The sequence below is a fragment of the Nannobrachium achirus genome (genome assembly GCF_963921795.1).
Source record: "Nannobrachium achirus genome assembly, chromosome: 16".
Lineage (NCBI taxonomy): Eukaryota > Metazoa > Chordata > Actinopteri > Myctophiformes > Myctophidae > Nannobrachium > Nannobrachium achirus.
Window position 1 is genome coordinate 31,060,943 of NC_137823.1, and position 288,358 is coordinate 31,349,300.

A 288,358-nucleotide genomic window follows, 5' to 3' on the forward strand; every position below is an offset into this window, starting at 1 on the left:
ACAGCAATTTTATTGTGTTTCTGGGGATGTTGAGGGTGATATCTTAAAATACATTGGTAGTAAGCACTATAATCCTATTTTGCCACTTACCCCAATGTGTCAGGATACTCCATACCAAATTTCATATGTGTGAGACAATGTATGTAATTTTAGTGAATTATTTTATACATTTACATAATTTCGCCAGAGACAGGTACCAAAAAATGTTTTTTTGGGCCCCTGAGACCAAACGGCCCCGAGTTGGGGGTGTTCAGTATGAACTTGTGATGGCCCAAGGTATATGCTAACAGGAAATAATAGTGAAAAAAAGTAAGCAGACGACATTATGAGGGCTGGGCCTGCCTCCCGGACTACTTCTCTCCTAGTTGTGCCCTGGGGTGGCTCCCACAGTGTTTGTTTGTTCTCCATCATCACCTGATACATTACTTATAAACTTTGAAATATTAATGTCAACTGAACAATTACTTTTCATTAAATGGAAAACATACAACATTCTAAATTCTCTTCTGCCATAACACAACAGGCAGCACAACATTATTCAAAAACATCAAAAAGTATAATAAAGCTGAAACACCCCAACTGAATATTTTCAAATAAAGGTTTGAGGGAAAACACGTTTTGAAACACTTTTATATATTACGTTCACAGTACAATAATAGCATAATATGTATCCTTCTAGACCCAACAACTACTGCTACCACACAACAACATACTACAGCCAACACAACTACCACCATAAAAACAACAGCAACAACACCACCACTGCCACCACCAACAACAAGAATAATAGCACCATCAACAACAACACCGACATCAACACCGCCACCACCAACAACAACAACACAACAGTATACTACGGTCGTAACAAAACCAACTTTGGTAACCTGTAAGTAACTAACAAGGACTTGAATATTAGGCCTATATACGATTTGACCATACCAACTTTATTTGTGACCAGCATGACATTGGAATCATGTTAAAAAAAAGGAAAAAAAGCTAAAACAAAAAGCTAAAATAGATTATCCTTGCTCGCAGAAAAGAAAACATTTATTAGTGACGTAGTAGGTAATGCGCCTCCTTCTCTCCTAGTTGTGCCCTGGGGTGGCTCCCACAGTGTTTGTTTGCTCGCCATCATCACCTGATACATTACTTATAAACTTTGAAATATTAATGTCAACTGAACAGTTACTTTTCATTAAATGGAAAACAAACAACATTCTAAATTCTCTTCTGCCATAACACAACAGGCAGCACAACATTTCTTCAAAAACATCAAAAAGTCTGATTAAGCTGAAACACCCCAACTGAATATTTTCAAATAAAAGTTTTGGGCAAAACACGTTTTGAAACACTTTTATATATTACGTTCACAGTACAATAATAGCATATGTATCCTTCTAGACCCAACAACTACTGCTACCACACAACAAAATACTACAGCCAACACAACCACCACCATAAAAACAACAGCAACAACACCACCACTGCCACCACCAACAACAAGAATAACAGCACCATCAACAACAACACCGCCACCACCAACAACAACACAACAGAATACTACGGTCGTAACAACACCAACTTTGGTAACCTGTAAGTAACTAACAAGGACTTTGGTTGAACATTAGGCCTATATACATTTTGACCATACCAACATTATTTGTGACCAGCATGGCATTGGTTCATGTAAAAAAAAAAAAAAGAATAGTAAAAAATAAAATAAAAAATTAACCAAAATAGTTATCCTTGCTCGCAGAAAAGGAAACATTTATTACCCCAAGTGAATATTTTCAAATAAAGGTTTTGGGTACACAGTACAATAATAGCATATGTATCCTTCTAGACCCAACAACTACTGCTACCACACAACAGAATACTACAGCCAACACAACTACCACCATAAAAACAACAGCAACAACACCACCACTGCCACCACCAACAACAAGAATAACAGCACCATCAACAACAACACCGACATCAACACCGCCACCACCAACAACAACACAACAGAATACTACGGTCGTAACAACACCAACTTTGGTAACCTGTAAGTAACTAACAAGGACTTGAATATTAGGCCTATATACGTTTTGACCATACCAACTTTATTTGAGACCAGCATGACATTGGAATCATGTAAAAAAAAAAAGAAAAGAAAAAAAGGTAAAACAAAAAGCTAAAAACTAAACCAAAATAGATTATCCTTGCTCGCAGATAAGGAAACATTTATTAGACGTAGTAGGTAGTGCGCCTCCTTCTCTCCTAGTTGTGCCCTGGGGTGGCTCCCACAGTGTTTGTTTGTTCTCCATCATCACCTGATACATTACTTATAAACTTTGAAATATTAATGTCAACTGAACAATTACTTTTCATTAAATGGAAAACATACAACATTCTAAATTCTCTTCTGCCATAACACAACAGGCAGCACAACATTATTCAAAAACATCAAAAAGTATAATAAAGCTGAAACACCCCAACTGAATATTTTCAAATAAATGTTTGGGGGAAAACACATTTTGAAACACTTTTATATATTACGTTCACAGTACATTAATAGCATAATATGTATCCTTCTAGACCCAACAACTACTGCTACCACACAACAACATACTACAGCCAACACAACTACCACCATAAAAACAACAGCAACAACACCACCACTGTCACCACCAACAACAAGAATAATAGCACCATCAACAACAACAACACCGACATCAACACCGCCACCACCAACAACACAACAGTATACTACGGTCGTAACAAACCCAACTTTGGTAACCTGTAAGTAACTAACAAGGACTTTGGTTGAACATTAGGCCTATATACATTTTGACCATACCAACATTATTTGTGACCAGCATGGCATTGGTTCATGTAAAAAAAAAAAAGAATAGTAAAAAAATAAAAAATAAATAAACCAAAATAGTTATCCTTGCTCGCAGAAAAGGAAACATTTATTACCCCAAGTGAATATTTTCAAATAAAGGTTTTGGGTACACAGTACAATAATAGCATATGTATCCTTCTAGACCCAACAACTACTGCTACCACACAACAAAATACTACAGCCAACACAACCACCACCATAAAAACAACAGCAACAACACCACCACTGCCACCACCAACAACAAGAATAACAGCACCATCAACAACAACACCGACATCAACACCGCCACCACCAACAACAACACAACAGAATACTACGGTCGTAACAACACCAACTTTGGTAACCTGTAAGTAACTAACAAGGACTTGAATATTAGGCCTATATACGATTTGACCATACCAACTTTATTTGTGACCAGCATGACATTGGAATCATGTTAAAAAAAGGAAAAAAAAAGCTAAAACAAAAAGCTAAAATAGATTATCCTTGCTCCCAGAAAAGAAAACATTTATTAGTGACGTAGTAGGTAATGCGCCTCCTTCTCTCCTAGTTGTGCCCTGGGGTGGCTCCCACAGTGTTTGTTTGCTCGCCATCATCACCTGATACATTACTTATAAACTTTGAAATATTAATGTCAACTGAACAGTTACTTTTCATTAAATGGAAAACAAACAACATTCTAAATTCTCTTCTGCCATAACACAACAGGCAGCACAACATTTCTTCAAAAACATCAAAAAGTCTGATTAAGCTGAAACACCCCAACTGAATATTTTCAAATAAAAGTTTTGGGGAAAACACGTTTTGAAACACTTTTATATATTACGTTCACAGTACAATAATAGCATATGTATCCTTCTAGACCCAACAACTACTGCTACCACACAACAAAATACTACAGCCAACACAACCACCACCATAAAAACAACAGCAACAACACCACCACTGCCACCACCAACAACAAGAATAACAGCACCATCAACAACAACACCGACATCAACACCGCCACCACCAACAACAACACAACAGAATACTACGGTCGTAACAACACCAACTTTGGTAACCTGTAAGTAACTAACAAGGACTTGAATATTAGGCCTATATACGATTTGACCATACCAACTTTATTTGTGACCAGCATGACATTGGAATCATGTTTAAAAAAGGAAAAACAAAGCTAAAACAAAAAGCTAAAATAGATTATCCTTGCTCCCAGAAAAGAAAACATTTATTAGTGACGTAGTAGGTAATGCGCCTCCTTCTCTCCTAGTTGTGCCCTGGGGTGGCTCCCACAGTGTTTGTTTGCTCGCCATCATCACCTGATACATTACTTATAAACTTTGAAATATTAATGTCAACTGAACAGTTACTTTTCATTAAATGGAAAACAAACAACATTCTAAATTCTCTTCTGCCATAACACAACAGGCAGCACAACATTTCTTCAAAAACATCAAAAAGTCTGATTAAGCTGAAACACCCCAACTGAATATTTTCAAATAAAAGTTTTGGGGAAAACACGTTTTGAAACACTTTTATATATTACGTTCACAGTACAATAATAGCATATGTATCCTTCTAGACCCAACAACTACTGCTACCACACAACAAAATACTACAGCCAAAACAACCACCACCATAAAAACAACAGCAACAACACCACCACTGCCACCACCAACAACAAGAACTAGAAAAATATTGTTCCTTCGAAACAATTGTGGGCTCGCTTCAAGCCGGAAAACAATGGCTATAAAAGCACAAAATGTCAAGATCGCAGGCAGTGCTCTCTTTGACGTTACTGACGTCAAAGATTGGTCCATTTTGTTCCAAAAATGTGTTATGCAAAAGTTGACCCGCTGGTGGCGCTATAACAGGCCAATGTGAGAAGGTTGGTATCTGTTCCTTGACCTATTGGGAATGTGCTTGCAAGATTTCACGCACATCCCAGGCTGTGTTCATGATTTGAGGTGTTTTTGGCTTTGGACACTTTATCGCTGCTTGCAGCTATATTTATTATTATTATTTTATAATTTTTTTGTGTGCACTTCATAGGCATGTTAGATAAAGGTCCTTAGATTGCGTGTAGAATGTTTCATGCAAATTGCAAAAAAAATCCTAGAATAAAAACGGGTTTAAGCGTTTTACAAACTGCTCAAAATTATATAGCGCCCCCCTTTGGCCATTTGGGGTAAGATTGGTTTCAGTGATATTTGAACTAACCCTCTACACTATTTTGTCATGAAAATGTGACTTTGCATGTATGTTTTAGAGGCAGAAGAATAATTTGCATAAAAATGCAATATTGTTTGAATTATTTAAAAAAGCATGTTTCAATGTTAAAGAAATCCGATCTGACAGATCTTTAGATATCGGTCCAAAGTTCACGTAAAAAAAGTTTTGTGCACGTGACGCGAAAATTCCAGAATAAAAGCGGGTTTACGCGTTTTACAAACTGCTCAAAATGGCGGAAAATTGAAGGGCGGAGCTTACTTAACAACGACACAGATGTCTTCCGCTTGAGTCAAAGCACGCGTGTAACAAGTTGCTTGTCTTCAAACGAAACGAGTCATGACTTATGCCCGTTTGAAGTTTGAATTTTCAGACGCTTCGTATAGCGCCCCCCTTTGGCCGATTGGAATAAAATTGGTTTCAGTGATACTTTGACTAACCCTCCACATCTTTGCCAAATGCCATGAACGTGTAACTTTGCATGTATGATTTAGAGGCCGAAGAATAATTTGCATAAAACCGCAATATATATTGAATTATTAAAAAATCATTATTTAACGTACAAACTTCTCACCACATAGCCTGTGTAGATATAGGTTCAAAGTTCATGTGAAAAAAGTTTTGTGCACTTGACGCGAAAATCCCAGGAGGAGATAGATTTTTACTGTTTTTCATATAATTCCGAATTGTGGGAGACCTAAAGGTCAGAGGTCAAAAGTTAGAGGGTAAAAGTTGTTCGGCATGAGGAGACGCATAAGTGTATACAGGTTTCATGGCTGTATGTATAACACAGCATGAGCTATACCTGTTCAAAGATCGCACTTTCGAAGGCTTCCTACAGCGCCACCATTTGGCCGATTGCTGTAAAAAGTAATAGCACGCGTCGCCACAGTAAGCTGAACACATTGATGTTTTTATTTTCATTTTCTCACTAAGTATGTAGGAGTAGAAAGGAACCAAAAATCCCGTCTACTTACTAGATAAATAAATAAATAAATAAATAAATAATGACAATATCTAAAGTGTGCTCGCCAGGTACTGGCGAGCCCACAATAACAGCACCATCATCAACAACACCGACATCAACACCGCCACCACCAACAACAACACAACAGAATACTACGGTCGTAACAACACCAACTTTGGTAACCTGTAAGTAACTAACAAGGACTTTGGTTGAACATTAGGCCTATATACATTTTGACCATACCAACATTATTTGTGACCAGCATGGCATTGGTTCATGTAAAAAAAAAAAAAGAATAGTAAAAAAAAAAAAAAAAAATTAACCAAAATAGTTATCCTTGCTCGCAGAAAAGGAAACATTTATTACCCCAAGTGAATATTTTCAAATAAAGGTTTTGGGTACACAGTACAATAATAGCATATGTATCCTTCTAGACCCAACAACTACTGCTACCACACAACAAAATACTACAGCCAACACAACCACCACCATAAAAACAACAGCAACAACACCACCACTGCCACCACCAACAACAAGAATAACAGCACCATCAACAACAACACCGACATCAACACCGCCACCACCAACAACAACACGACAGAATACTACGGTCGTAACAACACCAACTTTGGTAACCTGTAAGTAACTAACAAGGACTTGAATATTAGGCCTATATACGATTTGACCATACCAACTTTATTTGTGACCAGCATGACATTGGAATCATGTTAAAAAAAGGAAAAAAAAGCTAAAACAAAAAGCTAAAATAGATTATCCTTGCTCGCAGAAAAGAAAACATTTATTAGTGACGTAGTAGGTAATGCGCCTCCTTCTCTCCTAGTTGTGCCCTGGGGTGGCTCCCACAGTGTTTGTTTGCTCGCCATCATCACCTGATACATTACTTATAAACTTTGAAATATTAATGTCAACTGAACAGTTACTTTTCATTAAATGGAAAACAAACAACATTCTAAATTCTCTTCTGCCATAACACAACAGGCAGCACAACATTTCTTCAAAAACATCAAAAAGTCTGATTAAGCTGAAACACCCCAACTGAATATTTTCAAATAAAAGTTTTGGGGAAAACACGTTTTGAAACACTTTTATATATTACGTTCACAGTACAATAATAGCATATGTATCCTTCTAGACCCAACAACTACTGCTACCACACAACAAAATACTACAGCCAACACAACTACCACCATAAAAACAACAGCAACAACACCACCACTGCCACCACCAACAACAAGAATAACAGCACCATCAACAACAACACCGACATCAACACCGCCACCACCAACAACAACACAACAGAATACTACGGTCGTAACAACACCAACTTTGGTAACCTGTAAGTAACTAACAAGGACTTAAATATTAGGCCTATATACGATTTGACCATACCAACTTTATTTGTGACCAGCATGACATTGGAATCATGTAAAAAAAAAGGAGAAAAAAAAGATAAAACAAAAAGCTAAAATAGATTATCCTTGCTCGCAGAAAAGAAAACATTTATTAGTGACGTAGTAGGTAATGCGCCTCCTTCTCTCCTAGTTGTGCCCTGGGGTGGCTCCCACAGTGTTTGTTTGCTGGCCATCATCATATGATACATTACTTATAAACTTTGAAATATTAATGTCAACTGAACAGTTACTTTTCATTAAATGGAAAACAAACAACATTCTAAATTCTCTTCTGCCATAACACAACAGGCAGCACAACATTTCTTCAAAAACATCAAAAAGTCTGATTAAGCTGAAACACCCCAACTGAATATTTTCAAATAAAAGTTTGGGGGAAAACACGTTTTGAAACACTTTTATATATTACGTTCACAGTACAATAATAGCATATTATTTATCCTTCTAGACCCAACAACTACTGCTACCACACAACAAAATACTACAGCCAACACAACTACCACCATAAAAACAACAGCAACAACACCACCACTGCCACCACCAACAACAAGAATAACAGCACCATCAACAACAACACCGACATCAACACCGCCACCACCAACAACAACAACACAACAGTATACTACGGTCGTAACAACACCAACTTTGGTAACCTGTAAGTAACTAACAAGGACTTTGGTTGAACATTAGGCCTATATACATTTTGACCATACCAACATTATTTGTGACCAGCATGGCATTGGTTCATGTAAAAAAAAAAGGAGAAAAAAAAGATAAAACAAAAAGCTAAAATAGATTATCCTTGCTCGCAGAAAAGAAAACATTTATTAGTGACGTAGTAGGTAATGCGCCTCCTTCTCTCCTAGTTGTGCCCTGGGGTGGCTCCCACAGTGTTTGTTTGCTCGCCATCATCATATGATACATTACTTATAAACTTTGAAATATTAATGTCAACTGAACAGTTACTTTTCATTAAATGGAAAACAAACAACATTCTAAATTCTCTTCTGCCATAACACAACAGGCAGCACAACATTTCTTCAAAAACATCAAAAAGTCTGATTAAGCTGAAACACCCCAACTGAATATTTTCAAATAAAAGTTTTGGGGAAACACGTTTTGAAACACTTTTATATATTACGTTCACAGTACAATAATAGCATATGTATCCTTCTAGACCCAACAACTACTGCTACCACACAACAAAATACTACAGCCAACACAACTACCACCATTAAAACAACAGCAACAACACCACCACTGCCACCACCAACAACAAGAATAACAGCACCATCAACAACAACACCGACATCAACACCGCCACCACCAACAACAACACAACAGAATACTACGGTCGTAACAACACCAACTTTGGTAACCTGTAAGTAACTAACAAGGACTTGAATATTAGGCCTATATACGATTTGACCATACCAACTTTATTTGTGACCAGCATGACATTGGAATCATGTTAAAAAAAGGAAAAAAAAGCTAAAACAAAAAGCTAAAATAGATTATCCTTGCTCGCAGAAAAGAAAACATTTATTAGTGACGTAGTAGGTAATGCGCCTCCTTCTCTCCTAGTTGTGCCCTGGGGTGGCTCCCACAGTGTTTGTTTGCTCGCCATCATCACCTGATACATTACTTATAAACTTTGAAATATTAATGTCAACTGAACAGTTACTTTTCATTAAATGGAAAACAAACAACATTCTAAATTCTCTTCTGCCATAACAACAGGAAGCTTCAAAAACATCAAAAAGTCTGATAAAGCTGAAACACCCTAACCTCGCCCACCAGGCTTTCAGAGAGAAAGCCTGGTGTTTGTTCACAACAGGCCGTTTGGTTTCCGCCTAAAGCGCGGAAACCACTAGAAGAAGCGGCGTCGCTTTGATTTGGTTCCCTCCGTTTGTTTCCCCAATCTCTATTAAAATGCTCGAGTAGCCTAGTGTAGTCTTTCCAGTCGCTACGAGTTGGACTATAAGATGCATATACCAAACACATTTTTCAAAAGCAAAACTACTCCGCATCAAGGACTTTATTAGGTAGGCCCTAAAAGTATGTCCTTAAGCGCAGGGGAATTATTTTGGGTTAAAACTGTTTCCGGTGGATAGTTCCGGCCAAATTGCAGTCCTTTGAGTACTACAACATGACGTTTTGTGGTTTCCGCTCCAGACCGGTTACAAGCCCGAAAAGTGAAGTGATCCCAGACTAGAAACACCCCAAGTGAATATTTTCAAATAAAGGTTTGGGGGAAAACACGTTTTGAAACACTTTTATATATTACGTTCACAGTATAATAATAGCATATGTATCCTTCTAGACCCAACAACTACTGCTACCACCTCGCCATCATCACCTGATACATTACTTATAAACTTTGAAATATTAATGTCAACTGAACAGTTACTTTTCATTAAATGGAAAACAAACATAATTCAAAATTCTCTTCTGCCATAACACAACAGGCAGCACAACATTTCTTCAATAACACAAAAGAATCAGAAAAGCTAAACACCCCAACTGAATATCTTCAAATAAGGGTTTGGGGGAAACACGTTTTGAAGCACTTTCATACATTACGTTCACAGTACAATAATAGCATATGTATCCTTCTAGTCCCAACAACTACTGTTACCACGCAACAAAATACTACAGGCACCTCAACCACCACCATAAAAACAACAGCAACAACACCACCACTGCCACCATCAACAACAAGAACAACAGCACCATCGACAACAACAACGACATCGACACCATCACCAACCAGAACAACACAACAGAATACCACGGTCAAAACAAAACCAACTTTGGTAACCTGTAAGTAACTAACGTATGTTTTGATCATACCAACAACATTTGTGACCAGCCTACTGCAGTCAAGGATGTGACTACAAACCATGGGCCCCCGATACCTGGGGCCCATAATAATATTAGTTAAAATTAGCACTTTTTCATGACAAATTTACTATGAGAAACGTCACAGCTTGTCCGTGTCCATCCGTCCGTGAAGACGGTCTATGGGTTTGCCGCTCTGACATCATGCTCTGATGTCACTGTGATGTCAGGGGAACCACTCTACCAGAATGGGTTTGCCGCTCTGACATCACGCACTGGCTTCACTGTGATGTCACACTAACAGAATCCCTTTTATGCCCATATATGGAGTTCCCTGATGTCATCAATATTAATGATGCCCTGTTAGAGAGATCCCTGTGATGCCAGGGGGAACAAATCCCTTTTATGCCCATATATGGAGATCCCTGATGAACACATCACTGTTGCCCTGAGGCGTCTTACTAATAATATTAGTTAAAATTACACTTTAAACATTTGGGGTAGAATAATACCACTTTTTCATGACAAAGTACGAGTACTTTGGAATCGCCCTGTAATTGTGGGTTATGAGATCTAAAAAGCAGACGCATCTCTCTCTAAGTAAAACTATGTGAGAGTGTGGATTCGTAGACACCAACTCTGGACTCCTGGATTGCTGCCCTCCACTCCCTCTTTTCCAGCATCAGGGTCCACTCCAGAGCTCTCCAGTGTTGCTAGCTCTGCTGTAACACTGCAGGCAGTGTCTACGTACTAGGTAGTGCGCCTCCTTCTCTCCTAGCTGTGCCCTGGGGTGGCTCCCACAGTGTCTGTTTGCTCACCATCATTACCTGATACATTACTTTTAAACTTTGCAATATTAATGTCAACTGAACAGTTACTTTTCATTGAATGGAAAACAAACACAATTCAAAATTCTCTTCTGCCATAACACAACAGGCATTACAACATTTCTTCAAAAACACCAAAAAGTCTGATAATGCTGAAACACCCCAACTGATTTTTTTCAAATAAATGTTTTGGGGAAAAAAATGTTTTGAACACTTTTATATATTACGTTCATAGTACAATAATAGCATATGTATCCCTCTAGACACAACAACTTCTGCTACCACACAACAAAATACTACAGCCCCGACCATAAAAACAACAGCAACAACACCACCACTGCCACCACCAACAACAAGGACAACAGCAACATCGACAACAATACCGACATCAACACCGCCACCACCAACAACAACACAACAACAGAACACTACGGTCATAACAACACCAACTTTGGTAACTGGTAAGTAAGGGAGGGGTCGTTTTTTATTGAGGGGTGTTACTGGAGGAAAATAGGGGAGGGTCATGCTATTTCAATTTCAGTCCTAGGGAGGGTCTGCTGATTTCACTTTGAATTCAAGGGAGGGTCATGCAATTTTTCAAAAGCAAACAATGGCTCCAGAGGTACAGGCACTTATGCAACCATTGTCAACAGCCTTCTGCTTCATTTAATGACAAACCCTGGGTGCCATCCCTGGAAATGCCCCACAGTCACTGCAGTTAGTGTGAATGAACTGAAGTGGCTGTGTTTATACTACAATGTATTTTCCTAAAACAATGGAGAGCTGTGTAAGGCAGCAACAATGGTTGTCAGAACTGTATCCCCCCTCCCTAAAGTAAAAAGTGAAAAGGTGCTAAAAAGAATTAACGACCGCTCGTTGAAAATGCGCATTTGACCCAGATTTGACGACAGGCAATCAACAGCACAAAATGAATGGCAGCAGTTACAAGCCTTCTCTGTGTTGTGCACATGTGTCAACTGTTTAATCTGTAACCTAGATGTCAAATAACCTGTTCTCAACCTGTGAGAACTTCTCACCTTTTATGTGATGTCCACATTGACTTTTACACTAGCAGCACTATAGGCTACTCACTGTGTGTTACTTTAGTTTGGAGGGTGTGTTAGTTTATATTTGGAAATGTATTTTTGGGATGAAGTGCAGCTGGGATCTCAATGCATTATATTAGCCTATTCATTATTGTTCATTGCTGCTGCCGCCGACACCCGTTTTTAACCATAAAAAAATCCTAATTATTTACAGTAAAAAAAGAAAGAAAGAAAAAATATCTCTGTTCTGTTCTCGCCACTGGTTAGGAATATAATAATATAGGTTTTATAGGCATAATTTTACTGTGGTAAATGCCATGTTGTAGGGGAGGGTCAATCTTTTTTATTTTAATGCTTGGGGAGGGTCACTGATTTTTTCCCCAATTGAGAGGGAGGGTCATGGCATTTTATAAAAGGGCTTATACATTTTCTCCAGTAACACCCCTCAATAAAAAACGACCCCTCCCTAACTAACAAGGACTTCGGTTGAATATTAGGCCTATATACGTTTTGACCATACCAACATTATTTGTGACCAGCATGACATTGGAATAATGTAAAAAAGGAAAAAAAATCACTACTAAAATAGATTATCCTTGCTCGCAGAAAAGGAAACATTTATTAGTGACATAGTAGGTTGTGCGCCTCCTTCCCCTCTAGTTTTGTTTTGGGGTGGGTCCCACAGTGTCTGTTTGCACGACACAAAAAAGTCTGATAAAGCTGAAACACCCCAACTGAATATTTTCAAATAAAGGTTTGGGGGAAAATACGTTTTGAAGCACTTTTATATATTACGTTCACAGTACAATAATAATGTATCCTTCTAGACCCAACAACTACTGCTACCACACAACAAAGTACTACAGCCAACACAACCACCACCATGAAAACAACAGCAACAACAACACCAATGCCACCACCAACAATACGAACAACACCATCATCACAAACAACATTGAGATCAACACCATCTTCACCAACAACACAACAGAACACTACGGTCATAACAACACCAACTTTGGTAACCTGTAAGTAACTAACAAGGAATTTGTCTGCATATAAACTTTGAAATATTAATGTCAACTGAACAGTTACTTTTCATTAAATGGAAAACAAACAACATTCTAAATTCTCTTCTGCCATAACACAACAGGCAGCACAACATTTCTTCAAAAACATCAAAAAGTCTGATTAAGCTGAAACACCCCAACTGAATATTTTCAAATAAAAGTTTTGGGCAAAACACGTTTTGAAACACTTTTATATATTACGTTCACAGTACAATAATAGCATATGTATCCTTCTAGACCCAACAACTACTGCTACCACACAACAAAATACTACAGCCAACACAACCACCACCATAAAAACAACAGCAACAACACCACCACTGCCACCACCAACAACAAGAATAACAGCACCATCAACAACAACACCGCCACCACCAACAACAACACAACAGAATACTACTGTCGTAACAACACCAACTTTGGTAACCTGTAAGTAACTAACAAGGACTTTGGTTGAACATTAGGCCTATATACATTTTGACCATACCAACATTATTTGTGACCAGCATGGCATTGGTTCATGTAAAAAAAAAAAAAAGAATAGTAAAAAATAAAATAAAAAATTAACCAAAATAGTTATCCTTGCTCGCAGAAAAGGAAACATTTATTACCCCAAGTGAATATTTTCAAATAAAGGTTTTGGGTACACAGTACAATAATAGCATTTGTATCCTTCTAGACCCAACAACTACTGCTACCACACAACAAAATACTACAGCCAACACAACCACCACCATAAAAACAACAGCAACAACACCACCACTGCCACCACCAACAACAAGAATAACAGCACCATCAACAACAACACCGACATCAACACCGCCACCACCAACAACAACACGACAGAATACTACGGTCGTAACAACACCAACTTTGGTAACCTGTAAGTAACTAACAAGGACTTGAATATTAGGCCTATATACGATTTGACCATACCAACTTTATTTGTGACCAGCATGACATTGGAATCATGTTAAAAAAAGGAAAAAAAAGCTAAAACAAAAAGCTAAAATAGATTATCCTTGCTCGCAGAAAAGAAAACATTTATTAGTGACGTAGTAGGTAATGCGCCTCCTTCTCTCCTAGTTGTGCCCTGGGGTGGCTCCCACAGTGTTTGTTTGCTCGCCATCATCACCTGATACATTACTTATAAACTTTGAAATATTAATGTCAACTGAACAGTTACTTTTCATTAAATGGAAAACAAACAACATTCTAAATTCTCTTCTGCCATAACACAACAGGCAGCACAACATTTCTTCAAAAACATCAAAAAGTCTGATTAAGCTGAAACACCCCAACTGAATATTTTCAAATAAAAGTTTTGGGGAAAACACGTTTTGAAACACTTTTATATATTACGTTCACAGTACAATAATAGCATATGTATCCTTCTAGACCCAACAACTACTGCTACCACACAACAAAATACTACAGCCAACACAACTACCACCATAAAAACAACAGCAACAACACCACCACTGCCACCACCAACAACAAGAATAACAGCACCATCAACAACAACACCGACATCAACACCGCCACCACCAACAACAACACAACAGAATACTACGGTCGTAACAACACCAACTTTGGTAACCTGTAAGTAACTAACAAGGACTTAAATATTAGGCCTATATACGATTTGACCATACCAACTTTATTTGTGACCAGCATGACATTGGAATCATGTAAAAAAAAAAAGGAGAAAAAAAAGATAAAACAAAAAGCTAAAATAGATTATCCTTGCTCGCAGAAAAGAAAACATTTATTAGTGACGTAGTAGGTAATGCGCCTCCTTCTCTCCTAGTTGTGCCCTGGGGTGGCTCCCACAGTGTTTGTTTGCTCGCCATCATCACCTGATACATTACTTATAAACTTTGAAATATTAATGTCAACTGAACAGTTACTTTTCATTAAATGGAAAACAAACATTCTAAATTCTCTTCTGCCATAACACAACAGGCAGCACAACATTTCTTCAAAAACATCAAAAAGTCTGATTAAGCTGAAACACCCCAACTGAATATTTTCAAATAAAAGTTTTGGGGAAACACGTTTTGAAACACTTTTATATATTACGTTCACAGTACAATAATAGCATATGTATCCTTCTAGACCCAACAACTACTGCTACCACACAACAAAATACTACAGCCAACACAACTACCACCATTAAAACAACAGCAACAACACCACCACTGCCACCACCAACAACAAGAATAACAGCACCATCAACAACAACACCGACATCAACACCGCCACCACCAACAACAACACAACAGAATACTACGGTCGTAACAACACCAACTTTGGTAACCTGTAAGTAACTAACAAGGACTTGAATATTAGGCCTATATACGATTTGACCATACCAACTTTATTTGTGACCAGCATGACATTGGAATCATGTTAAAAAAAGGAAAAAAAAGCTAAAACAAAAAGCTAAAATAGATTATCCTTGCTCGCAGAAAAGAAAACATTTATTAGTGACGTAGTAGGTAATGCGCCTCCTTCTCTCCTAGTTGTGCCCTGGGGTGGCTCCCACAGTGTTTGTTTGCTCGCCATCATCACCTGATACATTACTTATAAACTTTGAAATATTAATGTCAACTGAACAGTTACTTTTCATTAAATGGAAAACAAACAACATTCTAAATTCTCTTCTGCCATAACACAACAGGCAGCACAACATTTCTTCAAAAACATCAAAAAGTCTGATTAAGCTGAAACACCCCAACTGAATATTTTCAAATAAAAGTTTTGGGGAAACACGTTTTGAAACACTTTTATATATTACGTTCACAGTACAATAATAGCATATTATGTATCCTTCTAGACCCAACAACTACTGCTACCACACAACAAAATACTACAGCCAACACAACTACCACCATTAAAACAACAGCAACAACACCACCACTGCCACCACCAACAACAAGAATAACAGCACCATCAACAACAACACCGACATCAACACCGCCACCACCAACAACAACACAACAGAATACTACGGTCGTAACAACACCAACTTTGGTAACCTGTAAGTAACTAACAAGGACTTGAATATTAGGCCTATATACGATTTGACCATACCAACTTTATTTGTGACCAGCATGACATTGGAATCATGTTAACACGTTGCAGTCCGAAATAGAATGGGGGTTGGTAGATTAGCCGTGAAATTTCTATTATTGTATTGTGATCTGAGACATAATATTATGTTTATAAACATGACCCCGCAGCCCCTCCATCTTGAACAGCGCCGCTGTTTTTTCTTTTTTTTTTCCCCCCAGGCCAGTAACTCACCATGATTTTCTCGATCTCCGTTGGGATAGAATGGGGGTTTTGGCCGATCGTCGATGTCCCCGTGCGTTTCGCGTGCGCGATCCTTTCACGTAAATGTCCCCGCAAATAGTCCATGTGTGACTGAAGAACAGACCTGAAAAGTTTCGCTAGCATAGCCCCAAGCATGGCTGCAGGAGGAGCTCGAGTGTGTAGACAGTAAACGGATGGGTGGAAGGTGCCTTGGAGAAGGAGAGGCGCTGACGTCACCTCTGCTTCATGCACGGTCTGCATGAGCCATCAGTGCACGAGTGGTGACTAGGGAAGGTTAGACGATCGCCGATTTTCGGATCAAAAGCTTTTATTCCGGTTTTAAAGACAAAGTCCGGGAATGTGCGACGTGGCTGAGAGTCCCTGGGGGGATGTGCGATATAGTACGGTTTTAACATTAAGGGGCTCCCCTTGGCTTAGAAGGTGTTAAAAAAAGGAAAAAAAAGCTAAAACAAAAAGCTAAAATAGATTATCCTTGCTCGCAGAAAAGAAAACATTTATTAGTGACGTAGTAGGTAATGCGCCTCCTTCTCTCCTAGTTGTGCCCTGGGGTGGCTCCCACAGTGTTTGTTTGCTCGCCATCATCACCTGATACATTACTTATAAACTTTGAAATATTAATGTCAACTGAACAGTTACTTTTCATTAAATGGAAAACAAACAACATTCTAAATTCTCTTCTGCCATAACACAACAGGCAGCACAACATTTCTTCAAAAACATAAAAAAGTCTGATTAAGCTGAAACACCCCAACTGAATATTTTCAAATAAAAGTTTTGGGGAAAACACGTTTTGAAACACTTTTATATATTACGTTCACAGTACAATAATAGCATATTATGTATCCTTCTAGACCCAACAACTACTGCTACCACACAACAAAATACTACAGCCAACACAACTACCACCATAAAAACAACAGCAACAACACCACCACTGCCACCACCAACAACAAGAATAACAGCACCATCAACAACAACACCGACATCAACACCGCCACCACCAACAACAACAACACAACAGTATACTACGGTCGTAACAACACCAACTTTGGTAACCTGTAAGTAACTAACAAGGACTTTGGTTGAACATTAGGCCTATATACATTTTGACCATACCAACATTATTTGTGACCAGCATGGCATTGGTTCATGTAAAAAAAAAAGGAGAAAAAAAAGATAAAACAAAAAGCTAAAATAGATTATCCTTGCTCGCAGAAAAGAAAACATTTATTAGTGACGTAGTAGGTAATGCGCCTCCTTCTCTCCTAGTTGTGCCCTGGGGTGGCTCCCACAGTGTTTGTTTGCTCGCCATCATCATATGATACATTACTTATAAACTTTGAAATATTAATGTCAACTGAACAGTTACTTTTCATTAAATGGAAAACAAACAACATTCTAAATTCTCTTCTGCCATAACACAACAGGCAGCACAACATTTCTTCAAAAACATCAAAAAGTCTGATTAAGCTGAAACACCCCAACTGAATATTTTCAAATAAAAGTTTTGGGGAAACACGTTTTGAAACACTTTTATATATTACGTTCACAGTACAATAATAGCATATGTATCCTTCTAGACCCAACAACTACTGCTACCACACAACAAAATACTACAGCCAACACAACTACCACCATTAAAACAACAGCAACAACACCACCACTGCCACCACCAACAACAAGAATAACAGCACCATCAACAACAACACCGACATCAACACCGCCACCACCAACAACAACACAACAGAATACTACGGTCGTAACAACACCAACTTTGGTAACCTGTAAGTAACTAACAAGGACTTGAATATTAGGCCTATATACGATTTGACCATACCAACTTTATTTGTGACCAGCATGACATTGGAATCATGTTAAAAAAAGGAAAAAAAAGCTAAAACAAAAAGCTAAAATAGATTATCCTTGCTCGCAGAAAAGAAAACATTTATTAGTGACGTAGTAGGTAATGCGCCTCCTTCTCTCCTAGTTGTGCCCTGGGGTGGCTCCCACAGTGTTTGTTTGCTCGCCATCATCACCTGATACATTACTTATAAACTTTGAAATATTAATGTCAACTGAACAGTTACTTTTCATTAAATGGAAAACAAACAACATTCTAAATTCTCTTCTGCCATAACAACAGGAAGCTTCAAAAACATCAAAAAGTCTGATAAAGCTGAAACACCCTAACCTCGCCCACCAGGCTTTCAGAGAGAAAGCCTGGTGTTTGTTCACAACAGGCCGTTTGGTTTCCGCCTAAAGCGCGGAAACCACTAGAAGAAGCGGCGTCGCTTTGATTTGGTTCCCTCCGTTTGTTTCCCCAATCTCTATTAAAATGCTCGAGTAGCCTAGTGTAGTCTTTCCAGTCGCTACGAGTTGGACTATAAGATGCATATACCAAACACATTTTTCAAAAGCAAAACTACTCCGCATCAAGGACTTTATTAGGTAGGCCCTAAAAGTATGTCCTTAAGCGCAGGGGAATTATTTTGGGTTAAAACTGTTTCCGGTGGATAGTTCCGGCCAAATTGCAGTCCTTTGAGTACTACAACATGACGTTTTGTGGTTTCCGCTCCAGACCGGTTACAAGCCCGAAAAGTGAAGTGATCCCAGACTAGAAACACCCCAAGTGAATATTTTCAAATAAAGGTTTGGGGGAAAACACGTTTTGAAACACTTTTATATATTACGTTCACAGTATAATAATAGCATATGTATCCTTCTAGACCCAACAACTACTGCTACCACCTCGCCATCATCACCTGATACATTACTTATAAACTTTGAAATATTAATGTCAACTGAACAGTTACTTTTCATTAAATGGAAAACAAACATAATTCAAAATTCTCTTCTGCCATAACACAACAGGCAGCACAACATTTCTTCAATAACACAAAAGAATCAGAAAAGCTAAACACCCCAACTGAATATCTTCAAATAAGGGTTTGGGGGAAACACGTTTTGAAGCACTTTCATACATTACGTTCACAGTACAATAATAGCATATGTATCCTTCTAGTCCCAACAACTACTGTTACCACGCAACAAAATACTACAGGCACCTCAACCACCACCATAAAAACAACAGCAACAACACCACCACTGCCACCATCAACAACAAGAACAACAGCACCATCGACAACAACAACGACATCGACACCATCACCAACCAGAACAACACAACAGAATACCACGGTCAAAACAAAACCAACTTTGGTAACCTGTAAGTAACTAACGTATGTTTTGATCATACCAACAACATTTGTGACCAGCCTACTGCAGTCAAGGATGTGACTACAAACCATGGGCCCCCGATACCTGGGGCCCATAATAATATTAGTTAAAATTAGCACTTTTTCATGACAAATTTACTATGAGAAACGTCACACCTTGTCCGTGTCCATCCGTCCGTGAAGACGGTCTATGGGTTTGCCGCTCTGACATCATGCTCTGATGTCACTGTGATGTCAGGGGAACCACTCTACCAGAATGGGTTTGCCGCTCTGACATCACGCACTGGCTTCACTGTGATGTCACACTAACAGAATCCCTTTTATGCCCATATATGGAGTTCCCTGATGTCATCAATATTAATGATGCCCTGTTAGAGAGATCCCTGTGATGCCAGGGGGAACAAATCCCTTTTATGCCCATATATGGAGATCCCTGATGAACACATCACTGTTGCCCTGAGGCGTCTTACTAATAATATTAGTTAAAATTACACTTTAAACATTTGGGGTAGAATAATACCACTTTTTCATGACAAAGTAGGAGTACTTTGGAATCGCCCTGTAATTGTGGGTTATGAGATCTAAAAAGCAGACGCATCTCTCTCTAAGTAAAACTATGTGAGAGTGTGGATTCGTAGACACCAACTCTGGACTCCTGGATTGCTGCCCTCCACTCCCTCTTTTCCAGCATCAGGGTCCACTCCAGAGCTCTCCAGTGTTGCTAGCTCTGCTGTAACACTGCAGGCAGTGTCTACGTACTAGGTAGTGCGCCTCCTTCTCTCCTAGCTGTGCCCTGGGGTGGCTCCCACAGTGTCTGTTTGCTCACCATCATTACCTGATACATTACTTTTAAACTTTGCAATATTAATGTCAACTGAACAGTTACTTTTCATTGAATGGAAAACAAACAAAATTCAAAATTCTCTTCTGCCATAACACAACAGGCATTACAACATTTCTTCAAAAACACCAAAAAGTCTGATAATGCTGAAACACCCCAACTGATTTTTTTCAAATAAATGTTTTGGGGAAAAAAATGTTTTGAACACTTTTATATATTACGTTCATAGTACAATAATAGCATATGTATCCCTCTAGACACAACAACTTCTGCTACCACACAACAAAATACTACAGCCCCGACCATAAAAACAACAGCAACAACACCACCACTGCCACCACCAACAACAAGGACAACAGCAACATCGACAACAATACCGACATCAACACCGCCACCACCAACAACAACACAACAACAGAACACTACGGTCATAACAACACCAACTTTGGTAACTGGTAAGTAAGGGAGGGGTCGTTTTTTATTGAGGGGTGTTACTGGAGGAAAATAGGGGAGGGTCATGCTATTTCAATTTCAGTCCTAGGGAGGGTCTGCTGATTTCACTTTGAATTCAAGGGAGGGTCATGCAATTTTTCAAAAGCAAACAATGGCTCCAGAGGTACAGGCACTTATGCAACCATTGTCAACAGCCTTCTGCTTCATTTAATGACAAACCCTGGGTGCCATCCCTGGAAATGCCCCACAGTCACTGCAGTTAGTGTGAATGAACTGAAGTGGCTGTGTTTATACTACAATGTATTTTCCTAAAACAATGGAGAGCTGTGTAAGGCAGCAACAATGGTTGTCAGAACTGTATCCCCCCTCCCTAAAGTAAAAAGTGAAAAGGTGCTAAAAAGAATTAACGACCGCTCGTTGAAAATGCGCATTTGACCCAGATTTGACGACAGGCAATCAACAGCACAAAATGAATGGCAGCAGTTACAAGCCTTCTCTGTGTTGTGCACATGTGTCAACTGTTTAATCTGTAACCTAGATGTCAAATAACCTGTTCTCAACCTGTGAGAACTTCTCACCTTTTATGTGATGTCCACATTGACTTTTACACTAGCAGCACTATAGGCTACTCACTGTGTGTTACTTTAGTTTGGAGGGTGTGTTAGTTTATATTTGGAAATGTATTTTTGGGATGAAGTGCAGCTGGGATCTCAATGCATTATATTAGCCTATTCATTATTGTTCATTGCTGCTGCCGCCGACACCCGTTTTTAACCATAAAAAAATCCTAATTATTTACAGTAAAAAAAGAAAGAAAGAAAAAATATCTCTGTTCTGTTCTCGCCACTGGTTAGGAATATAATAATATAGGTTTTATAGGCATAATTTTACTGTGGTAAATGCCATGTTGTAGGGGAGGGTCAATCTTTTTTATTTTAATGCTTGGGGAGGGTCACTGATTTTTTCCCCAATTGAGAGGGAGGGTCATGGCATTTTATAAAAGGGCTTATACATTTTCTCCAGTAACACCCCTCAATAAAAAACGACCCCTCCCTAACTAACAAGGACTTCGGTTGAATATTAGGCCTATATACGTTTTGACCATACCAACATTATTTGTGACCAGCATGACATTGGAATAATGTAAAAAAGGAAAAAAAATCACTACTAAAATAGATTATCCTTGCTCGCAGAAAAGGAAACATTTATTAGTGACATAGTAGGTTGTGCGCCTCCTTCCCCTCTAGTTTTGTTTTGGGGTGGGTCCCACAGTGTCTGTTTGCACGACACAAAAAAGTCTGATAAAGCTGAAACACCCCAACTGAATATTTTCAAATAAAGGTTTGGGGGAAAATACGTTTTGAAGCACTTTTATATATTACGTTCACAGTACAATAATAATGTATCCTTCTAGACCCAACAACTACTGCTACCACACAACAAAGTACTACAGCCAACACAACCACCACCATGAAAACAACAGCAACAACAACACCAATGCCACCACCAACAATACGAACAACACCATCATCACAAACAACATTGAGATCAACACCATCTTCACCAACAACACAACAGAACACTACGGTCATAACAACACCAACTTTGGTAACCTGTAAGTAACTAACAAGGAATTTGTCTGCATATTCTGTAAGTATTGACCATAACGACATTTGTGACCAGAATGACTTTGGAATTATGTTATAAAAAAAGGGAAAAAAGTAAGAAAAAAATTAAAATAGATGCATTGCATTCATGAAAGGGATGTGGCTAGCCGGCTACACATCTTGGGGCCCAATACCTGTAATAATATTAGTTTAAATGACACATTAAACATAAGTGGTGCACTGATACCACTTTTTCATGACCAATTATGAGAATTTCGGAATCACAATACATACAATACATTACGTTCACAGTACACTAACAGCATATGTATTCTTCTAGACCCAACAACTACTGCTACAACACAAAAAAATACTACAGCCAACGCACCCACCACCATAAAAACAACAGCAACAACACCACCACTGCCACCACCAACAACAAGAACAGCTGCATCGACAACAACACCGACATCAACACCGCCACCACCATCAACAACAACAACAACAACAACAACACAACAGAATACTACGGTCATAACAGCACCAACTTTGGTAACCTGTAAGTAACTTTGGTTAAATATTATATATGTTTTGACCATACTAACAACATTTGTCACCAGCAGTGTGTCTACGTAGTAGGTAGTGCGCCTCCTTCCCCACCAAGCTTTCTCTTCGGGTGGCTCCCACAGTGTCAGTTTGCCCGCCATCATCACCTGATACATAACTAATAAACTGTATTAAAGTCAACTGTACAGTTACTTTTCATTACATGGAAAACAAACATAATTCAAAAGTATCTTCTGCCTCATCATAACAGCAGAACAATTCTCCCAAAACACTGATGAGTCTGTTGAAGCTGAAACAACTGAATATTAAAAAAAAAAAAAAAGTTTCGGGGAAAACACTTTTATACATTACTTTCACAGTACAATAATAGCATATGTATCCTTCTAGGGAGCGTGAAGATATTGCAACATAACATTTGTTCGAGGTTCCATTTGTTCGACGTGGGTGAATGTTAACCTGGTGAAATGCTAACCTGCCGACACTGGTGAATGCTATCCTGGTGAATGTCAACCACTATGCCTAAACCTAACCCAAACCCTAACCCTAACCTCAGTAAAACTATGCCTAAACCTAACCCTAACCCTTAGTCGAAATAATGAAACGTAGAAATATTGAGATTTCCCCATACTTCTAGATCCAACAACTACTGCTACAACGCTTCAAAATACTACAGCCAACGCAATCAGCACCATAAAAACAACAGCAACAACACCACCACTGCCACCACCAACAACAAGAACAACAGCAACATCGACGACAACACCGACATCAACACCAGCACCACCAACAACAACACAACAGAATACTACGGTCATAACAACACCAACTTTGGTAACTGGTAAGTAACTAACAAGGACTTTGGATGAATATTAGGCCTACAGTATGTACATTTTGACCATACCAACATTATTTGTGACCAGCATGACATTGGAATAATGTAAAAAAGGAAAGAAAAGGGTAAAAAACTAACTACTAAAATAGGTTATCCTTGCTTGCAGAAAAGAAAACATTTATGCCTCCTTCCCCTCTTGTTTTGGGGTGGCTCCCACAGTGTATGTTTGCTCGCCAGCATCACATGATACATTACTTATAAACTTTGCAATATTATGTCAACTGAATAATTATTTTCATTAGATGAAAAATAAACATAATTCAAAATTCTCTTCTGCCATAACAGGCAGCACAAAATGTCTTAAAATGAAGCACTTTTATATATTACGTTCACAGTACAATAATAGCATAATGTACCTTCTAGACCCAACAACTACTGCTACCACACACCAAAATACTACAGCTAACACAACCACCACCATGAAAACAACAGCAACAACAACACCACTGCCACCAACAACAATACGAACAACACCATCATCAAAAACAACATCGACATCAACACCATCTTCACCAACAACACAACAGAACACTACGGTCATAACAACACCAACTTTGGTAACCTGTAAGTAACTAACAAGGAATTTGTCTGCATATTTTTTAAGTATTTCAGAATGACTTTGCAATTATGTTATTAAAAAAAAGAAGAAAAAATTATAAAAAAAGAAACAGGTAAAATAAGATAGAATATTCTTGCTTGCATTCATGAAAGGGATGTGGCTAGCCGGCTACATATCCTGGGGCCCAATACCTGTAATAATATTAGTTTAAATGACACATTAAACTTAGGTGGTGCACTGACACCACTTTTTCATGACCAATTATGAGAATTTCGAAATCACAATACATACAATACATTACATTCACAGTACAATAACAGCATATATATTTTTCTAGACCCAACAACTACTGTTACAACACAACAAAATACTACAGCCAACGCACCCAACACCATAAAAACAACAGCAACAACACCACCACTGCCACCACCAACAACAAGAACAACAGCTGCATCGACAACAACACCGCCACCACCACCAACAACAACAACACAACAGAATACTACGGTCATAACAACACCAACTTTGGTAACCTGTAAGTAACTTTGGTTCAATATTATATATGTTTTAACCATACTAGCAACATATGTCACCAGCAGTGTGTCTACGTAGTAGGTAATGCGCCTCCTTCCCCACCAAGCTTTCCTTTGGCGTGGCTCCCACAGTGTCAGTTAGCCCACCATCATCACCTGATACATAACTAATAAACTGTATTAAAGTCAACTGTACAGTTACTTTTCATTATATGGAAAACTAACATAATTCAAAAGTATCTTCTGCCTCATCATAACAGCAGAACAATTCTCCCAAAACACTGATGAGTCTGTTAAAGCTGAAACAACTGAATATACATTAAAAAAAGGTTTTGGGGAAAACACTTTCATACATTACTTTCACAGTACAATAATAGCATATGTATCCTTCTAGGGAGCGTGAAGATATTGCAACATAACATTTGTTCGAGGTTGCATTTGTTCGACGTAGGTGAATGTTAACCTGGTGAAATGCTAACCTGCCGACGCTGGTGAATGCTATCCTGGTGAATGTCAACCACTATGCCTAAACCTAACCCGAACCCTAACCTCAGTAAAACTATGCCTAAACCTAACCCTAACCCTTAGTCGAAATAATGAAACGTAGAAATATTGAGATTTCCCAATACTTCTAGATCCAACAACTACTACTACAACGCTTCAAAATACTACAGCCAACGCAATCACCACCATAAAAACAACAGCAACAACACCACCACTGCCACCACCAACAACAAGAACAACAGCAACATTGACGACAACACCGACATCAACACCACCACCACCACCAACAACAACACAACAGAATACTACGGTCATAATAACACCAACTTTGGTAACTGGTAAGTAACTAACAAGGACTTTGGATGAATATTAGGCCTACAGTATATACATTTTGACCATACCAACATTATTTGTGACCAGCATGACATTGGAATAATGTAAAAAAGGAAAGAAAAGGGTAAAAAACTAACTACTAAAATAGGTTATCCTTGCTTGCAGAAAAGAAAACATTTATGAGTGACATAGTAGGTAGTGTGCCTCCTTCCCCTCTTGTTTTGGGGTGGCTCCCACAGTGTATGTTTGCTCGCCAGCATCACATGATACATTACTTATAAACTTTGCAATATTATGTCAACTGAATAATTATTTTCATTAGATGGAAAACAAACATAATTCAAAATTCTCTTCTGCCATAACAGGCAGCACAAAATGTCTTAAAATGAAGCACTTTTATATATTACGTTCACAGTACAATAATAGCATAATGTACCTTCTAGACCCAACAACTACTGCTACCACACACCAAAATACTACAGCCAACACAACCACCACCATAAAAACAACAGCAACAACACCACTGCCACCACCAACAATACAAACAACACCATCATCAAAAACAACATCGACATCAACACCATCTTCACCAACAACACAACAGAACACTACAGTCATAACAACACCAACTTTGGTAACCTGTAAGTAACTAACAAGGAATTTGTCTGCATATTCTTTATGTATTGACCATAACGACATTTGTGACCAGAATTACTTTGGAATTATGTTATTAAAAAAAATATATATAATATCCTTGCTTGCATTCATGAAAGGGATGTGGCTAGCCGGCTACAAATCCTGGGGCCCAATACCTGTAATAATATAAGTTTAAATGACACATTAAACATAAGTGGTGCACTGATACCACTTTTTCATGACCAATTATGAGAATTTCGGAATCACAATACATACAATACATTACACTCACAGTATAATAACAGCGTATACATTCTTCTAGACCCAACAACTACTGCTACAACACAACAAAATACTACAGCCAACGCACCCACCACCATAAAAACAACAGCAACAACACCACCACTGCCACCACCAACAACAAGAACAACAGCACCATCGACAACAACACCGACATCGACACCATCACCAACCAGAACAACACAACAGAATACCACGGTCAAAACAAAACCAACTTTGGTAACCTGTAAGTAACTAACGTATGTTTTGATCATACCAACAACATTTGTGACCAGCCTACTGCAGTCAAGGATGTGACTACAAACCATGGGCCCCCGATACCTGGGGCCCATAATAATATTAGTTAAAATTAGCACTTTTTCATGACAAATTTACTATAAGAAACGTCACAGCTTGTCCGTGTCCATCCGTCCGTGTAGACGGTCTATGGGTTTGCCGCTCTGACATCATGCTCTGATGTCACTGTGATGTCAGGGGAACCACTCTATCAGAATGGGTTTGCCGCTCTGACATCACGCACTGGCTTCACTGTGATGTCACACTAACAGAATCCCTTTTATGCCCATATATGGAGTTCCCTGATGTCATCAATATTAATGATGCCCTGTTAGAGAGATCCCTGTGATGCCAGGGGAAACAAATCCCTTTTATGCCCATATATGGAGATCCCTGATGAACACATCACTGTTGCCCTGAGGCGTCTTACTAATAATATTAGTTAAAATTACACTTTAAACATTTGGGGTAGAATAATACCACTTTTTCATGACAAAGTACGAGTACTTTGGAATCGCCCTGTAATTGTGGGTTATGAGATCTAAAAAGCAGACGCATCTCTCTCTAAGTAAAACTATGTGAGAGTGTGGATTCGTAGACACCAACTCTGGACTCCTGGATTGCTGCCCTCCACTCCCTCTTTTCCAGCATCAGGGTCCACTCCAGAGCTCTTCAGTGTTGCTAGCTCTGCTGTAACACTGCAGTGTCTACGTACTAGGTAGTGCGCCTCCTTCTCTCCTAGCTGTGCCCTGGGGTGGCTCCCACAGTGTCTGTTTGCTCACCATCATTACCTGATACATTACTTTTAAACTTTGCAATATTAATGTCAACTGAACAGTTACTTTTCATTGAATGGAAAACAAACACAATTCAAAATTCTCTTCTGCCATAACACAACAGGCATTACAACATTTCTTCAAAAACACCAAAAAGTCTGATAATGCTGAAACACCCCAACTGATTTTTTTCAAATAAATGTTTTGGGGAAAAAAATGTTTTGAACACTTTTATATATTACGTTCATAGTACAATAATAGCATATGTATCCCTCTAGACACAACAACTTCTGCTACCACACAACAAAATACTACAGCCCCGACCATAAAAACAACAGCAACAACACCACCACTGCCACCACCAACAACAAGGACAACAGCAACATCGACAACAATACCGGCATCAACACCGCCACCACCAACAACAACACAACAGAATACTACGGTCAGAACAACACCAACTTTGGTAACTGGTAAGTAACTAACAAGGACTTCGGTTGAATATTAGGCCTATATACGTTTTGACCATACCAACATTATTTGTGACCAGCATGACATTGGAATAATGTAAAAAAGGAAAAAAAAATCACTACTAAAATAGATTATCCTTGCTCGCAGAAAAGGAAACATTTATTAGTGACATAGTAGGTTGTGCGCCTCCTTCCCCTCTAGTTTTGTTTTGGGGTGGGTCCCACAGTGTCTGTTTGCTCGACACAAAAAAGTCAGATAAAGTTGAAACACCCCAACTGAATATTTTCAAATAAAGGTTTGGGGGAAAATACGTTTTGAAGCACTTTTATATATTACGTTCACAGTACAATAATAGCGTAATGTATCCTTCTAGACCCAACAACTACTGCTACCACACAACAAAGTACTACAGCCAACACAACCACCACCATGAAAACAACAGCAACAACAACACCACTGCCACCACCAACAATACGAACAACACCATCATCACAAACAACATTGAGATCAACACCATCTTCACCAACAACACAACAGAACACTACGGTCATAACAACACCAACTTTGGTAACCTGTAAGTAACTAACAAGGAATTTGTCTGCATATTCTGTAAGTATTGACCATAACGACATTTGTGACCAGAATGACTTTGGAATTATGTTATAAAAAAAAGGAAAAAAGTAAGAAAAAAATGAAACAGAAACAGGTAAAATAAGATAGAATATCCTTGCTTGCATTCATGAAAGGGATGTGGCTAGCCGGCTACATATCCTGGGGCCCAATACCTGTAATAATATTAGTTTAAATGACACATTAAACATAGGTGGTGCACTGATACCACTTTTTCATGGCCAATTATGAGAATTTCAAAATCACAATACATACAATACATTACATTCACAGTACAATAACAGCATATTTATTTTTCTAGACCCAACAACTACTGCTACAACACAACAAAATACTACAGCCAACGCACCCACCACCATAAAAACAACAGCAACAACACCACCACTGCCACCACCAACAACAAGAACAACAGCTGCATCGACAACAACACCGCCACCACCACCAACAACAACAACAACAACAACAACAACACAACAGAATACTACGGTCATAACAACACCAACTTTGGTAACCTGTAAGTAACTTTGGTTCAATATTATATATGTTTTAACCATACTAACAACATATGTCACCAGCAGTGTGTCTACGTAGTAGGTAATGCACCTCCTTCCCCACCAAGCTTTCCTTTGGGGTGGCTCCCACAGTGTCAGTTAGCCCACCATCATCACCTGATACATAACTAATAAACTGTATTAAAGTCAACTGTACAGTTACTTTTCATTATATGGAAAACTAACAATTCAAAAGTATCTTCTGCCTCATCATAACAGCAGAACAATTCTCCCAAAACACTGATGAGTCTGTTAAAGCTGAAACAACTGAATATACATAAAAAAAAAAGGTTTTGGGGAAAACACTTTCACACATTACTTTCACAGTACAATAATAGCATATGTATCCTTCTAGGGAGCGTGAAGATATTGCAACATAACATTTGTTCGAGGTTCCATTTGTTCGACGTGGGTGAATGTTAACCTGGTGAAATGCTAACCTGCCGACGCTGGTGAATGCTATCCTGGTGAATGTCAACCACTATGCCTAAACCTAACCCAAACCCGAACCCTAACCTCAGTAAAACTATGCCTAAACCTAACCCTAACCCTAAGTCAAAATAATGAAACGTAGAAATATTTAGATTTCCCCATACTTCTAGATCCAACAACTACTGCTACAACGCTTCAAAATACTACAGCCAACGCAATCACCACCATAAAAACAACAGCAACAACACCACCACTGCCACCACCAACAACAAGAACAAGAACAACAGCAACATCGACGACAACACCGACATCAACACCACCACCACCAACAACAACACAACAGAATACTACGGTCATAACAACACCAACTTTGGTAACTGGTAAGTAACTAACAAGGACTTTGGATGAATATTAGGCCTACAGTATATACATTTTGACCATACCAACATTATTTGTGACCAGCATGACATTGGAATAATGTAAAAAAGGAAAGAAAAGGGTAAAAAACTAACTACTAAAATAGGTTATCCTTGCTTGCAGAAAAGAAAACATTTATGAGTGACGTAGTAGGTAGTGTGCCTCCTTCCCCTCTTGTTTTGGGGTGGCTCCCACAGTGTATGTTTGCTCACCAGCATCACATGATACATTACTTATAAACTTTGCAATATTATGTCAACTGAATAATTATTTTCATTAGATGGAAAACAAACATAATTCAAAATTCTCTTCTGCCATAACAGGCAGCACAAAATGTCTTAAAATGAAGCACTTTTATATATTACGTTCACAGTACAATAATAGCATAATATACCTTCTAGACCCAACAACTACTGCTACCACACACCAAAATACTACAGCCAACACAACCACCACCATAAAAACAACAGCAACAACACCACTGCCACCACCAACAATACAAACAACACCATCATCAAAAACAACATCGACATCAACACCATCTTCACCAACAACACAACAGAAAACTACAGTCATAACAACACCAACTTTGGTAACCTGTAAGTAACTAACAAGGAATTTGTCTGCATATTCTTTATGTATTGACCATAACGACATTTGTGACCAGAATTACTTTGGAATTATGTTATTAAAAAAATATATATATAATATCCTTGCTTGCATTCATGAAACGGATGTGGCTAGCCGGCTACAAATCCTGGGGCCCAATACCTGTAATAATATTAGTTTAAATGACACATTAAACATAAGTGGTGCACTAATACCACTTTTTCATGAACAATTATGAGAATTTCGGAATCACAATACATACAATACATTACACTCACAGTATAATAACAGCGTATACATTCTTCTAGACCCAACAACTACTGCTACAACACAACAAAATACTACAGCCAACGCACCCACCACCATAAAAACAACAGCAACAACACCACCACTGCCACCACCAACAACAAGAACAACAGCAACATCGACAACAACACCGACATCAACACCGCCACCACCAACAACAACACAACAGAATACTACGGTCATAACAACACCAACTTTGGTAACTTGTAAGTAACTTTGGTTAAATATTATATATGTTTTAACCATACTAACAACATTTGTAACCAGCAGTGTGTCTACATAGTAGGTAGTGTGCCTCCTTCCCCACCAAGCTTTCCCTTGGGGTGGCTCCCAAAGTGTCAGTTAGCCCGCCATCCTCACCTGATACATAACTAACCAGTAAGACTCCCTAATCGGGAGATAAGCGACCGTCAGGTCACAGTATACACAAAGAGACCTGTAAATGGCATTGGTTCCACCCACAAGTGTGTGCGACAAACGGTTGATGAGTAAAGCCAAATAAAGTTTCGGCAAATCAGAGGAGGGGGCGGGGCAAAGTTAAACCAATTAAGGTGAAGGACTCTTAATGAAGTTAATTGACACCACTCACAAGTTTGCACGACAAACGGTTGATGAGTAAAGCCAAATAAAGTTTCGGCCAATCAAAGGAGGGGGCGGGGCAAAGTTAAACCAATGAAGGTGAAGGACTGTTGGAGCAGCAGGAGTCGGTGGTCCCCGGGAATTCCCTGTGAGCAGCCCAGTTGGGGTGTTGATTGTCATTTTTGCACTATTTGGCGGCGGTGGCAGGGGGTCCCTGGGGGTCCCTGGGGTCCGTGTAGGTCCGGGGGTCCTGAAGGTTGTGGTTTGGCAGGCAAGGAGTGTGTGTGGAAAATTTCACATGGTTAGGGGCAACTATGGCGGAGATATGAGTAGGGCAAAAGTGTGACGTGACGTGACGTGACGTGACGTGACGTGACGTGACAGACAGACAGACAGACAGACAGACAGACAGACAGACAGACAGACAGGCGGTGGAGGTTTTGATAGTAAATGCGACCTGACGGTCGCAATAAACTGTATTAAAGTCAACTGTACAGTTACCTTTCATTACATGGAAAACAAACATAATTCAAAAGTATCTTCTGCCTCATCATAACAGCAGAACAATTCTCCCAAAACACTGATGAGTCTGTTAAAGCTGAAATGACTGAATATTAAAAAAGAAAAAAAAAGGTTTTGGGGAAAACACTTTTATACATTACATACAGTACATACTCACAGTACAATAATAGCATATGTATCCTTCTAGGGAGTGTGAAGATATTGCAACATATTTTGTTCGAGGTTCCATTTGTTCGACGTAGGTGAATGTTAACCTGGTGAAATGCTAACCTGCCGACGCTGGTGAATGCTATCCTGGTGAATGTTAACCACTATGCCTAAACCTAACCCAAACCCTAACCCTAACTTAAAGTGCGGGTGCCATGATTTATTCCCCCTCTAAAACATGATTATCAACTATCATGATTATACTAGGAGGAAGATTTTTTCCAAAAAATTGTACAGAAAGAGTTAAAATTATGTTTTTATGTGGCCACACCCCCAGTTCATTAAGTATGCCTGGTTGTCATGGTGGGTGGTGACCCAGCTGAAGTTAGCCACACCCCACATTGTTGAGTGAATGGTAATTAGGGGAGGAGTTGATTGTGTGATGTAATAAGTATGGGTGTTTTTGGAAAGGCACATCTGACCCAGCAGGTGGCATCCTCCAGCTAAAAAACGAAATAAAAAGAGAACACATAATTGCTCATAACAACCACACCAGGGGGTCTAATGAAGTACTGTCAACCTCCTAGACACATGAAAACCAGAAAAAGTACACAACTATGGCACCACCTCTTTCAGTAAAACTATGCCTAAACCTAACCCTAACCCTTAGTGAAAATAATGAAACATAGAAATATCGAGATTTCCCCATACTTCTAGACCCAACAACTACTGCTACAACACTTCAAAATACTACCGCCAACGCAATCACCTCCATAAAAACAACAGCAACAACATCACCACTGCCACCACCAACAACAAGAATAACAGCACCATCAACAACAACACCACCGACATCAACACCAGCACCACCAACAACAACACAACAGAATACTACGGTCATAACAACACCAACTTTGGTAACTGGTAAGTAAGACTCCCTAATCGGGAGATTTGCGACCGCCAGGTCGCAAACATGCAGTAACCACTTCAGCCCTACTGTATTGAGAGTTGGATTTTAGAGATACTGTGTACCGCTTTGCGTGATTTGTGTGCAAAGTCAGTAGGGGCAGTGGCAAAATATGTGTTTTGCAAGAATCGGCCACATGCTGGTGCTAGGAGAGGCCCATGTGCAGGTAGATGTAATGATTTTAAGTGGCATGCGTGCCTATGTGTTGAGGGAATGTGCGTGGCTAATTGCAAAGAAAAGGCATGTCGTGATCGTGTTCATGATTTGCGTAATGTTTTTGAAAAGGGAGCAATCCAGCCAACTTTAGAAGGCAATCACAAAGACTTTGGTTGACAACATTTGTGACCAGCATGACATTGGAAGAATGCTAAGCTATAAAAAAAAAAAACAATTAGCAAAGAAGCTAAAAAAACTAAAATAAAATAGAATATCCTTGCTCTTGGAAAAGGAAACATTTATTCATTTATTATTAGTATAGCCTGACCAGAGCGGTGTAAGGAGAGTGACAACACTTCCGTCGACTCCCATAGTAAATGTGGATAGCCTATTTACTCTATGGTGGGAAGCTAACTTAGCCTAGCTTATGCATGCGCACACATGCACGCATGGAGCCTGTCTCATAATCCTAGCAAGCCTCTGCCCCGTCCGCCCCCATTCATTTTCACTCGCTGGTAAGTAGACTAAATCATGTCTTTTTCACCCTTTTAATAATGTTATCTACCTTAGAGAGGCCCGTGAATGCGTTGAAATTGTGAAAAAGACGTGATTTGGTCTACCTACCAGCGAATTAATGACTCGGCTAGAATGGGGGGGACGGGTCAGAGGCTCGCTAGGACTCCATGCGAAGCCACTTCCGGTCTGCGGCGAGTTCAAAGCGTGTCGTCACTCTCATTACACTGCTCTGAGCCTGACAATCAGCCTGAATTTACTTTTGAAAAACCCCAACTGAATATTTTCAAAAAAAGGTTTGGGGGAAAACACATTTTGAAGCACTTTCATACATTACGTTCACAGTACAATAATAGCATAACGTATCCTTCTAGACCCAACTACTGCTACAACGCTTCAAAATACTACAGCCAACACAACCACCACCATAAAAACAACGGCAACAACACCACCACTGCCCCCACCAACTAGAAGAACAACAGCACCATCAACAACAACACCGAAGACAACAGCACAGACGACGACAATAACACCACCACCAACATCACCGAAGACAACAGCACAGAAGGCAACAACACCACCATCAACAACAACAACAACACCACCACCACCTCCACCTCCACCACCAACAACAACAACAACAACAACAATAACACCACCACCAACATCACCGAAGACAACAGCACAGAAGGCAACAACACCACCATCAACAACAACAACACCACCACCACCTCCACCACCACCACCAACAACAACAACAACAACAACAACGAAGACAACAGCACAGACGGCAATAACACCACCACCACCAACAACAATACCAACAACAATATCACCAAATACGGGTAAGTATTTCAAAATAAAGTTATGGATACAAATATGTTTATATAAGAAATAATTATTTACAAATGCTAATAATTGGATGGTTATTGGAAAAACTATCCAAACGCTCTCTCTTGTGTGTGTGTGTGTGTGTGTGTGTGTGTGTGTGTGTGTGTGTGTGTGTGTGTGCGTGCGTGCGTGCGTGCGTGCGTGCGTGCGTGCGTGCGTGCGTGCGTGCGTGCGTGCGTGCGTGCGTGAGCGCGCGTGTGCATGCATGCATGTGTCCATGCTTGAGTTCCAGTTTGTTCCTCTAGCAACCTTTAAAAGGAGGACTTCACCACTTTTCAACCAATCTTCATATAATAGGTCCTCACTAATGTTCATGATAAAATATCACAATTTTCTTCTACTCAGTCTGGGTCTCATAGGAGAGCTGTGGGTGGGTCGGTGACATCATCAATGGGAAATGCAAGCTAATAGAAACTGCAGACTTTCTATTCCTGAGAAGTTGCAATGTTAAAGTGGAAGCCATTGTTCTCGTGATACTAAAAATATATATATATATTTTTTTTTTTTCAAAAATATTGTTTAAAAAAAAATCTGTCAAACGATGATGTCACCGGTGGAAGGATTTGACAGCTCTCCTATGAGACCCAGACTGAGTAGAATTTTTTTTGCTATTTTATTATGAACATTAGTGAGGACCTATTATATGAAGACAGGTTGAAAAGTGGTGAAGTCCTCCTTTAACTGAGTAAATGTTTCCTGTGGTTTGATGCATTCTCCATGTGGGCCTGCAGCCCTGTTTGGCTATACTTACTGTATGTTCAGACAGACAGAGATAAGAGTGCTCTGAGAGTACTCTTATCAGCTCAAGTAAGGTAAGACTAGCTGTCAGCAAACCGATCGTCACAAGTTTGTCTACATATCTTTAAGAAAATATCAAACATCATCAATACCAAAAATATCATAGACTTGTATTGAATGTCATAATCTCACTGTTTCATGAGGCGATGGACGGCGCAATCAGCCCATCGGTAAGTGTGACAAGTGTCTTGGGAACAAATTGTATACAACCCGTCGTGTATACAATTAGAGTGTTCCGAAATAGGAGATGAAAATAATATGTATGTTAGAACTTAGAAATCCTCATTAAAACAATATATACAGTAACTTACTGCTTAGATGCAGCCTGAGTGAACTGAAATAGGAGATGTAAATAATATGTATGTTAGAACTTTAGTTAATAGAAACCCTCATACAGTAGGCCTATGCAGTAACCTCATACAGTAGGCCTATGCAGTAACTTACTTCTTAGATGCAGCCTGAGTGAACTGACTTTTCTTAAAGAGTTTTTGGCTAAACAAGTAGCAGAACAAGACAATATTATCATTGTTCTTTTGAGAACTTAATATTTTGTGAGTCTTAGAACACATGGTTCAACAGTTAAAATGTTGCCCAAGTTTTTCAATGAGTGTGTGTTCTGCTTCTCTTTTAGAAGTGTCACTCAACATCCCTATCAAGCTGAGTATGTGTCTTGCCCTCTTCTTTATACTCACAGATAGACCTTGTTCTTATTACATACCAGCAGTTGTGTAAAGTAACTAAGTAGATTTAAATAAGTACTGTACTTAAGTACAATTTTGAGGTATTTGTACTTTACTTGAGTATTTCCAATTTCCAATACTTTAACTTCAACTACATCTCGGATCCAAATATTGTACTTTTACTCCACTACAATTATTTGAAAACTTTAGTTACTAGTTACTTTGCATATTATATTATGAAAAAACATACATCAATCCACTTTAGACCTATTTTATTCCTAGGCTATTTGAACATAGCCAATCTACAAGCTCACAACGCGTCGCATCATGAGCTTGCAGATCTGCAATTTTCAAACATTTTGTACTTTGGTACTTTAACTGTATTTTGATGCCAATACTTTTGCGAACCCTTTTACTCAAGTACATTTTTAATTCCGGTCTTTTACTTGTAAGGCTGAAGCCACACCAAAGTACCTATGAGAGTGGATTCCCCATTCCGCCAATGCATTTCAATGAGAATGGAGTGTTTTCATGCCAGTAGAGGATTTCGCTCCATTCTCATTGAAATTCATTGGCGGAACGGGGAATCCACTCTCATAGGTACTTTGTGGCTGCAGCCTTACACAGTATTTCTATACTGCAGTATTGCTACTTTTACTTTGGTCTCATGACAGCCAGTAGTCTCACACAGCCAGACCATTGATACCTTTGCATATCTACTCTTCTACTCTGCCTGCCAATCATCTCTGGATAGATACATCTACTGCCTTCCCTTACGACCTACGCAATTTTTAAAAATCTCTCCTAAATGGTAAACGGTAAATGGTGCATTTATATACAGTAGCACCTTTATCCAAGACACTTTACAGAGATGCATTACATTCACCCATTCACACACATCCATACACCGACAGCAGAGGAAACCATCCAAGGCACCAACCTGCTCATCGGGAGCAATTAGGGGTTCAGAGTATTGCTCAAGGACACTTCGACAGTAAATCTGAGAACCTTCCGCTTGCCAAGCGGCCACTCTACCCCTGAGCCACTGCGGCCTCCTCTCCTCTAGAATTATAACGTCAGCAGATCACTGAAAGTCTGGCTACTTGAGACTAGACATCGAGGAATATGCAAAGATAATTCTGTAGACCATTTGAATAAATAAATATTAGGTAATAGATGCACAGTATAAAAGTGTTGATTTAACTGTAACTCATACAGATCCTCTTATTTAGAGTTTCAAATGGATAAATAAATGCATAAATGCAGAATTTAATTGTGTTGTTTAATAAATAGTTTATAATTGAGATGGAAATTCCACAGATTACAAGAGTAGTAATTGTGTCTTTGGTAATGCGAATAAAAAGACTTTCCCTATATGTATCTCAGACTGCTGAGTGACAGTCTCTCTCACACCATTTGAACACATTTTGTCACTGGTATCAACTATTCTCATGCTTTAGATGAGCAATTTATGCTTGCTTTTTAGTGGCCGATTTCATTAAGGAAAGGAAGTCCACATCGTCCACAGACTCCCTTCCTTGTCGGCATGCAATCACTGTTTCTTATACTGTATGCCTTGTAATTAAACTAACTCAAAAATGAAATAACCAAAGACAGACCCATGTGGTTGGGATGGGGTTTGGGATACATGAACTCTCCTCTTATAATGGTTCCTATGCCTATGAATAAATGTCATTACAGTTTCAACTACTGCTGCACAGGACAATACAGTTCCACTGCCGGAAACAACACCAACCAGTAAGTGTTTAGAAAAACAAAATCTTATCCTACTTTGGTACTTTAACTATATTTTGATGGCAATACTTTAGTACTTTTACTCAAGTACATTTTGAATTCCAGACTTTTACTTTTAAGGCTGAAGCCACACCAAAGTACCTATGAGAGTGGATTCCCCATTCCACCAATGCATTTCAATGAGAATGGAGTGTTTTCATGCCATTAGAAATGGGGCATCATTGAAATGCATTGGCGGAACGCGGATTCCACTCTCATAGGTATTTTGGTGTGAGGGCACCCTTACGCAGTATGTCTACACAGCAGTATTGATACTTTTACTTAAGTAAAACATTTGAGTCCTTTTTCCACCACTGCATACCAGTCCTCATGTTTCTACAGAGGTTCATGTACTTTGGTCACATGACAGCCAGTAGTCTCACACAGCCAGACCATTGATACCTTCACCTATCTACTCTGCCTGCCAATCATCATCTCTGGATACATCTACTGCCTTCCCTTACGACCTACACCATTTAAAAAAAAATCTCTCCTAAATGGTAAACGGTAAATAGTGCCTTTATATAGCGCCTTTATTCAAGGCACTTTACATTGATTGTGCATTACATTCACCCATTCACACACCTCCATTATACACCGACGGCAGAGGAAACCATGAAAGGCACCAACCTGCTCATCGGGAGCAATTAGGGGTTCAGAGTCTTGCTCAAGGGCACTTCGACAGTAAATCTGAGAACCTTCCGCTTGCCATGCGGCCACTCTACCCCTGAGCCACTGCGGCCTCCAGACAATGTGATAATTCAAGGGAACCCATGTGGTTGGGATGAGGTTTGGGATACATGAACTCTACTCTTATAATGGTTCCTAATCCTATGCTTATGAATAAATGTCATTACAGTTTCAACTACTGCTGCACAGGACACTACAATTCCACTGCCGGAAATAAAACCAACTAGTAAGTGTTTAAAGAAAACACACACACACAAAAAATACACTGCAGTATTGATACTTTGACTTAAAGGTCCTACACCATGCATTTAAAAATAATTTATATAACAATGTTTGTGTCCCAAAAACGTTTTTGAAAAGGTTTGAGGCTAAATTACCACTCCTGAATACAGAGCCCCTGTCATTTCTGCCTGGCTTTCAGAGCATTTTCAGCTGCAGTACCACCTTGTCCTGAGTGGGAGGACTGCGCTATTGAGCCAGTTTTAGCCCCACACTCCTCCCCACCTCCTGCTCAGCAGGCCTGCCCACCCCTCCCCAACCCTCTCCCAGCTCCTCCTGCCTCCTTCTCAGGCCTGCCCACCCCTCCCCAACCCTCTCCCAGCTCCTCCTGCCTCCTTCTCAGGCCTTGTGACATCACAAATCTGACCTTTCACAATCAGGACCGTTCTGAGACATGCTAACATAGATCTGCCCATAAACTGAGAAAGACACAATGGTCAGAAATAGGACTTTGTGAGGATAGAAGTTGCTGGTGGGACACCAAGAAAATACATAAAAATTGGAAAAATGTAAATTCATGGTGTAGTCCCTTTAAAGGAGCTATAGTCAACTTTTTAATTGTAGGGCTGACACTTTGTTTACATCCTAGTCTATAGACTAGAATGTAAATAAAGTGTCGGTCTGACAATGGCCAAAATGATTATTTTATCATTATTTTACGCTTTTTGTGGTCATTTTTGAATAGAAACACATATATGAAGCTTATTTTTTATAACATATTTTCTAAACATTATTTTTATTTTAGCATCCGTTTTTCAAGAAGAAGTTTACTATAGCTCCTTTTTTAGGTAAAATAATTGAGTCCCTTTTCCACCACTGCATACCAGTCCTCATGTTTCTACAGAGGTTCATGTACTTTGGTCACATAACAGCCATGTAGTCTCACACAGCCAGTTTTTTAAATCTCTCCTAAATGGTAAACGGTAAATGGTGCATTTATATACAGTAGCACCTTCATCCAAGGCACTTTACATTGATTGTGCATTACATTCACCCATTCACACACATCCATACACCGACGGCAGAGGAAACCATTCAAGGCACCAACCTGCTCATCGGGAGCAATTAGGGGTTCAGAGTCTTGCTTAAGGGCACTTCGACAGTAAATCTGAGAACCTTCCGCTTGCCAAGCGGCCACTCTACCTCTGAGCCACTGCGGCCTCCTCTCCTCTAGAATTAGAACGTCAGCAGATCACTGAAAGTCTGGCTACGTGAGACTATACAGCCAGGAATATGCAAAGATAATTCTGTAGACCACTTGAATAAATAAATAATAGGTAATAGATGCACAGTAAAAAGTGTTGATTTAACTGTAACTCATAAGGATCCTCTGATTTAGAGTTTCAAATGGATAAATAAATGCAGAATTTAACTGTGTTGTATTATAAATAGTTAATAATTTAGATGAAAATTCCACAGATTACAAAAGTAGTAATTGTGTCTTTGGTAATGCGAATCAAATGACTTTCCCTAGATGTACCTCAGACTGCTGAGTGACAGTCTCTCTCACACCATTTGAACACATCACTGATGAGTGAATGTCACTGGTATCAAGTATTCTCATGCTTTAGATGAGCAATTTGGTTTTTAGTGGCTGATTTCATTAAGGAAAGGAAGTCCACATCGTCCACAGACTCCCTTTGTCAGCATGCAATCACTGTTTCTTATACTGTATGCCTTGTAATTAAACTAAATCAAAAATGAAATAACCAAAGACAGACAGACAATGTGATAATTCAAAGAAACACATGTGATTGGGATGGGGTTTGGGATACATGAACTCTCCTCTTATAATGGTTCTTATATGGCTGTGAATAAATGTCATTACAGTTTCAACTACTGCTGCACCGGAAACAACACCAACTAGTAAGTGTTTAAATCTTTTTTACAGGATGTAAATGTGGACAAAATCTTCTCCAACAAAATATTCTACATTTTGGGACAGAGTTAAATCTCATCAAATGTTGGTCCGTGGCTCAAATACCCTATAAATAACAGACCTTGATATGAAAAGGATGAAAACCACTACAGTTTACTGTCTTTGATTTTATCTTCACACAGAATTTGACGTGGACTTATCAGTTAGGCTTAAAAGGCCTTTCACAGACAAGTTAAAAGATCCAACATCTTCAGAATTCATAGAACTTAAAAAACAGATCGAGGACGTGGTAAGTGTGAGCGTGCGTGTGCTCGCTTGTTTGTGTGTGTTTCTCAGAGACATTCAGTCTCTTCTCTATTTCATTCAATTGTTTTTCATATTGCTATGTCCCTGTCATTTAATTTGCAGTTGAAGGTACAATATCAAGGAATCAGCGGGTTCATTTCTGTTACTGTAACAGGATTTAGGTACAGTATTTTACAGCAACAAATACAGCAATTTAGATGTAGAGCTGTGTGACACACTTATGTTCTAAACTTTGCCCCTGGTTTGTTCTCACTAACAGTGAAGGAAGCACTATTGCAACCTTCGTTCTGCAAACATCATTTGTCGATTCAACAGAGATACTTGAAGCAAATAAAGGAGTCCCAAATGCCTTGGATAGTAGCGGTCTGCCTGTTGATGGCTCAGTTTTGACAACTTACACAAGTACGTTTCTAAAATAAGCTACAGAAAGATTATCGTCGGGCAGAAACCTGGTATCTCCAGGTTTCAAATGAGTATGTTTTAAAGCCCTGCTTCATCATTCAAGACTGTCGCACAAAACTAGAGAAAATATAAGATCTACAAGAACACAGTGCCTCACACCACAAGGCATTGTGTGCTTGTAGATCTACTATTTTCTTCAAATGAAAAATGCAAAACGAACGGTATTGGAAATTTTCCACCCGACAACAACGTTATGTTTATGTCATCAATTTGGAATCGGATGGGAAAAAAATATATAACAACTGATCCTGTTCACATTTTCCCAAGGTCCAAATCTAATCACCTTTCCGAAAGAAACATACACTGGTCAAACCATGACAGTGACATGTGGGCCTCCTCTGAACATGACTCTGAGCAAAGTCACTGAGTCGCAGTGGAAGTTCAAGGGGAGGAATGCCAGAAGCATTAAAAGGTTTAAAGTCTCTTCTAGCGACCAGACCTCCACTCTTACAATTGAGAACATCATTACTCATGATAGGGGTAAGTACCAATTTCTACCATGTCTTTTAATGACCAATCAGAACTCAATATCAGTGCAATGCAACTACAGTTCATAATATAACATTAGTTGTGTTCTGACTACTTTACTACATGTGCAGTTTGTTAAATTAATCCATCCATTGGATGGATTGTGCCATTTCTGCATTTCTGTCTACTTGCTCTGTGTCTCAGTGGCGGTCTGTGGCTAGCTCATAAAATTCTTGCCATTGACATGATCGATGTGATTTCAGACCAGATTTCTGACTTAATAAAAAAAAAAAGTGTGTGTGTGTGTGTGTGTGTGTGTGTGTGTGTGTGTGTGTGTGTGTGTGTGTGTGTGTGTGTGTGTGTGTGCGTGCGTGCGTGCGTGCGTGCGTGCGTGCGTGCGTGCGTGCGTGCGTGCGTGCGTGCGTGCGTGCGTGCGTGCGTGCGTGCGTGCGTGCGTGCGTGCGAACTTTCTCTCTGCATTTCTCTGTCTGTCTGTCTCACTGTCACAGAGTGACAAAAACATTAAAAAAAAAACACAGATTGAGTAGGCACTATAGGCAGTAATAATAAAATCATTTTGCAAATGTGTAACCTTTACCATTTTAATGTTGGACTGAATATAGACAAGACCTGTAAATGTACAATTTTCTCACCACTAATATGTCACATCAAACATATAATTTTCCGAATGTCTGAGTGTCTGTCTGTAACAGCGTTTCTCCTCAGTGGCTGGAGCAATTGATCTGAAATCGCATCACCATTAGCATATGAACACACCTGACATAACTGTGAAGCCCGTTTGTCACTTTCACAAATCATATGCTGTATATTAGCATTTTATGGTGTATCTATATCTATTCTGCATCTAGCATGAGGCCTATCTATTCTGCATCTAGCATGAGGCAACATGTTTAACCAGCTCTGTGTGTGTGTGTGTGTGTGTGTGTGTGTGTGTGTGTGTGTGTGTGTGTGTGTGTGTGTGTGTGTGTGTGTGTGTGTGTGTGCGTGCGTGCGTGCGTGCGTGCGTGCGTGCGTGCGTGCGTGCGTGCGTGCGTGCGTGCGTGCGTGCGTGCGTGCGTGCGTGCGTGCGGGGGGGGGGGGGGCTGTTACAGATGTTGTCCAAAAATCATGCAGATCGGTACACAGTATCTCTGTAGCCATTAAACGAAACGGGTATTTCTTACATTGATGCTCCTACATATTATCATGCAAGCACCAGTTAAAGTTACTTTCCATCCTTCATATACTGTGTGCACAGTGCACATCCCATAACTGCACATCATTTCGGAGCTCATATCTTTGAACGGGTAAGAGCTAGTTGTACTGATTCATCAAATACAGTAATTATGATTTTGATCACAGGGAGTTATGAATGCATTCTGGAAGATACCGCAATGAGATTCGTCCAGAAGGGATACATGTCTACGGTTATCAAACCAGCTCCCAACATACGAGCCAATAAAATTCTCAACATCCCCTGTCAGGAAACTCAAAGGCAAGCACTTAGGTGTTGCGTGCAACGCCTCTATAAAGGCCAGAAGATGGATTATAAAGTCCAGTGGATGAATGAGAAAGAAGTAGTCTTGGATTCAGGTAAGCACGAAATGGTGTCTACCAGCCAGAACCTTTTTTTGTTTTGTCTTTCTCTCCCTCTATCCTCGGCTTCCTGTCTCTACTCTCTCTTATCTAATAAAGCATAAAATGTCTAAAAATACTCTAAAGAAAAAAGAAAAGAAAGAATGACTTATCACAGTGCACCTCTGGGACAATAACAAAAGCTATACAAACACGGCTGTCTATAATTCACCAATATGATTTAATGTTTACAGATGAGGACCCTGGTCAAGGCGATTACTGCATCGTCCACTATCACTTAATGAAAGACTGCAGAGGAACGACATTTACATGTAGAGTGAAAGACATTAAACTGATTTATGAGATGAGAACAACTCTGAAAGTCTTCCGTGAGAGTAAGTAACAATTTAGTGTCTGCAGTATTATGATTGTTGCATTCATTTTGCATGGAAATAACTTCATACTTTGTACTTGGCACAACTTAGGTCCTTCTAATCCTGTCCTGTGTAAAGATGAGTATGGTAGTGGACGAGAAGGAGACATAGAAGAAAGAGCATGTGGTCCCGGCCTGGCGGGACAAATCCAAGTCCAATGTGAGGCCAGTGGACAATGGAAACTTCTGAAGGATAGTTGTATTGTAACAGAAATTCAAGAACTTCTCACTGAGTCCCAGGTAGAGGAACCCGTTCATTTTTCGTCACTGTCGGGGAGAAACCTTGTGTCTCCAAGTTTCAAATGTTTTTTTTTTCTTTTCGTAAAGTAAATTCCTACTTCATCATACAAGACTGTCGCACAGAAATAGTGAAAACTCAAGCACACAACGCCTGTAGATCGGCAATTTTCACTATTTTAAATTGTTTTTAAAATAACGAAAAAGGAAGGTTTTGGTTTGGGACCCGCAGGCGTCCTCGAGGGCGTTCCAGGAGGTCCCCAGTGAAATGCGTTAATATAGCATCAAAACCAGTTTAACCACTTTAATCCTATACACATCGGATATTTGAAAATAGCTGATCTACAAGCTCACAACATATTGCAATGCAACTTGTTGTGAGCTTGTAGTTCGGACTACTTTCCAAAAAACCTGGGTCCCCCAGATGGGGGAACTCATTTGGGGTTCCTTAATTGAGAACCACTGGTATAACAGAATGTTCTCGGTTGGTACCATGCAATTAATATGTTTTATTCTTTTAGGATTTGGATGAGGAGACAGTTCCATATTTTGTGGGGAATCTAACAAAGGTGGCAGAAGCACAGGAAACAGAAATTACTGGTTCGAGTGCAACCATATCTGCTATTATTAACATCCTGGACAACATTGCAGAAGTCGCCGTTGATGTCGATGAGCCTGTCATGACGGTAAGCGTGTGGAAGATATCCCCATATAGCCTCAACTTCAGCTAAAAAAAAATATATATATATATACGTAAAACATAGCATTTTATTATGGAGTAGGTGGATGATTCTTAACTCTGATACTGTGGACCCAGAACACTGCTTGTTTTAATTTTAATGTCGTTTTGTCTGCAGGATATCCTGGAAATAGTCGATGTCATCATTGCCGAAGCAGCAAAAGAATCGTGGCTCATTCTGAACACCAACAAAACTCTCAACGCCAGCTCAAAGTTTCTAAATTCATTGGAATCTATAAGCGACGAGTTGAAGGGGGAGTTTTCCATCACAACCGAGCTCATCCTGCTGAACAGAACAAGGTTCAACAACTCGTACATGGCAGACATTAACTCTAGCGTCGCCCTCGACATTCTAAACACCAAAGCTACCAACCTCTTCATTACCACCATTGTCTTCGCCCTCAACAACATCCTGCCTCCCAGGAATGCCAGTTACAACGTCAGCAACTTCAATAGCACCAGCAACGAAACCAGCTATGAGAACGCCATCAATGGCAAAGTGCTGATGGTCAAGCTGAACACAACAGTTGAAAATGTGGTGATACGTTTTGACAAACAAAACACGTCGTTGACATTGAGCCCACAGTGCGTCTTCTGGAACTTCGCACTCTTTGACAAGCTCGGCGGATGGGACCACGAGGGATGTACTTTTGTGTCAGATATAAATGATACCGTCACCTGTAACTGCACCCACCTAACCTCCTTCTCAATTCTTATGTCAACTGACATTCCCAGAGAAATCAGAGCTTTACTGGACATAATCTCGTACATTGGCGTAGGGATATCAATGGGATGCTTGGTCATTTGTCTCATCGTTGAGGGAGTCGTTTGGAAAGCCATGACTAGAAACAGCACGTCATACATGCGTCATGTTAGTATTGTGAACATTGCTGTGTCTCTGCTCATTGCAAACATCTGGTTCATCATTGGATCAGCAATTGCGGACAACCCCCTTGAAAATCCAGGGGAAGATTATAGAGTTCCCGTCCCTGGATGCCGCGCAGCAACATTTTTCATACACTTTTTCTACCTTGCCCTGTTCTTTTGGATGCTTGTGTCTGGCCTTCTTCTGTTTTACCGAACCATCATGGTCTTCTCCCAGATGTCCAAATCAACCATGTTGGCCATCGGTTTCTCTTTGGGCTACGGAGGCCCTTTAATTATAGCAGTTGTCACCATTGCCTCTACAGCGGGCAGCAATGGCTACATAAGAGAATACAACGCTTGTTGGCTAAACTGGCACAAGACGAAAGCCCTCCTTGCGTTCGTGATTCCTGCCTTGACCATTGTTTTTATAAACTTCATAATTCTAATCGTTGTCTTGTACAAAATGCTGAGGGGAGGGGTGGGGGATAGGGCCCAGTCAGAGGAGAAGAATGCTGTAGTGGTCATTGCAAGATGCTTGGCCATTTTGACTCCTTTCTTTGGATTAACCTGGGGTCTTGGAGTGGGAACTATGACATCTCCAACAAATATTGGAATCCATATTGCCTTTGCATTCTTCAACTCCTTACAGGTATTGCAAAAATATATACTGTAATTATAGGGCAAAAAAAAGGGACAGCCAAACATTTTCATTTTATATTGTGTATTACTGTACATTACTATACTGTATGCTGTATGCAGTCAGAATTAAAACACTTGTCTTTATTTTATTCATTTAGGGTTTCTTCATTTTAATGTTTGGGACACTGTTGGATTCAAAGGTATGTTGAGTATACTATATAAATAAAATACAGTACTATACAGAAAAGACATAGGCCTACTACTAAATTATATTAAAATAAAATATTTGTTTTATAAAGTAAAAAAGTATTTTATGTTTGTTGAATAATATTCATAACATTCTGCCTACAGATCCGAGCTGCCTTAGCAAGACAAGCACCTGCAGGAAGCGCAGTCTCAGGCTCAAATCAAACAAGAGTAAGTGCATTTGAAAACCCTTTGAATTTCACAACACTAGTTTTTATACAACAGTTAGTTCTACTAGCAACAGTTTGCTATTTGGCTTTTCTTTTGATGTTTTCCCCAATTTTCATCCAATTTGATCTCTTACTGCTGGTGTGAATTTGGCATACTGTATATGTGCACTGTCGACCTCTATCAACTCTTCTTCGACTGTTGATTTCGTAATGGAGCAAGACTTTTAGCTTTGTCACATAAATGAATCCAATTTTTTTATGTATCTGAATATAAATGTATATAAAAGAGATGCAGCATGGAATGCAGTTAGCCACGAGGCAAGAGTAGATGGCATAACCATAGACATATCTATTGGTATAACTCCTACTCTCCTCCATTGAACTATGCTTTCTTCTGTCATGAGTGAAATGCCAAGCTGCATGCACCTCACACCAGGTGGAGTAAATTATAATTTGGTTAGCATGCTTCTGGTCCCACAAGGACATGCAAATTGATGTCCCATATGAATTTCAGAACTGTATCTTCATTAGTAACCCTCCCCACCAAACAGGCACCCAGAACAACCAGTAGGAGTCACTAGTGCACTGACAACTGTCAAGGACAAAAGTGAAGTGCCTCTTTAATGCTGTTTTGGCTTGCACTCTGTAAACATATGTTGGTCCATGTTTTCCATACAGAGTACAAGTGGTGGTTTTTCTTCCTCTGGATTAAACTTCATACAGAGAATACGTGGAAGGAGAAGTAAGTTGCATCATGTTTAATAGATTCACTGATCTAAATTAAATCTGTTGACCACTATTGTTAGTGTTTCAATATGACAGATTCAATATTATCAAAACAAATGAGAAAGACTCAATATTGAAGTATCAATTTCTTAATATATAGCGTGTTTCTACAACTTAACAGATATTAAGAGAAAGAAGGAAATATTTCTCTTCCCTTTTGCGAAAGATAATTCTGGCCTTTTCAGCATGGGTTATGTAGCATTCAAAAGTCAGTTGCAAGCCCCTGGCTTGTTCATGGAATTATGTTTAACAATGAATCTCCATGCTACTGCTTGAGTGTTCTTAACCACGTCACTAAATTATTTGTATTGTACCACGTCAGTCACACTGTGAGGTTGTAGATCGGCTCATTTTGAACAATTTTCTAAATTATTTTAAATGATTTTCCCCGTTAAGATTTGTGTTTTAACAACACAGATCTTGTATGGGGGCCCCTGACATAAAAAATAAAATGAAAAATGGGGTCTGTAGCCAAATGCCCTTGACATGATGACATTTGAGAAACACTGATAGTTATTTTGCCTGATTGAATGAACCATTTTACCAAAACATTATTATTCTTTTCTTCTCCAGATGTCTACAATGTGTCGGGAGGCGGCAACACAAACAGTTCTGGTCCAGCGGAATCATTCATTAGTACCAATTAATGGAAGAGATTGTTAGAAATGACCATGTCTCTCTCTTGATCAGATAAAATTGGTATCCCAACCTGAAAATAATTTTGGGTTTAATAAAGAGGTGGTGAGATGGGGAGACCTGTTTTACACTATAGCAATGATTGCTTTGGGGATATAGAGCTATTTAACACTTACTTTAATAAAGAAGACATATCACTTACATCACCTGCAAATTGTAGTTCACAAGCTGTCAGTTCACCCCTTTGCAGGTGTGGGTCAATATGTCAATGTGGTGGCTGGGGGGCAAAGGGTAAAGAAGTTAATTGAGAATCTGTCCAGAGCAAGGATGTGGTACAGTGATCCTGGGTCACAACAAAGCACTTTAAAACAATGGTATTAAATGAAGGTCAATGGTATGGCATTTAATATATGACATATATGACAGTATGTTGTTCATAGCATAGATTATTCATCCAGAATTCCTCTTGTATTGCTTCTTAGCCACATTAACCGTGGAGTCCCTATTGGGAAAATAAGAAAATGTCAAAAATAGCCGATGTACAAGCAAGCTCACAATGCATGGTCGATGCGAGCTTGTTGATCTGCTATTTGTTGTAGCCTACAATGAAATGTATGATTTAAGTGGTTATTGCTGTTTCAGGCCCAACAGTGACACTGACAGCATTTTGCTGTTGGTCAAATGCAGTTGCCCACCAAGTTCCTGGGTGGCCGTGGCACACTGGCAGACACAAGGTGCTTGGTTTGCACCCCAGTCCCAGCTTTGTGGTCCAGGCCCAGGTCCAAGTGCGCCCAGAGCCCCGATAGAGTAACAAATTGGTCTGTTGCACATGGGTGCAGGGATTGGGACTTGCCATGCCAGAGCTATCGACATAGGAGAGTAGTTAGGCGTACAACCCCTGTGGCCACCAGATTGTTATGTTAATGTGTGAACTTTTTATTGCTGAATATTGTATTTTATTTGTATTTATTTTAACGAATAATCTATTTTTAAGTCTATAAATTATAAAATGCACATAATGTTGTTTAATTAAACGGCCTCAAAGTCTCTGTTGTTCATTTACTGTGGGGAGACTGGGGACAGTGTCCAGACAAGATGTAACTCTGATGACATGCATGCAGCATACTTCTTGTATAGTTTAATGGTATTTTTGACAACAGTAGCCTATAGTGTGTTTCTGCAGTGACAATGGCCGTTACTATGATGTGGATAGTGATGCTGACTGTTCATTACAGACTAGACAAACTTTGTGCACTGACAAAACTGTAAAGCATAAAAAAATAACTGTCCCATCAAATGGGAAGCAAATGACGTGATAGCTACTGTTGCTCTTTGCCAATTAAATTAAGCCTGGTGCTCCTTGTACAACTAATGACATTATAACCTCGCCCACCAGGCAATGACATTATGGTTATAATAATAGTGCCATGGTTTTACATCAGCCTCCAAAATAAAAGTTTATTGTAACCAAGTTAATTTCTCATAGCCCTGTTCTTCAAAAAGGCATAGGACTATACAGGCACTTTTGCACGTACGACGGCATGCTCATTTTCTTCATAGAATGATTAAAGAATTAATTGGTTTGTTATTATGTGAAATAGACTTGCGTCATTAGGACTTTATTGTTTAGTATCGAGAGCGTTTCAAGCCACCGGATGTTTGGTGGTGCTGTTGGCAGACTTGGCACACTTCATCATTGGCATCATAACAAATCGACGACGTACGAGAACGAAAGCACTAGTACCATCGTCATCATCATCATGGTGGCGTTTTACAGCGTTTAAGGTCAAAACTCATATTTTTGTATACGAAAGACGCGCGCGGCAGCCTCAATCTTGTTCATGTGTGGTGAGAGAGGAGATAAAGAAACCCACATGTGAAGCAGATGAACTGACCACGCTATAGTTCATGTGACAGCTCGCTGCTATGGTGTGGAATGGATGATGATAATAACGGTGGGTAGCGTCTCCTAACGACGTAAATAATATTTACGTTAGGTTATTGTCACGAGTCGGACAACAAGCTTCTCAAGTACGAATAGTTAACGTCATTCGAAGACATAGTTGTGTTTTCTTTTCTTTTTCTTTTTTGAATACCTGCCAGTTTGCGTTATTTTCGCCTGGTTTGTCGTGGTTGTGGAGACTAGAGAAGAAGCGTGATGATGAGCTCCTCGTCGTTGGGTAGGAGTGGTTTGATAGGACTGGCCGTGTCGGCCACCGCTGGCCTCGGCTTGATAGCGTTCCTCATCTACAAAGAAGTCACGAGGAGAAGATCACAGAGAAGCAGTCTTCTGCTGGAGGGCAGTCATCATCATCATCATCATGGTGCTGCTGGGGCCAGTCCAGTGTTTGACAGCACCGATGATCATGGACCAATAACACTGCTGCAGGAGTCACTGGATGCTCAAGGTAGGTCAACGGTATAAATATCAGCCACATGAGTAATAAACTAGTATCGCAATGGAAGACATTTTTGTGACCTTGATGCTTGTTTGGTTGGCAAGTTTTTAACTTCATCCTGTGTGTGTGTGTGTGTGTGTGTGTGTGTGTGTGTGTGTGAGAGACATTGAAGTTAAGTCAGCAAATATAAATGATGATAAAGTCATGAAGATCATGAGAGTGGTGTGCCACCTTTGCACTATTCAATCTCCTGTTATCTAACATATAATTAGAGAGAGAGGTCAGTCAGTCAGTCAGTCAGTCAGTAGGTCACAAAATGCATTATCTATTCACTCGCTTCAGCGACTGATCTCAAATTTAACATGGCATTGGTCATTAGCATTATACACACGGTGACGGAGCCCGAATTTCATTTTTCCCAAATTCTAGCGATTTATTAGCGTTTCTTCACTCTACAGCTCTACAGCCTGTTGTCAGGGTTACGGTCCGTTCCTCCAGGCCATGGGATCTGTAGCCCCGGGCCCACACACACCTCTCTCACAGTTAGGAATGTTGCAGTCTCTCTCTCTCTCTCTCTCTCTCTCTCTCTCTCTCTCTCTGCATGGGTCACGCATGCAACGGGTGATGTGTGTCTCATCTTCCAACGGGTATAGAAAACTTATGTGGAGCAAATACATCCTCATACTTCTATTCACCTAATTTTGCTGTTAAATTATTTGTATCCATCATAAATATACACTCCTCCATGGGCTGCTCCTTACATTATGATGCTCCCACATATTCTCACGCACGCACCATGCAGTTACAGTTACTTTCCCCAAAACCCACACTCTGCACATATTTTGCAGCACATATATTCGAACGGGTAAGGTCTAGTCATATACAATATGGATATGGTGAATGTCTCTCCCTGTAGTAATCAAATGTTAAATGTCTATTTCTATTCACATGCATAGCCCTGTTCAGTCTGACTGCTTACCGTGGATTCATATGAGCAGATGAGAGTTTTTTGTATAAACAATATTGATAACCATCTTAATTGTTTGTTAACCAAATGCTTACACAATCCCTAAAGGCCAAACCGCAATGCAACTCCTTGCAACATGCAACTACTTGCAACTACTCACAACCATTGTGCCCAATGGCAGTTGCAAGGAGTTGCATTGGTGTGACATGGCCTTAAAACTGTTTGTTGCAAGGAGTTGCGACTAGTTACATTGGTGAGGAGAATAGTGTCCACGTACACACGTAAAATAGGAAACTAAATCTGTTCAATCAACCTACCACCACCCCGACACCCTGACTGACAACACTACAACTAACACTCCACCCCCACCCTTCGTTATCCCTACCTCTTCCCTCACCCACCTTCCCACTCCACTCAACCTTCACCCACCCCGTCCCGTCCTCCAGAGGCGGAGGCCCAGCATCAGGCCATGGCAGCGGTGGAGGCGGTGGTCCAGGGCCTGTCCCCGGAGCAGCAGCAGGAGCTGAGGAACCAGCTGGACCAGGTGCTGAGCTGCGTGTCCTCCCTGCGCACCGAGGTGGCCGAGCTGAGGGGCGGCCTGCAGGACATCGCCTCGCAGATCATCCAAGATGTCAAGTCAGTTGAATCCCAGACCACATTGTTTAGAGACTTGGACCCCAGCATCCCAATTATGTGGGGGGGGGGGGCTTGAATCAGGATTTGGGCACAAGATAATCAGGATGGACCAGGAGGACCTGTAATAAAATAGAAAACCCAGTCGGCAGGTAAAAGTGTGCGGTTGCATCAACTAATCTAATATAATAGGCTGTGTTTATGTGGGTGGGAAACCGTCAGAGAATTGTGTATTTTTTGCTTCACTAGTGTGACTGCTACTGCTGTCTGTTGACCGCCTGGGTCAGCTTGTTCCTATCGCTGCCTGGGAGGTTCCCATACCAAGAAACAATGCTAAAAGTGAGAACGCTCAGTGAGTGACCTGTACACAAATCTTTGCATGTGTTGTACTTTTCTGGTCATCCTAACCCTCCCCAGGCCAGCAGTGGAGGTGAGCAGGGATAGGGACCATGTAATGTAGGTCATTGTTCAAGGGGTATTCATTTGCAGATTGACTAAACAGGCAATTCTTTTTTCATGGGTCAACCATCTGTTTTTCATTATGCATTTTCACTTTTTTGTTCAGGAAAGGTGTGGAGGACAGCCAGCGGGCACGCCGACGCCGTCACATCCACAGGGGCCGTGCAGACTCCCAGAGCTCCAGCTCTGTTTACTTCACTGCCAGCCAGGGCAATGCCAGCACGTATGAAGGGGAGACAAGTGAAGGAGGGTAGGTGTCTGGGACTTTTGATTCAGTACCACAGTACTACTACTACATATAGCATCTTCAAGAAGTACAATTGCGCTGTATGGCTGAATAGCATGTGTGACAACATAATACAATCTTACTAGTATGAATATGGCAAATATAGAAGACCCTGATCCTCAAATTAAGAAATGTAGACATTTCTTATAGGCTTCTAAGAAGGGCTTGGGGATTATGAGGCATAATTTCCTAACCAAACAGTGGTTATTTGGCACCTTGAGTTGCTATTAGTAAGTCATTATTATCCACAAAAATATAGTTTTTGAGAAATGGAATAGCAATCTCAGTCAGTCTCTTCAAAATAACCAGACATCAATCAAAATGTATGATGCCGTCTATATTATTATGGCTTTTAGTGTTGTTGTTTTTCTGATCCACTCAGTGTGTACCTTGACTAACGGTGTGATGAGCATGTACAGTAGGTAACAGTTTATACCCTTTGTAATATCCCAGGTACTCCACAGCCTATGCAGACTCAGACTACACAGACCGTGACACGGACAGGGAGGAGGGGGGCGAGAGGGAGCCGGAACAGGAGTCTGAACAGGAGTCGGAGGACGAGGACGAGAAGAGTTGCGCCACCATTCTCACCCTGCGCCAGGAAGACTCGCAGGACGACGAAGTGGAGGAGGAAGAGGGCGAACCGAAAGAGGAAAGAGAGGAGAGGCGGGAAGTGCTGGAGATGGTGGCTGAAATTCCCAGCGGGGAGATGGCTCTGTTGCTGGCACAGAGCGACATCCTCCACACGGGCGACGCCACCCTCAAAGCAGAGGGCTTCCGTCTGCTGCTCGCCCACAGAGCACAGGTGAGCGAGAGGGAGAGGTGTGTGAACCTCTCTCCCTAAGCTGTGCCCCCCAGGGGTCTCTCCTATCCCTCTACACCAGTGTTTCTCAAACTTTCAAATGTCAAGGTCTCCCTTTTACTCTGACAGTGTACAAATGGGCCCGTTATTTGTACACTGTCAGAGTTACAGACTTGTATGGGTCAATTTAGACCCCACCTAAAGGAACCCACATACACTTTGAGAACCACTTCTCTACACCAAACCTATTTTCGATGAATGTTTGTTTATGACTTGCCCAGAATAGAGACACATCTTACATGTCACCTGTTCTGAGTCTACATCCCACATTGTACTGTTGTGTCATTTGCTTTGCCCATTTTATCCGTTGAAAATTAGGCTCCAATGCAGGGCAGTCACGCATTATCCACTTGCATATATTCAAATATAGAAAGTGACTTTGATGTATAAATGGTTACATGACTATGGATAAATGGTTTTCTATATTTGCTTATCTTCATTCGTCTGTGGATGAGACTATAAATGTTCTTTTCCCTGTTGCCATGACATCACATTCACAGTACGGAGACAGTCGGGAGTTTCTATGGCGACTGGCACGGGCATACAGTGACATGTTCGACTCAACAGAGGACAATCAGAAGAAGAAATCCTTTGCAGAGCAGGGTAACATACTTACACACAGCTTGTTTATATACTGTACTGTACAGTATATAGAAATACTTTGGAGAGAAGGGTAATGTACTGACAAATAGCTAGTTTATATTGTTGCTGTCGGGCAGAAACCTCCTATCTCCATATTTGTTATTTTCGTAAATGAATTCCCTACTTGATGATATTACAGCGTCACACAAAAGCATCAAAAGTAGCAGATATACAAGCTCGAAATGTGTTTTGAGCTTGTCGATCTGCTACTTTTGCTGTTTTTGGACATAATGCAACTTGAACTCAGTTGTGTATAGTTAGATGATCAAAGAGTGCTTCTCCAGGTGCTGTGCCAAGTAGAAATATCAACTGTGTGAAATTAACATTTTTAGAAAATGGCATGATTTGATATTATCCCAACCTTTTTTACGATTACGACTGTAATTATATCTTTAGCTTTAACTTCTTTCAGGCCGCGAGGAGGCGGAGATTGCACTAAAGAAAAATGGCCTGAATGCTGAATGCCACAAATGGTGAGACTCTGAAATTAGCCTTTTCAATTTCTGAACGTGTAAGATGTTGAATTGTTAGCTATGTAACAATGTGGGTTTTGTCTTCAACAAACTTTTAGATGTGTATATCCATTCATTCTCTGCCCAGGTTTGCTGTACTAGCAGGTCTCACCTCCCAGTATGAGAGCATGCATGGCAAACTGAAGAGCAGTCATATACTCAAGGTCAGTGGTGGAAGGTTGCTAAGTACATTTACTCAAGCCCTGTGTCCCTCTCCAGAATAGGGCTAATTTCTGTAATATCCCTCTTCAAATATGGTAGTTTAACCCTTAGCCATGGGCCTAAAGCTCACTTAGCTCAGGGCTCAGTTCAGTGGCTCTATTGAGAGATAGATGGGGTGTGATGAAACCCTATGCTTTCACCACACTCCATCTATCTCGCAATAGAGCCACCTGTTTCAAGTACACCTGACTTCAGTATGCAGTGAGGGCTTCTCACCTGTTTTGATTTCCCATCACTAGAGGGCGCCATAGGACTATTTAATTAGGACATTTGGTAGCCAAGGCCCTCTTTTGTGTTCCTTTATTGAGCCTGCCAACATACCTCTTGTGCTCCGTTAAACAAGATTATTGTCTCCACCAGCCGAAGGCTGAGGGAGAGTATGTTTTCCCCTCCGTCCGTCCGTCCGTCCGTCCGTCCGTCCGTGCGTGCGTCCGTGCGTCCTCGCAGTTTGTGAGCAGCTAATCTCAGTCACCGTTGGCCCGATCGCTGCCAAACTGAGCACACACACTCCCTGGATGCCAATCTAGAACCTCTGCCCCACATTTTTCGAATCAGCCTCATGGTGGCGCTATAACAGGCCGATTTGTGTGGCCTGGTTGTTACCAGCTAATCTCCGGCGCCGTTGGCCCGATCGCTGCCAAACTGAGCACACACACTCCCTGGATGCTAATTCAGAACCTCTGCCCCACATTTTTTAAATCAGCCTCATGGTGGCGCTATAACAGGCCGATTTGTGTGGCCTGGTGGAGACCTGTGCTCGGAAGAGCACTGCTTCTAGTTATTTGTTTTATCTCAGTGGAACCACCTCATTAAATAAAATGTCAATAATTTTAAAAAGATGACACATTTAAGTTATTTTCTTTTCTTGTTTTGTACCAAATCTCAAGAGTTGTGTGTTGTATTTAATGTTCTGGTATTCTTGTCCCCTGTACTGTAGGAGCATTTAGACCGTGCAATAGCTATCAGAGATGATGACCCCCTGTGTTTTTTCCTGCTTGGGCGATGGTGCTATGAGGTGAGCCAAGGAAACTGCCTGACATAATAACTAATCCTTGAGCTGTTTAGATGTGGTTTGGTAAATGTATGTGGTTACCCACAAGGAGCAGTAGAGTTACTATAGTCATTATTTGGTTCAAGACATGCTTTTTGACACACTAGTGTATGCTGTGCATCTAGGTAGCTACCCTAGGATGGCTGGAGAAGAAAGCAGCTGCTGCCCTGTATGAGAGCCCACCCTCTTCTACTCTCCATGACGCCTTGGAGAACTTTCTCAAGGTGCTCACCCACACTTAATTTGTACACCGTCGCACAGCAAAGTATAATTCAGGCTTTAGGGCTTCCAGTGATACCTGAGCAGGCAGAACCTTTTCTTACCATGTGTTTGACAGCACAACATTAACACATAATGCAGTTCACTTGATGTTTCATCATAGATTGTCTTCCTTTTCAGGCAGAGGAACTTGACCCAGGTTTCTCCAAGAGAGTGAGACTTTATATTGCTAAGGTAAATGAAAGGTTGGTTAAAAATGAAATTGTTGCCTCAATCTTTCTATCAAAGTATTACAGGTGATCGATGTGCTGTTGTTTGGCTTTTAGTGTCACTTGGAGCTAGGAAATATCTCTGAGGCAAAGAACTGGACCAAGTTGGCTTTGAAGATGTCCAATTCCACTAACGATGTAAGGCTGTAATTCTATTCCTATTTAAAGTGGCACAATATTGTAAAATAAATATGTCGTAATATTTCAGAACATATGAAAAATGATACATTTTCCACATACAGGACAGTTAGAGGGAAAACATTTGTATTCATGCTTGTTTGATTAAATATCTCTGTTCCACTAGGATGACGACACTGCTAAGTTGGAGGTGGAGCTCGGGGCCTTAATTGACAAAGCTGCAGACTAGTAAGCGGCGACACGATCCTGATGCCTCTGGTAGTCTAGCCAGTTATAAAAACCTGCACTAATCACCCCCTCCCTCTGTGGTCAGAGGAAATAAATATCATACGGTCACTGTGAAATGACACATGGTGAGAGTTTGAAGAAGTTCTATATTTATATTTATTTATTGCATCGTGTGTTTGGAAGCTACAGCTGCTGACCATATTCTAACTTGATTTCTGGTGACATGACCAAATTGTGGTGGCTCTTTTCCCAATACTGTATTTTAATTGTTGAGTCCATTATGCTTGCTCTTGACCAAGTTGACCAAACATGTACTTTCACTTTGTAACACCATTAAAGCTATTTTTTCTGAATGAGTTGCACGTATATAGATGTAGTGATGCACTGTGGTGGAATTGTCAGATGGTGTTCAATTTAAGTTCATTCCAATCCAAGATTATATAATTGTTAGACAGTATTTTAAGTTTCAAATGTACCGCAGCACATGGGATCTTCCATGTTTCCTTTAGTGTTGCAGCTTTGACATGACATGTTCCAATGCATTCGAATTAATCCTGTAATCCAGTTTAAGTAAATATGCAGTATGTGATACCATTGCTTTATAATCCACGGTAATTTACTGTAGATGGCGCATTGATTTTGAAGCATGTCATTGGTTTGAGATTACATGTGTAACTTTTTTTGAATCATTCCTTATTTGTAAGTCTGTTTCTCATGAGCATCGCAATGAAATCTTGAAACTGACAAAGCATCAATAAAGGTGTGTGAAGTATCGTCATTACGTGGCATTCAATAAAATAATTACCCTAATGCTAACAGATTTATTACTCATACCATACAATATGCACAAAAAAGGGGGCAGCGTATCGCTTTCAAGCCATTTAGTAAAACATTGTACAAATTATGCAGTAGTCTGACGTCCCTTAAAGAAAATGTCAGCTGGGGGAAAAACAGGAAAATATTTAATCTTTAAAGTTATTAACCACTATAAACCTCTAAATCAAATGGACTGGGGTCACCTCTGTTCTTGGTCCTCTTATAACCCTTCTACAATAATTCTTTGAAAATAACAAGATGTTCATATTGCAAGGGTTCTAGGGGTAAAATAATTGCAACAGAAATATCAAAGGGGTGGGGGGAGGAAAACAGATGTCATCTTTAAAGTTATTACACATTTACAAAACCAAATGATCTTTCAACTGCTCAGTGAGCGACTGCGTGTGGTTAAGCACAGAGCACAACTGCAACGTCCCATTGCTGTGCTCGAAATGGCTTTATCTTCACTCCTTTTCTTGTGGTAGGATTAGCTGTGTGTTAATCAGCCACAAGCAAGCACAGAATCAGATACAACTCAAGTGTCATGGCCTTCACCCTATCATGTCTCTCGGCCATTATGTGAGGGGAGCATTGCTTGAGTGAGCATGTCACTTATTTAACAGTAGTTCGAGTGAAATGCGAGCACAATGTTGGCTAGCGTCTAACTCGCTTGCTTCCCAGCATGGTGCCTTCTCAGTCTTTGGCGTCTCCAACTCCATCAGCGTTGATGGCAAACATGGCTTCAGACTCTGGGAGGCAGGGCGAGTCGTAGATCTTGCAGATTCTCGTCTCTCCTCTGCCCTTCCTCAAGTACAGTCTGAAATTTGTCAAGTTTTAAACATGAATTAAGATTTAAGCTCTCAGTAAACTGAAGCTATGAAAGGTGAACCATGCAGGGTTTTCTTAATATACTACAAGTTTAGTAGACTGGTGGGTGATCATAAAAAAAAAAGAAAAGAGCAATTCTTTCACTTTATATAACAATAGATGTCACTACACTATGTATGGTTCTCACACGTTCACATTCTGCCGATATAGAGTACCTTTCGCCCATCCCTTTACCACCCGAGAAAATTTACAAGGATTAGAGTAGGGGTGTTAAACTGGCAGCCCAGGCATTAATCAAATAAAACCTTGATTCCTTGAAATGGATTAAACAGTTAAATCATGCAGTCCTCAAGACTTAACAGGCACTAGACATACCAATCCAACAGACGTGACTCACCTTGTGGTTGAGGCGTGTGCCATAATGTTGCCTCCGATGGGTTTCTTGGGATCTGCGGAGAACATGGCCGCCCCATCCACCTGGGCCACAACCTGATTGGTGATCACCACAGCAACGCCAAACTAACATGTTGGTAAGAGAAGAAAGGTCTGTATCAATAGGAGCCCGCTCATATAAAACAACTCGCTCTTGGAATAACTGTCTACCGTTGATGAGACACAGCCACATACCTCGTCTGCAAGCCTGAGCAGCATCCGTAGGAAGCGGCCCAGATGACACTGCCTGGCCGCCAGCTCTCCTCTGCCAGAGTAGTCCGTTCTGTACAGCGCTGTAGCACTGTCCACTATCAGCAGAGCATACCTACGACAAACCACAGAGCACATCGTGCTTGAAAGGCTACAGTGTATATTCCATTATTCTGTTCTGTCTGACTAAACGTGAGGTGCTGATGTCACTACTATGTCTACTGTACCATACCATTTATATTCAATGGATATTTCAAGCAAGACATCTAAGGTACTGTAAGTGGGTACATTTCAACAGCTAATTATTCTATATTATTTAATATTATACAATAGCTTAACAGTAATAATATGGAGGTCCCATTCCATTTAATAGAATCTATAATAAAACACAATGAGACCTTCTGGATGACAGCTGATTAGCTACCATACTAGCTGGCAGAGTATATAAACATACCTCGCCCTGTCAAACTGATGGTAAATGACCCACCCGGGCTGTGAGACTGACCTGGATTCAGCCATCATGGCGGAGGCTTGATACAGCAGCTGTGTCTGGTGGTCTGTGTTGAAGGCTCTGGCATAGGCCACGTTGTCCAGAACATCGCTGCCTACCAGCCCATACCTGTTGAAGATGAACGGAAAATAAATCTACCGATATGAACAAACATGGGGCGGCAGTGGCTCAGAAGGTAGAGCGGCCACTTTGGAACCGGAAGGTTCCCAGTTCGATCCTAGGTGCCTTCTTGCATGGTTTCCTCCACCATCGGTGTGACGTGTGTGAATGTAATGCACAATCTCTGTAAAGCACTTTGGATGAGGCGCTATATAAATGAAGCATTTACCATTATACAGTGGTAGCAATCCTTTTGTGCCATTTGTTACATAATGATTTCATCCCCTGACTTCTGAGGGGTAGAAGAGGGGAGAGGAGACTCACCTTTCTGCCACAGCCAGAAGCCTCTCAGGTCTAAAAGTTCCCTCTGTGTCGATGTACATAGCTTTCCCTTCTCCACCACCCTGATCAATAGGCAACTGTGGAGAGGAGACAGATATGAATCAATGTTATCTTCCAAGTTAACAACTGTTAAAAGTCAGGGTTCGATAAAAATAAAACGGCAGGACATTTTCTTAACCACTAAATCTGTATATATAATATTTTACACCTGTAAACTTGTGATAAAGTGAATTTGAAGTAGCTGACCTGACAGGTGACGGCGAGGGTGTGGCACAACTGGGTTTTCCCTGTCCTGAACTCCCCAAACATCTCTGTGATGGAGCCCGTCTCAATGCCCCCTTGAGTTAAAAGATCAAAAATAATTCAGGTAAAAAGAAAACGCATAATCATGATTTTTTTCCCCCCTGCCCTCATAGAAATATTTTAGGGGGTAGACTAGTAAAGACTATGCGCTCTCTGTGGAAAAGACAGTACAGAGTACAGACCCTGCAGTAGCTTGTCCAGTTCTTTGGAGCCTGTAGAGACCTGGATGATTTCTGCTCTCCTCTGATGGAACTCAGTTGCAGTGGTAAACCCCATGGGTACTAGTTTAGCAGCCTCAGCCTGCGGAAGATAAATAGATGTGACAGAATGTTCATCCGACCTCATGGTATGTTGAGCTGTATTGCTTAACACTGGTCCCACTCCCTTCATAGGGACCACTGGGACTTCTGTTATTCCTAGTTAACTGCATTCACCAGGTCTAGCCAGGTGAATACAACAACCAATGATTGTTATACGATTAATCTGTCAATTGATGTATGCATCAAATGTGGACAATAAAATGCAGGTAAAATGATGTAAAACAACTAAATGATGGTATAAGATAAGTGATCTAAACCAGACAGATATCTTATATATTATTTACCCAGGAGTCAAAAGCCCATCATCATTCATAATGTTACAGTTACCACCTGACAACCACAGATAAATAACGTAGCTAGTGATCTTGTGTAGAAGTACAAGTAAAGGGTTACCTATTCTGTTAGTATAATCCAAACTAACACAACCAAATATTTACTGAAAAGCATTTGGTATTATGATGATCACCAACCAAGATTTTGTCAGCTTTGGCCTCGCTGATGCCTTTAATGTTGAGCAGTTCTTTTTTAGGGACGTATGCCACCGCCTCAATGGTGTGAAAGCCTGCTTCCTCCAGCTTCTTGATGTCACTGGCACTGATGCCATATTGCTGCGTGAAGACATTAAATGAGTGACAAGATATAAAATAAAAAGTAGAGCTGCTATACACAATAAAAGCTGTGTCAAGGATTCACACCAATTTCAAAAAAAGAGAACAAAAGGGACAGGGGAAGCAAGGGGAAAGAATTGAAAAACAACAAAACGTATCTAAATTGCATATTGTCACTGTCTGGCCAAAACCTCTTTACTCCATTTTTGAGGCTTTTGATTTTTTTTGCATGAATCAGGGCTATTGAACACCCGTTACATCTGTGTGTTGGTTAAAATAATATTGAACCAATGTAGTAAAAAGTGCTTTGGACAAAACCTCCTAACTCCACACTTTATGCCAAACCAGCTAACTCCACGCGTTTGGCCAACTCTTTTTTTCATAAATCAGGGCTATTGAACACCCTTTACGTCTGTGTGTTGGTTCAAATAATATTGAACCAATGAAAAGTAGTAAAAAGTGCTTCGGTCAAAACCTAACTCCACTTGAGCTCATTTTCCCAAAAATGTACATTTTGGAGGCTTGACAGCAGAGATATGGTATATACACATAGCATATCCGTAGCAACAGGTATATACTGTACACTAATTTGCAAAAAGAATATATTATGAGATTAAGATTAAGATGACACCAGGTTATAACAGGCTTTCAGCCTCAATTTTGGATATGTGTGGATACTATAAGGTCAGTGCCCTCCCTACTTCTGTTTTCACAACCACCTACTTTTGCTGGGGGCCCCAGATGCTTATTATTAGTCGTATAGATACCATAACCATGCATTATGGCATCGCAATGCTTACCAATTATCCAATGTTTGAAACTGAAGCACAGCATTGCAATACACGGAAAGGTTATATTTTAAACGAAACCTTTGTTTGTGTGGCCTCACAGTAACCAGGATGCCAAACAGCTTCATCCTCCACACGCAGGAAATGTAAACTATGTCATCAAACATAGGAGGCTATGGAAATGTAGATACCTCCAGTCTGCTCAGAGGCTGTGGTCCAAAGCTCTCCTCCTCTTCTACCTCCGTCTCCACCCTGGCCTCGCTTCTCATCGCCATGGTCTGAGAAGATTGAAGAAACACATGAGATGACTTGATTGATTGAAGTATTTATTAGAAGTTTGCATAGGAAAAAGGTGCAGTGACATTATTAGCTTGGAATTTGAATTGTCACCCTCTACCAACGTGTCATGATTCATGAACCCTTTCATCCAAATTCTGGAGTCAACATTCTCACGACAATGTTGTGTTGTTGTGAGGGGAGATTATTTGGTGTAGAGCAGAAAAAGGGGGAGGGGGTCTGGAGGACGGATCCGTCCAGTGGTTAAACTATCCAAAGAACGATGATAAACACGCCAACAGGAAAAGAAAAAACATCAACACTGAGAAGTGAGAAATACTCAAATCTGAGCTTCACACTTGAGAAGTTGTCATTTCATTTCGTAGAAAATGACAGTTTCCTGACAAATTCAAGTCGAGATGCATCTCATCTCCTCGAGCTAAAGTTGAACACGTTATATTTTTTGCGTTTAAACAGGGTTGTTGTAACCAAATGGACCCGAAGAGAGCGTCCGTTTTGTCCACTCTACTTTCAGGCAGCAGTAAACAAACACCGAGGACTTTACAGTCTGTTGTGTGTGTAAGCTAGTTAGCACTTAGCATCTATGTTTTCATTAGCATTCTGAGAAAAACAAGCTGTGCAGGTAGTACTAGTCTATGTCTGTGTGATCAAAGACGTTGCAACAACAACCTGACTACTACGGGTAGGGGTACATTTAACCAAGACACAGCAGAACATGTTTTTGATAAACTTTAACATTAAATGAGACTAATTTACCTCCTTATATCTTCTTCAAAGCGCTGCGAGAAGAAAACAAAACTCCCGCCTGGCTGCAACGTCTTTCCTGTTTGTTGAGTAGGTGATGACGCAATCCCCGTGTCCGTCTTTTGGATTGGTCAACATTCTTCTAGGCTTGGTAGCGCTCCATGCTGCTGACATTTCTGATCTACAAGCTCACACCGTGCTGCGCTGCGATGCGTTGTGAGCTTGTAGATCAGACATTTTTCCTGGAGGAGGAGAGGAGTCGGTGGAATATGTACCCCACGTACCCCATTAGTACTGATGATGAATAATGTAATATGATATAAAACAGAGAGGCAGGTGATTATTGAGAATGGATGTATGATTGATTGATTAATCAATCAATTGATTGATTGATTGATTGATTGATTGATTGATTGATTGAATACTTTATTAGAAGTTTGCACAGGAAAAGGAACAGGACAGTACAGTTCACTGATATCATACAAGGTCAACTAAAAGGATAAAGACCACAAAGAAAGCGGTTTGGCTTAAGCTTGTTTGCATTGGGGTTCTTTTGCACTCAATTCATAAAAACATTAAATGACAGACAAATAAACACAGCACAAATAATGTCATAAAACAGACTGATAGATAGGCACAGGAGGTTAGGGGTTTGCTAAGTTTCTTACGGGAAATATTTGATAGCTAGGATTTAGTGGATTAGGAATTGTTTTGCTGTGTGTGAGTGAGTGAGAAATTAGAATAAATAGAATTCCATCTGATCCACATGCTGGAAGGCTGGAACAGAAGGTGGCGGTAATGCACCAATGAGATGGTGCCATAACAGTGTTAACAGTGTTGCCATGTGCGTTTATTACAAGCGACCTTGGTCTTGTTTTTCTGTAAAGTTGCTTAAGGTGGTTTGGGGACTTGTTTCTAAAAAGTGCGGTTACTCATTTGGGCTTGCCTTTACATTTCTTAATTGTTATTTAAATCAGTGTATTATTTGCAGCAGATTTACAAGCTCACAACAACATGAGTTGCTCTTGTGTCGCTGCTTTGGGACTTTGTGACTTTCTTCTCCCATCATCTTTCCAGATAAACTCGACAGTTTTGGTGGCACGCACTTGGGCCACATGTCAAATCGACTGGCTTCATAGGGAGTCGCTAAAGATACATATAGTTTAATTTATATTAATTTATCAGTTATTAATGTATTCATTTTTCATTTTTAGTAAATTAATTTCCCCAATTCCCCCATTGACTTGAATGGGGAAAATTCAAATGGTAAGACGGAAATAATTTGCAAGTGTGACTCCCGTCACGGCAACCACACTGGCAATTTCCCAGAATTTCATCTTCTAGTTCAGTGGTTCAGGTTCTGAAAGACTCTGTGTGTGGGTTCCTATAGGGGGGTCTAAATTGACCCATGCAAATGTAACTCTGACAGCGTTCAAATGGAACCAAATGAACCCTGACGGGTCCATTTGGTTCCATTTGTACACTGTCAGGGTTAAGGGGAGACCTTCAAATTTGAAAGTTTTGAGAACTAGACCATGGTTGCTTGCTTATTTCTCTCGCAAAGTCTGGCAACAGCGTTGAAGCAGCAGCCAGTCAGAGTGCACAGCGCTTTATTTAAACGTGCGTCACAAACCGTCCATTATTGTTCATTGTCGTAGACCCAGTGTGTTGTTGTTAGCAGCGTCGTGTCCAGCGTTTATGGTCCTAACAAACAAACCTCCGCTCCTATTTATTGTTCTTCAGGTTTATATTAGCTGACGATGATGGCAGAAGAATCCGCAGTTAAGGTCTGCATCCGAGTCCGTCCCCTCATCGAAAGGTACGATTTTAACCAACCTTAAACAACAAGGCAACGGTTACTGGCAGCAGCTAAGGCTAGGGCTCCACCAAAATGACGGCGTCGTGCCGGCGTCGGACGCCGTCAAAAAATGAACCGGGGCGAATTTGAGCGTCCGACGCGGACGTTGACGTCGGCAGTGGAGCACCCTTCATTGATTAAAACGGGAGCGTTCCCTGCGTTGACGTTGACGCGGCGCTCGGTGGAGCCGGGGGGTAATGTAGCGCCATGGGGCGTTATGGAAAGTACATCTTTACTTTCACGGTTAAACCTAAAAAAAAAGCTAGCCCTGAAACATGACTTAACCGTCATACGAGATACGACCGTCATGTTTCAGGGCTAGTGTCTTTCACATGCAATAGTCAAACTTCTAATAAAGTTTTCAATCAATGCTATAGTCATTAGCCCTGATTCAAGACACATTTCAAGGTCCCCATTTAACTCTGGCAGCGTATAAATGGAACCAAATGAACCCTAACCACGCCCACCAGGCTTTCTCAGAGAAAAAGCCTGGTGTTCGTTCACAACAGGCCGTTTGGTTTCCGCCTAGAGCGCGGAAACCACTAGAAGAAGCGGCGTCGCTTTGATTTGGTTCCCTCCGTTTGTTTCCCCTATAGAAAGTGAGCGTAAGGCGGAGTTTCGCTCCAGATGACGTATTTCCCGTCGCCATCCTCGAGGGACGTCACTTATAATAATAATAATAAGTGCACTATAAACGTTTACACAACCTCCATGACGATCCTATTACTATATGTATTGAGATAGATTGTTGTAGGCTACAACAGTTATCATCAAAATAAACCATATCAAAGTGTGCAGGACATTTCTCTCTCAAAATAACAACTTTTCTAGTGTTATTTCTTATCCTGGTAAACATCATTGGTCTGTCCCTTGTTCAGCCATGTCAGATATATTTTCTCTTTAAACAAAACCGTTTGCTCAATCTCATTGTAGGCTATATCCTATAATATATTCAATAGATATATTTTTATGACAGATTTACTGGCCTCAACCTCCCGTGTAATATGTATTAGCCTAGAGACACTTCAGTCAACTCTGCCACTTTACGCAGATCATCTGAGAGAGAACATTGTGGTCAAGCAAGGATCACTTTGTATTGAGAGAGAGAGGTGCGCTTTCTCTAATTATCCAACAGAAGAGAGAGAGAGAGAGAGAGAAATGGTCAAGCCTATAATAAATAGAAATATATTTGTTATGCCAAATTACAAAACCAAACCCGAGTGGCCCCGTAATGGTCTTGTCCAGTTCCGTCCCGTTCTGATTCCCCCTTTTTTTTTCTTTTTTTGAGACCTGTGACATTGTCCTGAAATCCGTTCATTTCCGAGGTTCAGAGAGACCCGAGCATTTAGCTTATTAATAATCTAACTAACTAACTGTCTGCAGCTGTGTTAACTGATCGACAGACTGGCACTGTCAGAAGTCAGAGCGGTGTAAACTTTATCATGTAATGTAGACTTATTATTGTCCAATGCTGCTGGTTGGTTGCCTAGGAATCTATAATATTAACATTGAAACAAAAGCCAGGGAGAAAGGAATGCTTTTAGGCTATTTTCTATCTACAGAGGTAAGTCATTTTCCGTTTGTTTGTAATAGTAGGCTAGAAAGAGAGAGAGAAAGAGAGAGAGAGAAATGGTCGAGTGAGCTTCACTTTAAGACGGGACCTGTGTTGCATTGCCGATTAAATCTCTTAAGGCCTAATTAAGCCTATTTATTAAATCACAATCGAATGTTGTTTACTTGCATAATGGGGACACTTTTTTCTAGGCTATTTTATATTTAGTCACTGGAAAATGTTTCAACATCTGATCTCTCAGTACTGTTGCTTCAAGTTTTTTTTTTTTTTTTTTTTTTTGACTGGTCCCCCTCAGCAATGGCGCTGGTTTTGTAGGCCGATAACTCCAAATCGGCCTACAAAACGTCATACGCACGAAATCAATACCTATTAAAATGTTCGAGTGGCCTAGTGTAGTCTTGCCAGTCGCTAAAAGTTGGACTAAAAGATGCATATACCAAACGATTTTTTCAAAAGCAAAACTACTCCGCATCAAGGAGTTTATTAGGTAGGCCCTAAAAGTATGTCCTTGAGCGCAGGGGAATATTTTGGGTTAAAACTGAATGCGGTTTGATCTTTCCGGCAAATTGTAGTCCTTTGAGTACTACAACGTGACGTTTTGGGGTTTCCGCTCCAGACCGGTTACAAACCCGAAAAGTGAAGTGATCCCAGACTAGTCTCGCGTAGCCAGACAACTATCCCACAATCTCCGAATGCTATATAGAGTCTGGAAGAGCAGCTCCCGAACGGCGAGTATCGGAAGTAGCCACTGCTGCACTGAACTGTAGTCCCATTGGAAACATAACAGAAGCACAATAGCTCAGACAAAGTCATTCGAGCTGCCTATTATTGTTATGAGTGTATAGTTTAAGAAAACTTTCGAAAACATCATGAAGGTGACACCAACAACACCAGAGAAAGACGAAATAAAGCCCCCAGAAATGTTGAAAGGAAACATAACGCTTCCAGTAGGACATGTTATTGCTACTGCACCAAGGGAGCGGTTGCGTCACATCCGCTTTATCTCGCACTCACCGTTTCTATTTCCGTCTGCCAGACTGTATGCCGGTGTCGGGTCCATATCTGCGCGCGGCGTGATTGGAAAGGACACCCGGGCTCCAGGGAAACCCCGCCCACCGAAGCTTTTGATTGGCTGAAGCGGAGCTAGGGAGCGCTCAATTGTAGTCGCTTGGACAGGGCGTTTATCGTGGGCTTGCCCAGGCCTTACGGCCTGGGCATAAATATAACGATTGCATTCACCACGGCTTCGTAACTCGCGCGGCGCTCCGCCGGCTTGCAGTGTCGTGGACAATCGAGCGGCTCCGTCTGGAGCCCGGGTGTCATTTCCAATCACGCATCTGCGCGGGGTCCATATCTGCGCGCCTGCCATATTAACATCCGGCGGTTGCAACTGACGGCACACAATATGGTGTTGTGATTGGCTTTTCCTCTTCAAACCTTTATTGAACAAGGACTAACAACATCCCCCAAAGTAACTTTTAATAATACATAACAGTACTGCATTAATTCTTATTGCCTTTAATAATAAATAACAGTATTGCATTAATTCTTATTGCCGAAAATTCCAAGTAACTTTTAATAATAAATAACAGTACTGAGGTACCCCTCTGAGGACCGGTGGTCTGCGAGAGACCTCAGTGTGAGTCAGCCGTCCTGCGGGGGTTTCTCACCGCCGACCACGGGGCGAGGTCCGTGACTGACCGTGAGTGGTGGTCTCCCGGTGGAGGGTCGCACGGTGGCCGTGAGTAGCCGCCCTGCGAGGGTCTCTCACCGCCGACCACGGAGCCGCTGACGCCCGCTCCTCTCACGGACCTCCTCTCTCACGGACCTCCAGCGGAGGAGGTCCGTGAGAGGAGCGGGGGTCAGCGGCTCCGTGGTCGGCGGCGGGGGTCTCGCCGCTGACCACGGGCTGCGGGGGGCTCGTGGTCGGCGGCGAGAGACCCCCGCAGGGCGGATGACTCACGGCTACCGTGCGGGGATCTGTCGACCCTCCACCGGGAGAACCGATGGTCACCTCGCCTCGCCGATGACCGTCACCTCGCCTCGCCTGACCGTGGTCAGCGGCGGAGGTCTCGCCGCTGACCACGGGACCAGCGGCGGGGGCCTCGCTGCTGACCACCGGGGTGTCTCTCACCGCTGATATTTATTATTAAAAGAAACTACCGGTATTCACTATAATTATTAATATAGAAACTATTTACTATATTATTATTATTACTATATTAAAATAAACTATTACTATATTATTAAAGGCATATTCAGGTTTAATGAAAATGTGGCTCCTCTCCAGCAGAGGGCGCGGGAGAGGAGTTTTTTGCCTCATCACAAGAACGCGCTTTGCCCAGCAGTTTCCTGTAATGGCGCCCAGATGTAAACAAACTGAAACAAACAAACTAACATCTTTACTCTATACAGCATGGATCGATTAAGCTCTACACATTCCAATCGGTAAGTGAAATAAAAAGTCATCTTTATTTACAAATGCAAACATATTTAGACATGTAACAATTACATTTAACTAACGCTACCGTATCGCTTGGCATGCGGCCGTGTTATAGTCCTCTTACTGGCCTTACAGCTTTGGAAATGTATATTTTTTATTACACCATTATAATGTTCTCATTTTGATCACAAGACACAATTACTGAGTATCGGTAGGCCTACTTCTCCAGCTTTAGAATATGTATGATACTGATTTATACGAGACAGGCACTGGCATTTTATTAGTTCAGTAGTTTACAATCAGCATAATGATTAGCAGACTCAAAACTTGTATTTGGACCATCATAACTAACCCGAACACTACGGTCCTTTTGATTTACAGACCTGTTTGATCATTCAGGGCTAGCGCTCTGCCTCTCTGGTAAATAATACTGTCTGGTAAATTATGTCTGGGGCAAAACAATATATATTTTGACACAGTATGTCCACACAAGCCAACATGACGACGACCCTGTATCTGGATTAATAATTTTGGAGCTGCTAAATGATCTATGCTGCGGGTCTAACGATAAATGAATAACACTGCAGTATTCAATAGACTGAGGCATTTATTATGACTGCTAATCTAATCATTCTTTACCCTTTTTTTCATACAGGTACCTTGTTTCATCATCGCTGTTACTGTTGATCTGGATTGATCTTCGCTCGTGAAGAGCACAACAAGAAAGCATACATAATGCTAACTAAAAGGCTTTTATTTTCTGAGCAGTCGTTACCATCACTAATGATCTGCATGAAAGACTGACATGATCTAAACATGATTAATAAAATGATGCTTTGATATACATAAACTGTAATGTCTCGATTTCATTTTGATCTAGTCAATGGTAAATGTTTTTTGTATGTGGTAAGTTATTTGAATGTGTTCTGACCTCTGAAAGCTTACAATGATGGGAAGTTGTAAACATTGTGAAAACGCTATATTGTATTGTTTCATACACTAAAGCATTTTGGTATGAAACCCCATTTAAATGCAATATCATATCGTTTAGCTGCATAACATTTCTGGCATTTGTAATAAAAAAAAAAGTTTCAGGTTGACAAAACTTGTTTATTTAGGAAACGGTTTGCAGGTGAAAATGGGAAGTGGAGTGGAGTCTAGCATCTTCCAGACTGTAGAATAGCCTACCCTATTTGTGTGTATAGATTGCCTCATTATATATAGACCTACATATATATTTTTCAAATGTTCAACGTTTATTGGTGTCATAATTGTAGTGTGTAGTGTGATGTACAGCTGCTCTTCTTCAGACATCAAATTCTTCAGCCTGTATAGAAATAAAGGAGATGATGCTTAGATTAGATTGGTGAGACTAAAATAGACACAAAAGTAAATTTTACAATTTGTCATAAAACAGTACAGTACAATACATTGATCTAATGGCCTAGTGCAGTGTTTCTCAAAGCAGATTTCAAGGTCTCCCTTTATATCTGACAGTGTACAAATGGAACCAAATGAACCCTTCAGGGTCCAGAGTTACAGACTTGTATGCATTGACATGCAAACCCCCCCAATTCGCACCTCGCTAAGGCTTTAGTATCACAATGGGATGTTTGAACAAAGAAACAAGCATTGCACAGTACCTATGCATATCAATAGACCTCCTGTAAGTAGCTAGGTGTTGAGCGACCCCCTCCAAACATCACTATGCACCAATAACGTTCAGATCTTTCTGGAATAGCAAGCGTGGGTCTAACAAATGCGGCGTTGATATCATAGAGGTATAAAATATAGGATGACTTGATAATATGGGCTATGTTGTGAATGTACGTTACGATGCTAAAAGTAGTTATGTAGATGCGTTTTACGTCAGCCGTATGTTGTGACTCACGTGTTTATTCATGGCTGAAGCTATGGGCTGAAGTAACTTACAAGTAAAGTCTATTTGTCCTTTGTGTGGACATTGAAATCATTTACAAGTTATAGACAAGACATATGTCTCATTTAATGGCCCCTGTTTATTAGATCAATGTATTGTTTTTAGGGCGGATTCACCCACAATGTGGCTAACTTTAAAACGAAACTTTTTACAAGAAATATAGCCCCAAACCCTTCAAAGATCCCAATGACAAACCCACCTAACAAACGTTTACTTAGGAAATAGATTGCTGCACTCTGACAATTATAAAATATTTCTTATTTACCTCCTTTCTTTGTTCAGCATCTCTCAGCCTGTTGTCCACATTCAGCTTCCTGAAACTCTTCCCTTTGTAAAAAGTTAAACTGTCTAAGACACTAATCGATAAAAAACAAACGCGAAATAAAGTAAACATACAAGCAGAGACTTGAAATAGAAAGAGTAAATTAAAAAATAGCAAGTTAAAGCAGTTAAAACTGCCGCGGAATGTAATGTAGTGGCTCCAGTGCCATTGTTTACAGAATGGAGGAACTGTGCACCCGCGCTTCACTAAGGGTGGACGCGCAGAGGAACAGACTAGAACGCGCACTGAGGCCATACTCTATCCTGATTGGTGGAGATCTTTGTGGCGAACGGGAAAATTTTGAGCGAGCTATGCTCGTAACAGGGGACAGGGTGGAAGTCCGTATATGGTCAGCGCACATTATAGTCAGGTGCATTAGTGGAAAATGTACACATTTTATTTTTATTTGAATGAAAGCGAAGTCCTGAATATACCTTTAATATAGTAAATAGTTTCTTTTAATAATAAATATTCTTAAAGAAACGTGTTATTTTCCTGTGTTCAATAAGAATTAATAATCCATGCAGCTGTAGTATTCTAAAAACGACTGGGCACCGGTGACTGTGTTGGGTGGCGAAAACAGCCGATCTACAAGCCCACAAAGCGTTGCGCTTGCTATGCGTTTTGAGCTTGTAGGTCTGCTGTTTTCAGCCATATTTGTGACGTCAGTCGCAAGCGCCGGAAGAGAGCAGAAAAGGCAGAGCGAAAAGATCGAGTACCGACACCGGGAGCATTTGACCAAATCGCGGAGGCAACAGTCTGGCCACGCAAGACTAATCCCAGACTAAATGAACCCTGGTACACTGTTAGTTACAGACTTGTTTGGGTCAATTTAGCCCCCCCATCCCCAAGGAAGTTGAAGGAACCCAGATTAACTGGAATCCTTCTCAAACTTTCATGTCAAGGACCCTCAAATTGACACTTATTAGCCAGCGCCGCGGACCCCCATTTGAAATGGAAGCCAAATGGGGAAATGCCATAGTGAAATGTCTAAATTGACCCATGTAAGTATGTTTTGATTGATTGATTGAAGACTATTAGAAGTTTGCATAGGAAAAGGTACAGTTTCATGACGGTACAGTTCACTGGTAGCCTACAAGGTCTACTAAAAGGAGATCCATGAAAAGACTAAGCTTATTTCCACTGGAAACCATTTAAGTATTAGCCTAGTTCCAGACCCTGAATCTCTAGCCACACCCACGAAATGTCAATTCAGGCTGAGTGTCAGGCTATTTAAGTATCTCATATAACATTGAATGACAGACAAATAGAACACAGTACTATGCAGTAGATATGTAAAGAAAAACAAAAAAGAAAACAGTAAGTCTAAACAAACAGTATATACAAAGAAGGGGCAGGGGAGGGTAGGGTTGGGCTAGGTTCCTTTTTTTTACCAGTTGCGAACGGCTGCTGCCTGTAAGTGGTTTTTCAGAGCAATTTTAAAGGATGCTAGTGATCCACACTCCTTTATGGCCTTTGGTAAGGCTTTCCACATTTTGGTGGTATAGCAGAAAAACGAGTTTGACACTTTGTTGGTTTTTACTCCGGGTTGGAACTTGGAAGTGATCTGTGGCGCTGCCTCTGGTGTTATAATTATGGACATCCTTAATGTTTATAAAGTATATTGGACACTGGACCCCCTGGAACTCCAGCTCCCTGACCCCACTTTGAGAACCAAGTATAGGTCTATAAGACCCAACCTTGATCCAATCATTGTCTCCACCAGCCGAAGGCATGGGGGAGAGTATGTTTTCCCCTTCGTCCGTCCGTCCGTCCGTCCGTCCGTCCGTCCGTGCGTGCGTGCGTCCTCGCAGTTTGTGTGCACCAAATCTCAGTCGCCGTTTGCCCGGTCACTGCCAAAGTGAGCACACACATTCCCTGGATGCCAATCTAGAACCTCTGCCCTACATTTTTCAAATGGGCCTTTTCTAGTGCCACCTAGTGGCCGATGTTTGCAAAACACATTTCTGTGCACTACTCTTACAGATTTTGTCCAAAAATCCTACAAATCGGTAGGAAGTATCCCGACAGTCATGTGATCGACACAGATCTGTCCAATTTTGCATATTCCATCCTGATTGGCTAAGATTGGCTTCCAAAATGTGTAGGATTGAGCCGTTTTGAACAAAATGCCTCAAATCCCAAACGCAAAGTGCAATTATCATGAAATTGCGCACACACGTTCCCACTAGGTCGAGGAAGAAATGCCACTTGTTTTTGAAATCAGCCTCATGGTGGCGCTATAACAGGCCGATTTGTGGTTCTACCTATAACTCCACCGATCAGTTTCAAACTTTGTAAGCGCACTCCCTAGAGGCTAAGGATAAACCTTTGCCTGCATTTTTCACATCAGCCTTTTATAGCGCCAGACTTTGGGCCGACTAATGTAAAACAAATTTTTGAATATTACTCCTTGAGATTTTATCCAAAAATCACGCGAATCGGTACACAGTATCTCTATAGTCATGTGATCAAGTCCGATCCGTCTGATATTTCATATTCCATCCTGATTGGCTAATATTGGCTTCCAAAGTTTGCAGGATTGCTCCGTTTTTGAACAAAATGCCTCAAATCATCAACGCAGCTTGCGATTACCGTGAAATTTGCCACACATATTCCCACTAGGTCAAGGAACAAATGCTACCTTTTTCACATTGGCCTGTTATAGCGCCACCAGCAGGTAGACTTTAGCAAAACACATTTTTGGAACACAATGCTTCAAATCATGCATGCAGCGTCCGATTGCCATGAAAGATTTAAGGTGAAGAACATATGCCACCCTTTTTACATTGGCCTATTATACAGTAGCACCACCAGGATGCACGGCCTGGTTGAGACCTGTGCTCGGAAGAGCACACTGCTTCTAGTTAACGTTGGGTCAGTTTGATTGATTGAAGACTTTATTAGGAGTTTGCATAGGAAAGGTACAGTTTCATGACGGTACAGTTCACTGATACAAGGTCTACTAAAAAGAGATCCTAGAAAAGACTACGCTTATTTCCACAGGAAACCATTTAAGTATCTCATATAACATTGAATGACAGACGAATAGAACACAGTACTATGCAGTAGATAGTAAAAAAAAAAAAAAACTATTTAGATTCACAGCAAATTGTCATTCATCCATCCATTCACATATCTGAAAGTCTAACATTACTTGGTGATGTACACAATAACGGACCCTCAATCATAAGGAACTTTAGGTGGATAAATGGGGGACTGGACTGCCCATAAGTCCTACATCTCATTAGTCCTACATCTCATTAGTCCTAATTTGGTTAGGGTTAGGTTTTAAGGTTAGACCGATATATGATGGGAAGAAAGAGTGGTTGTAGCTTAACAATCAGAACATATTGTATGCCAAAGGTGCCCACACAAGACTTGTGTTAATGTTTCAGTTGTGTTGTCACATTTTGAAAATGCCATATCAACAAGCACAAAACTTGTCGAGATACTTGTGAGCTTGCTTCAGGAATAGCTGATCTATATTATAGGTTTAAATTGGTTAGTGATTTTGACCTATAACACATTTTGCTGTGGAGGTTTAAATTGGTTAGTGATTTTGACCTATAACACATTTTGCTGTGGAGTTTTATGTTAAATTTGTGATTTGTCCTTTCTACTATGTTTATCAGGGAAGAGGAAACTGCCAAAGAAGGTGCCAAGCCGGTGCTGTATTGGAAGACTGATGAGAAGTCCGTCCAGCAGTGCATTGATGATGGGAATGCGACCAAGTGTTTCAGTTTCGGTATGTTAAACAGAATGTATTAACTATCCCTAGTCCTGAAACATGACGGCCATATGACCATGGTCATTTCATATGGCTGTCATGTTTCAGGGCTATAACCAAGTAGTCCAGGTAAAAGTGGATATGCTCAGTGCTCACCTTTTGCTGAACCATTATGTATTTAAGTCAGGCGTCTGAGATCTTGAATGGCAGCTTTCTGAAATATAAACCCATCCAGACCTTTAAAAAAAATGTTTTAGCAAAAGACATTTGATAGCGTGGAAAAAAAGACACGAGTACAGTATATTAAGTACCTTTTACCAATTATAGAGGGTTTAAGTGGTACCGCCGGTTATGTAGCTCGGGCAAATAAAAGGTGAATTGATCCCAGTGCATGACGGAGGACGACATCACAATAAATTAAATCTCCACGATACGGTTATCGTGAGTGTTTTTTATCACGATAAACGATAATATCGCGTATCGTCCCCATCCCTAGGCAACACATTCTAAGGTATATTGATTTGATGACATGGTAAATGTTAAAAATGAGTGGTGTTCCCTGGTTAAGGAAACTAGGTTGGTTTGTATAACATTTTTGAAACCATAACTACCAAAAGTTTGGAATAAACAGGGTAATGGCGCTGCTAGTAACGCAGCCTATGAGCGCTGCTATTTTATGCTCCTCCTCCCTCCCCTCCTTCAAAACCCACCTCTTCAGAATGGCTTTTCCCAGCTGAGTTCCAGTTAGATCCCCAACCCATGCTTACATTTTTAATCTAGCACTTGCCATCTATGGTTTTAGTTTTTTCTTAAAGTTGGTTCCCTCACATACTTAGAAAAGCGCTATATAAATCGGCTATTATTTGTGCTTTGTATTTAAGAGTGCCGAAGGCAGATGTACATTTTATGCTAATTGAATGTCCATAGTTTTATGTAATCAAGTATCTGTCTGACTTGGCTTCACACGTTATATTCAACAGATCGTGTCTTTAGTGCTACAGAAACAACTGCTCAGCTCTACAAAGACATTGCAAAGCCACTGATTGCATCTGCTGTTGAAGGATACAATGGTATGTATTTGAAAAGGGCTTATTGAGATCTGCCTCATAAAACCCTTCACTTAAAATATCTATGTAATATCATATAATGCTTGCTTATTTCTTTCCATATTGCACTGTACGATCACAAGGAACCATATTTGCCTATGGGCAGACTTCCTCTGGCAAGACATTCACCATGATGGGCAGTGATGATGGCACGCCAGGAGTCATACCCCTGGCCATGGAGGATGTCTTCCAGACTATCAAAATGGTGAGAACTGTTTCATATGATAAATTATGTGTTGCAATGTGTTTTTTGTTTTTTTTGTACACACTGGTGCAACTGCAAACCTCCATTAAAATTAATGGTTTCTCTTTTCATTGTAGTATCCTAAGAAGGAGTTCCTTCTCAGGGTGTCTTATATGGAGATCTATAATGAGACTGTAGCTGATTTGCTAGTCGATAACTGGAAGAGGAAGCCATTGGAAGTCCGTGAGGGAAGCCATGTAAGTGGGATGGATTCGTTTTCGCTTTTGTTTGCAAAGAAATGTGCATTTGCTTGATGTCTTAAATTGTGTATTCACAAATCAACTGTCTTGACAGAAAACTGTGTATGTGGCTGATCTGACTGAGGAACTTGTGATAAACCCTGCTCAAGCCCTGGCCTGGATTAGAAAAGGAGAAAGTAAGATGTCTTGATGGGAGTCAACTGTCAAGACTATTCTTTGCACAGCTGTTGAAACAAAATGTAACCTTACTTTTCTTTTCAACTTATCCATGCAGAAAACCGGCATTACGAGAAGACAAAAATGAACCAGCGGAGCAGTAGATCACACACCATTTTCCGTATGGTAAGCCAAATTGTGCAATAATGACTTCAAAACACAATACACCAAGAGGCAAGAGCCCTATCTTGCAAATGTAGGTAAGAAGAGACTGGACCCCAAGTGCCTTGGGCATTAAAGCAAACATTGGTAACAAATGAAAACATTAACTGTTTATTAAAATGTATACATAAAATCTGAAAAAATTGACTCAGAAGTCTGCTTTAGTTACAAGTCTTATTTACCTCAGATTTTGGAGAGCCGAGAAAATGGTGAAGACGCTGATGGCGCCATTACCGTGTCTCACCTGGTAAGCAAGCCTGGAACAGCAGATCTGTTCATTTGCTTGTTTATTTAATGACAACTATTCTTGGCTCCTATATAATTTTATACATTTTCTTCACCTTCCAGAATTTGGTTGACCTGGCTGGTTCAGAAAGGGCAAGTCAAACTGGTGCAGAAGGTAAAGTTGAGGGAAAGCGTTTTACTAATTTTGATCATTGTTGCCAGAGGTTGCAGGGTTTTGGGGAAAAGTTCTTACTGTTTTATGTTAATGATCTGGGATGGGAGCTAGGATTGATATAGTGATGCAGTTTATGACCTGTAATTCAGCCTGGTCAAAAAGTAAAGTATCATTTGATGTCTTAGGCGCACGGTTCAAGGAGGGGTGTAACATCAATAGGAGTCTATTCACACTTGGTCAAGTGATCAAGAAGCTGTCTGAAGAGAATCAGCGGTGAGTGAACAATTCTCAAATTTTATTCTTAACGGGGAAAAGCACAGTTTCCAGGATTGTCTGTTTGGATCTAAAGTGCCCTGTTACACAATGCTTGTACCTAATTAAAATAAAGAAAGGGTTTGTTAATTATGCAAATTCCGCTCTTTCCACACAGTGGTTTCACAAACTACAGAGACAGCAAGCTCACCCGCATCCTTCAGAACTCCTTGGGTGGGAACGCCAAAACCGTTATCATTTGTACTATCACACCTGCTACACTGGATGAAACCCTCAGCACACTTCAGGTGGGCGGAATAATCCTTTACCTTGTAATTTGATACATCATCATAAGTGACGTGGAGACAAATTTGTTTTGAGGTGTTGTGTATGAGGAGTATTCTATGTTTTGTAGCTTAAATTCAACTGTATTTCTTTTTTTTTTCTTTTTCTGCTAGTTTGCTAGTGCAGCCAAGTACATGAAGAATGATCCTCATGTCACAGAGGTTTCTGATGATGGGGCCCTGCTGAAGAGGTATCGTAATGAGATCGTGGACCTAAAGCAACGGCTCCGTGAGGCAAGTAACATTATTTGCATTTGCAAGATGATCTTTTTAGTTTTCCATGAGTGGAGCATTTTGAATAGATGATAAAATCATTCATTGTGGTGTTTATTGTTAAATCATTTTTGTTCTCCGCCTGACCTTCTTTTCTTTTGTGTATCATCGTCCTTGATGATTGGTTGACAACATTTTATTTCACAAGATTTCTTGTTACTTATACATGATAAAAAGATCAAGAAAAATGTTTTGTTTCTTGCAACATCATTAGTGGTAAACATATTTCACAACAAAAAATAAATGATAAAAGGATAAAAGTTCATTGTCCTAGTGCTACAGGTGCTTGAAGGTGCTGTGCACAAGATCCTAGGTTGTAAAGGAATCAATTATAACTGTGTATATAACCCCATTTCCCCCTCTCAATCAATGTTTTACTTCCATGTTATGATCTGTGTGCAAATTAACTGACTTCTCCCATGGCAGGTTTCGTCAGTCACCCAGACAACGGCAACAGAGAAGGAGTCTCTGTTTCTACTGCTACAGGAGAAGGAACAGCTCCGGATCGAACAGACAGAGAAGATCCGTAATCTGACCAAACTACTCGTCACCAGTACATCTTTTGTCGCCAGTAATAAGGTATCAGCACAAGATCAGAAATCGAGAGCAGGCTGGCCTGGTCGGTAGCGCTCTTGCCTCATACATAAAAGGGAGGGAAATTTGTTGCTCTCCCCAGGTTGGAAGAGGTAGTGTACCGGCCAGGATTACATTAGACAATTGAATCTTGGTGAAAAAAATAAAATAAAATGGGTTCCAAAAACCGTGGAATGAAAATCTAGGGGGGGGGGGGGGGGGGGGAAATGGCCTGCTGGCTCCGAAGTACTATTTGGAGTCTTAGACCTTCCAAGCCAGTAGAAAACACTTTCCACTTGGGCCAGTAAAATTAATGCCATTTAAAAAAACATAAGCCCTAACCCATAAATTCACATTTTCCTGTGTTAGGCCTACTGGTGTTTTGTAATTTCTGTGAAGTTGTCTGGTCAATTACAACATGGTGTTCTGTGAGTCCATCATGACATTCATGAGGGTCAATTCTTGACTGTTATTTGTTTAAAGACTAATGTTCCTGGGCCAGTAGCTACAATGGTAGGGCCAGTGATCATGAAAAGTCACTGGCCGAGATGACCTATCATGTCTACCCTGAGTGCATCTTGCAAAATGTGCATTATAATCTGTAATTTGTGGAAACTTTTATCAAGTGGATTAATTCACTACTTTGTCATCAGATGCCAAAACGAAGGGTTACCTGGGGAGGAGGGAAACTTGCCAGGCTCACTGAGCCGTCAGATGGCCGATCAGAGCTCAGTTTTGCAGAGCCTGCCACGCGGAAAAGGAGGGGTGACATGTCTACTCTCTCCGAGCTGGGGGAATGTAAGCATGACTACACGCCACAATGAAGAATTCTAATCTAAATGGACAGAATACCTAATACTGTAATTGATTGTATGAGCATGAAATGTACTTTGTGACGCACTTTATTTAATTTAAGCTTTTTGAATATTGTCAGATGATGAGGAGTTTGAGTCTCGTTGGGAGGAGCAGTCCTATGAACCAGAGATGAATCGAAGCTCTCTTTCCAGCTTTGGAGACAGGTGAATATTACCATCCAGGTGTAGAGAACAAATAACATTGTTCATTGTTGCTCATTGTCTAAGTGCTGGTAGGGAATGGGGATGGAATGCCCCACTAACCCACTATGAAAACCTGTTGGTGCGTCTCATTTTGTTTCCAGCCCTCAAGTGTCTGACAAAGTGTCCCAGCTGGAGAATCGTCTGAAGGCAGAGACCGATCAGAAAGAGGAGGCGTTGGCAAAGGCTGACGCACTGCATAGTAGAGTTGAAGAGTTGGAAGCCCGACTGGCGACGACCCAGTGCGCTATGGAGAACACGGCGGCGGAGACAGAGCAGAAAGAGGAGGCTTTGGCAAAGGCTGACGCACTGCATAGAGAAGTTGAAGAGTTGCAGACCCAGTGTACTATGGAGAAAATGGCGGCGGAGACTGAGCAGAAAGAGGAGGCTTTGGCAAAGGCTGACACACTGCATAGGAGAGTTGAAGAGTTGGAAGCCCGACTGGCGACGACCCAGTGCGCTATGGAGAAAATGGCGCCGGAGACAGAGCAGAAAGAGGAGGCTTTGGCAGAGGCTGACGCACTGCATAGGAGAGTTGAAGAGTTGGAAGCCCGACTGGTGACGACCCAGTGCGCTATGGAGAAAATGGCGGCGGAGACCGAGCAGAAAGAGGAGGCTTTGGCAAAGGCTGACGCACTGCATAGAGAAATTGAAGAGTTGCAGACCCAGTGTGCTACGGAGAAAATGGTGGCGGAGACCGACCAGAAAGAGGAGGCTTTGGCAAAGGCTGAAAATCTGCACAGGAGAGTTGAAGAGTTGGAGGCCCGACTGGCCACTGAGGCGCTGCAGACCCAGGGCGCTATGGAGAAAATGGCGGCGGAGACGGATCAGAAAGAGGAGGCTTTGGCAAAGGCTGAAACTCTGCACAGGAGAGTTGAAGAGTTGGATGCCCTACTGGCGACTGAGGCTCTGCAGACACGGGTTGCTATGGAAAAAATGGCGGCAGCGGAAAAGGCAGTAGTCGAGTTGGACCTCCAGCTGAAAGCGGAGACTCAGCAGAAGCTGGATTCTGCCGAGATGGTCGTGATGTTGGAGTTGAGAGTCGGTGACCTCGAGGGACAGCTTGTAGAGTGGACTGAAACGACCAGCAATGCTGATGAGGTCAGCCTTCTCTTTTTTTCTATTTTTGTTTTTGTCTCTTTGCTTCAGATGTTTTATTATATACAGTACACATACTGTAAAGTAACCCAGTTGTTTTTTTTTTTTTTTTCTCAGATGAAAAAACTTGATGCTGAGACCATGCAGCTGTTCGACAATCTGGTTTCTAATCAGGTAATGTACTGTAATTTCTTGTGATTGTTCAACTGCCTGTTCAATGAACCATCAGAAGGAAAGGAAATGGCCATTTCCTCCTGAGCAGGGTTCCTATGCTTGATCAATTACATATAGGTTCGAGCAGGGTTCCTATGCTTGATTAATTACATATAGGTTCATATTAATAATCACTTTTACGTCTAATTTATCAGTGAGGAGAATCCAGCTGCAATCTGCATGCAATCAGAGAACCTTTTTATATAAATTTGCAATTGCTTTTTCTTTATAGGAAACCGTTATTGCTGAGAGGGACAACATAAAGCAGGAGTTGGAATATCTCAAAGACGAGGCTGAGAGACTTGAGCAGGAAAAGGAGGAACTCTCTAAGGAGCTTGCTGATAGGAGAGACCAAGATGAGTTTAACTGTCTAGAAAAAGACGAGCACGAGGTAATGTCTGGCATTGTAGGGCTGCAACTATGGATTATCTTGATAGTTCTGTTACTTTTCACTTTGCATTCATTTGTTGATGTTTAATTGCTCAGTCTTTGTTAAAAGGTGTCTTATGAAAATAAGCCCAGCTATAAGATTGCATCACGATGAGACGACTGTTTAGTCCTTGTTTCGCTTCCAAGGAACATGTGAATGAGTTGAATTCTTACAAGTGTTGTGATTACTTTTGTTTTGCACTTTGGCCTAGTTTTACAACCCTTTGCTATTCTTTGCTCCACCTTATGCTTGTTTGAGAACCATACAACGATGTTATGTGACGTCTATACTTATGTGCTCTCACAGCAAGAGCTGAAAAACGAGATTTCTTCCTTGACGAAGGCCCTTGAATCTGCCGAGTGCAAATGCCAAGAGTTTGAGGTAAGTCCTCAACAATTGGCCACATAACAGAAGTCTGCAAAGTAATGTGACCTAACGGGTAGATGTCCAATTTAAATGGGTTAATTAAAAGTTTACTCTTTTCTTTTCTTTTTTTTGTGAAGGCCAGACTAAGCGTAATGTCTGAAGAACTGAAGAAGCAAAGTGATTGGGTAGAGGAGCTTCAGGGTCTGGTATGTTCTTCTGTTTGTATGTATGTTAGGATGTATATTATACTGCATGTAGAATCATGTCTATGGACATGACATCAACTGTGTTGTAGTGATGCTCTTGAGCAGAAACTAATGTGGTTGGTGTGAATGCTGATACTACGGAGTACTATTAAATCATGGGCTGCATGGGTTTCACAATCTTTCATCATGACCCGTTTTAGTCACTTTGGGGAGCGGCTGACCACTACTCAATAATTTGGTTGGGGATGAATTGGAATATTGCTTGTGTGGATGGTAAAATTGCAGTAAACAATCATCCAAACCGGTGAAACGCCGCTGTAAGAAACGCTGCTCTAAGTTCAATCTCCTCTTGCCAATACCCAACCCCACAGAACGACAAGGACTTGGTTCAGGAGGTGTCAAAGCTTCGCCGCTCCCTGGATGATGCAGAGGGACTCAGTCGAGAGACGAAAAAAGAATGGGCCATTCTGCGCAGTCAAAATCTCACTCTGAAGGAGAGAGATGTGAGTTACACACACACACACACACCTAGCATGGGAATATGTGGTCTCTCACACTTGTATTTTGAATTTAGTTGATGCAATCTTATTTTTTATTGTCTACTCGCCATCCTAGTGTTCTGTCCTGTTAACCCATTTAGAACGGGTACACATTATTTATCATTATTTTATGCTTTAACTATTGAAAGATGGCAGATATACAAGCTCACAGCGCGCGCTGCGAGCTTGTAGATCTGCTATTTTTGAAAAATTGTGAAAATTAGAATTTTTACCCAATTCTTTTTTCTGTCTTTTGAATCCTAAGATTTTTTTAAAAACCTGTTTCTGTCAGCAATCTGGCTGGCCATCGTCAAAGAAAAGGTCCTTTTCACTTAAATGGAGCTCAGTTGGTCTGTTCTTGAGAGACTACTATGTCGGTGGTTCTCAAACCTTTTCATGTGAAGGACCCCCAAAATGATATTCATTTGGCCATGGACCCCCATATCAAAATATTTAGTTCCAGGGACCACCCAGAAGCAAAATTTGAGTTACAAACGTTCGCTTTGAAAATACATATTATATTCAAAGATGTGCACACATTTTCACGACTTTTTCAAAAATAGCAGATCTCGGTGCCGCGCTGTGAGCTTGTATATCTGCTATTTCTCACTGTTTAAAGCATTCAATAATTCTAGGCCTAACCTGTTTCCAGGTGGAACAAACTGCCCATTATGTCCAGATGGAGGCTGAGGTGAATGGCCTTCACTACCAGCTGGAGACGGAGAAATCCCGCTACAAGAAGATGCAGACGGACCTCCAGAGGGAACTGAACACGGCCTTCGACGAGAACACAAAACTCACCACTCTGTTGAATGGCAAAGTCCCCAAAAGTATGTTTTTTTATTTTTATTTTTTTATTGCATGCCTGCCAAATAATGCCATCACTTAAAAAACAACAACAATATAATGTATTGTAAAATTTTATAGTAGTAAATCAGTTATTTACATTTATAAAAACCTTTGTAGTCATTTAAACTATTGACTTGTGAGATATTGGGACATCTTGCCTGTTCGTGTCACACACATGCACTCAAAAGCCATTTTCAACCCATCATATCTGGATAAATCTGCATTATACAAGTTGTATAATGCATGACTCTAAAGTTTGTGGGAAGAGACCGGGCCTAAAGTTTGTGGGAAGAGACTGGGACTACTTTACAAATATGACTATAGTACATAAAGTAGACTGGTGGGAACAGCGTTCTAGTCCAGCAACATTGCATGTGACATTAATAACCACTGTAGTATACAGTATCTACTGTATGGACAAAATGACTAAATATTGATGTTTCTCTCAGACCTCATCGACAGTGTGAGCCTTGAGAGAGAGGTGACTAACCTCAAGAAGGAGCTCACGGCTTGTCATGACAAAGAGGGAGAACTTCATGCTCAGCTGAAGGAGTTGTCCCCACTACAGGACAAAGTGGATGGCTTGCTGAAACAGGTGTGTTTACTCTGCAGTAGCCAACAGTGTTTCTCTGTAGTAAAACAATTAATTTAATACAATTTTGGAAACCACTTTTAGTGAAGTATTGTGTATAACATTCAATGTGCCATTTAGAACAAAGAAAAGTCTGCCTAAAAGATGTTTGTTGCGGTTATGTTTTTGATTGTGTAAATGAATAAGGTTTACCGGTTATTTCAAAATAACTTGTAATGAGCATTTACCATAATTTTATAATTTACCATAATACTTTAATTCAAAGCATTCATATTGACAGTGAAATTATATTTTTTTGGGGGCTCTAGATGGGGTGGTGTTCTTGGAGTACACCAGAAGTTAGACCATCAAAGTCTGACATCACTGCCGCTAGAGGGTGCTATACCCCAGAAACCAATAGGGAAGATAGATCGCCTCATAAGAACCGTGTTCCAAAATTAAACGAGCGATGCCGGCGATTTTACTCGTATGGTTATGAAGCAATGACTAAGTTGGAAATTTACAAACCTATCCAAAGTAGCACATTAAACGCATAGAATATCGAGTCAAACAAAAACCAATGACTACATGTCCCATGAACGCAGCTAGTAGGTGAATATGATTATTTTGGGAGTTGTGGCCTGAAAAGGTTGAGAACCACTGATCTATTGGGGCTGTGCCAACTTATAAAACAAACTCTTCCCTTCTCCTCCCTCTCGCAGGTGTGTGAGATTACAGAGGCACTGTGTGCTGTTGAATCCCAGAGGGACGGGCTGCTCTCCGACCAGGCCCTGAGCCAGGAAGAGTCTCATCAGTTAAGGGGTGCTTTGCAGACCTCCCAGGATGAAATTGTCAAGCTCCAGGGAGAGCTGGCTGCGGCAGAGCAGAAGGAAACGCACCTCACCCAGAGGTGTGCTGACACCACGGAGGACCTCCACACAGTTCGCTCAGACCTGGCCCGATTAGATGCAGAGCGAAGCCAGCTCCTTGCTACTGTGCAAGAGACAAGTGACAGAGTAAGTTATTGTGGGTGCTTCCTACTTATGCCAATAAGTCAGACCTGAGCTTTTGCATCCCCCCCCATAACATTGCATGGTATGATGTCAAGTCAGAGCCTTGAAATCATATGGCGTTACCTTTTATGTCAATGGGCATGGATATCTTTTGAATCATTTTTTTCTTTCTTTTTTTTCAGCTTAATGAGAGTGATGAGCAACGAACGGCGCTTGTTGAAAAGCTGAATGAGCTGCAACAGCAAATTAAAGACCTGGAAGAGAAGCTTGTTGACAGTGAACAGTCCAAAAATATGGAGGAGGAAATTGGCAAAGAACTTCAAGAAGAAGTATGACTCTAAATGTTAACCACATGAAACTCTCTCCCACAGTGTCAGGGAAACTGACTGCAGTGTTCCATTCACCAGGGGGAAAGCAAAATCAGTTTTGATCAAAATGAGTTTTGAATAGATGCCATTTTCTTACGACTGTACTGTGATGCTCTCAGGAACAGGGCATCAGCCTGTGCTGTCTATCCTTGGTTGGATAATGCCAGCCCAATTCCAATGCAGGGATCATCACATAATATAAAAAAAAAATTTGTACTGTCAGTTTTACCAACTGTTGCATCATTAAGTTGTGACTGAACATGTGGTGTTTTTGAACAGGTAAGCCGGCTAACCCAGGAGCTTGAGAGTGCCCAAGCCGAGAGAGACGCTGTCTTGTCTGAGAAGATGTCTTCTGCTCAGAGCTCTACAGAGGAAGTGGAGAACCTGCTGTCTAAAGTCTCCTCTCTCTCAGAGGAGCGAGACCAACTCAAAGTAGAATTGCAGGAGAATGTGGACATGGTATGCATGTCACCAAAACATAGCTGAGCTGAATCTTATGTGACGGTGCATTTTATTGACAGGTTTGACCATGCTATGGAAGGATGAACAATAAGCTCCACTCCATCCATATCCATTCCAGGATAGCATAGCATAAACAAATTATCTGTTATTTCTAGTGTACCATTACTTTATGATTGTATGGACAAATGTATGTAATGAAGCTGTTATTTCAACCAGTTCTTGATGATTCTTTATATTTATACAGACTGCTCTGAAATTCGTGTTGCATCACATGGCACCATTTGAAACACAGAAGACAAATCAGACCCATGCATATTTGATTTAACGTCACTATACTGAGATGCAGTGCGTAGCCAAGCAGCGCACATATATACTTTTTGTACTGTCAGTTTTACCAACTGTTGCATCCATTAAGTTGTGACTGAACATGTGGTGTTTTTGAACAGGTAAGCCAGCTAACCCAGGAGCTTGAGAGTGCCCAAGCCGAGAGAGACGCTGTCTTGTCTGAGAAGATGTCTTCTGCTCAGAGCTCTACAGAGGAAGTGGAGAACCTGCTGTCTAAAGTCTCCTCTCTCACAGAGGAGCGAGACCAACTCAAAGTAGACCTGCAGGAGAATGTGGACATGGTATGTAATCACCAATGATGTGTGCATTTTGACAGTTTGACCATGTTATGGATGGTTCACTAATCTCCATCCATACCCGTTTTCTCCGAAAGGCATGGCTGAGACTATGCACCTTTTGCACCTTGTCTGTCCGTGTGTTACCAGCTAATCTCCGGCACCATTGGCCCGGTTGCTTGCTGCCAAACTCGCAACACAAACACACTCTGAATTTGAAGCACATATCTGATGCAAAGGAAATGCAAAAAGATTATCCTGAACGTTGTCTTCACTTGTACTGTACTTTTAGTAGTCTTCACTTGTACTGTACTTTTAATAGCCAGAACTGTCATTATACTTTATAATGGTTGAGAGATTTATTTGATTTTAAACCTCCAGATGATCCAGAATCAGGAGGAGATCAGGTCGACCCTGGAGGAGAACATTCGGCAGAAGGAGAACATTAAACAGCTGGAGGAAACGCTAGAAGAGCGACAAAGTCAAGTAAGGCCTCGGTTTATCTTTGGTTGCGAACATCTTCACAGAACCAAATGCTAATAGTTCAGGGCGGTCCTTCATATGGCATTGTTTTGGCCATGTTTGATTTTCTAGGCAGTGGCTGGGTGTAGGTTTGTTACAGCTGGTTTTCTTATGAATAAGGTTGTGAACCTGTGTTCTGTTTCACTCATATTATACTATTGTATGTTCTTTTGTGACAGATCCAAGTGCTTGAGCAGGAGCTTGAGAGCGTTAAGGAAGAGAGGAACGAGCTGAAAAATGACCTCGCCGAGGGTGTGGATATGGTAAAAAAGCTTTTTCTTTCTTTGAAGACACTCACACACTAATAACACCCTCACACATAGGCTCCAGCGCTTTAGTTCAGTGGTTCCCAAATCTATATTCAGAGAATATAGATGTTTGCCTGGGACCCAAACGGCAGATCTACAATCTCACAATGCAGATCGGCTAATTTCACTACTTAAACATGTGTCTTCTAATTTATGGAATTTCTTATATTTTTCCTTATTTACGAATGAAATTACTTCGAAAAATAAATATATATTTTCTGTTTAGAAATAATTAAACCAAAACTGTGTGACTAAGGGATGATGTGGTGTTTTGTGCTGGCGAGGAGTTGTAGATAAGTTATGTGAAAGGAGCTTTTTCAGTGCCCTTGTGGAGCTCACATGTTGGAGTACAGACAATAGTAGTAAAATCTGAAAAAAAGTCAATATAACGAAATCTAATTTATGGTAACTTATTGTACAGGCGATCGAGAATCAGGACGACCTCAGGGCTGCTCATGAAAAGATCAAGCAGCTAGAAAACAGGAGCTATGCAGAGAACGTCTCCCATCTGGAAGAGCTCCAGCACCAGGTATGAAATGGCTGGAGATAAATGCCATTTTCAGATTTCTGCATGAAATGGCAGGGGGTAAATGCCATTTTCAGATTTCTGCATGTTGACATTAGGTTGAATAAGTGCTAGTCATGTTGATCAAGCACTCAAATCTTGTTCTAAAGTTGCACCGTTTAAATTACTCTTGGAGTACATCACCTGAAATCCTAACATTAACACAAAGTCCTTTTCTTTTTTGGAATCAGCAGCTGAGCGAGGAGCTCAAAAGTGTGAGAGCGGAGAGAGATGGTCTCTTTTCCAACGCTAGTGCTTCAGAGGTGGAGAAACTGCTGTCTACAGTGACTTGTCTCACTGAAGAGCGAGACCAACTCAAAGAGATACTGGAGGGCCTGAGACAGGAGAAACACCAGCTCAGAACAGACCTGGAGGCCAACATGGAGACGGTAACATTCACTTAAGTCATTAAGTCCAGACGAGATCAATGACTTAAAACGGTCATCGTCATACTTGTAGACCAAATGTTCCTATTCAGTACACCATTGATAAAGCATGAAACATGTTCCTATTCAGTGCACCATTGATAAAGCATGAAACGGACTTGTCATCGATTGCTAAATATTGACAAGGAAGCCACTCCTTTATTTGATTGTTTACTGTAGAACTGTATTTTTTTATTATTTTTTTGGAAGAAGTTCCATGTAATGTGATACATTTTATCGCAACCATTTCAGACAATCTGTTTAACATGCTCTTGGAGTACATCAGCTGGAGCCCTAAAATGTGACTTTTATTCCTGTAGAATCAGCAGCTGAGCGAGGAGATTGCCAGTGTGCGAGCGGAGAGAGATGGTCTCTTTTCCAACACTGGCGCTACAGAGGAGGTGGAGAAACTGCTGTCAACAGTGACTTGTCTCACTGAAGAGCGAGACCAACTCAAAGAGATACTGGAGGGCCTGAGACAGGAGAAACACCAGCTCAGAACAGACCTGGAGGCCAACATGGAGACGGTAACATTCACTCAAGTTCATTGACCTCGCCTGGATCAAGAATGACTTACAAATTGTCATTATACTTGTAGACTACATGCCTATATTGAACAAAATGTTATCATACTTCTAGACATTCCTAATTCAACATCGATGAAACACAACACCGACTTGCCATCGATTCTAAATATTGACACGGAAGCCACTCTGTTATTCTGTGGATTTCTTTACAACTGTTGAGTTCTTTATTCATTATATTTTGGAAGTTCACATTATGAGATCTAATTATCTTGTCGTAACAATTTCAGTCGATCGAGAATCAGGTGGCACTCAGGGATGCTGATGAAAAGATCACACTTCTCAAGGATGAAGTCATCCTCCTCCGTGCTCAGAGTGAACAACAGGAGAACGGGAGCTGTCCAGAGACTGTGTCCCATCTGGAAGAGCTCCAGAACCAGGTTTGAAACCAAGCTTTCTTACATCCTGATCATAGAGCCGAATGCACATCCTGTTATTTAAATATTATATGCAAGGATATAGGGCCTGGCCCTGGACACTGTACAGAATGCACTGTAAGTCCGGGCTGTTGATAATTGTTATCTTGTCCTACATAGACACACAAAATATGTCATTGTTGGGTTCGGCATGTTGACATTTGTGCAAATGAATTAGAAATAATTACTTTGAATTAATTAAACCTTGTTCTACAGTCGCACGGTTTTAAATTGCTCTTGGAGTACAGCACGATGTTAAATTGCTCTTGGAGTACATCAGCTGAAGTCCTAAAATGTGATTTATTTTTATTTTTAATTTATTAATGTAGAATCAGCAGCTGAGCGAGGAGCTTGACTGTGTGAGAGCGGAGAGAGATGGTCTCTTTTCCAACACTAGCGCTACAGAGGAGGTGGAGAAACTGCTGTCTACAGTGACTTGTCTCACTGAAGAGCGAGACCAACTCAAAGAGATACTGGAGGGACTGAGACAGGAGAAAAACCAGCTCAGAGCAGACCTGGAGGCCAACATGGAGACGGTAACATTCACTCAAGTTCATTGACCTCGTCTGGAAGAGTGACTTAAAAACTGTCATCATACTTAAGTTGTAGACCAAACATTCCTATTCAACGCGTAATAGCACCACAGACTTGCCATCGTAGTGCTAATCATATTGACACGGAAGCCTCACCATTATTAAATTGTCTTGATTTATGTACAACTGAGTTTGTTTTATTCATTTAATTATATGTTAATTTGAAGAAGGTCATATGATATTTTAATCATCTCGCAACCATTTCAGACGCTTGAGAATCAGCTGGCGCACAGGGATGCTGATGAAAAGATCACGCTTCTCAAGGAGGAAGTCGACCTCCTCCGTGCTCAGAGTGAACAAGCAAACGGGAACTGTCCAGAGACTGTCTCCCATCTGGAAGAGCTCCAGAACCAGGTTTGAAACCAAGCTTTGCTTATCGTACATCTTTATCATAGAGCCGAATGCACGTCCTAGTATTTAATTATATGCAAGGATGTACAGCCTGGACACGGTATAGAATGTCCTGGCTGTTGACGATGATATAATCGTATCTTTTCTACATGCTGATTTATTTATTTTTTACAGAGGATTTTTTACAGTTGAAAATCTGATAGTCATGATGGTGATCAAGAAATTAAACCTTTGCTCTTGGAGTACATCAGCCCTAAAGTCCTAAAGCGTGATTTTTTTTCTTTCTTTTTATGTAGAATCAACAGCTGAGCAAGGAGCTTGACAGTGTGAGAGCGGAGAGAGATGGTCTCCTTTCCAGCGCTAGCTGTACAATGTCTACAATGACTAGTCTCACTGAAGAGCGAGACCAACTCAAGGAGATACTTGAGGGACTGAGACAAGAGAAGAACCAGCTCAAAGCAGACCTGGAGGCCAACATGGAGACGGTAACATTCACTCACTCTTTCCCTTAAGTTCATTGGTCTAAAAGTATGATTTTTAAGTCACTTTATGTCCAGCCGAGGTCAAACGTTCATATTAACGTATATTCGATAAAGCACAACACTGTCCTCATAGAAGGAAAAGTAATGGAAGCGGTGGAGTTGATAAACTCCACAGTGAGTCTTTTGTCCTTAAGTTAAATTGAATTAAATTATACGCCCCCCACCCCCACCTGAAGCAGTAAACCTAAGGTAACACTGCAACTGAATTGTATATTCATTAAACCGAATTGGTGCTTGAGTTTTGTGTCGTTTCATTCACTATTTCTGAAATGTTCTGTAACCTTTCCTCTACAATGACTTTGAAAAAGGTAAGGATTGATTATACGGTAATAAATGATCAATTATTGTATTTTTTTATTTTTTTTATAATGGATTAGTTCGATCACTTTCACCCTAATTTATATTAATTTCATGTTGAAGTTTATATATGAGATCTAATTATTTGATTGCAACCATTTCAGACAATTGAGAGTCAGGAGGAGCTCAGGGCTGCTCGGGACACAATCAGTTGTCTCCAGGAGGAGGTTGCCCACCTCAAAGCTCAGATTGAACAACTGGTAAACAAGAGTCATGTAGAGAGAATCTCCCATCTGGAAGAGCTCCAGAACCAGGTTTGAGCCAAGTTTAGCTTATCTTACAGCATGGACTTAGTATTAAATGCACATCGTAGTTTTACATTTTATGTCATACAACACAGATGTACAGCCTGGTCACTTTGATTGATTGATTGAAGACTTTATTAGAAGTTTGCATAGGAAAAGGTACAGTTTCATGACGGTACAGTTCACTGGTACAAGGTCTACTAAAAGGAGATCCATGAAAAGACTAAGCTTATTTCCACTGGAAACCATTGAAGTATCTCATATAACATTGAATGACAGACAAATAGAACACAGTACTATGCAGTAGATATGTAAAGAAAAACAAAATAGAAGACAGTAAGTCAAAACAAACAGTATATACAAAGAAGGGGCAGGGGAGGGTAGGGTTGGGCTAGATTCTTTTTTACCAGTTGCGAACGGCTGCTGCCTGTAAGTGGTTTTTCAGGGCAATTTTAAAGGATGCTAGTGATCCACACTCCTTTGTGGCCTTCGGTAAGGCTTTCCACATTTTGGTGGTATAGCAGAAAAAAGAGTTTGACCCTTTGTTGGTTTTGACTCTGGGTTGAAAGTGATCTGTGGCGCTGCCTCTGGTGTTGTAATTATGGACATCCTTAATGTTTATAAAGTATTTTGACAGGTACTTGGGTATCATAGTGGTGTAGTGTATCTTGTACACCAGGCCCATTGCAAGTTGCTGTACTCTGTCAACTACTCTGAGCCACCCCACTCTTAACTGGTGAGTAGCGGTGAGGTGAGTCTGATAGGGAAGTCTAAGCAGGACCCTAATTAGTTTATTTTGGGCTGTTTGTAGTTTAGTTTTCAGGGCTTGTGGGGCGTCACAATACCATACGTGGACTCCGTAGTCAAAGAGGGGCTGGATTATTGCACCAGCTATGGTCTTCAGTGTGTTGGAATTGACCATCGGGGCGATCCTCTGTAGGAAACGAGTTCGTTGGTTGATTTTATTTATTACTTTAGAAGTCATCTTTTCACTGGAAAGATTAGCTTCAAGGATACATCCTAAGTAAGAGATTTCGTTTTTTCGTGTTATGACCTTGTCACCCACTTTGATTGTGAAGTTATCAACTTTTTTGAGGTTATGATTTGATCCAAAGAGGATGGACTCTGTTTTACCCAGGTGAATTGATAATTTGTTGTCGTTAAGCCATGTGCAGATCTTACTTAGTTCAGAGTTAAGTGTCTTCTCAACCTGCAAGTGGTCCTTGCCCGAGACTAGGAGAGCCGAGTCATCCGCGAACAGGAACAGGTTGCAGTCACAAGCAGATGCCATGTCGTTCACGTATATTAGGAACAACAGAGGTCCCAGTATGCTACCTTGAGGAACACCACAGTTTACCGGGAGGGGGGGGGACAGGGTACCGTTAATCTCCACCACCTGTTCCCTCCCCACCAGGTAAGACTGCATCCACCTCACTGCTGCGCTGTCAAGACCGATGGCTTTTAGTTTCTCAATCAGAATAGAATGATTTACGGTGTCAAATGCCTTCTGGAGGTCCATCATGACCATGCCGCTATATTTGCCGTCATCCGCTTCGCGTTTGATTTGGTCAGTCAAATAGAGAAGGCATGTGTCAGTGGAATGAGATTTTCTGAATCCAGATTGGAACTCGTAAATCAGATTATTCTCATCGAGATATCTTGCTATCTGTTCGTAGACTATTTTCTCCATGACTTTGGATATGGAGCTAAGAATGGAAACGGGACGGTAGTTTCCAGGGTCTAGTTTGCTACCTTTTTTATGCAGGGGGGTTACTTTTGCTAGTTTGAAGTCCTGTGGGACATGGCCCTGTTCGATGGAAAGGTTAATTATGTGGGTAATTATTGGAGCAATGGTGGCGGCTGAATCTCTGAGAAATCTAGCTGGAATTTTATCAAGGCCAGTGGCCTTGTGTTGAGGTAGGGCACTCAGTTTTTTAAACACTTCATCAGTTGTCACTGTGGCAAGTTTAAAACTGTCTTTTCTGACGCCCAGTTTATTGTAGAATTTCTTAACAAATTTTACACCATACCGCCCAGATGGGGCGACCAGTTTTTCAACCAGCGAACGGGCCACGGTGGTAAAGGTTTCGTTAAGATGGGTAGCCACTTCACATTTGTCAGAAATGAGAGCGGTGTCCGTTTTGATGTTTATGCTGTGGCCTATGGTTTTAGGTTTTAAGCCTAATGTGTTGTTAAGCAACTTCCATAGGTCTCGTGGTTTGTTTTTGAATTCGTCGATTTTTTCATCAATGTAGTTTTTTTGGGCGGCTCTAATATAGGCAGTTGTCTGGTTTCTAAGCTTCTTGCACTGAGCAGTTAGATGCTTGATTTGGATATTGAGGTCAGGGTTGAATTTTTTTTTTAGTTTTTTGCAGCACTTACGTTTTTCATCGTACTTTTTGTCTCTGAGTTTAGCTGATTCAGCAATATCTGAGTTATACCATGGCTCTTGGCGGGCTTTAACCCTGGTGGTATTCAAGGGGGCCACGATGTCTAGAGCATCGGTCAATTTGGTTTTAAAACCACACCATGCTCCTTCGACATTTGTACACTGCAGTTCAGAGGAAAAGTCTGTATTCGCTAGAGTGTTATTTAAAGCCTCACTGGAGTAGTTTTTGAGGCTTCTAGCTACAACTGTTTTGTGGCCACTAGCCTTGGGTTTGTGTATTTTACGCGTACAGTAGATCATGTAATGATCACTAAGACCGCATACAATAGCCCCGCTAGCGGTGACTTTTGATTTGTCTGTGGTTACGATGAGATCTATGAGGGTTTGGGAGTGCTCCGTCACCCTAGTGGGCACAGTAACAAGCTGAGTGAGGCCATATTGATTACATAACCCATTAAAGGACTTGAACAGGGGTGCTTCTTTACGTAAAGCATCACAATTAAAGTCGCCCAGAGCGTAGTACTCAATACCGTCCACCTTAGCTAAGCTCTCATCAAACAGCTCAAAGAAATCATTCTGGTCAGGGGGTCTATAGACAGCACATATTAGTATATTTTTAGCATGTTCAAAAATTATCTCGACCCATACAGTTTCAAGAGAGCTGTGGTGTAGGTCTGGGCGAATGATAAAATTTAAATCATTGTGAATATACATGCAAACACCACCTCCTTTCCTGTTCCTATCATTCCTAATGACAGTGTAATTGGCTATTTCAATTCTAGCATCTGAGAATGAGTCATCGAGTTTAGTTTCTGAGAAGGTTAAAATTTGGACCTTACCATCAAAAAACATAGCTTTGATTTGTTCCAGTTTGGGTTCCAAACTGTTGACGTTGAGATGGATCATTTTCAGTCCTCTTTTTACAAATGTTTCTTTCATATTTGAGGTGATCAAATAGCCATTATCAGGGCTGGGGGTTTCTGCTGTGTGTGAGTCCACATCCGTCTGTAGTGGTAGTGGGGGTGGGGGTAGGGGGGGGAGGTCATGTCCCTTTGTTGTCTGTGAACCTAGACACCAGGATATCCAGCTTCTCTCCACGGCACGAGGGGGGGAGGTGTCGGCGCAGATTGTATCAATGCCGAGACGTGTCAACAGCCACGACTGGTTATGATCCCTGGGGGGTGACGGGGCCAGCGGGGGGGCATCCTGCTCGATGGTAATCTCCGCGAACTGGGCACCAGCAGCCTCGATGTCTGGTGGTGCGGGGTTGGACATGCCGTCGTCCGAGTCGCTCCGTGGGTCGGGTGGTCCCTGGGTGTTTAGTGGGGAAGTCGGCGGGGGGTCGTCTGTGACTTGGACACCGTCGGGAACCGGGGGTTTGCCGCCAGGCGCCTCGGCGCTGCTGTTGTCAGGCGGCTCAACGACCGAAACCTCGCCGATGCGTGCAGGGTTCATGCAGGGATCCTCTCTCGCGTCGTCGTATGTAGCCACGGCAACCGCTGGGCGATCGTATTGCAGAGAGCCGGCTGGAGAGCCATTGTTTTTAGCATAGGACTCACCAGCTGACCTCGTAGCGGCCGGGAGGTCTTCTGTCTCAGCTACGGATTCACTCTTGGTCAGGGAAAACATCTGTTCTCTCGCCAGACGAGCGGTTGTTTGTCGAGTGATCGCTGGGCCTGGTACCCAAGTAGTTGATACTTGTGCTCTTGTCCTACTGTGGTGGGGGTTCTTGCCAGTAGAAACCCAGCAAACGGACCTTCTTTACATTTGTAATTTTTGTTGGGTGCCACATTTCAAAATTAGTGCAAATAATGATTTGCTCATCAAGATGTCAAACCATGTTCAGCAGTTGCTCTGTTAAATTGCTCTTGTCAGTGAAAATCTTAAAATGTTTTTTTTTTAATGTAGAATCAACAGCTGAGCCAGGAGCTTGACGGTCTGAGAGCAGAGAGAGATGGTCTCCTTTCCAGCGCTAGCTGTACAATGTCTACTGTGACTAGTCTCACTGAAGAGCGAGACCAACTCATGGAGACACTTGAGGGACTGAGACAAGAGAAGAACCAGCTCAAAGCAGACCTGGAGGCCAACATGGAGACGGTAACATTCACTAATCTTCCTTTTTTATAAGCTCATTGACCTTGGCTGGACCTTAACTAGGCCAGTGGTTCTCAACCTTTTCAGGCCGAGACCCCAAAATCTAATTTTAACTGGGGACCCCCCCCCCCACGCTGACAAGCACTAGAGTTGAGGCATTACATTTTGGATATCACGGTTCTATTGTGAAAATGGCAGATCTACATGCTCACAAGGCCTCGCAACACGAGGCGTTGTGAGCATGTAGATCGGCTATTTTCACAATTTCTGCCTCTTTAATATTTGACAATTTGGCCAATGTTTAATTTGTCATTTTGGAGGTATTAAAAAGTCCTTAAATTGTCACTTTAGAAATGTGCACAAACCCCACGAGTGCACAAGACGCAAGTTGGCACCTTGACAAGAGTGCAGTATAGTTATTTTATTTTGCAGAAGAATATATGTATAATGATATCTAATTATCTGCTCGCAACCATTTCAGACGATTGAGAGTCAGGAGGCGCTCATGACTGCTCACGACACAATCAGACGTCTCAATGTGGATGTCGATCTCCTCAACACTCAGAATAAGAGCAGTGCAGAGACTGTCTCCCAGCTGGAAGAGCTCCAGAACCAGGTTTGAAACAAAGCTTTGCTTATAGTAGTACAGCATGATCATAGTGCCGAATATCCGTCCTAGTTTGAATATATTATGGCAAGGGTCTACAACGTTTTCAGCCAAGGACCACTTAGTTGAGAAAGAGACCCACACAACCTTTCCATTGATTCCAATAATCAGTGTATTTTGGATTCATGCTCAGATATTTAACCACTTGAACTGTCAATACTTAATAAACTTGACCTTTCAATCTTTTTCTCCTTTTTTATATTAACCTCTTGAACCCTAGCGTCCATATTCAGAGAACAAAAATAGCAGATCTACAAGCTCACAATGCTGCGAGGGGTTGTGAGCTTGTAGATCAGCTATTTTTTGACTGACGTTCTCTGAATATGGACGCTAGGGTTCAAGTGGTTAATATAAAAATGAGACAAAGATTTGGAGGACCCCCTGTAGTAACTCTGAGGACCCTGTTGAAGTGTCTATGTAGGAGAAGATTACATCATATGTTGAGTTCTGCATGTCATCTAGGAAAATTAACCTTGTTCAGCAGTTGTACTGTTGACATTGCTCTTGGAGTACATTGACTGAAGTCCTAAAATGTGATCCACCTAGATTCAGCAGCTGAGTGAACAGATGGACGGTGTGAGAGCCGAGAGAGACGCTCTCCTGTCCAGAGCAAAGATCTCCACAGAGGAGCTAGAGAAACTGACGTCTAGAGTGACCTGTCTAACTGAGGAGAGGGACCAACTCCAGAAGGAGCTCTCTTCTGTGCAGGAAAGAACCAGGCTACTCCAGCAGGAAGTTGACGGCCTCATCATTGATTGTAAAAAACTGGAGGAGCACCGGAACAAGGTTTGAAAGCAATCTCTGCTTACCTTACGCCAAGGATGTAGTGCCGACTGTAAATATTGGCATACACATTGTACTATAATATATGATAAGAACTGTATTGTAGTATTTGCTCAGTCAAACTTACTTTTGTACTTATGGACCTCCTAGATGGGGTCCAATGCGCAGTATGTGTTGGGGGTTCCTTGGGTATACCACTAAGTTCTGTTTGAGTTGTATATTGTATATTCGGTTTTGAGTTTGCACAGATGGGAAGTGTGGGTTGTATATTGTATATTCTGTTTTGAGTTGGTGACTACAGATGGGAAGTGTTCTGTTCAAGTTTTGTTTATATATTGTATGTTCTGTTGTCAGATCCAAGTGCTTGAGCAGGAGCTTGAGAGTGTTCAAGAGGAGAGGAACCAGCTGAAGAAAGACCTCCAGGAGAATGTGGATAAGGTTAAAATGGCTTTATCTTTCTGTCTCTTTTGTACACTGCCTAATGCCAAAATTGTAATTTTAAAGTGTTGTTTTACATTGTGACTGGTATTGTTCCAAGTCCAATTAAAGTCACTTAGTTAAAATCTGAACGTAACACACTGAGGACGACTGACTCATTTATTTTTCTGTTATTCAGCGTAAATGATTTCTTTTTCTGTTATTCAGCGTAAATGATTTATCCAATCTCACCTTGATTCAGAATGCATTCTATGGGTGTAACATACAGATTAATAACGGGTGGCCTCCTTGTCTAATATTTAGCCATCAATAGTACTGTATTGTTTAAATTATCTTATGGTTATTATTTCTAATTATTATCTTAAGGTTACTACTTCTAATTATCTTATTATGGTAACTATTTTGCAGACGATCCAGAATCGGGTGGAGCTCAGGAATGCCGACGAAAAGATCCGGCTTCTCACAGAGGAAGTCAAGCTTCTCTGTACTCGGAGTGAACAACTCCAGAACCAGGTTAGAAATCTAGCTTTGCTCATCTTACAGGCCACATTGACTTGGTGACGAATGCATGTCCGGTGTCATGTTAATATAATAAAAGTATTCCTATCATACCCTTTTTTTTTTTTTTTGTGCCACATGTTGACATTACTACTATAAAATGCATAATTAGTGCTCAACCTGTTGGGATCTAGTTGATCAAACCTTGTTCTACAGTTTAAATTAAAGCTATACTTTGGAAGTTGCTCAACTACTGGTCAGTAGCGGTGTTTTGCATTTTGGGGGGACCCACACGTTGGGCGGTGGTGGTCATTCCACGATCCTTAAAAGTTATATCTTGTGAAAGTTGAAAAATATTATATACAATACCAATTGGTATTATTAAAGGGGAGAAATAATTTACCCTTTTGTGTATTGAGGTGGAGGAATAATTAAAAAGTTTCCACATTATGGTGAGTTTAGTACCGGTAACTATTGATTGCTAAAGATAAGACTAAGGAGGCCAAACCTTATATTGGACTGGATTGTAATTTCATGAATTGTTTTTATTCATATATATTTTATTTTGAAGGTTGTATGATGAGATCTAATTATCTAATTGCATCCGTTTCAGAAAATTGAGAGTCAGGAGGAGCTCAGGGCTGCTCGGGACACAATTAGTCATCTCAATGAGGAAGTCGACCGTCTCAACACTCAGAGTGAACAGCAGGAAAACAAGAGTCGTGCAGAAAACGTCTCCGATCTTGAAGAGCTCCAGAACCAGGTTTGAAACCAAGCTTCAGTTTAACTGTTAAAAATATTTGACTGCTGCATGTCAGCTACTGGGTGATCTAGAGATCTAAACCTCATCCACAGTTGAACTTTTGATGTCGCTCTTGAGTAAATTAGCTCGCTCTTGAGTACATCATCTGATTCTGAAATCCTAAAATGTGTTGTAGATTGAGCAGCTGAGTGAGGAGCTGGACATTGCAAAGGTCGACAAGATGGTGTCTTCTAGCGTAAGTGTATTAACGTCTGTGGTATGAATAATTTCATATACCAGTAGTGCACCCTTTCTTACTACTTCTCTTCTGATCCTCTTGCAGGAGCTTAGTGACGCAAATGAGACAATCGCTTTCCTGAGAGCTAACCTAGCCAGAAGCGCTGGACAGACGTCATCAAGACTCCAGGATTCTGTTGAGCAGCTTCAGGTGACCAAACCACTTTATTAAATGTATACATGTGCTTAGGTCTTTTAACCCATTTAGACCTAAACACAAGTCTGTGTGACTGAACCACTTTAACCCTTGTTTTATGCTTTAACTATAAAAAAAAATAGCAGATATACAAGCTCACAGCGCGAGTGCCACGCTGCGAGCTTGTAGATCTGCTATTTTTGAAAAATCTTGAACATTATTTTGTCTTTTAGTCTTTGAATATGTTTGTTCCGATTCCATAAACGTCTTCTAAATCCTTCTAAATCAGTGGTTCTCAAACTGTTTCATGTCGAGGACCACCAAAATTACATCTATTTGGCTGCCGACCCCCCCCCCCCCCATCTCAAAATGTTGTTCCGGGGACCACCCAGAAGCAAATATTTGAGTTATAAATGTTCGCTTTTAAAAAAGATATCTTCAAAGAAATCACGATTTTTCAAAAATGGCAGATCTACAAGCTTGTATATCTGCTGTTTTTCAATAGTTAAAGCATTAAATGATTCTAGGCCTACAGTAAAGGGAAAGTGACATGGTGTTCGTCATTGCTTCCCCTGCAGGTATGATAGTAGTGGTGTGGATGTTGCGACTGTTTTGAATGTGTACACATCCTGTTGTATCTAATGACCTTCTCTGGTTCATCCTGTGGAGGCACACTTAAACACTTTATTAGCCACCTCTATTATGGCAGTAAACCAGGGGTCTTCAACGTTTTCAGGCCAAGGACCCCTTAGCTGAGAGAGATAAAGCAGGGACCCCCGCTACGTATTAAATACAATTGTGTTGCAGATTAAAACCTTTCATAGATTTCTGAGACTGCTTAGACTTGTTTGACAGCAATATCATCAGTGTAGGTTGTTGGCTTAATGTGTATTTTTAGACATTGAAAGCCTTCGATACTTAGTTTGCTTTTCTTTTCACTCTACACTAAAATTCTTATCACACAAAGATTTGGAGGACCCCCCCCCCCCCCCCTGTAGTAACTCTGACAACCCCCTAGGGGTCCCGGACCCCCTGTTGAAGACCCCTGCAGTAAACTGTTTCAAGCCAACAGTGGACACGTTTTTACTAACTGTCCTCTACCTTTCTTTTTTACAGCACAAACTCAACGAATTCCACGTCTTCATGGACGTTTGTTCAAACTATCCTATCCAGTCCGTGCAGGATGCAAACCAACGACAGCTTTTCCTGTTGAACGACTTGGTTTGTCCTTACAAGCCCAACAAGGAGTCGGCTGCCATTCTAACTCAGAATGTTACTGTCATCATGCATAAGAAGCGGGTAAAGCGGCTCGTCAACCATTTTCAACCATGTATTCTATTTGTTTCACAGAGGTGGGATGTGGACAGTTGCCACTGACATCACTGTTCATTAGGGCTGTCACAATTATTACATAATCGTCTAATCGCCATTATTTGACATAATCGTGATTATTTTTCATAATCGTCATAATCGTTTCCATGTTGAAAAATGTTCATATATAATTTTTTAATGTAAAAAATAGTGGAAATGGCAGATCTACAAGCTCACAACGCGTCGCATCGCGACGCGTTGTGAGCTTGTAGATCGGCTATTTCCACTATCAATGTTATTTTTTAAAGTTGTCAAATATGTCAGTAATTTCATTGTATATTTAGGTTATGTGTCATATCTACTACCATGTGCAACTTCAAAGCCTAAAAGCCAAACATAAATGTCATTGTCAACGACAAAGACGCAATTAAATCGTTAATTGCAATTATGGGTGACAAATAATCGTCATGTAAAATGTCATAATCGTGACAGCCCTACTGTTCATTTGAAACGACATTGAAATGTGTAAACCAAAGCGTGTCTCAAAATCTATATTTTCATTATAACACAATTTTAATAGACAGTCGACTAGCCATGCACGTGTCTTTACCTCATTCCGTCTCATGATATGAAGTTCTTCTTTTGTAACTTTAAAGAGATTAACTTGTTTGTCAGTCAGTTGATCGTTTCTCTTTGGTCCTCAGGTGCAGCTAAAGAACTATGCCCGGGACTTCAAGCAGGCATTTAAGGACTTGTTCCAGAAGGACTTGGCCTTGTTTGAGGAGAAGCGCCTGCAGGACATTCTTATGTGTAAGGCCCAGGCAACCGCTTTCTCAGTTGCAGAGCCACCTCAGGATCTGTGGCTGCACCGGCTGTCAGAGCTGCTGGATAAGAGGAATTTCTACCTCCAGGTGATTTGGCACTTTATTTATTTCATTTATTTATTGTACAATTCCTTTAATATCTTTAATATACTTTTGTATTAGGAGAGTGTTAGTTAGAATTGTGATTTGATGCTCTGGAAAATGGTCGACTGTAACTCGCTAATATTTGTAGGCATTTAAGCTGAGCGCTGTTTGCCAGGGAATTTCTTTACTTTATGTTTAAATGAGTGATGTACTCAACATAACTTTTGCAATACAGAAAATACCTGGTGTTTTGGAGAAACTGCAACTGTGGAGAGCCCTGACTGACAAAGAGCTGGCAGAAGAACTCAGGGAGACGGAGCGCTTCAATGAGCAGCTGCGAGCACGGAGCAGAGACCAGCATCTCGGCTCAACTTCGCTAGTGGACACTACCCTGAGCACTCTGGTCAAATGCCGTTCGGCACGGCTGGACAACCAGAAAAGGGCTTTGGAGGTAGGTCGGGCTGTCAGCCTGTCACCATCATGACATTTTACTTGAATCTGTAATACCAATAATTGCGACTAAAATATTTAATTGCGGTTTTAGCATTGAACATTGGAACATGTACATCAGAATTACATTTCTGTTTGTCATATCTGCCCTGGGGAATTTGTTTAAAAGGCAAATGACTTGATCTACAGTATGAAGACATTACTGGTACCAAAACGTATTGCTCTAATCTTAAATTGTTGTTGGATGATTGTGACATGTTGACAGGCCTATATGAAGGTAGATTATTCCCAATCCCTGCTTTGTCTACTCACAGCTTCATCCATCCATCGTAAACATAGACCAAACTACAAGCTCTCTAGTTTGGTCTATAGTCAGAGCTTGTAGATGGGAAATGTTTGGTTATTTTAAAGATTGGAGCATTTGAAGTGGTCACATTAATTGGAAGCATTTTCTATTATGAAATTTCCGAGACCATTAAAGTCTGTGATAATCCAGTGCAGAGACGGGTTTTCCTTTTGTGGCAGGGGGGTGTTTAAGCAAACCATCTTTGTTTTGTTCAGATCATGTGACTGGCTGCACTCTACTTCAGTGCAGCTGGGATCATTCACAGACAAGCGCCCTCTATGCTTCCATGCCTAAATAAGGATTTGACGAGTGAGCCTTGCGTAAATGACGAACTGACTCATCATGGGCGCTCAAGTTAACGTTGCCACCGTCTTTGCACCAAATCCGCAGGCGCTACGTGGTGACCTCCGTCCCCTGTTTGAAGAGGTGAAGATTCTCAGGGGAGATGCTGCCATTCAGCTGCAACACGAGAGGAGCAACACAGCCACTCTGCTGCAGACCAGAGAGAGCGCTCCCATCACAGCTGAGCAGGGCCTTCTCAAGGACCATCAACAACTCCTTCAGCAGCTCCAGCAGTCCGAGAAACAATTGGAAGTAAGTCTTTCTTCACTAGTTCCATAATGGTTTGCATGCCATATTTGTTATCTGTTTTCACATGGTGTGATTTTGCTTTTTACCTGGTTACGCATCATCACTTGTTCTGTACACATCATCCACATCTTGCACCACTCACAAGAAGACTTCCACATACCATAGCATGTTATTATTTGTATTTATTTTAATTTGTTGATAAAACCGTTTAATTTTGGAGCCAGGCCATAACAGTGGACACCACCACTACATTGTTATCCCCTGTTGGCAGGCTATGCTGGGGCAAATGAAGGAGCTGGAGCAGGCACAGGTCGATGCCACATCCAAACACAAGGAGGTCACTCAGCTACTCCAGACCCAGTTGCAGGATGCTTACGCAGATGTCCAAACACTAAAGGACAAACTGCAGTCAGTGGAGGTAAGTTATAAGCTTTTCAAACCATAGGCGCTATACTGGACATGGCAACTCCATAAGCAAGCAAGGGTATCTGAAAATTTAAATCACTGAGCGGTTCCTTTATTACTAGTGCCAGTAGAGCGTGCAATGTACTGCGTTCGGCTTCGTAGGTAGGTAGCCAGCCAGCCGTGTGTTTAATCCCGAAGCCCAATCGGGGACTCTCATTTCTGGCAATGTCATCATTAACATCAACAATGAGGAACCAGGATTCCTGGCATCGCCAGTGGTGCAACTGGTGAGCGCACCTCGTGGTACGCTCTGCTGACGCAAAAGTACCTACTTGTGCTCGAGCTGCAAGTTGGCACCTCGACAGAGTGCAGTTCTAGTTTGAGTTAATTTCATTAAGCGTCCCTTGTCCTGGTCTCTATACTGGCTGGTCTCTCTACTGCCAACAACTGGAGATCTGGTAACCTAATGGGGGTTAGGGTGTCATCATGTGACTTTCTTTTTTTAAGGACTTAAAATACTGTATTTTGATTCAAATCTTTTCTTAAAAATCTTTTTTTTTTTTTAGCAACCACCTGAGGTAATGGAGATGAAAAGGCTGAAAGCGCAAGTGTTCAAAATTGAGTTGCAGTTGACCTCGCAGTCAAACGGCTATGAAAAAAGGTAAGGGCATGCACAGTGCTCGTTTTTGGTTAATTCCTTACTTGCCTCCATTTATATTCCATCAATGTACAAGTTGTTCTAAATCTGTGATTTTCAACGCCACACAACTACTTATATATCGTATTGGGTGAATCAGTCTCGGTATTACTTTGGCTAAACTAAAGCTGTGTTCTTTCTCCAGGATCCAGAGCTTGAACGAAGCCCTTGACGAGAAGTCAGCTGAGCTGAGGCAGCTGAAGATGAAGATGAGGATGGCCCAGCAGGAAGAGGAGTGCTCATGTAAGTACAAATTCTATATGTTAATTTCACAGACTTATCGTAAATTCACTTTGAGCCCTGCAAAAGATTTGGCTGACCTTAACATTTAGATGTTCAAAGTTTCTTGCAGTGTACACAAACTCGCCCATCATAGATAGAATTGGGCACCATTTGATTCTGGTTGTAAATTCCCACTGGGGTGTCGTATTCAGTCCTGCAGGGCAAGGACCTCCATGACAAACTGACCAAAGCAAAGGGGGCTACCGTCCAGAGCAGCACTCTCCTGGAAAAACATAAACTGGAGGATGAGGTCAAACGGCTTCAGAGTAAAATCGCTGAACTGGAAAGGTATGTGCTATATCCGCTGAACAGTATTTCACATGTAGTAATGATGATCTTCAAGCATTTGTTTTAAGAGGTTTTTACCAAAAAGTAGTGTTTTAAAATGAATCTCTGCTGGTCACAACAGCCAGGTGTCGTCTCAGCAAAAGGAGATCGCCAAGTGGAAGGCCAGAGCTGTGATGCTGAAGGAAAAGGCCAAGGTCGCAGACAAGCCTCCATCGCCCTGCACTCCAAAGAGGCGTCAAGAGGCTGTCACCTTGGGCGCCTCCCAGCTCCTCAACTCGCCCCTCAAAAAACCCAAGATCCCGGACTCTCCGAAGACCACTGCACTCGGCGGCACCAAGAGCTACTTTGACTCGGACTCTGCGTCTGAGACGAGTTCCAAGAACAAACCCTTCCAGTTCTTTGACAACTCCAGCCTTGGATCAGCTGCAGGTGAGCACAGCATTTTAATTACCTGTTGTGTCATTCAATTTCATCATGAGAAGGTCTAATGTCCTAAAATGGATCTTATTTCTTGAAATAGCGATGGCTGGGGATCCCATTTCTACGGCTCTGGATTCTCAGAGTCTAGACGGCGGTAATTTATGTAATGTTAATCTGGTGTTTGGGTATCACTAACTGTGGCGGTATGTAACGATTCACTGTGGTTTCAGGGGTGAAAACACTTGGTTCATCTTAACAATCCGTCTCCTCCTGATTTCAAATTCCGAAGATGCTGGGCAATTAACTGAAACTACATTGACTAGATAATTAGAACCAATAACCGAATCGAGATTACTCACCCCATGGAGACTTGATTTCAATAATATTTTTTTGTATTTGTGTCGCATTCCTAAGACAAAAATGTGATTATAGTACATTTACCCCTATTGATTCCGGATGGGGACCCAAATGCATTCGGGTCCCCATCCGGAATCAATGGGGTAAATTTATTATCAAAGTATTGTCTTTGTAATGAGACAAAACTAAAAATATTATTGAACTCAAGTCTCCATGGTGTTATGAGAGCTTATAGATGGACCATTTTTCTTTTAGTTAATCTGAAAATGTTTTGAATGTTAACACATTTGAAACTTTACCCAAAATAGGGAAGTCAAGGTTCATGTGGTTATTTTATTGGGTCATGTTGGGGTGCACAATATTATAAGATGGTATTTTTTTTTTTTAGACTATGTAATTGCAAATTAGAATTATTATAGGAAAGCACTAGCCTGATTATCAGCCTGAATTTTCATTTCGATTCACTCTCCAGAACATTATTTTTTTTTTATGGACGTGGCTAGCGATTCAGTGTCTTGAGCCAGGCTAGGAAAGCATCCTTTTTTGCACAATATTTTCTGATGCAGTCTGCATACCGAATGTAGGCCTATGTCATCCATGAGTTGTCTTTATTTTCTGGTTTTTGGCTGAAAATGTCTTCCTGATTTGCAGGTGCAGAGAAAACACAAGAATGGTGGCCAACGTCACCAAAACAGGAGGAAATCTGCAAGACCCAGTAACCTGCAAGTCTGGAGAGGACATGTTGTTGCACATTTTGATTTGTTGCACATTTTGTATTTTAAGTGTTTGTTATTAAAAATGTAAGTTGTTTTTATAGTTCTGTGTCTAATAAAGATTGTAATTTTAAAGTTGACTTGTATAGACCTTTATTGATCGTTTATTCTTTTCCCTTTTGCCACTGATCACATGCATGCATGAGATAGTTTTGAGTTTACTTTTGACCTGAACACGCAGCGGCCAAGATCTGTTTGTATTCATGTACCGGTAGTTGGTGTATTAATATACTTGATGCTTATTACAATTATACTTTCATTATTATTGGTGATTATAAGATTGTTATAATGTATTACAACTATGAAATTATAATACACCATGATCCTTGCAACAAACATGGCCTACCTACGTCATAGACTGCTTCATGTGATATGTCTATGAAGCATAGGTATTTTGTGGGAAGTCATTTTGGGGGTAAACTACTGTACAGTTTTGAGGTATTTGTCATTTTCTTGAGTATTTCCAATACTTTACTTCTACTCCACTACATCTCTGAGTCAAATATTATTCTTTTACTCCACTATTTTAACTAGTTTGTAGATTTGGATTTATTACAAAACATACATTAACCACTTCAACCCTTAAATAGGCTACATCATCTGTACAGGTACGAGCTCGTGATGCGACGCATTGTGAGCTTGTAAATCTGCTATTTTCAATAGATTTTTTTCCCCGACCGTTTTATACATTTAAAAACTTGTGAAATGGGACAATTTGTATAATGAGATGAGTACTTTTACTTTTGGTACTTAAGTACATTTTGATGCCAATACTTTTGTACTTTTACTCAAGTACATAATATAAATATGTATAATATAAAAATATTTATATAAATTAATATAAATCTTCATATTCACAAGTCAAGACATACAAGACAGACTAGTTCACTAGAACAGCACAGAACAACACAAATGACAAAGTTTTTTATCAATACAAAAACATCGGAGCCAGGGGGATTTGCTAATTGAAAACATTAAAAAGTGAAGACAACGAGGTATTCATAATTAATTTGATAAAATTCGAGCTAAATTTCATATACAAAGCCCACGAGTGATAAGCCAATGAAGGATAAGGGGTTGGTTGGTTGGTTGGTTGGCGATCATCAGGATGCGCCAGAAAACTGCGCCGGTCTGACGTCATATGTAAGCGCTCCATGTGAGACTTTTCTGTCCACATGAGTGTTGTTTCTGTTTTGTTGATATAGAGTTTATGGTTGATATCTGTTGATTAGGTTTTGTCATACCACACACCAGAAATATGTTATATTGACGATAATATATATTTATTCTTCTTGCAACATACTTGATCAGAATATAATTATTCTTGGATTATTTACAGAAATGTCTCTGTTTCTTATAAACAGGTAGGTTTGTTTTGCTCTTCATTTTCGTACCAACCATGCACCTCCATGATTTTTGCTAATGTATACAGCACATCACGCTTGTCAGATTATTTGCACAACTGTGTCTGTAATCCTTGTGAAACGATGCAGGCTTGCAGCTGGTGTAGAATGTTTAAGGTTTTACGTTGAAGACAAATGAACGAGACGCTTTAAAGAAGGCTGTCTCATTTGGATGATGAACTCTAATACAGTGGTTTTCAATCTTTGTAACGTCTAAGTTCTATTATTTATAGGGCATATGAGTCACCGTCTCACTGACCACCGTTTGATGAGATTTTGCCTCTCAGACCCCAAACCTCCATGCTGTATTGATGTTGGTACCATAGGAGAGATGACAGTCAAACATTGATCAAAATAATAAATCTTCTGCATTCTCTATTTGTGTAGAATTCTGGGCAAATTGAGTAATGCAGCTGTTTAACAATAACTAGCTCTTACCCGTTCAAAGATATGAGCTCCGAAATGATGTGCAGTGTGTGGGTTATGGGATGTGGGATGAGGGATGAGGGATGGAAAGTAACTTTAACTGGTGCTTGCATGATAATATGTAGGAGCATCAATGTAAGAAATACCCGTTTTGTTTAATGGCTACAGAGATCAGATACTGTGTTCCACCCCACCATCACCCCCCCCCCCAACCCCACCCGCCTGCACACACACACACACACACACACACACACACACACACACACACACACACACACACACACACAGCTGGTTAAACATGTTGCCTCATGCTAGATGCAGAATAGATATGCCTCATGCTAGATGCAGAATAGATAGTAGATACACCATAAAAATGCTAATATGATATATGATTTGTGAAAGTGACAAACGGACTTCACAGTTACGTCAGGTGTGTTCATATGCTAATGGTGATGCGATTTCAGATCAATTGCTCCAGCCACTGAGGAGAAACGCTGTTTCAGACAGACAGACAGACAGACAGACAGACAGACAGACAGACAGACAGACAGACAGACACTCACTCAGACATCTCGAAAATTATATGTTTGATGTAACTCTTGAGAGTGTAAAATGTAACCAAATTGACCCTTCATTTTACACTACATTTGAACTCTCCATCCTTCAGCTGGGGACCACCTGGGACCCCTTCAAGGACCACTGCTCTAATACATGTTACAATGACAGTTTTCTGTTTATTAACGAAGACTGTAGACCTGTTGCATGCATGTAATGGCTTTCATGTGATTTCTAGATACCTTGGGGATGAAGGTGATGGGGGTGGTTCAAATAAAGAGTCCCGGTCCAAGGCTTTGTTGGCTAAGCTACAACAGAAGGCTAAAGAGAAGGAGAAACGGCTGTCGACAAGCCACAAAGAACAACAGCCTGAAGTCCAGACAGATCACAAAGGGAAACAACAACAACAGCAGCCTAAATTCCAAACAGATATCAAAGAACGTCACCTTGAAATCCCGACAGATCACAAAGAACATAAGTCCAAAGCTCGGACACATGCCCAGGATGTCAAAAAGAAAAGAAAAGTTGAAAAGGACAATAAGCTGGAGTCTAAGCATTCAAAGAAATCAAAAGGAGACGAAATAGTAGCCATGCCTTTGAATGCTTCTGACCATGAAACAACCGTGAAGGAGAAAGGTACAAAAACACATTTACAAAGTTATACTGAAATTACTATATATATACTGTGTGTGTGTGTGTGTGTGTGTGTGTGTGTGTGTGTGTGTGTGTGTGTGTGTGTGTGTGTGTGTGTGTGTGTGTGTGTGTGTGTGTGTGTGTGTGTGTGTGTGTGTGTGTGTGTGTGTGTGTGTGTGTGTGTGTGTGTGTGTGTGTGTGTGTGCGTGCGTGCGTGTAGAATTGTCTTTGATTCTGTGCTTGTTTTTGTTATCATAGCTGTTATAGAACAAACAGATATTCCTCTAGCTGGAAGAGATGAACAGGGAGAAGTGGAAGAAGAGGAGGATGACGAAGAGGAGGAGGAGGATGAAGAAGAGGTGGAGGAGGAGGATGAAGAAGAGGAGGAGGAGGAAGATGAAGAAAAGGAGGAAGAGGAAGAAGAAGAAAAAAAGGAAGAAAAAGAAGAGGAGAAGAAGGAAGTGCAGTGTGACCAATCAGATCAAGGAACAGAGAAGGCCCCCACCCAGACCGCTTTCACCATACTTGGAGGATTCAAGAAAAAAACGGTCCAAAAGGTAAGAGTGACAAATTAACACACCAATTAGAATTCCTTCCTTCACTAGACCAGTGATTCTCAACCCCAGGGGGGTCCCCAAATTATTTTAGGGGGTCCCCAGATGATTAACTTAATGTGCAACTTTGTTTTCTCACTCGACAGCAAACACACCAACCTAACGTTTAAGTGTATAGAGGGTATATGCCCATTTCTAAAGTGACAATTTAAGGACCCTTTAATACCTTTAAAATGACAAATTAAACATTGGCCAAAATGTCAAACATTAGAGGCAGAAATTGTGAAAAATAATAGCCAATCTGCATGCTGAGAGGCATTGTGTCAATAGAACCGTGTCAATAGAATAGAACCGTGTTATACTTAATGTAATGCCTCTGCTCGTCAGGGTGGGGGGTCCCCAGTTAAAATATGATTATTTCAGGGGTCGTGGCCTGAAAAGGTTGAGAACCACTGCACTGGACTAATTATTTGAGAAAATGGAATAGATCGTAAGCCTTCTGAAGGACAAAACGGTGGCGCTCCTGAGCACTCAAGTCCACCAGGAAGCTGTAGTTTGCAGCCATCAGGTCCCAACTTTTCACATTTGAGACACATCCTATGGGCAGAAGTGAAAGTGCATTTGGAGGTGTGCTCTATAGCAGTGGTTCTCAACCTGTGGATCGGGACCCCAAGGGGGGTGCCCTCATGATTAAAGACAGGGAAATAATTATTATAGCCAGAAGATGGCGATGCCCACTAGGGCGTAGCCTGGCACATGGCTCACAAGATGGCGGTGTATAGGGTATAGCATCAAAGACACTGGTATAAGTCGATTTTCAGCAGATTCTGATGACATCACTGAAACTCACCTTCACATGTCATCAGGCGAGGTTTTTAGTGCCTACAAGAAAAACTGCTTTGAGCAGGAAATGCCCAAATAAGGCATTTCCTGTGTACATGGCCTTTAAGGATTATTTTGAAAAGGTTGAGAAACCACTGCTCTATTATAGAGGCCCCAATTTGGTGTTTATCGCCTGCTTCCAACCTTAGTGTCAGGGGCATATATGATTCATGAACGTAACATCATGTTGGTAACATCCATTATGTAATATCAAACTGTACCACAAGGCTGTCCGCCCTGAGAGTGAGAGGTAAGGGTTCAATTCCCGAGTCATTGTCACAGTTGGGACACTAGGGTTCACATGTTGAATAACGGCTAAACTTGGCACTGTTTGTGTGTATCTTTCTGATGGCAGGTGCACAGAGTCCTGCCCCAGTGGCTCGCACAGCCTGATAGGATTCAGAGAGACATCACAAGCAACCTGGTTCCCATCTCGGAAGTCCAAGGCATTTGTGATCGTCTCACAAAGAATCTGATAAGCAATGGAATCCAACATTTCTTCCCAGGTAATAACAGTTTGTGTTCTGTAAAATTGCTTGAATAAGGAACATCACAATAACAAGGTAAAATGGAGCATCAGAAAGCACGTGATGCAACCAGTCAATCACTGTATATCCGGGCTAGTCCTGTTTGGCCGGTGTAGCGATAAGGCGGTGGGGAGCCTTTCCAACAGACTGTAAAGCAAGCGATCTTCATCCCATTCATGCATTTATCGTTGGGCATAAATATAACGATTGCATTCACCACGGCTTCGTAACTCCTGGCACTCGTGCCTGCGGCGCTCGGGTGCGAAGAGCAGGACCAAGGTCCACTGGCCTTCGCGCCGCTTGCAATGTCGTGGACAATAACTGTGACACATAACCATTGTATTTGCTCATCAGTACGGTAGGAGAGCCCGTTCGTACATATAACCGTATATCCTTCAGGAAACAATCTTTTGATTATTTAGGTTACAGTATTTACTTTGGATGGCAAAGTGGTTATGACTATTTAAAGCTGCAATCTGTACGTTTTATGTCCCACTCGGGATTCGAGTCTGGCTGGGTCCCCTGCACGAGCGCCAACATTTCTGCTCCTGAGCTAATACAGAAGGCCTCTTTGGGCAGAGGATATATTGTGCTTTTGAGGTTCCTGTAACAGTCTACCACTTTTCAACCAGTAATTGTCCTACCCAATCGCAGAATATACAGTACATATCTCAGTAGAAGAGCAGGGAGACCACCTCCAACCTCTGCAGTTGTTAGTTATATTGTATATCGTCGTTGTCGGGTGGAAACCTTGTATCTCCAAGTTTCAAATGTGTATGTGTTTTCGTAAAGCAAAGCCCTGCTTCATCATACAAGGCCGTCGCACAAAGTAGTGAAAACAGCAGATCTACAGGCGCACAACGCCTCGCGCCGCGAGGCGTTGTGCGCTTGTAGATCGGCTGTTTTCATTATTTTAAATCGTTTTTTAAAATGATAAATGCAAAACGAACGGTTTTGGACATACAAGGTTTTCACCCGACAACGACGATATACTGTAACATATTTTACCTGATTGGTCAAATAACATTTTATTCACAAAATGTTGTGATTTGCACTTTGCAGCTTTAGTGAGATATTAAGAATACTATTATACAATGACTTTCAGTTGTTGAAAATAAGAATTTTTATTTTCTTGTGCAGTGCAAGCGGAGGTCATCCCTGCCATTCTGGAAAGTGTACACCACGGTCTGTTGGTTGGACGAGGGGGTTACAAGCCTCGAGATATTTGTGTATCCGCACCGACGGGAAGTGGCAAGACCCTCGCATTCGCCATACCTGTGATACAGGTCAGAGGCGCAGCAAGACTTCAATGCTTTTTTATTGTGTTCATAATGGATCTCGGTTATAACTGTACTGTACTGCGTTGCGATGCATTTTGAGCTTGTAGATCTGCTATTTGTGTATGTTCCCCCCAGAACAGTAATGCAGGGGTTGAAGTGGTTAAAGCTCTACTTTGTTGTGCGATGAATAGAAAGAAATAGCCGATTCACAAGCTCACAATGCATCTCATAATGATGCATTTTGAGCTTGTAAATCTGCTTTATCTTTCTTTTCTTTTTTTCTTCTTCAAATCTTTGCCTATAGTATTATGTCAAAAATAAAACAGGTTGAAAGGCATTAACCAATAACCAAACAACATAAAATAGTGCTGGTTACTTTCAGTGTGTTGCTGATTGTCAGTGGAACTTTTTGGCACTGGTCAGTTGATGGGGCTTTCCTTTTAGAATATTGGGTCTCAGTCATGGATAACATTTTTTTATTGATCACCGGCTTGAATTACAGCCCTATTTCTGCTCTGCAGTTGGTCTTGAAGAAAATAAAATGTCATTTGTGTATCACCCTAGGCACTGATGCAACGAGTAGTGTGTGAAGTCAGGGTTTTGGCTGTCTTGCCAACAAAAGAGCTCGCCCAGCAGGTAACCCACTTGTACAACACAGATTTTATACCCACGCCACTGGATCTGTTTTTCAGTTGCTCCAGTTATTTAACTGCTTGGTTGAAATGTTTTACCACATCACAGGTAGGCAAAGTATTCAACACGTACGCTGAAGGCACCGGTCTAAAAGTGGTGATGCTGGCCGGACAGAAGAGCTTCGCCGCGGAGCAGTCTTCACTCACAGAATATAGGTGAAGATGCTGTGGGTTTGGATCATGCAATTGAGGCCTTTGAATTAAATTATTTTTGTATGAAATTTGGTCTTAGATGATTAATTAGTGTATAAAAACTAACTGTTTTTCACAGGATGGAATGCTTTAGAGGTGACGAGGTCACAAATATCAATTGAAGTGATCACTTCAATAAGATCACTGAATTTCTATGTAATTATTATTATCATTAATATTTACCATGACCTTTGTTCACAACATACTGTTTTCTAGAGGTGGGAGGCGATGCAGTTTGGCAGATATTGTTGTTGCCACACCTGGTAGATTGGTTGATCACCTCAACGAGAATTCTGACTTCTGTCTGGAACACCTCCGATTCCTTGTGAGTGCTTAAAGCCATTATGTATTATCCTGTAGGTATCTACTGTGCTTACTGAATGGAAATCTACTGTGCAAAAACACTAGTACAGTTTTAAGACTATGTTGTTTGTTATACCCCTGTTGGTACAGTATGTACCAAGAGAATGTATTAATAATTTACACAGTAATATTATGTACATATTATAATACTGTAGCTCAGCAATATACAGAGGACAACACACTTGTGTTGGTTTATATTTTGGAAAAGGCCATATTCAAGTTTCAAAATCAAAATTTCTGGGTCCTGTTTCATGAAAGTGGTACTAAATGAGACTGGATTTAAGCCAAATCCTGGTTTGACAAAGCCTGCTCCATATAGCCTGGTTTATTACGTTCCACTAACACCAAGACGGGCTGAGAAGGAGCGACTTTGTCAAGCCAGGATTGTAAAGCCCAGGGTTCCCACGGTCATGAAATTCCTGGAAATATTTTGAAATTAGAAAAGAATAAAATAAAAAATCCACTACTGGAAAGGTTTTGGAATTGATCAAGGGTCCTGGAAGGTCCTGGAAAAAATAGCTATGTATTGTCTTGGTTATAGATTTTGTTAATACCTCTGAAATGACAAATTAAACATGGGCCAAATTGTTAATATTAGAGGCAGAAATTGTTGCGAGGCGTTGTGAGCATGTAGATCGGCTATTTTCACAATAGAAACGTGTTATACAAAATTCCTCAACTCTTAGTGCTCGTCAGGGTGCCAGGTCCCCAGTTAAAATTATTATTTCGGGGGTCACAGCCTGAAAAGGTTGAGAACCACTGGCATACACTACCTGTCTTTGGGCATTGCGCATAGGAGTAAGTGACTTGTTATTGAGCTGAATTAATGTTATATAGTCCTAGAAATTGGGTTAAATATTATGGAAAAGTTTTGGAAATGAATTGGTAAAAATGTGTGGGAACCCTGAAAGCCAGGCAGAAAGCACATTCAGGTATTCCTTTAAAAGCCCATGAGGTCGATCGTAGGTTCCTTGATCGTGACCAATCATGGAACCAAAGTCCAGAGCGCCATCCTTCCACACAATGTAAAAACTGTCAAATGTGTGGAAGATGCATTTTGTGCAAGAATTATATTCCAAGTCTCTGATTGTGTTGCAGATCATAGATGAGGCTGACCGCATGATCGATAGCATGCATCAGTCCTGGCTTTCTCAGGTAATCAAGGCAGTGTACCGGTCTGGAAGTGGCAACAAAGCCACATCCATCTTCACAAGGAAAGAGCTCACACACATCACGGCGGCCAGGTAATACTAACATTGAATAATTGGAGCATTTACACTGAAATAGCACTTAATTTTTTGTTTTCTCTAATTGAAAATGATAAAATAATACTGTAATTTTTAGCCATTAACACCAACAGTGACCTTGTATTATAGCTTGGCTCTGCCTCAGATGCCTCTGCAGAAGATGCTGTTCTCAGCCACACTGACCCACGACCCTGAGAAGTTGCAGCAGCTGGGCCTACACCAGCCCCGACTCTTCAGCTCGATCCACGGTCAACCTGCCAACCCCAGCCTCGACCACACCACTGGCAGTCAATCCAGCACACCAGAAACCACGCCAAAGAAACCAGAACGATTCAACTTCCCCCAAGGACTCACGGTAAGGTTTTGCTGTTTTGCCTTCGGCCAAGGATGTTTGATTGTTAGTAGATCATAAGCATCAGATTGCAGCAGCTCCTCTTTCACTGAGGTAGACACTTGAAGGTGGCGTAAGTGCCATAAATGTGGTTGTTAACCACAGTAACCAGCCATTTCGCTCTTACTTGGGTTGTGGGGAAACTCCACCCTGTTAGGGTATGAAGTAATAGCAAAATGGCCACCATGTGAATATGGTCAATGAGCACAGAAATGTCAAATTAACCTCCTAAAATGGTCAAAACTTCAGTTGTGGTTTGTGACTTACTGCTCCTCATGTTCTCTGCGGTATTTGTTCCTTTAGGAGTTGTATGTGCCTTGCACACTGAGTAAGAAACCCCTACTCATCCTCCACTTCGTGCTGCACATGAAGTACAGCCCCATTCTGTGTTTCACCAACTCCAGAGAGGCTGCACACAGGTTGGCTTATAGCAGCATGCTGCTGTTCTTGCATCTGGTCCATCAGATTTAGTTTTACATGTCGCATACCAGTAAAAGCTCTTGTTCCACTGATTAGCTCTCTGTGTTGTTTTTCTGTAGACTGTACCTGCTGGTGCACCTGTTCGGTGGAGTGCAGGTTGCAGAATTTTCCTCCCGACTATCTACAGGACAGAGGAAGAGGACGCTGAAGGATTTGGAACAGGGAAAACTCCAGATGTGCGTTGATTTCTAGGCTACCTTTTTAAAAATAGAAATGGATGACTTTTGGTGGCTGCACTACCCCAGAGTAGACAAAAGTAGTGCTTAACTATTCATGAACTCCTATCCACTCTAAAATGGAATTTGTAATGATCAGCAATGCTATTTTAAAGGTTGATCAGCACAGACGCTGCTGCCAGGGGCATCGACATCAAGGGGGTGAAATATGTTGTGAATTACGACGCACCACAATACATCAGGTCGTATGTTCACAGGTGAGTGAATTCCTCTCATGAACCGCCAGGATATAACTTGAACACCGCTATGTCTGACTGTGCTCTTAATATAATGTTTTTGTGACGCCTGCTTTGTTTTGGTACAGAGTTGGAAGAACGGCAAGGGCAGGAAAAGCAGGCCTGGCCTTTACCTTTCTGCTAAAACCACAAGTGAGATATTCCCACATTGAAATTCATGTATCTGAAAGCTGTGTCTATGTTTTCATGTTTAGTTGAAGTTGTGTGTGAGAACAACATGTATCTAGACAACAGATATACTTAGAAGCAGGTATTAAAACAAGCTCTCTGTTGCCATTTCCACAGGAGAAGAAATTTCTTCAGATGGTGAGGGATTCCGGCAGCCCCGGAATAGAGAGGCAAACTGTCAAATCGGAGAGTCTGAAGAGTATGGAAGCTCGCTATGAGCAAACTTTGCAGGAGTTGGCCAGAGCTATAAAGGTAATCTGGCAGCTCTACAATTGCCTGCATAATGTTTTGAAATGGACAGATTTACTCTCTAATTTTAGTGTTGATCATTATTACGTAATGCCCAGTAAATGTTGATACCACTCACTTTTTTTCCACAGGAGGAAACGGCCTCATAATGGGAGTCCACATGTGCCTTATGGAGTTCATACAGTATTGATATTTCATGAGTTGTATTTCAAGTCATTTATTTCTGTCTAATAAAAACATCCTGATTATGTGTGATGAACAGGGGTCATCAGTGTGTCCTGTCCTTGGCAAAGATCGGTCTACTTTTTTATGTTATGTTATTTTGATCTTAAGACCCAGTTACTGAATGTAACTCTCCAGGTTCTCTTCAGAATATGTATGACACTGATTTACTACGACACTATGGCACTCCAATAGTGATTCTCAAACGTTATTTGCAAGGATCCCTGTAACTCTGAGAGTGTACAAATGGAACCAAATGTCATTTGTATCCATTTAATGGTTCCATTTGTACACTCAGAGTTACAGATCTGTTTTGGTCATTCAGGGCGATCTCTTTGTGTTTCTGGTAATACTATTGTGCGCTTATGTTGTATGTCCGTGGCAAAAATGTAATTAAAAAATGTCCACCAAAAGCCAACATGGGGATGACCGTTGGTGTTGATGAATCTGGTGATTTCATCTCCTTTGTCCAAAATGATGCACCTCGATCCTGCACACAATATATGAATAAAGGCCCTGGGAAGCTTTTATAGGCCTTGGCTTGAAACGGTTTATAAGATTTATGTGTTTTAAGAAATACTGGCCTGCTCTGTACATTTTGTAATCCCTGGTCACCCAAAGGGGTATTTTCAGTCATTCTGGCTGATCATTAGACCTTGGATTGGAGCTGTGCTGCCCAATAACAAGTGCACCAAAGAAAAATGCAAATGCTCCAAAGTAAAGGAAACACACCCACACCAGCCCAAAATAACTGAAAACTGGGTGTGTGAGGGTGTCCATGGTCTGTCATTACTCACTCACACACACACACACACACACACACACACACACAAATTCAGTGATCTGTGTGTGTGTGTGTGTGTGTGTGTGTGTGTGTGTGTGTGTGCAGGGTGGTGTGTGTGTGTGTGTTTGGAGAGAGAGAGAGAGAGAGCGATACATAGATATATTGATGAATAGATATGTTTTTGTGTGATTTTAAGTGGTTGAAATAAAATATTAACTTAAAATAATTTATAATTAAACGCTTAATTAACCCTAACGATTTTTAATTCAGACGTTATGTGGGAGGAGCCAATGGCACGTACCGGAAGTCAAACTTTCACCAGCGGCGATGATGATTTTTTGTTTTCACTTGAAAAGTTGAGCAGCAAGAGCAGAGCAGAAGCACAACCAACCAGATCAGATCAGAACATCTTTAACGTTCATCATTCACTCACTCGGCTCTTTTCTCACTTTGTGGCTTGACGGCGCCGTTCAGCTTGACGACACTGTACAGCGACTGTTGTGTTGTGTTTGTACAAACCTACTGAAGATCATCACAACTCGGGAGGGGTGGATGTAATGTAAGTAAAGCGACCAATGCTACGCAGGCTGTTTCACACATTATAGGCTACTGATAGTGTTTTACAACTGTCACTTGTCTTTATTTTCTAATATGGCAGCGTGAGTCGTAATTGCAACGCTCAAATCTGCAGTTTATCTCATTTTGCAACAACAGGTTGGTCGACTTATCTTAGATCAACGTCGGAGATAATTTACTATTTCATGATAAGGTCATTGTTTGTTGCCTACCAATGTTGGAAAAAGTACCCAAATGTTTTTACTTTATAAGTATCAATACTGCAATGAAGAAATACTCTGTTACAAGTTAAGGTCCGGAATTCAAAATGTACTTGAGTAAAAGTACAAAAGTTGGCATAAAAATGTAATTGGCATTAAAAAAGTAAAAATACAAAATGTTTGAAAATTGCAGATCTACAAGCTCACAGCGCGTCTCTTCGTGGATATAAAAAAGGTATAAAGTGATTAATGTAGGCCTATGTTTTATAATATTATAATTTATATCTGCAAAGTAACTAGTACGTTTTCAAATAATTGTAGTGGAGTGGATCTGAGATGTAGTGGAGTAAGTGAAAGTATTGGAAATAAATAAAGTACAAATACCTATTTTTTTATTTATTTAAGTACAGTACTTAAGTAAATGTACTTAATTACTTTAAACCACTCACTCATATCCTCCCAATATGGTTATTGGGTTAAGGTTACACAAAAGCTCATTTAAATATTCCAATTTAGCAGTAGGTAGATTTGTATTTCTTTAATGTTTATATTCTCATATGTCGGTTGTTATCAACATTTGTAATTTCAAGGTCCCCTCAGTGTAATATGTATTAGGTCACTGACCACCATTTGATACGACTGTTATCCCTGCTGCCCTTATATAGACTATACAATCCTCTGTGTTCATTTAACTCTGAATTACAGACCTGTAAGGGCCACATTTCTTGCTAATTATCAAAAAAAATTGTTGCAATGGTTATTTGTGCTATATGTGAATACACTGAACAATTTGTGTGAAAAAGAGACAAACACAAACCACCTGGAACTCCCCTCAGGGGTCCTTGAACCTAACAGTGTGAACCAGTGCTTTAGTAGTATGACCAGAATGTCTGCAGGGTTGAGAGCAAGGTGAGAGGTTGGCATTGCAATTTGACCATTGCTTCCCTGACTTTTCTGCAACAATAGAATGAGTCGTGAAATCAGCGAGAACCTGAAGTTGGCCAGAGAGTATGCCCTGCTGGGGAACTACAGCTCTGCCAGTGTTTTCTACCAAGGCATACTGGAGCAGATCAAGAGGAATGTGTACTCTGTGCGTGACAGCAGTCTGCAACAGCGATGGCAGCAGGTACTGTATACCAGTGTCAGTCGTGGCAGAGGCAGACATATTGACATGAAATAGCATGGTAAACACAGTTGTTAGCAATAAGAGCCTTTCCACTTTCCAGTGTGAGCCAACGTGCAAACTAGCTGGGAACACCCTGACTCTGTTTAACCTGAGTGGATTGGTGACACCTGTGTTTACACAATAACTTACTTCATGTCAAAGCTCTGTCATGCCCAAATGTCACAGCAGCACTGTGTCAATTATCACTGATATGAGAGTCTACAAAATGTACATGCATACGTGTGTAAGCTCTCAGAGTTACTGATGGATAAATGAAAATTGGTTCACCCCCTTGCTTTATGGTTGTATGTAGGGAATAGGGATGGGACGATAAGCGATATTATTGTGATATAAAAACACTAAGATAATCGCATCGTGAAGTTTTAATTTATCGTGAAATCGTCCTCCGTCATGCACTGGGATCAATTCACCTTTTGTTTGCCGAGCTGCATATCCGGTACCATTTAAACCTCTACTGGTAAGACTTATAATAATACATACTTGATACGGTCGTTTTTTCAGTGTCCACCAAATCTTCTTTGACAAAAAAATAGTCGATCTACAAGCTCACAATGCGCTGTGTTGCGACGTGTTGTGAGCTTGTAGATCGGCTATTTCTTTGGCAAATGTTCCGCCCCAGGATAATGGATGTCGGGGATATTTTGATTATCGCGATCATTTCATAAATGGTGATTTCTTTGGTCACAATAATCGTGATATGAAATTGTCATATCGTCCCATCCCTATGTCTGTGATTGTTCTTGTCCTTTCACAGTTGTGGCAAGAAATCAACGAGGAGAATAAACATATTCAAGATATCATGTCCACCCTGGAGAACTTTCAACTGAACACCACCCCTGTTAAACCAACTAACCCCAGTGACAATGCTGACATATGGCCTGTTCCAGTAGAGCCAAGGTATGAAAAGTTGGAAGATGATTGAGCTTTTATTTTGGCTTTTTTTTTTATCCTGAGGTTATTAATTGCAAAAAGAGTTATTATCTCTCTTCTTTCTATGGATGAGTCTTCCCTTTTTTTTTTTTTTTAGCAAGTCCGACCAGCACAAATCAACAACAAAACTGTTTTGAACCACATTCCACGGTTGTTTCAAATCAAATCATATTTCTAAAGATGTGTCTCAGTCTGGACACTTCCGGGTACCCACGGTCATAAAATTCCTGGAAATATTTTGAAATTAGAAAAAATACTTTCCAGTCCTGGAAAAGGTTTGGAATTTATCAAGGGTCCTGGAAGAATATTTGGATATGCATTGTTTTTGGCTATTGATTTTGTTAATTAAAAAAATGTTTCCAAAACATGTAAACATTACACAAAATATGAAACATAAGTCATTTTCCGCCAAACGGGCTGCGTGATAACAGCCTAATGTGCATGACAAAAAGAACAGCGTTCACACAACGTTCTGCAGCCTTATCCCATGTCCTGGGATAGGTGGTGTTGCAAAGAGTGTGGCACGACATTTGGAATGGAATTATACCATTCTATATTCTCTGCTTTATTTTTGCTACACTACCTGTCTTTGGGCATTGTACATAGGAGTAAGAGACTCATTATTAATTTGTGCTGAATGATTGTTATACACATATAGGCCTGGAAATTGGGTTAAATATTCTGGAAAGGTTTTAGAAATTAATTTGTTAAAAATGTGTGGGAACCCTGATGCTTGTACACTTGTTGTACGATGGTGTCACTCACAAAAAATAAGCAGGTCTATGTCATCTGTAATTGATATGAGGGGGTGGGTTTCAGTGCATCACTGTTCTCTTCTGCAGGGTGCACTCATGTGTGTGAGGTTGCACGAGCTATTTGTCTGAGGACAATAACCCAATGATGTAGTCATATGAGTGAGATTAGTGCTTGTGGGTGCCTGGTGTGGGCCTGTATTGGTAATCTTAACGCCTCTGGAAAGGCGGCCAACAAATGTGTTTTCTCCCTGTTCTGTGCGTTTCACCTCACTAGTTAGACAGGAGGTGTTTTTTGGTTTCATACTTGAATTCAAATCCAGTTTGAATGTGACCCTATGTACTAATAATAAGCAATTAACACAATATTCCAAATATACTGTATAAAGTTGTTCTTTGTCTTTGAGCCTGCTGGAATATTTCACACCCAATTCTTGGATCCAATCACCGCTGACTTGTATTTCGGACTGCGTATGTTTCCTCCAACAAAAGTCATTATATGCAACACATAGGCTTCTGTTTAACCACTTCAACCTCGTATCCCTGTTTTGGGCATGTCACAATATTCCCAAAATTTAAAAATAGCAAAAACAGGCTGTTTTGATGAAGCCAATGAAGCCATTATGGGAAAAGAGGTGTTTCTGCTGGAGCTTGTATACAATGCAATGAGGAAAAGGAAATCGGCAGCAGCGGCTTTCGCGAGGCATCATGGGAAAATGACTTTTTTCGCTCACCAGCGGCCGCCACAGTGCGGCAGCTATCGGTTACCATGGTAACCAGTTAACGGATGTTTACGGGACCAAGGAAGCTTCAGGGTGCGTGATATAACGAAATAATGATCTGTTCTTATTTAACAACATAAAACCGAGCATACCTATTTTGTGCACGTCATAATAGGCGAAGATACTTTGAAAATAGCCGCAAGCTTACAATGCGGTCAGAATTTGGTCAGAATTTATTGAGAGGATTTCCCCTTGAGATGCGGCATCTCATTTTAGAGGAGGTCATAAACATATAAGTAACATTACATACAGTACTAAACACACAAATAACATTACATACAGTACAAAAACACATGACTAAGACATTATACAATGCAAACACACAACACGTACAGTACAGTTAGCTTGCTCACCATCTCCCACCCTTACCCCAAGTCATTTAAGCAAAAAATAATGGAGAATGCAATTTTTTAAGTACAAATACAATCAATATTAGAGGCATGAACAGGTTGTTTCAAGATGTGAGTACAAGGAAGTCCTGAAGCGGCCAAAAGATGTAACAGATCTGATTGAAAGAGGGAGATTGTTCCAGTCAGATGGAGCTTTGTAGTGGAATTTGGGGGGACGGTGAGATAGGGATGTTGTGAGTTCCTGAGTGGATATGGTGATGTGTATGGTTCCAGGGATTGTTTCAAATAAGATGGACAGTTGAAGTGAACACATTTAAAAAGGAATAGGTACCAGTGAAGTTGCCTTCTTGCCGTAGGCTGCAGCCAATCGAGTGAACTATACAGAGTGCAGTGGTGTGTTCTGTACGGGCATCTTTGTACAAATCTACATATGGAGTAAAAAGGAGTGGACCAAATATTGACACTTGGGGGACTCTGTTCAATGAAGGGGTTTAAGTGGTTAAAAGTAAAATATCTCTTCCATGTCCTGTTAGGAGGCCTGCCAACCCACACAAAGACGGCAAACCTCACAACAACCGCCTGAGTGTGGGTGTGAGGGCACAACAAAGGAACTCGCCTCGTGGGGCCAATGGCGACAGGGCAAGACCTTCCAAGGGCAAAGACAAGAAGGAGGGAAAAGATGGACCTGGCAAATCAAAGGAAGATAAGGTGAATACTATGGTTGTTCATTTACAGGCACACGACAGATTCTGTTCAAAGGACGGTTATTCTTGGATACGCAGAGATTGCGTGCATTTATGGATAGGTATACCTAATTGGTGAATTGGCAGGCATTTATTACTTCAATGCCTGCCAACGGTACATAATTAATCCTCCATCAGTGGGGACACGGTGGCGCAGTCGATAGCGCTGTTTCCTCACAGCTAGAAGGTCCTGGGTTCGATTCCTGCCGGGGGTGTGTTCTCTCCTCAGCGTCATCAGTGCCCATACCCTAGGTGGGTTTGGTAAAAGGGCCTTTCTGTGTGGAGTTTGCATGTTCTCCCCGTGTCCTCTATAGGGTATTAAGGTACCCTCACAAAAACATGCAGTAATCCTGGTCTCTATACTGCCTCCCCCTGGCCAGCTGGGGCACCTGATCGAGGGGATAGGAACTGGTTAGAGCTACGTCCAACCCTGTCAGGTGAAAAGAAGAGGCTTGGAAAATGTATACACCATCAACATTATGCCCAAGGATCGCACCAATATATCAGCCCTGATACATAACATATATGTATCTGTATTATTGTCCAGTACTGTTATATATCCCTACGATGTGCTAGGCTCAATTCCCATCAGTTTCTTGCCAAGGCCTGTCTATGCTATCTCCCTCTCATCTTTCAAATGATTCTCTATATACAAGTAAATATACTAAGCAAATGGACTGCACAATCACCCTAAAAAATAATAATTGTATTTTGTCTTTAAATCTCATTATCTTGTGTAAAACACTTTGAATTGCATTTTATATATTACATTTGCTACACAAATGTTAATAATAAAGTGACTTGAAATATGAAAAATGCATATTCTTCTAGCTAGAGACCAACCAACATAATTCTTGGCTGTACTGCATGCCATGCCACCAGTATTCAAACAAACCTATTTGGGCTGTAGGTGAAACACTATTCGCATACACTGTATGTTTGCCTACAATCACACCCAGCCTGTCCGTCCAGTTTCTGGTTTGAGGTGTATTCCATGTAGAGTAGACCCCTCAGGATATAGTAACTCTTGATGTTTGTTTGCTTTGCAGAACAAAGAGGGCCAAGAGAAAGAGTTGTTGAAGAAGTTTGATGGGACGGGATACGACAAAGACCTTGTCGAGGCTCTTGAAAGAGACATTATATCCCAAACCCCCAACATTAAATGGTATGAAGGTATCTCAACAGTCTGTCTTTCTGGTAACAGGTCCATATCAAAGTAATACCTACAGTATCTAACCAAAGCTATGTATTTCCACAGGGAGGACATTGCCGATTTAGAAGATGCCAAAAAACTACTTAAAGAGGCAGTTGTGTTGCCGATGTGGATGCCTGCATTTTTCAAGGGCATACGAAGACCGTGGAAGGTACTATTGAAAGAGTTTAACAGAAGGCTATTAGTGACATTTATGTTATAGTGCATCTACAACTAGAGTTGTACCAACACAATTATCAGAAATGCCTCCGATACTGCCTAAAATGATGGAGCCGGTATCGGTGAGTACGTAAGTCAATGCACCGATCTCATAGCACGTTATGATATACTTCATATATTCATAATGCTATGCTACCCAGGCAAACAAACGTGCGGTCACTGCAGTGCTAGTAGAGGGTGTAACATTAGTCAGAGCTAGCAAAATGGTATTGTTATATTAATTATTATTGTTATTAATATATTATTATTATTGTAAACACTGGTATACGATCAGTGTTGACAGATATGCATGTTCAGGTATCAGAGTTTGTATCGGATCTACTCATCTAGAAAGTGGTAGAAGTTGGTTGATATTTTACAGGTATTGGAAGAATAATAGCCTGGGGAGACGAGAAATTACAAAGATGGCATGAAGTGATGCATATTAAAATGGGAAAACCAATTACTGTAAATGAAACCGTGTTCTGTTTTCAGGGAGTTCTCATGGTCGGTCCTCCAGGCACCGGCAAAACCCTCTTGGCCAAAGCGGTCGCTACAGAGTGCAAAACGACTTTCTTCAACGTCTCCTCGTCCACTCTCACGTCCAAGTACAGAGGGGAGTCTGAGAAACTGGTTCGCCTCCTCTTTGAAATGGTAAGGATCTCACATATTCCACTTGATAGGGACAGTGACGGATCCACAAGTTAAGTCAAGTTGGGGGTTGAACCACCCACTCAGTCCAGAGCAGAACCAATGTTTGACACCAACATTGGTGTCACTGTCACACATTAATGCAGATTGCAATGTTTAGTAATGTATCAAAATATTAAAATAGGGAGTTGTACACACACACTCTTTTATTTTGGTAAATCATTTGTATCTCAGCAACTCTTTCTTTCTTTTAATGCCTTATCCGGTGTCAGTCAGGACATTGTGAAGATACCAGGTGTACAACATTGCTCTTCAGAATCAAAAGATCTCAATACTACGGATGAATTTCTTTCTTTTTTTCATTAATGTTTTCAAAGGTATAATTTGGTAAATGGTAACTTAATATTCCCCTTTTCCCATTAGTTTTTCCCCCCTGACACTCGCTCTCCACAGATTGTGTTGCACAATAAAGCATAAATAAAATGTTTAACAAATATGTATTTATGTATTTATTTTCTGCTCTGCTGATTAGTGCTTGTATTTGTTTTGGTGCAGGCACGGCACTACGCCCCCACCACAATCTTCATCGACGAGATCGACTCCATGTGCAGCCGCCGAGGGACGTCAGAGGAGCACGAGGCCAGTCGCAGAGTCAAGGCAGAGCTGCTGGTGCAGATGGATGGTATTATAATTTAATTATTGCAGCAGCAGCAGCCAAGTAAAAAATATAATGATGATTGTAATAATAGATTTTTGTCCTCGTGTTAACATTCCTTTGGCTTGTGCAACAGCAGATCCAAGGAAAGTATCCAAAAATACTAGTTTGATGTCAAAATAATGCCCTATAACAGGGTTCTTCAACGTTTTCAGGCCAAGGACCCCTTATCTGAGAGAGCGAGATGAAACAGGGACCCCCACAACATATTGTATAAAATTGTGTTTCAGATTAAAAATGTTCATAGATTTCTTAGACAGCCTAGACCCGTTTGACAGCACTGTCATCATGTTGGAGTCATGTGTATTTATTTTCAGACATTTAACCACTTGAACCGTCAAATAATTAGTCTGCTCTTCTTTTCCCTCTACAAACCTCTTTGCCGAAAATAGCCGATCTACAAGCTTACAACGCCTCGCAGCGCGAGGCTTTGTACGCTTGTAGATCTGCTAATTTTGGCTAATGTTCCACTCAGAATAGGGATGCTAGGGTTCAAATGGTTAATTTAAAGGACAACTTTAGTTTTTTACTACAAGGGTTCATATTTTAGATTGTAATTAAAGAATATAAAAGATGAGTGTTAAAATTATTTAATTTACTTCTTTCTATTGTTTTAGAGATTATTATTTCAGTGGTTGGGGCATGCGTACAAATGGCTAAATATGTCATTTTACACAGAATAACCCCATTCCCAAGATACAACGCAACCTTTCATGGTTGGATGTGACTTATGGGTGCTAGAAGTGTTACTGTAAATAGCAATAAAGAAACTGCTGGCTTATTGTGTCTAAAAAGATATATTTAGTCACTTGTGCGCATGCCCCCATTCGTACGCATGCCCCACATTTTAGCACGGTAAACGCGATAAAACAATAGAACGAAGCAACTGAAAACATTTTAACACTCACTTTTTCTTTTCTCTAATTACAATCTAAAATATGAACCCTTGTTGTAGAAAACCAAAGTTGTCCTTTAAAAGACATGATCATATCACACAGATTTGGAGGACCCCCTGTAGTTACTCTGAGACCGGACCCCCTGTTGAAGACCCCGGTCCTATAATTAAAAAGTACTGCATCTCAAAGATGTTCTTGAAGCTTGATGGTTTCTGTCTCTGTTGCATAGGTGTGGGTGGTGTCTCAGGAGGCGATGAAGACCCCTCCAAGATGGTGATGGTGCTGGCTGCTACTAACTTCCCCTGGGATATCGACGAGGCACTGAGGAGAAGACTGGAGAAGAGGATCTACATCCCTCTTCCCTCAGGTAAACGGCTGCCTCTATCACAGGGGTTCCCAGACCCAGTGGTTTGTGGGTCACAGACCAATTCTTATGGGTCACAGACCAATGTTTATGGGTCACGCCTCGAGTAGTCTCGCATAGCCAACTATTCCACAATCTCTGAATGCTATATAGAGTTTGGAACTACAGCTCCTGAACGGCGAGTAATGGTAGCTGGCATTTCTGTTCATGAAAATATATTTAAAAATGTAATTTCTGCTAAGCAGCAAGCTAAATATGCTTAGTTGATTTTTTTATTTATATTAGGATAAATGTGCGCAATGTTAAAAACTAAACAGAAGTGGGGAGGCTTCACATCCGCTTTAAAGTTATACCATGTAACTTTTTTTATAAAACAAATCTTAAAATGGTCCTAGCTGTTAAATCGCTAAAGTTTTAGAACCCCCACTCCGTTATTTTCAGCTTCTAAAGCCTTCTCTTTATATGTTTTCTATGATGTTTTCGCGGAAAAATTGCGTCATCACACTACCGGCCAATCACAGCGAGGGTTATACACTGCCGGCCAATCACAGCGCAGAACATACACTGCCGGGCTCTCTGGTGGGTTTAGGAAACACGCCTTCAGGAAGTACACTGCAGTGTTTACACTGGAGGAGTCTAGCATGTAACTCCCCAACCGCTGCTCGTAGAAGGACACGGGAGACCTCATTGAAAGCGTCTCGGCGAGGCGAGGCGGACGCGGTGGTCTGACGGCCCGGTCCGCGAGCGAAAAACGGACGAAAAAAGCAAACGCGACCGTGGTTTGCTATACTGCTACAGACCACCAGTTGAGCAACTTACACAGTATAGCTTTAACTGGGTACTCATCATTCTTCTTACGTTACCCCAGACTGTATGACGGGAGCATTTGCCAATCGCGGGAGTCAACAGTCTGGCCACGCAAAACTAAGCCTCGAGTAAACTACAAAAAATAAAATATAAATTTCAAAAGATGGAAAATCTTTTGAAATATATAATTTTATTCTTTAGAATAAAATACAATTTACAATGCCAAATGTCCCACTCGACACCAGGGAGACATTTCTCAATGTGAAGAGTAGAGAAGCCACCCCCAACCACTGCTAATATATATTATTACATACTACGTACATACTCTACCATACAGATTGGTTTAAATAACATGTTATTTATATAAATAAGTCCTGGATTGTAGCTTTAACATAGTTAGTTACATTTAAAAATCAGGCCTGTCGTTGTCTCAATTAATTGGCCTATACTGTAGGTGGTGCCATTGTTGATATATTTGAAACACGAGGCTGTCAGCTGTTAAGAAGCGCTGCTCTGCGCTGTCTCTTCCAACTGTTAATACTCTAAAGAGACAATTTCAAGAGGAGTAGCCTGGGATCTTTTCACAATTCAGGGTTTGATCCAGTCGGGAGCGGAAACCACTCTACATCATGTGTAATTCTCAAAGGACTACAATTTGGCCGGAAAGATCAAACCGGATTCAGTTTTAACCCAAAATAATTCCCCTGCGCTCAAGGACATACTTTTAGGGCCTACCTAATAAACCCCTTGATGCAGCGTAGTTTTGCTTTTGGAAATTTTGTTGATATATGCATCTTTTGATCCAACTCGTAGCGACTGGCAAGACTACACTAGGCTAATCGAGCATGTTAATAGGGATTAGGGAAACAAAGGGGGGAAACCAAAAGATGCCGCTTCTTCTGCTTGTGGTTTCCGCCTAGACCGGATCAAACGGCCCGTTGTAAACGAATACCAGGCTTTCCTCTTAGGAAAGACTGGTGACGCGAGGTTACAAGAGGAGAGCACTGCTCACATTGAAATGACTGCACTGCTAAGATCAGCGTTGCCACTGTGTGCACACAGCCGAGGGCAGGGTGGAGCTGCTGAAGATCAACCTGAAGGAGCTGGAGGTGGCAGACGATGTGGACATGGACAGGATCGCTGAACAGATGGAGGGCTACTCTGGAGCTGACATCACTAACGTTTGCAGGCAAGGCTCTAGGCTAGGGATTCTTTTCTTGGCTGATTACTTTTTACGATGCGGAACGCATCTGTGTCACGTATTACTTTATACTTTGGCTAATCAAAAATAGCAGATATACAAGCTCACCGAGTGCCACCCTATGAGCTTGTAGATCTGCTATTTTTGAAAAATCACAAGGATTTGTGTGTGTGTGTGTGTGTGTGTGTGTGTGTGTGTGTGTGTGTGTGTGTGTGTGTGTGTGTGTGTGTGTGTGTGTGTGTGTGTGTGTGTGTGTGTGTGTGTGTGTGTGTGTGTGTGTGTGTGTGTGTGTGTGTGTGTGTGTGTGTGTGTGTGTGTGTGTGTGTGTGTGTGTGTGTCTGTGTGTGTGTGTGTGTGTGTGTGTGTGTGTGTGTCTGTCTGTGTCATGTTTGTGCAAACCTTTGTAACTCAAGTGATTGCTTCTGTGCCTTCCCTGGAACAACATATTTTGAGATGGGGGTCCATGCTCAAATACATATAATTCTAGGGGTCCTTGACACGAAATGGTTTGAGAACCACTGATCACAGAAACATACGTTTTTCATAAACCTTAGAAGGATTTAGAAGACATTTATAGAATCGGCCTCAGGTCTTAAAGTGTTAACCACTCGATTCTTAGTTTATACTTCATCGACCAATGGTGTTGAGCAAGAATTGTGCAAATAGCTGTAATGTGATGGTCATGTTGGATATTCTATATAGATTTGTACCATTTGTAGCCAGAGCCTTTAACCTTTTTGTAATGTGCCACTGCTGCAGGGATGCCTCGTTGATGGCCATGAGGAGGAGGATCGAAGGCCTGACGCCGGAAGAGATCCGCAACATTTCCCGGGATGAAATGCACATGCCAACCACCATGGACGACTTTGAGTGTGCACTAAAGAAGGTGTCCAAATCTGTGTCTGCGTCTGACCTGGAGAAGTATGACAAGTGGATAGAAGAGTTTGGGTCCTGCTGAGGAATAATCAATGGTGAAATAAGCTGTGTGGGGTGGGTGGGGGTGTGTTTGACTGTCGGGGCTGACTGGTTAGGATGAAGACCATTCACACCTGGTTGTGTATGCTAGGTTGCTTTTTGTTTTCTTTTTGTTTTGATAAATTATTGGTATGCCAAGTGATGTTTGAGGCCTTAGATGTGAGATGGGGTGAGACTACCTGCACTTGAAAATCAGCACCTATTCGCCTTACTTTGCATGATATAAGTAGTTCAAGGTTAACAGAAGCCACTGCACATTCCTGAGGATATATAATGTTTCCCTTTTTGTTTTGGCTCTACCATGGACCATGTTCCTGGTGAGAGACGATGCCATCACTACTACCTTACCTATAACTAGGACACTTGAGTTTTTGTTGCACAATCAATGTCTATAGTTTTATTCTACATGTATTTACATGTTTGTATCTACAGTAGTTGGCATGTATCTCTTAGGCTAGAGGCTTGCATCTCTAGTTTTAGGATCTTAAAGCTGCTAAGCATAAGAAAATATCAGCAACAACTACCCCGTGCAATGTTTTCTCCCAAGTTATGTGCAGGTGCTAACAGAATCTCCTATTAGCACTGAGTTTCCCAAGTATTGTTGTCGCTGTGGTTGAGGTGTTTTCCTGTTGAGTTTGTCAGCTATCAAGCTTGAGGACTCCATTCAAAGTAAGAGGGTGATAGAAAATAACAGGGCAGCCAATGGAGTTCAATGGAGAAGTGGTGCCATTGTTATATTCAGTTCCAATTTTTATATATTCTGCAATATTCTACTTTAATAATTATAGCCATACAGTGTATTTAACCTGTAAATATAAAATCTGTCTTTATTTGGAGAACAGGCCCGTGAGGGCACACACTCTTAATATGTAAACTAAAAGTTAATCTGTTGGTGCTTGCTGAGCTGTTAACACTGTCATGAGCCAAACGCATAAATTGTATTGCTGAATGCAATTTAATGTCACCGCCCTCAACCTAGAGGCCACAGTCTAATAACGCCATGGCCTTCCTTTCCAAATATAAGCCATTTATTAGGTGTGCATTCTGTTAACGAAGCTGCACAAAATATAAAATGCTGTGTTCATTGGCAAAGCACCACTAGCTTTGTTCTGTCTCAGTCCCTCCAGTATCTCCTCTAGTTGGTCTCTCTCTCCTCAGTGAGACAAGTCACAGTAGACAGAAATTTCTCCACCTCTGTAGTGCAATCGGCACATCACGAAGCGTAAAGCGCTGATGAACTGTTGGAAAGGAGGCCATCTCTCTTGGCTCTCTCACTGTCCAGCTCCTCCGCCGCGTTCAGCTGCTTGGGCTTAAGCTGATGTACAACCTCACTAATGGAAGTCAAGGGCGAGACCTAAAACCTTGCCCAAATATGGAGTCATAGGTCATATGTGTGACTGACGTCATAGACTGAACAAATGAAGTCGGAGATCCACATTCCGTTAATAGACACTGTCTTGTCTTTTGTTTTGTTTTTATATATATATTCCTTTCAGCTTTAAGTGTAATCTAACATTTCCTTAAAATTAAGATTTAATATTCTTATATTTTTTTTGTTTTTTCTGGTTGTGCTGATTCTGTCAAGCAATGTACTTGATCTGAGTTTTTTTTATTCATGCACTTGATTTTCTGTCTATTGTGGAACCATCTGGTTAACCTCTGGATGTGAATTTATACAATCAAATAAAGTAAAATAAGTGGTTAAATGTGTGTTTATGTGTTTTGCCAGTTTACTAAATAGTGTTGAATTGTGCTGAGCTCATTAATGAGCAAATATCCAGTCATTTGGGGGATGTTCATATTTCCACAATGAATCACTGCAGGTCCCTGCAATGAGTATAGTTCCCTTTCTCATCACAGGACATGAATGCTGATAATAAACAGTGCAGGACAGATGGAGAATCAAGATAAGGGTAGAGTGCACACTGCCAAATGTGCTCCCACTTTGTTCACAGATTAATTAAGTTTTAAGTAACCTTTAAGGCCAGACCACACCAATGCAATTAGTCAAACTCGCAACTCCCGACAACCAAACGGTCTTATAGCCAGTAGACACCAGTGCAACTCCTTGCAAGGAGTTGCACTGGTGTGGATTGGCCTTAAAGTTTAAAGTATACTCATCGGAATCCTGGTGATCCAGTTTGCCGAGACTACCCTTTTTGCATACGTGTGCATGTCATTGCTGTGGTGTACCGTCCGGTTTTGTCGATTCTGATCTTTATAACGGCTTACATTTTCTGACCAAATTTATGAACTGCAGTGGTTTTCAAACTTTTCAAGCTGCGACCCCCAAAATAATTTAAACTGGGGACCCCCCAAAATAATCATATTTGAACTGGGCACACCCCACCCTGAATAACACTTGGAATTGTACTAGTTGAGGCATTACATTTAGTTGTGAGTTTGTAGATTGTCTATTAAAAAACAATAGTGAGGTCTGGGGAACCTCTAGAGGTCACTGAGGGATTGGATTCCAGGGGATCGCCAGCAAAAAAAAGAAAGCTCTATAATTTAACTATGATTCAGTACACTTGGAATTATTTCAGTACAAAATGTGATTGACATTTCAATATGTATCAATGTCACCATTGTGAATCTATACCACCAGTAAGACTCCCTAATCAGGAGTATACACAAATTGGCCTGTAAGTGGCATTGGTTCCTGAGTGTAGGGGGAGGTGCGTTGCAAATGTATTGCTTAGAGGCCTTTAAAATTGGCAGCCCGTAGATCAGCTATTTTCAATGATACATTTTAGACATAACTAAACTGGGCCACTTGTAATTAAGTAGCACATTAGAATTGTGTTGCCAGTTGCCACCACCGAATAATAATAAAGGGAGAAAAAGATAGAAGTATAGCAATGTGACCAGCCAATCACAGTTTAAAAGAAAACAAGAAAGTATCAAGATATTTAAACATTGTATCAGTCAAGATCACTTCAGTGTAACGACTTTACTGAATAAAACCTCCTTGGCAAAATTACCTAAGGTGAGACATTAGGTGTGTGAGCATAGCTGCAGACATTATTATGAGCACACAGTTTGGTGTATTCAGGAGGGAATATGGGAAATGGGACAGATGCATGTTGATGACATGAGTAGCGAGATACTGTGTCCCGCTGTGCGTGATTTTTAGGCAACATCTGTAGGAGCAGTGTCTGTTAATGTTATCTGCAAAAAAAACAACCTCATGGTGGCACTAGAAGAGGGGCATGTGAGAAATCAGGGGCGGAGGTTGTGGTTTGCCAGCCAAGGAGTGTGTGTGCAACGTTTGGCATGGATAGGGGCAACGGTGTCGGAGATAAGAGTAGGGCCAAAAGTGTGACGTGACGGACAGACGGAGGGACAGACAGCCGGTGGAGGTTTTGATAGTAACTGCAACCTAACGGTCGCAATTATATTCAAACGATTTTAAACCAAAACATCTTTTCATATCTAGGACATTTGAAATGAATTAATTGGGTGCTATTGATACAAGAAAAGCCCTGAACAAAGGGACAAAAAATGAATTCAAAAATCTTCAGTATTCATTTTAGCATTATGCACTGGTAGATGAACTACCAGCTGTATTAGTTGACTAGCTTAATGTTCAACATGAAACAAACCACATCACCTGAATCACTATATTTTGTATACAAATCAAATTTATTAATTTCAGTAGTGTACAAATGAAGAGATATAAGACAAGAACTGCAGAATGATAGATAGGTAGAACGTGAAAAGTGAAATGTTGCATTGAGCTGTTGGAGGGAATCAGGATGGACAGTACTGAGTTAAGGCACATTGTATCTTAATTGAGTAAATATCCCACTAATTCCTTTTACTGAAATCATGCGTTAGTGGGGTTTTCTCCCAATGATATTGACCAAGTTGTTTGTTGATCCCTGTATTATGTGCAATTGTGCTAGATAAATAAGTCTATATTACTTGGCCATAGTAATATACTGTACAACTAACTCAATTAAATTATCAAGCTATGGTTATAGAAAACAAAATATGTGTCTTTAATCCTATGGATTGGAATCCTATGGATTGGATTAGCATTTTATTTAGGGTCATACCACATACAACCACACTGCAACCATAATCTGTCTCTGATGGAACTTGTTCCAAGTCGAGTACCCTAACTCATACATACTCTTATAACAATGGACAATTGATAGGCATACAGTAGGTCTACAGTATGTCTATGATGCTTTATATCCACAAGTTTCCAACGTCCCATCATGCATTGCGCAGAAAGGTGTGCGGCAGTTCCGACGTCGCAGCCGAGAGTGATCTACAAGCTCACAACGGTTGCATCTGCGACGTGACGTGAGTTTATATGTCTGCTATTCTCCGGTTGTGTCCCACACATAAATCTACAGTGAATTCTCGCGGAAACAGGTGGATAAATTCTAGATTCTAGCTTGATATAGCCTACTTCATTACATGTGGTGTTGCACACCAAAAGTATCACGTTGTGAGCTGTAGATCAGCTATTTTCATTGTGCGACTCTAATTTGCAATGAAAGTATGAAACACTTTTACAAAGCCTGTATCATAATGAAAATATATAATGGTCAAGATTCCACAGTGTTACACTTTGTTCTGTTCATACATTCAAGGCCCAGTGCTACAAATACCAGAACACTGAGATGGTATGTTCTGCAAAGATGTCTTAGTAAGACCTGGCACAAAAAAAACGAAGTTGCTCTTGAGTGCTGACTTGGATGCTTGCTGCCATTGTCGAACCTGAACTCTTGAGTGGTGGTGCAGTCACCTTACTCCCAAACCGTATGACATACTGTCTTTACTTGGCGTGACACGTTAGGGGCTGTCCAAAGGGAATTCATACAAACAGGTATGACCAACCAAGTACAGGTCAGGTCGTCATCACTATTTCACCAGTCATGTAAGGCACAACATTAGATGGCGGAGATATGAACATTGGTTCCTGGAATGAGGTTGTCATCTTTTCCATCAATTAGTGGGTCCCACTGGTTGAAATCCTTATTCATACCTGAAAATTTGATTGACAGAATTGATACAGATATAATGTTTATCCATCCAGACCAAGTGTGACAGTAGAGTTTCAAAAGTACAAGCATGGATAGTACGGAGTACAAATGCCAAATATGTTATACCAAATAAAACATGTTCAAGCACATGACAAGGTATATTTGGTCCATCCTGTGCGTGGATCTGTCATTGTCCTCACCAAGATGTCTTTGCAGGAATGCTAACGATGCTTTATTGCAGAGGTCCATGGCCAGTTCTGGGTCAATCTCTCCCTTCAGCTTCATCAGCTTGCCGATCCAGTTTCCCGTCAGGAAGGTGAAGTCTGGAAAGCTCTGATGAACTGCACCCCTGGCGAGGGAACACAGAAACCTAACGTTACATCATGAATGAAAATACTATGCAAGTTAACATAACACTGCCCCATGTCTAGAGATCGGAAATGTAATTTAAGCATCTTGCCTGCAACTCAAAGTTATTTGCGATCAGCAAATGCTCTTTCTATAGAGCGTACATGGGCAACTGGCGGCCCGGGGGCCACATGCGGCCCCCACCTTCACTTAATGCAGGTTAATACCGGAATACTGATATATTACTGATTTCAGCTGTTACAATTCCAATTCCAAACATGACCTGCTTTAATTCCGTCAGTCAATATTAGTAGCTTAAAGTGATAGTTCACCTATTTTTGACATAAAGCTGTGTGAAATACTTGCCATTAAAACAGTGGTTAAAAATGTATTAATTGATTACCAGAGTCCCGTGGTCAGAGTTCTGGTCAGTTTCTAATGAATATTAAGTAGTTCCAATGGGGTGGGGGCCGTTTGGCGTGGCCCAATCATTGAAAATAGATTAATCCACAAAACTAGCGTCATTTGTATTGTTGGCCTATTTCTACCATATAGAGCGAGGTTTCGTTCTGATCAGCTGACTGCAAAGCACCTTGTTTTGGGGAAATACGTTGCAGCGGCGTAGTGATACTGGACACAAAACATAGTACCATGTGACAGAGGGTTGAACGAAAGTTGGTCTATTTGGTAGAAATAGGTCAACAATACAAATGAAGCTAGTTTTGTGGATTCATCTATTTTTAATGATTGGGCCATGAGCCCCTGCCAAATCACCGGAACTACTTTATATTCATCTAAAACTGACCAGAACTCTGACCACAGGACTCTGGTAATTAATACATTTGTAACCACTATTTTAATGGCAAGTATTTCACACAGCTTCATGTCAAAAATAGGTGAACTATCACTTTAATGACTAGTATAGTAGTATTAAAATGTATTTTTTTATGTCCAATGTATTTGTATTTAGGTTCATAAAGTTAACATGATAACTAAATGCATTTGAAATGAGATATAAATGTTACATTTCAGGATTCCAATTCAAAAACAACCAAAAATAATTCAGGATTCCAATTCAAAAGAAGCAAAAATAGACGATCTACAAGCTCAAAATGCGATGCGTTTTGAGCTTGTAGATCTGCTATTTTTGCTTCTTTTGTATAAGATACTAGAATGACAAAGTAGGACGTAGCAATATGCAATGTGGCCCTCTGGAGTGAAGGTGGAAATATAGTGGCCCTCGCCATCATCAAAGTTGCCCACCCCTGCTATAGAGTGTATTATATTCTGGATAGTGTGGACAGTTTACCACAAGTCTAAGGTGACTTTTAACCTAGATTCGCCCGAGAGTTGTTGAACTGGCTTTGTTAAACTAGTAATAACAAGTTAACTCGTATCAAGCATAAAGACACTAGTGGCCTTACAAACAATCAGAAGTGTGTCTATCTTGTAGTTCCATGGTGACCAGGCATTTTTATTTACCGTATAATTCATTGCATGACATTTAGATAATTGTCATGCAACCAAAATGATATACTTTATTGAGTGAAAGTGTCATGCAAGGAACTATACATTTGTGTTAATTTGACAACAGCGCCGCTTTGTGGTTGAATCGTCCCATGATTCTGAAGCACATCCTGCTAGATCAGTGGTTCCCAAACTTTTTAACTCGAGACCCAAAAGAGAAATTGGACGTTTGCCCGAGATCCATTTTCATCCTATTTTCACTACTTTTTAATTATATTTAAAAAAATGTCTTAGCCGTATTTGTGTTTGTTTGTTTCAAAATGTATTTGAAAAAAATCGTAACCCACAAAAGAATGTTCTAGATGACACTTTGTTGTGACATCACTCGCTCATCTTTTACTGGGAAGCAGCCAGAAAGCCTGTTATACCTGATGGTGATCATTTTCCTCTGAATGGCAGCTGACTCCAGCTTCTTCATGCGGATAATGTTTCCCACCCACTGGAACTTCTCTGAGTTGATGAAGAAGATGGGCTGCTTCACCTGGGGAAATATCTCATCCTCCAGAGGGACCATCCAGGCATCCAGGGCAATGGCACACCTAGTCAGAGAGCATCACACAGGATACAGGGCAATAGCACACCTAATCAAGAGCATCACAGTATGTAGGGCAACAATGGCATTCCTAATCAGAGAGCAACACATTATGCAAGAAGACTGTTCATCATTATTTTTTTATTTTTTTTTATAGTTTTTATCCCACGATTATGTAACCCATTTTCACCCAGTGCCAATTGCCTATGTAATCCTGGGCTCTGCTCTCCCTCTGCCACGCCTGGGGAGACAACGGACTGACCTCATGCTTCCTTCTATGCATGAGGAGTCCAAGTTGCTTCTTTTCACCTGACAGTGGGGATTTTCCATGGTTTGGACGTAGCGCGTGGAAGGAACACGTTATTCCAATCAGTTCCTTTCCCCTCCATCAGGCGTCCCGGGCTGGCCAGGGCGAGGCATTATTGAGACCAGGATGTTCATCATTATTTGACCTCCCCTTTTCACATCGACAATGTCGGGTGAAAAAGAAAAGAACCCAAAGAAAAATGTTTCAATGGATATAATGCAGTTGTGAGCTTTAGTCAAAAGCTTGAATACTATTCTTTGGTTAACCGCTTTCAGTCTGACATCGCTATTTTGGGAATGTCATTAGAGGTTAAGGTTTTCAAAAATAGTAGAAAATACATAGTACATTGTAGATCTTTGCTATTTTTGAAAGACTAGGAACTGGATCGTCATATATGGAGATAGATCCCTTAAGTCAGAGGTTTTCAACTGGTGGTACGTGGACCTTACCATGCCATTTAGTAATGTAGGAAAGCAAAGATTTTTTTTCTTGAGAGTGCACTTGAGTGCACTAAATGACCTGGTAACCTATGCTGATGTGTACATTTAGTCAGTTACTTGGAAGTCAGAGGTAAAAACATTTCCACAGGGGAAAAAAATAGTTTGTTATCTCTTATCTCAAGAAGGGAAGGTTGTACCGGATTGACTGGAAGTGGATGAGTCATCATTATCAGGAAATGTGCCCTGCCCATGTCATTTCATATGTCTGCTCTTAAGTTACAATCCGTAGATCAGTTAACACGAGTTTAATATAAAAGGTTAAGAGAACAGAATAAGGTTAACCGTGGGATAGGATAGGAATAGATCAGTGGTTCTCAGCCTTTTTTGAGCTCTGGACTACTAGCATATCTCAGTTAAATAATTACTATTAAAGGCTTGATTTAAAACTATTGAAATAGTTCTGGGTAGTATCGTGCAACAAACTAAATCCAGCCCTTAACAGCCATTTAATTTAAAATGTTCCCTCCACACCACAGCCATATCCCCACTCAACACAACAGTGGTCCCCAGCGCGCAAGTAGGGTGATGATAGCTGTCTGTGGGTATGTGGGAATGTATGTATGTGGCCATAACTTTAACCAATGAAGGAGCAGTGTTCTCTGTGACGTCACCAACAGCTATCATCACCCTACAGTACTTGCATGCTCTGCAGGCGCGAGTTAACAGCCATATTTGGCTATGAGTGCACAAGGCCGCAAGTTGGCACCTCGACAGAGTGCAGTCTAATTTACAATCAGTTTAAAATGCCTGCCTTTAGTCATCAGTATATGCCCATATGTCAGCATGTGCCCTTTTTGAGCGGTGGTAAACCGCTCCATAGAGTGGCTGTGCGTGTGTCTCTAGCCTTTTTCCTCAGCGTTTTGACATAGTAAAATGTGTGTGTGTAGCATAGCGCTCCATAGAGTGGCTGTGCGTGTGTCTGTAGCCTTTTTCCTCAGTGTTTTGCCATAGTAAAATGTGTGTGTGTAGCATAGCCTGTACATCCTAGACTTAAATCCTAGTCTGAAGACGTTATGCAAGCACGACCACCGCTCACTTCACATTAGGTGTGATTTTTTTCTTATTTCCCAACCAACATATGACAGAGAACCAGCAGAGACAAAACATTAACGTGACCTATAAAACTGAAACGGGTGAAGGTTAAAATGCACTTACTTGAATTTGACTTCTTTGCACAGTGCTTCGATTACAGTCGCCCCCCCAAAAGAATGGCCCATGGCAGCTATCCTACACAGGTCCATGGAGTTCTGGTGATCAGAGGAACAGGAGGAACAAGATTTGAGTCCTCCTCATGGAAGGCTGAACGCGGAATTCATGATGCTAGAGAAATTATATTTTAGATCTCAACAGTCAACACTGAACTAGGATGCAATGCTCTAATTGCTCTGGTGCTATATACAGTGTTGTGCCTTAGTTCAACTTCTCTCTGATAGAAAATATATTATTTGATGTGAAATGCTTTGGGTTATTGTGTTTGCTTAGTATACTAGTACAGTATGATGTGTTTTTGTCGCTTTGTTGTTGTGTTAATGTAAATGTGTATGAGCCAACTAATGTGAATGCTCTACAAGCATGCTACAGTATTAGTGTAGAGATCTTTTTTATATTTGCCGAATGTTGGCCTATTATTACACTCCCAGAATAAGGATGCTAGGTTTCAAGTGGTTAATATGGTGATTCTGGGATCTTGGTCCACTGGTACCTCCAGTGTAGTCCAGTCAAACTGTGTTTGCAGCACGTTTTCCACTGCAATCCCTGAGTTGATTTCAATGAGCTTATCCAGGGCGCGGATGCATTCATCTGCCCTCTGTTTGACCTGTTAAATGACGAAAAGAAGGAATAGCTTTTGGTTAGGCCTATTTTACATGGCATATGTATAATTTATATCTTAATTGTATACTCCGATTTGAAAACAGTTTGTACCAGGTAGGTACCCCATACTGTAAAAGACGTTTTTTCAAATATAAGTGTTTAAACTGTTCCTCCTTTTGCTGGGGAGTCCCTGGAAACCCCTCAGGAACCCCACTTTGAAAAGCACTGGCCTACACCATCTCCATACACAATCACATACACATACCTGTTTATTTCTGAGCGGGTATTCATGTTCCCCATGCTGCAGAGCTCTGTAGTACATCCACTCCTCCACCAGGTCGCTTGGAGCCGATGTTTTAGACGAAGCTGCATCTTCCTTCTCTGACTCCGTCTTCTCTCGGTAATAATATGTAGCTGAGGCAGACTCGTCTCTGGATCATAATAAATAAACACGACGTGATGCAGTTATTATTATATGTTATTATTGTTATTATATTTTAGGCTGTTTTTGTTCTATTAGAGTAGACAACAGATTAGGGAAATGGCACGTAGAGGGTGAATGGTCACAATTATATATGGATGCATTAGAGCACATCCCAAATATCTGTTTTGATCTGACATGTTTATGCTCAAGTCGATTTGGGGCCCTTGGATCAACTATTGTTTATATTCTCCCCATTTTTAGTGTGTATGCCAATTCCACCCATAATATGTATAGTCCCTGTCACTGCCAAGTTGTGCCAACTCCTACTGTTGGTCTGGGGAGGGTGTGTAGACAACCACATGTCCCCTCCAGCCTTCTTTTCACCTGACAGTAAGGAGTTTCACTGGCAGTGGTGGAAAAACTACTCAAAGGTTTTACTTAAGTAAAAGTATCAATACTGCAATGTAGAAATACTCTGTTACAAGTACAAGTCCGGAATTCAAGCACAAAAAGTAAAAGTACAAAATGTTTGAAAATATCAGATCTACAAGCTCACAACGAGTTGTGAACTTGTAGATCGGCTAATTTCAAACAGCCTAGGTATAAAATAGGGCTAAAGTGGTTTATGTATGTTTTATAATACTATAATTTATATCTGCAAAGTAACTAGTAACTAAAGTTTTCAAATAATTATAGTGGAGTAAAAGTACAATATTTGGATGCGAGATGTAGTGGAATAGAAGTAAAAGTATTGGAAATACTCAAGTAAAGTGAAAATACCTCAAAATTCTACTCAGTAGTTAAGTAAATGTACTTGGTTGCTTTACAAAACTGCCCAAGGCAAGTACAAATTTAAAACATACATTTTACATACAATTATCTGAGGATGTACCTATATTTTCTTTTACTAAAGTAGATTGTGCAACCCACAGTATACATACATAACTAGCACATATCTCTTCTACATATCTCTTCATCAAATATGGCCAATCTACAAGCTCACAACGTGCCGCAAGCCCGCAACGCGTTGTGAGCTTGCGAATGTACACCCCAGAGGAGGGATGCCAGGTGTGTCAACTCCCTTCAATCAACAGTACTGACTGACTCACTGTGCGTCAGGCCATTATATTCTCCTCCATAGGTTCCCCTGCAGTCTATACTAGTAAAAAAAAAGTGATGAGCTGGCCTGTGCCATTGTCTGCACACCCTTTCCACTTCTACTCTACAGATAAACAGACAGCCGCTTAGCACCGCGCGTGTATATGGAGATGGTCTATTGTTGCCACTCACTGGCGTCACGCACAGGCACCACAATGCCCGTGGTTTGAACTTTGAATGAAATTTCCTGTGTTTATGTTTCCACTACGTGGTATTGATAATGATAGTGACTACCCTAAGTGCCCTTTGTGATTTTATGGTTCTCTCGCAGAATTATTAATAGGAGCAGTACCAGAATCTATCACATCTTAATTTGGCCCCATCGGGAAGCTCAAGTTACTTTTACGTTAGCACAAAGGAAGAAATTATAGCAGTAAGACACCCTTTGGGGCGAAAAGCGACCTTGCCCTAAAGGGCGAGGTCGCACAGGATGGAATTCGCACAGGACAGAATTCAATTGCCAGTGTGATTCGAGTTGTGGTTGGTTGTTTAAGTTGTACAAAATGTGGTCGCAATGACTACATATGTACAGTATAACCTTTTATATTTACCATCAATGATAATACTACATTATGATATTTGATAGCTTGTAAATGTCTCCACTAGGCCTGATTGTTGAGCTATTGTTTTCGTGCAGCCTATCTTGTTATGGTTCAGCTCGTCCTTGAAGCAGCGACAGTAAAACTGTGATCTCTGACTTGTGCCTCCTGGCAGAACTATCGTACCACTGACATGAGTGCTATCGTACATCTCCCCATGATACATAACCATCACCACCTAGAATATTGTCTGGTCTCCTAATTGTCTCATCGATTAATGACTCCACAACCGAAAGAAACCTACCTGCATAGTGAGTTATGATTGAAGCATGTTTATGAATCAGCACAATGTTGGATTTATTTGCATGTGTGTACCTGTGTTCCACTGACGCCACAATAAAGCCACGAGAAGCCAGCTCTGCACATATCGCTGAATACAGAGTCCTAGAAGGAGGAAGGTGGAAAAGGTACATTTCCGTGACATCATTCCATACTGGTAACTTGCTAAGTTAACCACTTTCAACATGGTGTCCATATTGTGGGCATGTTATTATAGGGGGGAAAGTGTTTAATGTAATACACTAAATGGCTGATTAACTGAATTGTACTAGCGTTGCGAGTACCTGAATGCTCCCAGGCCATGGGAGAAGATAATTACAGGATATTTCCCGTCCTTTTTAATTGGAACGTCCACGTATGCTGGAATCTTGAACGAGCCTTTAAAGAAATAACACATTCAAGCTTTCTTGAGTAGCGTGTCAAAAATGACTGAATTGTTGAATTTTGTTCCTGTCCATTATTGTACCAGTGGTGTGTTTATTTCTGAATAAAATGTGTAAACAAATAATTATTATTTAATATTTAAAAAAAGATTCACCAAAGAGGTAGTTGAAAATCCTTTCACTGAGCGTTCTGTTGATCTTCATGAAGTCTGCTAGACCATTGAAGTATTCCCTGCATGGAATCCAGTCAGGCTTTAGAGCGTTCTCCACCTCCTGGCCAGGGTAGTAAAGCCGGAAGAAGGTGCCCTGTTCCCCCACACAGAATAATCAGTTGACACAATCAAGCATGATGCGACCACAAAGTGTTGATTGCGGTTTGTTGTAGAAGGAAGTGGTCAGTAAGCTATATGCTCTGAATGTTGTTTTTGTGCATGGATCCTGTTTTTGCAACCTAACACTTAAGCACTCTTACCTTACTTTGGGCAATTTCCCCTCCCAAAAATGTCTTTCAAATTAAAAATATCAACAAAAGAAAGCTCACATGCAACGCGGCGCTTGAAGATCATCTATTTTAACTACCATTTTAACTCATCATAAATCAAAGTACATAGCTTAAGTGCCTAAAAGTAATACAGCTTGAAATGCAATGGCTCACGTTCGTGGCTCTATTCATGTACATTACCCGAGTAGTGTGATCCATCATGAGGTCGGTACATCCTACAGTGTAGGGTCCTTTGGCTGCCGGGATCCCTAGATGGTTACAGGAGTTTCCCATGGCAAAGAATCCGTACGTATACCTCCTCTTCTCTAAAAGGAAGGAGAAAAACATCTTTATTTGCTATTCAAAGAGCATACCGGTATTCAAATGACAGATATGTCACCATAGGACCGTGACACTTACAATAGACTTGATTGATACAACAATGGAGATAAGGGATACAGTGCCAATACCAATTCCTGGCACTACACTTTAAGAATTGACCAATGATGATTATTAATCCCATGATATTTTTACATAAAAAGATAGGACATTTGTATTCAACTGTGTCCAATTGGGGGAACCAATTGGGTGAAACAGACATAAATATTGTGACTTTGCTTTGAATTATGATGGTGCTGAATTGAACAATGTCAGATTTTAGTGTGGTGTCTGTCAAATATTTAGCAAGACTAACATGTACCTAAAGTGAGAAACTTCTCTTTTTCAAGTCCTTATTTTCTTTGAGCATTTTGACATATAGGCTACTAGCCTATGTTTACTAGAGTTGTTGTAAGTTACCCTTGCTGTACACACACACCTGTCATTAGCCTACTGTAGATACTAAATTCTATTCGTACACTATTACTATGTTATTACCATCCATACATTAGCCAGACCTCCTGTGATTGCACAAGAGGTTAACATTGCACACAGTGTCTGTTTGTAATGAAAACGTTCCGAGACTTTTATTTAGACTTTTGACCCATTTAGACTTTTGACCCAAAACATCAAAAGGTGATGGAAACTTCTGAGTTCGATGGTGTGTCTACTCTATACTTGTATCTCCTTCCCTACAGAGACCATAAAGTTGTATCCAGCGACAGATTGTTTTACAGTCAAAGCTGTTATTCTAATGTTGGAAAAAACTGAGAACTGCCATCGCTTCAGAGAGAGAATAACTGTAGGCTACTATTCTACTGGCTGCTTCACAGACCATCTATCTGACAGGCAGCCATCTGCCATTATAGCTGTTAAAACCGAAACTCAAAGATAGTAAACTTGTAACTGTACCTGTCTTGGACCACTGGTAAATCTTCTTGGTTAACAACTGTACGAGTCCCCCATTAGAAAACATGGACTACCACAACAGCAGCAGCAGGCTAAAGCTATCTGGGTTAATTTACTTATCTTCACTCAACAGGATCAGATACAAACGACCCGTGCCTCCGGAGGGCAAACAGGGTACTGGGTGTTGACGCTAACTGCGTGTCACTTGCGCAACATTGCTGCATGAATGGTAAAGCCGGTAGGATAGTAACATGGCATGAGAACGAGGAGTGGAGTATGGAGATCAAAGTCTGACACATCAGAGCTCACACCACCGTCAATTTAAATCTGATACACATTACACTTCCGGTGGATGTACTTCAAAATAAGACCTCCATCTTCCAATTATGTTGTTATGATTAAATGGTTTATTTGATTGAATACTTTATTAGCAGTTCGCATAGGAAAAGCACAGGAGTTAGGACAGTACAATTCCTATAAAAAGTCTAATAGGATTTAATTTATTTTAATTTAAAATTGACTTAAATTCAATGTATTCTAAAAACAGGTATTGCCTATTGGTGTGTGTGTGTGTGTGTGTGTGTGTGTGTGTGTGTGTGTGTGTGTGTGTGTGTGTGTGTGTGTGTGTGTGTGTGTGTGTGTGTGTGTGTGTGTGTGTGTGTGTGTGTGTGTGTGCGCGCGCGCGTGTGTGTGTGTGTGTGTGTGTGTCAGTGTTGTAACCAGACTCCAGAGCACTATCTGTCAACGGGTCGCAATGATGTTTGTAACGTCCTGTGTTGTTACAACATTAGTAGCTATATGTTTAAATTGAGACACACCACACTATCTGTGTACACACATGGCTAGTAGTAGAGTAGCTGAAGTATGAATTAACGTTGGCCAAGTCACGTATGCTACGTTGATAAAAACTGTCAAGTGTATTTATCCCCGTATTTACTCTGGTTTGTGTCGTTATTACAACTGAAAAGTTCCTCCTTTGTTATGTTGACTACGCCTCCACGACGGTAGGGGGCAGTCACGTTACATAACAAGAGATGCACACACAAACACTCACACACAGACAACAGACTAAACACAACTAGGATGTGATGCTAGCAAAGCTTGCTTCAATCTGATGAGGTTTTCTTAACTAGTTCTTCAAAATGAAACTGGTAAGTAAGAGGTCGTTAGTGTTGCAGTTTGATTTACTACTGCTGCTGCTAAATAAAGCCCTGGTTATCTTCTCGTGCTATGATGAGTCAGTTTGTGTTAGCTTAGTAGCTAACAGTCTGGTAAAAACCAAGTCAGTCACCACTGTCAATGAAATGAGTACAAAAGACCCCATTGTAAACAAGCCATAGTGCTTTCTTGGATTTAAATCCTATTTGTAGACCTTGTATCTGAACTGTACTGTCCTGTGCTTTTCCCATGTGATTGTGAACTGCTAATACAGTATTCAAATCAACCAAAGTCAAACTGCCACAGTGTCACATTGATATTACAATGTCATAACCAACCTAATAATCTTTGAATTTCTATGAATATTAGTAGACCTTGTATCAGAACTATAACTATCCTGCACTTTTCCTATGTCTACTCTACACACACACACACACACACACACACACACACACACACACACACACACACACACACACATTTGATGAGTATTATGTTCTATTTCTTTGTGTCTTTTAATTGTGCTCCTGCTGCTGTGCTGCAGTACTGTCTGTCGGGTCATCCCACCCTGCCTTGCAATGTCCTCAAGTTCAAGTCCACCACCATCATGCTGGACTGTGGATTGGATACCACCTCTGTACTCAACTTCCTGCCCCTACCCCTGGTGCACAGGTGTGTGTTTGCTGTTTGCATGTGAGAGAGAGCCAAATACATTGGACTCTTCATTCACTGTCTCTTGTCTTGTGGAACACAGGGATGGCAGGGACAATAAGCGATATTATAGTTTATCGTGATAAAAGCACTCACAATAATTGCATCGTGGAGATTTAATTTATTGTGAAATTGTGCTCCGTCATGCACTGGGATCAATTCACCTTTTATTTGCCTAGCTGCATGGTACCACTTAAACCCTCTATTGGTAAAACATACTTGATAGTATTTTTTTCACTCTCTACCAAATGTTTTTTTCCAAAAAATAACCGATTATACCGTTGTGAGCTTGTAGTAAATAATAATAAGGATAATGGAGGTTTGGGATATTTTGATTATCGTGATAATATCATAAATCGTGATTTCTTTGGTCAAAATAATCGATATGATATTATTATATCGTCCCATCCCTATAGTGGAACATGGAACATGTGTCAACAACTATATTGCACCTGTTAGCTAAAACCATGCAACTCGAAATGAACCAAATGCACTCTCATCAAAGGCAGAAAAGACAGAGCAGTTCTTTGAAAACAGACAGAACTTCCTCTACATTTGTGTTGACTATGTTTTCATTCTTTTGTTTTCTCAGTCCAAGGCTCTCCAAGCTGCCTGGATGGGTGTCTAAGGATGGATCGATAAACCTGGAGAAGGTATGGGAGATCATCTCCTTTGTGGACTCGTTATATATTAACCGTATACCTCAAGTCATTAATTTTTACTGGCAGAGTTCATTGCAGTATTAAAAAAGAAAAAGGTGATGTAAAGAAACAGATATAAGGAAAAATAGCAGACTGTGTGCTTCCTCTGATTGCCTTTTTGTTTAGGCAGTGCGTGTTCGGCTATAACTTGAAACAAAAACCACAGAAGTGGAAACAACTGTACTCCAAAATAAAGAATGCAAGACTGGCTCAGATACACATTCTGATTTAGTGGGAACGCTTAAGCCTCTATCATAGTCCAAGGTGAAGATCTATCACCTCACCGCGGTGTAGTTTTCTAGCTATCACCTAGGCTTTAGGCTACACATTCACTCTGCATAGAAAACTACACCGCGGTGAGGTGATAGCTCTTCACCTTGGACTATGATAGAGACTTTGCAGTACATGTTTCGGCCTCCGCCTTGCTCAGGCAGGTTTATAAAGGAAAATGGAAAGATGGTCTGTATAACGTTCACAGGTTTTAAGAGAGCGTAATTGATTTGACTGGTGGGTTCTGTTAATCCTGCTAAAACAAGTGATTTACAGGGAAACATGCATTACCTTTATGTGATGCTATTACACAACAGATCATAATTTTCTATAACCTTTTCAGGAGCTGAAGGAATGTGCAGGAAGAGTGTTTGTGGACTCCCAGCCAGAATTCTGTCTTCCTGAGGTACAGTACAGATTACACCTAACTACACAAGACCTGTATATACTGTAGTACTCTGCGGTACTCTGCGGTAGTTTAAGTGGAATGAAAATGAAATGGATATAAAATGTCTTGACTTCCACCTTTTATATTTTTTAAGTAACAACTTTTGAGTGGAGCTCAGATGATGGGGAGGTAAAAAAAAAAAAAGTTTAAAGGGATCACGGTTTAGGGGTGGCAAATAGAAAGCATCTCCAGCTCTTAACACTCATTGAGCATTAGGGCACAGTCACACATAGACAATACAGTTTGGAGTAATACTGTATGTGCTGTCCTTCATGTATGCAGAGAGAGCTGCTGGATCTGTCTACCATTGATGTCATCCTCATCTCCAACTACCATTGTATGATGGCCCTGCCTTACATAACAGAGAACACAGGCTTCACTGGGACTGTGTATGCCACAGAGCCAACTCTGCAGATAGGCAGGTATGGAGAGGTTAAACCCTCATCAAAATGTATAAATGTAGTGTGACCATTCCTATATGCTTTTGAGTTTACAGACTTGAAAGTCTGTAGACTCATCAATGAATCAAGCTTAATTTGGTCACATGTAGTTTACTGTCCACTAGTGTACGTACAGTATGAAGTGTATGACAAAACACAAGATACATACCAGTAAGACTCAGACCAGGATCCCCAAACAAGCTAGAGGACACAGATAAAGTATTTTGTCAGGCTCTCACTCACTTCCTCTCTGTTGGCTGTCTCGTTATTGTCTGATCATGCAAACGGTGGTTATGTTGTCAGCAAATTAATGATGACTTTTACATCAGCTGATGGTAATGGCTGACTCGGCAGAACTTTTCTCAGACATGATTTAAATCTCAAGCCACAATAAAAAAAACAGCCTCTAGATGTAAACACCAGGTAAACATATGTCTTTCATACTAGTTGAGTCATTTGAAAGTGCTTTACAATACAAATGTGGCTGACCAAAGGATAATCAATGGTGGACAAAGGGTTATGGTTATGCCCCAGCCCAGGGCAGGGCTCCTTTAATCTGTTCAGAGACACAAATGAAATGAAAACATCCTCTCATTGAAGTTGCACAGTGACCCAATATGAAGACTTGTAACCATATCATAATGTGGGCGAACATCAACACGTACCCTTGTCATATGGACACAAAATAAACCACACTTCATCATGAGTTTTTTTTCCGTCAGACTACTGATGGAGGAGCTGGTCAACTTCATGGAGAGAGTACCTAAAGCTCAGTCTGCCACCTGCTGGAAGAACAAGGAAATACAGCGGTAGGCACCAACAGAGAACTGGCATGTGGAATAGCACTTACTATTACTTACTAAAAGTGCAGTGGTTCTGGGAAATATGCAAAGTCTTCAAGATATTTGCTCTGTTAAACAAGTGAAATGGCAATTTCATAGCTGCACCAGAGCCTTGTATTAGAGAGTTACGCCAACCCAGAGGCAGAAAACAGTGCCGGTCACATTGTTCATGTAACTCGAAATGCCGACAAGCGCTCATAGACTCCTGTGCATTCCGTGAACTTCTGGTTTCAGAGCTTTGTCACTATTTGCCAATAGAAGGCTATGTAGAAGCCCTGGCCCGATGAAGTCAACGAAGGTGACGCGACTACTTAAATGGCTCTGAGCTGCATACGTTGATCATTGTCAGTATAAATATATGTGCTTTATAAAATTAGGATGCTCCCTGGATCACTGAAAGATGCTGTGGATGTATGGACATGGAAGCGTTGTTACAGTATGCAAGAGGTCAACTCTGCCCTCAGCAAAGTGCAGCTTGTGGGCTACTCTCAGAAAGTGGTAAGAATTGCATTTTCTTGTGTGGAACTTTAAATGGGTCTCAGAACAGGTTCCATTTCTCTTTTTAGTTTTTTACATGATTGTTATTTACACTTGTTGCTGTCCTCCAGGAATTGTTTGGAGCGGTACAGGTCTCTCCCCTTAGCTCTGGCTACTCGTTGGGAAGCTCCAACTGGACCATCCAGTCACATCATGAGAAAGTTGCTTATGTCTCCGGCTCCTCGCTCCTCACCACTCATCCACAGGTAGGTCAGGATGGAAACACAACACTGGAAAATGAATATGCATCTTTGCATATTATGCACATTAGTTGATTGAGTAATAGTATTATATATGAACAAATAATAGCACAGAGGTGTTATTGTCTATTTCAGATTTGACCTACTTTAAGTGCATCTGATAGACTTTTAAATAGCCTCAAAAGTGAGCACAATATTACTTGTTACATAAATCTACCCTCCTTATATTTTTATAGTTTCTTGATCACCAGTGGCCGGTTGTACCACCATACGCTAAGTTAAAACTTAGCCTAGTTGTAGCCTAAATGGCTTCTAAGACTAAGACTTGTGCATTGCAAAAATGTCAATGCATTACTAGTTAAGTTATCCCATAAACAGTTGTGGTAAAAACATAAATTAGTGACTCAGTAGTTACAATCTAACTAGTAGTTACTTAGCCTCTAGTAAGGACTTAACTCCCTAACTTACTAACTTACGTTACTTATGTTCTGATGGTGCAACCCGACACAGAGCCTGACAGCTGGGATGCCGTTCATTTTGAAGCTAGACCGGTGCAATTAATTGTCGGCAGTTAATTGTGAAGCTAGATGACTAACGAGATAGTATGGTTTGCATCAGCTTGTTTACCTAAATTGTCTAACTCCTGTTGTCTGGCAGCCCATGGACCAGAGCTCTCTGAAGAACAGTGATGTTCTGATTCTGACGGGCCTCACCCAGATGCCCACCGCCAACCCAGACGGCATGCTGGGAGAGTTCTGCAGTAGCCTGGGTAGGCTTTGTGCATTTTAGAATGTCTTATTAAACTGAGTACAAAATGTAGGATGAAAATTTCATTTAAGCTATATAGCTTTGCTATACAGGTTCTTTTCAACTTTTGTCCAACTTGTAATTGTATTTTTTGCTCAAAATGTAGAGTAGCCAATTATGTGTAATGTAATATATGGCTGAAATGTATACAATCAAATGAATACAATCATTTCTATCCATTGCGACACTAATGGGAACCCGATAACACCTGTTGTGTCTTGACCGATGATATACTGTAGTTTTGTTTGAACTTTGTTCCCCTTAGCGATGACGATTCGTGCAGGAGGCAACGTGCTGGTGCCATGCTACTCATCAGGGGTGATCTACGACTTGTTGGAGTGTTTGTACCAGTTCATCGACAGCGCCAACCTGGGAACAACACCTTTCTACTTCATCTCACCTGTTGCCAACAGCTCACTGGAATTCTCCCAGATCTTTGCTGAATGGTATTTCGATCCTAATTTGAATCACGTTCTCCCTAGTCTGTTTTACATGTTTTAAGAATATGCTGTTGGTGTGTTAGCATCAGATGAGACAAATACTACACTGTACATGTGTGTACATGTACAAAAATGAAATGTAATGAAAGGTAATGAAAAACAGTTGTTCGAAGAGAATGGTTTGTTTGATGTTGATGTCATTGAATCTGATCTTGCACTTTATAAAGCCAGCTCTCCACCGTGCGCGTTATCGGCAAGAGACGCTTGCCGTCGATATATCGCTGTGCTGACAGGTCAGAACCCGTTGATGAAGATGTTCAGTCAGTCGTTTGCTGTCCTCGGTAGCCATCGATAATCCGTGTGGTAGTGATGAGGGGGTAAATCCTGACTACTCTACTGGTGCAGAAGCAAGCCTATTAGTCACGCTGGATTAGAACTAAAAGCCTGAATTCTAAATTGATCAAAATGTTGTTCACATGAGAGGACAGAAATGTGTTAACTTATGGAGGATCTCCATAGAAATGTAATGAGGCTTTTATTATTCCACCAGGCTTTGCCACAACAAACAGTCCAAGGTCTACCTTCCAGAGCCTCCCTTTCCTCATGCAGAGGTAAGTCTGTTTCCTGTCAATAACATGTGATGCTCACACATACATCTGATGATTTTAAACTGGTATCTGTTGCCTTTTCACTTAGACTTAGACTTCACTTTCTTTCATGTCAGAAATAAATACTATATACTTAACATCCAGAAATTGGGTTTAGTGAGGACTTTGAGAAATTTGTATAAAGTATTTTTCCCCCGCTTACATGTAACAATAATGGAGACTAAATACCAGTTCATTCTCTTGTTGTATTTAGTGTGGGGGTGGGGGAAACTGAGAAATTGAACGCCCTCTGGGACTCTACTCACCTGGCCACACAGTCACACACAGTGTATTTCCTTTGACAAAATGATCCTTTAATAGATGCGAGTCAGAATGAATTCAACCAAATTGTGTGTCAAAAGGCTACATGTGTGTGTAAAAAAAAAAAAAAAAAAGAACATTTGGTTCCTCATCTGACTGTTACATGTGTTTGTTGCCTTGTCAATCCATTTAATCATGCTAGCTGGTTGGCACATTTTAGGTGGTGCAGCCCCCCAACACAGTTGAACAAATACAGGTGAAATAACACTCGCACTTTCCCATGTCTTTATTACCTTACAGCTGATCCAGACCAACAAGCTGAAGCATTACCCCAGCATTCACGGAGACTTCAGCAGTGAGTTCCGCCAGCCGTGTGTAGTGTTCACCGGCCACCCCTCTCTGCGCTTTGGAGACGTGGTCCACTTCATGGAACTGTGGGGAAAGACCAGCCTCAACACAATCATCTTCACTGGTGAGTAGCAAAGTGGTCTAACATTACACCCGTTTTGCAGTCCACTACAGTTGTGCCCATAGAAAATACAGTGTGTGTGTGCATATTATAGAATACTTTATTGGCAGTTTAAAAAAATCACAACAATGTCACCATTTAGAAAATGTCAACATGGATTATACACAAAAAAGCTGAAGCCTGTTTCCATTGTGGTCCACCTTGATACGTAGAACAGCACGCAACAACTGTACAAACAACCATGAAACAAAGAAAATGAACTCCTTATCTATAAAGAGCATGATGAATAAATGATCTGAAAATGCGTGTGTGAATATTTCACATCAAACTATCATATTTGATGCCTCATTCATACAGGCTAGTGCTATTATTTGTGGTGAATTCCTTCTTTTTTTTTTACTTTTTCTTACTGCATAATATTTGTGTCCTTATATACTCGTGACCCAAATGCCTGGTTGTCAAAGCTTCTCTATTGAGATGGTTTGGTCTTTGTCTCCCTCAGAGCCAGACTTCTCCTACATAGATGCCCTGGCTCCCTATCAGCCACTGGCCATGAAGTGTGTCTACTGTCCCATCGACACGAGGCTCAACTTCCACCAGGTGGCCAAGCTGCTCAAGGAGGTCCAGGTAAGCCTGCCCACACCTCACGATGTATGATACAGTAGCTAGTTGATACATATTGTATATAGAGCTTAAGTGGTTAATGTTATTGTCTGTCAGGTGGAAACCTCCAAAACTACTTCTACAAGGATTTAGGTTCTTTGTCCGCCTCCGGGAAGACCTACATGTAGGTAATGACATTAGTAATGAAGATCCTTGTCCGTCCCACAGCCTCTCCATGTGGTGTGTCCAGAGCCCTACACCCAGCCTCCTCCGTCCCAGTCCCACCGCTCAGACCTCATGCTGGAGCTGCAGCCTCCTCCCATGCCCTACAGACGCTGCTCCGTGCTCAGCCTGCCCTTCAGGCGGCGCTACGAACGCATCCACCTGCTGCCAGAGGTGAGCCGCTCTTTATACCTACCTTACTGCCTTACTTTTTCATTTCAAGGACCCCCGAATTGATAAATATTTGGACACCCACCCCCATCTGAAAAGGTCTTTTGCCAGGGACCCCCCAGAAGAGAAGATTTGTGTTGAAGAAAATGCAAGAATAGTCAAAAATGTTCCAACATTTTTCAATATCCAACATTTAAATTGATTATGTGGTTAAAATGGTTGTGATGGTACAGTATAATACAGTATATTAACTACCGGTACTTTTGCAGGGGAGGGCCCCACTTTGAGAACCACTTCCCTATTGTTTAATATATGTAGTAAGTGAAAATGCGTGGTTGAATGATGTCGGGCAGTTTGAGGTCACAAAAGTGACTAATGCGTGAGTAGCAAAATATGAATGCGCGTGCCTTAATGTTCTACTATTAATTCTCGTATTCTGGTATTCTGCAATTGGGGGCTTGTAGATTGTAAGTATACCTATATGACATGAATATTCAAATGCTTACCAAATGACAGGTGAAACTATGTTGTAAATGCCATTATCTTCACCTGTGTCTTTTATTGTCTGTAGCTGGCCAGATCCTTGGTGCCCTCCGAGATCAAAGCTGGCGTCTCCGTAGCAACTGTGTCTGCTGTGCTGCAGTCTAAGGACAACAAGCACACGCTACAGGTGTGTGTATGAATGAATGAATATTTTATTTTCGTGTCTGGACAATATTTGACCCATCCCACATGGGATTATCAGACACATCAAATACATACTGTACGTATAACCAACAAAACAACATTCCAGTGTGCATTCCACCAACAGCTTAATACAAATACAGTATCTCACATTAGTGAGTACCTTACTGAAGTGCCTTACAGGAGTGAGTACACCCCTCCCATCCCTGCAAACACTCGAACGCCTGCAGAGATGAGAGGGGTGCACCCACCCCTGCGATACACTACATCTCCATATGGCCTGCACATAACACAAAAGTCAACATTTAAATTCAACTATAAGTCACCCTTCTCCTCCTGCCCCATGCTTTAAATAGAAATTCTGCAAAAGCAAATACATGATCAAAAAGAAATGTAATTAGGGGGCACGGTGGCGCAGTCAGTAGTGCTGTCGCCTCACAGCTAGAAGGTCCTGGGTTCGATTCCCGCCGGGGGACACTGTGGGTGCTGGGGGCGTGTTCCCTCCTCCGCGTCATCAGTGCCCACACCCTAGGTGGGGTTGGCAAAAGGGCCTTTCTGTGTGGAGTTTGCATGTTCTCCCCGTGTCTCCTAGGGTAGATACCCTCACAAAAACATGCAGTAATCCTGGTCTCTATAAAGCCTCCCCCTGGCCAGCCGGGGCGCCTGATGGAGGGGAATGGAACTGGTTGGAATAACGTGTTCCTTCCACGCGCTACGTCCAACCGGGGAAGCTCCCCCTGTCAGGTGATAAGAAGCGGCCTGCTCACTCCTCATGCATTGAAGGAAGCATGAGCTCAGTTCGGGGCCCTCCCCAGGTTGGCAGAGGGAGAGTAGAGCCCAGGATTACAGCTTAGGCAATTGGCACCGGGTGAAAAAATGGGTTACAAAAATTGTGGGATAAAAATTTTTAGAAAAAAAATAAAAAAAATAAATGTAATTAAGGAACCATTCTCGTACTCTATTAAATTAATGTCAGTACTCTATTAAATTAATGTTTTTTTATTTAAAAAAGTGCAATGTTATGCACTTTTTTAAATAAACATACTCTCAAATCATGGTACAAAGGACAAAATAAAATAAAATGTATTTCGTTCTCTACTTCACCCAGATCACAGTATTCACATATTCTTTCTTCCTCTGCTAGGCCCCTGTACCTTCCTGTTTCAATGTGTAGGGGCAGAATGCCACATCTTAATTGCGCACAGAGTGACCTTTGACTCTTGGGTAGATTATACAAGATATATTTTTCACATTTATAATCTTGTTTAACTCATTGAGTGCCAGCGCCCTCTAGGGGCCAAAGAATGCCAGCGCATCTCTCATAGGCGAGCGCTTTAGCTTCCAGGACCTAACCTTCCAGGACCTCACGTGCTCACGTTCATGCACGGCATGGAAATGTCCCGGATGAAGATGCTAACAGAATGGCTATTCCCATTTGGTCATCTAAAAGATCATTTTTGGGCGATTTCGCCGTAAATAAACCTCGCGCCGCTTCCAGAGCACACAATCCAGAGATATAAGCCTTTAAAGATGTGGTCTTTCATTGGATTAGGCGGAGATTGGCGATTTCGTTCGCAAATAACGTCCGCCCGGGACGTTGTTAGCTTTCGGCTAGTAGCTACAAAAATCAAGCCAGGCTTCAGAAGGCCTCTTATCATTTTAATCCATTTCATTAAATATCCCGGACTAGTTCGGGATAGGCACCCTGGAATACGTCGCGCCGCTTACAATGAACATTGGGTGAACATTGGGGGGGTCTAAACTTTATTTTAAACCATTTTCAATGGAATATATCTTCGGACAGAGTAGAATGGCTTGCTGGCTAGCGGCTAGCGAGCCGGGACCACCCACGTTGCTCCAAGCAGCTCGGGGTAAGTAAAATAGCAAATAAAAAATTGTTTTTGATCCCGAATATCCCGAACTAGTCCGGGATAGGCACTGTATGAGTTAAGTAGACAATATGTTCTTAATTTGGGCTTCTGCCAAATTTCTTCTGCCCAGGACTGAATGCATTTCGCACGGATTCTAGTAACAAATTCCACCACATTAACTGATATTCTCTGGAAATAATTTTCCTCGAGACCACATTCTACCAAGAGATCCGAGACTTCTGAAACCCATTCCCCATTCACAGATAGATCCCAGTAAAATATTTGGCTAGCCATCCTATTGGGTGGCAGACCCATCAACCTGTTCCAGAGATTTACCATGTTGGCCTGCCATCTAATTTTACATGTGTGTATGTGTGTGTGTCTCTCATATACAGTATAATATGTAAGGGATAACGTCTGCCTGCGCGGTCGTTATCGAGAAATAAAATCCAGGCAGGCTTTATTTCTCGATAACGACCGCTCAGGCAGACGTTATCCCGCTTATACACGGCTACTCAATTAAAGTAATACATTGACTAAAAACAAAACAAAGTATTTCCTTGTTTACAGTACTCCACAAGTGTTGTGCTGGGCGTCCCCCCAGCGCAACACAGTCGCCTTGGAAGACAAGGAAGTGTTGGTCAAATTGAATCCATTTCTCGCTTCAAATATTTTTTTTAAAGTGTTTGTTTACATGGCTCTCATGTTGGATACGGCACAGAATTCACACAGTGCAGCCTGATTGCAGCAGGTGCTCTGAGCCTTTGAATAGGCATCGGTCTGTTATAGAGTTGTCTGTTATCAAGAAATAACAGATCGTTCAATCAAGCATTCAACCAAGCCGTGTAATAAGAATAGATATGTTCATCCACTAAACAGAAAGTACCCTAAATGGAAGAAGGAAAAAACTGAGAGCACAAGCACAGATAGATTAATCTATCTATAAGTTCATGCAGTGCAGTCTGCAGGGCATGCACCGAATAGAATAGAATATTAGTTTCACACCTCTGACAGTTTCCTCCTTGGTGTTTTCAGTCGGTGCCCAGCCCCCCTCCAGCTCCCCCCAGTAAGAAGAGGAAGCGTATGGTAGAGGAGCCCCCAGAGGTGTTGGCACCCAAACCTCTCCTCAGTGGCGCCGTGCCCCTGGAAGCTTTCCTGGCCACGCTGCACAAGGTGGGAGATGTTTACACTTAACCAGGGAGGGCTGACTGTGAATAACATCACAGCTGTGATCATAGGACCATATACTATGATATTAGAATATTCAACAGAACACATAAGCTCACGTGTTCAAGTTGTTCTGTTGCTATTATACGTTAATATATTATAGAGGCTGAAATACAGAGCCAAAAGGGGCACGCAATTACATAGTCACATATTCTGAAAGGCTCACAATTTGTGAGCTTGTAGATGTCTATTTTCCAAAATAATTTAGTCTACTTTCATCACATGCCCAAAATAGTAGTGATAGGTTATTATTTAATTATTTTATCAAATTGGGCCAAGTGGTTATGTGGTTATGTGGCAGCCTGACATGACACATCCTTCCGGGTTTGATTCCTGACCTTGGTGAAGACTTGCTGTGTGTCACTCCCCGATTCTCCCCCCGTTTCCTGTCGATATCCACTGTACTACCAAAATAAAGGCAGAATTTGTTTTTCAAGTGCATCTCCTTCCCTTTCTCTGCCTGCAGAACGGCATCACGGAGGTGAAGGTGGAGGAGACGGCCGACGGACACATTCTCCACCTGCAGGCGGAGGACACGCTGATCCAGCTGGAGGAGGACGGCACGCACATCGTGTGCGACAACGAGGCGCTGCGCACCGTCATGAGAGACCTCGTCATCCGCTTCCTCCATCAACTCTGACCTCCCGGAAATCCTCCCTCGCCTGTGGGTCTTCTAAAGCGGTGGTTCCTAAACGGTGGCGGGTTGGGAGGGACCCATTTGTTTTTATGGGTCGCGAGTAAATGTCCCTTTATTTTTCGTTTCCTACATTTTGTTTTTCAAAACAAATCCCCCGAGAAATTTCACGAATTAAACAAATTCAGACATTTTTCAAAATAATTTCATGAATAAAATAAAACATAAGGAGAAATTTGATAAATTAGAATAAAAAGTTAAAAAGTAGTGAAAATAGCCGATCAACAAGCTCAAAACGCATCGTGACACATTGTGAGCTTGTAGATGGGCTATTTTCTCTTAAAGGTTTGGGAACCACTGTTCTAAAGCAGTGGTTCTCACATTTCTTATTTCACGGACCCCCATAATTATGAGAGTGTACCATTTGGTTTTGTACACCATTTGGTTAACTATTTGGAAACTGTTCAAGGAACCCATCCCCAGACCCGACTTTGAGAACCACTGCTCTAAAGCCTAATTTCTGGGTGTGCACTAATGTTGCACAACGATAAATAGCCAATCTACGTAATTTGACTTGTCGTGAGCTTGTAGATCTACTATTTTGGCGTGCAACACCGACATGCAGCAAGTGGAAACGGGTGACAGGTTTGGTGGATGCTGCATGCAGAGTGGAACAGGGTGATGTTTGAACTGGACTTTAAGAAAGTTGCATCTGAAGGGACTGTTTGCTCTACTCTGCTCTGTACCACAAGTCACTAGCTCTTTTTTTTAACAGTAGCGTTGCTCTAAAGTGTCATTGTATTATGTAAATTTATATTTTGTATCAAAAACATAACTTTTTGAGTAAAATTGTTGAAAAAACCTAAGGATGAATGCATTTACTCCTCATTGACACATACAAATACATTGATGCATATTTGCATGACTTCACACAGAAACACAAAACAAGCAGTGATGTTAAATGTAAACAATCAATTGAAAAACTTGAAAAATAACTTAAAGTGACATGTAGTTGAGCACAGGTCTGGTGATGAGTGACAAGATTTACTGAGTGCCAACCAATTCTGGGATGTTCAAATTCACTGTGGAGCCTTCTGGAGGAGTCATGGACCTAATTAAATTAAAATGTAATTCAACTAGGTCCATGACTCCTCCAGTGTATTATGACATACCCATTTTAACATCCAAGTTTTGTTCCTACAGAGGTGCTAAGCAACGGTTACACCGGGACACATTAGTTTTACACTCTCCTGAACATATCATCTGCTCCAGACCACAAGATCTAGGATGGTCAAACTTATATGTAGGGAACCCTGTGTATTTCTGTATTATGTACCAAAGGTAGGTAATTGAACCTAAAAACCTAATCACGAATGCCGGCTGCTTCTCGGTTTTTGGACTGCAGATGATTGCCTTCAATACTGATCTATTGAAAATGTGATTTCCTCGTAAAATGGTGCACATGAAGCCGTTGGTTCCATTTTGGACATTGTCCAATGATAACTGAAAAGGCAGGGAGTGACGCACCAACAGAACAGTGTGAAGCAGATTAAACTTGAGCATCCCAGCAAAACAGACAGAAGCGTAACGGCTACTTAAAATGAGACCACAATGGCCTGTAGGTCTCAAAATAGAAATGAGGAATGTCTTCATGATGACACAATTATCTTATGCTTATGGTGAGTATGTATCATTCTGAGTATCGCCATGAGAGCCAGACCCCTCAGTGGCGAGAAGCTCCTGGTTGTACATCTCTGCAGGCTTGTATGGGAAGCAGCGAGTGCTTTTTTAACACAAGTGGGAACATATACATTGTACAGATCCATTTCTACAAGCAGTTGCACAATTGGTTGTGTCGCCTCCATAGGGTCACCACACACTCAGCAGGGATCCACCTCAATGTTTGACCCTGGTACTCACCAGACCGCATCCCCACTAAGGACCAGATGGCTGTACCAGGAATCTGGAGGACACAAGCCTTCACCTCCTCACTCAACCTTTCAGCCATCTTCACCTTAGACAGCTGGGATTATGCTTGGTCAGGAGCCACCTTTTAGAGCTTTGGAATAACATTAGATGCTGAATGCACCTCCCACAGCACAACTGCTTTTAAATAAATACAGTTAAGAACACTAGTAAGAAGCAGTGAAGCACCATAGAAGTACAGGGAAGCACCATATATACGATGTCCTTGGAAAATAATGCAAATTAAGCCTTTGGTTCCATTTTGGACATTGTCAATGAAAACTGAAGAAGGCTGATGCACCAACAGTTTTAAGCAGATTAGATGGAGCGTGTCGACAAACCAGACATAAGTATAATGTCTACTTGCCTCTAAATAGAAAATGTTTGTTATTATACATGTGTGGCCTATATCACATACAGAAAAGACAATGCCAGATTTCACACTGCAAACTTCAAAATCTCTGGCTGCTTGCCACAAAATATTTTATTGCTTAACAGTTTACATGCATCTAAAATACATTTAAAACAATATCCTTTCAATGTACAATATCTTACAGTGTACTACATTGGTATTGTTTAGATGAAAATATGATTGATTAGGCTCAGTCAAAAATAATAACCTCCCTTTTCTTACCAAATAACAAATACCACAGACCTAGTCAGACACGGCAAACATACAGTAAGCTTAAGTGATGTCTATCCATATATACTGTCAGTGGTCTTCAGGCAAAAATGGAGAGGAGGTAAAAGAAAGTGTATTGTTGCGTTTCAGCGGGTTAACGGTGAGTATGTGAATGGGCTCTATTCACAGCAGCCATATTGTAAAATAAATGTAGCTTCTTCCTTACATTCTTCACACGTCTTACCAATTATACAAAAATTACTTGATATTGTGCATGTTGGCTCACTGGAAAGACTCTGCTATACCAATGGGTATAATTGTGGTCCAGGGACCCTCATGGTTCCAAGTTGTGGGGGTTCCAAATGGCCCCTTACAGGTGTGTAACTCAGAGTGTACAAATGGTTTAGGGGTGTGTGTAACTCATTGTATAAATTACAGTCTCAGAGTTATGGGGGTCCTTGAAATTAAAACATTTGAGAACCACTGTGCCACACTACTTGTTAACACCTGTGAAGGAAGTAAGAAAGAGGCCCTATTTCTTTCCCATATGGCTGCTGTGCATAGAGCCTATTATCTCAAAACAGTAGACAACACTAGACATGAGGAAGCACAAGTGTAGCAGTTGAAAATATTTCCCCAAGCAGCCAGACACATTATAGAGCAAACATTACAACTCTGCCAAATTTCATTTTCAGACTTGTCTCCATAATAAGTTTAAAAAGCCTACTTTGATATTGACCGTCCATATGCTGATAATGAGCATGTGTCACAATTAGCTGTGATCAAAAGGTAAACTTGTGCCTTTACAAAACACGGTCCACCACACTCCGTCCTTGACATGTACCCGTTTCCACCATATGAATGGTCAACTTGCACCAACTCTTCAAGCCATATTAGGGAGAAACGAGAAAGTGACGTATTTGAACTGGCTTATACCCTTAGTTCTGCTCTGGTGAGACAGTAAACTGTCCTCATTTCATTCTTCCTTCTTAGCAAAGATAGAGGCAGTGTATGTTAGGGTGTGATACTACACACCTGAGGGTCTCACCTGAGGGTGGAGCATCTTAGGAAAAAACCCAAATAAGGCAAATGAACAGTACGATCACTGTTTGGGTCAGTTATTGAGGTCTGGAAGAGGAAACATTACCGTGACAGTGCTTTTACATCCCCTCCATCCCGTTTGAACTGATTAACCCTTGATCACTCGTGATGAAACTGTCCACTCCATTTTTCCCCCCCTCTAGTTGCTGGTGGATACCTAGTTTATAGGGGATGTGTTTTAAGCCAGAGACACAAAGCCATCACTTCTAGCGTAACAAATCTCGAATAGCCTAGGCACTTTTGTATGTGAAGCTCTGGAAGGGAGAGGATAAGTGTAATCGATTTGGAAGATTGGTAAAAGCTCAAAATCTGTCTCTGTCAATGTGTGTACTACTTGATCATCTTATTCGTTCCTGTCAGATATGCTCTCTTGTCACGCCTTTCTCTGCGTGCGTGTGTGTGCGCGTGTTTGGGGGGAGGGGTCTTTGTCCAGCCGCGGTGAATTAAACTTTTCATTTAGTCTCTGCCTTTTTGGTTTGTCATCTCCGGCCATCTACTTTGCCTCTTTCTCTTCGTCCAGCAGTGCAGAGGTGATGCCCAGTTTCCGTAGCTCATCAACCAGATCGCCGTTCTGATGCATCTGGAGAAGGATGTCACAACCTCCCACAAACTCGCCAGCAAAGTACACCTGAGGGATCGTTGGCCAGTTGGAAAACTCCTTGACGCCTGCAGCAAATAGAAACGTTGACAAAGTTCAGACTGCGCCCATCACATAATCGAACAAATTTGGTCAAATATCTCGATGATTTTTGCGCAACTATAAGTGTAGCAGAGTATCTCAGTCTGAAGTCTACCAGCCTAATATCTCCCCTGGGCAAGAGGGAATGGTAACTATCTGCAGATTCTATGCTTAATCAATAGCGCACTGTAAAACTGATATTTGTGTATGTAATTAAATCGGCACTAGAACATGTGATGATTATCAAAGATTTACCCAGATATTTCTCATTTCTTGATGTTAAATCTATTGACATTTATTTCTGTACTTGAGCAACACATTCCAGTATGTCTCTTCTCATTCACAGTTCTTTACACAGGTTATCAATACAGAATTAATCCAAAATGACAATGCTGCACAGAAAATTGGCAGTGTGCCTTGTCATGCAGTGTCTGTTTAATTCTAAACTTTTGCTCACAATGCTTTGCCTCCTCGACTTAACTTATGTCTCATAAAGTTACAGACAGTGATATCAAATAAACAGCGAGTTAGTACAAGTTCTTAGATTTTATCTTATAATTAAAAGTCACATTTAATGTTCCATTACTACTATATTGAAGGACATTTTGTCAATATCTTGATACTTCAGTTTGTTTTATATTAGTCATTAAAACACATCTTTCACATTCAAGGACTCAAAAGTTAGTATTGTTATGTTCCTACTGCTACAAGATGAGACTTCCTCCAAATGACATAATGAGTTCTACTGTTCAGATGTGATGCAATGGTCTGAAACCGGTTCCTTGTTCCTACTACAACTCAGCAAAACATACCCTGATATGTGTACAGGCGCATTACCATCATGGTCAAATATAATAAATAATACAATAAATGGCCGGGATCAAGGATGTCACGCCAGTAGTAGTCTAACGTTTGGCTTAAAGTACCACACCCTGCTGATGGCCCTGCTGCACAGGGCTGATAAATGATTGGGAAGCCTGACTACCGTATATCTGACCTTTTAAAAAAAGACATGTACTCTAACCTTAAAAGACACGTAACCTTACTAAATCATTATGGATCATTAATTTGTGCTAAATGAGGCAGTTAATATATCAGTTTGAATGTTGGCATGGCATTTGATTTGACCCAAATAAGGGAAACTAACAGTAACTAACTAATTGTATAAATGCCTATGTATCATACATGAATGACACTTGCAAGTTTAACAACATTGGGGCTGTCTGTGGACAAAACTGTCTTAATTTACACTTCCATCATACAGCAGCCAGTGTCGCTTGGTGGTGTTCTTGTCTGCAAGCGGCACCCTCGTACGATGCAGTTTAAATGTATGTTTACTTGTTGCTGTCACAGTGTCATGTTTTTAAAAAAGAGTCGACTGACTGACCTTGTCTGAGGTCCTGGTCCTCCAGCACATTGTACGCAGAGTAATCGTCCACTCCGTGCATTCTGAGGATCTGCACCACCGCGTTGCTGAAGCCGCACATGGGCTGCTGGGGCGTCCCCTTCATGAACACCACCACCTTGTCCTTCTTCACCATCTCCCCAAGGTCCTTCAGGATGTCCCCCGTGGCGGCGCACAGGAGCCGGACAGGGGCCGAGGCCAGGGACAACACATGCCCGTCGGTCTGCCCGAGTTGCCCGGGCAGACGCGCGGCCGCCGCACCGCCGGCCCGCAAACACCTCGCAGCTGACCTCATGAGTACGCTGTTCATGGTGTTCTTGACCTCAGAGAGTCTAATCTCAATAAATGTAGAAAGAAGAGGTCCGGGTTGACTTGAGAGTAGTTAAACTTGTAAACCAGACTCACACACGATCAATGACAACAACAGTTACAACACGCAGCCAGCCAGATGGAAGCAACTAGAACGCCTTCAGGTTGGGATCAATTTGCGACGCGCAGCGAGTTGCGGATCCGGTCTGGGTTTAGAACGGATACGGAAACGGCGCGTTGCATTGCAAGTGTTCGTGCAAAATACCGGATACAGTAGGCGGGCTTTAGACCGGATCACACCGGTTAGTTCGGAATAGAAACCAGGCTTTCCATGGGTACTGCAGAGAGCCTGCTGACGCAAGGTTAAGAACGCCCAACGGGAACGCAGGTCCCTCTCTCATTTGTCTGATAGACACGTCAATCACGTGGCTTACACAAGAAATAAATAAATATAGTTTAATTTAATTACAAAATGAGTGGAGACATAAATGCTATACCCCTCACAGTAAGGTATTAATTGATGCTAAGTTATACATAAATATATACACGAGTGTTTCAGGGTCACGGACGGAGTTTCCGGTGTGATTCACGAACAACCCCCTAACATGAAATTCATGAATAATTCACGAGCCAGGTCAACTTAACAGTAGTATAATTAAAAACTATTTAGACCACAACATATTCCTAATATGATTTATGTTGCTTTTCGTTTTTGGAAATAAAGAAAGAAATACATAATAGTCATAGTGCGCCTTACTTTGAAGCTCACTAACCGGAAGTCGACTTTTATTTATTGAATTCCCGCATGACGCGACGCTTATCGCTGTACACAAACCAAACAAACCAAGCAGAAGAAGAAGACTGTTTTTGAAACATGGCGGCGCCCAGTGAGAAAAATGGGGACGCTGGTGGAAAAGCAGGGGGGAAAGCAGGTGGGAAAGACTCCCAGCCCTTGATCATCGCTAGAACTCCCGCAGAGGAGCAACGTTTGAAGTTGGAGAGACTGATGCGTAACCCCGACAAACTGGCTCCCATCCCGGACCGACCCAAGGACTGGAACCCGCGGGCCCCTCCGGAGTTCGTGCGGGACGTGATGGGCTCCAGCGCCGGAGCCGGCAGCGGAGAGTTCCACGTCTACCGGCACCTGCGGCGGAGGGAGTACCAGAGGCAGGACTTCTTGGACAAGATGTCAGAGAAGCAGAAAAAGGACGAGGACTACCTCGACAAGGTGGACGCGAATAAAATGGCCGCGGACGATAGGACGGCGAAGCGGAGGAAGAAGAGGGAGAAACTGAAACAGAAGAAGCTGATGGCAAAGAAGGCAAAGGAGGAGGAGGAGAACCCAGAGGAGAAGAAGGATTCTTCCAGCAGTGAGGAGGAGGAGGGAGAAAGGGAGGCTGATGATGATGCTGAGGCTCCTAGCTTCATCATGGGGAGGAAGTGAGATGCATTGGTGTTTCTGTGAACCTTGGAAGGGTGGGTTTACTTTCAGCCAGGGGTTTGAGTAGGCTGATGCTGGGATGCGAACACTTTTGTTAATACGAGCAAAACTGAGCTCTGTGCTCAGAAAGACATGACTTGAAGAACTCATCCAGACGCAAAGATGGTGTGGAAAAGTCTTTGGACTGTTTAATTTTGTTAGGCATGGAAATCATTGACAAGTCTAACAGTCACATGTTATGTCTTGAAACGAAATTATTTTAGTGCCAGCAATCCAGTGCAAATAAACTATAAAAGTGCATAGAATTGAGATAAAATAGTGATTGTGTGACCAGTGACCACCAGTCCAAATGTCAGAATGGCAGAATGTTCTGTCCTTAGCAATAAATCCTTAAAATCTACAGGCTGTGCTGTATCTCCAGGTATTTGAATATGTAAAGGAGTTAATTAACTAAAACTTGTGGTCAACCGTATTGTGAATTTGTATTTGCCCTTGATGTTTTTTAATCAGATGTGTTAATAAAATTAACAGAAATTTCATTTACGTTTATTCCTTTCAAATAGCTAAATTCACTGTTATTTTGATGACTATCAGATTATTGATGCAAGTCAGCATGCTTTAAAAATATATATAATCCAGAATAATTTGAATGTTGTTCATTGCAACCTTGTGAAACTGCCCCTTGCCAAGAGGATTTGCTTGTGTGGCCTAACAAGGTTGCAAAGAGAAACTCAAGGAATGAAAAGGCGTAACTTCTAGAGGCCCAGGAGGTTTACGTGCGATGTTCTTTGAACAAGTTCTCTTGTGACAAAGAGACCCCTGCTTTCCACGGAGGCAATGGTCTCATTCTATAACCATCGGCCTTTCTTTAAGCAGGTAAAGTAATACTTGGCAGCCAGATATTGTTTGGACCAGGGTAAGCTCTTCCTGCCAAACACTGTCAACTGTGTCACATTCCTATCTAGGATTTTCCTTGCAAAACAGACATGAATTTGTCAATAAAAATCCATTTAGTAGACCATGTACAGTATACTACATAAAGATGTCAAAATCAATATGTTTAATTGCGACCGTCAGGGAGCAGCTTACTATGAAAACCTCCACCGGCCGTCCGTCCGTCCGTCCGTCGGTCGGTCGGTCACACGTCACACCTTTGCCCTGCTCATATCTCCGCATCAGTATATAGGGCTTGTTTGTTTATTGTATGACATCACGCCACATCATCAGCTGTGGACTCTGTGATGTCATCGTATCGCATCAGTATATAGGGCTTGTTTGTTTATTGTATGACATCACGCCACATCATCAGCTGTGGACTCTGTGATGTCATCGTATCTCCATATATGGCCATCTCCGTATATGGAGATATAAGTCGTCCATGCCCAAGTATGGGCTGGTGAGGTCAGACTTTGTGTGATGCGTAGGTTATCTCCATATATGGAGATTCAACATTCCAGGCAATGCTCTCTTCCCTGGTAAGAATTGCCCCTTTATATAGGGCTTGTTTGTGTATTGTAAGCGACCAACGGTCGCTTATCTCCCGATTAGGGAGTCTTACTGGTGTTGCACTTGAAGGATTATTGCGACCGTCAGGGAGCAGCTTACTATGAAAACCTCCACCGGCCGTCCGTCCGTCGGTCGGTCGGTCGGTCACACGTCACACGTCACACCTTTGCCCTGCTCATATCTCCGCATCAGTATATAGGGCTTGTTTGTTTATTGTATGACATCACGCCACATCATCAGCTGTGGACTCTGTGATGTCATCGGATCGCATCAGTATATAGGGCTTGTTTGTTTATTGTATGACATCACGCCACATCATCAGCTGTGGACTCTGTGATGTCATCGTATCTCCATATATGGCCATCTCCGTATATGGAGATATAAGTCGTCCATGCCCAAGTATGGGCTGGTGAGGTCAGACTTTGTGTGATGCGTAGGTTATCTCCATATATGGAGATTCAACATTCCAGGCAATGCTCTCTTCCCTGGTGAGAATTGCCCCTTTATATAGGGCTTGTTTGTGTATTGTATGACATCACGCCACATCATCAGCTGTGGACTCTGTGATGTCATCGTATCTCCATATATGGCCATCTCCGTATATGGAGATATAAGTCGTCCATGCCCAAGTATGGGCTGGTGAGGTCAGACTTTGTGTGATGCGTAGGTTATCTCCATATATGGAGATTCAACATTCCAGGTGTAACTATGGCTACCTGTATGACGTGAGAGGTGGAGGTTGTGATATTTGTGGAGATAAGCGACCAACGGTCGCTTATCTCCCGATTAGGGAGTCTTACTGGTTGTTATTACAGTCTTACCACAATCTTTTTGCGACCGTCAGGGAGCAGTTTACTATGAAAACCTCCACCGGCCGTCCGTCCGTCCGTCACACGTCACACCTTTGCCCTGCTCATATCTCCGCATCAGTATGACATCACACCACATGTGTACACAAACCTTTGTGTACGTTGCTGTGGCAACAGTCTGTTGTTGCTGGTCTGTTAGTGTACGTTAGCAACCATGGTTTTACCCTAGCAACCAACTGTTTACCCAAGCAACCAACTGTTTACCATAGCAACCATGTTTTTTTACCCTAGCAACCAACTGTTTACCATAGCAACCAGATACGCAGAGCAGGGATCTCCATATATGGGCATAAACAGGTGACATCACACTGATGTCAGATACTCAGAGCAGGGATTTCTCCATAATATATGGGCATAAAAGGGATTATGTTAGGGATCTCCATATATGGGCATACAAGGGATTCTGTTAGGGATCTCCATATATGGGCATAAAAGGGATTCTGTTAGGGATCTCCATATATGGGCATAAAAGGGATTCTGTTAGGGATCTCCATATATGGGCATAAAAGGGATTCTGTTAGGGATCTCCATATATGGGCATAAAAGGGATTCTGTTAGAGATCTCCATATATGGGCATAAAAGGGATTCTGTTAGCTGTTAGTGATCTCCATATATGGGCATAAAAGGGATGCTGTTAGGGATCTCCATATATGGGCATAAAAGGGATTCTGTTAGGGATCTCCATATATGGGCATGAAAGGGATTCTGTTAGGGATCTCCATATATGGGCATAAAAGGGATTGTAGCCCAGATGATGCCCTGTTAGGAGATCCAGACTAACAGAATCCATATATGGTCCTACCGACAGCTGCTATAAGCCAACCCTGGCGATAAGGTCTGAGTCGAAGAAATGCTTCTTTCCTGGCAAGAATTGCCCCTTTATACTGTAGGGCTCGTTTGTGTATTGTATGACATCACGCCACATCATCGGCTGAGTACTGTGTGATGTCATCATATCTCCATATATGGAGATATAAGTTGCTCATGCCCAAATATGGGCTGGTGAGGTCAGACTTAGTGTGATGCGTAGGTTATCTCCATATATGGAGGTTCAACTTCAATGAGTAACCATGGCAAACTGTCAACTGCCCGTATGTCTTGATAATTGGTAAAACAAACTTTTGGCCTATTTGTGGAGATAAGCGACCAACGGTCGCTTATCTCCCGATTAGGGAGTCTTACTGGTTTTAATAAAGTCATGTCAATAAATGTATATATATATTGTTGTCCTTGTTATAACTGAGTGTATTGGATTATTGTGCAAAACAAAACCACTTTAACTACAGGCACACAATATTATTCTGACAATTCTTTTGCTCTGGTGTGCGATGCACTGTAAACTACTTCCCGGTGCTCGATACACAAAGTATAGACTTTATTAGCCTGGGTATGGTTCCCTGTCACATCACTCACCCAAGTGAGAGGTAACCGCAGTGACCACTGCATTCCCTATTATTGCCCAATGTTCATTATCTTTCCTGTCCTGGATATATAGTATGTATGTTATATTCAAAGAAGAAAATGATTGACTCACTATAAAAACCCACGTTCAATAGGCCACCTCATTTAAAATGAATAATCTGTTAAACACTCAAAGGAGAGCAGGAGAAGCATGATAAACTTTGGGTGACATTTTAGCTGCCATACTCTTTTTGTGCAGTGCCTCAGGCTCAGCTCTCCAATGCTTGACTGTGTGCAACAGCTGCAATAACGCTGGGTGACCAAGTGGCGCTGTTGAACAGCCTTGACATTAATGGACAACACAAGAATAGCTTATTGAAATGAACTGCTCAAAGGCACCTTGCACTTAAACTTCCATCAAGCCTGTAAAGTTGGATATTTAACACAGGTCAAGCAGTCATTTTCAGTAGCCTCCTTCCCCCAACAAATGCATGTTTTGTTGACAGATATTTCTCTAGGGTATTGGATATTTTCCAATGTTTCCTTAATTGAAAGAGATGTCCTGTCTGTGGTATAATGTGTGTATTCACTGTTAACATTACTGTCTTTCCAATTGTGTGTACCAGACTAACTGCCTTAGTATGTGCATGTGACGGTGTCATCCTTGGCTTTATGATACATGGTCAGCAGACAATCTGAATATTATAGAATCAAGACGCCACTCCATGCTTTACTGGTATTTATTATGACTATGACACAAGCTTCCCGCTATCAATGTATACATAATGATGATCTGGTGGTCTCTAACGGCAGTGAACTATGTAATAATAAACTACTATCTTAGAAAAACTCTCCTTCCTGCCGCAATGTCTTGATTGAACCACAATTCCTTGACACATGATTAAAGGAGAACTCCACAATAATTATAATTCTGTTTAATGAATACAGATTAACAGTTACTGTCGTCTATGCGTTAATGTTTTGTGGTGAAAGTACTGTATGATAGGCCACAACACTACCCACCATACTGTGTGTGGTGTGTGTGTGTGTGTGTGTGTGTGTGTGTGTGTGTGTGTGTGTGTGTGTGTGTGTGTGTGTGTGTGTGTGTGTGTGTGTATTCACACACTAAAGGGGTCCCCTGTTTAATGTTTTGTATTAGATGGCAAGCTGGTCTTAAAGTAGCACAAGCACTACTATGTAACTTAGTCTTTTACCCCAGATTTGAACCCGGTTTCCCGCGCAAGTGCTGAAATTCTTACCATTGGGCTAATAGAGCCGCCCTGCTTGCTCGAGGGATAAATGGAATCTTCTTGACCATCAGGTCAAAATTCGTGTCACAACTTGTGCCTAGGTGAGACATGGCCTTTGACACAATCTAAATGTCTCAATAGAAGAGCAGGGAGACAAAATACATCCACCCAAATTGAATAAGTTACATTGTATTAACATCTACCATACAGATTGGACAAAATTACATTTTATCAATTGGAGAAAAAAAAAGTTAGGGTCACCTCACAGAAAAAACCTTATCTCATGTAATGCCAGACTGTTGCAAACTTCAACCTACCACCATGATACAAGATGAGTTGATGCTATGTCAGGAGGGGGCGGGGTGCTGGCCAGGAGGAGGTCCCAGCATGTACAGGCAGGAATCACTCCCTCACTTTGCCATTTCCTCATGTGCATGCACCTAGATGCACCTGGAATTACTACAGCATGGATCTTAGAATGGTTCTCGTTTCATAGACCTTTCATGGATCAGAAGCGGTGGTGAAGTGTTGTGGACATTGACCACTCCTTAAATTTAAAAGTGTTACCATGGCAATGCAGGAGAAGGCCAGCTGGGATGAACAGGAGGAATCAATGGTCAGTGATCAACAAGCAAAGTGGCCTCAAGGTACAGTGCATTAAATGGGAATATATAATATAAAGATCTCTTGTTATTTTTAATTTCTGATTGGGACAGAAAGACTGCTCTGTTCCACCCTACCTTCATATTTTCATTTTACACTCAATTCCTGTTGGCATTGTGGCAGCTGATTGCCCAATCACAACTATCTTTCAGTATGTTGATGAACCAGACACAGCACCTCAAAATATTTCTTTTTCATTGGCCAGGAAGTCAACCTCAGTTAATCTCATGGATAGAATTCCGATTCGGCACAGCTCAAAGAGACAATATAGTTGTAAAGCTGTCACCCCAGGCTGTGACTGAGTCCTGTTCTTACCTGCTTGCAATGCTTGCCACAAATACAGTTACTGTGAACTGAAAGTAGTGTTATTGTCCTGGGGCTTACAGTGCAACAAGTGTTTCACAAGGCCATGTCTCTTTTTTAATCAAGGTGAAAGGGCAGTGCAACAGAAGAGAACTTTCACGAGGTGGATGAATGTCGTTCTTCAGAGAGTAAGGCACATTACAGTATACCCATTGTTTGCCATTGCAACTTACAAACAATGTCAAAAGAAACACATTCTATTTGTTTTACAGTGTGAGCCTCCAATCGAGGTAGAGGACCTGTTCACAGATATTCAGGATGGGAGAGTACTTTTGGCATTACTGGAGGAACTATCTGGGTACAAACTGGTAAGATTCAAGCTACAGAGAAAGCAAGCAGTGATATAAATCATTATCATAATTGGTGCAGTCTATCAATCACAGGTGAAAACATAGAGCCTGTCTTCAGGCTAAGTTTATTTAGGATGATTACTGGTGTGATTGCACGTTTTCACATTAAAGATTAATTAATTATTTTGCAGTCATTATAAAATGTGCTTATATGGCCATTTAATTTAAGCTGACAAAATGTCTTGCATATAAAATCCCAGCTGTATTCTCTTATCCTAAAAAAAAATACATATACGATGAATCTGTGAATTGGTAAAACATATGTCATTCATCACAAAGAATTACTGAAGATATGGTATTTCTTATAGACTGTATCAATAAGTAAAGATTCTGGTGTAATTTGTCCTTGTAGCTATACAGGTTCAGGCCATCTTCTCACCACATCTTCAGACTGAACAACATTTCCAAGGCCCTGGCGTTCCTGGACGACAGACATGTGAGTGTATCAGCATTGAGCTATAATAGTAGCCAGTCACAGAGACACTCTTCAGACATGTTATATTTTGTCCTTCATGTTTGTTTGTTTTTACTTTCGAGACCCAAAAGAGAGATTAGACATTTGCCCGGGAACCAAACAAGTGAAAACAGCAGATCTACAAGCACACAAGACGTCGCGTTGCGAGCTTGTAGATCGTCTATTTTCACTACTTCTTAATTATATACATTTTTTTAAATTCATGCAATTTCTTAGATGTGTTTGCTTGTTTTAAAATGTATTCAAATATATAAAAAAAAAAATGAGGGGGGAAATACTCACTAAATAATAATAATACTAAATAAAATGGGATTTGTACTCGAGTCGTGACCCACAGAAATCGGTCCGTGACCCACAAATGGGTGTGTTTGGGAACCAGTGCTCTAGACAAGCTAACAAGTACTAATCTCTCCTCGCTGGCTTGTTTTCAGGTGAAGCTGCTTGGCATTGATGCCTCAGGTATCGCTGACGGGGTTCCTTCTGTTGTCCTGGACCTCATGTGGAACATTATCCTATTTTTCCAGGTTAGATGTCTGTCTCCGTATCTGGCCCCCCCATCTCTGACCCACTTTCACTTTTATCCACACCTCGTCCTGAATTTCTTTCTCTTTGTTTCTTTCATCCACCCTTTCCTCTCCTCCCTTGCTCTATTATAGTGGTTCCCAAACTTGTTGGCTCAAGACCCAAAAGAGAAATTATAGACGTTTGCCCGGGACCCAAACTAGCCAGGACCCACATATGAGGACGCGTTGTGAGCCTGTAGATCGGCTATTTTCACTACTTTTTAAAATTTGTTTTCTAATTTATGGAATTTCTTAGATTTTTCTTTTATTTCTTCATGAAACTACTGAAAAAATCTTTTTAATTCATCCAAATGTTTAGCTTTTTTGGGAATGTTTTTTGAAAATGTTTTGACAAAAAAATAAAGGGACCCAGTGTTTAGGAACCAGTACTCTCAGTGGCCCTAGAGTATCTTTTTGATTGATTGATTGATTGAAGACTTTATTAGAAGTTTGCATAGGAAAAGGTACAGTTTCATGACGGTACAGTTCACTGGTACAAGGTCTACTAAAAGGAGATCCATGAAAAGACTAAGCTTATCCGCCCTGAGACTGGGAGCTAGGGGTTTGATCCCCGGCAGACAGCCAGGTCATACCAAAGACTGAAAAATGGGGCCCAGTGCCTCCCTGCTTGTAGCCTCGCGTAGCCAGGCTTACTCATCTCCGAAGAGAAAAGCCTGGTGACAATAGAAGGCAGAAAGCGTTCAACTTCCGCCGAAGGAATTTCACCGGAAGCTGTATTTTTTTCCACTGTGCAGTGTTCCTGCAAACGTATTCCCTGCACGAAATTAGCTGGTCTACGTCTCCTACTCCGTCGGTTGCGCTCGCAATAAACAATATACAAATAAAAACATTGATTCAAGCAATGTTACACCTATTAAGAGTGAGTTAAGAGCTACAATCTATTTTAGTTTTTTCGCTGGGGAATGTAAACAGACCCGCACCGCATGACGTAACGTCCGTTAAACGCAGACTTCCGCTAGAAATCTTGGAACACACCGGAAGGCATATTGTCTACAGGGTGCCCTGCTTGGCACTCAGAATCAATGTTTGGACTGGGTGTAAGTCCCTGTGACATGCTAGCGTCATGTCTTGTAGGACTACATGAAGCTGCCTCACGCTAGCGGCTAGAGAAACAGAAGATAGGCTCCTGCCCTATGGGCTGTTGGGACTCATGGCTCGGCAAAGCTTACTTACTTATTTACTCTGTTACTCATCTTTGTCACTGTCTCTTACTCTTCCTCTCTCTCTCTCTCTCTCTCTCTCTCTCTCTCTCTCGCTCTCTCTCACACACAAGCACGCACACGTACACATACACACACACACACCACAGATCTACACGTTAACACCTTGTGTTTCTGTCCCACAGATAAAGGGGATGACAGGGGGTCTCCAGAAACGTTTCTCCTCCAGCCTCACCTCCTTATCCACAAGCAGCTCCCTCAGTGACCTTTCACCCCTGTACAATGACATCATCAGCTACTCCAGTAGCACCCTGCCAACCAAAGGCAGAAAGGCTGCCAGGGCACCAAAGTACCATGGGAAAGCTATCAAGACACTCCTGCACTGGGTTCAAACATGCACATCAAAGTGAGTAAAAAAAAAAAAAAAAAAGGGGGAAGTCTGGTTAAAGCATGTGGTTGTATTGCATTGTCTTTGCCAACAGCCTGGCTAGGAGATAGGCCAGGGTTACAAGGGTTAAAACGGCCATTGTATACTTCATTGTACAATGGTGCCGCACCTCAAAAATAGCAGATCTACAGCTTTTGAGGTTGTAGATCGGCTATTTTCACTGCGCGGCGATGTTGTATGCATGAATTAGACATAAGTGTAAAAAATAAAAAATAAATGGAAATTGGTATTTTAAACCTCACTTTGGTCTTTGTTTTGCTCGTGTCGGACTACTTCTTCTGTCCCAGGTTCGGAGTGGAGGTGTATGACTTTGGGAAGAGTTGGATGAGTGGCTTGGCCTTCCTTGCCATGATAAAGTCCATAGACCCTGCCCTGGTGGACCTAAGAGACAGCCTGACCAAAGAGCCCAGGGAGAATGTTCACAGAGCCTTTCTGATTGCCCAGCACAATCTGGGCATACCTCCTCTTCTGGACCCTGAAGGTAGAACATCTTAAAACACAGCTGATTATGATTATTATTTCCTCCCAGATTGTTTGCAGACAGTATGGCGACTCAACTCAACTAACTTAACCGGATTTGAGGGGAGCAATGTAACAATATCAAATAAATCACAACCTGATGTGCATGGAACTCACTGATTCACTGATTGCGCTTGTGTGTCAAAAATACTATGTTTGCAATTTACTTGTTTGCTTAAAGTTTAAATGTTCTGAACTAGAAGAAAATCTTGCATTTTATAATGATATATTTACTTACTAGCTCACATCATGTGATAGTGGCTCCCCCTGCTGGGATAGACCTGTATGCCAAATGCAGAGAAAGAAGGCATCTTCCAGGAAATGTGTGTGACAATAGATAGTCAAGTTATTTTTGGAGTGGTGAAAGCACTCCCAATAGACAGGTATGTCTGTGGGTGGCTGGCTATGTGGCTGGCTGGCTGGCTGGCTGGCTGGCTATGTCTGTAGCCTGGCAATACCTCTAGTGGCCACACACAACACACATGTTAAAGGAGGGGTGCTGTTTAGCAGGCCAGGCACACTCAACACGCACGCACGCACGCACGCACGCACGCACGCACGCACGCACGCACACACATGGTATAGCTGCTCAGATTCACCACTCCACTTCGAACCGGGGTTTGATTTTATTTTTATCATTAACGATTTCAAGAATCCAACACCCAGTGTCTCATTTTATATTGTACCTGTCAAAACAAGACATAAGTCCATAAGACAACAAGTGCCGCCCGGATGTGCATGGTGTAACCCATGTGCAGGCCAAACTATATAGTTTTGAGTAGTTAGGGTTGTGCTCTGCTCAAATGTAATGCTGTCGTTGTCTGTTGCCCTAATGTGTGAACCATTCATTCTGCAGATGTGATATGCGGTTCACCAGATGAGCGGTCTATCATTACATACGTGTCCATGTTCCTGGAGCATTCTGCAGAGGTTGATGAGGTGAGCAGACTGTTTCCTAAAATAAGAAGACAGACCGTTGCATTTATAAATATAACACAATTTTCAAGTGGCCAAAATTCCTTCAGAACATTAATTGAAAGTTAAGGTTAAAGTTAAAGAGATAGTTCACATTTCCCCCCCTTTTTATCTATCGATTACTCACCCCTTGGAGACTTGAATTCATGGATATCATTTTGTTTTTGTCGCATTCCCAAACCAATAATTTGATGACCAGCAGTGGTTCCCTATGGAGACACAAAGAGCCTGCTTTGTTCCCTATGGAGACACAAAGAGTCTCCTCAAATTTCTGGCTTAGGAATGTGACAAAAATTTGGCGAAGGACCGCAGGAACGGAGGCTAGTTCGGGAAGAGTTCTGTGGTGCGCGCGCCCACTCACGTGACCGGGACGCCCGTTCCGGTCACCTTCCCAGAATTCTTAGGGAGGCCTGCCTAGGCACTAGTCAGTTGCTGCCGCGCCGCTGCCCCACCACCACCCCAGCTCCACCTATAGGTTCTGCGTCAGACCCCATAGGGGATCTCGGATCATCTCCCGCAGAGATATGGTTAAGCCCATGATGTGCATGGATTACATTTTACCATGTAATCATGGGCCTGTGGGAAATGTTCCGAATGCAGAATCCAAGCCAATACCATGCTCCTGCTTAGGCTCTTATATATATTCCTAGTTCCTATTCTCTATGCATGTTTAGTATGCTGATGCTTAGTGTATATTATGTAGCTTATACATTATGCTGCTGCTGCTCTCCTGTATGCTGCTGCCATCCTGTTTGCCAATAAAGTATATTCTAACCTAAAGAACGCTTCCTGAAACTAAAATATGTCCATGAATTAAAGTCTCATGGTGTGAGTAATTAAAAGCTTTAATTCTGAAGAAAGGAGAGGGATAAAAAAATATTAATTATACTGATATACTACTATACCATACTCTATATACAGGAGTACCCATCATGCTTTGAAACGAGCATCTCTGAGATCCCGGGTTTCACATCAGCTGAGTCAATCAGCTTTGGAGAGTCTCCTGCCCAGCACCCAGAGGCCCAGGCCCTGCTGGAGGGCCTGGAGAACACAAACGAGCAGCTGCTGTGGAAGCAATGGGGAAGTGGTTCTTCACGGCAGCTGAATGCCAGCTCCATTCCCCTGGACAAGCAACATACCTCAAACCTGTCCAACACTAAAAGTATTATTTCATCATACAAGACCCAAAGCAGCATGGAACCAACCATGGGCAGTGTATCCACGTCACGATCAAAACATAAGAACTCTATAAGTGCCACACATCCAAACAGCCCGTTACGACTTGACATAAACATTGTCGACCAGGAGGTCTGGTCATGGATGGAGAAAGCCACGGAGGTCTCCTGCAAGCTGTGCATGGATGACGTCTCTCAGAGCTCCGAGGAAGGGATGTACAGCCTGTCGAACCTGGACTCGGATGAGGAGGACGCCTTTAGCTACATCCTGGAACTAAACGAGGAAGTCTGCCAATCCTCTCACAAACATGACAGACAAGGAACGAGGGCTGAGATGACAACAAGAGCACAAACGAGGAAGGGAAACCTTCTGAACGTATCGGGGAAGGGGTCTGAACACTGTCACACCCAATATCAGCAGAGCAGCTCACTCACTCAGGATAATGACCTGCAGAGCCTGCCAAGGGACCGAGATGAGCCTACAGATCGGGACAACACGAAGGAGAAGAAAAACAGTGGTCATTTGGGGAATGAACAGCAGCAAATGACACAGGACACCGGGCTCAGCGAGACAGTAAATGGTAGAGATGAGGAAGTAGATTCAGAATACGAAGACAGAAGTGAAGAGGAATTCAAGAAGAGGGCGCTGTATGTGAGGGAACATAACGATAAGGAGTGTGTGGAGATGGAAGACGAGAGACGGGAGGACAGAGAAAATATCAGATTCGTCATGGAGGAAGGGAAGGCAAGCTGTCAAGACGGGGCCGAGGAAGAGGCAGATGAGGGAGATGGTGTTAAAAAGAACCGAGCTTTCCATCCAGAGAACAAAGATGGTGTGGAAATTGCGACATATATGAACCGGGAAAAAGCAAAGGAAGAGGACGATAATGATGATGAGAGAAAAAATGGCGCGAGGAGCTCAGAACGTGAAGAACTGGCTGGTGGGACACAGGCTGCGTTTAGGGGGATTGAGGCAGGGTCGGAAGGGGACGAGGGTGATGTCAGGCAGGGAAGCGTGCAAAGGACAAAAGAGGTTGCAGAGTTCAGAGACAGCCCGGGTGTGGCTGTGAGGTCAGTCACAGTAGGCGACCGCCCTATAGGCAGCTGTGATGAGAGGGAGACGGAGAGAAGTGAGGCAGAGAAGCGGTACCCGGAGCATTCAGGAGATGAAGCACTGGAGAAAGAGGTCGGCGATGAGACAGAGGCCAGGGCTTTTGGCAATTTGGAACACGTGAAGGAGAAAAGAAAAGTAGAGATTGAAGAAGAGGAACGAGAGAGAAAATTAAAGGGAGGAGGGGTGGAGGAAGGACTAGTGGGGCAACACGAGATGGGAGAGCAAAGAAAGGAGATAAGCGATGTTGCAGGGAAGATAAGGTGGGTGGAAGACATTGCGGTTGTGAATTCAGTCATAGTCACAGCGGAAGGCCAGGAAATCTCTACTGTTGAAGTTGACTGTGGGGTCAGAGAGGTGACTGAGGTCACGACAGAGAATAGGAGAGCGGCTGTGGCTCATGCAAAAGACCAGGAATCATGCCATGATTCTGGAGACGAAGACAAAGTAGAGGAAAGCAAAGGAGCCATGAATACAAAGGATTTTGACGAGGTGAATACAATGATGAAGGACGAGGTTCAAGAGGAGAATGAGAAACATATCTACCCGATGGAGAAGGACAGGTAGGTGATCTAATGATTGAATGATTGTGATATAATTCTTGTAGGTGCTTTGCCTTACTGTGCTTTGCCTTACTTATTACAATGCGTGTGATCTAATGTCCCAACCATGAACCTGTTTTCAAAGTCTTATCAATCATCACCTGTACAGGAGTGTTTATTGTAAGCTTGCCAAACAATGATTTTGATTTCTCCAACAATAAGCTATTTATATGTCAAACCACTCTTTCACAATCAAAAGCTGCTGCAATCTTGAATGATTTATTTATTATCTTGAATGATTTACATGTGTCATTTATATACTGTACAAAATAATCATTTTTGGCCCAATACTGAACCTATGTTCATCATATTGATTTGATATTCTTTATTTTATTTTTTATTGTTTTGCCTCAATCTTAAACCTTTTTCGTTTGATCTGCTTCCCTACAGTGAGAGCGATAGGAGTCATCAATCTTCAGCAGCATCTTGTGAAGTAACCCCATCCGAGCTGGAGATAATCATCGCTCTGTGGATTCTACTGTACTGCTACTTCATCTTACCTCTAATGCAGTGATTCTCAACCTTTTCACATCCTGGTCCTGGTTTGTGTGTCAGTTCACATTGCATTGTGCTGTGAGCTTGTAGATGTGCTATTTTCTTTTCTAAATTGAAAACCTTTGGCAATGTCAAGCTATAATGGCAAAAAAATAGGGACGTCTGGCTGAAAGTGGTAAAAAATCGGGACACATCGGCTGCGTAATTTACGATACTGATACTGAAAAAGGGTCAAATAATTACAAAAATATCATCCAGACTGATTAAAACTAATGAAAGAACAAAAACTAAACACTTAACCCCTAACTGCTCTCCGGGTGCTGCCCTGTAGTGCCCACTGGTACTGTTACTTAGTATGGTTTAAATACAGAGGACACATCTCACCGTATGTGCAAATATACACTGACAAATAACTCAAAGGAGTGACGATCAAATTATTTTTATACAATTTGTTCCCATCTCTGGGACACCAATGGTAAATGGTAAATTTATATAGCGCTTTTTATCTTAAGCGCTTTACATAGATTGTGTCTACATTCACACACACATTCATACACAAAGGCACCGGGCAGAGGAAACCATGCAAGGCACCAAGGTGTCTAAGGACACTTAAAGCCCTATCATAATACAGTCTGGGCCTGGGTGATAAGCCATCACCGCGGTGTAGTCTTTTAAAGTCAGAAAACTACAACATTACGTCATTCGCCACGGTGAAGGGCTATAACCACGAACCCCGACATCTCTCCTCTGTTTTTACCTTCAGACATCTCCCCATCACCCTGCCCCCTGGTTTCAGAGGCACAGAGGCATCATAGTCACGGTGATAGGACTTCACTGTGACTATGATGGCCTCCACTTGTTATCTCATTTTAAGTGATAGCTTATCACCTAAAAGTTGAGGTGATCACCCTTCACCTCGGACTATGAGAAAGCCTTTAGATGCTTACTCTGGGGGAGCCCAGGATCGAACTGGGAATCTCGCGGATCCCATCTGCTCGCTCTACTGGCCGCTCTACCAGCCACTTTACCCCTGAGCCACTGCCGCCCCAATCTACTCTAAAATCCTCTATGTTAACTCCTCCATCCTTATGGGGCCTTTCGGTTCATTTGGACCCCTGGTGGTCCCCAGAACCCACGTTGAGAAACAGTCCACCCCACTGTACTCTCCTTAATAACGTACAGTATGCCCAATTTGCCCATGCTCATTGGTCTCAACTAAAGATCCTTATGGGGCCTTTCGGTTCATTTGGACCCCTTTTGGTCCCCAGAACCCACGTTGAGAAACAGTCCACCCCACTGTACTCTCCTTAATAACATACAGTATGCCCAATTTGCCCATGCTCATTGGTCTCAACTAAAGACCTGAACAGTGGCGCCCTGGCCTGGACGACTGGAGATCATTTAGTATTTATGCCTCTAAATTGACACATTTCTGTGAGTTCTTTTTGCCTAATGAGATGAATTGGGTTATTTTGAAATGAGGATAAAATGGAAAGCATCTTAGATTGTTGCGTTGGCTATTAAAAATAGCATATATATATACACGCTCACAGCGTGAATGCCACGCTGCAAGCTTGTACATCTGCCATTTTTGAACATTTTTGAAAAACCTTTAAAGAGTGAGAACTACTGATTTAGAAGGCATTTGTAGAATCGGCCTTAGGTCTTAATGGGTTAACATTCACCGGTCACAGGTTGAACTGACAGACTGAATGCATTATGCAATAGGCTCTGCTTTCTGGCATTGTTTCTGTAATGTCTCAGGCTGCTTCTTTTGAAACTGCCACAGGGTGGCATCGCTGCACCACAACCAACTGTTTAGTAGTAGGCCTACCAAGGGCAGCTTGCAGAATGTCTAAGAGAGGTTGGGTTTACCTTTGCTCTGAGAATTCAATTTGAGCTGTCAGGTAATTAGTATCAGTGTTAGCAGGGTGACATAAAGCTGGCAGGGATCAATTAACCGCTTTCAACCTAGCATGTCAATTTCTGGCATGTCATTAAAAGCCGACATTCCTCAAAAGAAAAGGAGAAAAAGAAAGTTTTCGAAAATGGTACATTCTACGAGCTTGTTGGCTTTCACAGACTGTTGCGCTGTTTTGCCATCTTATTTCAGCATTTTCATCAAACATTACCATTATCCCACGTTCCTTTTACGTGATTGTTTTTAAATGAATGTGCAATAAAAGTATGTAGAGTGAAATATATCACTATTTACTGTATAAGTATGCAGTTACATAAGAGTTCAGAATTCATGTTGACCAGTCTGTACTGTGGGCTGAGAGCTATGTCCACATTTTCCACTACACACACACACACACACACACACACACACACACACACACACACACACACACACACACACACACACAGTGAGTAGAAATTCAGAGAATCTCTAAAAACGAACTGGTGCTATTTGCTCGGAGCTCAACCGATGGGTCAACAACACACAAATCAATATCCTTTCATCACCATCTCCACCCCCGCACATACTGTAGCCAGGAGGACGACCTGGAGTTTGGCCGGTCTTACACAAAATCGACCTGTACAGCAGTCTTGGATAAGGCCAGGGCAGGACAACAAGAAAATATGTTATTATTATTTATCATCACTATGTAAAGTATTACACAGCGCTTTATACAGATCTTGCACACACAGTGCTTGCAACTAAAGGATATTCAGAGGGAGAAGGTCCTCGGCAAGTAGGAGGCCAGAAGTCAAGCAATCGCAGCTCAACTAACCATACACAGAAAATAGCAGATTGACAAGCTCACAACGCGTTGCGGAGCTTGTTGATTGACTATTTTCAGAAACAGAAAACTGAAAAGACACTATAGTATAGAGCCCTGAGGGACTACGCTCAACCATAAGTGGTCAATACGTCAGGTCTTGACAGACACTGCTTCTGGCATTTGGACTCCTCATTGGACTTGACTATACCCCTAATGTGCTGCCGCTGACTTGTGTGCTCAGCAGCAGCAGAATCTTCCTGCCCCTCTCCCTCAGGGCTGGCATCAGCTCTGTACAGGGACGTGCTGGCCATTGGGAAAAGCGGGACAACTCCCGAACGGCCGGTTCATTCCCGGCCGTTCCAGGCCGGCCATTAGGAAAAAAAATAAAATAAAATGTCGGCCGTCGTTCCATTTTTGCCAACAAAGTAAATCGTCACTGTCGGGCAGAAACCTTGTATCTCCAAGTTTCAAATGTGTAAACTTTTTCACAAAGCAAAGCCCTGCTTCATCATACAAGGCCGTCGCACAAAAGTAGTGAAAACAGCAGATCTACAAGCACACAACGCCTCGCACCGCGAGGCGTTGTGTGCTTGTAGATCGGCTGTTCTCACTAGTTTAATTAATTTTTTAAATGATAAATACAAAACAAACGGTTTTGGACATACAAGGTTTCCACCCGACAACGACGAAATATAACTCATGTAATTGGTCCACTGGCTTGTCACTTGTCATGATCTGAAATGGCAAATCTTTGAGTAGCAGCAGTGCTATGGAGAGAGATCTCTCTCTATAGCGCACAATGAGGGCCTCTCCAACTCTTTTTCCCGGGCTGAATCAGGGGCCCAGCACGTCCCTGGCTCTGCCTCTATTGTCGCTGGGTCTCTGGATCGGGTTTAGCCACAGCCAATCCCTGGAAGCCCCGGGGCTGTCAGCCAACTGAGCACAGAGCGTGCAGCCCACCATAGCTGCTCCATCAGAGCTGTGCAGAGCGAGAGTGAGCGGCCAGGGATCAAAGTGCGTGCAGCAGGGACTTAAGCTGCAGCTGTGGGTCAGGGGATTGGAGCTGGTGTTCAACAGGCAGGGGTCCAAGGGCTATACTATGGCTGCAGGCACAGGTTAACCAGTTAAAACCATAGACTGTAGGTTGAAAGCGATATACTTCCTTCAGTGGTACTCACATTCTTTACTTAAGTAAAAGTATCAAAACTGGAATGTAGAAATACTCTGTTAGGGTGCCCTCACACCAAAATACCTAGAGTGGAATCCGCCAATGCAGAGAATGGAGCGTTTTTTTGCAGAAATTTCCTCTACTGGCAAAAAACCCTCCATTCTCATTGAAATGCATTGACGGATTCCACTCTAGGTATTTTGGTGTGAGCACCAAAATATCTATGAGAGTGGAATCTGCGTTCCGCCAATGCATTTCAATGATAAGGGTGCCCTCACACCAAAATACCTATGGGAGTGGAATCCGCGTTCTGCCAATGCATTTCAATGAGAGTGGAGCGGTTTTTGCAGAAATCCTCTACTGGCATGAAACCGCTCCATTCTCATTGAAATGCATTGGCAGAATGCGGATTCCACTCTCATAGGTATTTTGGTGTGAGGGCACCCTAAGGGAGCGTTTTTTGCAGACATCCTCTGCTGGTATGAAACTCTCATTGAAATGCATTGGCGGAACACGGATTCCACTCTCATAGGTATTTTGGTGTGAGGGCACCCTTACAGGTAAAAGTCCGGAGTTCAAAATGTACTTGTAAAAGTACAAAAGTATTGGTATCAAAATGTACTTCAGGTAACAATAGAAAGTACTCATTATGCAGAAGGTCCCATTTCAAGTTTTCAAATGTATACAAATATTTTGAAAATAGAAGTTCTACAAGCTCTCAATGTGTTGCATCTTGACGCATTGTGAGCTTGGAGATCTGCTATTTTCAAAAGGCCAAAATGTATATAAGGTTGAAGTGGTTAATGCATGTTTTGTAATAATAATCTAAATCTACAAAGTAACTAACTAAAGTTTTCAAATAATTGTAGTGGAGTAAAAGTACAATATTTGCCTCTGAGATGTAGTGGAGTAGAAGTAAAAGTATTGGAAATTTGAAATACTCAAGTAAAGCAAAATACCTAGTAAAAATGTTACTTAAATACAGTACTTAAGTAAATGTACTTAGCTACTTTACACCACTGAATTCCTTGTTGTCAAGTATCAAAGATCAAGATCTACTGTCTGACAGAGCTTTTTGCGACACGCTGTGTGCTTGTAGATTGTTTATTTTTGCAGAAGTATTATAACATGCCAGGATAGATAGGGACAATAGGGTTTGTGTGGGTAATGCTAGAGTACAGACCGTGAAGGACATGGCACAGTCTGTATGTGGATCACAAAACAAACCCTCACTGGAATTCTTTCCCGTTTTTCTAAAGCTAGCCACAGACAACAACATTGAATCACTTGTTAAAGAATTGCAAGGCTACCAGGAATCATAAACTTCTTGCACTCTCTACACTGGTAGAATATATTCTATCAGAAATGTATTTTGCTTCGGTTTTATTCAAAGGTAGTTCAGAGATAGGGAGACAGAAGCTCCAAACAAAGTGCTGCGGAGACATGAAAACTAAACAGAAAAAGGAGTTGAGGTTATTGCCTTGCAGCGGTAGAATCTATAGTCCAGTGCTATAACTGCAGTACTCTCCAATCAGTGGGAGAACATTTTCAAGTGTGCTTTTAACTTTCAAAAAGTGTCCTTTTTCAACTTGTCTTCATTTCTCATCCATTAAACATCTCCTTTGTAAGCCACACAGATCCTTTACTGCCTGTTGTTATCACAAAATCCAATGTCTCTGGAACCGTCCAAAATTCAAATGACTAAACCAGAGCAGACTATGTGAAAATAACTGCAAAGAGGAAGTAGTGTAACCAAAGCATTGCAGAGTTCCAGCCATTATTGCGACCCTAGGTCGCAGTTAACTATGAAAACCGGCACATCTTTTCTGTATCTCCGTCACAACTGACACTGTGGTTGTGTCACTTTTGTAAGGTCTATGGGTTTGCCGCTCTGACTTCATGCTCTGATGTCACTGTGATGTCAGGGGAACCACTCTAACAGAATGGGTTTGCCGCTCTGACATCACGCTCTGACTTCACTGTGATGTCAGGGGAACCATACTAACAGGATCCCTTTATGCCCATATCGTCGTTGTCCAAAACCGTTCGTTTTTCATTTCAAAAATGATTTAAACTAGTGAAAACAGCCGATCTACAAGCACACAACGCAACAACTTGGAGATACGGGGTTTCCACCCGACAACGACGATGGAGTTCCCTGATGTCATCAATATTAGGCCCATATCTAACAGGACGCGTGTCTTACTAGTCATATACTGTATATAGGTACAGTGTGTCATATATACAGTACTGTAGCTTCATATATTTTTGGACTGAAGCCTGATTTATGCATCGGTAACAAAGAGTCGTGTCACTGTTGCTCAACAAAAATAATAATAATTTCCAAAATATGTTATTTTTGTCAAGTGACGTGGTGCACAATTAGAACTTTGGCCTAAAACATAAACCAGGCTTTATTCAAGTCTATAGAGCAGGGTGAACAGTCATTCACTTGCTCACTTTTACAGTTCATGGGCCTGAATCTAAATCGGATTAATTGTTCGGTTAACAAGGTCAGTGGGAACATGCCATTTGAGCTGTGCCACACAGAGTAATGGGGCTTCCAGCTGAACAACACAGCCAGAGAGGACGTGCCAGTGATGTTCGAGGAGGGCTCAGCTGAGTTTAGTATGCTGTATACATGACACCAGCTGCCCTGCCCTGCTCCGGAGGCCTGGCCTAAGTATTCCATCCTCCTGCCCAAAGCAGGGCTGCAATCCCTGGAAGACTGGAAGAAGCCCTTCTCTCATGATCCTCTGGCTCATCAACCTATAAGCCTGCCACAGTGGCTCATGTTGTGTAATCGTAACGTGGGTTTGGCGTGATCTATTGGAACTGGCCTTTGTCACACATAAGGCTTCACTGCAGTATGACACTTGCTTCTCAGATCTAGATTCTAGAACGTAAATGTTTTGAGAATTGTACAGTGTCAATTCAACATTTCTACTTCAGCCCTGAAATCGAGTGAAGAAAAAAGGTAAATTTTGTGCAGTCATCCTAGATGGCTCTCTCTTATTTTTCTGCCGTTCCAGCCCCAAGAGGCTTTCTGAGATACAGCCTGCAGTAAAACCTGCTGGATGCCAGGCTGCAAGGCTCATGGCACTCTTCCCAGGACAAGATAAATGGACAGTTATCAGAAAATGTTTTCAACATAATAATATATACGGTATACTGTAAGAATATTGTACAGTCTAGATCAGTGGTTCTCAACCTGTGGGTCGGTTCCCAAATTATTATTATTATAATTATTTTTGGGGGGGTCCCCAGATGATTAACTTAATGTGCAACATTGTTTTCTCACTCAACAGTGAACAAGCCAACAAAGTTTAAGTGTATAGAGGGTGTCTGCATATTTCTAAAGTGACAATTTGAGGACTTTTTAATACCTCCAATTAAACATGGGTAAAATTGTCAATAGAGGCAGAAATTGTGAAAATAGCTGATCTACATGCTCACAGCGCCTCGCAACACGAGGCCTTGTGAGCATGAGATCGGCGTTGTGATCAGCTATTTTCACAATAGAACCGTGTTGTACAAAATGTGGGGGGGCATATTTTGGGGCGGCCTGAAAAGGTTGAGAACCACTGGTCTAGATAACAGTTTAAAACTATAAATGTATTATACTATCAAGCACCCAACAGATTCTGCAAATTTAGCATTCATTCCTCATCAGCAACTTCTGCCAGTATGGGTCGCCTATATGGCTCTGTCTGTAGGCTGCAGCCGTCAAAACCACAAGGAAGCTAATAGAGTTTGCACGGCCGACAGTGCAACTGTGCCTCGCTTATCTCCCTAAGAGGGAGATAAGCGACCGCAGGTCACAGCGTGATTTTAGGGCAAATGTGTAGGAGTAGTGTCCAAAAATGTGTTTGAAGAAATTGGCCTGATGGTGGCGCTATATGGGACAGATCCATATTGATGAGATGAGTGTAGACATACTGTGTACCGATTTGCGTGATTTTAGGGCAAAATCTGTAGGAGCAGTGTCCAAAAATGTGTTTTAAAAAATCAGCCTGAAGGTGGCGCTATATGGGACAGATGTACAAAAGAAAAAAGTCCGCACACCAAATTTGCAGTTCCCAATATAGAGCTTTACTGTGGTAACGTTTCGAGCTGTATGCTCTTCCTCAGACCTATATGGGACAGATCCATGTTGATGACAGGAGTGTAGACATACTGTGTACCGATTTGCGTGATTTTAGGGCAAAATGTGTAGGAGCAGTGTCCAAAAATTTGTTTGAAAAAATCGGCCTGATGGTGGCGCTATATGAGACATTGATTGATTGATTGAAGACTTTATTAGAAATTTGCATAGGAAAAGGTACAGTTTCATGACGGTACAGTTCACTGGTACAAGGTCTACTAAAAGGAGATCCATGAAAAGACTAAGCTTATTTCCACAGGAAACCATTAAATGCAAATCCATGTTGATGACAGGAGTGTAGACATACTGTGTACCGATTTGCGTGATTTTAGGGCAAAATCTGTAGGAGCAGTGTCCAAAAATGTGTTTTAAAAAATCGGCCTGAAGGTGGCGCTATATGGGACAGATCCATGTTGATGACATCAGTGTAGACATACTGTGTACCGATTTGCGTGATTTTAGGGCATTTTAGGGATTGTAGGAGCTGTGTCCAAAAATGTGTTTTGCAAGAATCGGCGTCATGGTGGCGCTAGAAGAGGGTCATGTGTGAATTGATTGGAGGTTGTGGTTTGGCAGGCAAGGAGTATGTTGCGGAGATATGAGCAGGGCAAAAGTGTGACGTGTGACGTGTGACAGACAGACTGACGGACGGACGGACAGACGGACATCTGGTGGAGGTTTTGATAGTAAATGCGACCTGACGGTCGCAATCACGGCTGAAAAATGTTGTTGGATCAAGTCAGTGCTGAGTGCCGACCCTGTCTATATGGGACAGCAAGTCAGATTTAAGATGGCACTTTAAATAAAATGTAAAACCAATGTATGAGTAATAAAAATGTACGCAACGACGCTACTCAGATGTAGGGTCAGTTTTGTCCAATATTTAATAGAGTTCACCATAAAAACAAATACTGTATGCCATACATATTAAATGAATAGGACGATAATCGCTGATGCTAATGTTCCCTGACACCCACAACAAGTGACAACATTCCTCCCTGGCTCCAAAAGCGTGTGACGATGTGACGATGCTTGCTTGTCAACATATCAGTTCAATTCAACAGAAACAAGCAGCAAACTAAATAATGTGTTAGTTTGGACGGCAGCCTGAGGAGGGGGAAATAAATAATTTATTTCAAACTTTTCTAGTTTTATTTATTTATTATTATCTATGAAATGTGCTATACAGTACAACTAAACTTGCCTTGTCTTACAGGTCAAGGATGGGGCTTTTGCAAAAACAAACTGTTTCTGGTGTCAGCAAAACCTCATCGTGGGGAAAGCATTTGTAGGTGGTAGAGAAGAAAGGACTGCAGGTTTGGCATTTGGGAACTAAAGCATGAGCACATTACAGCACAGTAATAAAATCCTGTAAACCAGTAAAGACTTATATACTTTGTCCTAAGGCAGATAATATGGCACTGCTTTTGGGCATTATTTGGAGTCAGCGTTTTTTTGTTGTTGAAAATAGCAGATCTACAAGGCATCACGCTTGTAGATCAGTTATTTTAGCTGTTTTCAAATATTTTCTTTTTGATACAATAGAAATATATGCCCATAATAGGGACGACAGGTCGCACTATAAAATGAAGAAAACTCCTAGTCTGTTCTCATGCATTTCCTCCCAAAGGGGGTTGGCCAATATAGATCTGACATTGCACTTGGCATTGTGCATTGCCATAGCTTATGCAGGCTCAATTAAGACTGTCTTCGTCCATTCACATATGGACTCTCTCTCAGCATACCATAGATCTCGGTGAGTTGACAAGTCTGAAATTGCACATGGGCATCAGCCATTGGTATGAATGACAAAGCCGATTTTGCAAGGTGTAAGGGTGGCCCAACTCACATTAACTGCCAGTGTTTAAACTGGTACCCTTTTGTCATCACCTTGTTACTGAATTTGCCAATAAATAATTGTAAATACACCTTTTTGGTTTGATGTATATCATTAAGTATTACCATTAGCAGATTATATAATTATAAGTTTCCGACAACGCCACCTCGTTTAAAGAGGAAAGTAAGTGCACAAAAGGCACTACCTTTAAGGACACACAAGTTCGTTTACGGGATATCAGAGCAATATGAACCATGAGGAGAGACTGACCAGGACAACAGTTTAGAAAAAGTATAACAACTCTTTATTTCTAGTGACAGCGGCCTCTATAATGCCAAAAACACAATAATAAAATAAAAGGGAATCCTATAATCCTATGGCGCCACTAAGCTAAAACCTACAAAAATAAGAACACTTCCAACAATAAAACAATACTTCACCCCCCCTTCTTATCGTATCGTTTCTTGGGACAGTTAAAGTGCACTTAGCGTGTATGGTACTGGCTTGTTAAGGCCTCAAATCGTAATAAATATAATATTACGATAAATGAATATGATTACAAGGAGCGCAGATTATTACTATATACTAAACAGGTATCTAATCATAAGCAGCGTATCGTTCAAGCAGGTGGGAATAGTGACTTCTACAGCAGGTGGGAATAGTGACTTCTACAGCAGGTGGGATGGCACACACAGCGACACACAGCTCATCTCTGGTCGTCTACTTCTTTAGTCCACCCATCTGTGAATACAAAGAATACGCCAGTATCCTTGTCGTGACGACTATACAGCTTACTTCTAGGCCAGTGACTTTATTGACAGTGGTGTACAGGATTGGATACTCACACGCAGGCAGCCTTGTGGGCTGCCGCTGCGAATAGTTCGCACGACACCACAGTAGTCACAACGACCCCTCTCGTTAGCCGGTTCGGCTCGTCGGGACCCTCTCGCTCGTCTCTGGATGGCCCGGACCCTGCCTGGTAATGCTGGCACCCGGATCACCGTCTGGAATCCGCTGGGTTTGTAAGGTAAAGCGCTACTCGGTCTTAGCACTTTAGTTCAGTTCAGGTTCAGTTCAGTTACTGCCTGGCTCGGCCTGTGCCTGTCTCTCTGTTCGTCACAGCCGGCCACCTGAGTCACTTCCCGCAGCCCGCTCCACACACACGTCTGCACCCCTTGCTCGTCTCCCTAGACTGAGCCTGGCGTTCCTCTTAAAGGGCCGCCTCCCACTCTGCCAGCCACCCATTGGCTGGTCATGACGTCAGTCCCCATACATTGGCCAGCACCGGCTTCTAGTTATCCTATCAGTTCGCATTCAGACTCACACATGGAGAGAGAGGAGGTTTTAAAGGGGAACAGCAATACAACATTATAACCAAACGAAACATATTATACAAATTATACCAAACATGTTCAACAGAAGGAAATAATTGTAAAAACAACAATTATTAAAGGAAATAAAAATAAAAAGAATAACGCTGCTTTCCACCCCCTCACACTCCCCCCTACTTGATCGTTAGCAGTCCCTGCGACTAACTCAACCGGGCTGTACCGCACAGACGGCTGCCCAAATTAACTCCAGCAGAACGTCGGGGCCCTGATACCTCCCTGAAAGCTTCTTCCAGTTAGGCTGTCGTCTTGGTTGAATGCATCCTCCCTTTCTCCGCCTCAATGGGACGGCCTGAGCCTCGTTCCCCCAGGTGACCTGCAACTGGGGTTCGTCCTGGAGCTTCTGAAGGGCCATCTCCTGTTCCTCAGACAGCTGCTGGTGTTCTCTCATCGGGGACACGCTCCGTCTGCTGGCCTCTTGCAACTCTGCGCTGAGGCCCGTTATGGTGATCTCCAGCTGGGCTTTCTCCTGGCTCAGCCTCTGACGCAGAGCACCACCTCCCTCCAGCTCCACCGCCTGTTGCCTTACCTGCAGCTCCAGAACACGCACCTTCTGGTCAGCTGCTTGTGCCTGGCTGTTATACTCACTCTCCATCTTGGCCCATCTGAGGTTGGTGTCCTCCAGCAGAGCCTGGGTGCTCTCTGTGTGTCTCCTTTGCAGCTCAAACTTCTCCTGCTCCTCCTTCAACGAGTTGGCGCTCTGAACCGCCACCTTCCTCAGCTCACCGATCTGCTTATTTTTGCACTCACGAATGACCTGGGTTTCCCGCCGTAGGCCTCGAACTGTCTCCTCTAGCTTGCGGACGCGCTCCTCAGAGTCCCGCTGCTTAGCTCTATACGCCTCAATTTCGCTGTTCTTTCTGTCCAAAAGGGCCCGCATATCCCGATCGTGTCTCTGCTGCATTAACCTAAATTGTAATCCTGCATCCGGTAAGCCACATAATGGAACTCTCTCCCTCGGTACCCCCATAACCTGACACTCCCCAACAAACGCCTCATTAGCCCTCCTTCCCATAGGTGGGGAAATAACCCCTGTCGCACGGGCTCCGGCAACAGGGCCCTTTAGTTTAACGACGGCTGATTATTAGTGCACCATCTAGCTATGTGTCCCGGTCGTTTGCATTGTCTGCATATTGGCCTCCCCTCCCCATCCCATTCATGTCTCTGAGGTGGCGCGTACCGGCGTGCAGGTGGCACATAAGGCGCCTCAGGCGGCGGTGGTTGGGAACGCACAGCAGGAGCGGCAGCTTGGATGAGCGGTCGGAGTTCACTCATCAACTCCTTCGTCATACCTTGCAACTGCGTCTTGACATCCTCCATTATTTCTCGCTTCAGTTCATCTCTCCACGCAGAGGTCTGTGGTGGCACAGGGACAGTTACGGGGTTAATAGCATGACAAGCAATTTCAGTAGCTGGCGTACCTCCATGTTCCGTGTCCAACGTCAAGGCCTCCTGTCGCAGCGCAGTGAAGTCTTCGTCAGGGTGGCGTCGAGCATATATTCTCAGTGCTTGGCCAAGTGGGCCCTCAGTTAATCCCATAAGAAACTGGTCTTTCAGAACGGCCTCGGAGGGGGCTGTAGTCGCATCATAACGCCGCAACCCACAAAATAATTCTCTAAGTCTCAGAATAAAGGCACTGACACTCTCTCCAGGGCGCTGTGCGCAACTATAAAATTGTGAGCGTACCTTTGCAACAGGGATTGTTTCTTTGTACACGTTATCTAGATGAGCAAAGATTTTGGCCACAGTATCTCGATCCCCCTCATCCAACACATTAACTTGCCGTCTAGCTTCATCAGTCAAAGTTTGTAATAGAATGGCAACCTTTTTAGCCGCATTAACATCTTGCGTCCCCAATAGCCCTTTAATCTGTACTTTCCATTCCCTGTACTTAAGTTCACCCTCTGTACCTCCAAACGTGGGCAGCCACGGGGCGCCCGGATACACCGGCATCATCATCATATTAACCAGTTCACAATTACACACTTATTCAATCTCTCCTCTATATTGCTCTGTATCCGATCCTGCCGACAACGCCAATTATGTAAGGGTGGCCCAACTCACATTAACTGCCAGTGTTTAAACTGGTACCCTTTTGTCATCACCTTGTTACTGAATTTGCCAATAAATAATTGTAAATACACCTTTTTGGTTTGATGTATATCATTAAGTATTACCATTAGCAGATTATATAATTATAAGTTTCCGACAACGCCACCTCGTTTAAAGAGGAAAGTAAGTGCACAAAAGGCACTACCTTTAAGGACACACAAGTTCGTTTACGGGATATCAGAGCAATATGAACCATGAGGAGAGACTGACCAGGACAACAGTTTAGAAAAAGTATAACAACTCTTTATTTCTAGTGACAGCGGCCTCTATAATGCCAAAAACACAATAATAAAATAAAAGGGAATCCTATAATCCTATGGCGCCACTAAGCTAAAACCTACAAAAATAAGAACACTTCCAACAATAAAACAATACTTCACCCCCCCTTCTTATCGTATCGTTTCTTGGGACAGTTAAAGTGCACTTAGCGTGTATGGTACTGGCTTGTTAAGGCCTCAAATCGTAATAAATATAATATTACGATAAATGAATATGATTACAAGGAGCGCAGATTATTACTATATACTAAACAGGTATCTAATCATAAGCAGCGTATCGTTCAAGCAGGTGGGAATAGTGACTTCTACAGCAGGTGGGAATAGTGACTTCTACAGCAGGTGGGATGGCACACACAGCGACACACAGCTCATCTCTGGTCGTCTACTTCTTTAGTCCACCCATCTGTGAATACAAAGAATACGCCAGTATCCTTGTCGTGACGACTATACAGCTTACTTCTAGGCCAGTGACTTTATTGACAGTGGTGTACAGGATTGGATACTCACACGCAGGCAGCCTTGTGGGCTGCCGCTGCGAATAGTTCGCACGACACCACAGTAGTCACAACGACCCCTCTCGTTAGCCGGTTCGGCTCGTCGGGACCCTCTCGCTCGTCTCTGGATGGCCCGGACCCTGCCTGGTAATGCTGGCACCCGGATCACCGTCTGGAATCCGCTGGGTTTGTAAGGTAAAGCGCTACTCGGTCTTAGCACTTTAGTTCAGTTCAGGTTCAGTTCAGTTACTGCCTGGCTCGGCCTGTGCCTGTCTCTCTGTTCGTCACAGCCGGCCACCTGAGTCACTTCCCGCAGCCCGCTCCACACACACGTCTGCACCCCTTGCTCGTCTCCCTAGACTGAGCCTGGCGTTCCTCTTAAAGGGCCGCCTCCCACTCTGCCAGCCACCCATTGGCTGGTCATGACGTCAGTCCCCATACATTGGCCAGCACCGGCTTCTAGTTATCCTATCAGTTCGCATTCAGACTCACACATGGAGAGAGAGGAGGTTTTAAAGGGGAACAGCAATACAACATTATAACCAAACGAAACATATTATACAAATTATACCAAACATGTTCAACAGAAGGAAATAATTGTAAAAACAACAATTATTAAAGGAAATAAAAATAAAAAGAATAACGCTGCTTTCCACCCCCTCACACAAGGCATGACATATTTTTCACTTTTTGACCAAAATGTGTGAACTCCATTCTCGTGGGTTGGCCATTGGCATGAGTGACAAAGCAGATTTTTCACTTTTTAAACATTTAGGCTTAGCTGTTTTTAGCATTTTCATAGGATCTGTATACTTTATTAATCCTAGAGAGATATTCAGCATAAGGTTACCCAGCAAGCACGGTCAGGACCTGGACCAATCAGTGACGTCTCGATTGGGGCCAGATCAAGTCAAACCATGACTAGTCAGATCTGGCCTAGAATATCACCTGATTTCAACCAACAAAAATCCTGCCCACGAAAATGGACGTCTTGGATTAATCAGAGAGGGTCCGATCGAGGCTAGATAATAATAATATCATAACTAGTCAGATATGTCCCAGAATATAACCTTATATGCTCATATTTCAACTAACATTACAAACAATAACAAATAATCCTATAGTCCACATGACGTCCTGGTAATGGCGTCAAGATCATCCCCATATGGCCTGTGATCTGGCCTAGTTCTGAACGTCACCGGAGGACGCTATCATAACGTCATCATGACGTCATTTGGCTTGCAGGGTAGTTAAAACCACAACACAAAAGGGCACAATAACATGATCCTCTCAAAACGGCATTCTGTTCTGTCACTTCTGCACTCTGCACGCCATTCACCTGCTGAACCCTGTTGAACTCTGCATCAAACATGAAAAAACAACAAGGTTTTCACATAACAATAGAGTTCAGTATACACAGTATAGCTATGGGGCATTAGCTCATTTATATCGCGCCATTAGACACTAGCCTTGTGGGGATGTCACAGTGATATTTAGCCTGGCTCGTGGAAAGTGATGAATAGAGAAATGTTTGATGAGTCACACGGCAGATCTGTCACGGCTGACAGAAATGTCAACCAATGAATCAGCCTGCAGTCTCTCACCAGCCGGACACATTTATTGCTGTCAGACAGCTAATGTGGTGTTAGATGGAACCTGGGTATGTGTTCAAAGATATAAATGTGTGTCATTAAATACTGCATGCAGATGACGTTTTTTGAGTTGTGAGTTGAGCTTGTAGGCTAGTAGCCAAGCTTGGAAGTTTATAATTTTAAAGCCCAAACCACAACAATGATTGGCCATGCAACTCTTTAATTGCAACCAAACGGTTGCATGCAACTACTCGCAACCATCATCCCCCAATGGCAGTTGCAAGGAGTTGCATTGGTGTGGACTGTCCTTGAAACTGTTTTGTTGCAAGGAGTTGCAAGGCCACTTTGCGTTTGGTGTTGTTATTGAGGGCACAAGCGCCAAATGCAAGGCCATCAAATACAATCCTGATTTTAAGTCAACGTTAACACCCAAGGGGCCAAACTCGTTCAGTAACGAGATAAGGCCACTAGAGGTCGCTCTGCCAAAAGGAGTTGTCTCGTTCCTCAACGAGACAACAAAGGGTTAACTGTGCAGCGTGCTGCACGCATGTTGTGTTGTCTGTGAATGACCCTGGTCCATACGTCACACCGTGGCTCGCAGAGACACAGAATGGGTGGTCTAGGCTGCATTGACTTCCATTCTAGGCTGAAACATAAAAAATAAGGTGCAAAGAACGCCAGGGAAGCAGAGATCTGCTTGTTTTCACAGCGACACTTTACCGCGATGGTCGGCCCCGGTTTGGATTTTAGTTTCGCGAGCGTTTGTAAACAAATGGATTATCTTCCTCAATCGTCAGTGGACACTCACGTGCACACGCACGAAGCTTCCGAGGCTCTTCAAAATTAAAGCGTAAGTGAACGACGGCAGCAGCAACAGCTAGAAATGTTAGAAACCTTGGCTTCCCATGTGTTAATAATGAATTGAACTTGAGGGTTAACGATGATAACATATTTTATACATAGTATGACATTAATAAATACATAGAAATAGCTGTTTATTTCACAAGGGTGAGTCGTAGTGGCTATGGCCTTCATGACATTCCTTCCCTAGACATCTCTATTTTTCCACATCTACACAGATCTGAGAGCACAAACATCAAGGTAGTTTATGATCTTCTCCACAGTTTATGATCTTCTCCACCAAAACAGTATTTCATCTCAGACAGTCTAGTTCAACATGCTGTTGTGTGGTTATTTTGTATCATTCAGTACCAACACATTTGAGAAAAATGTGGAAGTAGGCTACTTCCTTGTTCTGCTGCTATGCAAAGTTTAGCACTGATCTCTTTTTTTGTGTGGTTATTTTTGTATCATTCGGTACCAACACATCTGAGAAAAATGTGGGGTGGAGCTATACTTCCTTGTTCTGCTATGCAAAGTTTGGCACTGATCGCATCAACGGTTTTTGAGATTACCCAGAACACGCAGACAGACAGACAGATAAAAAAATATCCATCATTGGAAAATGTCTACTTTAATCTAACTATGGATTATAGCAACATTTTAATCAGTATTTGGGCTTATAGGGTTGTGTGTTGTTGATTTTACACTGAAGTAGTGAACCCTTAGATTTTCAGAGTTGAATTAGCCCTCTGTGTACCTTTTCCATGAGTCAATGGCTACTGATTTCTGCTGTTTCATTTGGTTTTGACATAGAGAGAAACAGTGGAGAAATCTCTCTCCAATAATGTATTAATAGGATGAAGTGATGCAAGACAGGAGAAACCAGGCTCTAACAGCCTAAATATTTAGACAAAAACCCCAGTCAGAAGCCAGGCTTGACTCCTGAGAGCTGAGTGAGTTCTGTTACATCACAAAGAGCACTGGACAGAGCAGACGGAGTCAATCATTGACAGGCTGGTCAGCTGACCCGGCCGGGACCATATAACAGTACAATCGCTGCCAAGCAGTCTTCGGTGAAGAAGACACTGAAGGTACAGTAAGTGTGTTGCAACTTTCTTTTTTCAAAAGTAGCTACTCTCTGAGTGTTGTCTTTGATAACATTCCTATTTGGATATTTAGAAGAATTTGTTACGAGTTGATGTTTGGTCGTAAAATATGTTATTATGCGTGAGAGCAGTTAACAGATTAAGTTACAGAGCAGTTCATGTGTAATAAAACTGCTTGTCCCTGCTGGCTAAATTAATCTATTTTGTGTTAATCCTGTGTATTAGGGAAAATCCTTTGGAAAGATATTTCAGGTCCTCCTGCCAACAGATTTTCTTCTCATAGTTTGACTTAAGTATCTCATTACTGCAGCTCATTTAATGATTTAATTCCAAAATTAGACATTGTTCATTTGAAAAAAACAGAAGCATACTCCACAAGTGCTACTTTGCCAAAGATAATAGCCAAAGTAGCTGAAACGTTTGTTTGATTGATTTATTGAATACTTTATTCACTGTTTGAAAAAAGTACATATCTAGGCAGGTCTTGGCATGGCTCAGGGAGGGGACGCCCCTGCCATGCATAGTCCACTATGGGCATCCTAGGGGTGCGATAGGCCTAGTAGTGTTTGTGTGTGTGTGTGTGTGTGTGTGTGTGTGTGGGTGTGAAAGAGTGAGTGGAACTGTATTGATCCTTATGATGAAACTCATATTTGTATTATAATTGTATTATGAATGCTGTAACGTAATGTATTCTTGTGTCTGCTGGACTCTTGGAAGAGTAGCCGATGGCTAAAAGAGATCCAAATCAAAATCAAATCAAAATCAGAGGTACAGTTACAGGATAACACGAAAAGCCCCGCAGGCTTGTTTCCATTGTGGTCCCATGAGTCCTATGACAGGTCAGCAAAATGACAACTCCTTTACAGACTGGAGCCTCTCCCCAAATAGATTAATAAATAAAGAATACTATCCTTTGATTCCTCCTCCTGTCTCATCTCCACAGGCGTTAAAGATGCGTGGCCTCTCTTGTTGCGCGTTCGCGGCACTGCTGGCCGTGGCTTTGGCCATGCCACACGACGGAGACCACATGGGTCACACAGAGAAGCAGTTCCACCACCTCCACCACGGGCCCGGCGCGGCCCACAGCCACGCAGGGGAGGACATCTGCCTCAAGTTGTCTCCCCCGAACGCCGACTTTGCCTTTAACCTCTACAAGAAGTTGCGTGCCAAGGCCACCGCCAGCGAGAACATCTTCTACTCCCCGCTGGGCATCGCAACCGCCCTCGCCATGCTGGCCACGGGAGCCGGAGGTGACACCCACAGCCAGCTGTTCGGTGCCCTGGGCTACAGTGCCCTTACGCAGGCCCAAGTCAACGAGGCCTATGAGCACCTCATTCACATGCTCGGCCACCAGCGCGACGCCCAGCAGCTCGACATTGGCAACGCCGTGGCCCTGCGCCAGGGCGTCAAGACCGTGGCGAAGTTCCTGGAGGACGTCAAGCACTTCTATGCGGGCGAGGCCTTCGACGTTGACTTTGCCAACGAGGCTGGAGCCGTGGCCCAGATCAACAGCTTCATCGCTAAGAAGACCCATGATAAGATCACGGACCTGCTCACCTCCTTGGACCCTGACACCGCCATGGTGCTGATCAACTATGTCTTCTTCAGAGGTAGGGACATGAATCATGATGCGTCACAAGCATCCGCGTGTACAATGATTCCCAAACCAGGGGTCAAAATGGTTTGGGGGGAGGGGGGGAGCAGATGATTAGCTTAATGTGCAACATTGTTTTCTCACTCAACAGTAAACAAATCAACACACATTATAAGTGTATACAGGATATATGCACATTTCTAAAGTTACAATTTAATTACTTTTAAGTTCTAATTGTAAAATATCACGTAAGAAAGAGGCAAACATTGTGAAAATAGCTGATCTACAAGCTCACAATGCCTTGCAGTGCGAGGCTTTGTGAGCTTGTAGTTTGGCTATTTTCCACAATATTTACTGTATCTGTGGAACCGAGTCATACTAAATGTAATGTTGCAGTGCAGTGCTTGTCAGGATGGGGGGTCCCCAGTTCAAATATGATTATCTTTGTGGGGTCGTGGCCTGAAAAGTTTGGGTACCCTTGGTGTACAGCAAACTCAACAAGCTTTGATGGATTGCCTGTGTGGTTGTTGAGTGTAGTTTATATACCTTGGCAACTGAATGTCATGAAAATCCTCCCCCACTCTCAGACAACATCATCTAAACCGTGTTGGACGTCTGTTTGGTAAACATAATTTGTTTTTTATAAAGGATATACAGTGCATGAGACAGGGCAACAATGCGCCAGTATTATAGCCATACGCCCTGCAAACATAGATATAAACATGATATATGATGTGTATGGATTATACTGAAATCCATTTGAATTATATTACTCCCAGTCTCTATAATTTATCTTCCCTCCGCCACACAGCAAAATAAATAATGGTAATAATAAAAAACAAACCCATGCTATCTAGTCAATATTTACTCCCTTATACGGTGCAATTCTCAGTTCCCTTATACGGTGCAAGCTCTCAGAGAGCTTACAAAAGTGTACAAATGTAAGTTAATAATAGACCTTCAAGTGTCCATTTGGCTACATTTGTACACTCAGTTTAATCAGTCAATTATTTTGGGGGGTCCCCAGATGATCGGCTTAATGTGCAACATTGTTTTTTCACTCAGCAGTAAACAAACCAACATACAGTACAAGTTATATAGGCTATTTGCACTGAGAATAAGGACTTTTAAGACCCTATTAATACCAAATTGGCCAAATTGGCTAATATTGCATAAGAAAGGGCAACAATTGAGAAAATAGATGATCTACAACTAAGCGCCTCACATTGTGAGCTTGTAGTTCAGCTATTTTCACAATATATATCTGTGGAAACTACATTTAATGCCTCAATTGGGGGGGTCCCCAATTCAAATATAATTATTTTGGGGTGCTCACGGCCTGAAAAGGTTGAGAACCACCGGGCTAAATGAACACCAGAATGAAATCTGGCCTCATGCAGGGAAGTGGGAGAAACCCTTCGAGGCCTCGCAGACATACAAGGACGACTTCAAGGTGGACGACACCCTGACGGTGCAGGTGGACATGATGAAGAGGACCGGCCGCTACGACTTCTACCAGGACCCGGTGAACCACACCTCCGTCATCCTGCTGCCCTACAAGAGCAACACCTCCATGATGGTGGTGCTGCCCGACGAGGGCAAGATGCAGGAGGTGGAGGCCTACATCAACAAGGAAAACATCAGGCACTGGCACGACTCCCTCTTCAGGAGGTAATTGCTTTTCAACGGTTCTACGAGTTTGTGGGAGCGTGGGAGAGGTTTATGTTCATTTGGAGAGTACCCCGATATGCACTGGAAAATCCTGAGTGTTAATTTAACTCTGAGAGTGTACACAATGGACATGTAAAGCAGTGGTTGTCGAACATCTGCATGTCTAGCAGGACCGCACGCAAATTGATACGTATTTGGCCACAGATTCCCATTTGAAAGGATGTTGTGGCAGGCAGGGACCCCCTCATTTGTCAGCATTTATCAATCAGGATTTTTAACCTTAATAACATTTGGACCGGAGCTTGTATTTCTTTTTCTTTTGAGCGGTGCTAGCCACTCCAATACTTCACTTTGTGTGTATGTCCATGTGTACATTTACAGTGTTTCTCCATTATATCAAATACTCATGACCAGTGTTGGGCAGTAACACTTTACTAGTAATATATTACTGTAATATTATTACTTTACCCAGTAACGAGTAGTAGAATGTAATAAGTAACATATTACTCTCCTGAGTAATATTGCCCAACGCTGCTCATGACGTATGAGTGTTTTCTGATTGGACAATATAATGATGAGCACACACATCATCATACACCATCATCATATTGTACAGTACTTAGCGTGCTACTGGAACCCACACTGTTTCTTCAGGAATAGTATTTTCTAGAGCAGGGGTCTTCAACATTTTCAGACCAAGGACCCCTTAGCTGAGAGGGAGATGAAGCAGGGACCCCCACAGCCTTTTCATAGATTCCATATAGTTTCATTGTTTGACAGCATGCACGATCATCAGCGTATTTTATTTCAAGTGGTTAATATAAAAAAGGAGAAAAAAAGTTTCTATCACACAAAGATTTGGAGGCCCCCCTGTAGTAACTCTGAGGGGTCCCAGACCCCCTGTTGAAGACCCCCTTTCTAGAGTGTGAAGTGAGCACAGCTGAAATCACACGGGTGTGAATATTTCTTGAACAAACGGCATAACACTGACTGACTCCACTGAATTTCATGTGTGCTCCAGCTCAGTGGATCTGTTCCTGCCCAAGTTCTCCATCAAAGCCTCCGCCTCCCTGGAGGACACCTTGAAGGAGATGGGCATCACCAATGCTTTCCAAGACGCCGCCGATTTCTCCGGCATCTCTGTGGAGCCAAGGGTCAAGGTCTCCAAGGTATGACAGACTGATGTGGAATTGTACATGTTTTTTTTAGAGGAAAACAATGCCTTGTGAAAAGTTGTGATCTACAGTATGTGGAAATAATGTATGTACTGTATATGAAAAGAGTTGCAAGTCTTTGACATATCTGAAACTGCATTAATGGTGGCGAAGCATGAACAGTTTCAGAATCATACATGTACTTGCCGAGTTATCCCAATGAGCCATAGTTGGCTATTAAATGTTAGAAGATGTTATATATTATAACTGGTCTAAAAGTGAACGTTTTTTAGCCGGCTAGGCTTAGCTAGATGTTGAAACAACGTTATTTCAGCGGCTATATATAGACGGTTTATATATAGACACATGAAAAACAGCTAATCAACGCCTAATCTAAGCCTAGCCGCCTAAAAAAACGTTCACACCAGTTATAAGCCGGTTTTAGCCGAGTGGTTTAGACTTAAGACATCCAATAGCCCGACAAATGCTCCATTTAACATCCGTCCTATGATGGAGTCTTTCTTGTAGATCGGCTATTCTATTTCCATCGTACGACAAAGCATAAATCAAGATTTAGATGCTAGAGTAACAAGCGTCCGGCAGAGCATCTCACCACCTCTTCCTGGTTCTTCTACAGGTGTCCCACAAGGCCGTTCTGAGCGTGGATGAGACGGGAACGGAGGCGGCGGCCGCCACCACCATTGAGATCATGCCCATGTCCATGCCAGACGCTATGAAGCTCAACAGGCCCTTCCTGGTCTTCATCCTGGAGCACTCCACCAGGAGCATCCTCTTCATGGGGAAGATCAGCAATCCTACCGCGTAGGAGGAAGGAGTCAGGAAGATGCCCTCACCTGGATCCTATCAAAGTCACTCTCACTGGAGTATTGATTTAAATCTGAGAATGTACAAATGGAACCGTAAGTGCCCTCTTTCTCAGAGTTAAATTAACACTCTGTGTTTCAACGTGTACCCATTACAATTTCTGTGTTAAAAAGTGGTTGTCCCTTAGTTACAATCTGGAGGTACATAGTTTTGTTTTGGTTTAAGGGGGTGTAAGTGATCTTTCTTAAATAGCTCTATATTCCCATTGCTATTTTGTCAAACTGACTAACTGAGAAGATGTTACACAAACATCAAGTGTGTGTGTGTGTGTGTGTGTGTGTGTGTGTGTGTGTGTGTGTGTGTGTGTGTGTGTGTGTGTGTGTGTGTGTGTGTGTGTGTGTGTGTGTGTGTGTGTGTGTGTGTGTGTGTGTGTGTGCGCGCATGTGTGTGTGTACACACATGTTTTTTACTTTCATATTGAAAAGTTGATGGCTACATTTTGGGATGGTAATTGCATCATGCAATTACACCCCTTAGAATGAGTTTTCATCATATCTGTTCATTTCCCACCTATTCACAGACCTGCTAATGCAGTACAGAAGGTGTTGATTTTCCGACATTTCCAATTTCTTCTTTCAAACTGCATCCAGTAAAATATTTGCTTGGTTAATAAAAGCTAAAAACGCAGAAATAAAGTGATTGCGTAACATTTCTTTATGTGCTTTTTCCAGTGTGAATCTAGTGCTATATGTTGCGCTGATCAAAGCAATGGTCGTAGAGTTATGGCCATAACGCAAAGCCAAGTACTTTAACACTGCTGTAGTGCCCTGTATGTGTGCAATTTACTTTTCTGGTGTGAATATTCTCATGCCAGATCCTTGAAGTGGAATGGGACAAGCAGTGTGCGTCGCAAGTCCGGATGTTATGTTTGTGACGTCCACTGTTCGACCGGTCTCCAACTTGGTGTGTCTCACATGACCCCAAGGTTTGCAGTGCCCAATGGCATTTCGGATGGACTTAAATTTCAGAGAACCAAATAACCACAAATATCTATACCTGTCTGACCGCGGGTCCTAGGAGAATGCGATTCCCAATGAATTTGGGCGATTGTAAGTATTGGCTTCCATGATTGGCTAACCCATCCCATCGGCTTCACTGATTAGCTGAGTGTAACGTTTGTGCTGAATAGCCAATATAAATGAAAGGACTTCCATCGTTCCTGACATGCATGGCCCCAAGTCCTAAATATTCCTAACTTAGGTTTGAACTCTTTTCTAAACCGGTTCTTTCTCAATCCAACTCTTGCAACATGTGTGGCTGAAAAGGAAGAGCTACTCTGTTTATTCAGTTGATTCACACTATCCTGACTTCTCTCCCCTTTGACCTGTCAACAGAGACAAGTTGCTGCTGTGCAGTTTACACAATCACTGCATATCTCCACTAAACAGTACCTGAATGAGCAGACAGACAGTACTGTAGATAGTAGACACACATGATTCAGGACAAAGATAAGGGTGACGTATGGTTGAGTTAGGAGACGGGTAGTCTCGCGTGGCCAGACTGTTGCCTAACGCGATTTGCAAATGCTCCCGGCATACAGTACTCTGGGGCACGGAAATAGAAACGATGAGTGCGAGATAAAGCGGATGTGACGCACTCGCTCCCTTGGTGCAGTAGCAATGACAAGTCCTATGGGAAGCGTTATGTCTCCTTTCAATATTCTTGGGCCGTTATTTCGTCTTTCTCTGATGTTGTTGGTGTTACTTCCATGATGTTTTCAAATGTTTTCTTAAACTATACACCCATAACAAGAATATGCCGCTTGACTGACTCTGTCTGTGCTAGTGCATTTCTGTTATGTTTCCAATGGGACTACAGTTCAGTGTGGCAGTAGCTACTTCCGATACTCGCCGTTCAGGAGCTGCCGTTCCAGACTCTATATAGCATTCGGAGATTGTGGAATAGTTGTCTGGCTACGCGAGTCTAGGAGACGGGTAACTTGCTGAAGGAGCACTTCACCCAATTTTAACCTTATCTTCACATATATGTCCTCACTAATGAATTGAACAATAAGTAAGATCATCTATCCATTGGCCAATAAATCATACGGTTCACTGCAGCTCAACAGTCAGTGTGAGGGGTGGGTCAGGCTATGTCCAGCATCTCTGCCTTTAAAGGCTTGAAGGACATTGATGGAATCAACTACATGCTATGGTAGGCTGTTCCACACCTGGACAGCAGTGTGGAGAAAGGTTCTGTCCGATTCGCCACCTGACATAATGTGCATATCCTGGAGGTACATGGGGGGCAGTGGGGGGGTGCATTTTGTACTCATCTGTGGACTATGCACAGTTCAGAGAACTGCCTTCTAACGACATCATCAACGGGGATTCAAAGCTAATAGAGACTACAGCCTTTCTCTTCCTAGACAGTTAGCATGCTTGAAAGAGAAGCCATGTTCTTGCATTGACAATAATAAATAAAAAGGTAGGCAAGTTTCCGAACTGCCCACAGCCCTCCTCTGAGACACAGAGTGAGTAGACAGAAATGGTGAGGACAAATTATAAGAAAATACATAGAAAAAACTGTGAAGTTCTCCTTTCAATGTACTGAAACAAGAGTATTCTAAAATAGTGTGTTGCTGTATTGAAATTAAATAGTTTTCTTCTTTTCCAGTGAACATTTCCAAAATACAACCTCTTGAAGCATCACTCTGTAAATAGGATTTGCAATTACTTATTCTATCAATTATTTTGGGAGTTATATAACACATGTATACCTGTGATGTGACAATTAAGTTGAATTGATTAAGTTACTCAGGCCCTCTAGTGTGTTTAAAAGGATATGGCAGCTTCTATGGTGTAGCCTGAAGTTGATTCCCATGGTTGATTCTGCTCTGAAAAAGTTATCAAATAAGAGCAGTAATAAGATCCCATAACGAAATGAGATCCCTCAGAGCATATAAATGTTACCAGAAAGTTATGCCATCAACTTGAAACAGCACTGTTTTTGCTTAATAAGCATTTAAAGCATATTTTAATTAGTGCTTTATGAAACATGTGTTTGGCATCAAAAGGAAAATGAACATCTTCTGATCTTTAGTTTTACATGCCTTGCATCTCTTATCAGATGAATTCAGAAAAACCCCTGGGACTCCTATTTTTCCTTTTTTCCCCCCTCCTTTTTTTTAGATGGTTTCCCGAATTATGCGTGCCTATTTTCACTTGTTCTTACTCATGTAAACCACATGTTACGTATGGCCTTGCTGTGATGTCTTGATCAGAGACAAAGAGAATCTGCCTGAAAGAGAAATTTTGATGGATCCTTTAAAAAAATGTTTAAGAAGAATATGTTTTAAAATGAATAACCCCTAACCCTGTAAGACAGGGGTCTTCAACGTTTTCAGGCCAAGGACCACTTAGTTGAGAGAGAGATGAAGCAGACCCCCACAACCTTTTCATAGATTCCATATAGTTTCATCATTTGACAGTACAATCATCAGTGTATTTTGGATTCAATTGGATGAATCCAATCCAAATTGGATGTACATTTTTGTTTTCAGATATTTAACCACTTGAACAGTCAATACTTAATAAACTTTCACTCCGTACTTAGTCTGCTCTTTTCCCCCTCTGCACCAAACCCCGATCGGCTCAAGTTCGCAGAATATGGATGCTAGGGTTCAAGTGGTTAATATAAATAAAAATATATATATTTTAAAAAGTTTCTATCACACAAAGATTTGGAGGACCCCCTGTAGTAACTCTGAGGACCCCTTGGATTATCGTTTAAACGAACTCATCCACTCATCTCAATAACAATTCAATAAATTCAAATAATCCCTCATGACATCTGACCGGAGTCCGGAGGCCACTCAGTTGAAATGGATGTGAGATCAGATAAAGGGACAAGTTTAGATTCTCCAGGTAATGGAAAATGACACTGTGCTTCTATTCCAATGCAGGGACGTGCAGAGAATGTTAGAGAGTCAGGGGCTGACATGTCTAAAAGGGCCTTTTGGTGAAACTATCAAAAATAGCAGACCTCCAAGCTCACAACGCATCGCAGCGCGACGCGTTGTGAGCTTGGAGGTCGGCTATTTTCGTTGCTTGATACCACACTGAACTAAAGCATAATCAAGTCAATACTGGAGATGTGGCGTAACGGCATGGATTCCTACACAGAGAGGGCTATTCCTTCAACATAAGTGCATTCAAGTACAGGAGAGTTTGGACAAGGGCAATTGGACAAGGGCAATTCTCTTGAATGCTGCCTTCAGTTATGGCATGGAAAGAGGCTGTTTGCACTTCTTTCACCATAGTGAAAACTGCGTTCATGGTCTGAGTATAGGGCACTTTTTTACAGAGGGATAAAAGGGCAGGGGCTCAAGCACCCTGTGATGTCTATGTGTGCACGTGCCTGTTCCAGTAGTAGCTGACAGAGTACAGCATCTTGCAATGGGCCTGGTGTACAAGATACACTACACCTCCAAGATTCCCATGTACCTGACAAACTACTTCTTAAAGGTCAAGGATGTTCACGATCATAACACCAGAGGCAGCTCCACTAATCATCATCAGCGTAGATTTAACACTAAACAAGGCGCTAACTCGTTCTCCTGCTATACCATCAACATGTGGAACGCCCTTCCACAAGCCCTAAAGGAGAGCAAATCCCTAGCCTCCTTCAAAATTGGTATGAAAAGTCACCTTCAGACAGCAGCTACCCGTGACTTGTAAATAGACTAAGCCCCCATGCTCCCCCCCCCCTTTTTCTTTGTATTCTGCCTTTTGTATTTGATGTTATGCTTTTGAAACTGATATTATCCTAGATAAAGTACTATGTTCTATCCGTCTGTCTTTCAATGTTATATGAGATACTTAAAGTGTGGTTCCTGTGGAAATAAGCCTCGGCTTTCTAGGATCTCCTTTTAGTTGACCTTGTACCAGTGATTTGTACTGTCATGAAACTGTACTTTTTTCTATTGCAAACTTCTAATAAATTCTTCAATCAATCAATCAATCAATCAATCCAATGTATCACACAGCATATTATTTTTAAGAACCTGTCATTAGTGGAATACGCTTCTGAAAAACTCACTCCTACCACTAACATGCCAACTCTCAGATCTCTCCACTTTGCTTATTATTTCTATACTCTAAAATGATCAAATGTGTAATACTCGCACACATCCTACTGTACCACCATGTGAGAACATGCGAAGGGGGCATCTATAATGCAACATCTATAGCACCAGGGGGTCCTTGATCGGCTCAGTTAGTTCAGAGTGCTACCACTAAAGACACCAACTTTTGCCTGGATCTCTCAGAATGACTGATAGCTATTGGAGAAGGAGAAGAATTATATTTACTTGAACCCAATAGCATCCCTATTCTGGGTGGAACGTTCTGCATAAATAGCAGATCAACAGGCACATAACGAGTCAAATGTGTTTCAAAAGTTACAAGCTTGTAGATCGGATATCTCTCTCTCTCTCTCTCTCTCTCTCTCTCTCTCTCTCTCCCTCTCTCTCTCTCTCTCTCTCTCTCTCTCTCTCTATCTCGCAAAGACTTCTCTGTCTGTCTGTCTGTCTGTCTGTCTGTCTGTCTGTCTGTCTGTCTGTCTGCCTGTCTGTCTAGCTACTATATTTGTTGAGATGTAGTAACCTAAGTATTTAAAAATTGACATGGCTACTCAAGTAAAGTAAAAATACCACAACATTCTACTTAGGTACAGTACTTGGGTAGGCTTGGGTATACTTTATACCACACTAATCTAAGCATAATAAAGTGAATACAGGAGATGTGGTGTAATGGCATGGATTTCTACACAGAGAGGGCAATTCTTTCAACATAAGATGCTGCATTCAAGTTCAGGAGAGTTGGCTATTGTTTTGAATGCTGCCTTCAGATATGGCATGGAAAGAGGGTATTTGCATTTCTTTCACCACAGTAAAAACTGCATTCATGGTGAGGGCACTTTTTACAGACAGATAAAAGGGCAGGGGCTCAAGCCCCCTTTGATGTTTATGTGTGCACGTGTCTGCATTGTCTCATCTCGTCAGGGCTGTTAGATGTTCTTTGACCAAATATAAAAAATAATTGCATGATTTAGTTGTTAGGGAAATAGAAACATAATGTCTGAATTGCCATAGTCAAATATGTGAACAATGAAACTATAAAATATTAAAATGACATGCCAGTGCGCACACACACACACACGCACGCACGCACACGCACGCACGCACGCACGCGCACACACACACACACACACACACACACACACACACACACACACACACACACACACACACACACACACACACAGTATACACACAGTATACACACAGTATACACACAGTATACACCACAAGGTGGCACTCTTGTGGCACAAGAGAAAATGGGAGCAAAAGGACAGTTTAGTGCACCTGGCCGTTTTCCAGTTATGGTTCAACTCCTTGGTATAATTCACATCCAAATTATGGCAAATCCACCTGTGCAATAATTGGCGCACTTTACATAGTGAAGTGAAATGAGCTGAACATCTAAAAGGTCATGTAATTTCACTCTCTCTTTTCATCAGTTAATGCTTGAGCTCTGCACCACAAAGCCACCAATTTCAAGCAGGGAAAACTACATTGAAGGCAAATTCAAGCTTAAAGGTGATACACCATGAAATTTAACTTTTCCTATTTTAAAACGTTTTTTTGGGGGGTCCCACTAGCACCATCTATCCTCACAAAGTCCCATTTCTGACCGTTGTGTCTTTCTCTGGTTTTGGGAAGGCGGAGGTTAAAAGCATCCCACGGGTTCTCAAAATCAGGCTGTGTAGATTTGCTGCCGTCGATGACGTCAGCGACGGCCGTTTTTGAAGATTTTTTTTTTCTTTTTCAAAAAGATTTTGGTGGGGGGGTGGCGCAGTTCAGGCCAAAGGTGGAAAATGCTCTGAGATAGGCCAATTATTTGTTTACAAACATTGAGACTGAATGCACAGCTGACTGTATCATGTAATCAATTCCCAACAGATCCCCAAACCTGTTGTTTTGGGGAGCACTGGTTATTCAACCTCCTCTTGTGTGCTAGTGAGGTGCTCCCATGGGAGCGCCCTTATCGAGACATATATACTTCATTGCGCAACGGTGTTCCGCGTCAAGAGTAGCTGATATACAAACTCACATCGCGTCACCAATGCAACCCTTCTGAGCTTGGAGGTCTGCGCGCGACACCGTCGCAGGACGGAGCATAAATTAGGCTTCATGGACTGCAGCTGGGCGAGCTGTAGACGCTTGTGATCCAGTGGATCGGGTGGGTGATCAAGAGGAGCGCTCCCTCTGTTCTGATGACGGTGAATAGAGGTGGGGTTTGAAGGACAACTGTTTTGAATCGCTATTATTGTTTACAATCAGAAACTAAGGATTATATATTTCAAGAGTGAGAATTTACAGTAAAAATCCTACGCATTCTTCCTCCACACTGGGAGAAAAACGGCATCTGAAAGTTTGATGGAATGCATTTTTAAACACGAGTGCCATCCATTGCATCCTATGAACGGTGGGGTTCATTTGGTGCCGACCGGCGTGCGCATACTTATATCAATGTGACGTGGACCATTAAGGCATCTATTCAGGAGTGGTAATTTAGCCTCAATTTTGAAAAACGTTTTTTTTGGGACATAAACAATATGACATAAATACTTTTTAAATGCATGGTGTATCACATTTAAAAGAGGGTTAGCATAACATTGTATGTATTAACTCGGACAGCACAAACTATTTTCTTAATCACTGGAACATATAGCATCCCCATTCGGTGAATGTAATGCACAATCATTGTAAAGTGCCTATATATTTACGCTATATAAATGCTCCATTTACATTCAGCAAAAGTAGCAAATCTTCCAGCTCAGTGTCACAACAATGTGGTGCATTGTTATCGATCAGCTATTTATGGTGAAGGTATTTAGTGTAGAGGGAAAAGGGAGAGGTAGCCTATACAATTATGAAGATTTAAAGGGGGACAAAAAAGAATAAAGAAAGATCCATGGTCTAATCTCAGTCACAGGAACTCTATGAGATCATGGATTTCCATGCAAGCTCCTTCTAGTTTTGTGGGAGGCTTGTTTTATTAATACATGTCTCAATTATATGATGCAAGATGAAGGGAAAAATTGTTTGGAACTGTGGTTTGGAGTGGACGAGAGCCTCAGGGTCAGGCACTAAACTTAAGAGTTTATTTTCTTAAGAACAATCATAGTGAGTTAACTAGACCCCATGAGCTCTGTGGGGGATATTGTCAAAACATTAGATCAAAACATAACTGTCAGCAATGACGCAACAGTGGACATGGGTCAGTGAAGTTATACAATAGTCTTCTCTAATACCAGCCCGGCTGACAAAAAATATACTGCATGCACTGTAAAAGCATTAATTTAACTCCGATGGGCAGGGGTGTTGCACCAAATCCTGGGCCCTGGGTACAAGGATTCACTCACATGTTGTGCTTTAACTATTGAAAAATAGCAGATATACAAGCTCACACCTGCGAGCTCGTAGATTTGCTATTTTTGAAAAATCGTAAATCGTATTTCAAATCCTTCTAAGGTTTTTTTTGAAAAACCTATGTTTCTATGTCAGTGGTGCTCGAATATTTTCATGTGAAGGACCCCCAAAATGATATGTATTTGGCCACGGACCCCCATCTCAAACTATTTAGTTCCAGGGACCCCCCAGAAGCTAAATTTGAGTTACAAATGTTCGCTTAAAAATACATCTATTCAAAGATTTGCACACGACTTTTCAAAAATAGCAGATCTACAAGCTTGCAGCGCGGCACTCTGTGCCGCGCTGTGAGCTTGTATATCTGCTATTTTTCAATAGCTAAAGTATAAAATAATTAAGGCCCCTCCACCTTGGGCCCTAGTAACTCAGTCCCACTTTTCCCCCCCTTGTGACGCCCCTGCCGATGGTTGTGAGAAATGTATTGACCCGTAATGGTTCATTCTGAGCATTTGAAAAGAATTGAACCAAATGGATTCATAATTTGAGTTAAATCAACAGAGAGGACTTTGTGTGCTTATGCATAACTTAGTTAAATATGCATCAAAAGCCAAACAATCTAAAGCACGAGTAAAAGGCTTGGCTGACAGAAAGAGGCTGTTCTCCCATCAAGCTCAAACATTCAGGAACGACAGACCTTATTGCTGGTGTTTATTATTTATGGATCCGCCACCGAACTGCAGAAAATCAAGCCATGCAATTGACACATATCTTGTGCCAAGAAATCAAAGGCATGACTAATGTTGAGGCATCTGGCATAATGAGGATAAAGAAACTACTGAGACCTACTGGTCTGTTTATTATGGCAATTCATGCTGCTGGTTGCACATCATTCACTCTCACTGTACTAACCTACTGTATGCCTGAATTAGGCTCTCTCTCTCTCTCTCTCTCTCTCTCACGCACGCACGCACGCACGCACGCGCGCGTGCGCGCGCGCACACACACACACACACACACACACACACACACACACACACACACACACACACACACACACACACACACACACACACACACACACACACACACACACACACACACACACACACACACACACTCCATTTCTCTTGTAAGGACCATGCAGGTAAACTGTCCTCACAATACTAGTTCTCATATTCTACTAAACTTGTGGGGATATTTGGCTGTCAAGTATTTTAATAACACGCACAAACGCACGCACGCACGCACGCACGCACGCACGCACGCACGCACACACACACACACACACACACACACACACACACACACTGACACACACAGAGTGAATTAGACACTGGTGTTGTTATGAATGGTGATTTTGTGCAAGTGTGCGTGCGTACGTGCGTGCGTGCTGTTCAGGTTGTGTTGCTGCTACAGCATGACCCTATGCCTGTCTACCGCTGTTGACAAATGGGATTAGACATAATGTATCTGGACAGATTCCCCGTTGCGTTATCGAGCCGGCTGCCACTGCATCGCAATGTATCAATCCAAGTCAACCTGTAAAGACAACAATTGTGATTCCTCTGTCATTTCACATCAGACCCCCACTAGACAGCAACACTGATCCTCTCATTTTCTGGACACAATTGGCTCTGAATCACCTCAGCTCTGAACTGTGTCAATTGGCTGATCCCATCAATAAAGTGCACTGGCTGCTGGGTAGTGGGGGTCATGTGTGCATGACAGATAGAAACGCTATTGCATAAATACCCTATAATATGGTGTTAGTGTTGTTCAGTCAAGTGGAGCAAGAAGAGCAGGGACGAGCAGAGAATGTTAGAGAGGCAGGGGCTGACATTTCTAAAAGGGCCTTTTGGTGAATATATCAAAAATAACAGACCTCCAAGCTCACAACGCGTCGCGCTGCGACACTTTGTGAGCTTGGAGATCGGCTATTTTCGGTGCTTGATACCACACTGAACTATAAGCATAATCAAGTGAATACTGGATATGTGGCGTAACGGCATGGATTTCTTCACAGAGACTGAGGGGGCAATTCTTTCAACATAAGATGCTGCATTCAAGTTCAGGAGAGTTTGGACGAGCCAGTTCTCTATACTGCCTTCAGGTATGGCAATGGAAAGACGGCATTTGCATTTCTTTCACCAAAGTAAAAACTGCATTCATGGTCTGGAGAGGGCACGTTTTACAGACTGATAAAAGGGCAGGGGCTCAAGCCCCCTTTGATATCTATGTGTGCACGTGCCTGATCATAAGCAGTGGTGTAAAGTAGCCAAGTGCATTTACTTAAGTACTGTACTTGAGTACAGTTTTTAGGTATTTGTACTTTACTGGAGTATTTACAATTTCCAACACTTTTACTTCTACTCCACTACATCTTGGATCCAAATATTGTACTTTTACTCCACTACATTTATTTGAAAACTTTAGTTGCTAGTTCATTTGCAGATCTAAATTATAATATATTATAAAACATATATTAACCACTTTAGTCCTATTTTATACCTAGGCTATTTGAAAATAGACGATCTACAAGCTCACAACATATGCGCTATTGTATTTACACGCATTTACTACACAAGTAAAAATGTTAGTACTTTGTCCACCTCTGGTCATAAGGCTTTGTAACATCTGATATACTTAGCTGTGTCGGTGCCTTGAACCAAAAACAGCCGATCTATAATCTCACAACACATCGCAGCATGACGCATCGTGAGCTTGTTGATTGGCTATTTGGCACAACACTGGTGCAAAAGTAAATATAAATCACCCTTTAGGGATTTGCAATATGTCCTGCCTGTTTGAATGTGTTTGTCTTTATTAGATTGTTACCAAGATAAGCTTTGACGCATTTCTTTAAGTATTGTGTTAAAGGTCACGCTCACGATGATGGTGGATTATCATGAAATTTGGGGGGAATTATCTGGCTGCCCTCGGTGCCCTGAAGTGCAGATTAACTTCTGGGTGTCAAAGCTTAAGGTTAGAATCAACAGATGCAGAACAAGAAATGTTGGTGAGGGCAAGGGTTATTTGTACCCTTGGGTCAATTGTTGCTACATTCACCAAACAAATTGTTTCTTCTTAAAGTGCATGGAAATGTAATGCAACAACAAACTATTTTATTGTATTTATGTATTTGCACAATAGAAAACACTACAAAGAATAACATTATTAACAGACAGAAATAAGTGCAGGTGAGAAAGGAAACCCATATAGGGCTTATATACAAGGTTCTCACCTAAACTAAAATACCTCGTGCAATGTAAATAAATAATGGTGCACATTTGACACTCAGACAACCCATGGCTTCCCTACGTTGTGCATAGAAATAGATATACAAGCTGACCAAAAGATACTGCACTTTTTTGAATCATTTTCACAGAATGTTCTCCTATTTTCACTGAATATTTGCCTGTTATGGCTTGCCCAGAATAAGGACTCTAGGGTCTATGTACTGTATGTGCATGGTTAAGTTGTTAGACAGAAAGCAAGGTGTGAACATGCATCTCAAACACAGTGATGTTCCATGGAGCGAGCTCAGGTTCTCTGGCGTGGCAACTCAAAACGAAAGGAAATCAAGCAGCCAAACAGCAAAGCATGTCAGCTGAGCCCATCTAACTTATAACTGCCTTTCAGCTGGGTCCCCAACGGTGGCCTTCTTATCACACTACAGTGAAGAATTCAGAATCACTACCTTTCTGCCATCATAACCTGACTCTGAGAGCCTTTTGCTTCAGTAATCAGTTCATCTCCCATGGTCTCCGTACCGTTGTGCTCTGCTTGGGCCTGGCTTCTCCCTTTGGTCCATAGGCTACGTGACATCTCTGAAAAATGAACAAGTTGAACTTTCAGATATTACGTTCTGAATATGTTTGAGAGCCTTTCAGACTATATGAGCGGCAGCCATCCTAGGTAGTATTAAGGATTGCCTTGACAAGATGAATAGACTTTACACAAGCTTGTTCGCGTGGCTTAGAGTGGACTATAATAAAGATAAATGTTTCCTTTTGATTGCAGCGGGACTTGGCTGCTGGCAGAGACATTGCTTCCTCGCAGAGAGAGAATGGGAGTCTGAACGTCAGAGAGAAAGAGAGAGAGAGAGAGAGTGACAGAGAGAGAGACGATCAATGTGTCATTTGTTATGTCCAGACTTAAATGAGAGTACCACACACAAGCTGCAGAATAACATGGCATTGTCCATTAGAAGACTTTGCTGCCTTTATTCTGATGTGAACTCAAGTCTGTATTGACCGCTATTTAAAGTAGCTTTTATTACACAAGCATCGTTCACATTGCAGTTTATTCTCACACGCTTTCATTTCTATCCAGATAAATAATAGATTCATGAGCTGCTACTTAGGCTATACATAATGTTTATGTTGTGGGTGGCTCCAGTATATAGGCTATTCATAAATCATTGTATCCCATATAATGAGGTTGTGGGGCGGTACGTTTGCGTCATCATGTCCTTGTTAAAATGGCTGGGGCAGTTTATGTGGCTTTACAAGAGCAACCCTTTACCACCGGACCACTGGCGACTGTGGGCTCCTGAGATTTATTCTACCTCATTATCAGGCCATCGCTTAAAAAAATAAAGCGATGTTTATAAGCACAGATGCTTGTGATTTATGTTTAAACATCACGCCAGCGCTGTGATTGAAAGACACGTTAACGTAGGAAAGGTGGAAGAGGGAACGAGAAGAGTTATGCCCAGTTCATGCTCCATCATACGGCTGTGTCGGACCGAACATAACATAACTGAACATAACCGCTCTACATGCTTACAAAGTGTCACATCCACAATGCATTGTGAGCTTGTAGATCGTGACACTGCCATACGACTAAGTATAAATCAGGCTTTAGGCTACATCCACCAAAATCAAGTCAAGAAAGAGAGAGAGGCAGATAGTATTGAAATATTAATTTCAATTTCATTAGCCCACATTTCATTTCTCTGTCTTACTGTTTATCAGAGGTGATCCATCTTCCATCCCAGGTCAGTCTTCTTGAGTGGTGGTCGTCACGTTTGTTCGCAATCAATAAATTATGGAAATCTCTCTTGTTTAGTCACATGCATACCCGTCACTTATTTCTTTCATACCTGACCCCTTTCATTGATGAGCCCTGGTTAGTATGATTAATAGCGGTATTGATTGTTTCTGCATGTGCGTGTGTGTCCTTACAGTATGTGTGTGTTTGGCTTGGTATACGCTAGGTGTATCCCTGTGTGTGTGCAGTAATCTATTTGTGTCACCAGTTAAGATGCAATCTCACATATTGTCAATGTCAGGTAGAAACCTTGTATCTCCAAGTTTCAAATTTGTAAATTAAGTAAGTAAATTCCTGGTTCATCATACTGTCGCACAAAACTAGTGAAAATAGCAGATGTACAAGCACAGAACGCATCGCATCGCAAGGCGCTGTGTGCTTGTCGATTGGCTATTTTCACTAGTTTAAATCAATTTTAAAAGGATAAATACAAAACGATTTTGGACATACAAGGTTTCCACCCGACAACAACGACATACACTGATTATATCTGACAGTGGCAGAGATAAAAAATACAAAAAAAAAAAACGTAGAGAGCAGGAGAGAGATAGGGCCTTCGGTTTCCTCCACTTCCAGAGGAAGTGACACTTCGACATCAAAGCCAGATTGTAGCTTATTAGTGTGACTGACAGAGACTGGTGGCACGGTTCAAACGTTCCCGCTCACTTTCAATTACACTTTCGGAGTATGGATTCATAATTCATATCCCAGAGAAATAATGATCATCAAAGCAAACAAAGCACCATATATCAGCAGTGCGCTCACTCGCTTTTCTCACCCTCTTTGATGAGCTCAGAGTATTCCTCATTTGTGTTCCTCATTTGAGCCAAGCAGGCGTCTTTTCGCAGATCACTGTTTCCTATCAATACAGCTCTCTTCACATTCACTTTGAGACTGCTGGATACATATGGTAGTGCCCATGTCTCGCTGTGTAAACAGCAGTGCGGTGTCAACAATGCACTCTGTGAAGAGTTTTTCATGTCAGCTTTCAGTCAACTCAGTGTGTGGTTCTGATGTTACAGCAACAAAAAAGGAAGAATTCTGTAAAGAAAATCGATTGCTTTAATCCGCTTTGGGCTCATTGTCAGGAGAGGAGTTTCTGCAAGATGAGTGGGTAAGTCATAGTCATTGCATCAGTCTCAACATGAAGTGCTCCTGTGGCCAGGGGTGTTTCTGGGCCCTGGGTACAAGGACTCACTCACATTTTGTGCTTTAACTATTGAAAAATAGCAGATATACAGTCTTACACCGAGTGCGGCGCTGCGAGCATATCTGCTATTTTGGAAAAATCGTGAAGATTTGTGCAAGTCTTTGAATATTTCAAATCATTCAAACAGGCAGGACCTAAAAAGGTTTTTTGAAAACCGATGTTTCTATGTTAGTGGTGTTCAAACTTTTTCCTGTCAACCCATAAAGATATGTATTTGGCCGCGGATAGCAGATCTACAAGCTCGCATATATCTGCTATTTTTCAATAGCTAAAGTATAAAATAATTAAGGCCCCTCCACCTTGGGCCCTAGTAACAAGGTCCCACTCCCCCCCCCCCTTGTGACGCCCCTGGCCTGGCCACATTCACTTGAGCCCAGCTTAGCGTGACTGACAGCGATTGCCAGGTGCCTCTTCTCCAGGGAATGTGGGACGTCAAGAGTTGATTGATTTTCACCTTCATCCCTTCACCACATCCATATACGTTCCTTCCCTTGTCATGTCTGGTCCTAGTCCTTTATTGACCATGTGGCTCTCACAGCAAAACAAAGATTAACTTGTGTACACACAACACCAATTGAACCCCTAGTTCTGAGACTAGTTGAGGAAATATACAGAGGAGATTATCTTTGTGTTTTGTTCCTCTCCGATAAGGGCTGAAGCCCAATTCTTTCTTCACCAAAGATTAAAACCTGACCCTAATCTTTACTTACAAATGATTTAAAAGAGCTTTTTTTAGATTGCCTTGCGAGCTATGACGATCGCTCTCAGGACATTATAGCCTGCATGGCTTTGGAGTTGAAGATAGGTCAGCCCTTTTAAGCAACGGGATAACCTCAAGTTAATAACCACTTCCAGACTATCAATGGATGTTGTCTAGATACAGAAGCATTTTTCTATATAGTGCCTTTAACCAAAGCACTTTACTACAGTATGTGCATTACTTTGTACACACACACACACACACACACACACACACACACACACACACACACACACACACACACACACACACACACACACACACACACACACACACACACACACACACACACACACACATTCACAAACCGATGGCAGAGGAAACCATACGACACACTAACCTGCTCATCATGATGCAGCAGTTTGGAGTTAAAAGCGTCTTGCTCAAGGACACTTCATCACGCAGCCAGAAGGACCAGGGGTCAAGCTGGGAACAGTCTTATTCCAAGGCAGCTCTACCTCCTGAGCAGTTGCACCTCCCTCTAGCAACACATCACTTGACCATCAAAAACCTTCACGGTTAATTGCTGCAGGCCTGTTCATCTGGCCTCTGAGGTCATGACAGACTTGTGCTATAGCCCATCTCAAATCGACCACTGGCCTTCCCTGCTTGACCTCGTGTCTGAGATCCATGGATGATGCAGTCAACACTGGACTGCACTTTATCCTCCCAAGGCCTCGTGGTGGTGCCAACTTGCTCCTTGTGCACAAGTAGGCCATGTATGGTCTATTTGTGCGCCAGCAGAGCACGCCATGAGGTGCGCTCACCACTGGCATCACCAGGAATGCTGGTCTCTCATTGGCTGTTAATGATGATGTTGCCAGAAATGCTGGTCCCTGATTTGGCTAGGGGCTTAAACACATACAGCTACCTATCTACCGGTACCTACATACGCAGCCGAACACAGTACTTGCTCGCTCTGCTGGCGCAAGTAACTAGAATGATGCAATTGGAAATTGCAAGTGTGGTTGCCGTGACTCAAGTCACACTTGCAAATGAATTCCGTCTTACCATTGGAATTTTCCCTATTCAAGTCAATGGGGAAAATGTATTCACTAATAAATTAATGGCCATATGGCAGGGGTGGGCAGATGATGGCGAGGGCCACTATATTTCCACCTTCACTCCAGAGGGCCACACGTTCTACTTTGTCTTTCTAGTATCTCATACAAAAGAAGCAAAAATAGAAGATCTACAAGCTCAAGCTTGTAGATCTGCTATTTTTGCTTCTTTTGAATTGGAAACATGAATAATTGTTGTTATTTTTTAATTGGAATCCTGAAATGTACAATTGTATTTAATTTCAAATGCATTTAGTTAACTTTATGAACCTAAATACAAATATGTTGGATATGAAAAAAAGACTAACAGTTTAGTACTACTATACTAGTCATTAAGCTACTAAGATAGACTGAAGTAATTAAAACGGTCATGTTTGGAATTGTAACAGCTGAAATCAATAATATATCAGCATTCTGATATTAACCTGCGGGCCGCATTTAGTGAAGGTGGGGGCCGCATGTGGCCCCCGGGCCGCCAGTTGCCCATGTATGCCATATGGAGATCATGGTCAGTTGGTAGCGCTTTATCACATACTGCATGCCCGATGAAATACAATGTAACTGCTGAGGGCCAACTCATCTACATCGTAGAGTCATGTTTTATTCTAATTTGTACTTATTCATACTCTTTTTCTTCTATTTCATACTGTACTGTGAACCACATTACTGTATATACACAGTATTCTCTATGAACTGTACTTAAAGTCATACTGTGGAACATTCAAATTAGTTGTCTGTTTTAGTGACACCCCGAATTCTGCAGGATCCTGGAGCTACGAGGAGATTTTGGAAAGCAACAACACGTCGTCAGCTACTGCATTTATTAGCTGTAAAACACATACATCATTATTGCCAGTACACTTCCTGTAACTAGGTCATTTTGGTGCGAATGTCGGGGGCCGACACTCATGAATAAAAAATAATGATTAATAGTGTTTAAATAACAAATATACCAGTGAAAGCCTACCGGTATATCAAAAATAACTTTTGTTTAATTGAAAAAGTTACACAGTATGACTTTTTTTTTAATAAACTTTAAAAGTTGTCATGTGATACTGCATGCCCGGTGTCGTCTTTTTCTCCGAGCTCGCCACTCAACTGAGTCATCACTCAGAGTCACCGCCCTTAATTAGGGGAAAGTTCTCAGGACCACATCGAGGGTCAGGGGTGTCGCACCAAATTCTGGGCCCTGGGTACAAGGGTTCACTCACATTTTGTGCTTTAACTATTGAAAAATAGCACATGTACAAGCTCACAGCGCGGCACCGAGTGCCGCGCTGTGAGCTTGTAGATCTGCTATTTTTGAAAAATCGTGAAAATGTGTGCAACTCTTTGAATATTTCAAATCCTTCTAGGGTTTTTTGAAAAACCTATGTTTCTATGTCAGTGGTGCTCAAACTTTTTCATGTGAAGGACCCCCAAAATGATATGTATTTGGCCACGGACCCCCATCTCAAAATTTAGTTCAGGGACCCCCCAGAAGCTAAATTTGAGTTACAAGTGTTTGCTTAAAAAAAAATACATAGCCTATTCAAAGATTTGCACAAATTCTCACGACTTTTCAAAAGTAACAGATCTACAAGCTCGCAGCGCGGCACTCAGTGCCGCGTTGTGAGCTTGTAGATCTGCTATTTTTCAATAGCTAAATAATGAAGGCCCCTCCACCTTGGGCCCTAGTAACTCAGTCCCACTTTCCCCCCCAGTGTGACGCCCCTGTCGAGGGTCGACACAACTTTTTTCGAGTTAACGCTGCATTGCGACACCTCGTTAGCTTGAAATTATTTTTGGCAAGTGACACCATCATGTGATGAAGTATAAATTAGGGGTAAGGCCTGTGGCAGATGAGCCCCTGCATGGCCCAATCTGTACAACAGCAGAATAGTCATGACTGCAAGTCATTCAAGGTCTTGGGAACTGCAATCTTCCAGGCCCTCGGCTCAGGTGGCATGTAACAATTCTTCTGTATCATGTCTGAAAAGGTTCAGCGGAGGATGTACCTTCTGCAACGGCTCAATAAATTAAACCTGCCGGAGGCAATGATAGCCCAATTCTAGCGGAGAGAATCATCGACTGCCATCTGCCCACCCACTCCGACCTCTTATGCCTTCAGACATATACAATACAGTAGGAAGAAAGCAGGCAGCATCCTATATTAGTGTGAAATAATTGTTATCGTTTACAGCGATAAGAAAACAAAAAAGAAAACACTCTCAATAATCATGTTTCAGAGATTTTAAATGATTGTGAATTTGTCTGTCATACACTGGACATGAGTTGGATCTGTACTTTTTTCCTTCTACACTAGGGACCATACTTTCGTCCAAGCTTCTTTTTTTTTTTACTTCAAATGGCCAATCTACATCGACACGTTGTGAGCTTGTAAATCAGCTATTTGAACTATTTAAAAATGTTTTCAAAATAGAAAAAAAGACAAAGAAGTTTAGGGGTTTAGGGTTTAGCTTGGTGAAAAATAGGGCCCCAAATCTCTTCAACAAAAATATTTTTGGCTAATGTTATCCCCTGCAAGTGGATAACAAAAGTGTAATTTAAAGCGTTTTAAGCATCGTTTTCCACAGTAATCATGCATATCAAAATAAATATGCATATCACTTGATTGAGGTGCTGCGTTGGAAAGTATCACGAAGAAAAAGAAAAGGAATAGACCCTACGTTCATCTTACCTGCTCCAATGTCATTTAACGACAACGTATTGAACAGTAAACAGTAAAACAAGAAGAGCAGTAAAGGTACTTACTATGGATGCAAAGGACATTTATTTAGGAAGAGTCACTGCTGTGTTTTTTCCCCCTTTCATCAGTGTGCTGCATGAATGAATATATTAGAGAAAAGTTACATACCACTGTTTTGACTGAAAAGCACAGCTGATTAGAGCAGTGACAGCATGTAACCTCCGTGGAGGAACAAGTCAGGGGCAGACCGCATGATCGGGCCACCGAACCGACTATGTAAAAACTATACTGTAGTCCAGGCTACAGATGCAATATCGTGCGATAAAATAACCCATTAAAGCTTGAAGTTACATCACTTTACAGCAAACAAACACATGCCCGCAACTGAAGGGATTACGAGCCGATAGCTACTACAGTTTTCTCTCACACAAATTCAAAGCATTCGAGAGTTAAGAGTTCGGCCACATCAGCCACTTCAACTAATGAGCAGTAACTGTAAATGTTTAGAAGAGTTGGCATGGCGCCCCAACAGTTAAATTGGTTTCTACTACTCGCCACTATTTCAAGGGCATGATATAGGTAGGCTAGGTGGCTGCAGTTACTGCCGAACCTGACTAAAGTAAGGTTTTCAAATCTAACCGCTGACTGAAAAAACAGACTTAAGTCGCATTATATTATAGCGTTTCCTATTTTAAACCATAGTGTGCACAAGTCGAACCCACGATGCACTGGCTGCTTATGTGCTTAGGTGCCTGGACTATGGCCCAGGCCGTCTTCACACTAAAAAGAATGTATAGACACTGATTCCGTTCACAATGTGGAAATGTATTTTTATAACGGACGTCAATGGGGCTGATCGGGATGAAACCTTTTTTGGAGTCTTACAGGTATGTCATAGATACGTCATAGATAGATACATTTTACTATAGGAGAACAGTCCGTCCGTCGTAATAATAATTCCGTCTCAAGATGGCGGGGTACTTGAACATTGTCCGAAGGGCCTGGGGGCAACTAAGAGGCCACGGAGGCATGCGCGGCTTTCTCCTCCAGTTTTTCAGAGTCAATGACGTGAAGACGGGACCGCTAATCGGAGTGGATAAGTATGGAAACAAATACTACGAGGACAAGCGCTACTTCTTTGGACGCCACCGCTGGGTGATTTACACCAGAGAGATGAATGGAAAGAACACCACGTGGGACTTGGATGGCAGCATGGTGCCTGCTGAATGGCACGGCTGGCTGCACTGTACGACAGACGATCCGCCCACCACGCATCCCCCCGAACCCAGGAAGTTCCTGGCAGAGATCCACCAGTTCAACGTGAGCGGCACGGCCCAGCAGTACGTGCCGTACTCCACCACGCGCAAGAAGGTCCATGAATGGACTCCGCCCAAGGCTGAGGAGACTGCTGCACGGTCACCTGACCCTTGAGTCCCTCAGTGTACGATCATTTCCTGCCTTTGTACCAACCAACCTGTTACCTTACTAAAAAAATCTAACCTCGGTTCGAAGTGAAGCGGTGGATTTTTATTCTATGTGTTCTATAGAGCTATGAAATCTGTGTTCTAGATCTATATATTCTGTGTTCTAGATCTATACTTTCTATGTGCTTTAGTTCTATATTTTTATGAATTCTGAATTCTGAATGATTTTATCTGGAGGGCCAAATTGTCATGTGAAGCTTGACCAATCCTCAATTCTGCATGTACGGGACATGTACGGGACAGACAAAGCCTGTTCATTCTGGACTGGAATGACCATATATGGACATGTACGGGACACACAAAGCCACTCCTTGGAAGCGGCTTTCACAGCTTCAAAAACCACACCTAGAAAACACTGTTCCTGAAGAAACAGTGTGGGCTCGAATCAGACAAGGGACATATGGATAGGGACAAACACAGGCCGGGCCCCCTCACGCGGCCCACCTTGCCCCTCCCCCAGCATCCGTGAAACCGGTTTTACCGAGTTGCAAACACTCTGAAACAATGGCGACTTGCTTGAAACATACATTTGCATATGGTTGCATCCTTCACTTAAGCTCACGGCCCCCTAAGCCATTGAGTCCTGCCGCCGGGCCTGGACAAACATACACACAAAGTCACATATTGGAGCGGCTAGCACCGCTCAGAAATAACTTGACTGCACTCTGTCGAGGTGCCAACTTGCTCCTTGTGCACTTATAGCCAAATATGTCTAAAAAACTCATCACCCTATTTGCACGCTCTGCTGGCGCACGTAATTATACTATGACATACTGTATCTGTAATTATTATTTTTATTTGTCTATGACATAGAGTCTATGTCCCTTGGTTGAGAGAGAGAGATGAAGCAGGGACCCCCACAACCCTTTCATAGATTCCATGTACTGTAGTTTCATCGTTTGACAGCACAATCATCAGTGTATTTTAGATTCATCTCAATTTGTTTTCAGATATTTAACCACTTGAACCGTCAATACTTAATAAACTTGCCCTTTCACTCTGTACATAGTCTGCTCTTTTTCCCCCTTTACACCAAACCCCTTTGCCTAAAATAGCCCAAGCTCAGAACGCCTCTCAGCGCGAGCCGTTGTGAGCTTGTAGATCTGCTATTTTTGGCTAAAGTTCTCAGAATATGGACGCTAGGGTTCAAGCGGTTAATATAAAAAAGGAGAAAAAAGGTTTCTATCACACACAGATAGATAGATAGATAGATTTGTGTGTGTGCAAGATATTTGCATGCTTAGTTTGTGTTGTCTCTGCCTCTCTGTCATTCTATCCATCAATTATCACTGGTCTCTATACATTTGCTACTTTCAATCATCCAATTACTGTTGTCATGGCCCGGTTCCTGGCACCAGCCAGAGAGCTGACTCCATCATCAACACCTATAGAAATAGAAAAGAAAGACTTGGGTTTGTTTGGCTGGGTTTGCTTTCCCCTTGCTCTTTGACTTTGTCCCATTTCAATTTATTTGTATATCCCTGCTAGTTTAACCATGTTAATTTGTAAGCTGCGTATGCTTTATTTATGGAAGGAAGGATTTTACTACCTTAGCTTTGATATGGTTTTGTAAATGCTTATGTTTTATGTTTATTGAAGCGGTGAAAACCGCTTCCAATGAATGGCTTTGTGTGTATCATGCCCATATATGGTCATTTCAGTCCAGAATGAACAGGCTTTTTCAAAAACAGAATGTCCGTTTAATTACCATATATGGTGATCTCAGTCCAGAATGAACAGGGTTTTTCAAAAACACAAAGTATGTTACCTTATGTCCATATATGGTCACTCCAGGCCAGAATGAACAGGTTTTTCCTGTCCCGTACGTGTAAAATATCAGTCCAGAATGAATAGGCTTTTTCAAAAAGCAAAATGTGTGTCCCATGTCCATATATGGTCATTTCAGTTCAGAATGAAAAGGCTTTATATGTCCTGTACATATATGGTCATTTCAGTTCAGAATGAATAGGCTTTATATGTCCTGTACGTCCAGAATATGTGTGCGGTGTCCCTCCCGGTCAGATGAATGGATACTTTGAGGATTGGTCAAGCTTCACATGATAGTTTGGCCCTCCATTCTTTATATATTCATTCAGAATATATAAAGAATGTAGAATTCAGAATATATAAAGAATGAATAGATCACAGAGTTCATAACTCTAGAACACATAGAATAAAAGTTCACTGCTTCACTTCGAACCGAGGTTTGATTTTTTTTTACGTGTCTGTCTGTGTGTGTGTGTGTGTGTGTGTGTGTGTGTGTGTGTGTGTGTGTGTGTGTGTGTGTGTGTGTGTCTGCAGCTTCTAAATAATCACCTAACTGTTCAGTGCTCGCCTAAGGATTCCACCTCTTTTTGTAAATATACTCAGAATTTCCTTGCAATACCGGCTTTGAGCTACAACACCTCAAGCCACAGGCCTAGACCCCTCTCTCTCTCTCTCTCTCTCTCTCTCCCCCCCTCTCTCCCCCTCATCCCTCTGTGCACTCCTTTGACAAAGCATCGCAACATCTTTTCTTTTCTTCCCACCTAATGCAAGGTACGGTGTTTGTGGCTTAGGTGGGTGCGTTCCCGTGACAAAGTGTCCCAGCCTGCCAGTCTGGCTGTGTAGCACAACATCCAGGAGATGAATGGCTTGTGAAGTCCTCGTGTCAGCAGCAGACACAGTCCCCAGAGGGGCCCCCCTTGCATGATTGTCACCAGCATTATTGTGTTCCGTTTGATGCCAAACCTTTGTCACCTGACAGCGGAGTTATGCCTGTTTTATACTCAGCTGTGCGCCGGTGCCGCTCACTGAAAACAGCCGATCTACAAGCTCACAACGCAACGTATCGCGCCGTGTTGTGAGCTTGTAGATCGTCTGTTTTCAGAATGCGACACCGGCACGCAACTCAGTATAAATCACCTTTAGCTTCCCTCCGTTTAAAAAAAGAAATAATTATTCTGCAGTTTTAGTTGGAACATCACATGCCTAGCTTTTATGCCTCTGGATTATTTTGGAAGGGCTGATTTCTTTTTTTCTTTCTTTTTTTCCCCCTTGAAGTGGTAAATCATGAATTAAAGATGAGACTGGGAGTTTCTGCAATCACAGCACATGCAACGATTGGTGCTGAATGACAAAAACGCGCTGGCTCATTTCAAATTTCTGCAAATGTCATTCACATCGCATCCCCTCTGCATTTCACACAAACAAAACTCATTTTCACCCTGTATTTATGTTGTTAAGCACCCGATGCCACGTTAGCTTTTCAGTGTACGCTGACTGTAAAGGGAACGACAGGAAAAAGGAAAACAGAAAAAGTAGCCAGGGAAAGACAAAACTTCCTGTGTGCTTTGTTGCCATACCGTAGTCATGGTAACCACGTGTTCAATGAGGACGGCAAACTCACACAAATGAAGCCCCAAACAACCCTTCACTGTCGGCTAGGTAATCAAAGAGATAATCCAAGAAACACAACAAAAATGAAAGCAGCCGCCACATGAAGCAACCTTCGAACTTTGTTTTCCACACCGCCTTTTCCGCGCCGCCTCCAACGAGGAAGCGGCAGAACAACAGCGTCATCCTCAAAGTGATGCGTCATTGTTAGACACGTGTGGGCGAATATTTCATGGATATAATTGAGCCGGTGTGATACATCATGGGCTGAATCATTACGGCTGAGGAGGGTTCGGAAAGGAGCACAAACCAAAAAGCAAACAAACAAATCAACGAGACATAACAAGACCTCGCTGCGTTCCCAGGTCACCGTAATTAGTCGGTGCAAGCGCAGGTTTCTCTTGTGAAAGTTTGCGATAAGAAGAACCCAGGGTGCCTTCTTTTAGAAATTGGCTTGTATTTTATACGGAAAAGCTGATATACGGTCATCATCATAATGGTGAATTGGCTGGCTGACAGACATACAGATTATGTTTGTGTGCATAGAAATGAAGAGATGCATTAACCACTTTATTTACAAATATCTATCTATCTATCTATCTATCTATCTATCTATCTATCTATCGGTATCTATCTACCGGTATCTATCTATCTATCTACCGGTATCTATCTATCTATCTATCTATCTATCTATCTATCTATCTATCTATCTACCGGTATCTATCTACCGGTATCTATCTACCTATCTATCTATCTATCTATCTATCTATCTATCTATCTATCTATCTATCTATCTATCTATCATTCTATCTATCTATCTATCTATCTATCTATCTATCTATCTATCTACCGGTATCTATCTACCGGTATCTATCCATCTATCTATCTATCTATCTATCTATCTATCTATCTATCTATCTATCTATCTATCTATCTATCTGACAGCATAATGATAAATATGGACAGTCAATTTATATGGTATATACTACTGTAGTCGTCAGACTACGGGCATCTTGCAACTATGCAAGATGCCTCTGAATTTTAAGGAGATGCACTTTTTTAACAGCTAAAAATGCATCCATCTCCAGGTCCACGTTTTCCATTCAGAGGTTTTTGAAGCTTGGCTGCCTGTAGGGAAATCTGCATTTTTTAAGGCACTGGCTGCTGGCTAGAGCAGATAGACAAGAAATTAAGAAGTGCAACCAGAGGCAACAACTTTCACTAGCTGAGTTGTACAGTACAGTACATTACATTCAGCATGCTGCAATGCAAATCTGTCTCGTGAAATACAATATATTGCTCCATCATATATGCATAATATATCAAGTTATGCTGAACAGTTAAAAGCTCATAAATGACTGCCACATTTTATACGCAAATTCAGCATCTTATGAGGCAGCATTTTCTACCATCTATTCGAACTGTCAGAGCGTTCTCCCTTTTCTGCAACACATGCGCACACACATCCCCCCATGCACATGCACTCACACACGTGTGCGCACGGCCGCACGCACACGTATGCACGCACGCAAACTACAAAGAAGAAAATATGCGAAGATCCAACATGTCCATGTAACATTTTAACACACGCATGAAACACCCATCTGGATTACTGGATTTTTGCGATAGAGTGCTTCTGACACAACATGGTGTCCTGCGACGAATAGCTGTCGGAAACTTCAAATAGAGTAAAAATTAATGTCTGTCTCGCTTCTCTGTTGGACGTTTTATAATATTGGATTGGATAGAGGCGGGGAGAGTTGGATGGCTGCCCTCCACCCTTTTCTCCGAACTCCACCACCCGATCACCTCCCCATTCAGCGACGCTCAATTCTCTTCTTTGAAAGGGAGCCCATGCAGCTCTCCACTCTGCAGTGCCATGTGCCACGACCCTTGGTTCTATCTCCCTCTCCACCTCCTCATCGCTGCTCCCTCCTCCTCCCCCCTGTGTCCACCCGGTTGCTCTCCCTGACTGGACCAGGATCTATTACACAAATCTGTCAGACGGGAAAAGCTCAACACTTTATTTCCTCCCAGACAAAGAACGAGTGATGGGCGATGAGTTTAGGACTGCTGAGGGATTTGACTGACTCTGGGGGAATAATAAAGCAATTTCAGCCTGTCAGAGCATCTGCGGAAGTGGCGGGGGGTCTAGAAGAATACATAAACCCCTTGTTTTTATAGCAGAGCTTTTGTTAGGTGTAATGCAAAATGAGTAGAGAATTTACCGATTCTCCCATAGCATAATATGGTAAAGAATTAAGTAAAAATGCTTTTAGTGGAAGAATTAAAGGTGTTGAATAAAGAATGCAGTGTAATATATACATTGGAAGGCAGACAAGCACATTTCTATCAGTATTATTTAAGCACTGTTTTTTTTTTTGCTTCAGGGACCAGCAAATGGCCCTTACTAATTACTTATCATTGTCATTAATATCTACCCCTGAACCTAAAAAAGGCCATTTACTGACTGGCTCAAAGGGCCTGCTGTGTCAAGTGTAAGGGACATCAGGTTGACTGTCTGGAACTATTTGCACATGTGCTCTTCATTATGGAAATGCAAACCTTTTCAAAAGGAACACCTTTGCACTCAGAGGGCATTAAACTACTTTGAATGGTTGCTTTAATGACAATCAGCACTGTGTAATCAACTGCCGGCTGACATTTAAAGAATGAAAATGGCAATTAGGGATGGTTTGTGTCTCTTGTCACCTGTGCATATCGTTGTTGTCGGGTGGAAACCTTGTATGTCCAAAACCGTTCGTTTTGTATTTATCATTTTGAAAACGATTTAAACTAGTGAAAATCTACAAGCACACAATGCCTCGCACCGGCATGCAACGTTGTGTGCTTGTAGATCTGCTATTTTCACTTGTCTAGTGCGACAGTCTTGGTGAAGCAGGGCTTTACTTTACGAAAAAGAAAAAAAAAGTACAAATTTGAAAACTGGAGATATGAGGTTTCTGCCCGACAGTGACGATATGGTGGAAGGTCTTAGCTCCCCAGCAGCATCCCTGAGGCGGTACAGGAGGTCAGCCGTCTGTTAGAGTAATATTAAGCGCTGCTACTTTATGGATTAGCGATTGGCTATGACCCGATTTCAATGCAATGCTCATTGCTGACTTATACGGATCGAAGGAGGCAAGGGAATAGGAGCTGAGTAAGACTAAGTATTCTTTATTCACAGTCCAGTTAGCAAACTTTAAATACATATGTGGACAGTCCCGAAACCACACGAGGAAAGCACCATGCAGGCACTGATTGATTGACTAATGTTTTTACTGACAAAACATTTACCTGTTTGTATTATCTGTCAAAATAAAAGCTCCAGAGCGTATTTCCATTGTGGTCCTTTGAGTGCAAAATGTGTGTGTAAACTGAATGGCATGTGTTGGTGGTGGTAGTGTGTGTGTGTGTGTGTGTGTGTGTGTGTACGGACGGACAGATACGGTACATACTGAAGAACATAATTAATAATAAGTACATTGATACAAATTTGACAGACTCAGACTAGATGCATAAGAAAGAAACATGAAGAAAGAACAACATGGGTACTGTTAACGAAACCCAACTCGACTAATTAATGGTTAGGTCCAGCTGCTATTCAGCCAGCTCTTTAAGGAGGACTTGACGTTAACAATGGAGCTAATCGACTTGCAGGCTTGCACTTAGCCACATAATTACTGAAGAGGATAGAAATTATTCCTTTCCCATACAGTTTATGAATCTGCTTGGTACAATGTACTGTATGTGGAGCATCGTCTGGTGGAATAACGTTACGTACAACGCTAACCTGAGAGTTGGCATGCATGATATTTGACTTATTTCCTAGCATAAGAGGGCTCAGTCTGTCCGGTTGGAAGAAGCTCTGGAGGAACTGATTGCCTCTGGAAGACTTACTTTCAACCTTAACCTTTTCATGTTATTGACATTCTAAAGATGGCTTGAGCCCCTGCCCTTTTACCCATCTGTAATAAGTGCCCTCTCCAGACCATGAATGCAGTTTTCACTATGGTGAAAGTAATGCAAATGCCCCCTTTCCATGCCATACATGAAGGTAGCATTCAAACTCTCCTGAACTTGAATGCAGCATCTTATGTTGAAAGAACTTCCCTCTCTGTGTAGAAATCCATGCCGTACGCCACATCTCCAGTATTCACTTGATTATGCTTAGTTTAGTGTGGTATCAAGTACCGAAAATAACCGACCTCCAAGCTCACAACGCGTTGAGGTCTGCTACTTTCAATATTTTCACCAAAGGTCATTTTAGAAATTTCAGCCCCTGCCTCTCTAACATTTAGTGCGGTATGCTATGTATTCCTGTAGGATTTTTTTGCCAAAATGGATTTTTTTGCTGTTTTGGCTTCTATAGGGACCAAACTATCAGAAAATGACGGGGGTCAAATTTTCAGACCCCTCCCTCATTTCCTGGGGGCGGGTCACTTCAGTTGTGGCCCTATTCGGCCTTGTTTTCCCAAATTCCCATAGGATTTTTTTGCCCAAATTTATTTATTTGCTGTTTTGGCTTCTATAGGGACCAAACTATCAGAAAACGACGGGTGTCAAATTTTCAGACCCCTCCCTCATTTCCTGGGGGCGGGTCACTTCAGTTTTGGCCCTATTCGGCCTTGTTTTCCCAATTTCCCATAGGATTTTTTTGCCCAAATTGATTTTTTTGCTGTTTTGGCTTCTAAAGGGACCAAACTATCAGAAAACAACGGGGGTCAAATTTTCAGACCCCTCCCGCATTTCCTGGGGGCGGGACACTTCAGTTTTGGCCCTATTTGGCCTTGTTTTCCCAATTTCCCAAAGGATTTTTTTGCCAAAATAGTTAATTTTTTTTCTGTTTTGGCTTCTATAGGGACCAATCTATCAGAAAATGATGGGGGTCAAATTTTCAGACCCCTCCCTCATTTCCTGGGGGGGGGGGGGGGGGGGGGGGGGGGGGGGGGGGTCACTTAAATGTTGGCCCTATTCGGCTATGTTTTCCCAATCTCCCATAGGATTGTTTTGCTAAAATATATTTTCTTTTGTTGTTTTGGCTTCTATGGGGACCAAACTATTAGAAAATGACAGGGTTCCAATTTTCAGACCCCTCCCTCATATCCTGGGGGGGAGTACTTTACAGTACTTTATAAACAACTTCACAGTATATTCTGAGGCTATTCAATAGTTTAGGTAGGAACAGTTCAAGTGAGGAGGATGGATGGGGTAGCATTTATACTTCTGACCTGTTATTATTCTTGTCAAATACAGGATCTATTCATCATCACTGTTATCTATGTCCTCCCTTAAGGCTCATTCCCACTGGGCCAGATAAACAGATACAAAAAAGAAAATATCTGTCACATATTTTTTATCTGTGTCTTACCATCCACTTGAATGGAGAAAGATATTTCTTTATCTGTTAATCTGGTGGGAATGGGCCTTTATACTGTTGGCAAAGTCTTCAGTCCAGTGCCATAGCACTTGCAGAGACTGACTGTCCCTTGCAACCTGCTTTACAGCCACATGTGATGAGCTCAAGTATTGCCTTTGGAGCAGGGAGGGCAAGACACTTGACTGGAACATACCCTCCACTCTCCGAATTCCACCAATTCTCTTCAATTGGTGGAAGCTCAGGGCTCAGGGCAATTGGACATCGGTGTCAGCAGCCTCTTCGATGTGTGCACCTCCTCAAAATCATGTCCTTTGATGAAGGTATCATATATGACAAAGAGCATGAAAGAACTGTCCCTTGAGAAATACTCAAGCAGTCCCTGGCCTAACACATGTCTACTTCTCCTTGGTTGATCACACAGTCAGGAGTTCCTTGATGGACATAGTGAGCTTCATCTCTGGATGAAGACTTCGAATTTTTTGATGACTGATCCATATACCTAATATTACCTATCAAAGACAACTCGACCCTCAACATAGCCAGCCATCATCGTTATGATGCGTTTGTTGAATGCATCCTGAAGATCTGACAGCTTTTTGTCTTTTTCATGTTCTGAAGCACACCCATGGCATCAACAATAAGAACTTTGACAGAATAATCGTCCTCTGTCAGATCATGCTATGTATGGGACACATGGAAGATCTTCCTACAGGGGCTCTGCCCTGGCATCTTCAATTGCATGCAAAATCTGAACCCCCTCATTTTCTGACAGTTTGGTCCCTAAAGAAGCCAAAACAGAAAAGAAGAAAAAAATATCTATGGGAATATAGAGTCGAATAGGGCCAAAACTGACAAAAGAAAAAATATATTTTAGCAAAGAAATCCTTTGGGAAATTGGGAAAACAAGGCCAAATAGGGCCAAAACTGAAGTGTCCCGCCCCCAGGAAATGAGGGAGGGGTCTGAAAATTTGACCCCCGTCGTTTTCTGATAGTTTGGTCCCCAGTGATCGAGTTATACCCACAGAGCTATGGGAGCCCTATTCTGGCGGCGCCGAAGGCGCCGCCAGAATAGGGCTCCCATAGCAAAAAAAATCGGGTAATTGCGGATATAAAGTCGCCTAAAACGGGTACTTTCCTATATTAAATCATATTAAATCGGGTATTTCGCGGATATAAAGTCGGCTAAAACGGGTATTTCCTATATTAAATCATATTTTTCCTTTCACAATATTAATTCGGGCTTCACATTGGCTATGTTGACAACTCCAGGCAGTCTTTTCTGTTCATATTAACTCACCATTATTGCTCAGCCTCCAGTTCCCAATTCCTCCATCTGATGATCTGAGCTCTGAGCCATCCAGCCAAAAGTTCCCGTTCTGGTAGCATAAAGTCGGCTAAAATGGGTATTTTTCTTTCTCAAAACAAGGCGGGTCGGGTTCATATTTATTTACTAAAAAAAACAATGTCACGGGCACAGGCTACAGTCTTGCTCACAAGACAGCGTTGTTTGGTTGTTTGTTGCTGTCCGAGTGTCCGCCTTCCTTTGCCGTCCGGGCCGTGGCTAGAACAGACACTCGACGCAGTGGTTCCTAGCTTATGGGGAAAGAAAGCCTGGTAGGCGAGGTTAGGGGAAAGGTAGGAAGTAGGAACCATTGCAGCGAGTGTGTTATAACCCGGACGGTAAAGGAAGACTCACACCCCACATTAAATGCGCCTGATTTATAATAATAAAATTAATAGTAGGATTAAACGGTGTGATGTCATTGTTTGTCTTACTTTTAAGTTTTAAGTTTAATCAATATTTGTTCCTTTTCTCACTCACCTCCAATATAAATGTAATGCCATGATATTTACTTCTTGGTATCTGATCAAATACAATTTAATTTGACATGAGACAAAATTGATGAACTTAAATGAACATTTATTGTCTGGCTGAGACCGTCTCTGCACATATAAATAAAAAACAAACGAATGAATGAAAAATAAATCTTTTTTGGCACTTACTTTAGTAAAATGTGAGTACTTTTTTCTGTCTATGCCCCAGTTTGCTCACTCTCAAAAAAGCGCCACCCCGTGGCTACATTTGAAACTACATTGCAGGACTTGTCATGAGTGAAGTGGAGCAGACAAAGTGACACAAAACCTGAGTGAAACCTGCCGGTCTGAATTGCTAAATTGAAAACATGTTTATTTGTATATATAGTTAACATAAATAATATAAATTCTTCCAATGGAACATAAAAAAAAAAAAAAAGAAAAAAAAGAAAAAAAGAAAAAACACACTTAGAAAAAAAGAGACCCCACGGGGGTTGTTGACTATGGGGTCCCAGACTTTAACTATGGGAGCTAAGCCCCTACTGGCTCCCACATAACTCGAACTCTGTTGGTCCCTATAGAAGCCAAAACAGCAAAAAAAATCAATTTGGGCAAAGAAATCCTATGGGAAATTGGGAAAACAAGGCCGAATAGGGCCAAAACTGAAGTGACCCGCCCCCAGGAAATGAGGGAGGGGTCTGAAAATCTGAACCCCCTCATTTTCTGACAGTTTGGTCCCTAAAGAAGCCAAAACAGAAAAGAAGAAAAAAATATCTATGGGAATATAGAGTCGAATAGGGCCAAAACTGAACCCCCCCCCCCCCCCCCCCTCGCCGCCTCAGGAAATGGGTGGGGGGGGGGGGGGGGGGGACCCTGTCATTTTCTGATAGTTTGGTCCCCATAGAAGCCTAAACAGCAAACAAAACAATTTTAGCAAAAAACAAATCCTATGGGAAATTGGAATGCATAGCCGAATAGGGCCAAAACTGAAGTGACCCGCCCCCAGGAAATGAGGGAGGGGTCTGAAAATTTCAACCCTTTTATTTTCTGATAGTTTTTTTTCCTATGGAAGCCAAAACAGCAAACAAAACAATTTTAGCAAAAAAAATCCTTTGGGAAATTGGGAATGCATAGCCGAATAGGGCCAAAACTGAAGTGACCCGCCCCCAGGAAACGAGGGAGGGGTCTGAAAATGTGACCCCCGTAATTTATTGATAGTTTGGTCCCTATTGAAGCCAAAACAGCAAACAAATCAATATTAGCAAAAAATACTATGGGAAATTGGGAATACATAGCCGAATAGGGCCAAAACTGAAGTGACCCACCCCCAGGAAATGAGGGAGGGGTCTGAAAATGTGACCCCCGTAATTTTCTCATAGTTTGGTCTCTATAGAAGCCAAAACAGCAAACAAATCAATATTAGCAAAAAATACTATGGGAAATTGGGAATACATAGCCGAATAGGGCCAAAACTGAAGTGACCCGCCCCCCAGGAAATAAGGGAGGGGTCGGAAAATTTGACCCCCATCATTTTCTGATAGTTTGGACCCTATAGAACCAAAATCTGCAGAAAAATCTATTTTGGCACAAAAATCCTACAGGAGCTGTATTTTGGACATAGCATACCACACTAATTCTCTGCACGTCAACTTACGGATTGTAGCTTTAAGGTCCATCCATCTTCTCCCCTTCGTCCTTCACTACACAGTGTCGAATTTGCAAGAAGAGAGCTCTCGTTGAACAGAGCTTCTTCCATGGGGAGTGGGGGGGAAGCCAGACATCGGAGACTCATTATTACAGTACTAAGTGATGGATCATTTCCAAATGATCGTACACCTCCACAATTAACCCACCAGTAAAGCAATTAAAGATCTGCAATGTATAACATAACGGGATGCTGATATATTGCCGGGCTGTAACCTTTGGGCTGCTGGACAAATTACAGTTATTGAGCTACAACGTTCTTGGAGCAATAAAAATCTCATTGTGTTCCTACTCCAGCTCACATACGGATTGTTCCCTTGCAGAAGGGAAGGATCTGTATTCTGCGTCCTACGGATGTGGGGAAGTTGCTCTGAAAACTGGCGAGTAGAGAAGAGGAGAGGAGAGGGTGGTAGAGGAAAACGAGAGGCCAGATGATTGCTTGTATATTGAGTACATTGATTCCTTTCATTTCTGCATTTTTCTTATTCTGAGGGAGTATTTGTAATATGTTATCCAAGCCATCAATTTTACTTGGCACAAACACTGTTCAGGGGACTGCCATAAGAATAGTCACACCTGGGGCGATGTGTGAGCCTCAGTGGCTCCTGGGGGCCACATGGGGCTCCTGGTGGCCAGAGGCACACTGTTGCTCTAATCCGCACAAAACTTGTCATAAACACTGTTCAGGGGTCTGCAGTCCCACCAGGCGCACGGTTGCTCCACCAGTGTTATGGTTGTTTTTGGAGCGGTGAAAGCGCTCCCAATGAACAGGTATGTCCGTGGGTATGTGGGTGGGTGGCTGGCTGGCTGGCTGGCACACTCACCACTCACTCACAGGCACAGTTTACACTCACTCACTCACTCACATAGGGTACAGCTGCTCAAATTCACCGCTCCACTTCGAACCGAGGTTGATTTTAACACTCCAAATGGCAATAACACGGTGACCATTGCTCTGATCAACGTAAGATAGGGACTGGATTTGAAAGCGTGAAAATCTAGTGATCAAATAAGCTGATCAAATCAGATGAAACAAGGTCTACCTGACAGCAAATTAACAAATTACACAAAGCTATGTCAAGCTATAACAACATGATTGGAGTGAAATCAGGTGTACATTGGGTGAGTGTATCCGGAAAAATATAAAAATAAATGATGGTGGAAACGGTGAGGAAGAAGAGAGAAATAAATAGGCAAACACCTCCAACGTGACAAGCTTCAGCACAGTAATGAGGCCATATGAATTCAAAGCCACGTGTTGATGCCAAGGCACAGTCCTTAATTAGTTGCCTTCATGTAAGCTACCTAATGAATCTGATAGCTCCTTCCCTTTCTGTCTTCTTGTTGTCCTAAAGAGAAATTATGATTGATCTCTTCACTGCATGTACGGTACACTGGCGTGTCATATACCGGTACTAGTATACAACATACAGTGCTATTGCTAATGGGTGAAATGTGTGAGGTGATGTGTAGTAATGGTCCTTATTACACGGCTTGGTTGAATGCTTGATTCTGATTGGTCAATCACTGTGTGTTATTTCTGGATGATGAGAGATGAGCTCAATAACAGACCGCTGTCTAATGAAAGGCTCAGAGCACCTGCTGCGCAGCTTGATTGTATGCCGTTTCCAACATGACAAACAAACAAGTTAACAACACAAATGTCATTTACAGCTAAACATTGCTCTCAAGAATGTTTTTGAAAACATTTGAAGTGAGAAATTGTCTATGCAGTAACCGGAAATTGATTCTATTTGATCAACACGTTCTGTTGTTTTCCGAGGCGAGTGTGTTGCGTTGGACGGACGGCCGCACCTGGCAAACATTTATGGAATAGTTTCATTCAGTGCGTTGATAATATCATTCAAATGGGGTGCCTGGATGCCAGATCAGAATCTCTGCCCAGAGATGGGTTATATTACTCTTACAGATTTTGTCTGGAAAAACTCCGAACATTACTGGGCCACAGTATATATTATGCGTTTCCTTTTCAAACAACACATTTCCAATCTGCCAATTGGAGCCCGGCAAATTATTTCCTGCATTTGTTGTTTGCCAGGAAGCCTTGAAAGAGTGAGATGCCAATTGGTTGGATTGTCGTTTCTCCTTTTTTGTTTGTTTTAGTGGAGCTTGTGTTTCTTGCCTCTAGCATGTCAGTGTCAAACATTATCCTTCCTTGGCTAAAACGTCCTTGGATTATTTTCTACTCTTTAAACTCTAAAAGACAATTTCCCACTGAATACGTATTCGATGTGTCTTTTGGTGTTCAAAAGATGATTGTATTATGGGGCACGGTGGCGCACTCTGTGTGGAGTTTGCATGTTCTTCCCTAGGGTAGGTACCCTCACAAAAGCATGCAGTAATCCTGGTCTCTATGCCTCCCCCAGGCGTGCCTGATGGAAGTGAAAGGAACTGGTTGGAATAATGTGTTCCTTCCACGCGCTACGTCCTACCATGGAAACTCCTCCCTGTCAGGTGATAAGAAGCGGCCTGCTCACTCATCATGTACTGAAGGAAGCATGATCTCAGTTCGGGGCCCTCCCCAGGTTGGTAGAGGGAAGGTAGAGCCCAGGGTTAGCAGCTTAGGCAATTGGTACTGGGTGAAAATGGGTTACAAAATCGTGGGATAAAAAAAGAAAAAGAAAGGATGATTGTATAATAATGTTGTGGAACACACAAAACTAATCTAAAACAATAGGAGAAGTTATCAATATACTGAAGGCCAAGGTCTTCAATTTGAGTATAGGCAAGACAAATCAATAAATCATATGCTACTGATGGCTAGAGAGAGAGAGAGAGAGAGAGAGAGAGAGAGAGAGAGAGAGAGAGAGAGAGAGCGAGAGAGAGAGAGAGAGAGAGAGAGAGAGAGAGAGAGAGATTATTTGAAACAGGCAGCAATGTTCATCTTGACTCTGTCTCTGACAAAAAGCTCTGTCTTACTGCATGTCATTCATTCTTTTCATTTGATTTCTTCCTGCCAATGTGTCATCCCAAGCAAAACTGTCTCCTTCTCTATCACACCAACTTGCGTGAGATACTTCCTATAGAAGCGGCAAGGCTAGTGAAAAGTGTCCGTCTCTATCAAAATCCAGACACCTGAGCACCAATCAAACGGGTAAACACAAAACGATGTCTGGGTATGGGAAGGTATGGGCTGTCCAGTCCATCAGAGACAGTCAGCAAGTGTTCGTGTACTGTAGAGGAAGAAGCGTTGATATTAGAAATAAATGAAGGGAGAGTTGTGCACCATTGGTAGATGTAGCGTTGCAGGCCGAATGCACACAATCAGAAGTTAGTACATTGTACTTTAGTCATCAGTCCTCACCATGTGGTAAACTAAGAAGAACATTTTGTATTATTAAATAGCATTTCAACATAAAATGAATAACTTTCACAATTGTTCCTGGCTATGAGTACATAATTATGTAATTTACATTTATGAGCGAGAGAGCACTCAACTGATTACTGTTTACAGAGGTGCTGTAGATTTGAAACACATGCACGCATGTGCGCACACACACACACGCACGCACGCACGCACGCACGCACGCACGCACACACACACACACTGATAACACTGTTCAGAGGTGTACATAATAAACTCGCAAAAATCTAAATAGCTAAAAAGGCCAGTCTACAAGTTATTTCAGAACTTTTCTCCCCTCATGAATTTGCATGTCTGCATAATAAATACTAAGCTATTTTATATCATATGTCTGATGCTGCAGACTTTTGGCCAAGCCTCTCCTTCACACCCTTTTTGTGGAGATATCAATTCTAGGACGCTTCTCTAATTGAGTAAAATGTACCTTGAAAACACACACACACACACACACACACAAACGCACGCACGCACGCACGCACGCACGCACGCACGCACGCACGCACGCACGCACAGGCTAGAGAAATGGTTTATTTCCAAAAACCTAACCCTTCATCCATATTTAGACACATTTATATAGTTAAGTAGAGTGTACTGTAGATAGAGTCAGACAAACAGCACAACATGCTTACACCAGATCTAATAACGGCATGTACTGTATGTTTGGAGTTCAAGTCAAAGGGGATGGACAGTACATGTTGTTCTGCAGGAAACTGTGTGACTAGATAATGAGAAAGCCTTGGGTAGTCTCATTTTGGCCTTGCAGTGGAAGCAGAGCTATTGACTGCAGCTTTGTTTGACTCCATTGATTCTTTAGAATGAATGAAAGATCCAAACCCAGGGAAGGATGAAGGATTGTAACTGAAGAGATACAAATCAATCTCAGAAATTTTGAATATTTTGTAAAAGTAAATATTCTTGAAGCTTTCATATATTTCATGAAACTTTCATATACCGGTATTCTAAATACGTTCAGTGAATTATTCCAAAACTTTTTTTGTTTTGATAGGAGAATGGATCAAGCAAGAGTTGCTATTTCTTTTTTTATTACATGTCAAGATGAGAAACAAACGTTTCGGCTATCAGCCTTCTTCAGTGTATTTTGTTCAAATTTAGATGTTTCTATGGCATACAGCTCATGAATATCAAAAGTCCATATTTCAAAATATTACAATATTACACGAGACCACTCAAAACAAGGATTTATTATAGAGCAATGTCAACCTTCTGAAGATTTGGGGTGCTATGGCATTTTTTTTTTTTACAAAATATTCATATTCTCTGAGATTGATCTGTACTTACTCTGAAATGTACTTGAATTTACTTGTATTGTCTTAAAGATCCTTGTCTCATTGACACAATAAAACACTTCATGAGGTACACCCACTCACCACCACCATGGAGATTAGGGGTTTGATTCCTCCAGAGTGCCTCCTGCTTGGCCCGCCACTCCAATAAACATGATTTTGCCACGTTTGTGGGTGGGAAACACGATGGGTTAGGTTTGTGGGTGGGAAGCCAACAGGGGAGGGAGTTCTCTGTCACTGCACTAGCAACTCCTACAGTTTGGTCGGGATGCCTGTTCAGGAGAGGAACGGAACTTGTAGGGATAGCATGTTCCTCCACATGCATTACATGTATACACAGTCTCGCTGAAACTCCTCGCTGTCAGTTGAAAAGAAGCGGCTGGCAATAAATGAGCATTGAAGGAAACGTGGATGTCTCCCTCCCCAAGACCAGTAGGGGTTGCAGGGACTATATAAACGAGGGGAAATTGGCAATGATTAAATTGTGGAGGAAAATGACAAACAAAAAGGGTTTATGAGAACCCCCCCACTGTGTATTGGAGGAGACATGTGGCTGTCAATAGACTCCCTAAGACCTAACAGTAGGGGTTGGCAGTGACAGTGACTACACACATGGAGGGGAGATTGGCAATGACTAAAACAGGGGAGTGTTAAAAAAAGAAAATAACAAAAACAGTTGATCAAAAATGTAATATGTAAAATTTTAGCTTGGTTAGCACAGCGCAGAGCAATGACAGTGACTGCCATGGCATACCGAGTAGACTAATTGAACAAATCACAATGAGGCTTGTGAGATTAATGAAGCATAGCGTTGGTTTATGCAGGTGATACGTGAGTCTTGCCCGCCTCAGCTGTCAGTCAGCATATTACTATTTCTCATTCACTCTGCGGGTCATTCACTCGTCAGACTGTCATACTCCAATCAGAGCTCACGCTCTTTAAGGGAGGCTCCTTTAAACACAGCTTGCATTCACTATAGCTCTGTTTGTCTTGCATCCGAAACTTCGGATCCGCTGCTGCTTAGCTCCTCCTCTACCCCAGCCTCCACCTTTTGATCAGAGACTGGCTCAAATACTTGTGATTTTCTGTCTGCTGATTGTCAATGTATTGCTATTGTACTATTGTATCCCAACTAGAGGGTCGCGGCCCTTTGGGCCGCTCACATCTAGTTAAAAAAAAAATTAAAAAAAATTAAAAAAAAATAAAAAAGTTTTAAAAAAAGTTTTAAAAAAAAAAGGAAAAAAAGAATTTGGGGGGGAACTATTGTGGCGGAACTATTGTGCCGCAGCGCACGTTTCCGGTCGGACATATTTGACCGGCGGACTATTTTATACAGAGGCAAAATATGAGGGTAATAACGAATACAACTGTATACAGAGGTTTGGAAACGACATCTTGCAAAGGTGACATGGGTGTTTGAATTTTTAAGCTATATTTAGTACATGTAGTACATCTTGGCCAAGTGGTTTGGTATTTAAGTTAGCGATACATGACCCGGAAGTAGATCACTTACTCTTTTGTAATATAAAGATGGGGGGGTTTGCTTAACATTCCCTGATTTTGCATAGCAAGCTGCTTGAACAAATTCAGGGAACATCTCCGAATGCAGAGCCCTTTAACGCCAAGTTTAACTGTATTCCATCTGTTGCAATAAATGGTTAAATCTACTATGACGTGAGTGTTCCTGACTAAATAGAAACGAGAAAGATGGAAATAAAGTCGGACAGGGTCCAAATAATGTGTCTAAATCAGATGAACTTCACAATTTCTACTCCACATGAAAAATGGTGATTGCTGCTGCTGCTGCTCGGAGGGAGAATCTACCAACAAGCTTGGCAAGCTTATTACCCAACCTTGTGGGCAGGAAAGGCAACGAACTTTACAGAGTTTCTGCATATTCCCTTTCTGAACAATAATGGATGACCTTCCAAGCAAGTGAGCTGGCTTTCAGGTCTGAATTAACACCAGGCCAGCACCAAAAGCAAAGAGGTGCATCCCTTTACTGAAATACGTGGATACAAATGCTTGCAAAAGGAAATGCTTGTGAAGAAAAAAGAGCCGTTGTCTCATCGCCTTGATGACAGTGCCTACATGAATCAGCCCAGGTCCCAGCTGAAGTGGATTCCCAGGTAGTTAGTAGCCTAAGACTACTGCTGTAATTCGACAGTCCTACTGTAAGTGGCCATACAGATGCTACCTCCCTGGGAAGGTCCCACACTGTCATTTCAACAGAAGGTCCCCATGTAGCCGACGTATCAGCTTTGTATTCAATGTGATTTCTGTTTTGCTCATTTGTTATTTGATTTTTGCCATGCATTGTGAATTGTTGTATTTTCTGACTTCCAACTGGGTTTTGCAGTTCCAGGCCACCAATAAAAGAACCCTCTAACCACTCTGCATGTGTTCCTCTGGAAACAAACCGGAATGATTGACTCACATCTTCATCTACAGTTGTTATCTACCTGAGCAACTCGATTAACACTATAAGGGTAATAATTAGCTGGGTAATAATTAGCATCCAATGAGCCAAGTACACTGATCATGACTTGACTGGTAATTATTATTCTTATCTTTTTATTCAGTGTAAACTCAGCCGTGGATAGCCATTCTAATAGCAAGCTCTCCATGGGTCCGACCTTATCGGCAGCAGTTACAGTAGGGGTTCAGTGTCTTGCTCAAGGACACTCACACTGACACAATGCCAGGAGCTGGGATTAAACCTGAACCTTCCAGTTGTCACTCTAAGTGCTGAGCCACTGCTACTGCCACTGCTCTTTAACATCATACACATAATAAGTGTAATCATAATTAAAATCAGGATACATCATGATCATTGCAATTATATTTATAATAGTAATACTGCACCATTATGATGATAATAATCACAATCATGATGACAATCAAAGCACAGTCAGTCACAATCCCAACCCAGCGCCACAATGATTACTACCGCCGTACCTTCCAATGACATCTCTGCCTCTAGCGTTGTGATCAGCAGCAGTGTATACAGCCATTATAGCTGAAAGGCAAGCATATTTTTCATAATCAGTCAAGTGGATATTGGAGGCAAGTTCATCCAATTCAGAGACATCATTTCTCCCACAGAAGCCTCCTTGCTTCAAAACGTATATCCAATTACTCTCACAGCGACCACAGTCCTTCCATTTTCTTTGTGCGCTGTGTTAACAAGGCCTAACATAGAGCGTAATTAATGTGGGTTATAGTTTTTGGGGCAGTGATGAGAGGGCCAGTGAAGATGAATGAGCCTTATTCGTTCAATTTATACCCATCGCTGGGTTGAAATGTTAGCATAGGGAGATTTATATGGGAACGCATATCTGCTCAGGCCCAACTTTTCCCCCGGGTGTTTATGGATAATTTGAACAAAATGTCAGCCAATATTTTTGTTAATGATAGTCAATTTGGGAGCATATCAAGTCTACTGTTTCCTTAGATTTTCTTTCCATTAAAAATAGCAGGATGTTTTTTTTTCTCTCTCCCCCCGGATTAGCAATAAACAGAGTGAGTGTCTGTATTTGCACACGCTGTCAGCTCATAGCATTAAGGTCTGTGGAGAGAGAGAGAGAGAGAGAGAGAGAGAGAGAGAGAGAGAGAGAGAGAGAGAGAGAGAGAGAGAGAGAGCAGCACAAAGATGGTTATAAGGTGTTTCCAATCATACAACCAGTTTTCTTGCCTCGATCTAGTTGGTCTGATAAATCATTCATGCATAGTATGTTAAAGAGGGCTGGTGAAAGTGTCCTCATTATAATAGTTTCTCCTCTCTTCGACAACTTTTGCAGGTTTTTCTATTTTTTCCTCCCAGGTTTGTCATTGCCAATCCCCTGCATGTGAAGTCACTGCCAGCCCCGACATGTTGCTTCTTGGAGGATGTGGACAACCACAGGTCTCCTCCGACACACATGGAGTCACCAGCCGCTTCTCAGTGGTGGAAAAAGTACTCACATTTCTTTAAAAAAGTATCAATACTACAATGTAGAAATACTCTGTTACTTGAGTAAAAGTACGAAAGTGTTGGCATCAAAATGAACTCACTGTAATGTACCAAAAGTAAAAGTACAAAATGTTTGAACATAGCAGATCTAACGTAACACACGCAGAGGAACACACTCCTCCTCCCAGTTCTGCTTCCCTGTTGAACACGGGGCCCCTGCCGCCAGTGGTGTAAAATAACTAAGTATATGTACTTAAGTACAATTTACTTTCTTCAATATTTAAAAATGTCAATACTTTTTAGTTCTACCCCATTACATCTCAGAGGAAAATATTGTAGTTTTACTAGATTACAATTATATGAAAACTTTAGTTAGGCTACTATGTTAGCCTATAGTTATACTTTGTTGATTTGTATTATCATTACAAAACACACTAACCACTTCATTCGTATATACTTGGGCCATTTGAAAATAGCCGATCTACAAAGCTTACAAGCTTTACTTTTGGTATTTTAAAGGGGAAGACCACCCATTTTGAATATTGAACTATGTCATTAATATACCTTAGAGGAGTTGTGTGGAAATAATAAAAAAGTTCCCCCTCTTCTGTGTTGCCGAGAACTGAAGGATTGATGTTCGGTTTGTATTGTAAAGTACAATGTGTGATGTCATCAAGTTGTAATTTGCAATACAAACCCCAAAATCAATCCTCCAGTTCTAGGCAACACAGAAGAGAGGGAACTTTTTTTGAGCCAAAATGGGTGGTCTTCCCCTTTAAGTATATTTCGATGCCCATACTTTTGTACTTTTACCCGAGCACATTTTGAACACTTTTACTTGTAACAAAGTATTTCAACATTAATTAACATTAATTGCAGTATTGATACCTTTACTTAAATGAAACATGTACTTATTCCATCACTGAGTGCTGCAACAGAGGACACCCTCCCCTACCAGCATCAACTGTGTTTTGTTGGAGCACCTGGCCAAGCCGGAGGCACCATGGAGGAATCAAATCCCAGCCTCCGCACGGTGGTGGGAAGTAAGTATAATATTATTCTTGTATACAGGTTTAGATGAGAGGGAGACAATTTTGCAAAAATAAAAGCCAAGCATCTGTGTCTCCAATTCAGCAGAGACAAAATGAAGAGTAATTACCTTTCTACTTGGCCCATGATATAAAACAATGTCTCTATGCTTACTGATTGTACAGTAGCTTACATTATTCCGAAGGACTGTCCATAGCTACCATAACTCAAAGAGCCTGTTAACATTTTTAATGTATTTATTTTTTTCTTTCTTTAAAAAACAAGAAATGTTGGTGCGAATAGAGTTTGAACATTCATATTAATATATTATTTCCTGTGCACAAGCAGCCCCTTTCTCGTATACCCACATAGATTCCTCCAACTGTCTCATCATGCTCAAAATGCAGACCTAGCACTCTCATTCCACTGCATACACAAACCAGAGCTAATCCCAAATATCAGAAAACTGGAAGTCATACCTCAGCTAATCCTCTTATGGAGAAATACAAATGCATGGAGGTGAATTTTACTGGCCCATTATTGTGTTTCCCTTTTGCGCTAAAAAGCTCTCAGTATACAATACATCGTGGCTACACCTGGCTAATTTTTTGGTTTTAAGTGCAAATTATGGAAGAGTGAAAAGATTCACACATTATGCGGCTCATGCTAGAGCCTTAAATGCATTGCATATTGTATTATTCTGTATGTTGAAAACCACTCAGAGAACGACCTGTAAGATAGCATGCACATAGAGAGTGACAACACAGTGACAGTGATGACAGAACATCTTCAGGAAAAAAGGCTGAGTGATTCAGAGTAGAGAGAGAGAGTTTTTGTTTATGGTTGTGTATAATATAATCAAAAGCAAGGAAGAAAATAAGACCAACAAATTATTTTAAAAAATGGAAATAGAGCAGTTGATGAAACATGAAAGGGTATAGCATAGCAAGTGAAAATGCGAGTGTGTTTGTCAGGGAAGCTCAGAGTTTCAGACCAAGGCATCTCGAGCCACTTGACGGATGGAGCTTTTAATTGACTCCATCAGTGGGAGGACGCCCAGTAACCTCTCAGCAGAGGAGCTGATGGAAAACAACCCTGGGCCCTTTGTCTCTGACAGAAGGAGCTCCATTAGAGCAGATAATAGGCTCTCTGCCCTCTGCTCTGTCTATGGAGCTCAAACACTCAAGTCCATTCCACATGTTTTTGGCCTAACTTGCCAGACCTTTTTTCTTTTTTTTTAATCCCTCCCCCACCTTCGGGAATATGTAAAATACAGATTTTTTGAAATGCATTTTCTTACCAATTTATTTAAATGCGCCTATGCATCAAAGGGCATTATGTTCCCATAAGAGTGCAATATAATAGGGTGACTGCTTTCAAACAGATATGTACAACCTCAATGACCTTTTGCGAACAACTAACCTATTGCATTATGCATTATATCACATCATTTACTGATGTCTGCTACTGCAAACTTTATGTATTTATGTCTATGTTCTCAGTTTAAGGACCACAATGGACATTAGTATCTGACTTATCTGACTTTACTGTGTTTTTGAGCTGTGCTAACCGCTCCTACATCTGGCTTTGTCTGCTTGTACCGGTATGTACTTACGTCCCAAACTTAGCTCATTGGCCAAGCTTCACGGCCTCACGGGACACTTAATGAAATTAACTCGTAGCATTGCTCACTTCACACTGGGTGTTCGCAATTACTGTACATAAATCAAATCAAACCAGAAAGCTCGATATAGTATACTATATATATGGTGGCTACTCCAGGAATATTGAGTGTTGTTTGCTCCCGTTGAGAGTTTGGCCAACAATCCCTGTAGTTCCTTGGCAGTTTTCCCTCACCATCCTTCCAGCACACAGTAGATCCGGCATGCAAAGGACCACACAGTCACACACCTTTTTATCTGACTCCTGAGGGAGAGAGGGACGGACGGCATGGAAGAATTATTTCTATGGTGATAAAATCAAGACAGAAGCAGCCACCTGCCAGCTGATTGGCAATGACAGATTGCACCAGCAGGTGATTGGAAGAGGAATTGAGGAAGTACAGAGAGTTAACAGGAGTGAGAGAAGAACAGAGGAACTGAACTATATTGAGTGAGTGACAGTCAAAAGTCAATATTACCACTCCATAGTATGCCTTCCAATTTTCTGTTTTGAAATAGACACTGCATGTATATTGACTATTTGAATCAATATTGTACTTTGCGGTATTAGTCAGTGCCAAATGTAGGCTCTCTATTACCATCATACCGTATAATGTTTGATTTTTGTTTGATTGTTGTTTGGTTTGTTTCGTTTTTGCTTTGGCAATGTAAACATTGTTCTCTCATGCCAGTAATGGCCCTTTAAATTGAATTGAATAATGCATGTGAGCCAATGGTTTGATGTTTTGTTACAACTCGATATGAATGCATCCCAGAGATCTAAATGTTTAAAAATGTTTATTATGTTGGACAGCTAGTGGACTTCCTGCTTGCATAATTAGCATGATGTGGTTTTGAAGTAGAATGGCTGGGAAAATAAAATGAAACAAAACTATATGGTTTGTAGTGTTACAATTTCATGACAGCACAAATCACTGGTACAGTACAACGAAGAAGAACAGACAAGAAAAACACAAACAGAAATCCCCAGAGGTTGGCAAGGTTGAGCAGACTTCAGACAACAAAAATAGAATAGAATAGAATAGAATAGAATAGAATAGAATAGAACATGGCAGAAGAAACATCTGTCCTGTTGCATTATGCAATGACATTCATACGAGAGTTGGAGCACATTCAAGGAATTAGTTCCTCAATTTTATTTATTCATTTCCCTCAAAGAGGCAATTTAACGCATGACTTAATCCATCTTTCTGATGTCGCTGGAACACCCGTTGCCCTGCGAGACACAGGGCGGGTATTTGGGCCATACAGATAAATATCCATAAGCAGAAATATTGGATCACTTCAAAAGAGACAAGGGGAGGAGAGAGGGCCGCAGATGCCTGCGACCAGCTATCTCCGTTTCAATCCGTGACTCTGTATATTGGCCACTTTAAAGACAGGCACAGTATTATTATTTTTTCTCTCCCTCACACTCACTCTCTCTCTCTCTCTCTCTCTCTCTCTCTCTCTCTCTCTCTCTCTCTCTCTCTCTCTCTCTTTCTCTGGCACTGTTCGCCCCTGAGTAATGAGAAAATAGAAGTGGGTTTGAAAATGGAGAGAGAGAGAGAGGGAGGGAGGGAGGGAGGGAGGGAGGGAGGGAGGGAGAGAGAGATTTTCCTATGGCTGCTCAACCCGCACTGATCCACTGGAGTGGTCCTGTGGGGGCAGACAGGCAATCAGGCAACCACAATCAGAGAAGTTTTCATAGCTTATCAGGGGCCTGTTGAGATCAAGAACCAGTGCCCTGAATTGCTCTGTGCCAGGCACTGCTATAAGGCTGCAACTATATCGATTATTTTCTTAGCAATCATTCCATCGATTCCTTTGACGATTCATTGAATAATCGAGATGCGCGTGTTTCACTTATTTTATATTGTACATAGACATTTTTGTGAGGGTGAGGGTACCTACCCTAGGGGACACGGGGAGAACATGCAAACTCGACACAGAAAGTCCCTTTCGCCAACCACACCTATGGGCACGGGACCTAGAAATTAAGAGAGTATATATATTCTACATGTAGGCTACTGTGTATACATCAGAGCCAGTGGTGGAAGAAGTGCTGTTTTATTTAAGTAAAAATCAATACCACAATGTAGAAATACTTTACTTTTGAGTAAGAGTACAGAAGTATTGTCATCAAAATATACTTAAAGTACCAAAAGTAAAACTACTCATTATGCATGTCCCATTTCACAAGTTTGTCACATCAGTATTGAACATTGGAAATATATCCAGTAAAAGTACCTAAAAATGTTACTTAGCAAATATGAGTATGGAGTAGGGCTTTGGGATATTTGAGCTCTAGAGCAGTGGTTCTCAACCTTTTTACACCATGTACCACCTCAGAAAACCTCTGTCTCTCCATGTACCACCATAATAATCAATTTATTGGCTTAGGAATGCAACAAAAACAAAAACATCACCATGAATTCAAGGCTTCATGGGGTGTGTAACCGATAGAAATAAGTAATTCATTCATTTTTTCATTCAAACCTTTATTTATTCTCGAAAAACATTGAGGTTGCCCTCATTTGCAGTGTTGTCGAGATACATCAATCAATAAATACATACATCAATATTTGCAAAATACAGTTGGCCTATGTACAATCAATATTCACAAAACAAGTTTAGAAACAGTTGCAGACACTTGTGGGTAGATCTACAATCAAATATTTAAAATGACTATATGTTATGGGAGAACATCGTGACTATCGTGACTTGAAGCCGAGGCCGAATTGCACGAAAGAGCCCTGACAGCACATGGTTGGTTCTACAGACTCCAAATTTCGCACGCAGATAGCTCAGACCTTTGCCTACGTTCTTAGCTATGCTTCGACCCGACCCGATATGCGGTTTTCCGGAACCAACGTGAAAGGTTCGGAATCTCCATATGCGGAGTCCTGACTACTAATTGAAGTCAATGGACGCGAATCCGAATTGGCCCGAATCGCATGAAAGAGCCCTGACAGCACATGGTTGGTGCTACAGACTCCAAATTTCGCACGCAGATAGCTCAGACCTTTGCCTACGTTCTTAGCTAGGCCTCGACCCGACCCGATACACAGTTTTTCGGAACCCAGCACAAAAAGTTTGGATTCTCAGTATGCAGAGCTGTTGTCTGACATCAGGGTCTTCCGGAATCGGCACTGTGTCTGCAGAGATCTCCATATATGGCCATAAAATGGACGCAGACAGACAGAAACAGATATATCCATATATGGGCATAAATGGACTCAGGCAAACAGATGGTCAAAATGGATCCTATGACAACAGGTATAATGGGGTTTGCATTAAACAGAATTCGGCACACGCGTTCCCCGCCGCAGCAGGGAGTGCAGTGCCCGGCCTCGACCTGACCTGATATGCGGTTATCCGGAACCAGCGCGAAAGGTCTGGAATCTCCGTATGCAGAGCTAATGTCTGACATTAGTGTTTTCCAGAACCGGCACTGTGTCTGCAGAGATCCCCATATGGGCATAAATGGACGCAGGCAGACAGATACAGATATCTACATATATGGGCATAATTGGACACAGGCAAACAGATGGTCAAAATGGAGTTTGCATTAAAGGGTGGGGCATTCATTCCGTATTTACATCGTTCCCGAGTAGGCCGGTCCTCGACTAGACGCTCGGCCGACTGTCAGGCAGATACAGAGATCTCCATATATGGGCATAACTTGGACACAGTCAGACAGATATCTCCATATATGGGCATACATGGACACAGTCAAACAGATGGTCAACACGGGTCCTATGACAACAGGTATAATGGGGATTGCATTAAAGGGCGGGGCATTCATTCTCTATTTACATCGTTCCCGAGTTGGCCAGGTCGCCGACTAGACGCTCGGCCGCCCGAAGTATATTGAAATTAAGTTGTAGCTCATTCCAGGTGGTTGGGGCATTAAAGCAAAAGGCTGTCTTCCCTAGTTCAGTGTTTGGTCTGGTGACCAGTCACTAGAGCGTGTCCTATATGTCACAGGATTCCAATCGAGCAGCGATTTAAGATACAATGGTAAAATCCCATCAATTGCCTTAAAAATAAACAGGTACCAATATTTGTTTCGCCTGTCGGCCAAAGAAGGCAGTTCCTTTTGTGAACTACTTCTTTAACTCATGCAGTTGTCACACAATGACACAGACACTGAGACAGACATGAAACAGACATTGAGACATGCAGACATTGAGAGCCTTTTTCAACCAGTGCTTGGTCAGAACTCTGTGTACCACCAGAGGGGGGTTCATGTACCACCAGTGGTACACGTACCACAGGTTGAGAACCACTGCTATAGAGAATATCAGTGACAGTGACAAGATCATGTTTAGGAGATAACAATATTTGACCCTGGATGTTCGGGTCCTTGAGCTATAAGGCCACAAGGTGAATTCAAACACATTGGTTTAATTAGCTGAATTATTTTTCTCTCTATCTGACGATGTCTAATATCTTACATAATACACATGAGAGAGTTGAAAATGGGGAACGTACAGTATATACAGTTGGAGGGGTACAGCATTGTGTGTACAGAGCTGTCACATTGCATCATTGTACTGTATAGGGTATAAAGCTTTTTGAGGCAAATAGCGGCAAACCTTTGCAGTCACAAAATTATTTAAATGGTATACAAAGAAAAGCCTCCGATTTAAAATGTGTTAAGGTAGCAGCTCTGTTTATATGTACTAGAGATCTCAGTACAGACATCATGTCTCAAGTGTCTCCCCTTTCTCTCTGCCTCCAGGTTTCAGTCTCTCCGTCTCTACGCTCATCTGAATCTGAATAAAACAAAAATAGATAAATAAAGTCTGGCTGCTCTGCTCCGGACTAGTTATTGTCAGGAAACAACCAGGTTTGGCTCAGTGATGTGTGATGATGTGTGTCTCGAGGAGGTGTAATAGGATCAACACCTCCTCCTTCACTATTGCAGCGGGACAAGAGGAAGAGTTGTTTTTTTTCTGTAAAAGTTTTGTCTCGAAACTCTTAATGGGGATGTTTGTGTACTTGAGGCTCGCTGGGACTCCTTGTCAACCGATGCCCAGATCATAAGCACTGTGTTCCACTGCTTGGGTGGCCCAATTATGCACAGAGAATGCCTGGTGAATTAGCTACTGTACTGTCTGCAGAGACAGAGCCACTTTTATACAGTACGTTGTACATTAGAACACAGAGGGGGAAAGAAACGCCTTTATACAGTTTACTGTGCCTCATTATTTTCTCTCTGACATTTTCTTTTATTATTTTCTCCCCTGCGTGCCTTTTTATTAGACAAGGAAGGGGGGAAAACAATACTGTTTAATCTTCATCAATGGGTTTTTGGATATAATGAAAGTGGTTTGCTTATTATTAATTGGAAATCTAGAAATTTCCTGCAGTTTTTGTTCGTTAAAGGTGGTCCAGTGCTGTGCATGATCAATATAGTACATTTGGTTATTGATTACATGGACCTGCAGGGCAGGCTTGAAACTTGTTAGCATATTGCTAAAAACAACAATGTTAGCTAGGATCATGTCAAAGCAGACATCCCAAGTCTCCCGGATGTTGCGGGAGTCTCCCGGAAATCAGCGTCTCCTCCCGGACACCCACGAGTGGCACTAAACCTCCCGGAAATCCCGGCCGCTCCCGCAAATGCTTGCCATATCCGGCTGGATCCGGTCGGAAAAACTGATCTGCAACCCGCAATGCGTTCTGATTCGTCGTCGAACTGTCAATCTGGCAAATTAATGATTGTAATTCGCTGTGGGAGATGTGGGCGTCTAAAAGTGACCAACCACTGGTCCCAGATGCAGACTGGGTTCTCTTCTCGAGAGTCGAGACTCAAGCGCGAGAATATAATCAGCTCGTATTGTAAAAAGACAGGTTTTTGACAGGTCTTGCTTAATATGAATGAAATAACAGTACTTTAAAACTGTCGGTTCTTTTTCGCTGGACATACAACTGGACAAGCTGCGTCAGCCTGTGCGACGCACAGCAGCTTGTGTCTCACTATGGTCTCACTGTGACATAACTTTCTCCCAAATAGGTGAGAAAGACATCATCTATCTATAAATGCGAGAAGTCTCTGCGTGTCTGTAATCCGCGTATCTCGAGAACCGTTCGTCACACCGGCTTCAGATTCGGCACGCGCGTTCCCCGCCGCGGCGCGGAGTGCAGTGCCGGGTCTCGACCTGACCCGACGCGCGGTTTTCCCGAACCGGCACGAAACGTTCGGAATCTCCTTATGCGGGGTTGATTGTTGACATCAGGCTGTTCCGGAGGAAATCGGCGAAAGCTCTGACTCATTGTGACATCACTTCATGAAAGGCTCTGACATCACGTACGCCACATGAGTCAACAAAAAATCTCTGTGAGTGTGTATGTATGTATGTAATCCGCGTATCTCGAGAACCGTTCGTCCCACGGGCACGCGCGTTCTCCATATATGGGCATAAAATGAATACCCCCATATATGGGCATAAAATGGATTGCAGACAGACAGATACAGATATCTCCATATATGGGCATAAATGGACACAGGCAAACAGATGACAGAGGCAAACAGATGGTCAAAGATCTCCATATATGGGCATAAAATGGACGCAGACAGACAGATACAGATATCTCCATATATGGGCATAAATGGACACAGGCAAACAGATGTTCAAAACGGGTCCTATGACAGATACAGATATCTCCATATATGGGCATAAATGGACACAGGCAAACAGATGTTCAAAACGGGTCCTATGACAACAGGTATAATGAGGTTTGCATTAAAGGGGGAACCGGCACTGTGTCTGCAACACAGTTGGAGGCACAGACAGATACTCCATATATGGGCATAAAATGGACGCAGATAGACAGATATCTCCATATATGGGCATAAAATGGACCCAGAACTATAACTGCAGTGATCTCCATATATGGACATAAAATGGACGCCGACAGACAGACAGACAGATACAGATATCTCCATATATGGGCATAAATGGACACAGGCAGACAGATGGTCAAAACGGGTCCTATGAAAACAGGTATAATGGGGTTTGCATTAAAGGGCGGGGCATTCATTCCCTATTTACATTGTTCCGAGTTGGCCAGGTCGCCGACTAGACGCTGGGCCGCCCGAAGCTTCTAGTTCTATAAATTAACCAGATTATATTAAGCCTAAAATGGTTCCGTCGCCGTGCAGAACAGTTTTTAACTATTTTTTACCGTAGAAAAATGAGTAAAATCAGAGAAAAAAAACTATATTTTTTCACAGCGCGTGCGCGAGAGCGGGTGCACGCTCGCTGCTTGCACGTGCACAGGGGACCTCCCGGAAATGCTGATCGCCAACTTGGGATGCCTGTCAAGTAACAGTGAAAAATGCTTTTGTAGGTTGATGTGCTCTTTAGATATTCTTTTTTTTAATATATAGTATTTACACTTTTTAGTAGGGCATGTAAATAAATGTATTTCTTGAACTTTTTAGTCAGAGCAAGTAAGCATAATTGACACTAGTTTTTCTTATGTTATGATAATGTAATTACTAGAGCTCACACTTATGTTGCACCACCGAACCGCTGGCGACACGGTTTGCTTGGTTTCTTTTAGTTCGATATTTGGGTGTATCTACAGTACACCCATTAACCAATTTTACTAGGCCTATAGGATAACCTATGACAGGGATAAGGACATTATGAGTGTGGAATGACTGTGTTATGACATTGTAATCAGTTGTACTGTTGCCCTAGAAAGTATCAAATAGCTGGGGTTATCTTTTGGCATATTCTACAGATTATAACATCCTCCTCGTAATGAGGCTAATGCACTCATAATGTTCTTTTAATGTGCTGATGATGTCTTATGATCTCCCATCACACATCCTGCTACTGATTGTGAATCAGATTCATGACCTATTTCAGACACCAAAGGGTGTGTGTGTGAAAATAATGACTTTATTACAAGGAGATGATGAGAGAGCATACAGCTGAAACTCAAACACATGCTTAGATGCATGCAGCACTGCAATGCATCATGTGTTCATTTAAAGGAGCTATAGTCAACTTTTTCTTGAAAAACGGACACTAAAATAAAAATAATGTTGAAAATAAAAAAGATTCATAAATGTGTTTCTATTGAAAAATAACCACAAAAAGCGTAAAATAATGATAAAATAATCATTTTGGCCATTGTCTGACTTTGTTTATATCCCTCTTCTTGATTGATAAGGAATTATTTTATGCTTTTTGTGGTAATTTTTTTTTATAGAAACACATATATGAAGCTTAATCTTTTTTTATAAAATATTTTCAAAACATTATTTTTATTTTAGCGTCCGTTTTTCAAGAAAAAGTTGACTATGGCTCCTTTAACGGTTACCCACTTAAACCCTATTCTTTGCACAGTGCACACACAAAAAAAGGATTCCAGAAAAGGAAAATCAACATTTTCCTAAATTTGTATTCTTAAAATAGCTGAGATTGCAGATCAGTTTGATCGGTTCAATTGGTTTGAACATTTTCGAGTTAATTGAACCCTCAGGACACACACACACACACACACACACACACACACACACACACACACACACACACACACACACACACACACACACACACACACACACACTCACACACACTCACACACACAGAGGTATTCCTCAGTGGTACCGTAGATCCTCTGGTCTAGAAATGAAACCTTCCCAGTAGACCAGTAATAACCCCAGTGAGGAATGTGCACGGCAAGCAGGTAGCTCTCCTCTGTAAAATTTAATGGAACAGTGGATGCCTTACATCCATTTCAGAGACAAATGAGCGTGCAAACACTGCACAAATTGTAATCACACTCTCTCTTTCTCCCTCTGTGGAGCAACAAAGACACTGAGCTCGAGTACAACATTCTTACATCTTGCTCCTGCGACGTAACAGCACACAGCCTTCATAAAAGATGTACTTTTTACTCTCCTGGGCAGTTTTAAAACAAAAACAGGGACTGGATTCAGTATCGCTCGAGGAACACTGTTGCCTGCATGCCGTTTTTCCTTTTAAATGTTCTATGCGATGGGTCTGATCTCGGCACATTTTTCAGTTTAAAAGATGCGGGAAGTGTGCAGAATCAATTCTAAATGCCTTTTGTACATTTCTATGTTCCAGTCCATTTGAAAAAATAAAGAAAGAAAGAAAGAAAGAAAGAAAGAAAAATAAAGAAAAAAATAACTTCAACAAACAAAACATAAGCGAATGTGTTTTGACAGGGAATTTGGGGGGATTACTTGTAACAGAGGGGAAATATGTGTAAACAAGAACACACGGTATCTTGTTGAATCCCATATCCAGCCTTCTATTTAGTTAAATCAATGTTTGGACATTTCCATTTCACAGCAGACAATGTCACACAGTGGGGGCATGTATGCAGTATGCACGGGGTGTTTAAGACATCTCAAAGCCGACATGTATGTGAGAGATCTCTGTGAAAGGTTAATGTACACCGCCATGCCCTTGAAGTGTCAGACAGTAAATTGAGGTTCGTGAAATAGCAGCCACCATTACTGTCTTACTCGACTGACTCAAACATCACAGGAGCAGAACAAGAAGAGAAGGCACACAAAATGTACTGATGCTATCGAGAGATCAAGGTACACACACACACATACACACACACATGCAGTTTATCCCCTCCAGGGACAATTATGGTTTGTGAAAAAGCATAAAGGACCCCCAGCCATTAAGCTGTGTATTTCCTTGACAAACGCAGAGAATAGAATTATTCTTCCATCACCTATTATGTTATTATGTATACCGTGTCAAGAGGACAGTGCTAGGAAGTGCATGAAGGGAAAACATTATCACCGAGTGTAAAAGCAATTCCACAATCCTCATCCATCATTTCCGCAAAAAAGGGGGAGCTCTATGAATGTATTTAAACAAAACAGAGGGGAAAGGCAAGGCAAGCCAAAGAGAACTGCATCAAACAGGAGGATAACAAGGTTTCCAAGTAATAGGAATGTAAAAAAAAGAACATTGACTGCATCGCTTACAGTATACCAACCAATCAACCGGCTGCCTGCTGTTTATTTTCTCTTCCTTTCTTTTTTCAGCGTCTCTTGTCTGCATTACGATTTTCCAGCATGCATCACGTCCATCAAACATCTCAAGGTGAGAAAGTGCCGTTCTCATTCAACATAAGCACTGCTCTGCTATTTCTTTGCTGGAAAGTTTCTGAGTTACAGTTCATTCACAGAGATCCCAGTGCAAGATGATGGGTTTAACCACTTAACCAACTAGCCTGGCATGGCCAGACTAATATCCCTGCGTAGATATTAGTCTGAAATCTCTGTGTGGAACCTGCATTTCCAAGGGGTGGATTAAATCTGGTGATAAAGCCGCCCCATATTTGCATACTGGGTCCTGATTGGTCCCTCACAATGGGGGGGAATCCAATCACAACTGAGCGGTGTCAGACCAAATCTGCTGAGGGAGAATGGCTTAATTTGTCTGGTTTCCGAGCTATTAACCAACCTCTTCTGGCTCTTCACGTCTTGAAAGTGTTCAGGGCCCACCCATCTGACAACTTAATACAGCAGCCTTTTAGTTCATGTGTATATACTGTATGTTGATAACCCAAACGTAGCCTACCATAGCATGCACCTGAAAAAAAAAAACACAATATCCTGCGGTGCCCTGTGACCGTCCACATATTGTAGTACATGAGTCTGGCTCTGGAGCTGTTGTTGCATGTCACGCTTCCCTCCCCCTGCTCTCTTGCTGTACTCATTTATTTGGTCTCTCTCTTCTAATGTATTCTGTTCTATTCTCTCTTTTTCAGTGTTCTTCCTTCACACCATGAAGCAGAGTCTGGCCTTGGATTGGATTCTAACCCCCTAAAGCTGCTGGGTTTTAAGTCTCAAGACAACCACACTGCATCCCGGCTGTTCAATATCTCCTTCTTGCACACACTGTTTTTTTTTTCTTTCTTTTTTTTTTCAAGCGACAGTGGAGAGAAATAGGCAGGAGAGATAGAGGGTGACTCACCTGGTAGAGTGCATTCTCAGTCCTTGCCTGGCTGGGTTTGAGTCCAACCCGAGGTTCTTTCCTGCATGTTCTTTGGCTTTCACACAGCGGCATCAGTTCAGAAAAAGCTAAGGTATGGCAACATGACTGGTGTCTTGCACGCGCACGACACCAGTCATGTTGCCATACCTTAGCAACAGGCACAATGAAAAGTACATTTTATTGTTTCCCCCTGTAGCTAAGGTATGGCAGCTGCCAGCTGCCATAGCTTGCCATACCCAATTGACGCCTCTGCTTTCACATTTTCTCACGCTTTCCGTCTCTTTCCACACACACGTATACTCTGACTCAGCATAACAAACCCGATACGGCATGTCACTATGACTCCGACAAAACCATAAACCACCCCGATATGCCCATATACCGGTATAGGCACATATATGGAGATCCGGTTGTCCAGAAACACAGATCCGATCATGTGCGTATATGGACTTGTAAACTCAAGGCAGTTGCTGGCTCGTTTATGCGGTAGGCCTAAATATACTGTGCGCAGATGCATGTGTGCATGCAAACGCCATCATTCCATCCCTCTTCATTAAAGAGTTCATGAGCCCTGCTATTTGAGTCGACACCCCGCAATTGACCTTTGCATGACAGCTTTGACACGCTGCAGACAGGCTGCCTTAATGGGCAACCTACCTGCTGCACGTAACCAAGCAACGCTATCTCATGACACTCTGGGTCTGGACGCAGAGAGCCTCTCCCTAGCTTGCGCTATAGACAAACGATTGTGTGTGTGTGTGTGTGTGTGTGTGTGCGTGCGTGCGTGCGTGCGTGCGTGTGTGTGTGCGCGTGCGTGCGTGCGTGCGTGCGTGCGTGTGTGCGTGTAATTGCGTAGGATGCCTTGGGACCGAAGCACTTTGAGGTCCCAGGTTCCCACTGCCTGTGGAAGTGCTAATGAGTTTGTTTCTGTGTTCCTGCAGCTTCCCGCCATGGCTCGGATGCAACCGAGACAGAGTGCTGTCAGGTTGAGTCAACTTCTGCGAAATTAAACAGCTCCCTGCTGGAGCAAACAAAAGTGATGCAAGGCAGTGCAGTGCAACACAAATTATGGTCTGTGTTCGGAATCGCATGCTTGTATACTTACTATTCATAATAGTAGGAATGGCCCCAGAGAGTAAAAATGCAAATAAAGTGAAATTTATACGTACTGTAGCTTGAAAATCTGTTATTTCGTGCAAGCGACATAATTTTGCCTACTCCATGCCATAAAGGGCCTGGTGGTCATGTGAATATGCTGCACACTACATACTGTAGTACAGGTGTACTATGCAGTTTACAGGCATGCCATTCTGGTCATGCTTCCTTTGGTGTCTGAATTTCAGTTTGACATTTACATCCATCTTTTGCCTTGATCTCTGCATGTCTGTGACCTTGATCTGGCATCAAAACGATCCACTTTTGGTGTCTCGACACGCCGTTCGAGAAATCCCTTTCTATATTTAAATAGCCATGCGTGGAAATAACCCACATACATAAAAAAAGAAAGAAAAAAAAATATGGGCAATGTACCGCTGCAGTGACATCCAGCCGTCTGGGTCCTCAACCATAGCCAACGTGTGACAGTGTGTGGGTGAGCTATGGGGGAGTGACGTGTTGGTTTTGGTATGGCATGTGGGGTTTTGACATATGTGATGTAACTGACCTGTCTGCGAAATCTCTGTTGACGAGTGTAATAGATAGCTCACATCTATATATGCAGTGCTATAATATCTTCTATGCAAAAAGGGCAGTTTATGTGGCACCAAAATCATAACCGTGCTACATGGTCTCTCATGCGTTGTGGGGTATGAGTGCATGCTCCATATTTGATGCTGCCATATTTTTGTGTATACTGTGACAAATAAAAATATCTCTAAGACTATTTCTAACAACACTACTCTAAAAAGTAATGAAAAAAAATCGAACCTCTGTTCGAAGTGGAGCTGTGTGTGTGTGTGTGTGTGTGTGTGTGTGTGTGTGTGTGTGTGTGTGTGTGTGTGTGTGTGTGTGTGTGTGTGTGTATTGCAGTTGATGCTCAGGGCAGGCTAGACTCAACAGCACCTCTCTGGTCACCCAGGGTTACTACATACAGGCTACATACAGACCCACAGACCCACCCACCCACATACCCACATACCTACACACACGGCCACGTATAGGGGAGCTTGTGTTCCACACAGCTCCAAAAAACTTGTCTCTATTCGGCCACTTACAGAGTTTATCCAGCATAAGCAATCGAGCCACACAAAGAAAAAGCAATTAATGTTTTGTAGCAAGCGGTGACACAGTAGAAGGTTGATCTGGGGGTGGAGAGAGGTGAGCACAGCCCATTAGAACAGTGAGGTACATTTATGTGTAATTAACCCTTCTCCTACTGTATCATATGTCTTTGGGCCTGATTTAATGGTCAGACATGCAGCGCAGACTGTGGGCAGGTTGATGAATTTTCCATCGCCTTAGTCAGAGAATATACTCATCAGAGCAGCACTAATGGAAACTCTCCATTTCTGAGGCACAGCAAAACTAACAGTCGCAATTGCTAAATTATCTGCCAGTGCAGTAAGATAATTTGCCAAGAATATCTTGAAAGAAGCCTTTTTTTTGGTAGAGAAGTGCTGGAGATAGTAAATAACAGAGGAATATAATTGACCACTGTTATGCTCACCTATTCTTGCCTGATCTGCACTCAAATAAATGTAAAGGGGAAGGTGGTCCCTTGGTGTTGTGACACATCTTATGGTATGTCGGTATATAAGGACACAGGGTTGGGAAATAACTGATTGCATGTAGATACATAACTAAATTACAACTGTTTTCAGGTACAATTACAAAGACAACAGTGGTCATTAAAGATTCTTTGAGTGCTCCTGTCCTGTGATTTTACTGTAATGGCTTGCAAATGCAAGTGCAAATGAGTGTTTCAAATGCCATCCAAGAATAAACCTGTATCATGCAATGAAAGACTCTTACTGTAATTCCTGGCCTTACAAACCTGTTGCCATGGAAATTCCTCTGGACTTCATAGGGTGGTTGGAATAATACCATAAGGTGAAATAAGTGGTTACACTACATAGGGCAAGGAAGAGTCCTTCATTTATAGTCAATATTCACAAGCAAGCACATGCACGCACACATGCAGACACACACAGCACGCAAGCACACGCACGCACGCATACATGCACAAATGTACTTTAGTGACTTGGCTTCTCTTTCATCTCTCACCAGGTGTTCCATTTGATAATCAACACCTTGCTGAACCTCAGCTGCGCTAAAGTTCGATGTGACTGAATCTAGTCCGAGATGTCCCTCTCATTCGCTTGACTCAGTGATCTGCCCACATCTCAGCCTGTGCACATGTTTTAAACTATTCTCTTCTTTTTCCCACAACAGACATCCGCAAAGTGTGAATTATAAAACCAAACAAGATCGTGAGGGGCACTGATCTAAATTCTGCCCACTTGATGGCAGCTGCCTGCCATATAAGCTGAGTCGCACGCACACACACGCACGCACACACACAGTAGTCTGAACCCTATTGGAAAGCATGTGTTTGGCCATCTGTCTCACTCTCTCTTTTCTTTCTCCAGTGGCCACTATAGACTAGGGAATCTGAAGAAGACTTGAGTAACTATTACGATTCTTGGGAGCATTCTGAAAGAAAGAGGACACATTTATAGTTGATACACTAATAATGTATTTGTAATAAAACATAACACATTTATGCTTCAGAACCCTGTTTGTGTCTCAGGGGTAGAGTGGGCGGTTGGGGTCCGCGAGGTTCGCAGTTCGATCCCGGGCTCCCCATGCAGAGTTAGTGTCGAAGTGTCCTTGAGCAAGACTCTGAACCCCTAATTGCAACCAACGTGCAAGTTGGTGCCTTGCATGGTTGTCCTCCGCCATCGGTGTATATGAATGTGTGTGTGAAAGGGTGAATTCAATGCACAATCCATGTAAAGCGCTTTGGATAAAAAGTGCCAGATATAAATGCATAATTTACCATTTACAATTTAATTCAGCGTGTCCATCCATATTGAGCCCTCTGGCATCAAATTGGCACATTTGAAAACTGGTGACATTTGAATTGACAGAGTCAACAGAACAGTCCACATGGGTTAATACATTTATTACCAAGCCGTCAAAAGTTAATTTATACATTATTATAATAATCATGGTAATAAGCGAATGGTAAAACATGATCTCAAACGTAATTTTGGAAAAGTCGCTGAAATGCCCTTTTCATTTTTTTCACCCCAATTCTGCGGCTCTATCTCTGAGTGGCACCGGTTTACAGGAATAAGTGACATGATCAATTTGCAGAGCAACTGACACGATCAGTGGCCACATAAATCATATCTCCAGTGCCAGGCCCCCTGACGTCCAGCTGAAGTGACATATTTATGGCTCCCCTCCAGATTGCAGCCCGTCAGTCAGTGGAGAGAGACGGAGAGATTGACAAGCACTAGAAGAGCAGGTACACAACTCTGTCACAGTGACAGACAGCCACCGTTTGGGGAGAGGTCACTTTCAAAGAAATTCTGCAAAAAGATGACTTATGTGTAAAAGCACAACGCCGGTAATTGCTATTATTCAGGGCTCAGACTCAAAAACATTAAATTGGATGGATCCCGGTTTTGTTTTTGGGTTATGCCTCCAACATCTGTAACATTGCATGCATGCATTTGAATGAGAAATGGAACATACTTTGCAGAATGTGTTTCATCATACATAATCAGTAACACTTGCAAAGTAAAATTTGCCTAATCTGTTGCATACATATGCATTGACTTTCCTTTGAACGATGTTTTGGGGAAGAATTTGAATATTGTAATCAGAATACTAATCCTAAGTAAACCATTTCTCTCCAGCCTAGTAGATAGCGGTGCAAATACACCTGTTAAAACAGCTAAACATCATCATGATCATCAACGACAACAACTGTTTTCTTGGCAATGCTAGTTTAAAGTGCTAAAGGAAAGTAAAAAGTAATAATTCCATCTCAGCCAGCTTGCCGTTCATTCACCAATGCTGGTTATTACTCATGGAATGTTAACATTGGGATACGATTATGGCCATTCATCCATTTTATGAACCATCTACCACTTTGTAGCTTTATACATCTACTTTGAGTGGGTATTTGGAGTGACACAGCAAACATAAGCATCAGTACTGAATGGAGTGACAGCTTATGGGCATGCTTCCAAGTCACTCAAGATCACTAGCCTATACCCTGCAATGCATCCAATTCTGAGGAACGCACTTACTGTAAAGGTGAAAAGTCCATTTAAAATGCAGCTCAAACCCTGGCAGAAACGTACTCCCCATTTCTACTTTGAAGTGCTCTAAGTAAGTGGTATATAGGCCTAGGCATTGAGGGCAAATTGGAGTTACTGAAATGTCAGTAATTTTGTTCCCACTTCTTATCCACACTCTCATTTCCTATAGGTGAAATTGGTGGAACACGGTAGACCTGCACGTCTTTTACTGGGTACTCGGTCCCCCATCTTATAAAGCACAGTCAAAATGTGTATATACTGTACAGATGAGATATAATTTGGTCCATATTTTAGCCTTAGCAAACATGCAATTTTATTTGACAGACATACAGTACAGACACTGAGTTTGTTTACACAGCCATATTGTTAATTGAAATCATTTGCTGGGTGAATGTGTTCCATCACTATTCAAATCCCAAGTACAATATGATGCATGAATTGTACACAGCAGAATTGTACACAGAGCATCTTTCTGAGATAATAAAGTGGAATCTGATTCTAATTCTGTACTTTGGTGCCCAGCTACTTGCAGTGCGGTTTATATGTGTTTGAACTGTGTGTGTGTGTGTGTGTGTGTGTGTGTGTGTGTGTGTGTGTGTGTGTGTGTGTGTGTGTGTGTGTGTGAGTGTGTGTGTGTGTGTGTGTGTGTGTGTGTGTGTGTGTGTGTGTGTGTGTGTGTGTGTGTGTGTGCACGTGCATGCGTGCGTGTACTGTATGTGTTGCACTACACCTTATTCCTCTTATCGCCTCTAAACTTGCCAAAGGAAAAGTTCAGGGGACTGGCCTTTGCATAGGGTGATTTTCATTTAATTTACATATACACTCGATTAGCAGTTTAGCTTTTTATTTGCATTAATAATTCATGAACGTGGAATCCAAAACTACTGTCACAATGCACAATGTTCCGTCTGGTACTAATGTGCAATGAGGAAACGTTGCAGAGGGTCTATCAAAGAAGTTGGCAAGTTTGGACCTATGTTGCCGTTCTAAAAATGTGAGAACCACTACCCCATACTTCATATTTCTCCAGGGGACAGAAAACATACTTAATCTAATTATGTTCTCAGTTCTGGCTACTAGCTCCAGTGTGTTACTTGCGTCTGTGTCAAAGACTATGTTAACAACCCATAGAGAATTTCTCACCATCTGTTTGAACTGTGTGTGTGTGTGTGTGTGTGTGTGTATTCTTTCACATTTTCAAGTGTTTAAAGGCAATGGCATGGTCTTTTTTAACATTACATGAAAAATCACACCTATAGTGTGAAGTGGACGGTGCTATTTATCAATTAATGTCATCAAACGTCCCGTTGGCCAATCACAGCGCGTCCTGCAAAGCTTTGCCAATGGGACCCTGGGCGTACAACAAACGTTGAGCCATTTGTGCCAAGATGTAGGCCATATCTAGGCCAGATGTAGGCCACGCGTCAGAGCCCGGACATTTTTGGGGGACCGGAGATTCTTTTGGGTACTGGACAAAGCCAGATGTTGGAGCTTAGCTTCTTCCAGGAGCACCGCTCAAAAATCTAATCATGTGGATCTCGAGATCCACATAGGAATGACGGATCTCATCCAGCCTGGACATCTGACACCTGCATAAATGATGTATGAAGTTTGGGAAAGGTTTCAGTCCAAACTGAGCCCCACTTCCATTATAAAATTAAAGATCATTATTTCAAAAATATAAAACATAATATGAACATGTGGAGGTATTAAGTTGACTTACTGGCAGTGTGCACAAGAAATGTGGCACTGATCAGTCTTTGAGAGATTAACTCCAGACAACCACGTAGAGTAAAGATGGCTTGTCTCCTGCAGAGTTACGCCATAAAAATGTCTTTACTTCAGTGAAGAGAAAAGTATATTAAGCCAAGTACATGCAGATGGCTAGGCTGTTAATATTGTCCTTGACAAGGTAGTAAGGCATAGCAATAAGAAACTATTTCTGCTGACGTTATGGTCACTGCGACTAATATTGGATGAAATTTCAAAACTGCTATGAATAAATAAATACATTGGTTGTCCTGTTTGTTTTTATCCTTCTTTTTTTAACTTAATTTTGCAGATTTTCATTTACAGTTACAGTGCAGGTGTTTCTATATAACATTAAAAAGCATCACATTATAGTTCATTTATGAATGTGCACAGGGTTGTCCTGGGTTTTAACAAAATACAACCACTATCACAAATTGATGGTCGTATCTACAAAGGTCAGGCAAGTTGGCATCTACCTTCCTCTGCATCATTAATCTTATCACTTCCAAACTTGCCACTTGGCAGGTAGACAGACAGACAGACAGACAGACAGACAGACAGACAGACAGACAGACAGACAGACAGACAGACAGACAGACAGACAGACAGACAGACAGACAGACAAGCATACAGGCAGGCAGGCTGGCAGATACACACATCAGCCTTCAGTCTTCCAAATCAATGTGACAGACAGGTAAAAACCGTTAGACCTTGTCTGTCACAGCTGAAGCGGCCTTGTGGTTGACATTCTTAATGTGCTGAAAAGCATACATAAATATTTGTCTTTTACTCCTGGTACCATAGGTGACGATTACACATTGTTTTACAAGGTTGCGTGGGACTAAACAGAGACCAGCTTTGGTCATGATAACAGTGTTATTGATTCCATGGAATGCTGGTATTTTATTTCAACACAATGACAAAATAAAGCCCCTAACACGAGGGCAGTTGAAAAGTACACAATTAATGGAAATCATAATATAAATCTATTGCATGTAATAATGAAGGAGAGCCAGTGATTTACTGTGTAATTTAACAAGTGCTAAGAGACAATCAATTACTAATGCCTGCCAGCTTCATTTGAAAGGCTTTAGCATTAGTAAATAAGTATGCGGGAACATGTGGGACATCTATAATACCAAGATCTTTGTCTTGATGCGATCTTAATGCACATGTAGGCTTAGAATACATCAATAATGAGCTCATGCTCAATCTGCAGCACTCATATGTAGCCATAGAGTGCTGCAATATTTTCAACCATTCTCCAGAGGTGCCAAACACCCAGCCATGTCAGACACCAATCAACATCTGGACCCAGGTCTTGGATGAGTTTCTTGCACTCTCTCTGCTCCTCTTCACCACTCAACACATCTGCACTCTTTCTTAACTAAGTTAAATGCACTTTCAACCTGGCATTTTGGGCATGTCATTCATTATGTGAAAATGTCAACAATTCCTAAACTACCGAAAATAGGAGATCTACAGGCTCACAATGCGTCACTATGCATGTTAAATCTGCTGTTATGGCCACGCAACACCATTTAATTGTACGACGAAGTAAAAAACAGGCTTAAGGGCTTTGCACACAGACGTGTTTTTTTTCGCACGAAAAAATCTGACGATTTCATTTTTTTAAAAGTAAACAACGATTCTCTACGACCTCACGCACACCGGCTCCGAATTTGCCATGCTGCAGGTGGCTGCGGCAGTGCGTTCTTTTCCCAATCGAACCCAGTTCGATTTGTGCGTCTTGTTGCATGCGGTAAAAACTCATTGACTCCTTTTATGACTCCTTTTCGGATCCGCAGTGTGGATTCCGCACAGCCTTGCACACCAAATCCAATGCGTTTTAATCATGCAGCAAACGGAAAAAACGATGCAATGGTTGCCTGTGTGCAAAGCCCTTTAATCACTTAAGGCCTACTTAGCAAAATAGTATTTGGGAACCAGTGGTACTGTATGTACTATGGCTGACTAACAAAGCATACCTATCTACCTCTCTATGCAAACATACATCTGGTACTGTACGGCACATATATTCATTCATCCATCCATCTATCATCCATACATCACATGAGCACTCATGAGACATCCATCTGAGTTTTCATCCATCTGCCCATTGAGTTCTTGATTAAACCTAGAATAAGCAATACATTTCTATGCTGACATCTTGCTCTCTATTCTACAGAAACAGTTCAGTAGGGAACACAATCACAATTCTATGGCAACTAATGAGAACCCCTCGCACAAAACCATCCATCAAAACACAACAAATGCCTGTCACAGAGACGTAATATCCTGTAAATAGAAAAGGTATCCGTGACTACCATCTCCCTGCTCCATGGATAAATATGATTACAGTTATTAAACCTGTGGGATAATGAGTTATGGAAATACCACCTGATGAAGGCATCACCAGAGAGTCCCTGTTCGCAATTAGCTCCCTAGCATGCAGTTAGGATTGTTTTGTCCACCTCCCCCAGTAGCTGAAATTAGGGACGAGGGACAATGGAATCACAGGAGCCTGGGGGAAATATAGCATTGATAATATTGTCACATTTGGTTCGTGTTTCAATAACTTGTGAATTAAAGGTGGAAAACAAGGCTCACACCGTTCATGAAGCGTGTCGCACACACGCACGCATGCACACATGCACGCACGTACGTACACACACCCCACCCCACACACACACACACACACGCAATATTATATATATCACAGACAAAGGAAATGCTTTCCTTGAACTGTTATTATTTCTGCATTAGCAAAAGTTACAGTATCCACCTCAAGCCCATATACTGTAGATTCTTCTTATACTTACAGTATGACAAGACAAGACGAGATAAACTTTTACTGATCCCACACGTAAATGTATCGCACCATCAGTGGTGTACTCACATTTTTTACTCAAGTAAACGTATCAATACTGCAGTATATAAAAAAAAAATAGGAAGTAAAAGTCTGGAATTCAAAATACTTGAATCAAAGTACAAAAGTATTGGCATTAAAATATACTTAAAGAAGCCTACCTAAAGTAAAAGAATAAAATGTTTGAAAATAGCTGATCTACAAGCTCACAACACGTCGCATCGCAACACGTTGTGAGCTTGTAGACCGGCTATTTTCAAATAGCCTAGGTATACCATAGGGCTAAAGTGGATTAATGTGTAGGCTATGTTTTATAATATAATCATTTATATCTGCAAAGTCACAATAGTAACTAAAGTACTACAAATAGTAGTAGAGTAAAAGTAATATATTTGGATCCTAGATGTTGTGGAGTAGAAGTAAAAGTATTGGAAATTGGACATGCTCAAGTAAACTACAAATTTAACTCAAAATTGTACTTAAGGACAGTACTTTAGTAAATATACTTAGTTACTTTACACCACTGGTAGTAGTATAAAAAAAACGATTATTTGCATTTCCCAGTCTTATTTGTGTGCGGCCATGCAGTGCTAGGTGTACAAGCGGTAGAGAAGGAGGTTTTACATTCTGAACCAGACAGTTCTGCTGATCCACCCCCCTTTATTTCTCATTTGTCATTTCTCTTGCTATTTTTCATTTTTCTCAGTTTCCTCCCTTTTCCACTTCCGCTTCCAATTGCCTGACCTCATTGCTGCATGCGCAGGCACCTATAATTTGATTCTAACACTAGACACCCATCTCTGAATGAATTAGTCAACATATGTAAAGTCTATCAGTAAATATACGACACATGTACAATCTATCAACAGTGAATGTATGAACGAGTACACATCTATTACGAATATGCCAATATATGACTGGATATGTACAGAGTATCAACAATGAATATGAAGAATGAATATATTGTCTTCCCAGCATGCCTCTGGAAAAAATGCCACTGACATTTGGAAAGGGTTAATAGGCTATTTGTCAGTGTCAAGTCTCTTAACCTCTACACTAAACATGGAATGTGGTTTGAGAAAGTCATTCTCAGTAAGAGCATGCCAGATGGTATGGAATGGAATGGAACACACTTAAAGGTGAGAAAGGTTTGAGTTGAAGTGCGACCCCAGGGTATTACAGGGCTGTCAGGTGGTGTCAGATATACGCTCTACATGAGGTTCCCACCAGGAAGTACCATATGAACTCACCTTATTACCTGTCAGATAATGAAGTCAGGGGAATCGGAATTCACAATGCAACAACAGGAACTGCCAGTGGTGGAAAAAGTACTCAAATCTTTTACTTAAGTAAAAAATATCAATACTGCAGTGTAGAAATAAGTAAGGCTGCACCCACACCAAAGTATGGCCGCCTGCGGATAAACCTTTTTTTATGCACAGCTGACTAAAAAGTGTACTTAAGTACAGTACTTAAGTAAACGTATTTCGTTTCTTTGCACCACTTGGAATTGCTGAGATGTGATGTAATCACAATTATGCCAATGACAAGAGACAGGCACAGATATCGGCCTTATTAAAAGAGAAAATGTGCTCAAACAGTGGAAATGAGTCAACAGATAGTTTTCTTTTATAATTGTATACATCCCCTCTTCTTCTGCACCATGAATTAGCTATGACCGATAGCTAATCAATCACCTCCATCTTTCTTTCTGTTATCCAACCAAGCTTGCGAACTGAGTCAACTTTCCCAGATGTATTCCAGACTCAGTGAGAACAATGACACATCATCTCTTGAGAAACTTTATACAACAACCTTCCTCACCCTTCAAGGACTAATAGTTCAGTGATACATAATAGTGATATAATAAACAGGAACAACAACTTTCTTAATTTCTTTATTTTTTATTTTTTTTGCAGGATGGTGCAGAGCAGTGCTTTCCAAACAATGTGGGTGGGCGGCACACTTTAATATTGCAATATATACACCACATAGTTTACTATATCAGCATTTTGTGCACACTAATCTTCCAAAACAGAATATATACAACAGGCATAAACATATATTTTAACCATGCACTTTCAACCTGTTTATATACCCTATATTTGTCTCATTTTGGTTTGAGCTTTGACATTTCTTGAACAACTTTTGTGACTATCCAAAACAATTTAAGCGGGCTGTCTTACATCACGCACGCACGCACGCACACACGTACGCACGCACGCACGCACGCACGCACGCACGCACGCACGCACGCACGCACGCACGCACGCACGCACGCACGCACGCACGCACACACGCACACACACACACACACACACACACACAACACACACGTATACATTTTTCTCTCTAAAAAATAATTTTGCTCTCATGAATAAAGACACATTTTGTTTTGAGGAAGGAACTTGAGAGGTGTCAGTTTGTATGCGGCTAGCCTCCGTCTGCAAATACATCTTCATTACTTCTGGGGATAAGCAAGCAGACAGACAAAGTAAAGTAAAGTAACCCATACAGTATGTGTTATTAGACAGGGAGGCAGATGACAGCCCATTTCCTTTGAGATTGTCCTGTCCGCTATTGAATCAGACCGGAATCAATTATCCCCTGGTTGAGTATATGAGAAACTGGCTAGACATTTCAAAACCGAACAGGCCTGCTGCTCAAACCCAAATGCTTGTGATGGAAAAAGTATGTTTTTACTCGTGTAAAATACTGAAGTACTTGAGTGAAAGTATAAAAGTGTTGGGATCAAAACATTTTGTACTTTTACCAAAAGTAAAAGTACAAAATGTTTGAAAGTAGCCAAGGTATAAAATAAGGCTAGAGTGGTTTATGTATGTTTTACATATTAGAAATGTATATCTGCAAATTAAGTAACTCGTAACTAATGTTTTCAAATAATTGTAGAGGAGTAAAAGTACAATATTGGCATCTGAGATGTAGTGGAGTAGTATTGGAAATTGGAAATACTCAAGTAAAGTACAAATACCTCAAAATTGTACTTATACAGTACTCCAGTAAATGTTCTTACTTTACACCACTGCCCAAATGCAGCGCGTGTGATTATGTTGGAGGGAGGAGGGAGAGGGTGTCATTGAAATTCTGTAATTAGGACGTGCAATGTTATGATTGCAGACTGATTGAATATAATTAGGTGTGGCTTGTATTTTGTTGTTGTTACTTTAATTAACCCCCCCCCCCTCCTCCTCCTCCTCGGTAGAATGGATTAGTGGTATCGCAGCGCTTGTTTGATGAATGATTAGCCCAGCGTAGCCCTTTAAGACAATTAATCGGCTGTCTAAACATTTTCCAGTGTGTTGTGGTCACCGCGTGGCCCCTTGCTACCTCCGCGGCTGCACTGTAAACACACTACAATGTCCACATATAACACCCGTCATCAGGGGCGTCACAAGGGGGGGGGGCTAGTGGGACTGAGTTACTAGGGCCCACGGTGGAGGGGCCTTAATTATTTTATACTTTAGCTATTGAAAAAATAGCAGATATACAAGCTCAGCGAGTGCAACGCTGCGTTATTTTTGAAAAGCGCAAATCTTTGATATGAATATGTATTTTTTAAGCGAACATTTGTAACTCAAATTTTGCTTCTGGGGGGTCCCTGGAACTAAAAATGTTGAGATGGGGGTACGTGGCCAAATACATATCATTTTGGGGGTCGTTCACATGAAAAGGTTTGAGCACCACTGACATAGAAACATAGGTTTTAAAAAAAAAACCTTAGAAGGATTTGAAATATTCAAAGACTTCATGATTTTTCAAAACATTAGCAGATCTACAAGCTCGCCGCGCGGCACTCGGTGCTGTGCTGTGAACTTGTGTATCTGCTATTTTTCAATAGCTGAAGCACAAAATAATGCGTAATAATGCGTTCCCAGTCTAAATGGGTTAAACCCCCTCCCTCTATGAAGAACATTCATGGGGGGCCCGCAGTTAATCCTTGTACCCAAGGCCCAGAATTTGGTGCAACACCCCTGTCCACATGTAACACCCCTCATTAGTAAAGAGCAGTATGGCAGCTTGTGAAATGAAAGTGAGCTTTTGTAGACTACAGGCCACGACTAGGCCGGCATCTGCACGATTTAATTTGTCTCCCTGCATGTTCAGGAGCAGTATTCCGCGTCACATAATGTGACAATTTCATTATCATTATATTACTCGCGAATGTTTCATATCCTTTTTTTTGTTCAGAACGTAAACAAAGCGACCAGAAGTCCGTACCTCTTCCCAAACTAGTCACCAGGGGCGTCAATTGGGTATGACAGGGGTATGCAGCTGCCATACCCTGGGTCCAGGGGGGAAAATAAAAGTTACTTTTATATATAAATCCATGGATGTCTCTTTGTCTATCTGTGCTGGTTATTATGTTGTTAAATTACAGTAAAATAACTACTACAAATGCAAAATTTAACAAAATGGTCACTTTAACAAGGTATTATAATTATATTCTCCACACTTTTATTCTCCCCATCTTGACAAGATGGTATTTTCCCAGGTTCCGCTGGTCAGCTGCACAGGTGCAATGCATTATTGTTAATTGTGGCATGTTTAATAACGAGAGAGTGTTTTTTACTGGTGATTCAGTCAGAGTGTATGAAAGGGTGCGCTCGTTTTATTGTCCACGACATTGCAAGCGGCGCGAAGGCCAGCGGACCTTGGTCCTGCTCTTCGCCCCCGAGCGCCGCAGGCGCGAGTGGCCGCGAAGAGCGGGCCAGGGCCGCGCGGCCGGCGGAGCGCCGCGCGAGTTACGAAGCCGTGGTGAATGCAATCGTTATATTTATGCCCAGGCCGTAAGGCCTGGGCAAGCCCACGATAAACGCCCGCGCAGTCCGGTGCGCATTTCCGAACGCACCCTTTCCCCACACTCGGACTGAAACACCAGTAAAAAACACCATCCCGTTTAATAACATGCCAAGTTTAGCAGCACTTGAACAACCGTTCCAGCCTGCCATATCCAGCCCAAGAAACCGTAGAAACGTGGGGAAAAAATAAAATGTACTTCTTAAAATAAATGTATCATGCCTGTTGGTGACTGGTGTCTTGCACGCGCGCAAGACACCAGTCATGTTGCCATACCTTAGCTTTTTCTGAACTGATGCCACTGTTTCACATCCTTTTTTTTGGTTCAGAACGTAAACAAAGCGACCAGAAGTCTGTAGGCCTATACCTCTTCCCAAACTAGTCACATACATCGTTTTGCCAAGTCTTCCGCATTTCCATTCCCACGTTGCCCCCTGAGTTCACTGCCCACGTTGAATATTCAGTTATGTTCCTATACTGTGCCTCGTGGGTGGGTGTGAGGCCTTGTCCTTGCGGCTACCATCCCTGACAAGGGCTCTGGTTTTATCACCTGATGCTTTGGGAGCCAAATGAGGTTGGGGCCATGTAGAGTCATTCATCATCCCGTGGACAGAGAGGCAGGTGGGACCTTGGATGCATGTATGCATTCTCCTCTTCCGGCCATTTGTCCCCCAAAGCTGACCAGGTTTTAAAGTCACTGCAGCCCTCCTGGGAGCAGGAACACTGATGTACGCGTATATGTATACCGTGGAGCTTGAGCCTTCGCTTGCGTTTGTCGCTTGAGCGACTAACTTCAAGGTGAACCAGAAGATGTTAAATGCGCGGGGCAGCTATGCTTTGAATTCTGGTGTATGGGCTGCTTATTCATCCTTTGTCAAAGCATGTTTTCTCAGTAAATGACCTCGGGAATTGAGAACTGATAATATAGTCCATCCTTCAGAGTTCTCCAGATGTACTGTAAGTACTGTAGGAAAGTAGTAGTAGCATTATACAGTACGTCATTGTCAGGCAGAAACCTCGTATCTCCAAAGTTTCAAATTTGTAAGTAACGCCCTGCTTCACCATACAAGACTGTCACAAGAATAGTGAAAGAATAGAATAGTGAAAATAGCAGATCTACAAGCACACAACACCTTGCGGTAGGCGTTGTGATCTGCTAGATCTGCTATTTTTACCATTTTAAATATACCAATGTTTCTCACTCACGTCACTTTGTCTGCTGACCTCACTCAGCAACGAAATAAACAGAAAATAAACACAAATGAAAATAAAACAATTCACAGGAGGCAAGCAGTGATCACCCCATGATGTGCACTGCAATGTAGTTTCAAATGCACTACATTCATTGCAGGCGCTTTTTGAGAGTGAAAAAATTAGAAGACACGTGTTACATGTGTGATCTGGGCAGCTTGCCCCAGGAAATGTGCCAATCTCAACAGGAAACAACGGTATGTTTTAAAATGATAAATACAAAACAAACAGTTTTGGACATACTGTACAAGGTTTTCACCCGACAACAACGGTTAGTAGTATTAGTTCATTTAATTTGACAAACTACCACTGATCTGGAAGATATTCAATATCCTAATCCTAATGTGAGGCTGTGCTATAGAGATTCAAACACATTAACAAGGGGGCTCGCGGGGGGGAGCAGTATGAAGGGATTGTGTTCTCTCAAAGTTTATTAATGATAATAAATAATTTGTTTTAACAAGAGGGTAGATATCCCCTTTCGTTTGTTCTCTAATTGCTTTGATTAAATCGTCTCACCAGCCACTTTCACTCTTATTTTTACCAGTGACATCTTTTTTTAATAGGATATAAAAACCTGGTGTTTATTTGCTAATGTGTTTATTTGCTATAATGCGGCTGGCAGAGTAAACAAAACCACCGGCTATAGCCAAAATTGATCAGCATTATGAGCTTGTTATAGTGTTCCCACGCTATTTAGGTTACAGCTCCTCATTTCCCATGATACCCCATCATCACACTCTCGCCATCACTGCATAATTATAATAGTAATTGATTTCTCTGATTTCTTATTATCAATCAACCACGTCATTCCAGCACTAATCCAATAGAGGCTATGGAATAAATATTAATCAATCCCACCCTCCAAGTACAAATACGCACCATATCAACACTCACATAGCAACGACTTATGACCGCAATTCCAGTCCTCATTTCCGTTTGTAGTGTTAACAAAGAAAATTAAACGAGTAAACAAGTTAAACTACTGAGTTGCACTGAGTCCTGAATCATAGCATGCACAAGCATTTGCTGATATACCATACATTTTCAGTCACCATTTCTTTCTTTCTTTCTTTCTTTCTTTCTTTCTTTCTTTTTTTCTTTCTTTCTTTCTTTCTTTCTTTCTTTCTTTCTCTCTCTCTCACACAGTCACTTTGTGGTCCCTCCTTTGTCTATCTGTTTCTAAGGATGCAGGAGTAAACAGTGGTGTAATTGCCCCATACCTACCACTGTAAATGGCTTAATATTCTGTTTGTGCATGGTGTCACACACCGAATAGCAGCTCAACATGCTCACAACGTGTGGTGGTGCAACGCGTTGTGCGCTTGTAGATCGGGCTCTTTTCTGTGCACGACACCGACGCACGGCCAAGTATAAATCCAGGACAGTGCAGATAGGCCGTCTACATCTTATATTACATTTTAGAACTGCAGCCAGCGGTATTTGTTTGTCACCAACAGACCAAATGCAGCACTCCAATTGGCTAGGACTGATCACGTGGCACACGGAGTTCCTAACCGGAAGTGCGTCCGGCGGTCAAATATGTCCGACCGGAAACGTGCGCTGCGGCACAATAGTTCCGCCACAATAGTTCCCCCCCATTTTATTTTATTTTATTTTATTTTTTTTAAACTTTTTTTTTTTTTTTTTTATTAACTTTTTTTTTTTTTTTTACCTCTAGTTATGTACAAAGGACGTGGCTGTGCGGGGCAAGATAGGCATGCGTACAGTTAGATAAAGGGTACATCATGAATAGAAGTGGCCCCAGAACAGGATGAGATAGTTAGTTCCTTTAGTTTGACCTCAGCAGTCACGCCGGCCGGTGGAAATTCAACATGCATTAATTCAGGACCAAATGTCAGCATTGCTTTAGTTCACCAAATACAATAATGTATTTACAGTATATCTACAGTATACTAGGACATTCACCAAATATTCGAATATTCGAATATCAAAGTCACTATTTGACGTTGTTCACCGAAGTCGAATATTCGCTTATTTTTTTTGTTTTTGTTTTCTCTTTAAAAAATATATAGTTTATAAAGCTTGGCTAGATAGGAAGTCATAAGAATGAGTTGTCAATGCCCCTGGTGGATGAATTTGTTAATGCTCTATACCAGGGGTTCTCAAACCTTTTTAGGCCGTGACCCCCAAAATCAACATATTTGAACTGGGGACACCTACCCTGACAAGCACTTGGAATTGTAGGTATTACATTTAATGTGACTCAGTTCCGCAGATAAATATAAAAATAGCAGATCTACATGCTCACAACGCCTCGCAATGTAGATCTGCTATTTTCACAATGTTCGCCTCTTGCTAATGCTTAGTTAATATTTGTCCAGTCCTGTCGAATATTCGACTATTTGAATACTTTGAGGTTGAATAATTTGAATACTAAAAATCGCTATTCGTGAATGCCCTACAGTATACCATTATAGTGTATGTAGAGAGAGAGAGAGAGAGAGAGAGAGAGAGAGAGAGAGAGAGAGAGAGAGAGAGAGAGAGAGAGAGAGAGAGATTGTATTACTGTGTGTACTGTGTTTGTGTATGATTTCTTTGTAGTGTGGTCAATAATGCATCATGTCTAGGTTGAGTATGCTCCACTGCCTACTGTGTATCTCTTTATGGTTCAAATGCCTTTATTAGAACATGGTTGACATGTTTCAGCAACCCTCGTCAGGGTCAGTGACCGTAAAAGAAAAGAAAAAAAGAAAAGAAAATGAAACTAAAATAACAGACTGTGTAGGAAATTAGTACAAATCAAATGAAACCATTTAATTTCTGTTGAATAAGTGCATGTACAGTACAGTTGGCCAAATTAACATCTTTACTACCATATGAAGAACCGACCAAAACCAATTCCAGCGTCCTATTCCAGCACAACCATATGGCAGGCAACCGCACATTATGCAGAAATACATAGTGCATGCTATGCTGAACGTAATCCACTTAGTGTCATCTTTTCAAAATGCATATTTACCGTACAGTTTGTGTTTATATGCTTATTTCGCAATACCTATTGCGCAATCCTCTGTAGAGCAATTTGTCATTATCATCACCAGAGTCTCAGGTTACAAGAGGGAAGGGGTGGGGGGTCAGCTGCACAGGGGGAGAGAGAGAGAGAGATACAGTAGAGTAGAGTAGAGTAGAGTAGAGTAGAGTAAGATACAGTAGAGTACAGTAAGATACAGTAGAGTACAGTACAGTACGATACAGTACAGTAAGATACAGTACAGCAAGGTACAGCAAGGTACAGCAAAGTACAGTACAATACGGTGCAGTCAGTACAGTAAGATACAGTAGAGTACAGTACAGTAAGATACAGAAGAGTACAGTACAGTAAGATACAGTAGATTACAGTACAGTAAGATACAGTACAGCAAGGTACAGTAGAGTACAGCAAAGTACAGTACAATACGGTACAGTCAGGTACAGTAGAGTACAGCAAAGTACAGTAAGGTAAAGTAGAGTACAGTAGCGACCAAAACCAATTCCAGCGTCCTATTCCAGCACAACCATATGGCAGGCAACCGCACATTATGCAGAAATACATAGTGCATGCTATGCTGAACGTAATCCACTTAGTGTCATCTTTTCAAAATGCATATTTACCGTACAGTTTGTGTTTATATGCTTATTTCGCAATACCTATTACGCAATCCTCTGTAGAGCAATTTGTCATTATCATCACCAGAGTCTCAGGTTACAAGAGGGAAGGGGTGGGGGGCCAGCTGCACAGGGGGAGAGAGAGAGAGAGAGAGAGAGAGAGAGAGAGAGAGAGAGAGAGAGAGAGAGAGAAAGATACAGTAGAGTAGAGTAGAGTAGAGTAGAGTAGAGTAGAGTAGAGTAGAGTAAGATACAGTAGAGTACAGTACAGTACGATACAGTACAGTAAGATACAGTACAGCAAGGTACAGCAAGGTACAACAAAGTACAGAACAATACGGTGCAGTCAGTACAGTAAGATACAGAAGAGTACAGTACAGTAAGATACAGTAGATTACAGTACAGTAAGATACAGTACAGCAAGGTACAGTAGAGTACAGCAAAGTACAGTACAATACGGTACAGTCAGGTACAGTAGAGTACAACAAAGTACAGTACAATACGGTACAGACAGGTACAGTAGAGTACAGCAAAGTACAGTAAGGTAAAGTAGAGTACAGTAGAGTACAGCAAAGTACAGTAAGGTAAAGTAGAGTACAGTAGAGTACAGCAAAGTACAGTAAGGTAAAGTAGAGTACAGTAGAGTACATTAAAGTACAGTACAGTAAAGTATAGTAAGGTACAGTAGAGTACATTAAAGTACAGTACAGTAAGGTATAGTAAGGTACAGTAGAGTACAGCAAAGTACAGTAAGGTAAAGTAGAGTACAGTAGAGTACATTAAAGTACAGTACAGTAAGGTTTAGTAAGGTGCAGTAGAGTACATTAAAGTACAGTACAGTAAGGTATAGTAAGGTACAGTAGAGTACATTAAAGTACAGTACAGTAAGGTATAGTCAGGTACTGTAGAGTACATTAAAGTACAGTACAGTAAGGTACAGTAGAGTACATTAAAGTACAGTACAGTAAGGTACAGTAGAGTACAGTAAAGTACAGTACAGTAAGTGGATGGATGGATGGATGGATGGATGGATGGATGGATGGATGGATGGATGGATGTGGATGGATGCATGGATGGATGGATGTGGATGGATGGATGGATGGATGGATGGATGCATGGATGCATGGATGTGGATGGATGGATGGATGGATGGATGGATGGATGGATGTGAATGGATGGATGGATGTGAATGGATGGATGGATGGATGGATGGATGGATGGATGGATGGATGGATGGATGGATGGATGGATGTGGATGGATGGATGGATGGGGATGGATGGATGGGTGGATGGATGTGGATGGATGGATGTGGATGGATGGATATGGATGGATGGATGTGGATGGATGGATGGATGTGGATGGATGGATGGATGGATGGATGTGGATGGATGGATGGATGTGGATGGATGGATGGATGTGGATAGATGCAAGTATGTGGATGGATGGATGTGGATGGATGGATGGATGTGGATGGATGCATGTATGTGGATGGATGCATGGATGGATGGATGGATGTGGATGGATGGATGTGGATGGATGGATGGATGTGGATGGATGGATGGATGGATGCGTGGATGGATGGATGTGGATGGATGGATGGATGGATGGATGTGGATGGATGGATGCGTGGATGGATGGATGTGGATGGATGGATGGATGGATGGATGGATGGATGGATGGATGTGGATGGATGGATGGATGGATGGATGTGGATGGATGGATGGATGGATGTGGGTGGATCGCTGCTGCAACGTAGCTGTGAGCGCCTGCGAAGCAGGCGCGATCTCTAGATGTGAGCGGCCCGAAGGGCCACGAACTTCTAGTTGTAGCAAGAGAGAAAGGATTAAAAACTAATCAGCAAATAAAACACTATTGCACCAGGGATATGCTGTGAAGGTCAAAACACATAATTGAATAGTTATGTGCAGAAAATAGGAAAATTCTCGCACAATTTGTGCTCTGCAAATGTTTGCCCTTCACCTTAATACTTGTCAGAGGATTGTAGCAATCAGTGTCAAAAAGCGCGAATACTGACCTTTAAAATCAAAAGGAAAATTGATCTTGCAAGAATGCATCATCAAGTAATTTCATTAGCCTTGGGTGTTCATGAATGAGTCATTTTCTAAACACATAATTCCTCAAATAGATAAAAGAATGTGAACTCCTGTACTGTTCCTGTTATGGTGCATAATTACCAAAACTGAAAAACAGCCAAACTCCTTTCACGAAGGGTCAAGATGTAACCTCCTTTATAAGAATGTGAAATGGAGTGAAAACTGGAAGAAAACAAATGGAAAAAGCGGTAATGAGCTATTAAATGGGGAACAGTGTCAATTTAACATACGTAGTTAAATACATTCATAATTCCACAATTATTACTGAAACAACAGCCAATTTAGATTGTGTAGCCAACCAGTATGAGGGGGGGTGTCACATAAGGTGACATTAGTTAGCATACTGTAGACTTCGAATAATGATGTTCTTTCGCCAGCAATTAGTGCATTAGAGAGTGTGGAATAGACAGTAAAAGATACAGTATGTGTGTTAAGTGCCTGTAGTAAAGTCCCGCCCACCCACCCACCCCCATTCACTCTCTACCACAGGCATTATGCAGTTAAATTTGATTCAGGATTGCTTGTGATAATGAAGAGGCATGGAGACGGGTGGGGTGTTTTATAATATAGTATTCGGATTACAAAAAAAGTCACGTTTCTCTTTTACTTTTGATTGAAAAGATTATGGTAGTGTATAGGTCCTAGCTTTACTTGCAGCTTTACTTGTGCTCGTAAATACGCTTTCCAATTTGCACGTATTCTTTTTAGCAACAAATGCAATACAAGTGAAACACTCATGCATGCCTGGGGAAACCAGACGCTTCTGTCGAACTATCACATAAAATCACATAAAAAAAATACACTAAATATAAGACATACTATATAAATAAATCAAGTATTGCACAACATGGCTGTGGGTATGTCCGACGATATGATTGACAGGGTTAGTTATTCATTAGGTTGATGGTGGTTAGGGTGAAGCTATTTGTGTGTTCTGGAGTTTTTTGGTGTACATTGCTCCGAAGCGCCTTCCGGAGGGGGAAGAGTTCAGAGATGTGTGGTGGCCAGGATGTGAGGGGGTCAGCAATGATCTACTGATGATGATCCGCCCGCTTCCTGGCTCTAGTGGTGAGGAGATCTCGGAGCGAAGGCTGGTTCAGCGCAATAATCATTTTTGCAGACCTGATGAGCAGTGGCCAAACCACACTGTCATGGAGGTGGAGAGGACAGACTCAATCACAGCTGAGTAAAACGGCAACAGAGATTCCTGAGGCAGGTTGAGCTTCCGCAGCTGGCACATGAAGTGCATCCTCTGCTGTGGACACGATATTGATCTCCCCACTTCTGTTCAGGTTTCTGGAAATTATAGTTCCTGCATGAACTTGAAGGTCTCCACAGACAACATAGTGCTGTCTCTTATGGTGGTGGGGGGGGGGGGGGGGCTGTCCATTATTCCGACGTCTCAATAGTCAGAGAAATGTTAGGTTAGTGTGAGTTTAGGGTCAGGGTTAGAGTTAGGGTTATGCCCGCCATTGGACCAGTGATACTTCAGAACAACGGGCAGTCAGACTAATGGCATAATGCGGCACAATATGGTGAAGGAGGTCAGAAGGGGTTGCTGCCATCTGAAGTCCACTGTCAGTCTTGAGCGTCATTCATCAGCTCTACAAGTTTGCAACTGCACCAGAAGGCCACTTGTAATCGTGATTTTATGTTTCTCACACTGCCAGGGCGACAGTGGCTCAGGAGGGTAGAGCAGCCGCTTGGGAATCGGAAGGTTCCCAGTTCGATCCCGGGCTCCCCCAGAGTTAAGATGGTTGCACACTGCTGCGTTTTGGAAATCCGAAATCCGCAAGGAGAGAGAGAGGAGAGAGAGAGAGCAAGGAACCCAGTGGGGACAGTTGCGAAAATCTTACAAAATCAACTCTGGTCTGAAAATAAATACGAAACAGGCGGCAGTGTGCAAACGTGATTGACATAACGTGAGGTAATTTTCTTTTTTTACGAAATTTGGTCCGATATTCAGCCAAAAATGTAGCAGTGTACAAAGACCGTTAGTGTCGAAGTGTCCTTGAGCAAGACAATTAATCTCTAATTGCTCACGATGAGCAGGTTGGTGCTGCATGATTTCCTCCGCCATCAGTGTATGAATGTGTCTGTGAATGGGCGAATGTAACATGAATGTAATATATAGTGCCTTGGATAAAGGCGCTATAAAAATGCACCATTTACCATTTTACAATGATGTAATAGTGAAATTAAAACACCTTAGTTGGCAGCTGTTGCATCTTACCCCCATATCCTCACCAGAACACCAGAACAATGTACACCACATCTATCAGGCAGAGTTTCAAAGGCATGATACAATCATGGAGGCTGCATTTGACCAAAGATACAGTATGACACCTTAATCACAATGAGAAACAAAGTTACAAAGAACATTTTTCAACCAAAACACAACCAATAATTGTGACTAATAATCAATTGCAATATTAAGCAAGGATAATCAGGATTATCAATGTAGCCGTGCAGCCCGAGTTCATCTATAGTTGCGTTTCCATAAAGCCTGTTAATGCGCATTAATGGTTTTGCGCAAAAATCTTTTTATGGAAACACAAAATTCGAATAAACTTTCATTATCTGCAAAAACTTGTATCCGCTTGGAGGAGGTGGATTTTGAGGCTTTATCGAATAAACTAAATGCGCATTAGTGAATGGAAACGGGTCAGCCAATAAATGCGAATAAATGATGACGTTCTGGTCCATTGTATTAGCATTAGCCCACAAAAACAAACCTTCTGAACTCTGTGTGAAATTCCTCCCATTTTCACAACGTGCCAGCTCAGCTGTAGCTCTTTACAGACTGTTGTGCAAAGACAACCTCCGACAGAACTTAAAACGAAGATTTGTTCAAGCTAAACTCATAACAAACTGTCTCAGTATCATGTTCAGTCTCTGTTAATGTGTTGTTTGTTTGTGTCGCTCTTCTGCGACCTGGCGTTTCCCAAGGACCCTAAGCACAACGGTGGGGGTAAGGAGGTAGGGGGAGCGCTACACTAATTCGAATGACATCCGCAAATGGAAAAAGGCTAAATTTGCTTTGTCTTAATGCGCATTTCTGATAATTCGCTTACTATTTTCGAATACGTTTATGATGTTCTTATGAGGATGCTTCGCATTTTCCCCCGAGGAAGCAAACAGAGTTAAGCGTTCTACAGGTCAAACTTGTCTTGACTTGTCTGTTCTGTCAACTCCCCAACTCACTAATAACAGACAGGAGGACGCAGAAAAGCTCATTACACCTGACATTCACAGCAAATGCCTTCCAGTCAACTCATCACCTTTTTCTCCCAAGGACAGAGAGAGGAGGCAGGTGCTAATCAGAGTCATTAACACAAAATCGGCAAACTAAGGTCCTGAAGAACGGGTAGATAATTAGATATTAAAGACAACTTTGAAGTAGATAAACAACCGGCAACTACTGGTGAAAGTCACAGGTGTTGTGGCCCTGACTGCGTCTCATCAGGATGCACCGTTAGCTGTTGGCCTGTTCGCTGGAATCTCAAACAGGGGGAATGGATGGCCGTGAACATGTATATTTGCTCTGTTGAATGCATCAGTTTGTTGTGTGTCAGTTAGCAGCACGTGTGAGGGGAGTTTGTGTGATAATGGATGTGCACATCATGCATATCAAAGAGAATACGCCGTAATCAAATTACAGAGATGTTTACATTCTCAGAACGTTAGATCACTTGATGTAAACACAATAGGACGATTAAAGCTGAGGGCTGAATATTTTTATTGTATTGTTTTTTAAAATGTGCTGAATAAAAAAATCAAATCAAATCAAATCAAATCAAAGCTGAGGGCCAAATATTAACCATCTTCTCAGATCAATAATTGATTAAAACATTCATGTTTTGGGGTGTGTGTTTTGGTTCTCAACCTTTTCAGGCTGTGACCCCCAAAATAATCATATTTTAACTGGGGACCCCCCCCCCCCACCCTGGATGAACACTAAGATTTGAGGCATTACATTTTGTATAACACGGTTCTATTGTGAAAATAGCCGATCTACATGCTCACAACGCCTCGCAGCGCGAGCCGTTGTGAGCATGTAGATCGGCTATTTTCACAATTTCTGATTCTAATATTTAACAATTTGGCCAATGTTTAATTTGTCATTTTAGAGGTATTAAAAGGTCCTTAAATTGTCACTTTAGAAATGGGCATATACCCTCTTTACACTTAAACTTTATGTTGGTTTGTTTACTCTGTTGAGTCAGAAAACAACGTCGCACATTAAGTTAATCATCTGGGGACCCTCCAAGGGGGTCCCGACCCACAGGTTGAGAACCACTGCGGTAAATGACAAATGGACCCATTTTTACACTCTTTGTAACACTCTTTGTGGAGTTCAATGAAGGAGGAATTTGACAGTGAACATTTCCAAAGTATCTCTCGACTCATGCTCGGCTGTCAGTTCTCTGCATGTGGCATGTTGAAGCCGTGCCCTGAGCTGTCGAGTTAATCCCCCTGCAAGTCCATGGTCCCCCCCCACCCCCACCACTGGACGCCAGCCAGACCTGTCAGTCTCAATGTCTCCATTGTCCAGAGTGTCTCTGGTCTCTGTCTGTCTATCTCACCCTCGCCATGACAGGTCGGATGTTTCTTTTTCTCTGCATTGCACTGCACTGAGCCTCCTACTCTCTCTCTCTCAGGGGTGTCGCACCAAATTCTGGGCCCTGGGTACAAGGATTCACTGCGGGCCCCCCATGAATGTTCTTCATAGGGGGAGGGTGTTTAACCCATTTAGACTGGGAACTTGTTATTACGCATTATTTTGTGCTTTAACTATTGAATAATAGCAGATATACAAGATCTTGAAAATGTGTGCAAACCTATGTTTCTCATCTCAAAATATTTAGTTCCAGGGACCCCCCAAGGAAGGTTAGGCAGGAACAGACAACACCCGGAAGTTGGCACACCATGGGACGCCGCCATGACACTTTTGGGTGGCGGAAGTGACGAAGTGCTCATAGACGCTAATGTTATTTTGGGTGGCACCTCCGCCACCCAAAGTGTCATGGCGGATGGCCATGGAGCCTAAAATGACGTTGGTGACTGTTCTTGCTGAGACCTTCTTTGGGACCCCCCAAGAAGCAAAATTTTAGTTACAAATGTTCGCTTAAAAAATACATATATTCAAAGATTTGCACACATTTTCACAACTTTTCAAAAATAGCAGATCTACAAGCATGCAGTGCGGCACTCAGTGCCGCGCTGTGAGCTTGTATATCTGCTATTTTTCAATAGCTAAATAATTAAGGATCCTCCACCGTGGACCCTAGTAACTCAGTCCCACTTTTCCCCCCCTTGTGACGCCCCTGCTCTCTCTACTGTGTTTCTCTCCGCATTCTTGTTTCATACCTCTCTCACCCTCTCCTGTAACCCCAACCCCTCCACCCCTTCATCTCCTCTTTGATATCCCATCTCTGAATCTCCGCAGCAGTCCCAGAGCTGTTTGTAGCCCAGGCTTAAAAATGGAAATATTTTTAAATCGGTTCTTTCCGAGCAGAGACAATTGTGTTCCACCCCCAACCCAATGTTCCTAAATTGCTAAATGTTATTCTTTGACATTAGCTGGCAAATAAAGATTCCATGCACAGAGGGTACCCAGAGTATCAAACAACCAACCACCAACAAGTGCTACCTGATAAAAAGAACAAGGCGCAAGTAGGCACCTCGACAGAGTGCCAACTTGCCCATCCACATACTGTACATACACAGACAGCACTGATCGCATTACTTGCACGCTCTGCTGGCTCACAAGTAGGCCATATACGTACTGTATGGCCATGAGTGCACAAGCTGCAAATTGGCACTTCGACAGAGGGCAGTCTAGTTGGAACCTGTGGTGAATGGGTGTATCATTCTATGACACCCACTGTTTTCTTGTTGGAAATTAGATTCCAGGTTTTCAAATTATTCTACTATTACAGTATAGACCATGTTATCATTAGGTGTTCTGTTCCAGTGAAGCTGCTCAGTAGCCTACAGCAACCTGTGGGTCGGAACCCCAGTAGGGGTCCCCAAATAGTTTTGGGGGGTTCACCAGATGTTAAGCTTAATGTTAACATTGCTTTCTCACTCAACAGTAAACAGACCAACATACAGTATAGGTGTAAGTATCTGCACATTTCTAAAGTTACAAAGGATCTAAGACCTTTTTAGTGCCTCTGGTCAAACATTAGCCAAATTGTCAAATATTAGAGGCAGTAATTGTGAAAATAGCAGATCTACATGCTCACAACGTCTCGCAAAACACCATTTTCACAATCAAACAGATTGAGTCAAACTAATGTAATGCCAACTCCTACAATTCCATGTGCTTGTCAGGGTGGGGGGTCCCCAGTTGAAATATGATTATTTTGGGGGTCACGACCTGAAAAGGTTGTGAACCACTGGCCTACAGTAGACATGTGGTTGGTTGAAATGGGAGATCTCCCAGGCGTGAATGTGTGTATTTGTAGGAGGGAGAAGCAGGGAATAGCTGAAAAAGAGCATTAGTGCTAAGCGAACCTATACCCTGGATATTAAATAAAAGCTATAAAAAGAATAAATAAATACATCGATAAAGTAATTTTCCCCCAGACTTGCTGTAATTAACAATCTGCCATGTGCATTTAGAGGAGTAGTGTTATTTGAATAAAAGAGAATACCAGGTGCTAGGCTGAGAGGCTTGAGTGGGATTTAAAACTTTGTGGACTGAAGGATGAGATGAAGAGCTCTGCACGCGCTCAAGATTTAGCAATGCTGAACACTTCACTGATGAATAGTAGGGATCGTATTTGGGTGGAATCCTCCAAAGTCTCTAAAATACAGGTTTGTGTTTTAAAAGCAATGCAAGAGAAGGATAGAGTTTTTGTATTTCATCCGAGGAGTGACGTCATTTAGGCAACACACTATTGTTCTCGGTCCGAGATTCTTTTTGCCAGTAAAGTGAAACTGCTTTTTGTTAACCTTGCACAACAGAAAGGTTAAAAGCCTTTGGTCATGCTTCACTATACATCATTCACAATATAAAATGTAATTTCCCAGTGGATTCTCTGCGACTCGCGTCAGTGCAACCACACTAGCAATTTCCCCAAATTGCACCTTTCTAGTTTCTAATAGACCTGCTTTTACATTAGTTTAATGTACTGTATGAGATTCATATGTGGCAGAGAGAGTCGCAGCCCCAGCCTGAAGCCTCAAAAGTCTAGAATCTGCACTCGTTCCATAGGGATATCCCTTTGGAGTGATGGTTAAGATATTGGACTTTCATGTGGGAGAGGCCTGGGTTCGAAGCCCGGGTGGGGAGGTCCGATTCACTTCCGTTACATTGGTGCCGTGACCCTGATCTGGGCTTCCCCATAGGAGGAGGAGCCGAGGAGGTCAAAGGGGGGTGAGTGTGGCAGAGAGAATCGCAGCCCCAGCCTGAAGCCTCAAAAGT

General features: G+C 41.6%; 12 protein-coding genes across 13 annotated transcripts; 9 read left to right on the forward strand and 3 right to left on the reverse strand.

The window, feature by feature from the left end:
- Nucleotides 1-44,093: 44,093 nt before the first annotated feature.
- LOC308300966 (adhesion G-protein coupled receptor F1-like) lies at nt 44,094-49,833 on the forward strand (the record flags this gene model as incomplete). The annotated part of the gene is made up of 8 exons (XM_080744862.1): nt 44,094-44,292; nt 44,529-44,669; nt 44,787-44,947; nt 45,466-45,630; nt 45,802-47,199; nt 47,348-47,389; nt 48,284-48,347; nt 49,715-49,833. 8 exons carry the CDS (start codon nt 44,094-44,096, stop codon nt 49,831-49,833), a joined length of 2,289 nt encoding a protein of 762 aa, XP_080600988.1.
- Nucleotides 49,834-50,794: 961 nt separating this feature from the next.
- On the forward strand, nt 50,795-58,693 carry rmdn3 (regulator of microtubule dynamics 3). Its single transcript, XM_080744455.1, has 12 exons — nt 50,795-51,435; nt 52,840-53,029; nt 53,592-53,735; nt 54,225-54,576; nt 55,134-55,236; nt 55,688-55,748; nt 55,876-55,951; nt 56,947-57,024; nt 57,186-57,284; nt 57,460-57,513; nt 57,606-57,686; nt 57,853-58,693. The coding sequence occupies exons 1-12, from the start codon at nt 51,186-51,188 to the stop codon at nt 57,913-57,915; spliced, it is 1,551 nt and encodes a 516-aa protein (XP_080600581.1). The 5' UTR covers nt 50,795-51,185; the 3' UTR covers nt 57,916-58,693.
- A 312-nt stretch (nt 58,694-59,005) lies between these two features.
- rad51 (RAD51 recombinase) lies at nt 59,006-64,262 on the reverse strand. The gene is made up of 10 exons (XM_080743968.1): nt 64,225-64,262; nt 63,363-63,449; nt 62,246-62,383; nt 61,638-61,755; nt 61,399-61,490; nt 61,135-61,229; nt 60,706-60,819; nt 60,186-60,315; nt 59,956-60,077; nt 59,006-59,547 (listed from the first exon to the last, which is right to left on the reverse strand). Exons 2-10 carry the CDS (start codon nt 63,444-63,446, stop codon nt 59,424-59,426), a joined length of 1,017 nt encoding a protein of 338 aa, XP_080600094.1. The 5' UTR covers nt 63,447-63,449; nt 64,225-64,262; the 3' UTR covers nt 59,006-59,423.
- Nucleotides 64,263-65,975: 1,713 nt separating this feature from the next.
- cenpe (centromere protein E) lies at nt 65,976-107,363 on the forward strand (the record flags this gene model as incomplete). The annotated part of the gene is made up of 53 exons (XM_080744863.1): nt 65,976-66,031; nt 75,983-76,095; nt 77,058-77,147; nt 77,267-77,388; nt 77,505-77,624; nt 77,722-77,803; nt 77,902-77,969; nt 78,193-78,252; nt 78,354-78,405; nt 78,591-78,678; nt 78,836-78,965; nt 79,116-79,235; nt 79,701-79,853; nt 80,501-80,645; nt 80,782-80,866; nt 81,007-82,003; nt 82,446-82,604; nt 82,950-83,024; nt 83,147-83,215; nt 83,587-83,718; nt 84,407-84,584; nt 85,053-85,198; nt 85,897-86,190; nt 86,835-87,014; nt 87,464-87,643; nt 88,019-88,123; nt 88,339-88,422; nt 88,889-88,996; nt 89,227-89,421; nt 89,778-89,984; nt 90,272-90,421; nt 90,787-90,993; nt 91,258-91,404; nt 91,698-91,886; nt 92,405-92,554; nt 96,843-97,031; nt 97,510-97,644; nt 98,242-98,481; nt 98,833-98,916; nt 99,325-99,429; nt 100,028-100,177; nt 100,353-100,412; nt 100,500-100,604; nt 101,706-101,888; nt 102,605-102,811; nt 103,044-103,259; nt 103,995-104,198; nt 104,467-104,613; nt 105,167-105,261; nt 105,443-105,540; nt 105,732-105,867; nt 105,989-106,296; nt 107,296-107,363. 53 exons carry the CDS (start codon nt 65,976-65,978, stop codon nt 107,361-107,363), a joined length of 8,166 nt encoding a protein of 2,721 aa, XP_080600989.1.
- Nucleotides 107,364-108,663: 1,300 nt separating this feature from the next.
- ddx51 (DEAD (Asp-Glu-Ala-Asp) box polypeptide 51) lies at nt 108,664-118,171 on the forward strand. Its single transcript, XM_080744459.1, has 16 exons — nt 108,664-108,781; nt 110,040-110,437; nt 110,693-110,991; nt 112,226-112,376; nt 113,538-113,683; nt 114,242-114,313; nt 114,419-114,525; nt 114,778-114,886; nt 116,023-116,168; nt 116,301-116,526; nt 116,866-116,981; nt 117,102-117,218; nt 117,374-117,475; nt 117,583-117,646; nt 117,800-117,934; nt 118,063-118,171. Exons 1-16 carry the CDS (start codon nt 108,759-108,761, stop codon nt 118,078-118,080), a joined length of 2,229 nt encoding a protein of 742 aa, XP_080600585.1. The 5' UTR covers nt 108,664-108,758; the 3' UTR covers nt 118,081-118,171.
- Nucleotides 118,172-119,360: 1,189 nt separating this feature from the next.
- Nucleotides 119,361-131,469, forward strand: katna1 (katanin p60 (ATPase containing) subunit A 1). The gene is made up of 11 exons (XM_080745298.1): nt 119,361-119,496; nt 120,680-120,839; nt 121,654-121,796; nt 124,247-124,421; nt 125,506-125,621; nt 125,715-125,820; nt 126,363-126,521; nt 127,074-127,200; nt 128,359-128,496; nt 130,363-130,489; nt 131,261-131,469. The coding sequence occupies exons 2-11, from the start codon at nt 120,681-120,683 to the stop codon at nt 131,457-131,459; spliced, it is 1,449 nt and encodes a 482-aa protein (XP_080601424.1). The 5' UTR covers nt 119,361-119,496; nt 120,680; the 3' UTR covers nt 131,460-131,469.
- Nucleotides 131,470-135,146: 3,677 nt separating this feature from the next.
- pla2g7 (phospholipase A2, group VII (platelet-activating factor acetylhydrolase, plasma)) lies at nt 135,147-146,311 on the reverse strand. The gene is made up of 11 exons (XM_080744319.1): nt 146,117-146,311; nt 145,028-145,152; nt 144,501-144,651; nt 144,247-144,340; nt 143,999-144,067; nt 141,768-141,933; nt 141,393-141,506; nt 140,846-140,937; nt 138,720-138,890; nt 136,677-136,825; nt 135,147-136,478 (listed from the first exon to the last, which is right to left on the reverse strand). The coding sequence occupies exons 1-11, from the start codon at nt 146,178-146,180 to the stop codon at nt 136,384-136,386; spliced, it is 1,290 nt and encodes a 429-aa protein (XP_080600445.1). The 5' UTR covers nt 146,181-146,311; the 3' UTR covers nt 135,147-136,383.
- An 860-nt stretch (nt 146,312-147,171) lies between these two features.
- On the forward strand, nt 147,172-160,230 carry LOC308300471 (integrator complex subunit 9-like). The gene is made up of 17 exons (XM_080744315.1): nt 147,172-147,264; nt 147,816-147,943; nt 148,575-148,635; nt 149,297-149,359; nt 149,684-149,823; nt 150,564-150,650; nt 151,061-151,181; nt 151,292-151,426; nt 152,078-152,189; nt 152,493-152,673; nt 153,218-153,278; nt 153,876-154,047; nt 154,547-154,671; nt 154,876-155,043; nt 155,612-155,710; nt 158,631-158,768; nt 159,289-160,230. The coding sequence occupies exons 1-17, from the start codon at nt 147,256-147,258 to the stop codon at nt 159,460-159,462; spliced, it is 1,974 nt and encodes a 657-aa protein (XP_080600441.1). The 5' UTR covers nt 147,172-147,255; the 3' UTR covers nt 159,463-160,230.
- Nucleotides 160,231-161,872: 1,642 nt separating this feature from the next.
- LOC308300377 (glutaredoxin-related protein 5, mitochondrial-like) lies at nt 161,873-165,654 on the reverse strand. The gene is made up of 2 exons (XM_080744194.1): nt 165,211-165,654; nt 161,873-163,810 (listed from the first exon to the last, which is right to left on the reverse strand). Exons 1-2 carry the CDS (start codon nt 165,536-165,538, stop codon nt 163,638-163,640), a joined length of 501 nt encoding a protein of 166 aa, XP_080600320.1. The 5' UTR covers nt 165,539-165,654; the 3' UTR covers nt 161,873-163,637.
- Nucleotides 165,655-166,411: 757 nt separating this feature from the next.
- prkrip1 (PRKR interacting protein 1) lies at nt 166,412-167,476 on the forward strand (the record flags this gene model as incomplete). The annotated part of the gene is made up of 1 exon (XM_080744864.1): nt 166,412-167,476. One exon carries the CDS (start codon nt 166,412-166,414, stop codon nt 166,979-166,981), a length of 570 nt encoding a protein of 189 aa, XP_080600990.1. The 3' UTR covers nt 166,982-167,476.
- Nucleotides 167,477-198,449: 30,973 nt separating this feature from the next.
- LOC308301397 (alpha-1-antitrypsin homolog) lies at nt 198,450-204,555 on the forward strand. 2 transcript variants are annotated; one of them, XM_080745372.1, is made up of 5 exons: nt 198,450-198,606; nt 199,560-200,226; nt 201,611-201,881; nt 202,903-203,050; nt 203,673-204,555. In XM_080745372.1, exons 2-5 carry the CDS (start codon nt 199,569-199,571, stop codon nt 203,859-203,861), a joined length of 1,266 nt encoding a protein of 421 aa, XP_080601498.1. In that variant the 5' UTR covers nt 198,450-198,606; nt 199,560-199,568; the 3' UTR covers nt 203,862-204,555. The 2 variants fall into 2 exon arrangements, with proteins under 2 accessions (XP_080601498.1, XP_080601499.1); XM_080745373.1 differs by having other exon boundaries at nt 198,463-198,601.
- Nucleotides 204,556-224,098: 19,543 nt separating this feature from the next.
- LOC308300970 (NADH dehydrogenase [ubiquinone] 1 alpha subcomplex subunit 12-like) lies at nt 224,099-224,560 on the forward strand (the record flags this gene model as incomplete). Its single annotated transcript, XM_080744865.1, has 1 exon — nt 224,099-224,560. One exon carries the CDS (start codon nt 224,099-224,101, stop codon nt 224,558-224,560), a length of 462 nt encoding a protein of 153 aa, XP_080600991.1.
- Nucleotides 224,561-288,358: the final 63,798 nt, after the last annotated feature.

Bases quoted from the DNA above. Each gene is read 5' to 3' on its own strand.
- LOC308300471 (XM_080744315.1), top strand. The intron at 155,711-158,630 runs GTGTGTGTATGA...TGGTGTTTTCAG, and splicing joins ACAACAAGCACACGCTACAG to TCGGTGCCCAGCCCCCCTCC. The intron at 158,769-159,288 runs GTGGGAGATGTT...CTCTGCCTGCAG, and splicing joins TCCTGGCCACGCTGCACAAG to AACGGCATCACGGAGGTGAA.
- katna1 (XM_080745298.1), top strand. From the start codon at position 120,681: ATGAGTCGTGAAATCAGCGAGAACCTGAAGTTGGCCAGAGAGTATGCC. The intron at 126,522-127,073 runs GTAAGGATCTCA...GTTTTGGTGCAG, and splicing joins TTCGCCTCCTCTTTGAAATG to GCACGGCACTACGCCCCCAC. The intron at 128,497-130,362 runs GTAAACGGCTGC...GTGTGCACACAG, and splicing joins CTACATCCCTCTTCCCTCAG to CCGAGGGCAGGGTGGAGCTG.
- LOC308300377 (XM_080744194.1), bottom strand. From the start codon at position 165,538: ATGAACAGCGTACTCATGAGGTCAGCTGCGAGGTGTTTGCGGGCCGGC. The intron at 163,811-165,210 runs GTCAGTCAGTCG...TATTTGCTGCAG, and splicing joins GGACCAGGACCTCAGACAAG to GCGTCAAGGAGTTTTCCAAC.
- rad51 (XM_080743968.1), bottom strand. From the start codon at position 63,446: ATGGCGATGAGAAGCGAGGCCAGGGTGGAGACGGAGGTAGAAGAGGAG. The intron at 61,491-61,637 runs GTCTGTACTCTG...TTTTAACTCAAG, and splicing joins ACTGGACAAGCTACTGCAGG to GGGGCATTGAGACGGGCTCC. The intron at 60,316-60,705 runs GTCAGTCTCACA...GGTTTGTCGTAG, and splicing joins GCCATGATGGCTGAATCCAG to GTATGCTCTGCTGATAGTGG.
- LOC308301397 (XM_080745372.1), top strand. From the start codon at position 199,569: ATGCGTGGCCTCTCTTGTTGCGCGTTCGCGGCACTGCTGGCCGTGGCT. The intron at 200,227-201,610 runs GTAGGGACATGA...GGCCTCATGCAG, and splicing joins CAACTATGTCTTCTTCAGAG to GGAAGTGGGAGAAACCCTTC. The intron at 203,051-203,672 runs GTATGACAGACT...GTTCTTCTACAG, and splicing joins CAAGGGTCAAGGTCTCCAAG to GTGTCCCACAAGGCCGTTCT.
- rmdn3 (XM_080744455.1), top strand. From the start codon at position 51,186: ATGATGAGCTCCTCGTCGTTGGGTAGGAGTGGTTTGATAGGACTGGCC. The intron at 53,030-53,591 runs GTCAGTTGAATC...TTTTTTGTTCAG, and splicing joins CAGATCATCCAAGATGTCAA to GAAAGGTGTGGAGGACAGCC. The intron at 55,749-55,875 runs GTGAGACTCTGA...TTCTCTGCCCAG, and splicing joins AATGCTGAATGCCACAAATG to GTTTGCTGTACTAGCAGGTC.
- ddx51 (XM_080744459.1), top strand. From the start codon at position 108,759: ATGTCTCTGTTTCTTATAAACAG. The intron at 117,219-117,373 runs GTGCGTTGATTT...GCTATTTTAAAG, and splicing joins GAACAGGGAAAACTCCAGAT to GTTGATCAGCACAGACGCTG. The intron at 117,647-117,799 runs GTGAGATATTCC...CCATTTCCACAG, and splicing joins CCTTTCTGCTAAAACCACAA to GAGAAGAAATTTCTTCAGAT.
- pla2g7 (XM_080744319.1), bottom strand. From the start codon at position 146,180: ATGTTTTCTAATGGGGGACTCGTACAGTTGTTAACCAAGAAGATTTAC. The intron at 144,652-145,027 runs GTAATGTACATG...GTGGGGGAACAG, and splicing joins TGATGGATCACACTACTCGG to GGCACCTTCTTCCGGCTTTA. The intron at 136,479-136,676 runs GTGAGGACAATG...TCAAATTTTCAG, and splicing joins ATTCCTGCAAAGACATCTTG to GTATGAATAAGGATTTCAAC.